The 288358-nt window shown below is 44.1% G+C and overlaps 6 protein-coding genes and 2 long non-coding RNA genes across 19 annotated transcripts; 3 read left to right on the forward strand and 5 right to left on the reverse strand.

The window, feature by feature from the left end:
- Nucleotides 1-31899: 31899 nt before the first annotated feature.
- On the reverse strand, nucleotides 31900-54491 carry LOC144308095 (PWWP domain-containing DNA repair factor 3B-like). 2 transcript variants are annotated; one of them, XM_077888271.1, is made up of 3 exons: nucleotides 54361-54491; nucleotides 36405-36540; nucleotides 31900-35622 (listed from the first exon to the last, which is right to left on the reverse strand). In XM_077888271.1, exon 3 carries the CDS (start codon nucleotides 35402-35404, stop codon nucleotides 33389-33391), a length of 2016 nt encoding a protein of 671 aa, XP_077744397.1. In that variant the 5' UTR covers nucleotides 35405-35622; nucleotides 36405-36540; nucleotides 54361-54491; the 3' UTR covers nucleotides 31900-33388. The 2 variants fall into 2 exon arrangements, with proteins under 2 accessions (XP_077744397.1, XP_077744395.1); XM_077888269.1 differs by lacking the exon at nucleotides 54361-54491 and adding an exon at nucleotides 42057-42163.
- Nucleotides 54140-67674, forward strand: LOC144308097 (synaptonemal complex protein 3-like). Of its 3 annotated transcripts, none has more exons than XM_077888278.1 (9): nucleotides 54142-54629; nucleotides 55838-56023; nucleotides 56578-56647; nucleotides 57219-57253; nucleotides 59265-59382; nucleotides 60518-60617; nucleotides 62384-62482; nucleotides 66448-66552; nucleotides 66652-67674. In XM_077888278.1, the coding sequence occupies exons 1-9, from the start codon at nucleotides 54176-54178 to the stop codon at nucleotides 66721-66723; spliced, it is 1239 nt and encodes a 412-aa protein (XP_077744404.1). In that variant the 5' UTR covers nucleotides 54142-54175; the 3' UTR covers nucleotides 66724-67674. The 3 variants fall into 3 exon arrangements, with proteins under 3 accessions (XP_077744405.1, XP_077744404.1, XP_077744403.1); XM_077888277.1 differs by having other exon boundaries at nucleotides 54145-54632; XM_077888279.1 differs by lacking the exon at nucleotides 62384-62482 and having other exon boundaries at nucleotides 54140-54632.
- LOC144308101 (uncharacterized) lies at nucleotides 62284-82106 on the reverse strand. The gene is made up of 3 exons (XR_013374742.1): nucleotides 81269-82106; nucleotides 80493-80552; nucleotides 62284-63472 (listed from the first exon to the last, which is right to left on the reverse strand). It is a non-coding gene; the product is annotated as an uncharacterized LOC144308101 (long non-coding RNA).
- A 4651-nt stretch (nucleotides 82107-86757) lies between these two features.
- LOC144308099 (synaptonemal complex protein 3-like) lies at nucleotides 86758-190465 on the reverse strand. Of its 5 annotated transcripts, XM_077888286.1 has the most exons (11): nucleotides 190268-190465; nucleotides 188527-188663; nucleotides 183045-183183; nucleotides 97957-98142; nucleotides 97152-97221; nucleotides 96961-96995; nucleotides 94950-95064; nucleotides 93815-93914; nucleotides 92195-92293; nucleotides 87361-87465; nucleotides 86758-87233 (listed from the first exon to the last, which is right to left on the reverse strand). In XM_077888286.1, the coding sequence occupies exons 4-11, from the start codon at nucleotides 98081-98083 to the stop codon at nucleotides 87225-87227; spliced, it is 660 nt and encodes a 219-aa protein (XP_077744412.1). In that variant the 5' UTR covers nucleotides 98084-98142; nucleotides 183045-183183; nucleotides 188527-188663; nucleotides 190268-190465; the 3' UTR covers nucleotides 86758-87224. The 5 variants fall into 5 exon arrangements, with proteins under 5 accessions (XP_077744412.1, XP_077744410.1, XP_077744409.1 ...); XM_077888284.1 differs by lacking the exons at nucleotides 183045-183183; nucleotides 188527-188663; XM_077888283.1 differs by lacking the exons at nucleotides 183045-183183; nucleotides 188527-188663; nucleotides 190268-190465 and adding an exon at nucleotides 99346-99818 and having other exon boundaries at nucleotides 86758-87230.
- On the forward strand, nucleotides 99484-118903 carry LOC144308096 (PWWP domain-containing DNA repair factor 3B-like). Of its 5 annotated transcripts, none has more exons than XM_077888273.1 (4): nucleotides 99484-99617; nucleotides 112431-112543; nucleotides 114259-114439; nucleotides 115179-118903. In XM_077888273.1, the coding sequence occupies exon 4, from the start codon at nucleotides 115383-115385 to the stop codon at nucleotides 117363-117365; it is 1983 nt and encodes a 660-aa protein (XP_077744399.1). In that variant the 5' UTR covers nucleotides 99484-99617; nucleotides 112431-112543; nucleotides 114259-114439; nucleotides 115179-115382; the 3' UTR covers nucleotides 117366-118903. The 5 variants fall into 5 exon arrangements, with proteins under 5 accessions (XP_077744399.1, XP_077744400.1, XP_077744398.1 ...); XM_077888274.1 differs by lacking the exon at nucleotides 99484-99617 and adding an exon at nucleotides 99719-100027; XM_077888272.1 differs by lacking the exon at nucleotides 99484-99617 and adding an exon at nucleotides 108829-108964.
- LOC144308100 (uncharacterized) lies at nucleotides 132782-171718 on the reverse strand. Its single transcript, XR_013374741.1, has 2 exons — nucleotides 171412-171718; nucleotides 132782-134437 (listed from the first exon to the last, which is right to left on the reverse strand). It is a non-coding gene; the product is annotated as an uncharacterized LOC144308100 (long non-coding RNA).
- Nucleotides 190466-222891: 32426 nt separating the features above from the next.
- On the forward strand, nucleotides 222892-226382 carry PNMA6A (PNMA family member 6A). Its single transcript, XM_077887344.1, has 2 exons — nucleotides 222892-223157; nucleotides 223424-226382. Exon 2 carries the CDS (start codon nucleotides 223568-223570, stop codon nucleotides 224975-224977), a length of 1410 nt encoding a protein of 469 aa, XP_077743470.1. The 5' UTR covers nucleotides 222892-223157; nucleotides 223424-223567; the 3' UTR covers nucleotides 224978-226382.
- A 22012-nt stretch (nucleotides 226383-248394) lies between these two features.
- On the reverse strand, nucleotides 248395-249543 carry LOC144308336 (paraneoplastic antigen Ma6E-like). The gene has a single exon (XM_077888691.1). It carries the CDS (start codon nucleotides 249541-249543, stop codon nucleotides 248395-248397), a length of 1149 nt encoding a protein of 382 aa, XP_077744817.1.
- Nucleotides 249544-288358: the final 38815 nt, after the last annotated feature.

The raw sequence follows: 288358 nt of genomic DNA on the forward strand, positions 1-288358 counted from the left end.
AAAGAGAAAATGTTTTGCCTTCTACATGTCTATATATGTGTGTGTGTGTGTGTGTGTGTGTGTGTGTGTGTGTGTGTGTGTGTATATATATATATATATATATATATATATATATGTTTTACTTAGCACAGAGCACTGATTAAGGGATGGGGCTTTGTTAATAGTCTGGTAGTTGAAGATGGGAGAGGAGTCCATGCAGCCACACACTAGTGGGGCAGGGGCGGGGGTGGGAGTTGAGAGTGGGTGTGTGAGCCCACGCTGCTAATGGAGCCAGTCCTTACAGGTTCCCAGTACACACACTGCAGCCTCAGCAGGCCACATCAGGTCAGGCTACTCAGGCTAAGCATTCTGGGTACATTAGAAGAAAAGACTCTTCTTTCAGTAATTGCCAAGGACTATATTTGCTTAGTAGACTTCTAGCGGGTTAGTGATGTCACTGTCCATAAAACACCAATAGTGGAGCTATTTCTTGAAGCTCCTGGACTTTCCTCCCATGGTTTCAGGATGCTGGCTGTGGTGGTGCAGGCCCAGCTGGCACTTCCTCCACAGGACACGGCTGGATATTGAGAGGCTTGCCTCCCAAATGGACTGTGGACCAGAAATATTGGCACAAGGTGGTTCTAACTGGCTGTCAGCAGCCTCAGCGTTTCTTAAATCCCTGTGGTTGAAATTGCTTGTCCTTACTTGTAACATGGAGTGTCAGTATGCTGAAATTAAAATGCTTAGGTAGCTTGTCTTTTTAAAGCATTTTTAATAGTGGTAAAATACACATAACACAAAATTTACCATCTTAATATCTTAAATATACAGTTCAGTAGTTTAAATATATTCACATTGTTGTGTAACCAATTTACAAAACTTTTTCAAAACTGCGAAACTTGCCAAACTTGTAAAACTGAAACTGTTCTCATTAAACAACAACTCCCTATCCTCCTTCCCCAGTCCCTCACAACAACAATCCTCCTTGCTGTCGTTATGAATTTGATGACTCTAAGGACCTCACAGAAGTAGAATTGTATACTATTTGTCCTTTTCTATTTGGGTTATTTTACTTTGCATAGTGCCCTTGAGTTTCATCCATGTTGTAGCATGTGTCAGAATTTTCTTTTAAAAATAAGTGGGAAAGATCAGAAAGGGAGACAGAACATGAAAGACTCCTAACTCTGGGAAATGAACTAGGGGAGGTGGGCGGGAGTGGGGGTGACTGGGTGGCGGGCACTTGACGGGATGAGCACTGGGTGTTATTCTGTACGTTGACAAATTGAACACCAATAAAAAATAAATTTATTAAAAAAAGAATTTCCTTTTAAGTTTAAATCGTATTTCATTGTATGGATGGAACACATTTTGTTTGTCCATTCATCAGTGGACACTTGGGTTGCTTCCATGTATTAGTTATTGTGAATGATGCTACTATGAGCATGGGTACACAAATACAACTGATCCTTGAACAACACAGGTTTGAACTACATGGTCCACTTATAGTAAATACAGTACTGTAAATGTATTTTCTCTTCCTTATAATTTTCTCAATACTATTCTCTTTTATCTAGCTTAGTTTATGGTAAGAATACAGTATATAATACACATAACATACAAAATATGAGTTAATAAACTGTTTATGGGGCAGCTTAGGTGGCTCAGCTGTTTAGCGCCGCCTTCAGCCCAGGGTGTGATCCTGGAGACCAGGGATCGAGTCCCATGTCGGGCTCCCTGCATGGAGCCTGCTTCTCCCTCTACCTGTGTCCCTGCTTCTCCCTCTACCTGTGTCTCTGCCTCTCTCTCTCTCTCTCTCTCTGTGTCTCTCATAAATAAATAATAAAATTTTATTTATTTATTCATGAGACACACACACACACAGAGGCAGAGACACAAGCAGAGGGAGAAGCAGGTTCCATGCAGGGAGCCCGATGTGGGACTCCATCCCAGGTCTCCAGAATCTGGCCCTGGGCTGAAGGCGGCGCTAAACCACTGAGCCACCCAGGCTGCCCAAACAAAATCTTAAAAAAAACCTGTTTATGTTATTGGTAAGGTTTCTGGTCCACAATAGGCTACTAGTAGTAAAGTTCTGGAGGAGTGAAGAGTTATATATGGATTTTTGACAGTGCCAGGAGTCGGTGCCCTTGACTCCCACATTGTTCTAGGTTCAACTTTATCTCCTTGAGACCCTGCTTTCAATTCTTTTGAATGGATACCCAGAAGTAGAATTGCTAGATTGTATGGTCAATGCATGTTTAATATTTTGAGGAATGACTGTATTGCGTGCTAGCTTTTCTTAATAAAAAAAACAAAAACAAAAAGTCTCCTAAACTTTAAAATAAAAAAATAAAATTCTTTTAATAAATATAATTGATTATATTTGCCCCATTTGAGGAAGTACCTGTCTGTGCCCATGTTCCTTTGTCCAGGTTAAGACCCATAGAATCCATCGAGTTCTCAAAGGTGCTTGTGACTCTGCCTTCCCCAGGACACTTCCCACTTCCTGTGTGGCCTCTCTCTCACCCCAGGCTAGAAGGCCCTGGGCTCTGCCTCCGTCTGTCTGCCCTGTGGTCTGTTCTTGTGCCGTCATAGCTGCTCATCTCAGGGCTCAACATCCAGGTAAACTTTCTACATCTCAGCCCATCAGTGACTTTGGGTGTCTAGTCGCTACCATTCAGAAATAACAGACTTAATGATCTTCTCTGCCAGTCAATCCTTGAGTCCCTACACAATTCTCTGGCTTGGGGATGGGGGAGATTTGGTGAGGATCTCTCTTTTCCTTGACATTATCCAAGTCCGGGCAAAGGAAGTGGTTGGGAATCAAACCTGATTTACACTGTGGGAGGCAATAATTATACCATCATACTACCAATGTGGGATGATTATAATTAGCGGGTATTTAGGGACTGTTGTGGATTGAATTCTGTATCTGTCCAAAAGATATGTTGGAGTTCTAGTACCCAGTACCTCAGAATGTGATCTCAGGGCACCTGGGTGGCTCAGTTGGTTAAGTGTCCAACTCTTGGTTTCGGCTCAGGTCATGATTTCATGAGTCGTGACATTTACCTTTGCACTGGGCTCTGAGCCCAGCAAGGAGTCGCTTGAAGATTCTTTCCCTCTGTCTTTCCCCCGTCTCAAATAAATAAACAAATCTTAAAAGAAAAGAACGTGGTCTCATTTGGAAATAGGGCAAGTGCAGATGTAATTAGTTAAGACGAGGTCATTAGAGTGGGTCCTAATCCAATGTGACTAGTGTCCTTATAAAAAGAGGACATTTGTGTTTTTTTGTTCATTTTTTAATTGGAGTTTGATTTGTCAACATATAGTGTAACACCCAGTGCTCATCCCTCCAGTGCCCCCCTCAGTGCCCGTCACCCAGTCACCTCATCCCCCCGCCCACCTCCCCTTCCACTACCCCTCGTTCGTTTCCCAGAGTTAGGAGTCTCTCATGTTCTGAAAGAGGACATTTGGACACAGCCATGGACATGCAAAGAGGGAAGACAATGTGAAGACAATGGGAGAAAATGGTCATCTCTGCACTAAGGAGGGACAACTGGAACAGATCCGTCCTTCACTACCCCTTGCGAGAACAAACCCTGTGACAACTTGATCTCCTACTTCTGGCCTCCAGAACTGTGAAACAAGACATTTCTGTTTGAGTCACCCATTTTCTGGTAATTTGTTGCAACAGCCCTGATAAACTAATACAGAGGCCTTCTGAGCAAGATGTGGATGTACTGTCAGAGTTTCGAGAAATCTAGGCAATAATTTCTGCCCCAAGGAGTAATCAACCTGTTGAGGATGTAAAATGAACACAAAGGAAATTAAACCTCATTATCAAATTCAAATAATGATATAATAGGAGACCTCACAAGATAATAATAATAATAATAATAACAACAACAACAACAACAACAAATCTAGGGAAAACAGAAGAATATTTCTCACTGATGTCTGTTACTTTATTTTAATGCAATCTTCTCTTAATTAGAATATTCTTAGAACTTGATTGAACATGGGTAATGTGTAAGGCACTGTATCACATGCCAAGGAGAAACTAGGAAGACCAATTCAGTTCCCCCCCCTTGGGCTGTTGATAATCTAACACATCTAGAGATAACTAGAAGACAAATATACACTTTTCTAGACAGACCCTGTATTCATTTCCTATTGCTTCTGTAACAAATGATCACACATGTAGTGTGTTCAAACAACACAAATGTCTTATAATTCTGGAGGCCAGAAGTCTGAAATAGGTCTCCCTGAGCTAATGTCAAGGTGTGGGCAGCGCTGCTTTCTTTCTGGAGGCCCAAGGGGAGAATCTGTTCCTTATCTTCTTAAGCATTTAAAGGCCACCTGCCTTCCTTGGCTTATGGCCTCCTCACTCCAACCTCTGCTTTTGCGTCACAACTCCTTCTCTAACTCTTGAGTTTTCTGCCTCCTTCTTCTCCATTTAAGGACCCATGCAATTACATTGGGTATACCTGGATACTCCAGAAAAAAATCTCCTTATCAAAAGAGCCTTAACTAAATCAATCTACAAGGTTCTTTTTCCTATGTAAGGTCACATATTCACATATTTATCTCATACCTGCTAGGATGGTTGCTATCAAAAACAAAGAAAAACTGGGGCACCTGGGTGGCTCAGTCAGTTAAGCTGCCTTTGGCTCAGGTCATGATTCCAGAGTCTCAGGATTGAACCCAACATTGGGCTCCCTGTTCAGCAGGGAGTCTGCTCCTCCCTCTGCCTATCTCCCTGCTTGTGCTCTCTCTTTCTCTCCAATAAATATAGATAAATAAAATATTAAAAAATAAAAACAAAACCAAAAATATAGATTGTAAGTGTTGGTGAGGATGTGGAGAAACAGTCCTTCTCCACTGTTAAAACAATGGAAAATGGCGCAGCCACTGTGGAAAACAAGACAGAGTCTCCTCAAAAAATTAAAAAGAGAACTATCATGTGGTCCAGAAACTCAACTTTTGGATATTTGTCCAAAAGAACTGAAATTAGGATCTGGAAGATATCTCTGCACTTTCATGTTCATTGCAGCATTATTCACAGTAGCCAAATGGTAGGGACAGCCTGAATGTTCATTGACAGATGACTGGTTAAAGAACATGTGGTCCATCCATATAATGGAATATCATTTAGCCTTAGAAAAAATAAGTTTTGTACTATGTGACAGCAAGGATGAACCTGGAAGACATTCTGCTCAGTGAAATGAGCCAGCCACAGAAGGACATTTACTGCATGGTTCTACGTATATGAGGTATCTAAAATAGTCAAATTCATTGAAGCAAAGAGGGGAATGCTGGTTACCAGGGGCTGAAAAACTGAAAAAATGAGAGAATTATTAATCAACAGACATAAAGTTTCATCTAAGAAAGATGAGTAAGCTCTAGAGATTTGCTGCACAACATTGTATTCATAGTCAACAATAATCTTTTGTACACTTAAACATTTGTTAATAGGGTAGATTTCATGTTCAGTGTTCTTACCACAATAACTTATTAAGAAATAGGAAAAAAGGTGCAGTTAGTGAAACATGGACCATTTTTACTTAAAAATACTTCATTATAAAAAAAACAGGAATAATTTTTATACATGAGTAATAGCTCAAAATTATAAATTGCAATAACAATATTTTGGTGTTATAATTTTATACTATAAATAAATAATAATACCAAATAATTAATACTAAATACTAAAAAATTAATTACTGATAAAAGAATATGTTCAGTATAACAAGAATAGCTCTTTCAGACACCTAACTCTGGGAAACGAACAAGGGGTAATGGAAGGGGAGGTGGGCGGGGGTTGGGGTGACTGGGTGATGGGCACTGAGGGGGGCACTTGGCGGGATGAGCGCTGGATGTTATGCTATATGTTGGCAAATTGAGCTCCAATAAAAAAACAAAAACAAAAACAAAAACCAAGAATAGCTCTTTCATCATCCTAACTACAGAAAAGGGTTTTTGAAAAATTTTTATTTATTTGACATAGGGAGCTAGAGGGAGGGAAGGAGAAGAGAGAGAGAGAGAGAGAGAGAGAGAGAGAGAGAGAGAGAGAGAGAAGGAGCACACAAGCAGGGAGGAGGGGCAGAGGAGAGGGAGAAACAGGCTCTCCACTGAGGAGGGAGCCCCATGCAGGGCTCAATTCCAGGACCCTGAGATCATGACCTCAGCCAAAGGCAGATGCTTCACTGACTGAGCCACCCAGATGCCCCCCAGAAAAGAGTTTTTAAAATTGTGCATCCGTCCTTTCCACTATTCCCACTCGTTTGTACACCAATTGTACTATGTGGAGCTGGTTTGACATATAACCAATATACACTCCCCTCTCTTCCCATGTCCTTGATTTATGCATTCTCCTATATGTAAATACTTATTTAATGCTTACTACCAGCCTTTATTGGTGTGTCTTCATTTATTTTGGTTGTCTGAAGTTCATTCTGTAATAGATTTGCAAGAAAGGAGTCATGGCAACACACCATTCTCCAAGTTATCACGTTGGTGAGAATTTGCTGTGTTTATACTTAAAAGTGAACGTGGTTGGATATAAAATTCTTGGCTCAGATTCTTTTCCCTTGATGACTATCTTAAATTCTCTTCTGGTGGAAAGCATCACTGTCAAAAGTTTTGAAGAGAATCTCATTTTCTTTCCATTATACTCTTACTCTTTTTGGCCTAGATATCAAAAAACTTTCTTTCTTTAATCCAATAATTTTACTAGAATATGTTTCAGTTCTGCTTGTTTTGGGGTGTTTTTTGTGTGTACCTGGTGTAATCTGTCAATTTGTGATTTTGAATCTACGTTTTTGCCAGGAAAGTTTTTCTTGAATTATACATTTCGGTATTTCTTCTCCTTTGCTTTGGTTTTTAATCTTTGGGGACTCCTATTATATGTATATTAGATCTTTTTTTTCTTGTTTCCTGAATTTGTCACTTTATTTCAAATACTCTTCATCTTTTTGTTCTTTGTTCCTCTTTTAAAATTTCCCTTATTTTTCTATTTCTCTTAAGGAATTATCATTTATTTTATTCATATTTTGGTTCCTTTTACTTTAGTTCTTTTTACTTTAGTCTTAATTTCTGAAATTCAAAACAATTCTTAAAATCTTTTATTTCTAATTCTTTCCTGAGTCTATCATCTTATTTATGAGTTTTCCTGTTCTGATTTATGTCGTTCTTTCATGTCTTGAATCATTTTCTTAATGCCTTTAGCTTGCTTTACAATAGATTGTAATTTCATCTGTTTGGTGAACATTTCTTTCCAGGATGCTTTAAATGTCTAGAGGGATGCTCTGTACTCTCTGCTTTATTCCAATAACCTCTTGAGATTTGCCTTTTATTGTCTGTTACTCATTTTCTTTTTTTAAATAATAAATTTATTTTTTATTGGTGTTCAATTTGTCAACATACAGAATACCACCCAGTGCTCATCCCGTCAAGTGCCCCCCTCAGTGCCCGTCACCCAGTCACCCCCACCCTCCTCCCCTTCCACCACCCCTAATTCTAGTTCGTTTCCCAGAGTTAGGAGTCTTCATGTTCTGTCTCCCTTTCTGATATTTCCTACCCATTTCTTCTCCCTTCCCTTCTATTCCCTTTCACTATTATTTATATTCCCCAAATGAATGAGACCATATAATGTTTGTCCTTCTCCGATTGACTTATTTCACTCAGCATAATACCCTCCAGTTCCATCCACGTTGAAGCAAATGGTGGGTCTGTTACTCATTTTCATCCCAAATTAGTTTTCTTGCAATTGTAGAGGAAGGTAAAGAAAAAATTATATATATACTTTTTTTTTTCTAATTTCACATATAAAGAGCACCCTCTTCTGTTGATTTTGAGAACTGTTAAAATATGTCCACTTAACGTTCTCCCTCACTTTTATTTGGGCCTCTTGTCTTTGCCCCTCTCATTCCTATCTGTTTGATTTGTATTCTGCTCCCCGTAGTTTTTCCTCAGTGGAAGGAAGTTTTGAGAGTTAATTGGGCCCAGTCTGTCCTAATCCCTTTAGACCTTCATGGTGATGGTAAAACCCTCCCTTGCCTCTCCTCTGGGAGACAGTGGAGCCCTGGAGCACACACCATTAGCCAAGTCTTTTCTGTGTGCCCAACTGCTTGCAAAACGGGTGGCCTGACTGAACAGAACAGCTACCTGGGAATGTGAGTGAACAGGCCAGCAACAGAGTCCAGTGATGCCCCCTCATGCCTTCTAGGACTTCCAAGTGTCCATCTCTAGGAGAAGGATATACTGGCCCTGGGCCCCCTCTGGGTAACCAGTGAAAGAAGCAGACCCCCCAGGATGGGTCTGTGTCCCCTTCCTCTGAGCAGGTGTATCCCACAGAGGTGGAAGGCAGTTGCATCACTAGATCTGCTGGGGCCCTGAGTCACCATGGAAACCACCTGCAGAGTGGGCAGGATGATGCTTGCCTCCCAGTCACTACCCTCTGTCCTTGGCTCCTTCTTTCTCTCCATGCCCTCTGGCTTTGGCAGCCCCATCGGCCTCCATCCTCTGGTGGGGGGGCTGCCTAGAGATGTATAGCAGCAGGGGCTTTGCCACAATCAGAGCCCAGAGCCTCAGGTGCCAGGAGGCTTTGCCCTTATGGGGGGTGGGGAAGCTGGCTTGCCTTTTCCTTGCCTGCTCCCTGTCTTGCCCCTCTCAGGTCCTCTCAAAGGCCTCATGGGCTGCTCTACCTGTTGGCCAGGCTACCTCTATCTAGAACACCCTGTGCTTCCTCCAGTCCAGGAGATTCGAGAGAGGCATGGACACCCACTCCTGCTGCCCCCTTCAGGGGGCCTTACCCACATGGCCAGGCTGCTTCCCCGTGCATTCACTGAGGCCTTCCCTCCCAGCACAGCTCCCCTCTGGGTAGATTCAGGAACCTACCTCAGAACTGGAGCCCCCCCACCCCCGGCAGTCTTCTTGTCAGTCAGACCCAGGGCTGTAGGAACATGAGTAAATAAATACACATGCACCAGTAAATAAATACATAGCCCACCAGCACCAGGGCCAGGGCCTGCTGGGGAACATGGAGCAGATAGGCCGGCCTGCCCTTCCTCCAGCAACATCTTGACCCCAGGGTGGTTCCTCATCTGCAGTGCCTCATGGCAATTCTGGATATCGCCCTGTACCACTGCGACCATGCCCACAGAACTGCCCAGAACACTGGCACTTTGGTTCTCAGGAAGGTATAAGGAGGTATGACATGAAGGACACAAGGAGGGGGGCTGAACTAACCGAGGGTCCCTCTCACTTATCAGGACTTGCTCGCCACAATCTCCTACCCCTGCCTCTTGCGAAAGTGTATCCTTAGGCTTTCTTCGGGCAGGTCTAGAATAGTCCTTTCTCCTGGTCATGGTCCTCATTCTTGATGTGACCTTTCTTTTTTTTTTTTTTAACTTTTATTTATTTATGATAGTCCTACAGAGAGAGAGAGAGAGAGAGAGAGAGAGAGAGAGAGAGGCAGAAACATAGGCAGAGGGAGAAGCAGGCTCCATGCACCGGGAGCCCGACGTGGGATTCGATCCCGGGTCTCCAGGATTGCGCCCTGGGCCAAAGGCAGGCGCTAAACCACTGCGCCACCCAGGGATCCCATTGATGTGACCTTTCTGGTGTTTTAGCTAGATGTCTAGGTTTGATGAAGAGTCCAGGTAGACCTTCTGCCATAGCTGTGCTTCAGGTATTCCTGTTCTGCTCTCAATCCCTCAGCAGGCATAGCTTCTCTGCCTGGCGTCCACAGCCCTCTTGCATGTGCAGCCCTGCCTTGGGCCAGGGACTCATGAGGAACCCCTATACAGACTTTAGGCCCCCCTGGTTTTGCATAGCTCCCTCTTCATATGCCCTGCCTTGCAGATTCCAGTCCCTTCTCAGGGAGAGGATTGCAGCAATGGCCATGCTTATGGTGGGTTCTCTTCTTTCAATGGCGCAGTCTGGGCTGCTGATTCTCCAGTGGAGAAAACAGTCACTGTAAAGCAGATCTCCTTGATCCTGCTTTAGAGTGATATATGATGAAAGGGTGGTCACTCTGTCAGAATTAAAAGCTTAAGTCCAGCTATCCTTTCTTGAGCCATACCCAATCATCATGTTAGCACTGCTTATGAGGTCAGTCATCATGTTAGCACTGCTTCCCATTAATGGCTGAGTGCTGCTGGGGCACTAAAGCCAGACACATTTTGGGAGACACATGACTTCTCTGAGGGCTGACTTTGGCTTGAAGACTTTCCAAAATGAGTATTAAAATTTTCCTTTTAAGAAGAGGAAAACGAGTTATTTTTGACAGTATCTTATCATATTCTAGGGTGAGATAGATTTGAACCATAAGAAGTTGAATCACATAGTTCTTGGTCATCATGGCCTCCCAGAGGGCATCTTCCAGGACTGTGGTGTAGAAAACCAGCAGGGGTAAGTTGGATAGAGCACAGGAGCACCTGACAAAGGAGGACTGCCCCACCACCTCGCCTGGGAGACAAGTTAAGAGCATGTGATTGTAATGTCCCAGAAACCTGAGGAAGAGAGTTTGAAAAAAGCAGGAGTGATCAACTACTTTGAATGTTGCTGAAGAGTTTGAGAGCTGAGGACTGAGAAATGATATTGGATTTAACAAGAGAAAACTCATTGGTGATTTTGGCAAGAGCAATTACAGTGGTGGGTGTGGATGGGAGATTAATACAGTGGTGAAACAAAGATTGGGAGAGGAGGAGGTGGAGAGCCAGTGTGGCAACAGACCTTTCAGGAGTGGTTCTGTACAAAGGGATGGAGAAATGGGATGGAAGTTGGAGTGGAATGTGGAATCAAGAGAGGCTCTTGTTTTTTCAAGGTGGGCAATATTACCATGTGCTGATATGATCAGCTAAGATGAGGAGGAAGAGTGGTCGGTTTGAAGAGAGGAAATGCTATGAAATAGGCAAGTAGGAGAATGAACTGACCAGAAAAATGCAGTGGATAGCTGTGTGGTATTAAGGAGTGACTTTGGATTAGTGGTGACCCATTTAAAGGGAAACCAGTTGGGATTACTGTGTTGGACCAGGTGAGTGTGATGTGAGGAGAATGGAAGGAGTGATCATTATGCTGGTCTGTGAAATTTAAGCTGGGCAAGTGGGAATGTGAAGACATGCAGGGTTGGGGCTATTGAGTAGGTGGGAGGCACAGTGGTGGTGCTGAGCAATTATTGGTGAATCAGGTGAGTGTGGAAGTGAGATAGCAGGGATAGTTGGGGAGTGTGATTCTTAGTAGCAGTTGGTTGTAGTAGGAGGCAAGGGGTATGACCATAGCAGTGTGGCTGAGGTAGCACAGCTGAGATGATCTTAGGAGTTAAAGACAAGGAATAGAGAGACCAAAGTATTGGACAAACCATTTATGAGAATTTTGGAGTCCTGAGGAGCCAATACAGAAGTAGTGGTGGGGAAGACAAGGGATGCGAGATGAGAGGGACATGAACAGACGACTGCAATAGGGAGAATCATGTGGCCTCTAGTCAGATGGTAGGTGGTAAAAAGGGGTAAGGCTTGAGAGCAAGGAGGGCAACAACTGCACCTGCAGGGTGTAAATACTATGAGGGAGGAATCAACATCTGTCTGAGAGGGCTGCAGTGGGGGTGGGGGAATGCCATCAGAGCATAGAGGCAAGTTTCAGTTAGCATAAAAAGGTAAAGGACATGATGAAGGATGAGAATGGAAGGTGTTGCTCCTGGAAGACTCTCAAAACTCCCCAGCACATACATGTGCAAGGGGCAGTGGGAGTTTAAGCCACATTAGGGGCTGGATACATAGAGCCTTTTTTTTTTTTTTAAAGTTTTTTTTTTATTTATTTATTCATGATAGTCACAGAGAGAGAGAGAGAGAGGCAGAGACACAGGCAGAGGGAGAAGCAGGCTCCATGCACCGGGGGCCCGATGTGGGATTCGATCCCGGGTCTCCAGGATCGCGCCCTGGGCCAAAGGCAGGCGCCAAACCGCTGCGCCACCCAGGGATCCCAGGATACATAGAGCCTTATGCAAATGAGTGTCTCAGTGATGAAGAACAGCCTGCGGGGGTGGGGGTCAGGGAAGCTGGGCTTTTATGGTGACTGGACATGTAAAACATGAGCTATAGCCTTGACATTCTCTTGGAAAAAGTAGACAATCATCTGAAATTACCAGTTCCTTCTCTGGATGGTGTTAAAGGCAGGGAGAGGGAGCTCTCTATGATTTGTATACTTTTATTTTCATTTTTATTTTTAAAAACATTTTATTATCTATTCATGAGAGACACTGGGATCACAACTTGAGCCAAAGGCAGATGCTCAACCACTGAGCCACCCAGGTGCCCTGATTTATATACCTTTAAAAAAGAAAGAACAGTGATATGTTTGCAGACTATGATGTCATTCTAATGCCCAGGTCCCCTTAGGAAAATAATAGGACTAGGGTTGTTGGAATACCTATAAGAGGCTTTAATGCTTTGGGGAGCTGAATGTCATGCCCTCGGGACTTGGGAGTTTGTCCTTGTACAGGGTCTTTCTACCTGAGTTCAGCACATGTAACAGAGTCAGCATGTCAGAGCTACTAGAACTGCAGTCCAGGTAGTCCCAGCTTCTTTTTTATTTTATTTTATTTTATTTTTTAATTTAATTTATTTTATTTTATTTTATTTTATTTTTTAGTCCCAGCTTCTATTCTGCATCCTTTCCGTGGCCTGTGGGTCTGATTGCTTACAGAGGCCAGGATATGGAATGCATATTTGGCCCAGAGAAAACTTATACTCTTGTGAACTTTTGAGAATCAGCACAGCACCTGAAAGTAGATGCTCAGGAAAAGCCTGTTGAGTGAATGCATGAGCCCCGTTTACTGGGACCGCTATGATATGACACTATTGATCCTCTTTCCCTCTTCCAAGATATTATGCTCACTTGCTTCTCGACTGTATTAGTCCACAACTTCTCACTCTCCTTTGCTGATGACTTCCAACCTCTACTCCTGCCTAGACTTATCCTCTGGCCTCCAGATACGTGTGATGACTGACCTTCCAGTTATTTCCATCTGGTGCATCCACAGTGTTTTACTGTACTTGGGCTGCTATAACAAAATACCATAAACCAGCTGGCTTATCAGCAACCTCCGAAAGTCTCCACTTCCAAATACCATCACATTGGGCATTAAATTTCAACATATGAATTTTGAGGGGGACACAAATATTCAATCCATAACACACAGGTGCCTCTAATCCAGAATCTTCTCCTTCATAAAAGAAAAGGAGAGAGATAGGCATTTTCCTCATCTCATCCTTCCTGTTTGAGGACCTTGTTCAGAAGGATGTGATTTCAGGATGGCAATAGTTATTAGATTATTAGAAGTCTAAGGATGAAAGGCAAGTCCCTGAACACGATGTATGGATGGATAGATGGATGGATGGATGGATGGATGGAAAAAAATTTCATGCTAGCAACTCTTAAAATAGCTTCTTCAGTTTCGCATTGTTTTAGTCCATTCTTCATAAAGCTTCATATAAATTTCAAATATGACCATGTTATGTTGCTGCTTGAAATCCTGCAGTAGCTCCTTTGGAAACACTGGCTTCCCAGATATAGGGTAAAGGGAAAGGACAAGAACGTTGATGTAGTTACATTACTTTTAGACAAAACAAATTTTACTGCAAGTAGCATTTCTAGAGACAAGGAAGGTCACCCTATAATGGTAAGAGGTTCACTTCATTAGAAGCTTAGACAATTTAAAACTTGAATCATGTGATAACATAGCTTCAAAATATATAAAACAGAACTTGACAGAAATACAAGGGAAAATTGACAGAACTACTATCATATTGGGAAAATTTAACACATTTCTCTCAGAAGTTAAGATATCAACTGGACTGAAGAAAGATATATAGTAAGATACACAGAAGATAAATAACACAATGGACAGACTTAATCTCATGAACATATAGAAACTTGCACCCCACATTTGGAGAGTACATATTCTTTCAAGTACACACAGACCTTTTAAAAATTACTGATCACATAGTAAGCCATAAAATAAACCTCAACAAATTTCAAATAATTTAAATTATACCACATTTTCCAAATATGGTGAAATTAAGGTAAAAATCAATGCCAAAAATAAAATTAAATGGAGAAAATTTTAATATGAGCTTTTGTTTATGATATTAAAAGGCCAAAGCTGTCCTTGAATTTCTTTATGGGCTTTTTTAATTAGAGAAGTTTTTCTCTCTAAGAGCAATGAACGCAAAACAAAGTGTCTCTTGTAAAATGGTTCCTGTTATTTTGCCAAAGAAAACTCAAGAGAAGAGAACCTTCGAGTAAGTGAGTTGCTTAAAGAATGCTGTTTATAATTCTAGTCCAGCCTCATCTCACTTTTATTAAGCTAAAATATTTAGCAGGTCTAGAGTCTTTAGCAGAACTGAATTTAGTTCATTGAAACAAAGAAGCAAACCTAGCTCTGTCTCTGATGTTGGTAATTATGAAATTTCTTAACAAGCAAACCTGCACTTACTGTTTTTCTAAGAACTAACAAAGTAATTCACTGTTTAGAGTAAAATCAAGTTATGACCAATTTGTAAAATAAGTCCAAATGAACAAAATAAGTAGATATAAAAATGAAACCATAACAACTAGTAAAAAAAATAGGTGGGTATTTCTCTGAAGTGGAGGTGGATATGGCTTTTATTTTATTTTATTTTATTTTATTTTATTTTATTTTATTTTATTTTATTCTTAAAGATTTTTATTTAATTATTCATGAGAGACACACAGAGAGGCAGAGACACAGGCAGAGGGAGACACAATCCCTGGACTCGGAATCCAGGATCACGGAGAGGGCTTTTTATTTTTTTTATTTTTATTTTTTTTAAATATTATTTATTTATTCATGAGAGACACAGAGCATGAGAGAGAGAGAGAGACAGAGACACAGGCAGAGGGAGAAGCAGGCTCCCCATAGGGACTCGATCCTAGGTCTCCAGGATCACAACCCAGGTTGAAGGCGGCGCTAAACCGCTGAGCCACCCAGACTGCCCCGATAGGGCTTTTTAAAGCATAAATGTGGGACGCCTGAGTAGCTCAGCGGTTGAGCATCTGCCTTTGGCTCAGGGCGTGATCCCACGGTCCTGGGATCAAGTCCCACATCGGGCTTCCTACATGGAGCCTGCTTCTCCCTCTGCCTCTGTCTCTGCTTCTCTCTGTGTTTCTCATGAATAAATACATAAAATCTTAAAAAAATAAAGCATAAATGCAAATGAAGAAATTATAAAGGCAAACTGATAGATTTGAGGCTATAAAAATGTACAACCTACCATAAACAAAAATCCAGTAACAAATTGGGGAAATAATTTTCAAAATATAAGACTAATGCTTAATATCCTTAATATATAGTGAACTCATACAGAAAAAGATGACCATATTATTAAAAATGGGCAAAGTACAGTAAGACATGCAGAAGATGAGCAGCATCATGGACAGGCTTGATCTAATGGACATATAGAAACTTGCACCCTATGTTTGAATGTGATTTCACCAAAGAGGAAAGATGAATGATAAAGAAAATATAATGTTGAGGGATCCCTGGGTGGCGCAGCGGTTTGGCGCCTGCCTTTGGTCCAGGGCGCGATCCTGGAGACCCGGGATCGAATCCCAAATCAGGCTCCCGGTGCATGGAGCCTGCTTCTCCGTCTGCCTGTGTCTCTGCCTCTCTCTCTCTTTGTGACTATCATAAAAAATAAAATTAAAAAAAAAGAAAATATAATGTCGAATCTCAAAAACAATCAAACCAAATAAAATTAAGACACAGAGATAGCATTTCTCTTGCCAAATTAGTAAAATACATGTATTTAGGATAATAATACCGTCTACTGTTGAGAGGGCAAAGGGAAATAGTGTCATATACTGCTGTGGTAAAACCTTTCTGAAGGGCAGTTTTGTTCAACATATCACGGGCTTTAAAAGTCCTCATTCCCTTTGGCTCCACAATTATACTTCTCAGACTTTATCCTAAGGAAACAGTTAGACATGTACAAAATATGAAAACAGAAGAATTTCAACATGGTATTGCTTGTAATATTGGGAAATTGCAATCAAACCAAAGAGCAAACAGCAGAGAATAATGACGTGTGTAGGTAAGCACACATTTTATGTTGATAAAAATAATATTTTTGAATGATTTGAGAAAATAGTTGATACCACCTCAAAGTATCTCTCGTATGGATCTTCCTTTTTTCCCATCTCAACTTTTGAAATCCTCTCCTCTACCCTGAATCTGCTCCTCCCCAGCTCTATCTTACAAAAGGCAGTACACTGTCTCCTCATCCTGTGCCCAGTCTCTAAGTGTTGTATCTCTTTTTCTTCTCTCTATATGCTTCCCTATGATGTCATTCTGTCTTGTAGTTTAAATACCACCCTTATGCTGATGAGTCACTCATCCTATCAGCAACCCTGACTATTCCCCCAAGTTCCAGACTAATATATATAGTCTCATGAATAAATTTTATATATAAAATATATATAAAAATATATATATTTATTTATTTAAAAGAGAGTGAAAGAGAGAAAGAGCAAAAGAGCACAAGCGGGAGGCAGGGCAGCAGGGGGTGAAGGGGAGGCAGTCTCCCTGCTGAGCAGGGGCCCCCCACGTGCAGCTCTATTCCAGGACCCCGGGATCATGACCTGAGCCAAAGGCAGACACTTAACTGACTGAGCCAACCAGGTGCCCCCAGACTGATATACATAAATCAACATCTCCACTTCGATTTCTGACTGTTGTTTCCACATTTGAGAGAGAGGCTTAATTGCATACTAGGATCAGTTCTTGCTTCTCTTAAGAGTAGCATTCTTGCAGGTTAGCTGTGTACATGTCAGCATAGGAAGAAACTACATGTCCAAGTCTCTTTTGCAGCTTGATGTATACATGGGACTATGTTCTGGCTAATGGGATGGGTGTGGTAGTGAAGAGTACCACTTCTAGGTCACACTCCTGACAAAGGAGTCTAGTTATCTTTTTATTTCTTCCCTCCTATTTCTATGGCTTTACTCTGCTATTTTGTCTCTAACATGAGGTGCCCTTTTTGTTTTGAGAGGAAGCTTAGATCATTGATCTGCAACATTTCATATTTTCTGATATATGTACTGAAACCATAAGTTTTGCTGTATGTGCAGCTTTAGCTGATACTAGCTACTATAGATTTCATGTGTAACATTTTCATGATTGTTCAATTCCACTTCCTACTGTGATTTCTTCTTTGATTCATGGGTATAAAGAACTATATTTTAAATTTTTAACATTTAGGCATTTTCTAAAACCCTCTTCATCTCTAGCTTAATTGCACTGTGGTCAGAGAATATATTCTGTGTGATTCAATTCCTCAGCAATTTGTTTAAATGTCCTTTATGTTCTTGCATATGGCTAATATTTGTAAATGCTCATGTGCATTTTAAAGGAATGCATATTCTGTAGTTGCTGGGTGAAGAATACAATTAGGTTAAGCATATTCATTGTGTTGTTCACATCTATGTCCTTACTGATGTCTTTATGTATTTGTTTTCTGGCTACTGAAGGAGATGTATTGAAATTTCAATAGTGGCTTTGACTTTTTTTTTTAGTTTGCTAATTTTTGCTCTTTCTCTCTTTACATATGTATGTATATAGACATATATGCATCTATAATATCAAAATCTAGAACTTTATACGTTCATCCGTAAATATTTTAGAATTTGCTTTTAAAAGATGAAGGCTAGGGGATCCCTGGGTGGCTCAGCGGTTTAGCGCCTGCCTTCGGCCCAGGGTGTGATCCTGGAGTCCCGGGATTGAGTCCTGCATTGGGCTCCTTGCTTGGAGCCTGCTTCTTCCTCTGCCCGTGTCTCTGCCTCTCTCCCTGTGTCTCTCATGAATAAATAAATAAAATATTTTTAAAAAATAAAATCTTTTTTTTAAAAAAGACGAAGGCTCCTAAAAACCAACCTCAATAACATTACTGCACCTTAAAAATAATTTCTTAAAAAATTTTATTACAGAAGTGCAGTTGACGTATATTGTATTAGTTTCAGGCACACAACAGAGTGACTTGACAATTCTATACATTACACAATGCTCACCACAATGAGTGTAGTTATCATTCATCACTGTACAAGCTTATTACTGTATTACTGACTATATTCCCTATGTCATACTTTTCATTTCCCTGACTTATTTATTTTATACTGGAAGCTTGTACCTCTTAGTCCCCTTCAGCTATTATGCCTCTCTCCCACCCCTTCCCCTCTGGCAGCCACTGGGTTGTTCTTTACATTGATCAGTCTGATTCTGTTGTGTTTGTTCATTTGCTTTGCTTTTTTGGATCCCACATATAAGTGAAGTAATATTGTATTTGCCTTTCTCTGTCTGACTTATTTCACTTAGCATCATATCCTCTAGGTTCATCAGGGTTGTCACAAATGGCAAGATCTCCTTTCTTTTTAAGGGCTGAGTAATATAATGGAATACTATATATATATATGTATATATATATATACATATATATATATATATATCAATGGACACTTAGGTTGCTCCCATATCTTGGCTGCTGTAAATAACGTTGTGATGAACATAGGGGTGTATCTGTCTTTTTGAATTAGTGTTCTCATTTTCTTTGGTTCAATACCCTGTAGTGGATTTACTGGAATTACTGGATCGTATGGTATTTCTACTTCTTTTATTGTCTTCTTCCAAGTTTTTATTTAAATTCCAGTTAGCTAACATACAGAGTATTATTATTTTCAGGTGTGGGATTTAGTGATTCATCACGTACACACCACACCCAGGGCTCGTCACAAGTGCCCTCCTTAATACCCATCAGCCATTTAACCCATCCCCACACCAACCTCCCCTCTCCAGCAACCCTCAGTTTGTTCTCTATAGTTAAGAGTCTGTTTTATGGTTTGCCTCTCTCTTTTTCTCCCACTATGTTCATCTGTTTTGTTTCTTAAATTTCACATATGAGTGAAATCATATGGTATTTGTCTTTCTCTGTGTGACTTACTTTACTTAGCATAATAGTCTCTAGCTCCACCCATGTCATTACAAATGGCAAGATTTCATTTTTTTATGGCTGAGTAATATTCCATAATTATTCCATTATATATATGATATATTCATATATATATATATATATTTTCACAACTTCCTTTTCCATTCACCCATCAGTGGACATTTGTGCTCTTTCTATAATTTGGCTATTGTTGACAATGCTGCTATAAATATGGGATGAAGCCCAAAGCCAGCAGAAGAAAGGAAATAATAAAGATAGATCAGAGCAGAAATAAATGGTATAGAAACAAACAAACAAACAAACAAACAAACCCCACAGTAGAAAAGGTCAATGAAACCAGAAGCTGGTTCTTTGAAAAAATCAATAAAATTAATGTGGTATATGTATACAATGGAATATTACTCAGCCATTAGAAACGGCAAATACCCACCATTTGCTTCGATGTGGATGGACCTGGAGGGTATTATGCTGAGTGAAATAAGCCAATCGGAGAAGGACAAACATTATATGGTCTCATTCATTTGGGGAATATAAAAAATAGTGAAAGGGAATAAAGGGGAAAGGAGAAAAAATGAGTGGGAAATATCAGAAAGGGAGACAGAACATGAGAGACTCCTAACTCTGGGAAACGAACAAAGGGTGGTGGAAAAGGAGGTGGGCAGGGGGTGGGGGTGACTAGGTGATGGGCACTGAGGGGGGTACTTGATGGGATAAGCACTGGGTGTTATGCTATATGTTGGTAAATTGAACTCCAATAAAAAATTAATAAACCCCAAGCCAGACTTATCAAAAAGAAAAGAGAAAGGATCCAAATAAATAAAATCATGAATGTGAGAGAAGAGATCACAACCAACACCACAGAAATACAATTATAAAAGAATATTATAAAAGATTATATGCACTGAATGGGGCACTTGACGAGATGAGCACTGAGTGTTATGCTATATGTTGGCAAGCTGAACTCCAATAAAAAATAATTAAAAAATAAAAATAAATAAAGAAGACATACAGATGTCCTATTATTGTTTATGTTAATGTTGACTATTTGTTTAAAGTAGCATCTACCAGGATGCTCCACTGGAAAACTATTATTATTATTTTCCTTTGTAATACACATTTAGTGTGTTCGAGATTATATAAATATGAGAGATGGTTTCATAAAAAAAATTATATGCCAACAAATTGGGCAATCTGGGAGAAATGGATAAATTCCTAGAAACATAAAGCCAGCATTACCTTGACTTCAAAACCAGACAAAGACTTCACTTAAAAGGAGAATTACAGGCCAATATCCCTGATGAACATGGATGCAGAAATTCTCAACAAGGTACTAGCCAATTGGATCCAAAAGTACATTAAAAGAATTGTTTGCTATAAAAATTAGTGAAAGGGAATAAAGGGGAAAGGAGAGAAAATGAGTGGGAAATATCAGTGAGGGTGACAAAACATGAGAGACACCTAACTCTGGGAAATGAACAAGGGGTAGTGGAAAGGGAGGTGGGCGGGGGTTGGGGTGACTGGGTGATGGGCACTGAGGGGGTCACTTGGCGCGATGAGCACTGGGTGTTATGCTATATGTTGGCAAATTGAACTCCAATAAAAATATTCAAAAATAAAATAAAATAAAAATTGTTGTTTGCTGCAATCAAATGTGTTTATTCCTGGGTTGCAACAGTGGATCAACATTCACAAATCAATCCACACGATACACCACATTTATAAAAGAAAGGATAGGAACTATGTGATCATCTCAATACATGCAGGAAAAACATTTGGCAAAGTACAGCATCCCATTCTTTTAAAAAAGATTTTATTTATTTATTTTAGAGGGAGAGACAGAGAGAGAGGAGGGGGAGAAAAAGGGACAAGCAGACTCCACGTTGAACATGAGCCCAACATGGGGCTCGATCTCATGATTCTGAGATCCTAACCTGAGCTGAAATCAAGAGCTGGGATACTTAACTGACTGAGCCACTCAGGTGCGCTACAGCATCCGTTCTTGATAAAAACCCCCAGAAAAGTGGGCATAGAGGGAACATGCCTCAACATTGTAAAGGCCATATATGAAAGGCCAGTATCATCCTCAATGGGCAAAAACTGAGAGCTTCTCCTTTCCGATCAGGAACAAGGCAGGGATGTCCACTCTCACTACTGTTATTTACATTAGTACTGGTATTTCTAATTCTGATTTTTTTTTTTTTAGGAATCTCCATCGTGTTTTCTTTTTTTAAAAAAGAGTATTTATTTATTTATTTATTTGGGACACACACACACACAGAGAGAGAGAGAGAGAGAGAAGAAGAGACACAGGCAGAGGGAGAAGCAGGCCCCATGCAGGGAGCCCGATGTGGGACTCGATCCCAACCCCAGGATCATGCCCTGAGTCAAAGGCAGACATCCAACCACAGAGCCACCCATGTGTCCCTCTATAGTTTTTGCCTGTTAAACTGACACTATTTGCAGATGACATGGTACTATATATAGAAAACACTAAAGACTCCACCAAAAATCTATGAGGAGTAAGAAATGAATTCAGTCAAGTTGCAGGATACAAGATTGATACATAGACGTCTGTTGCATTTCTATACGCTAACAAAGAAGAAGGAGGAAGAGACATCAAGAAAAACAGACCTATTTACAGATGCAGCAAAAATCATGATATGTAGGAACAAATTTAACCAGGGAGGTGAAAGACGTAATACTCTGAAAACTATGTAAGACATTGATGGAAGGAACTAAAGATGACACAAATGGGAAGATACATGATGCTCATGGATTGGAAGAATTAATACTGTTAAAATGTCCACATGACCCCAAATGATGTACAGATTCCATGCAATCCCTATCAAATCAACAATGGTATTTTGCACTGAACTAGAACAAATAATCCTGAAACTTGTAAACAATTAAAAAAGATCAGGGACTCCTGAGTGGCTCAGTGGTTGAGTGACTGCTTTGGGCTCAGGGTGTGATGCTGGGGTCCTGAGATGGAGCCCTGTGTCCGGTTCCCCACAGGAAGCCTGCCTCTCCCTCTCCCTATATCTCTGCCTCTCTCTGTGTGTCTCTCATGAATAAATAGATTTGAAAAATCAATTAAAAAAAAGAATAAAGAAAGACCCTGAGTAGTCACAGCAATCTTGAGAAAGAAGGACACAGCCAAAGGCATCACAATCCCGGGTTTCAAGCTGTACAACAAGCTATAGTAATCAAAACTGTGGTCCTGGCACAGAACTAGACACATAGGTTGCCGGAACAGAACAAAGAGCCTAGAAATAGGCCCACGCTTACTTATATGGCAAATCAATCTATGACAAAGGAGGCAAGGATATACAATAGAGAAAAGACCATCTCTTCAACAAAGGTGCTGAGAAAACTGGACAGAAACATGTGGAATGAAACTGGACCACCTTCTTACACCATACACAAAAATAAACTCAGAGCAGATTATAGACTAAATGTGAGGCCTGAAACTATAAAACACCTAAGAGAACACATGGGCGGAAATCTCTTGGACGTCGGCCTTAGGAATATATTTATGTCTCTCCAGGCAAGGGAAACTAAGGCAAAAGTAAACTATTGGGACTAAAAATAATTTCTTAATATTGTTAAATATCCAGTTAGTGATAACGTTTCTTCAATTGTGTTAAAAACCCTTCAAAACCATTAAGCAACAGGAAGCAACAACAAAAAAAATTTTTTAAGTTTGATTATTTGAATCAGAAACCAAATAAGTTCTCAGCTATGATTTGTTCAAATACACTTTCTGGTTGTTTGTCCCTTTCGGCGCCCTCTGGAGTCCCAATTAAATGTAGATCTTTCATTCTGAGGCTGTCATTTATTTCCCTTAACCTATCCTCATGATCTTTTAATTGTTTGTCTCTTTTTTCCTCAGCTTCCTTCCTCGCCATCAACTTGTCTTCTATGTCACTCACTCGTCCTTCCACCTCGTTAACCCTCGTCATTAGGACCTCCAGTTTGGATTGCATCCCATTTAATTGATTTTTAATTTCGGCCTGATGAGATCTAAATTCTGCAGTCATGAAGTCTCTTGAGTCTTTTATGCTTTTTTCCAGAGTCCCCAGTAGCTTTATAATTGTGCTTCTGAATTGGCTTTCTGACATCGGATTGTAATCCAAATTCTGTAACTGCGGGAGAAAGTATGGTTTCTGATTCTTTTGTGGTGAGTTCTTCCTTCCAGTCATTTTGCTCAGTGCAGAGTGGCTAAAAACAAGGTGTCCTGGATAAAGGAAGGAAAAAGAGAAAAAAAGGGGGAAACAAACAAAAAACAAAAGACAAGGAGGGGTATCTTCTGATTCTATATACTGTAAATCCCTTGACTTCCCCTGGAGCTTTCCAGCGCTGTGTGGTCAATAACTTGCTTTTCCCGTGACCTTCTAGCCGGTCTTCTGGGGGAGGGGCCTGTTGTGCTGATTTTCAGGTGTGAGCACTTGGGGGAGCTGCTCAGCCCCCTGCCAGGTGCAGGGCTCAGTGGGAGGTGTTTATTCTGTGAGGCCCCTGCTCAGTCCCAGGTACAAGGTGACACCAGGAGGAACAACGACAGTGGCGGCGGTCAGCTCTCCAGCCCTAGAGTCAGTTCCCTCAGTAACTACCACAGTCTCCCAGTCTGCAGGGGCCTGGATGCTCCAGGGGCGGGGGATGCCGATATGCACAGCTCGGGTCGCCCGGCAGCAGGAGTGTCCTTGCTGTCCTGTGTCCTCCCGGCCTCTGCCTGTCCCGGGGGGGAGTGCCGGATCCTGGGCTGTGTCCTGCAGAGCCCTGGGCTCTGGGGCCTGTACAGCTGGAATCCCACTCCCCGGCCGCGCAGCCCCCTCTGCGCGGAGCCTCTGCCCGAGCCCCTCCGAGTTGCTCCCGCCCCGCAGCCCCCTCCGCGGAGCCGCCCCCGAGCCCCCCCGAGCTGCTCCCGCCCCGCAGCCCCCTCCGCGGAGCCGCCCCCGAGCCCCTCCGAGTTGCTCCTGCCCCGCAGCCCCCTCCGCGGAGCCGCCCCCGAGCCCCCCGAGCTCCTCCCGCCCCGCAGCCCCCTCCGCGGAGCAGCCCCCGAGCCCCCCGAGCTGCTCCCCCCCCGCAGCCCCCTCCGCGGAGCCGTCCCCGAGCCCCCCGCCAGCTGCTCTCGCCCCGCAGCCCCCTCCGCGGAGCCGCCGCCCGAGCCCCCAGAGCTGCTCCCGCCCCGCAGCCCCCTCCGCGGAGCCGCCGCCCAAGCCCCTCCGAGCTGCTCCGGGTCCTGCCGTGCACGCTGCAGCCCTTAGGGAGCTCGGCGCACTCTTGCCGGGGCACAGGTGTCTGTTAGTGTCCCAGGGAGCCTGAGGGCATCCCCGCCCTCCTGGGTCCTGCTCCAACTCCCTGCGAGCGACTTTCCGCCCGGGGAAGGTCGGTGCAGCTCCTGCTTCTCCGGGACGGGGCTCTCCTGTCCTGGGGACACTCGCCCCGGCCTCAGCCCGGCTCCTCGCGGGGCCCCTCCCCCTTAGAGGCCTTTTGTTTCTTTATTTCTTTTTCCCCGTCTTCCTACCTTGATAGAAGCGCGAACTCTTCTCACTGTAGCATTCCAGCTGGTCTCTCTTTAAATCTCAGGCCGAATTCGTAGGTTTTCAGGATGATTTGAAAGTTATCTAGGTAAGTTGGTGGGGACAGGACACTTGGGGACCCTACTCCTCCGCCATCTTGCCTTGCCCCTTATCAAAATACTTTCTTAATATAGTTAAATATCCAGTTAGTGATAAGGTTTCTACAATTGTGTAAAAAACCCTTCAAAACCATTAAGCAACAGGAAGCAACAGTAAAAAAAAAAAAAAGATTTTTTAAAAACAGTTTGATTATTTGAATTAGAAACCAAATAAGTACCATACACTGAGATGGGGACAGATGTCTCTTTTTTTTTTTTTTTTTTTTTTTTTGACAGATGTCTCTTAAGGTCACTTTTAATCTATAGGATCTTCCCCCACATTTTTCCTGTTTCTCTTTCTTTTCTTATTGTGCTAAAGTTGACATAACATTTGCCACCTTAATCATTCGGGAGTGTTTAGTACACCCACAAAGTTGTGCAACCATCACCACTAATTAGCTTCAGAACATGTCCATCACTCCAGAAGGAAACCTTTACCCATTAAGTAGTCACTCAACGGGCATCCAGGGTGGCTCAGCGGTTTAGCGCCGCCTTCGGCCCAGGGTCTAATCCTGGAGACCTGGGATCGAGTCCCATGTCAGGCTCCCTGCATGGAGCCTGCTTCTTCCTGTATCTCTGCCTCTGTGTGTGTGTGTGTGGCAAAAATAAATAAAATTTTAAAAAAAGTAGTCACTCTTCAATCCCTCAATTCCCAGGATCTGGCAAACACTAATGTGTTTTGTGTTTCTGGCGAGTTGCCTATTCTGGATATTTCACATAAATGGAATCAAATAACATGTGGTCTTTTGTATCTGGCATCTTTGGCTCCACATAGCGTCTTTAAAGTTTATCCATGTTGTAGCATATATCACAACTTTGTTCCTTCTAATTGACGAAGTAATATTCCATTGTATGGGTATACCAAATTTGCTCATCCATTCATTATTTGCTGGAAAGTTGCGCTGTTTCCATCTTTCAGCTATTGTGAATAGTGCTTCCATAAAAATTCTTCTACATCCTTTGTTTAAATGCTTCTTTTCAGTTATTTTGGGTGTATATTTAGGAATGCAATTGATGAGTCCTATGGTAGTTGTGTCTTTAATAGATTGAGGAATCACCGAATTGTTTTACATGGTGGCTGTCTGTTCTATAGCTCCACCAGTGATGCATGAGGGTTCCAATTTCTCCACATTTTTGCCAACACTTCTTATGTTCCTTCATATTTTTTAGAAGTTAGCATACAATGTTATATTAGTTTCAGGTGTACCATATAATCATTCTGCAATTCTATACATTACTCTTTGCAGTCAATGGGTGTACTCTTAATCTCCTTTATCTGTTTCACCTGTCTCCCTTCCCTGCCCCCCCTCTGGCAACGAGTTTGCTCTCTGTATTTGCACTGTTGGGGATTTACCCCAAAGATTCAGATGCAATGAAACGCTGGGACACCTGCACCCCGATGTTTATAGCAGCAATGTCCACAATAGCCAAACTGTGGAAGGAGCCTCGGTGTCCATCGAAAGATGAATGGATAAAGAGGATGTGGTTTATGTATACAATGGAATATTACTCAGCCATTAGAAACGACAAATACCCACCATTTGCTTCAACGTGGATGGAACTGGAGGGTATTATGCTGAGTGAAGTAAGTCAATCGCAGAAGGACAAACAGTGTATGTTCTCATTCATTTGGGGAATATAAATAATAGTGAAAGGGAGTATAAGGGAAGGGAGAAGAAATGTGTGGGAAATATCAGGAAGGCAGACAGAACATAAAGACTCCTGACTCTGGGAAACGAACTAGGGGTGGTGGAAGGGGAGGAGGGCGGGGGGTGGGGGTGAATGGGTGACGGGCACTGAGGGGGGGACTTGACGGGATGAGCACTGGGTGTTATTCTGTATGTTGGTAAATTGAACACCAATAAAAATTAATTTATTAAAAAAAAGAGTCTGCTTTTTCTCTCTCTTCTTTTTAACTTTGTTAATCTGCTTTGTTTTTAAAATTCCATATATAAGTGAAATCATATGGTATCTGTCTTCATCTCACTTACCTCACTTAGCATTATACCCTCTAGATCCATCCATATTGTTGCAGTGAGACCTTCAATAAAGGTGGAGGAAACAGGGACGCCTGGGTGGCTCAGTGGTTGAGCATCTCCCTTAGGCTCAGGGCGTGATCCCAGGGTCCTGGGATGGAGTCTCACATCGGGCTCCCCGAAGGGAGCCTGCTTCTCCCTCTGCCTATGTCTGTCTCTCTGTCTCTCTCTCTCATAAATTAATAAGATCTTTTCTAAAAAGATGGACAGAATACAAAAAAGAACCTGTCCGAGATGAAGAATTCAATACCTGGGATGCAGAGGAACGGACTGGCAATCTGGAAGACAGGGTAATGGAAAGCAACCAAGCTGAACAGCAGAAAGAAAAATGAAGAATAAAAACTGAGAGTGGGTGGAAGGAAGTCAGTGACATCATCAAGCAGAACCACATTTGTATTATAGGGGTCCCAGAAGGAGAAGGGAAGAGTGCAGAAAATTTATTTCAAGATATTATTGTCCTTTTAAAAAAGTTACAGCATTCTTAGAGGGTGTGAAGTGATGTCTCATTGCAGTTTTGATTTTCGTTTCCTTAAGGACTAATGGTGTTGAGCATCTGTTCATGTGCTTGTTGGCTGTCTGTGGATCTTTTCTTCTTTGGAGAAATGTCTATGTTCAAGCCTTTTGTCCATTTTAAAGTGTGGTCGTCCTTTTGTTGTCAGGTCTGGAGAGTTCTTTTTGTATTCTAGATATTAGACCCTTGTCAGATACATGATTTGAAAATATTTCCTCCCATGCTACACGTTGTCTTTTCACTCTTGTGCAAGTGTCCCTTCATGCTAAAATTTTAATGAAGTCCAATGTATGTATTTTGTTTTCTTTCATTGCTTGTGCGTTTGGTGCTATATCTAAGAAACTATTGCCAAACCCAAGGTCATGAAGATTTACCCCCGTGTTTTCTTTCAAGAGTTTTATAGTTTTAGTGTTTATAGCTAAGTCTTTGGTCCATTTTGAGTTGATTTTTGTGTGTGTTCTAACAGAAGGGCCTAGCTTCCTTCTTTTTGCATGTGCATCCCCAGTTGTCCCAGCACCACTTCTTGAAAAGACTGTTCTATTCCCACCGGATGGTCTTGGCACCCTTGTTGAAGATCAAGGGCCATGTGTGTATGGGTTCATTTGCGGGCCCTCAATTCTAGTCTGCTGGTCTATATGTCTAGCCTTGTGACAATACCACACTGTCTTAATTCCTGCAGCTTTGTAGTAAGTTGATATCGGGAAATGTGAGTCTTCCAACTTTGCTTTTTGTTCTCAAGTTTGTTCTGGTGTTGGGGGTCCTTTGCACTTCTACATGAATTTGAGGATCACTTTTTCTGCTTCTACAAGTAGGGCATTTGAATTTTGATAGGAATCATGCCGAGACGGTAGATAAATTGGGAGAGTGTTGCCACTTTAACAATAGGACATCTTCCGATCCATCAACACAATGTGTCTTTTCATTTATTTAGGCCTTCTTTGCCTTGTTTCAACAATGTTCTGTAGACTTCACTGTAGGACCCTTGCATCTCCACAGCTAAATTTACTTCTAAGTACTTTATTCATCTTGATGCTTTTGTAAATGGAATTATTTTCTTAGTTTCATTTTTTTTTTAAATTAGGCAGCACACCCAATGTGGGGCTTGACCTCAGGACCTGAATCAGGAGTCAGTTGCTTTACCAACTGAGCCACGCAGCACCCCTCTTAGTTTCCTTTTCAGGATGTTCACTGCTAGTATACTGATGGACACACAACTGGATTTTGTGTGCTGAATTTAAGTATTGGCTCTAATAGCTTTTGTATTGGATTTCTTAGGATTTTTTGATATCTAAGATTCTGTCATCTGCAAATAGTTTTCTTTGTTTTCCACATTTGGTGCCTTTTATTTCTTTTCTTGACTGATTGCTCTGCCTAGAATGTTCAGTACAATGTTGAATAGAAGTGGCAGGAGTGAACATTTTGACTTGTCCATGGTCTTCGGGGATGCTTTCATTCTTTTACCATGGAATAGGATAGTAGCTGTGCGTTCTTCATAAATGCAGATTTTCAAGTTGAGGAAGTTCCCTTATAATCCTAGTTTTCTGAATGCTTTTCATCCTGAGGGAGTACTGGATTTTGTCACATGCATTTTCTGCATCATTTTGTGGTAGTCATATGGTTTGTTCCTTTCATTTTATTAATGTGGCATATCATAGTGATGTTCATACATTGAACCACCTTTACAATCATGGGATAAATCCCACTTTGCCAAGATGTATAATCCTTTTAATTAAAATTATTTTAATCAATAAAACTGCTAGTTTTGGTTTCCTAGTAAACATTAAAAATTTTTGCATTTATAGTCATAAGGTGTATTGGTCTGCACTGTTCTCGTGGTGTCTTAGTCTCACTTTGTTATCAGGGTAATGTTGGCCTCATAGAATGAGTTAGGAACTTGTCCCCCCCTTCTATTTTTTGGGAAGGCTTTGGGAAGGATTTATAATTATTAATTATTAATTGTAATTTATAATTCTTCTTTCTTTAGCCAACATATAGTAGTACATCATTAGTTTCAGAGGTAGAGTTCAATAATTCATCAGTTACATATAACATCCGGTGTTCATCATATTGTGCCCTGCTTAATTCCATCACCCAATTACGGCACCCCCCACCACTCCTCCAGCGACTCTGAGTTTGTTTCCTAGAGTTAAGAGTCTCTCATGCTTTGTCTCCCTCTGTGTGTGTGTATAATGTGTGTGTGTATGTATAATTTGTGTATGTATATATACCACATGGTCCTTATCCATTCATCTATCAATGGGCATCTTGGCTCTTTCCATAGTTTGGCTATTGTGGACACTGCTTCTATAGACATTGGGGTGCATGTGCCCCTTCAGATCGTTCCATTTGTACATTTGGGGTAAATACGTAGTGTAATTGCTGGCTCATAGGGTGGCCCTGTTTCTAGCTTCTTGAGGAACCTCCATACTGATTTCCAGAGCAGCTGCACCAGCTTGCATTCCCACCAACAGAGTATAATTCTTTAGGCATTTGGTAGAATTCACCAGCGAAGCCAACAGGTCCTGAGCTTTTCTTTGTTCTAGGTTCTTGTTTTTTTATTTATTTTATTTATTTATTCGTAGAGATGCAGAGAGAGAGAGAGAGAGGCAGAGACACAGGCAGAGGGAGAAGCAGGCTCCACGCAGAGAGCCTGACGCGGGACTCGATCCAGGGTCTCCAGATCAAGTCCTGGGCTGCAGGTGGCGCTAAACCACTGCGCCACCGGGGCTGCCCTGTTCTAGGTTCTTGTTGATGGATTTACTCTCTTTACTTTTTTCATGGGTCTATGGAGAATTTCTATTTTCTCATGAGTCCGTTTTGTTTCATTGTGTGTTTCTAGGAAATTGACCTTTTCACCGAACTTGCCTAAATTTTGGTGTACAATTGTTCACGGAATTCCCTTGCAATCTTTTTTTTTTTAATCTCTGCAAGGCTGATAGTAATGTGGGGACATTTCTTATTTTAGTACCTGACTATTCTCTCTTTTCCTAGTATACTATTGCTTTTATTTTCTTATATTTTAAGGACATATCAGCTTCATAAGCTTCCATGTGTGTCTTTCCATATAATGACACTTGTGCTAACGTGAAGGTCCTACCACCTACCAAGTACATTATTGCCAGCTGTATACGGAGAGTCTGGAGAGAAAAAAAAACAAACCTTGGGTGATCCACAGAAACTTTGGAATTCCTGTGAGGTGAAATGAGGCAGAACTCCATTATTATCTAGACTACATAAGTCCCTTTATAAGTAAAGAACTCATATTCAATATTCTTTTTTTCTTTTAAATCCAGGTATGGTCCTTACCACAGTCTCTTTTACCTTACCTTCGTAAATAAGCACATGTTTTTGGGAAAGGCTTGGCTGGTATTTTCTGACCTCCACTTTCCTCAAAGGGCCCTAGGCCGGTGGGCTGACTTAGAACTGGACACTTGGTGGGGGACCAGAGTTTTCCACCAGAGCTGCTAGCATCAACTTTCTGCTTTCCAGTCCTCATTATTTTCTCCTTAGAAAAATCAAGTAATACCCCAGCCAGCTGTCCCTATATCTAGACCACAGTACACTACTATGTACTCTCTATACTATCTCTCTTGCCACAGATTCTGGTCAGTCAGATGAGACTGGCTCCCCCCGGGCCTTGCAGTCCAGTATGGTAACTGTGCCTACCTTGCCCTGCATAGGTTTGTGCCACCATCGTTTAGGGCAATCTTAGCCCCTTAACAACTGCTCAGGCTGGAAGGTATCTCAGAGTCTACACAGCCAGTCCCCCAAATACGGCTGCACACCCCAAATGTGATCCTGGTTCACATGGGATCCTTGTGGAGGAGACGAGATGCATGTCCTAGGCATGTCTGCCCTCTTCACTGGATGCCTCAAGCCTACATGATACCCCAGGAGGGAGGGGGTCCTCCCCCTTCACCCCAAACCAAAGGATACACCGCAAAAAAGGCATGGAGGAAATCTGGGGATCTGGTTTCACATATAGGCCACCAATCCATGATGCCGATAAAGATTTCTCACTAAGGAGGCAAAGTAGTGCCTCACAGTCATCTTAGAAATGGAAGGGTCTTAAACTACATCTTACTTGTTCTACTGACTCATAGGGCCAGGAATGGATGATGGGTGGATGGATGGATGGATAGGTGCGTGGATGGATGATGGATGGATGGATGGATGAAGTAGTGAAGAAAATATTTGAATGTAGAGCTAGATATGGCCATATGAGAAGGCTGAAGTTGAGTGGTCTATTTGGCTCGGGAGACACGATGTTCATAGAAGAACTAGAGTGTGTCGTTTCAGTGTAAAAGGCCCACAGAGAGCATGAGATGGTGTGTTTCCAAGTACTTTTCAGGACCATGAGGATGTCATGTGGATTAGCCCAAGCAGAACGCCTCAGGAGTCGTTGGCATCTCTCAGGCAGAACTTCCAAAGAAGTTCTTTTGGGCCTGAAGCTTACACAATTTGGAAGGCCCTCTTCTAAACTTGTGCAAAATGAGCATGAAAGTGAATATTGATTTAGGATTGGAAGAAAATTCATAATGAAATTTAAAAACTGATGACTAAATCACTGAAATTCCAAAATAGTATGTACACACACACAGGTGTGTGTGTGAGTGTACATATATTTAAACACACCAACTGTGTAGTTGTACAATCTAAAGTATGATGAAGCACTAGTTCAAAGTGAAAGGTACTACAGTTTTATTGGGAATCAAAACAGCTAACTTGCAAATTTTACACACACATTCACATAAATCACATGGCCGTGTGAGCACATAACATAGGCCTGTGAGTGACAGCTGACTCCCTCTAAGAATAGAAATACATTCAGGTTCATGTCAGACCTTTAGTGCTCATTTTCACATCACATTTTAAAAGCAAACTAGCTTTTCTAACGTTTTTTTCCTCAAAAAATCTTGTTTCAAGTTAGGATAACAATTCATGGACTTCAGAGTTTATCTTTTGGTTACACAAGTTTCATTGTACTCTGACAACAGCCACATTTAGGCAAATGGAAGCTGTTCTGTAGTTCATTTCCAGGTTCCCAGATCCCGGTCCATCTATTGCTCACACAGCCTGGAATGACTTACCAGCCTGCATATATAACTGTCGGAACCTGTCAGGGTTAGCCAGTGAATAAATCAAAAGAGAACGCTGGCTTGGTTTGAGATAGATGACTGCGTCTTAGGGGACACAGTTCCAGAACAAAGTGCATGCTTTCCTACAATGTGTGCCACTTAGATGGGCTCCCAGCAGTGAACCTGGACTCCAGCTAGGTCTAAAATCGCTAAACTGTGTGTCCGATTACTCTAGTTGTCTTCCACAGGGGAATAAGCCACTACATGCAAAGCATCCCATCAGTCAGGAAGACAACTAGGAGCCTGTTTGTTTTAGGAAACCACTTAGCCACTGAGCAAGAACTGCTTCCCTAAGTGGAATCTCAGGCAAGTGTAGAGGTCACAGTCTCGCACAGGCCGACAAAATGTTCACCGCACGTTGAGATGTCGTTCACTCCCATGTGGACTACATGCAGATGACCAGTCATTAACTTTGAGTTTCAGACGGCTTTTCCAGGAACCATGAGAAGGTAGTGACAGTATATCGCAAACATCTGTGCCTTTGGCTTCACCCCTCAGGGCTTTTCTTCCACACAGATAAGCATGGCAGATCAAATTCAAGGAATTATCCTATGAACAAATGCAGTCATTTACACCGAGGTGTCAGAGAGAGAGTGAGAAATCCATGTGATGTTTCTGCGAAAATCCATCTTATATTTTAAAAGCGATTGTTGCTTCATGTCTGACACCAGGGCTCTTTCACGTCATAAGAGATCGTGCGTCCCGTATTTAAAATATGAAGTGCTCTCCAAAGCAATCTTATGAAAACATCTAGACAATGACACATCCAAGCAAGTAGAGGGAAGTACCACTGTGTGCAGTATTTTTTTTTTAATCAAATTAGTTTGCGAAGCATTTGGGAACCAGTAACGATGGTGGCCGTGCTATGCACAAGTGCCACAGATGGATCCAAAATGAACCCAGCATGTTCCCGAGGTCTCAAATTTCTAGAACATATATGTATATGGCATAGAGAATTGAAGGGTCCCGCATTTCATGCAGACAGGGCCTTGAGAGGTCTCCCTGCTGCAGTGTGGGCACAGGAGGGCTTACTTATTAGCCTTCAGCCCGGGTGCCGATCTCTTTCGCATTTTCTTTAGGATATTTTTATCAAACAGCTGTTTTTCCCGGTAATGCACGGGTGGGCCCTGTAGGTACTTTTCTTCTGCCTCCTTGTAACCTAATCCGTCAAGTGCAGCAATTGAACAAATGATTGCTTCTGGCAGAAGAACTTCCACAACAAAACTGACTTTGTCATCCCTTGCCAGAGTCAGCCTCTTCTTGTCTATTTGTTTGTAGATTTCTTGTAAATGTCCCACCACGACATCCAACTGGTCTTCATCCTCCAGGTATGTTTCAATGCAGAGCGTGTACCTCTTGGAATTCAGAAAGGATGTCAGCCACCTGGACTGTTTCCTGCCTTTGACAATGTCCAGAAGGTGGTGATCGGCCCCCTTCTTTTTCACGATGAAGTCCACGAGCCTCTGGTTGGCTCGGTCCCGAGCAGCCCTCATCCGGTCAGGGAGAATCTTCTTGCGGGGCCTCTTCCCGCCCACGGAGGTCTCCTCCTCAGAATCCTCCAGGTCGGCATAATTGACCTTTGGGAAGTCAGCCTCCAGATCCCCGTCCTGGATGGCTTTCCTAACTGGGTAACTGACGTCAGCAGCATAATAGTCCAGGAAGGAGCCTGCAAAAGACCCACAAGTGAGCCCTTCTCTGTAGTGAGAAATCAGGGAGAAACACCAGTTCACACTTTGCTCGTACATTTTCCTGGCTCTCTTCATCAGTGTTTCTTTCTCTTTGCAGTCCAGGGGCTTTAATCTTCGAAGAGGAACTCGAATGCCACTCATTTCAGCGTGCATGTTTGCCTCAATCAAAAGCACCCTTGCAGTCTGCTCTGCTTGGCTGACGCTCTTTACCACTGCTGGCCAAAAGGGGTGATTTTGAAATTTAAACCAGACCATCATTCCTCCTTCAATGGGACAAGGCTCCTGTGGAGAAAGCGTGCTGGTCAGTTGTCCCATTTCCTGGCTGACATCCTTCTTAATAGCAGTGGTGGGGTTCACAGCCTTTGAGCTGGCCGAAGGTCGAGATTCCTGCAGCCCTTTCTCAAACTCTGGTACCTGCAGCTTCCTTCTCCTGTTTGCCAGACGGAGTGAACAACGCGGCCTCAGGTTAGGGGCGCTGGAGGAGGCTGCCGCACCTTCCATGCCTGGCTCCCAGGGACCCTCTCCGTGGTCCTCAACATTCCTGGAGGAGGCAGAGCGCTCAGAGGAGGCAGCCGGGGTCTTTGCGTGGGTGTCAGGTGCCTCTTCTTTCAGAGCCTCCTCGGGCACAGTGAGGTTGAAACCTGGTGGCGGAGATGGAAGGATGCCTCCATCTTCAGCCCCGGTACCCGCCTCCTTGGCTATGCGATGCAAAGACCTAACTCTTGAGGTGTCCCTCTTTTCCTTGCCCTCTTTCTCACCACCATCTTCTGAAAGCGACGGTAAGTTCGGGCGCCTGCTGGAGCTTGGTGAGGACTTTGCTCGCCTTTTCCTTGGAAGGGGAGTGAGGGTTGTGTGTGCCTGTGATTGGCCGCCTTCTGTGGTGTCCGGTCTCTGAGAATGCACCAGCCGCGATTTGAGGTTTCTGCGTTTCCTGAGACGCCTCAGTAAGATCCCTTTGGCCTTCCGGTAGTCTTTAAGAGATGGCTTTCTTGGTCCCCTTCGGGACGGTGTAGTGGTCTCTGGATCATCCGATGCTCCTGCTGGGCGCACATCTGCTCTCTCCTTCAGAATCTCCAATGCCACTGAAAGAGCGTTTCTGTAAGGCACTTCCTGTCCCGCTGGGACACTGGCCTTCGACTGGGCTGTTAGCAAGGAGGTAATGGATTCAATCTGAGACTCGTTTAGGATCTTTACGTCTGTGCTTTTCACTTTAATTTTTTCATCTACCGAGAGTATTTCAACTTCTAGAGAAAGTGCTCCTTTCCTCTTATTTCTTGGTGAGACCCCGGATCTGGACAAAACCCTTGCTGGCCACAAGTGGCCCTTCCAGTTGCATAGGACATACTCAGCATCCATTGTGATTTGGGTGTCCTCTCAAGAGGTGACTAATAGAGGTTGAGGGTTCTGGCCGTCAGACACACAGGCACGGCACATCTTCCCTAAAACAATGTCCTTCAGCACGCCTTTTGGCCTCGGGCCACAATGGGTTTACTGCTTGTGTGGACCCTCCTTCTTCACCTGAGTCTCCCAGGGTCCCGGGGACTTGTGATCGGAATGGACTGTATAGGAGAACACTGGAAGGTGGGAAAGGAAGAGAAGAAAACCATTAGGGGAAAAAATTCCTTTTGTGAACGTAGAAGAACATTGATCAATGAGAACTGGAAGGAGATAAAACAAAGAACTATTAACAGTGTGTGTGTCAGACAGGGGGTAAATACAAGGCACGTATCGGGGAACATACAGAAGATACCTGAGGATTTTTTTAACCTTCCATACCCAGTTTCTTGCCCTGCTTGTTGCCACTCCGTATTAAAGAGCATCTGTGTGGGGAGGCGGGTGTCATTTTCCAGATCTCATTTGTGTTATTGGCCGTCTTGTGCCTTTTGTGCTCCCTGGGGCTCATCCTGGGGGGATGCTTCACTCGGTCCTTATTTTCTGGGGGGCGCTGATGCCACCCTGTGCACCCAAGGAAGCCAGGGACGATCTCCAGCCTACAGACCCTGAATGCCAGCCAGCCCAATCTTGGGTTCAAGAGCATGAGCTTAGATTCCAGAGGTTCACGAAGATCATCCTGGTGGTTACTGGTGCCATCCTTCATAAGGATTGCTACAGGCATGGGCCATTGGCTTGACCTGCCCTTTTGCATTGCACTACGGTGGCTCAAAAGGCTGTTGCCCACCCCCCTCCCCGCCCCCAGAGCTAAATTTTCGGAAAGAGATGGCTGTAGAGCGAGGAGCGGATTAAGCCACACTCCAAATGTCAACATGAAATGACCGCAAGTGAAATGTTTAGTAAAATAGGAACGTCTTACAAAACACCACATAGATCGAGGGAGGCGTGAGTCTATTTGCGGTACCTGTTGGTTCACACGTTCCAACTGCTTGTCCGGCAGACCCTTTCCTCTGCTCTGTGCCTCTGAGGTGCACAGTCCTTCCAGGGATCAAATGGCCTCAAATGTAGATACCCAGGACGTACGTACCTCTAATGTTGATCTAGAAAATCAGAAAGGCAGATGGGAAATTAAGCCAACGAAATGGGGATGGAGTCATCATTTTCCCTTCCCCAGCTCTGGAATACAGGCTATTCTGAAGCAGAAATGTTAGTTACATCTCATTTGGAATGTAGACCTGTCTCTCTGCTTCCTTCTTTTGCATTTCAAAAATATTTCCATGTTAACCTGTTTAGTTTAGGCTGGTCCTCCTATTTCAGACCATGGCCACTACGGCTTTCATAATAGCCTTTTTGTCCATCTTAAATGCAAAGATTTAATAGTAGCATTGTGTGTATGTGTGTGTGTGTCTCATGTGTGTTAGTGTGTAACGGTAATGGTGTCTATTATGTAAATGTGTGTTGGTGTTTCTAAAGTAAGTTTGTGGAATACAGAAACCATGCAGAGGGGTATACATGGGAGGAAATACATTATAGGTGCTTACTGTCAACATGATAGTATGAGGCTTCGTCGCACGTTCCCTATGCACCATGTACTTATGCATGCACATATTGCCTAGGACTGTATTTCTTCACTCAGGAGCAGTATGGAATCACTGTTTCGTGGGAATCTGATTTTTTGCATCGGTTTTGTGAATCTCTTTTGGCAATGCGGTTTCCATGACATTTAAAAACTTCATTTAAATACATTTCAAACATTTAGATGAGTGTGATGCAGAAAATGCAGTTGTTCACTCAATCTCCCTCCCCACCCCTCAAGAAATACCTATTAATGGGTTTTACTTTCCGCATATACTGTTCAATTATGTATCATAGTTCGCTTACAGATTTTAGCTCATCCTTTAACGGTTTCAAATGGTACGCTTTGTTTTACAAGAGATTATTTCCCTAATAAACCCGTGTATGCAGGACTTTGTTTACACATACTCCTAGCTACAATATGAAACGTGTGATGACTAACGACACAGACTTTGGGCCCAGCCTGCACAAACCTTTTCTTGCCAGAATGTGTGATCATGCAGGTATTGTGTCCTCTGCTTTACAGAACCCAGTGTACTGGCTCTTAGAACACGGGTGTCGGGTGTCGGATGAGGACACAGAACAAAGAGGAGAAGGAAAAACAGGTGACTCAGCCAACTGCAGTCTCCCTGCAGCAGGATCTGCCAGTCTCTCACACAGAACAGGAGTGCCTGAATCACCTCAGCTCCAACCAGACCGCCAAGACACACCCACACTCACAGATACATACACAGACTCAGAGTGATGAGGTTAGAGACCCAAGATGCCTGATATTGATGCATGGAATCAATGCTTTCTGCTCTACACATGCATGCAAATATTGCTGCTTCCAGGGCAGGGGTTCTTTCCAGCTCGTCTCAGTTCCTTATCTTGGAATTACACACAGAGAATCTAAAATGCTGTTTAAGATTATAAAGTAGGAAAAACCTTAAGGATCAGTAAGCTGATCACCCAGAAGGAATGCGAACTGCAAATATATGAGTCTCACACTTTTAAATTCTGTTTAAACCTATTTTCTATAAGTTATTAGAAAGGGCTTGGAAAACCATAGCACCTATTTGAATATTCTCTCCCATTCACGTTTGTGTACATCTGTTCAACTACGAAGCACTTTAATGGAGTAACTTGCAGCGGACAACCAAAATATCAATTGCAATCATTTTGTCCGGTTACCAAAACAATGCATCCTTGAGAGACGCAGTCAGAAGGAAAGGGTTTTTATTGAAAATATAAAATCCTCCATGGCCTATTCACCATATGCTTTGGCCCACTGTCCAAACAGCTTCCATTTAAGGGTTGGCACATAATGTTGCAGATGATTTCCTTATTTTTTCATCCTAACAGGAGCACAGCTCTCTTCTCTCCCTCTAAGGGTGCATCCAGGTGGGTGTGTAGACAGACAGATGGCAGTTGGACAGAAAGAGGGACAGATAGAGGGAATTATATGTAAATGTTGATCCTCTTCTGCACACCAGGAACAAGTATTAAAAATAGAACCCTGAATGACACTGAAGTAACTATTACAGTGACCCCCAATCCTCGGAGGGTTTGGATCTGAACATGTATCCACAATTCCAGTTTACAGTCATACCAAACATGCCTGCCCAGTAAAAATGAATAGAATAAAACAGAAGGGGAATCGTAGAAGTTACAACTCCACGATTTGTAACTTCAGGGTCAATTCCAGACCATCAAGAAATAGAACCCTCAGATGAACCAGCTTCAATTTTTAAGTCCTGCTGTTAACTCTAGTCCATTTGCTCCTTGGCTAAGGAATGAGAGAACGTGGTGGCAACGAATATTTATTTCTCCAATCAATGGCCGTGACTTTTGGAAAAATGATTTTGGAAGCTTTGTTCCTTAACTCCTTTCCCCGTTGAGGGCTGTGATCACTTCCAAACAAAAACAAAAACAACCCTCTGAACGTGTTGTCTCAAAACAAGGGCACTGTCCTTGATAGGACTCCCGCACCCCTCCACTCCCCAGAGGCAGAAATTCTCTCATCTTTACCCCAACACCCTCTCATCCCTTCCCTAAAACCAGGTCTTATTTATTGGACCTTTTTTTATGTTTTTCTCATTCTGAGAGGGAGGAGGAAGGCAGGGTCATAGGGAGAGGGAGAGATGGAATCTTAAGCAGGCTCCATGCCCAGTGCAGAGCCCGACACAGGGATAGATCTCATGACCCTGATATCATAATGTGAGCTGGAATCAAGAGTGGTGTCCCCAACCGATTGAGCCACCCAGGCACACCTTGGAGCTACTTTTAAGCTGTAGGCTTTGGGACCTTAAACTGTCCCTAAAGCATGTATTTCCATGAATGGACAAGTTAGCAGGTCCCCCTTTTGGCTATAAAGGCACATTTTATGCAATAAGTTAGAGAGAAAACACGTTCTTTCCTACTATTGCACCTTTGCAGTGCCAGATGAATCCAGAATGAACTTTCCACTTGTCAAAGTTTTTAACCAAATTCCATTTGTAGAACAACTGGGTGGGAATTGGCATCTTCAGAACTTTCCCTTATGTTTTTCACTAGTTTTGTAAACTCATAGAGGTCACACCTATTTGGAAATGTGGACCATTTTTGTACAAACATTTTATTTTTTTAATTTTTTTAAAATTTTTTAAATTTATTTATGATAGAGAGAGAGAGAGAGAGAGAGAGAGAGGCAGAGACACAGGCAGAGGGAGAAGCAGGCTCCATGCACCGGGAGCCCGATGTGGGATTCGATCCCAGGTCTCCAGGATCGCGCCCTGGGCCAAAGGCAGGCGCCAAACCGCTGCGCCACCCAGGGATCCCTGTACAAACATTTTAATGGCAAGCGTTGCAGACTGAAAAATCGGGACCCACACTCAGTTTCATCAAAGAACTGAAAAAATTAGGCTTGCTTCTCACCTACAAATGATCAGCTACAACACTCAAAGCACATACACCTTCCAATTGCCAAGCTCTGCCTCCAAATTTTCCCTTAGCAAAGAAGGAACTACAGCAACTACTCTTGCAGGCACACACCATCAAGAGCTCTCTACTCTTGAGGAGGAAAAGCATAAGTGCTCGTGCAAGGACTACACAAACGTCAAGGATTCCCTCTGTTCCTTATTTTAAGACTAGAGTGACTTCTGTCCCATTCCTTTAGCAAACTCAGGTGGTTTCTCACATCAAGCAGGCCAATTTTCTTCCAGAGATTCTCTGTTACCCCTCCAGTCACTGTTACCTGCCACAGGGAGACCTCCACTTCCCTCTCTAACAGTGATGAAATCATGCACAGCCTTAGGACTGAAAAAGTCAAGGGCATCCTGGTCTTTCCTGCAGGCGAGACTTCCATAATTACTGATAGCCAGGCGAGTGGACAAAGTGTGTATTTTAGAACCTATTAATTTCCCTGTGTCGTGCACAAGGAGAAAAAGGTGCCCTAATTCACAAGACAACTCACTGCATCGTAGCTTGTCATAACGGCATTGGATGTCTGCCAGGTGCTTGCTACCCTTGGGAAAAGACAAACAAACTGATAATCTAAGCCAACAAGGGCATGTTATGCATCCAACACAAGGACTGATGCAGACCTTCATGTGCTGACAGAGAAAAAAATTCAGACCCCCCCCAAAAAAAAAACTACCTAGAGACCAATGAAGCACAAATAATACGCTTTATGTAAGGCACACATTCACATGAGAACAACGGTGTATACTTCATCTCAAGACACAAAAGATATGTCAATGGAAGAGAAGATTCCAGAATGATAAACAGAAATGTCATGGCACTGTTGCATTGGCAAGAGAGGAAGGAAAAGGACAGAAGTGGATGGCGAGGGTAGACATCATTTCTCAAATGTTTTAAAACATTACACGGAGGACACATTTACGTGTACACAGGCACCGAAACCTTACTTTGCAAAGATTCTAAGGTGATATGAAATGAAATCCTGGATGTAAGTGAACAAAAAGCAGGCAAGCAAAACAGTACCAACCATTGCATAGAAAGCGATGCAAATACATTGCAAATGTCTTTGAGGTACATTTTCTATGGATCAAAGGAAATGTTCATTATTAAAATGTATATATTTAACCACAGAAGATATATTGTACTGCGGTCCAAGAAGAGAGAAGGGCTGCTGAATGTGTGAAGGAACAATAGGCAACAATGTTCCAAAATAAAGAAAAATATCAGATGGTGTACTGATATGCCAACCTGCAAGCATAATATATTCCCTCCCTCTCCCTACTCTCCCTCTCCCTCCCTTCCTCCCCCCCACCCCCGCCTCTCTGACTTTCACACAAACACAAACACACACACACAGGTCTAGGCTCATTATAGTTAAAACTTCTAGAACCCAGTGGGAAAAGAACAGCTTTAAAAGCAAAGAGGGAAAACCAGCATGACTATTAGACAACACCCTCTTACTATTTTTATGAAAGAGAGCTTGAGTTATTTGGAGATCAAAAAGAAAAAAACAAGAGTGCCATGACAGGAAGAGTGGGCACTTGTAGTTCCGGAGAACCCAAGGGACAATACGGTGGTTCTGAGAAGCCGTGACCTCTGAGGAGGTTACGTCAGAGCGTGGGCTCTGACTTTGTCTCTTAGAGATGTTTCTTAGTTCATGTGTGTGTTGGCTACTCATATTGAGCACAATATCATCCCCTAGGCTACACAGAGTCACATTAGATCTTCCAATCCTACCCATTTGCCTCATTTGCTGACTTCTTTTGCTCTCTCGACACACATAATAACTTGACTATAAGTCAGTGTAAGTGAGTCAACTTACATCTTTAAGGGTTCATGGGACAATCATCAAGCAGAAGTACATGATGAGGAATATTTGGGGATCTCTGCTTTCAAGAAGTCAGGTAACAATGCCCTCGGGCAATGGTGCCACCTTAGGACAGCAGAAAGAGGCCCTGGTGTGACAGAGGTATTCAGTCACCTAAGCCCCCCTGCCCCAAGAGAAGCTGCCATCCCCCCTGATAAAACAGGAGGGATTAGAGCTCTTAATGACCAACTAAAACCCACACACTGGCAACACACAAACACACAGACGACTCACATTGATAGCAGACACCGACTAGTCCGATGTTTCTACAGTTACTCCATCTCTCCAGTCTGTAAATATCCTTGTTAAATGTTTCTTCTGTCTCCAGGAAAGAATGGCTTACCCCAGTTGTCATGGAAACCAGAATGTCATCAAAAACGGTCTTCCTGATGTTCGCTTTCTATGGAAACCAGGAAGTACTAATACCTCCTCAGATGCAGAGCGCTGATCGTGGTCTCAGTCAATTACACCCTGACCAATCCAGTGAATGAATGAATGAGTGAGTGAATGAATGAATGAAACATTGAAGACAATATCTGATGGTCTCAGAAAAGGCACTGAGGGCAGGGGAGTTTTTGCAAAATGGGTTATGGAAGAAATAAAGTGGAAAGATAACAGCTTCTGTCTTCCCTTCACACACACACACACACACACACACACACACACACACACACAGGATCCAGGTTCCGTTAAGGACTTCCTTTCAACCTGCCAAGACTCATGAGGCTAGGTGTATTTCTGTGGGTGGGATTCAAGGACTCTCAGTCAATTAAAAATGACCCAAGAGGAGAAGATGTGTCAGGATAAAGGACCTGGATGTCAGAGGTCCCGTTTGCCTTAACTAGAAACTCGGGCAAACAAGACCAAATGACCCTCAGTGCACCCTTGGATAACGCGTACTGACAAGGTTTTCAGGACACCAGTGGTTCCTGAGAAGAGAGACGAGTCCCTTAAAAAAAAAAGGCCCTGGGGGAAAAAAAGGCCCTGGGGATCCCTGGGTGGCTCAGTGGTTTGGCCCAGGGTGAGATCCTGGGGTCCCGGGATCGAGTCCCACGTTGGGCTCCTGTCATGGAGCTTGCTTCTCCCTCTGCCTGTGTCTCTGCCTCTCTCTCTCTCTCTCTGTCTATTGTGAATAAATAAATTTAAAAAAATCTTTTTTTTTTAAAAAGGCCCTGATGGAGGACAATAGGGAGATAGAGATGAGCCTCTCACATTTGGGATGTGCGCTCAGCTTGTACTGCCGCAACCACACTGCCAATGAAGGCTAAGCCCAGAGGTAGGGCTCCTCTCATAAGGGCACACAGCGCACACTTCCTCTCTCATTGTCATCTACATTAGGGGACTGAGCTGCCCTGTGACGCAGCTGTTTCCTGTTAATGAGCTCCAGGCAATTCTTCTGTGGCCAGTCCTGGGAAGTGTGATGTGCTGGGAACAGGTTTTCGGGAGGGGAGAGTGCAGTTCCTATTTCCAGGGTTTTCCTATTTCCATGTTGTAAGTACTCCCATTATGTCCGACTTCCAACCACTGACACGATGTCACCGAGTGCTGATTTGGCAAGTGATGCCCCAAATCAGCCCTCACAAGGTGACGGTTCCAGACAGACCCAGTACAGCCCTGGACCCCAGATTCCAGAGCCAGACAAAGCCCTCTCGTTCTACGTGCAATCCACGAGAGCAGGGCAAGCTGGACTCTTACATAGAACTGTGTGCCACCTGAATGAAGGCTTTCGAAAGGTTCTTGGTGAAGAGGAGAGGAAGAGGCACATCAAGAGCCTCCATGTATGTAGCCTATGTAGTTTTGGGGGAGGGAAAATAGTGGGAAGCACCCATGGCCAATCTTTTCAAATCAGAGATGCTTTCTGAAAAACCAATGCAGGCCTGAGTCTCAGCTCTGCCTCTCCTCAGTTCTGTGACTTGCACATTGTGCCCTAACATCTCTGTTCCCTGGTCTCCATTTTTGTCAAATCAGCTCCTAGTGCCTCTGCTCTTAAAGGGTTAGTTAAAACTTCAGGAAAGAACAGTAGACATCAGCAGTGCCGGGTGATCAGCAGTGCCGGGGTGGGGGGTGGGGTGTTGGTGGTCCCTGAGAACCTTCTGGACGGTCAGTGAGATCTTCCTCTCCCTACTCAGTATCAGTGAATCTGATTGCCCGGTTGCCTTTCCATTGAAACAACGGATTGTAAGAGGTGAAGTGAAGAGGCAGATATGAAAATCCTAACTCTGGGAAACGAACTAGGGGTGGTGGAAGGGGAGGTGGGCAGGGGGTGGGGGTGACTGGGTGACAGGCACTGAGGGGGGCAGTTGACGGGATGAGCACTGGGTGTTATTCTATACGTTGGCAAATTGAACACCAATAAAAAATAAATTTATAAATAATAAAGAAAATCCAGGTCTTTCCTATTCCGGTAGGTATTAAATAGATTGGCAGAGATGAAAAGCAATACCATACTTTTAATACTTTTGTTTATATTCAAAGAGTAGTAATTTTATTTCATGGAGCATATTTACATGTAAGCAATAATAATCTTAATATTATTTTTAAAAGAATACATAAAAGTGGGACTGCCCAGGTTTTTTCTCCCCCAAATACTTCAACATTTGATTACCATGGTTTAAGAAGCATTATCTTTATTTCTAAATTTTATGTAAACTCAATTAATTGACATATAATGTATCATTGGTTTCAGAAATAGACATTGGTGACATATGACACCCAGTGCTCATTACATCATGTGCGCTCCTTAATGCCCATCCCCGAGGTACCCCGTTCCTCTAGCCCCTTCCCTTCAGCAACCCTCGGTTTGTTTCCTATGATTAAGAGTCTCTTATGGTTTGTCTCCCTCTCTGATTTCTTCTTGTTTTATTAAAAATTGTTTTTATTGAATTAAAATTCACATAACAGGGATGCCTGGGTGGCTAAGCGGTTGAGCGTCTGCCTTCGGCTCAGGGCATGATCCTGGTCCCAGAATCGAGTCCCACATCAGCCTACTTGCAGGGAGCCTCCTTCTCCCTCTGCTTATGTCTCTGCCTCTCTTTCTCCCTCTGTGTCTCTCATGAATAAGTAAATAAAATCGTTTTTAAAAAAGAAGTTCAAATAGCATGTTAAAGTGTACCACTCAGTGGCATTAAGTAAATCCGCAGGGTTGTGAAACAGTCACCTCTACCTTCTTAACAAAACGTTTTTATGAGTTGTAAAGGAAATCTTTTTTTTTGTGTGTGTGTGTGTAAAGGAAATCTTATACCCAGTCACTCCTCACTCCCACCTGCCCCCAAACCCTGGCAACCTCAAATCTACTTTCTGTTTTTATGGGCTGGCTTATGTTGAATATTCGTATGAATGGACTCACACAATACATAACCTTTTGTGTCTGGCTTATTATGTGCAGAATAATGATCTTATTATTTTTATTATTTTTTAAGGATTCTATTTATTCGAGAGAGGCAGAGATATAGGCAGAGGGAGAAGCAGGCACCCCACGGGGAGCCCAATGCGGGACTCGAACCCCGGACCCCAGGATCACGCCCTGAGTTGAAGGTTGATGACGCTCAACCAGTGATCCACCCATGCCTCCCTAGAATAATGATTCTAAAGTTCATCTACATTGCAACATTCCTTTTACTGTCTGCATATTTGGTTGTACGGATAGTCTACCTTACGCTTGAACCACCAAGCTGTTTTCAACAGTATCTATACCGTTTAAAATTCCCACCAGCAGTGTATAAGGCTTCCAGCTTCCCCACATTCTCAATAGCAGTTTGTTTATTTTCCACTCTTTCCCCTTAATGTTAGAAATTCTAGGGGCGTTAACAGCTATAGTTAGGCTTTTATTTGCAATTCCTAATGACTAAAAATGTTGAGCATATTATCATGTGACTTTTGGCCATTTGTTTATCTTCCTTGGGGAAATATGTATTCAGATCCCTTTCCCATCTTTATTTGTTTTCTCATTTGGTTGGAGTTGTAAGGGTTCTTTCTATACTCTGGTTGCTATATTCTCCCTAGACATATGATTTGCAGGGGGAACCCTGGGTGGCTCAGCGGTTTGGTGCCTGCCAGGCGTGATCCTGGGGTCCTGGGATCGAGTCCCACGTCAGGATCCCTGCACGGAGCCTGCTTCACCCTCGGCCTGTGTCTCTGCCTCCCTCTCTCTCCGTGACTCTCATGAATAAATACATAAAATATTTTTAAAAAAAATCATATGGGCAGCCCGAGTGGCTGAGCAGTTTAGCGCCAACTTCAGCCCAGGGCGTGATCCTGGAGACCTGGGATCGAGTCCCACATCAGGCTCCCTGTATGAGGCCTGCTTCTCCCTCTGCCTGTGTCTCTGCATCTCTCTCTCTCTCTCTCCTCTCTGTGTATTCTCATGAATAAATAAATAAAATCTTTTTTAAAAAGACATATGATTTGACAATGTTTTCTCCCGTCTTGTAGGATACCTTTCTCTCTCTCTTGATAGTGTCTTTTATGTTTTGTTCTTTTTAAAAGATTTTACTAAATTATTTGAGAGAGAGAGTGAGAGACAGAGCAAAAGAGAGAGAGAGAGAGGGAGAGAGAAAGAGAGAGAGAGAGAGAGAGAGAACAGAAGCAGGAGGAGCAGCAGAGGAAGCAAGCTCTCCGCTGGGCAGGGAGCCCGATGCGGCGCTCAATCCCAGGACTCTGACACCACAACCTGAGCCGAAGGCAGATGCTAACCGATTGAGCCACCCAGGTGCCCAAAGATGGTGTCTTTTAATGCAAAAACTTGTTTTCATATTGGTGAACGTCAATTTACCCATTTTTTTTCTTTTGTTGCTTTTGGTCTAATGTTTAAGAAGTCCGAGGTCATGGAGGTTTACTCCTACGTTTTATTCTAAGAGTTTTATAATTTTAGCTCTCACATTTAGGTGTTTTATGTATGCTGTGACTAGAGTGTCCAAGTTTGTTCATTTGTATGTGGATATACCGCTGTCCCAGAGCCACTTGTTGAAGAGACTATCCTTACCCCCTGGATGGTCATCATCAGTCATCTCTCACCCAACACATTGGTGTACTTACCGTAGCCAATGAAATGCTGAGCATTATGAGGAAGGGGGTCAGAAGTACAACATAAATCATTGGCTTAGCCTTGACCGTTAACTCGAAGTAGACACTATGGAAGTAGGATTGGACTGAATAAAATATTGAAGATTTGCTTCCAAATCTTAGATGAAAGAAGTAACATGTGTGATTAAAAACAGAAGGAAAAAAAAAGCCTAGAGCTGGTAGCAAATCAAGGCAGGCACCAAAAGGTGAAAGGTCCAAAGAAAATAATATGGGGGGGGGGAGAGAGAGAGAGTGAGAGAGAGGAATGGAGAAGGATGGAAGCCAATAGTATCCCTCACTTTCAAATTGTATAGTATATCTGAGTAGTGGAATGAAGTATGAATTTCATTTACTCTGTAAATTTTATACTTTGTGAAAATTATCATGAATCTTTATTGCTTTTATTATTTTTTAAAAATAAATTTATTTATTTATATTTTTTAAAAATAATAAATTTATTTTTTATTGGTGTTCAATTTACCAACATACAGAATAACACCCAGTGCTCATCCTGTCAAGTGCCCCCCTCAGTGCCCATCACCCATTCACCCCCACCCCCCGCCCTCCTCCCCTTCCACCACCCCTAGTTCGTTTCCCAGAGTTAGGAGTGTTCATGTTCTGTCTCCATTTCTGATGTTTCCCACACATTTCTTCTCCCTTCCCTTATATTCCCTTTCACTATTATTTATATTCTCCAAATGAATGAGAACATATAATGTTTGTCCTTCTCCGATTGACTTACTTCACTCAGCATAATACCCTCCAGTTCCATCCACGTTGAGACAAATGGTAGGTATTTGTCATTTCTAATGGCTGAGTAATATTCCATTGTATACATAAAGCACATCTTCTTTATCCATTCATCTTTTGATGGACACCGAGGCTCCTTCCACAGTTTGGCTATTGTGGACATTGCTGCTAGAAACATCTGGGTGCAGGTGTCCCGGTGTTTCATTGCATCTGCATCTTTGGGGTAAATCCAGCAGTGCAATTGCTGGGTCGTAGGGCAGGTCTATTTTTATCTTTATTGCTTTTATTATTAGAAGAATGACTTGACAGGAGAACTTAAGGTAACAAAGAGCGCTCTGTATTAAGGTATTTTTGGAAAGTAGAACGTTCTTTATGAGCTAACCTCTGGAAGGATAAATTCAAAATTCCTGAAGTCCTCTTGGCACCGCTGTAAGAAATCAAAACGTGAAATCTTCTATAGACTTCTATAGACAGGAGTCATCCACGACCTGTGTTTTTGTATAGTCAGAGGACCTCTGACATATATCAATTTGATTTCTCCTTACAATTGTACTTATTTATTTCTGGGAGACACACACACACACACAGAGAGAGAGAGAGAGAGAGAGAGAGAGAGGCAGAGACATAGGCAGAGTGAGAAACCAGCTCCATGCAGGGAGCCCTATGTGGGACTCAATCCCGGGTCTCCAGGATCACACCCCAGGCTGCAGGCGGCACCAAACCGCTGTGCCACCGGGGCTGCCCTGCTTACAAGGTTAAAACAGACAAGTTCTAGGTCGGTGTTAGAAAAGTCAAGAGCTGTTATAACTCAAAAGGAGTCATACCTCATCTTGGTTTATTCATGGAGCAGATGTTCCACTAAAGTCCCTTGTTCCAATTTCTTTCCTGATTTTCAGATTTTTAATATTTTCCTCACATCCTTGGTGGGCATTTGCAAAACAAAGACAGTGGTTTTATGAAGCCGCCAGATGGAGATATTGAGCTGCCACTGTTTGTGACAGTCAGGTCCTTCTTGACTAATACAGTGGTTCCAAGTTTGAGAGCAACCTGGAGAATTTACTGAAAATGCAGATTCCTGGTGCACGCCCACATGGTTGATTGGGCAGGCCTAGGACAGATCCAAGGAATCTGGACTAAACACTCTCCTTTCAGGGATTCTGATATATCGGTGATCCCATGCACCACCCTTTGAGAAGCTCTGATGTAAATGGCCATTGAAATCATGCACATAGGTGGAAACATTTAGGGAACGTGTATCGATTGAGAAAAGAATCAAGTAAAACCAAGTCCTGAGGAACATCATCATGCGAAGGCTCATTTGAAGAGAAGGAGCTAGCAATGGTAAGGAGAAGTCGCCAGAATGAAAGGAGATAACGGGAGACTATGCAGTTATGGAGGCCAAAGGAAAACAGAGAGAGTGGGAGGGAAAAAAAGGAGATAAGAAGGGTCAACCAGACTGCATGCATTTTTGATCGAATTTATTCACACTTCCGTCATCATCTTCTCTGACTTCTTTGGAAGAAATACTGCCTTAAACAGTAAGAATGTGGGATCCCTGGGTGGCTCAGCGGTTTAGCGCCTGCCTTCGGCCCACGGTGTGATCCTGGAGTCCCGAAATCGAGTCCCACATCGGGCTCCCTGCATGGGAGCTGCCTATGCAGCTGCATCCGTGCCAGCTGCGTCTTTCCAGTTCCAGAAGCTTTCCTAGCAATGCCACCAGTATCATCTGGGACACGTATCATGGCCAGCCCATGGGCTGGACTGAGCCACGTGCTCATCTTCTGCCTCTGCCTGTGTCTCTGCCTGTCTCTCTCTCTCTCTCTCTCTCTCTCTCTGTCTCTCACGGAAAAATAAATTTAAAAAAAGAGTAAAAATGCCCTTGTGATGTCTGACACACCCTAAGTTATTCATGTACTTGAAATATATATTTCCCGTCCCAAGTCCACATTTGTTAATGAAATGTTACAGTTAATCCTGATGATGAAAATCAGTTAGTTTTTACGCTTTGAAATACGTAGCAGGCACCGGCTTGCATTCAATGTTTGATATTCAGGAAATTGTGTGCCAGTGGCTCACAAAGTGGCCACAATAATGGCAATACAATAAACACGAAACGCCGATCACCATTACGATAGAATGAATCAGAAACAGTAATGCTGCTATACTGTTACTAATATTTGACTGGTTCCCGGATATTACTGAGGGCCCGTACGAGTTTTTATGCATTATTTCACTTAGCGGCATCCAAAATATCACGAGACAAATACTGTCGGTATGCCTTTAAGATAGTACGAAAGTGATCAAGGCTTCGAGAGAGAAGTCAAGAAGTCAGCTCGGTGTCTCACAGTCCCCGAGCGGGACAGCCCCGTTTAATGGCATGCTGGACTGTCAGTTGGTGCTTTGAGCATTTTTGTGAGTTTCCCTTTAAGAAAACCCAACGTAGTCAAGTTTTGCATTACTTTCAGAAAGGCACAGGTTGCAGGGACCTCCCGGTCGCCACCTAAATCCTTGCTCTCCTCTTCTTCCTGGGCCCCATCTAGGCATCATTCGCCGGCTTGCCTTGCTGTTACGTGTGACCGTGTGCCTGAGATCCAGGCAATGGGACGGCAAGCGGAAATGAGGCGTGCCACTGCCAGGCCTAACTTGTAAACACCTGGTACCTGGTGCACCTCTGTGCTCTTTGCCCCTTCTAGCAAACTGCCAAGGGGGCCACCTCCGGGGCTCCCGTGGGAGCCCCACGTTGGGTGTGGCAGACTTTCTGACAGCCGGGGTCCCTGTGGAAGTGCATGGATAGTGCCTGCCAGGAGGACCCAGTCACTTTCCCAGTAATGTGCCAAGAGTAATAGATAAACTAGTTGAGATAAACCAGTTGAGTCCCTGTACACGTTTGGGTTTAGGTGTTAGGGTAATAGTCTACCACCCCTGACACAAGCTGGGCAAAAATAAATTTCAGGTATGCGCTGCTCTGTCACCGTGAATTGCGTCTTCCTGCTTGTTGAATCAAGTAGCTCATACAGGGGCTGTGTTTATTCCAGGTAACACACGGTAGGAATACATAATCCAGGGCTGGTACTACACCTCGGGAAGCCAGGATCTCCTCTCTTCTCGCCCCTCTCTCCTTAAATGTGGCTTTTGTCTCCAGGGCCACGGGCACTGCGTCTGTATCACTGGCAGGAGCAAGTGGGAAAGATCAAAGGGGAATGCCGGCTGCGTCTTTCCAGTTCCAGGGGCTTTCCTAGGAATGCCACCGGCGTCATCTGGGACACGAATCACGGCCAGCCCAGGGGCTGGACTGGGCCACGCGCTCACCTGTCTGTGCAATGGGGTCAGGGTTCTGTTAGTAAGGACGAAAGGGTGAGGGAAGGGGTGCTCGGGGAGGTCCAGGACCTGCCACAGCACTTACACGTATCTATACTGATCATCCAAATCCCCAGTGGGAGCTTCTGACAAATCGCGATTCCTGTCCCGGTGCCAGCCATAGGGAACCAGAATGTCCCTGACAATTTGGAACCCGAAAGCCGTGGTTGAGCTACTGGCCCTTGCTCTACCGAGGACAGACCCTTGTTCCCGTCATCTGGTCTGGTCTGCGTGGACTCTTCAATGGGTTTGTCATTTCATAACGCTTAGGTGCACTCCAAAATGCCAGAGGCAGCACCTTTCTCGATTGACATGTTTTGAAATTTACATGGAAAACAAGAACTTTGTAAAGGACTTCCACCTCCTCAGTCACAGCCTTCAAACCATTTTCTGCAGTACTGGGACAGGCAGGCACTACTGGAGACCACGGCTTGTAGCTGAAGACGTGCTGTAGCCCCAGAGCAGCAACGGGACGCAAAACAGTGAAGAGGCGAGGGCCAGGGGTGGGCAAAGGGGTGGTGGAAGGGGAGGAGGGCGGGGGGTGGGGGTGAATGGTGACGGGCACTGAGGGGGGCACTTGACGGGATGAGCACTGGGTGCTATTCTGTATGTTGGCAAACTGAACACCAATAAAAAATAAATTCATGATTAAAAAACAAAAACAAAAACAAAAAACAAACACGCCAAAGGTCTGGCCCTTCCTCCACTGTGCGGCTCTGCAAACTTGGGAAAGCATCTGTAGTCTCTGACCATGGTCCTCTTAACTTATAAAGGGGCCTTGCACCAATTCACCTTCCAGAGGGTTATTAAGGTCATCCAATGAGTCACGGGTGTGTATCCCTTCAGGCCAGGGCAGCATAGCTCGCTGAAGTGTTGTCTGTATTCATGGGCAAACAGTGACCAATACGAATTGTGAGTTCCAAATCTGCTTGGTAGAATGATAGAGGCTTCCCGCATGGTCAAAGTGAGGCACGGGAATACGGTCCCGTTAGCACACAGAGGACTGGATTACAGTGCAGGGAGAGGAGCGAGGCGGCACAAGTCACAGCGACAGGCAGAGGAAGGAGTGTCAACCAAGGGTCTCGGCAGAGAAGTTGGTTGAGCTCGTTCGAGGGCCCAGTGGCAGGCAACAGCCACGGTGTGCTTCGGGGGGTGGCAAGCAGCTCAGGATGGGGAGGATAAAGGGGGGAGTCAAAGGAGACGAGGTGCTAAGGGTCCTCGTATGTAGGGTCGACCCTCGTGTGGAGGCTGTCAGGAATCACGGAAGGATCTGAGTCATCAGAGTGTAAGCTTAATACCGGAGGACTCGGAGTTGGGCCTGACCTAGAATCTTTGTTTTTACTCTTTAGAGATTTGTGTTTATTTATTTCTTCCTGAGAGACGCAGAGAGAAAGCGAGGCAGAGACAGAGGCGGAGTTGGAGAAGCAGGCTCCAGGCAGGGAGCCCTACGTGGGACTCCATCCGGGGTCTCCAGGATGACGCCCGGGGCCGAGGTGGCGCTAAACCGCTGAGCCGCCCGGGCGGCCCCGACTTAGGAATCTTCATTGTGCCACAGGCTGTGGCTTTTGGCACAGGATAAACGAAAGGAGCGGTGGGACGGGACAGAGAACCAGAATCGGGGACATAGCGAACCTTGATGTGTGACCGGGCACAGCTGATAGTGGCGAAAGCGTGCACCCTTCAGAAAAATGGGGACGGTACGGTGACTTTTTTTTTTTTTTTCTCTTTTCCATGGGGGGACAGAAGCAATTAGATCACGACCGGACAGCAAGCACAAAAACCAATTTCACGTGAGCAGAGACTAAAAGATACAAAAGAAGCCCTTAAGTCAATTTTGAAGAAACATTTATGACCTCGGAGTACAGGCAGCTTCATCCTAAAAGGCCCGGGAGGCCAGGAAGCACCTGGGTAAATCGGAAACGTCACAGTTTATAGACGCCTTGCGCATCAAAGGACATTATCAACAGGCCACGCAGGCAACCCGAGGAATGGCTGAAGATCATTGCAAATGACCGACCCGGTAAGAGAATAAAATCCTGAACCGTTAAAGAGGTCCTACAACTCACCCGCGGTGCAAAGAAAAAAAAAACAAAAAAACAGAAAGAAAGAAAACCAACGCGCACCCCAAAAAGACAGAAACCTTGTTAAAAATTGGCAAAGGACCTGAATGGGCATATGTCTAGAGAAAGGACACCCGTGGCCCCGTCCCCGTAGGCACTTGAAAAGGTGGTCTGCGTGAGTAATCGCCAGTGGAATGAAAAGTCAGAACCGCAAGCAGCAAGCACTTCACACCCTGTAGGATGCCTGTTTTCAAACAGAGAAACACGAGGCAACAACCAAACGAAAGCCAAAACCAAACAACTGGGAATTACAGGAGCTGGCATGATGTGGAGAAAGGGGAACCACTGTGCACTGCTGGTAGGGCTGTGAACAGGTCATCAAGTCCTCTGAAGCCTTGGGCGCATTTATTTTTATGTGTTTCTCTTGGGCTCATTTAAACACCACAGAGCGTAATCGCACGTTCGGCAGACGTGAGATTCTTCGTAGCATCGCTGCCGTCCAGGGCGCTGCAGTGGAAATAAGGGCACGTGGACGGAGGAGCAATGGGGCGAAGGCACTGAGGAGCGGTCCCCCGGGGGCGGGGGCGGGGGCGTGTGCTCCCAGGGGGAGGGGGAAGGGGGCCGCTTCCACCGAGCGGTTCCCGGTTCCCGGGGGGCGGGGGCGTGTGCTCCCAGGGGGAGGGGGAAGGGGGCCGCTTCCAGGCCTATTCCCGGGGCTCCACGGGATAGCACAGACCCTGTTAGGACACAATGCTGGGTGGAAAGGGACGTGGCGCAACCGCCAACGTCAGGCAGGACGCTGACAGGAGTTCAGTCCTCCTACCCGGGCAACCCAGCGGGAGGCCAGCACAGTGAAGGACACGCGCAGGGGTCTGTGAAACAGCACCAAAGGCAACCTACCAACCGCCAACCCAAGAGCGGAGCCGAGACAACGGAGGGGGTCGTTTGCTCAGGACCCTCGGGGAGACGGCTATTCCTCCGGGAAGCGGAAGCGCTGGGTGGAAAGGGCCCCGCCAGGAGCCCGACGAGGACCTGCGAAAAGCCTTCCGCCTCAGGTCAGCAAGGTGGAGGCCTGAGCGGCCACCTGCTCCACAACCCAGTACCCTTTAGTGATTTCCCAGGAAGATGAAAGCAACGTCCTCGGGCTGCAGAGCCGGAAACGCGCAGCCTGGGCCCCGGGGCTCAACCCTCGGCCCTCAGCCCTCAGCCCTCGGCCCTCAGCACTCGACCGACCCTCGGCCCGCGGCCCTCGACGCTCCACCCTGGGTCCTGACCCAAGACCCTCGGCCCTCGCCACGTGAGCCCCGTACCTCGACCTCCCTCGACCCTCGAATCTCGACCCTCGAACCTCGACCCTCGACCCTCGACCCTCGATCCTCAGGGCCGGCAGGCACCGGCGCCCGGAGGGCAGGGGGCCTGAGGGGCGTGTCTCTGGCGAGGTCCCGCCTCCCGCATGCGCACTGGGCCAGCCCCTCAGCTCAGCGACGCTCCCGCGCAGGCGAGGCTGACTGGCTCCTCCCAGTCAGTCGCGAGGCCCTCAGAGGAGCCTGGTCGTCGCCGCGGAGGACCTGCTGTGGAGGTCGTTGTGTGCGCGGAGGCCTGAGAGGGGCGGGGGATGGGGATGCGGATGGCGATGGCGATGGCGATGGCGATGGCTGGGGCGGAGGGAGGGACAAGACAGAGGCGATGGGGGTGGGGGTGGGGCGGAGGGACGGAGGGAGGAGGGCGTCGAGAGACGCGGTGGGTCGGGGTGGGGGTGCGAGTGGCGGTGGGGGTGGGGTGGGGTGGGGTGGGGCGGAGGGACGGAGGGACGCAGGGAGGACCGACAGAGACAGGGGGTGGGGCGGGGCGGGGCGGGGGTGGGCCATAGGGACGGAGGCTCGCAGGACCGAGGGGCAAGACAGAGGGGTTGGGGCTAGCGCTGGGGCATAGGCACTGCGGGACAGAGGAAGGGTCAAGACAAACGGGGGCCGGGCCGGGGGCCGGGCATAGCGACCCCCTGGGAGGCCCAGCCAGGCAGGCAGGCGGACCCGGTGGCACTGGGTGGCCGTGGCGGGGGGGGGGGGGGTATCCTGGAACGTCCGGGACCAGGGCGTGGGGCGGCCACGGGGGCGGCGGGGCTGACCTCTGAGGTGACGTCCCCACGGGGTCCTCCGGGGCTCCGACGGGATACGACCAGGCCCCTGAGCGCAGAGCTGGCAGGGCGGGGAGCGGGAGCGAGGGCCCTCATGGCCCGGGAGGGTGACACCTGGTGAGGAGGGGCCCTCTGCGCCTGGCCCTCCGGCCACACCACCGCCCGGGCCCGACATCTTGGCCCCCGGGGGCGGGGCCACGGCTCGTCCTGGGGGTCCAGGTGGCCCGTCGAGGAGCCCCCTCCACCTGACTGTCTGCCGACGGGTGCAGAACGGCTTATTCCCCGCGCATCCCCAGGGGACGCGGGGGGGTTTCGTCCCGGCCACGGTCGGGTCTCCAGGCCAGCACAGCCCTGCGGGGAGGGACCTCGGGGGCCGGGCCGGCCTCTGTCCCAACGTAGGCGCAAGAGTGCGGCGGAAGGGCGCGGCACGCAGATGGCCCGGGGCAGCTGACGTGCCCCGGGTCGCCGTCCCCGGGGCGGGGGGGGCGGGGGACGGTGGGGGGCAGGGCTGCGCCGGCCGCATCCTCCTTGCTCCCTCCTGGCCCGGCCAGACACACGAGGACACGCGCAGCCCGCTCTGTGCAGAGGCCCCCTGCCTGCCGACGCTCGCTGACCGTGTCCCCATTTCTCGGTCGCGTGCTCGGGCTCACAAGGTGCGGGACAACTCGGAGGACACACAGACACCTCGGAGGGAGGACAGACACCTCTGCGGATGCCTCCGGCTGGCAGGAAGCGCCTGGGGAGGAAAGCCCCTGCGGAGCCTCAGAGAATGGCAGCCTGTGATTCGGGCGGAGGAGGCAGCAGAGAGCTGAGTGGGCCAGAGGCTGCTGCTGCGGAAGGTACCGTCTGCCCCACACCTTTGCGGACACAGCGCTCGCTCGGAGATGACCGCACGCGGGCCAGGTCTCTGCCTCCGAGTCCTCCGCGTGGTCAACAGTACAGTCCTCCAGCGTGCGCGCCCCCGCACGTGTGTGCGCGCGCCAGCGCAGTTTCACCTGCCGCAGGCTGCCCGCTGGATCCTCCTGTCCCAAACCAGGGTTCCAGAGGCGGAGATCGCACGCAGCTCTTCTGCCGCGCCGCCACCCCACCCCGACCCCACCCCGCGCCCTGCAGGCCCTCTTTCCCAAATACCTCCCACGTGCCGGGTGCTGTTCTCTGCCGTTTAAGCGCGCCAAAGGCCCGGAACACCTTCGCCGCCGCGTGGTCCTGGGCCCCGATCTCCTTTCCTCTGCCCTTGCACAGACAGACACGCAGCCTTTCCTAGCTCTGCCTTGAAAGGCTGTTGGTTTGCCAGAGGCCCCGCAGCCCGCGCGGTGACGATATTGCCCCCTCGAAAACTGATCGAAAGGCCACCCTTCCCTCAAGAATGCTTTCCACTTTTATTTCAACACAGGAAACCATCTGGTCACTGAGCACGACGGGGAAGGAAGTCCTCCTGCAGGAACCTTTCTGGAAGATGTGTGGTAAAGTCTTTAAAGGAATTTTGGGGGATCCCTGGGTGGCGCAGCGGTTTAGCGCCTGCCTTTGGCCCAGGACACGATCCTGGAGACCCGGGAACGAGTCCCACATCGGGCTCCTGGTGCATGGAGCCTGCTTCTCCCTCTGCCTGTGTCTCTGCCTCTCTCTCTCTCTCAATGTGTGACTATCATAAATAAATAAAAAATTAAAAAAAATAAAATAAAGTAATTTTGGGACAGCCCGGGTGGCTCAGCGTTTTCAGGCTGCCTTCAGCCCAGGCCGTGATCCCGGAGACCCGGGATCGAGTCCCATGCCAGGCTCCCTGCATGGAACCTGCTTCTCCCTCTGCCTGTGTCTCTGTGCCCTCCTCCCTCCTTCTCTCTCTGTCTCTCTCGTGAATGAATAAATAAAATCTTTAAAAACAGCAATTTTGACCTGACCGACCCATAAGGTACTAACACAAATAAAGGTAACAGGTATTGCATGTAAACACCTGGCCTGAAAGCTATTTCATCCAAAACAAGTGCGCTGGTTTCAGATCCCCTGAATTAAACACCTCGTGCCATTTCTTTACAGGAATGAATTACAGGACATGATGGAAAGATTTGAAGGTATGATTCAGGAGCCGTTTCGGTGAAAGTGCATTGTTTTGAACCATGTAACCCATGTTAACAAGAAATGTTCATCAATGGACGGCGACACTGTCATCTAATGCCTTGCTCCCAGACGCAGGGTGTTCCTTAAGTCCTTAGGGTGATTGGGCTTCACACATGTCCTTAGTTTCCCTTTTGATAGTGCACGTGCCGAGAACGGGGCTGTCAGTGGCGAGGTAAGAGTGATGCTTTTGTTTTGTACGTGGGTACATTTGATGGCCTGTGGGGGATATCGGAAGAACGTGCGTGAAATAATCTCTCTCCTACTTCGTGTCCCGGGGTAAATGATACATCAGGTTTTAACAAACCATTTTTAATTTTCTCATTGCACTTTCTTTCCTCGACTTTTCTATTTCCATTCTTTGGTGCAGACGTTTGAATTGAAGCCTGCCAACTCAGGCTTTGTCATGATGTTTATGCTAATAAACCATGCAGTGGAAACCTAAAGACCACTGTGCTAGCATGCTGGCAAAGTCTGATCAGCACCAATAAACCTAAAAGTTTTTGGTTGTTCTGTCAGATGTCCCTTATCCATTAACGGGATTACAGGATAAGACTCATAGCAAGGAGTGCGAGTCAATATTTGAGTCCTCTATGGGGATCAGTCGTACAAGCAGGTGTGTATTTGAAAGCTTTGCTCTATTGGGTGGCTGTCAGGGTTCTCGGCCTGTGAGCTGCCTCGTGAACTGGTGAGTACACTGGCAAACTGGGAGTATAAAATAGGTGTAAAACGGTGCGTCTTTCCATGATCCCCAGAACATAGCTACTGATGGCAGGTCCGTCACATACAATCAAAAGCAGTTTCTCAACTGTGAAAAATTTTACATATTGCGAGGCTGCTTTTCAAAAATGGTGTAAGAAAAGCCCCATTGTTTTTACTCAAAAACATCTTTAGGACGTGTTTTTGAATATGTTCTTTTATTTCCTTAATCTCTCCACAGTCTTTTGTCTTTAACTCACGTATACTGAAAATCCTCGTTGACTACATTAAAACACACATGCATGCACGCACAGCCTTTTCGTCTCCTTTCATTTATTTATGTGCCTCCCTGTCGGACGCTTTTAAAATAGAATGGTAAGGTGTGTTTTATACATCTACTTCTAACAATAATCCATCTCAATGAGTCCTTTCGTTTGGAGGATATTTCATAAAGTGATTAGAGACTAGCCCCTACCACTGTTTTTTCACAAGAAAATCAAAGACAGTCATCGAGACCCCCTTTTTGTTTTATACATTTTGGGAGATAGTCACTTTTCTTTATTAAGCCTTCTTTCAGTGTAAGTTTGAAAAGGGGGGGGCTGTGTGCAGGGAACAAAGAAAAATCAGGATTCAGAAACTAGTAACTGAAAGGTTTCACACAAAAAAAGAAGCGAATCATCTTGCTTTCTGATGTGAGGCCTCTTATCAAAATGCTAATTGTCTTTCCAATGCTCTGGAACCAAAACTGCCTATGTTGTTTTTGAATAAGCTGCCAAAAAATAATTTTCAGTGTTAAATGTTAACAAATATATATGCTGAGTAATATTCCATTGTATACGTAAACCACATCTTCTTTATCCATTCATCTTTCGATGGGCACCATTAGAAACGACAAATACCCACCATTTGCTTCGACGTGGATAGAACTGGAGGGTATTATGCTGAGTGAAATAAGTCAATCGGAGAAGGACAAACATTATATGGTCTCATTCATTTGGGGAATATAAAAAATAGTGAAAGGGAATACAGGGGAAAGGAGAAAAAATGAGTGGGAAATGTCACAAAGGGAGACAGAACATGAGAGACTCGTAACTCTGGGAAACGAACTGGGGGGGTGGAAGGGGAGGTGGGCTGGGGGTGGGGGTGACTGGGTGACGGGCACTGAGGGGGGGCACTTGATGGGATGAGCACTGGGTGTTATTCTATATGTTGGCAAATTGAACACCATAAAAAGAAATTTATATATGCTTATATTTATGCTTCTCATAGGTGAGATTAAAGAGCTCTTTGATGAAAATAGAAAAAGAGTCATGATGGAAACCAAAGCTTCTGTTGAAAGCATTAACCAGAAAATTGAGCATGTCTGGAAAACTCAGGAAGAGCAAAGGTATCAGTGTTGGAGCCAGGCACTGTGTGTCATTTCTTAGTATTTGTGTGATCACAGATTAATTCAAAACAATACTGCTTTCCTCCATCTGTTGGAGTCTCTACTGAAGAAATATGTTTGGCTCCATTTCTGTTTGTTTGTTTGTTTGGGTTTTGTTGTTGTTGTTGTTGTTGTTCCGTTCTTTATCTAAGCAAATAGTTCATTTAGCTCCATGTTGCAAAGCCTTAATTGGAGAGAGGTGTATTATCTAGAGGTCCATAAAGATAACCCCCTTTTTCTCCTTTCAAATTATAATTGAGCTTTCTTGGCATAAGAAGCACTTGTATTCTTTCTTGGAGCATGGAGCTGAGTAAGAGGCCAATGTCTTGCGATAGTTAACTGTATTCAAGTATGTAGAAAAGGTTCATCTTATATTTGTTTTTGTTTTTTTTTTAATTTTTATTTATTTATGATAGTCACACACAGAGAGAGAGAGAGAGAGGCAGAGACACAGGCAGAGGGAGGAGCAGGCTCCATGCACCGGGAGCCCGACGTGGGATTCGATCCCGGGTCTCCAGGATTGCGCCCTGGGCCAGAGGCAGGCGCCAAACCGCTGCGCCACCCAGGGATCCCCTCATCTTATATTTGAATGATTTTTTTTACATTGATCCCTCTTGGTTTTGCTATTCTTTCATACAAAACCTTTATTGTGCCACAGTGGGGGAAAAGTGAAAGGTTACCGTGTGGGGAAGTGGTATCGGTGGATAGGATACCCTCATTGAATCTGTTCGTCACTTCGCAACCTATAGGTTGTTCAGCAAATGAATGGAAATGAAACGATAGTAACAAAACTCCATGCAGATCAAATGCATTTTCTGGGAAATTTATAGTGCCATAAATCTTCCTTAGCTTTCAAGAGCCAAGGCATACAAGACAAGCATCCCTCTTAGACAGTCAGGAGTGAGAGTAAATACACGGTTAGCAATGAGGGTAAGCCATCCCCTGTAGTGGGCTGTTTTCCATCAGAAAATTCCAGCTGTGATCATTCCCTTCTCGCTTTATAGTATAATTTATGTCCAGTCATTTGGTTTTGAATGGGTTGACATTTTTCTTAGCCATATAAAGTCATGACGCTCTTCTCTATTATGTTTTACAGGCAGGAGCTTCATCATGAATACTCTCAGGAGTTTCTAACTTTGTTTCAAGAGTTGGCTATCGATATACAGAAAACCAAGGAAGAAGAAGAAAAACTCGCTGTTGGTATCAGGCCCAGCTTTATAGTGAATGTATTGTAACCAAGTGCCAAGCAGGAATGCTGAGCCCGGCCACACCTGAGACCCGTAGATTTGAGCCAGAGCCCTGTTTCCATTCATTGCTGGCTATGTGGTTGGGCCCTGATGATGGAGAAACGCAGGGGCGTACAGGCACACATCCTACTCACAGAAGCCCTTGGTCTTTACCTCCTCTCTCGGTTAGGATTCCTGCAGTTCCAAGTGACAGGCACTTGCCAGAGTACCATAGAAGGATGTCCTGGTCTGTCTGAAGAAGCCAAAGGGAGTTTTGCACCAGGTGTAGCTGGATGAGGCTGGGGAAAGGTTGCTGAGGCAGTACCATCCGGGCTCTGCCTCCGTCCTCTAGGAGGCCCGCTCCACGGGGTCAGCATGATAGCCTCTTAAATCCCAGATCCAGCCCCAGGTGAACTGAGATAAGCTTTCCCCATAGGTCTGGCAGGAACGTCCCCTGGACTGCTCCCAATCATCTAGTTTCAATCGATTGCTCATTCCTAAACGAATCACTAGCTCAGGGCATGGTTCACCCTAAATGGACTGGCCCGTGTCACATTTAGGAATAAGGATGGTGGTGGTGATGTTGCTCTTTGAGGGCAGAGGAGAAGGCCTGGAACTGTTTCCTGAGGGTGGGCCAGTGAACGGACAAGGGAGAGATGGCTGCCGGGCCACATTCCGGTCCAACATGGGTGGGTGTCATAACAATCACAAATTTACACGAGAGTAGTCGTACTCATGGTTGTGGGTGCGTCTGAGCAGCTGCAGAGTTGGACTTTTCAGGGTTGAGCTGAGGTTAGCCGTGCACCTCGACAGAGTGAGAAGGGGCCAAGGCATATAAGCAAAGGTGTAGGTTTAACCATTGACCATGGATTTAGCTGGAAAGCGGGAAAAATCAGGCCAGGGGGTGGAGACAGGGGATGGTGAAAAGCATTCCCTTCAATGGATGTGGGATCCTGGTAGGGTACTGACCTGTCTGTAGCATGAAAGGGAGTGAGCCACACACGCAGGGAGGTAGAGAGGTTGAACATAGGGAAAATGGACAAGCAGTGTAGTACAGTGGTCAAGAGCCTGGACAGTGGAACGATAAGGTTTGGGACCCAGTTCTGATTTTCTAGTTTCTAGCTTTGAACCCAGGGACAAATTGTCTTTCTCTGAGCCTCAGGTTCCTCATCTACGAAAGAGAGTATAAGAAGAGTTCTTATAGCTGGGGCAGGGTTTTTGATTGTTTGTTTGGATTTAAATGAGCACCTCTACAAGAAGCTTAATCGAAATGGTTCAGAACAGTATCTGTACACAGTTCCTCTCTACGTCTTTGATATTATTAACATCATGCAGGTGTTTCAGTTATTGGGCTGACAAGACCTAAGGTGTGACCCCGAAAGTGAGTGGCTAAGTAGGGATGTAACAAGATCACTAGCAAGGGAATAGGGAGATCACGGAAGGATTATCGCAAGGATCCTGCGTGTGGGTTTTGAAATCAACATAAGATACATGTTTTGAATATTGTTAAGAAAGGAAATTTCCTCCTCAGTGACTGGCAGATAAGACGACTAAGGTGCTTTTGTATATTCCTGGTAAACACAAAGGACGTAAGCTAGGTGATAAGAGAGAAGATATTAAAAATACTCATTGAGAAACTATTCAAGTTTCATCTAGATTTGTCGCTGTTAAATTTTACAATGGCTAAATTTTACAAGTGGTCATCGCAGCTTTTTTTCCCCCTTTTGCGTCTGTAGAATATATTCCGACTGCAACAGGAATTATTACAACACTCCAAAACTGTTGAGAGCCAGAGAATGCGAGCATTTAAAGAGCTGCATGAGCAATTGTTAAAGGTCTGTCGAATTTGGTAACACAATATAGTGTCATAAAATGGACTATGGATATGGCAGTAGAAAACTGTTGTTTTTCTTTCTTAATGCAGGTTAAAAACATTTTGGTCATGCCTTTAATTACTTAGGCAATCAAAATTAATCACGCATTTTCCACTTTGAACTCACTGTTCTGATTTTAACGTAAATGCTAAATGTACTTTTACTTTTCAGATTCGTTCATGGCTTTGTGGGTGTTTTTCAAAACCGGGAATGGTAAATTGGGAATTTTACCAAGAAATTGGCAGGAGACTGATCCTTTACTAACAGTTTAATCAGGGCTGTTTGTTCCTGAGTCAGTTTTCCTTAGGAGAGCAGTGATGAATGTATCATTTGAACGTAGGAAGTCTAAATCATTTCTCAGCGTCATTTACTTTTCTTTGTACTGCCAAAGTTTCTTAAACAGCAAGTAGCCAATTCTATTTTCAATTGCATTTTATTTTACTTTTGTTTGGAAGTAGGCTCTTAATTTATTCATGAGAGACAGAAATAGAGAGAGGCAGAGACACAGGCAGAGGGAGAAGCAGGCTTCATGCAGGGAGCCCGATGTGGGACTCGACCCCGGGTCCCCAGGATCACACCCTGGGCTACAGGCAGCGCCAAACCGTTGAGCCATCCAGGCTGCCCTTCAGTTGCACTTTATAAGTATCTTGTGGCACATTTGCTTTTAGAATGATTAGAGTGACTAAGAGTGGCCTTATATGCCAACTTAACAGTTTCAAGAGACAGCACAGATGTATAGGAGAATGAAGAAAGCCAGAGTGAGAGTATAAGCTTGTGAACTGAGATTACCTCCAGTCACATTTTCACATTAGCAAATTATCCTCAGTGACACAGACCTCTGTGGCTCCAGCTTGGTGGTTGTGGTGGTGGTGCTATTTCTTGGAATCACTTGGCTATTCATGGACTTTTGTGGATCCACGTGATCTGTAAGATTGCTTTGTAGAAACATTTCTGTAGAAAGAATAGCATTGGGGTTTTGTCGGGGATAACATGGAGTCTGTAGATTGATTTGGGCGGGATGGGCATTGGAGCAATACCAAGACTTCCCATCCTTGAGCATGGGATAATTTTTCCATGTATGTATGCCGTCTTTCATTTCTTTCATCAGTGCTTTCTAGTTTTTTTTTTTAAGATTTATTTATTTACTTATGATAGACAGATTGAGAAAGAGAGAGAGAGAGTCAGGCAGAGACACAGGAGGAGAGAGAAGCAGGCTCCATGCCAGGAGCCCGACGTGAGACTCGATCCCGGGACTCCAGGATCGCACCCTGGGCCAAAGTCAGGCGCCAAACCGCTGAGCCAGCCAGGGATCCCCAGTGCTTTGTAGTTTTCAGCTTCGTCCGAGTCCTTCACCTTCTCGGTTATGGTGCTTTCCTAAGTATACGTTACTCTTTTTGGACGCTGTTGTAAATGGGATGTTTCCCTAATTTCACTTTTGGGTAATTCATCGTTAGCATGTAAAAATATAACTGACGTTTGTGTATTGATTTTATGACTTGCGACTTTGCTGTTTTCATTAATTATTGTCAGTTTTAAAAGATTCTTATTTATTTCAGAGAGGGAACGAGAGGAGGGGAGAGAGAGAACGAGGTGTGGGGGAGGTGCAGAGGGAGAAGGAGAAGCAGACTCCCCACTGAGCAGGGAGCCCATTGTGCGGCTCCATCCCAGGTCCCACGATCATGGCTTGAGCCGACAGCAGATGCTTAACAGATGTAGCCACACAGGCACCCCCATTTGTTACTTCTAACAGGGTTTCCTCCCTGTTTTGCGTTGCTTTCTTTTGCGTGTTGGAATCTTTGGGGTTCTGCACATATAAGAACACACTATGGGGACGCCAGGGAGGCTCATTGGTTGAGCTGCTGCTTTCGGCTCAGGCCATGATCCTGGTGTCCTGGGATAGAGTCCCACAGCAGGCTCCCCGCAGGGAGCCTGCTTCTCCCTCTGCCCATGTCTCTGCCCGCCTCTCTCTCTCTCTCAGTCTCTCTCTCTCATGAATAAAGAATAAAATAAAATACAAAAAAAAAGATCTTAGTGTCTGTGAGCAGAGATAATTTTGCTTCTCCCTTTCTGGTTTGGATGTCTTCTATTTCCTTTTATTGCTGAATTGTTCTGGCTAGATCTTCTGGTGCTATGTTGAGTAGGAGTAGTGAGACTGGGCAACCTTGTCTCCTTCCTCTTGATCTTAGAGGAAGCGCTTCCTGTGTTTCCCGTTGAATATGCTAGCTGTGGACTTGTCATCTGTGTCCTTTGTGATATTGAGATACTTTGCTTCTGTCCCTAGTTTCTGGAGAGTTTCTATCGTGAAAGTGTGTCGGATTTTGTGGCATACTTTCTCTGCAACTTTTGAGGTGATCATGCGGTTTGTTCTTAAAGAATCTCGTTCAGATTTAGTGGTAAAATGTCAGTCTTCTAAACTCACTGGAATGTTTAAAGACTAGTCCTATGACTTCAAAATAAGTATCCTTTAAGGGATTTTAGCGTTACACATACACAAAATAGTTATATTCCATTTGTTTCCCAGGAGAGAGCATGTTGCTCTAATGCTCTGCCAAGTCCATTTATCGATGGTATGGAGGTTTCATCAAGTAACAGGAATTAATGCTTCTAAATGTTCTTGCCCAGTGTTACCACTTAGGGTTGCAAATCTAGTGTTTTCCTCGCCTCCTGCATTTCCTTGTCCTTCCCCTCCAGTTACTCGTAGGCTGTGCGGTACTGACGTCGGCCGTGGTACTTTAAATGCTTCCTTCAGATTCCCACTGCGGTTGCCCTAGTTGAGGACCTCATCGTCCTTTGCTTCCCCTATGTACTCTCATCTGATCTCTGCGTCCTTCACAGGGCTGTGACATTATCTTCCCATGGCACAGTTCTTCCCTCCTGGAAGCCTGTCCGTGGTTTCCCCTGGTAAACTGCTAGATATTCAAAGATTCACCATAGCATGATGCCCTTTTTAGCTTTATTTGCTACCTCCCACCTGTCCTGATTAATGCCTTGTCTTAACTCTTACTTCTACACCTTGCTCATGTCCTTCGCCTGGAATGTTTTTAACTTCTCTCTCTTTGCCTATTGAAATCTTCTCTTGCCAGCTAAGTCGGCATTAATCCCCTTCTGCTGCTGCATAGACCCAACAGGTTGTGCTTCTATAAGGATCATAAAATTTTTGTATCGTTTCTGTTTGCTCCTGGCCCTGGAGTGTGGAAGGGATAGCGTGTTCACTCTGAATTTCCTCCACAGTACTCAATTCCATACTTTTTACATTAAAAAAAGGTATGCACTATTTCGCCACTTGTGGAATGAATGGCAACATTTAAAATGTAGGTTGTGTTTTTCATAACTTGAAGAGGTGACATCGTGGACCATTTTACTCCCTCCAGGGAAATCATGCTCCCTTGACTACTACTGATAATAAATACGCTCTTACCTGATGTTAGAAAGCTGATTACTGGATTTCCAAATTATAGCATTGGTTGGCATGGACTCCCAGGCTTCTCCTATTTTGGGGTCCATTTTGACCTTGACCCTAAGTGCCTGACATTGACCCCTTGCTTTGAGCAAAGTGTGGTAGAGCTGTGTCTCCTAAAATAATAATGTTTTGGGGCCCCCCCCGGGTGGCTCAGTTGGTTAAACGTCCAACTCTTGATCTCACTCAGGTCTTGATCTCAGCGTTGTGAGTTGGAGACCCGTGTCGGGCTCCACGCTGGGCGTGAGGCTTACTTAAAATAACAATAGCATTTAACTCAAATCTGATATTTAAATTATTCTTAGTGAAGGTTCTTGTCTACATGTGTGATTTAGATTTTTTTTAATTCGAATAAATATTGGCCATCACTGCCATATTAAAAGAGTAGTGCTTTTGAAGTTTAGTTTTGCATGTTTTGAACGTAAGAAGAAAATGGAGGTTTGGAACTGGACTGTGTTTTCTGTTTCAGGACATGAGAGACTTGGACATCAATCAGGACAATTTTCTTACTGGTGAGCAGAGCACGCTTGGGGAAGAAATGTCCATGTGGCAAAAACAACTTGTGATGGAACACGTAAGTAAACATTGAAACATTGAGATAGTCTGTTTGCAGTTATATGTATAATCCTTTGATAAATACTAAAGGCGTATGTTTTCTCGTTTCATTTAATAGCAACGTCACCAGGCGGCACTCCTTCGAGAGTGTCTTCGTTCTCTGCTGGAATGTGTCTTTGATGACATTTGAAGAAAGGACTTGAACCAAGTAACATGAAGATTGTGGCTTAACGATTCTAGTTTAAATGATCACATCTTGTTATTCGTTGGCTTAAGTGCAAGGCCCTCTTCACTGTGTAAACCCAAGTGAGAGTGAAACAGTTATGTGAGTAGCAGCAATTCCAAAGTTATAGGCAGGAAACGTTTAGACCTTTGGTAGGTCTGAACCTACCAAACCTTTGGTGACTTTTTTTCTCCCTAACGCTGTCAATTACATTTTAGCAATAGAGGTGATTCACGTTTAAGTTTGCTTCAATGAATCTCTATCAGTCCCAAAAGATAGAAAGTACAATTATAAACGGTTACCGTGTTCCTCCGGAAGGCGGGGGAGGAAAGAATGTATACACCCTTTTGTATATACTCATTAAGGTACAGAGCCAATTGTAATGAAAGGAAGATTTGAAATACCATCTACTCCAGGAAATCACAAAATTTATGAAAAGCAACTTAAGTTTGTGCCTCAGAATAAATGAAACTGCGAAGAGTCATTAAGACACCTGAATAAGATGTGTAAATATCACTTGTGAGACACGGCGTCGTCAATACGCCGTTTCGACCAAAACAATTAACACGTCATTTGATTGATCTCGGCCCACTGTTAAATGACTCCTGCCCTGGGCAATCGTTGACAGTATTGCCTTTGCCTGTACAAGAACAAAGCTACCCAAGGTAGAAACATTTTGAACCTGTCTTGAGAGATTCATTACCTAGAAAATTTTGTTTTGCAAGTTTAATATTCAGCAAGTATGTGGAAAGTTGATTGTATGCTCATCTAAAAGCGTCAACAATTAAATGCTGACACCTTGTCTTTTCTGGTGCCCTTCTTACATGCATGACCGTATGAAATCTCCAACTGCAAGCACTCACTGTCATAAGAATGAAGTTGTCTGAGAATTAGTTTGGAATAAACCGGTTACACATATTCTCTAAGTGACTGAAGTTCCTTTCGTGACTCACTCAGAACAATAACACGAAAAATACTCCCTTTTGGAGGAGAGGACTGTCTTTCCCCCGTTTTTCTGCATGTTTAAAATGTTAATTATGGCCACTAGAGCCACTCTTCTATTTGTTTTATGGTTTTCCTCATTTTTTTATAACAAATTTATTTTTTATTGCTGTTCAATTTGCCAACATACAGAATAACACCCAGTGCTCATCCTGTCAAGTGCCCCCCTCAGTGCCCGTCACCCATTCACCCCCACCCCCCGCCCTCCTCCCCTTCCACCACCCCTAGTTCGTTTCCCAGAGTTAGGAGTCCTTATGTTCTGTCTCCCTTTCTGATATTTCCTACCCATTCCTTCTCCCTTCCCTTCTATTCCCTTTCACTATTATTTATATTCCCCAAATGTATGAGAACACATAATGTTTGTCCTTCTCCGACTGACTCATTTCACTCAGCATAATACTCTCCAGGTTCCATCCATGCTGAAACAAATGGTGGGTATTTGTCATTTCTAATGGCTGAGTAATATTCCATTGTATACATAAACCACATCTTCGTTATCCTAGTTTCTTTTTTTTTTTTTTTTAATTTTTATTTATTTATGATAGGCACACAGTGAGAGAGAGAGAGAGGCAGAGACACAGGCAGAGGGAGAAGCAGGCTCCATGCACCGGGAGCCTGACGTGGGATTCGATCCTCGGTCTCCAGGATCGCGCCCTGGGCCAAAGGCAGGCGCTAAACCGCTGCGCCACCCAGGGATCCCCGTTATCCTAGTTTCTAAAGTAAGTGCAAACATATTCTATTTTTCTTTTCTTTAACACTTTCTTCACTCACGAGACACACACAGATACAGAGAGAGAGAGACAGAGAGGGGGAGGGCAGAGACACAGGCAGATGGAGAAGTAGGCTTGATGCAAGGAGCCCCATGTGGGACTCGATCCCGGGACTCCAGGATCATGCCCTGGGCTGAAGGCAGACACGCAACCAACTGAGCCACCCAGGCGTCCCCATGTTCTATTTTTCTAACTTCTAACTTACTCCCCTTAGTTAGGGAGAAGGGAGTCCTCCACCACAAGCGAATATCTGATATAAAGTGACAGTGTACTCCTTAAATACTTCATTTCACTGAGAGGGATTTTCCCCTTGAGCCAAAACATTAAGTCTTAAGTATTTCCTCATGCTGTTTTCTCCAAGTTTTTATTTCAATTCCAGTTAGTTAACATACAGTATAATCATCATTAGTTTCAGATGTAGAATTTAGTGATTCAGTGCTTCCATACCCGCCCCCCGGTGCTCATCACTGACAAGTGCCTTCCTTATTGCCCATCACCTATCTCACACCCATTTCCCCACCACGACCACCACCACCACCACCACCACCACTTCTCCTTGAGCCACCATCAGCTTGTTCTCTATAGTTAAGTCTGTTTCTTGGTCGGCCTCTCTATTCCACCCCAGTCCATGTTCATTTGTTGTGTTTCTTAACTTCCACATGTGAGCGAAATCATATGGTACTTGTCTTTTTCTGAATGCCTTGTTTTGCTTAGCTCAATACTCTCTGGCTCCACCCACGTTGCTGCAAATGGCCAAGATTTCATTATTTGTCATGGTTCAGCAATACTCTGTGTGTGTGTGTGTGTCTGTGTGTGTGAGTGTACATACTGGGACTGCATCAATATAAAAAGCTTCTGCACAGCAAAGAAACAATCAACAAACCTAAAGAGCAACCTATGGAATGGGAGAAGATATTTGCAAACGACATATCGGATAAAGGGTTTGTATGCAAAACACATAAAGAACTTATCAAACTCAAAAACCAAAAACCAAAGAATACAATTAAAATGGGCAGTGGTTATGAATACGTATTTTTCCAAAGAAGACATAGAGATGGCCAAGTGACACACGAAAAGATGCTGAACATCACTCATCATTGGGGAACTACAAATCAAAACTACAATGAGGTGCGGGGGCCTTGGAGGCTCGGTCGGTCAATCGTCTGCCTTCGGCTCAGGTCATGATCCCAGGGTCCTAAGATTAAGCCCCTTGTCTGGCTCCAGCTCAGCAAGGAGCCAGCATCTCCCACTCCACTCCAGCTCCTGCCCTGTGACGCTATCTCTGTCACTGTCTCGGTCTCTGTCTCAAACAAATAAAAGTCTTGAAAAAACCCACAGCCCTACAATAAGGTATCACCTCACACCGGTCAGAATGGCCAAAATTAACAAGACAGGAAGCAACAGGTGATGGCGAGGATGTGGAGAAAGGGGAAGCCTCTTATACCATTGGTGGGAGTGCCACTTGGGGCAGCCCCTCTGGAAAATAGTGTGGAGGTTCCTCAGAAAGTCACACATAGTACTACCCTGAGACCCAGCAATTGCACCACTGGGTTTTTACCCAAAGGTTACAAAAATAGTAATTTGAAGGGATATGTGCCCCCCGATGTTTATAGCAGCATTCTCAACAATAGCCAAGTTATGGAAAGAGCCCAAGGATCCATCAGCTGATGAATGGGAAAAGAAGTTGTGGTATATTTCACACATTTAAGAAGATCCTTATTTGAGAAATGTTGCCACCAGGCCCAGAGGCAAAATAAACGCTCCAGTGTGTTGTCTGTGTATTTTAATGCATATCTGCGTACTTTCCCTTCTGTGGAATATAGACTTACTGACTTCAGTTCAATATGTTTCCCTGTTGCTTAAGATAACTGTAGCACATGCTCATGACTCCACTATTTTCTTATTGTTTCATTAGATAGCATATGGTCTGCAGAGCCGCTGGATTCAATCAATCATCGAGTCAGATGGGAGGACTGCTGTCTCACCGAATGGCTCTTACTCATAGTGTTACCTGACAGCTGTTCATAAGCAATAAAAACTACTCGGGGGGGGGGATATTGGCTGCTTGTGTTTACTATCCACAGAGAGATATATTATCTACAAAATTATTAAACTGCGGGTCAAAACAGTAAACGGTGTCTCCAAAATACCATTCGCTTTTCGTCCTGTGAGCTACCGATAAGGAAGTGAAACAAACGATTCATTCATTGCTTCAGATTAATACAACTTGGTCAGAATCACGGCATATTTTACTATTTAATTTTACATGTTTTCCCATTCATTCTCAGCACTGAGTATTATCGATAACTTGAATTTGAGGTCAAGACGAGTCACTTAAGGAGAAGAGGCAGGCAGGAAGAAGGGTAGGGGTCCTCGTTGCATCTGGTCCCCCAAATTCAGCTAGATAACTTTCAAACCCTCCTGAACACCCGTGAATTCAACCTGAGATGTAAGGGAAGGACAGTTGGAATGCTATAAATAGAAAAATGACCACTTCTTGCAAGGCGTTCTGCACTGGACAAAACGACCAGGAGGATGAATTCACCACAAAAGGAAGAGCCGGGGGATCCCTGGGTGGCGCAGCGGTTTGGCGCCTGCCTTTGACCCAGGGCGCGATCCTGGAGACCCGGGATCGAGTCCCACGTCGGGCTCCCGGTGCATGGAGCCTGCTTCTCCCTCTGCCTGTGTCTCTGCCTCTCTCTCTCTCTCTCTCTCTCTGTGACTATCATAAATAAAAAAAATAATAATAAATAAATAAAAAAAAGGAAGAGCTGGAGGTGATACTCTGTGCCACAGATCTAATGGATATGGATTTAAGTAAGATGTGGAGATAGACATCAGGATCAGAATTATCAAATTTCTGGTGAGTCTGGGCAAACGCATAAAAGACTCTAGAGAATCTCTTCCTGCAGAAATGAGATCTAGCTCTTTCTTCTGTGGTTATGCTGAGTGAAGTAAGTCAATTGGAGAAGGATAATCATCATATGGTTTCACTCCTCCAGGGAGTATAAGAAATAGTGAAATGGATTGGAAGCAAAAGGAAGGAAAGTGACTGGGAAAAATTACAGATTGAGAGACAAAGCGTGAGAGACTCCTGACTCTGGAAAATGAACAAAGGGTTGCAGAAGGGGGGGTGGGTGATGTGTTGGGGTAACTGGGTGACAGGCACTGAGGAGGGCCTTTGATAGGATGAGTACTGGGTGTTTTGCTGTACGGTGGCAAATCGAACTTTAATAAAAACCAATGGAAAAACAACTCAAAAAAGAAAGAAAAAGAAATGAGACCTAATCAGGGCAAAATTAAAAATACTCTAAGATGCGGTCTAACCTGGGTGCTCTAACAGCTCGCGTAAGAGTCAGAAGAGGGTGAGAAACAGAGAAGACTAGAAACCTAATCTCACATTTGGTAGGGGAACACTGACTCTCAAACTTTTCAAAAAGCATAAAAGCCTCTGGAGAATCTCTTCCTGCACAAATGAGATCAAATGAGGCCAAAATTAAAAATAGCCTAACTGAGATGCGGTCTAACGTGGGTGCTGTAACCGCTAGGGTAAATGAGGCAGATGAGAGAGTGAGTGACACAGAAGACTACTAACTTAACCTTGCATTTGGAAAGGGAACACTGACTCTCAAACTTTTCAAATGCATGAGTGGGTAGCCCGTTAAAGTTTCAGTATCTAAATTGTATGGTATCACAGTCGGAATGCTAGTAAGAGTAATAGAGGGCTTACCTTAGAAAGTTGGAAGGTAGCCTCCCCGCATATCCCGCATAGCGGTCACTCATATCAGAATCTCACCGTTTCTGTGGAACAGCCACAAAGCTAACCATGTATCTCTGTGGTGGCCCCACAGAGGAAACTCGGCCCTTGTTTGAGTAGTTTCCAGCCTTGCATCCCAGGACTGACGGCTTTATGTTCACCATGAATCATCAGTTCAAGTAATTTCTGACCACCAGTAGCGGCACCAGTTGTGCGGCACTGCCAAAGACACACTCCAATATTAGGGTGTAAAGATGAGGACATCCTCCAAAAACCCTAATTGCTACCTTCTAGCTCATTATTGCCAGGAGGATCTGTAGTCCTGTGTGAGTCCAGGGGACAGGACACTGGCGCCCTCAGGGATAGAGCAGAAGGTCAGCATCATACAGTGACACTGCATCTCTACCACTGCAGACGGTATGCAACTCTGCCGTAGGCTGGAGCACGCAGCCTGAAGGAGTAACCAGATCGGAGCTGCGCTTTCCAGAGACTTCCACAGAGCCTCACGGTGTGACTCAGAGGTCATCTGGGGCCACAGAGCTTTGGGCCAACCTTACATACACGCAGTGCGCTCTACCAGTGACCAGCTAGCAGGGAACAATGGGCTGGATCCTACCTGCATTTCACTATGTCGAAGGTCATGAACATGAAGGTTATCGAGTTAATCTGTTTCTGTGCAGAGACTTAAAGAATGCTCATCCTTATGCGTAGGCACATCGTAAGTGTTGAATCGAGGTGACTTGCTAGCCGTCGACACCCTCATTCTTCTTAACACCCTGGGCATGTAGTAGTCACTCAGCCAGTGTGATGGACTGAGGTGGTTGTGACAGAGTACGTTGTTCTCTCTGTGAGATTTCTTCCCTATGCACAGCTCGATTTGACGACAGTGGCCTCTTAAGAAGCAACTTTTTCCAAGTACTGAGGTCAGCAATCAAGCAGAAAATAAAACGCTGCATGAGGTTCAAAGATGAGGACCTTCGCGTCACAGTAGTTTATTAAAAATGCAGACTGTCAACTTTTCTTTCCTAACATTGACTTGCAAGTTTTAAATGGAGAATATTATGCTGGGTTCGTTTGTTCTAATGTTGAATGTATGCGATAAGTGTTCTCCTTTAAGATAGAGTTCAACAATTGTATTTCGTTTTGTCTTGGGGAAATGAGGTCGTGTGCTTTTCTATGCTAATGCATTCAACACATGGGGGGACTTGCGCACAGCATATAGCATAATCGAATTATCAGGTGGATACAAAAGGTTAAAGGGATGGAATCAGCACACATACAGTGCGGGCACCTTTCCAGAGAAAATCAGCAACGCGGTAGTGTTTTTCTGAATCTTTCACAGGTGCTTAAGTATAATGTTAAATGCCCATATTTACCATATAGCCCTCCACCCCCATTGTTTCTCCTCAAAATGGAAATATCACACAGATGATTATTGAAGCTACCCACATTTCAGTTCCATCTGGTCTAGAGACATAGAGCAAACACTCGGTGAGGCTTTATTTTTATTTTTTTTTTATATATATTTTTTTATTGGTGTTCAATTTACTAACATACAGAATAACCCCCAGTGCCCGTCACCCATTCACTCCCACCCCCCGCCCTCCTCCCCTTCTACCACCCCTAGTTCGTTTCCCAGAGTTAGCAGTCTTTACGTTCTGTCTCCCTTTCTGATATTTCCCACACATTTCTTCTCCCTTCCCTTATTTTCCCTTTCACTATTATTTATATTCCCCAAATGAATGAGAACATATAATGTTTGTCCTTCTCCGACTGACTTACTTCACTCAGCATAATACCCTCCAGTTCCATCCACGTTGAAGCAAATGGTGGGTATTTGTCATTTCTAATAGCTGAGTAATATTCCATTGTATACATAAACCACATCTTCTTTATCCATTCATCTTTCGTTGGACACCGAGGCTCGGTGAGGCTTTATAGACAAATTCCTGAGCATGGAGGAGAGCTACTCCTGTATCAATCTACAAAGATGTGGAAATATCTATTGGCTTTACAATTCTTTTAACTTTAGTTCCATGATGAAACGATAATGGGACTGTAGTATTAAGTGAAGGATGCTAGAGAGCAACGGAAGCTCACAGCTCTTGTGGGGTAAACATCAGCATGTAGTAAGGTGGGGGGAAGGCGGAACCCTTCAAAGGCATGGATCAAACTGCTAATAGCAGTGATTCCTGAGGTGACTGAAGGTGCTTGCTTTCTACTTCATGTACTTCTGTAGAGTTTAAATACTTTTCGTTACCAGTCGTACATGACACTTGTAATCAGGAAAAAACGATACAAATCAACACCATCTGACTGAGGGCAATGCTTAAACACTCTCAAGTCAGTGCCACTTAAAAATAGAGAAATTTCAAGATAAAATTTTTAAAAATAGAGAAATCTCCAGTATCCTGCGCTGTTAAGTCACTAATCCGGTTTTGGTTGCCCACAGACAAATCTTCACTAACAGATAAACGTGCTTAAGTGTCTTTGGGAACAGCATTAACCAACCATTGTCGGTTCCTAACCTCTAGCCTCTGAAGCGATCACCCCCGTCCCTTTCCTTTCCCCATAATCCACAACCCACTTGAAAAGTAGTTTACATGCAGAGAAAGGGCAACATCTTACACCGCTGGTGGGAGTGCAACCTGGTGCAGCCACTCTGGAAAAGTGTATGGAGGGTCTTCAGAAAGTTAAGAGTGGAGCTCCCCTACGACCCGGCAGTTGCACTACCAGGTCTTTATCCAAGGGATGGAAACACAGTGATTCGAAGGGGTACATGCACCACAGTGCCTGTAGCAGCAATGTCCGCAACAGCCAATATACGGCAAGAGACCAGATGTCCATCGATGGATGAAGGGATAAAAGAAAGAGGCAGGGTATATGGGGTATATATCTATGACGGAATAGCACTCAGCCACCAAAAATGTAAACTCTTGCCATTTGCAACGACATGGATGGAACTAGAGGGTCTTATGCTAAGTGAAATAAGTCACTCAGAGAAAGACAAATACCATATGATTTCACTCATGTGTGGAGTTTAAGAAACAAAACAGATGAACACAGGGGAAGGGAAGGAAAGATAGGATGAAAATTGAGAGGGAGGCAGAACATAAGAGACACTGAACTCTAAGAAACAAACTGAGGGGTGTTGTAGGGAAAGTGTGTGTGTGTGTGTGTGTGTGTGTGTGTGTGGTGCGGGGAGGGATGATTGGGTGATGTGCATTCAGGAGGGCGCTTGATGTGATGAGCGCTGGGTGTTATATATGCAAATGAGAAATCACTAAATTCTACCCATGAAACAAACAACAGTAACAAGTAGTCTACATTTGCAACGTACTCCTACCTTCGAATTTGCTTTCTAACACATTGATGTCTGGAGTTTGTCCAAATCATTCTACTAAACCTGTTTAAGGTAAGCATTGACTTTCTGCTTTGGGGGTTGGTGGGGGTGGATAGAGAGAGGCAGAGGAAGAGGCAGAGGGAGGGGAGGAGAGAGATGCAGAGAGGAGGGTCGAGAATCCTAAGCAGACTCTGTGCTGAGCAGGGAGCCAGAGCCAGGTGGGGCTCCATGTCCTGACCGTAAGGTCATGACCTGAGGCAAAATCAAGAGTCAGATTCTTAACTGAGTGAGACACCCAAGAGCCCCAAGCATGGACTTTCAATTGTTTTCCACTAATTATCTTGCATAACTTCTATGCAATAGTTGACATGTTCATCACTCCCTCTTGTTGAAAGGCTTTGCTGTACTTTCATGTAGTCTATGCTCTTCCTTGCCCGACATTGTTCTCCAACTCCTTTCTAGACTGCTTCTTCCTCCCCATCTTTGACTTTTCAGAATTCCATCACTCCTCATTTTACATTCAGTGAACACTTTCATGTATCCTGAAGACTACCATCTTATTTGCTAAAAACTGGTCCTGTACAACGAGGAGTCTGGAGGTCTTGGTCAACAAACGTCTGTGTAAGGGGCTGCCACCATGTGTGTTGCACAGTGGATTTCAAACCGTGTGCGAATTCCCGTGCTCTTGAAGGAAAGGAAAATGAACACTGAGTCTAAACAGTCACACGGAGGCGTGCCTGGGTGGCTCAGTCAGTTAAGCCTCAGACTCTTGCTTTCAGTTCAGGTCATCATCAAGTGGTGGTGAGGTCGGGCCCCACGTGGGGCTCTGCACTGGATGAAGAGCCTGCTGAATATTCTCTCTGTCTCTCTCTCTCCCTCCGCCCCTCCCCCGCCAATCAATAAATAAATAAACAAATAGTCACTGTAAAGAACGATATAAGCCACATAATAATGTTGATATTCGATGTGGCCTTAGAATGACTGGCTGGGATTTTATTTATTTTATTTTATTTTTTATTTTTACTTCTTTATGGAGTTCAATTTGCCAACATATAGTATAACACCCAGTGCTCATCCCGCCAAGTGCCCCCCTCAGTGCCCATCACCCAGTCACCCCAACCTCCCGCCTACCTCCCTTTCCACTACCCCTTGTTCGTTTCCCAGAGTTAGGTGTCTCTCATGTTTTGTCACCGTCACTGATATTTTCACTCATTTTCTCCCTTTTCCCCTTTATTCTCTTTCACTATTTTTTATTTCCCCCAAATGAATGAGACCATATAAGGTTTTTCTTTCTCCAATTGACTTATTTCACTCAGCATAATGCCCTCCAGTTCCATCCACATCGAAGCAAATGGTGGGTATTTGTTGTTTCCAATGGCTGAGTAGTATTCTATTGTATACATAGACCACATCTTCTTTATCCATTCAACTTTTTTTTTAAATTTTTATTTATTTATGATAGTCACAGAGAGAGAGAGAGAGGCAGAGACACAAGCAGAGGGAGAAGCAGGCTCCATGCACTGGGAGCCCAATGTGGGATTCGATCCCGGGTCTCCAGGATCGCGCCCTGGGCCAAAGGCAGGCGCCAAACCGCTGCACCACCCAGGGATCCCTATCCATTCAACTTTTGATGGGCACCGAGGCTCCTTCCACAATTTGGGTATTGTGGACATTGCTGCTATAAACATTGGGATGCAGGTGTCCTGGGTTTCACTGCATCTGTATCTTGGGGGTAAATCCCCAGCAGTGCAATTGCTGGGTCGTAGGGCAGGTCTATTTTTAACTCTTTGAGGAACCTCCACACGGTTTTCCAGAGTGGCTGCACCAGTCCACATTCCCACCAACAGTGCAAGAGGGTTCCCCTTTCTCCATATCCTCTCCAACATGTGTTGTTTCCCGTCTTTTTGATTTTCCCCAGTGTCACTGATGTGAGGTCGTATCTCACCGTGGTTTTCTTTTGTATTTCCCTGATGGGCTGTGATGCGGAGCATTTTCTCATGTGCTTGTTGGCCATGTCTATGTCTTCCTCTGTGAAATTTCAGCCATGTCTTTTGCCCATTTCATGATTGGTTTGTTTGCCTCTTTGCTGTTGAGTTTAACAAGTTCTTTATAGATCTGGCATACTAGCCCTTTATCTGATACGTTATTTGCAAACATCTTCTCCCATTCTGTAGGTTGTCTTTTAGTCTTTTTGACTGTTTCTTTTGCTGTGCAGGAGGGTTTTGGTTGGGATTTTAAAGGTGAGTTGTGAAGAGAAAGCCGCGTTTTCTCTTCTGAATTACACCAGACCCTTGCTACTTGGAATCAAACATATATGTAAGACACGACTTATCTCAAGACTAGCCTTCAGGGATCCCTGGGTGGCGCAGCGGTTTAGTGCCTGCCTTTGGCCCAGGGCACGATCCTGGAGACCCGAGATCGAATCCCACATCGGGCTCCCGGTGCATGGAGCCTGCTTCTCCCTCTGCCTGTGTCTCTGCCTCGCTCTCTCTCTGTGTGTGACTATCATAAATTAAAAAAAAAAAATAAAATCTTTAAAAAAATACTAGCACATTAGTCTAGTGGGCAGATGTCTACTCTTTTCACTAACTGCATCCAGAAAAATGCCAGCCGATTAGCCGAAAAAAATCTCTAGTTAAGCAGGTGAAGAATATGGTTAAAGACAGTTATTGGGTAACGTTTTGCAGTTTATGTGATCTAAGTTGAGGTAACAGATTCAAATGTGTACTGATACCTACCTATTTTAAAAGATGAAACACACAGGGATTCAAATATTCACAAGTCAAAGAGAATGTTTTCCTGTTTTAGTATAGAATTGCATTTCTCTATTCATAGGTAAAGTAGCACAGCATTTAAATAGTCACTACCTTTCCTCCTGGTAAATTTTAAATTTTCATCAAAATGTTACTAAAGGCAAAAAATAAAAAATAAAAATAAAGGCAGTCTCCCGCGTGTCCTGAATGTCCTGGCATGTTTCTGATGGGTAGAGAACAAACCAATGTATGGAATGTTATGTTTTAGCTAACACATAGGGAGAGTAGGTCTTTCTTTCTCTCTGTCTAGAGCTAGGTACCTATGATGAACAAAAATATATTAGAAAAGGTTACAGGGCAGCCAGGGTGGGTCAGCAGTTTAGTGCCGACTTCAGCCCAGGGCCTGATCCTGGAGATGTGAGATTGAGTCCAATGTCAGGCTCCCTGCATGGGGCCTGCTTCTCTCTCTCTCTCTCTCTCTCTCTCTCTCTCTCTCTATCCCTCTCATAGATTATAAAATATAAAAAAAGAGAAAGAAATGGTTACAAAGGAAGGACCTGGGTGGAGATTACAGAAATGGAACCTACTTCTCTTAAAGTATCCTGCTTTTCAGTTTAGTTTTATTTTTTTTATTTTTTGCCTTTTTTATTTTTTTAAATAATAAATTTATTTTTTATTGGTGTTCAATTTGCCAATATACAGAATAACACCCAGTGCTCATCCCGTCAAGTTTTGTTTTAGAATCCATAAATGTTTTATGACATTATAAAATGATCGAACTTAAAAGACTATGTCTAAACATAGATAAAAAAAAAAAACGAACCACATGGCATAGTCGTGTCAGTTGTATATATCAAATTGGTGCTTTAACCATAGAGAATAGAGAACTCTTTCAAATGATTTAAAAGTATAGCAATGTTAGGGGCGCCTGGGTGGCTCACTCGGTTTAGTGTCTGACGTTGGCTCAGGTCATGATCTCAGGGTCCTGGGATTGGGAGCCACGTAAGGCTATCCACTCAGCAGGGAGTCTGATTCTCCCTCTCCCTCTGTCCCTCACGCTGCTTGAGTTCTGTCTCTCTCAAATGCATAATTAGAGACTGAAACACACACACACACACACACACACACACACACACACACACACACTGCAATTTTGCAGTGTATCCCAGCGATGGGACATACCTTAGAATAAAAAAGAACAAAGCATCTTGAGCTACATGAAGAAACATAAAGCTTCATTAAAAAATCAGATTGCTGGTAGTAATATTTCTTTGTTACTGTAAAATACCATACATTCAGAGATGCACACACACAAACACATACACACACCAAAAGGGGCTTAGTAATTATATGAACATCATTAGAATTCAAGAATTCCTTTTAAAACAAAAGACACAAATATAAGAGCAAATTAATCCTGAATATCTTTGGAAGGCCATAGTTAACCCCATGCCGGGGCAGGGCGGGGTGTGTGTGTGTGTGTGTGTGTGTGTGTGTGTGTGTGTGTGTGGCGGTTGTTGTTGTTGGTAGTGGTTATGCTCTGGCTTTAAAGGAGGGATTTTGCCAACCCAGCCATACAGAACTGGTCAAGGTGCAAGTTGAGTTACAAAATGGCTGGGGAGTTCATCCCATTTTCTAGATGTTGAAGTCATCATACACCCATGGGGTCCTGTCATCACCCCCATAGAATAAAAAAGCATAAAGATAATCTTGTACGTGAGCCATTGTGTAGAAATAGAAAAGCTAATTTCTCTGAAGTTTACCTCAAGTAGTCTAGCTTAGGCAAGCAGCATTTACTTAAAGAGGATCAGAGCTATAACTTCACATCCACCAAGATGTGTGATTGAGACATAGTTTCTCTGTAAAATTACCCTCGTTTTTTAATCAAAGAGAGCCACATCAGGACTGGCCTGTCTGCAAAACAAGTCCAGTTTTAACAAACTGGGCCTAATGACTTCCATAAGCTCAGCAAGAATAATGATTGATCATACGGGCCTTTTAGAATCTGCTTTGCCAGAACTTTTTATAAGGAATCTCTAGGTTGAACTTTTAGCAGCCCCTCCAGGCCAGAAGCCAAACCAAGCACTTGCAATGAGACATGGCGGCAATACCTGTAGGTGTGGACGGGTTCCTCTTCACGGGGTCGCCAAAGTATCCTGAGTTTCCTGCACCTGCCAGGAAGCGACAGTCTTTACTCACCTCACCTGGTGAGGGGAGGCTACTGGGAGCTCCGTAAGCAAGGTATCAGGCCAAAATCTCCATTGGCTTTGTGCCTCCACGTTTCATAAAGTCAGCCTTAGTTCCTTAAAGCCGTTTGGTCATCTCCGAGTCTGTGCATGTCTCTCAAATAGGACATGCCAGCGAAGCCCTGGTAAAATGACCAATATATATCCAATAATGTCCTGTGATAGGAACAGACTCTTACGAACTTCCGCAAATGACTATGAGGGCCATGGAAGGAAGAACACTCATGGAGAGACAGACCTTTTGAATTTCAGAGGGATCAAGTAGAGAGAAAAGGGAATGATCTGATTTGTTTATAAATTATGCCTTTTATCATATTTCTCTGCAAGTCAATGTTTTAGCACTTTATCCTGTTTGGAAAAGGTCTAGATGTCCAATGAACTTAATTTCAATTACCATCCACACAAAACTTAAAGGTTTAGGTTACCAAAACCTTTGAGAGCTATCTTAACAATTACCTGTGAAAACTTTGAGACGGACAAGGTAAAGCATCATTTTAAGTCACCTTGTTGCTAACAAATCGCAGCTCAGGTACCTCGGGCTTATTTGACCTTTAGCAAACCTTGACAGGCTACAAGTTTCACATTAAATGCTGATAACTTTAACGATATATCTATATTAATTAAACCAACGCTGGGGGTACCTGGGTGGTTCAGGGGTTGAGCGTCCGTCCGCCTTTCGTTCAGGGCATGATCCCAGTGTCCTGGGTTGGAGTCCTGCGTCGGCCGCGTCGGGCTCCCGGCAGGGAGCCTCCTTCTCCCTCTGCCTATGTCTGCGTCTCTCTCTGTGTGTTTCTCATGAGTAAATAAGTAAAATCTTAAAAAAAAACCCGAAAAATTAAATTAATTTAAATACAGATTATGTGCTACCCGGGTCCACTTTTAAAAACTAGTGTGTTCCCCATTTGTCAATGTCTACCTATGACACTGCTGGGGAAATCTGAAGTGAGCAGTGTCCGTAGCCAGTAACCAAGCTGGTGCAGAAACAGGAGCAGGGGCAGGGGGAGACAGAAGAGGCAAAGAGCAGCCAGGAGGCAGAGCAAGAGGGTTCCCACATCTAAAGCTCATCCACTTGAACAGATGAGCAAATGCCGTGTTCTTCCACCAACAGTGTAGAATTAGGCCATCCAGATCAGGCCGGGGAAGACACGGAACTTCCCTGAAACAAAGAGAGTTTTGGCAGCTGCTCGGGAACATTCCTTCAAGTCTCCATCTGGAGCTAGACTAACCTTGGTTGGCTCCAATGATACCCATTAACCTGGGAAATGAATGAGGGAGAAGCCCCCACATCTCTTAGGAGGAGGAACAGTGAGAGAGTCAGTCGCAAACCGCTTTGCTGCAGAAGGCCTGTATTTCTTCCAGAGGCCTGGGTTTATTTGGTTTATCCCTCCTAACATATTGGATAATAGGGACTTTACCAGCCAACATGTTCAGGCCAACACATTCTGCAAGAGCCCCTTGGGTCGGGGGTCCTGACGGAGAGCCCCGTTCTCTGCAGAAGAGATCCAATGATAGATCCCGTGGAGGCCAAACAGTGTTACAGAAGATCAGGCCTTCCTTACATTTTGCAAGTCAAATTGTTTCCAGCTGGGTAAAAGGCACCCCAAGGGAGAGTCCTTGGGAACTGAAGAAGAGACTGTGCCTTGCCACGAAGGTCACGCTTTATTTCACCTTGCTTTGAAGAACCCACAGTTTTTCACCCGTGGAAAACTCTAGACAGGTTTCCAGGGAAAAATGTCCAATTTTGCAGTACCCAATCCAGATTAATTTTTGTGGAGGATGGTTAGTTTCCCATCTCGTGATCCCATGGTAATCAGTTACCCCGTACCTTTTACAGAGAGGTTGACTATGCAGGCATCCCTACATATCAGCTCTCTCCTGTCAACCAAGGCGTCCCCTGTGTGCCTACCCATGGTGACAGAGTGGCCTAACAACTTGGGTTGAGGAGGGATCAGGCTGGTAGGAGCAGCCACTTTTAACTGTCCGTCACCTAATCCTCCTTGGCTCCTCTGGATTCCTCTTTCCCCCACCCCCCCACCCCGATAGAAAAGAAAAACAAAAGTGTCCTAATCGTACAGATTAGCAAGGCTAATGGTTTAAACTGTGATATTCTTGGGATCCCTGGGTGGCGCAGCGGTTTGGCGCCTGCCTTTGGCCCAGGGCGTGATCCTGGAGACCCGGGATCGAATCCCACATTGGGCTCCTGGTGCATGGAGCCTGCTCCTCCCTCTGCCTGTCTCTGCCTCTCTCTCCTTCTCTCTCTGTGACTATCATAAATAAATAAAAATTAAAAAAAAAAGATTTTTAAACTGTGATATTCTTTTGATAAGGATAAGGAAGCAAGCAAAACATGTAGGGTCTCTCAGGGGGGGAGGCATGTGCTGCTTACGGATGAGGCTTCCCCAGGGCGTGAGCCCCAGGGCCGGTCTCCATCCTTTTACGTGTCTCGGAGACCCGAAGGCCATCATGGTGGCCAAAGGGCAGGTTCAGAGCGCTGGATTGCCAGTCCTTATGTCCACTCTCCGGATGCACCTTAAACTAGCAGGGAAACCTATAAATGACCTTATTCTTCAGAGCTCTCTTGCTGGAGCCCTCATTGTTTGGTCACGTGAGTTTGCTTGCATTCCTAGCCGCACGGTGCCTGATGTGTCAGGCCCATTACAAACCAATTTCAATTATGTTTCCTCGCCTTACCCCTGCTACATCTGTTCACACACCTGAGTGTCGTATGTGAGCATGGCCCCACTATAGGCAAAGTCGCTGAGGCAGGGGAAAAGCCAATTAAGAAAACCAGAGAAGGAGGACCGTCAGTGGAACTTGTTAGGATCAGGCCACCATTCCCTTCTTTTGAGGAAGCGGGATTGACCAAACCTTTCTCCAGAAGCCTGTCACCTGGCTCTTGAGACCAGGAGCCACGCTATTCACCTGTAGCTGGCTGACAGGTGCCCTGGTTTGCTGTTTGTTACAAGAAGAGGTTATCCAAGGGAGAGATGTCTCCCAGGAAAGAAAGGAAAGAGTCTGCATTTACTCACCCTTTGGTGAGCACGATCCCGGGTTTCAGCACCAAAATGCTCGTGAGAACTTGGCTCTGGTCTCACGGAATCCAAGAATGAATCTTGTGGACAAAGGAGAGTGACTAAAGCCATAGAAGCTTATGAGGAGAGGACATGTAGAAGGCTCTCAGCAGTGAGAGGGGCCCCGACAGGGTTGCCACTGAAGGTGTTTTTGGCTGGCCATTCACAGAGAACCTGACTAGGGAGTTTCTGGCCTTGAGATTTCTTGTGTCGTCATGAGTGGATGACATATGGCTATTTTGGGGTCTGGTGAGTCTCTGTGCTTACTATGTAGTGGTCAGAGGATGATACTCCCTACCTTTCAGGGCTCGGGGCCAGATCCACTTCCTTACCTGTTTTTTTTTTTTTTCCATCTCGGTGTCCTCGGGAGTTATGGGAGCCTGGTTCTGGGGCCTTCCTCTTACCTTTCCCTGCCTAGCCCGATCTATCCCTAACCGAATTATATACTTTGTAAGGAATGAGTAAGACTAATTTAAACACCTCATCCCATGGCTCTGTCTTTACAATATATGTTTTTCAAAAGACCCCCACATATAAAGGATCACCTGATGGGATATGGAGATTATGCATGTGAAGCCCTTAGCACAATGCCTGAGACTGGATGGTGTTCAGTAGGCAGCAGCTGCAATTTTGTAGAATTTAGATCAGTGCCAACCTTGGGCTAAGGCCTTCCTCAGATAACCATGCATAGTTCTGAGATTCTCCTGTCATGTACCATTTCCAGACATTTTGGGGAGGTGCCATAATTTCTTCTATGCAGCAACGATGTGGGGCTAAAAACCATCAGTAGACATGTGAAGGTAAAGCTGGAAACGACCCAATGGCAGAAAGTCCCTAAAGATCCAAGCAGAGAGGAGGGGCACCTGGGTGGCTCAGTCAGTCAAGTGACTGACTCTTTACTTTGGCTCTGGTAGTGAGCTCAAGCCCCGCATCGGGCTCTGCAATCAGCGAGGAGTCTGCCTGAGATTCTCTCCCTCTCCGTCTGCCCCACTCCTGCTTGTGTGCGCTCTCTCTCCCTCTATCTGATAAATAAATGAATCTTTGGTGTCCCTGGGTGGCGCAATCAAGCGACTGATTCTGGGTTGTGGCTCAGGTTGTGATCACAGGATGGTGAGGTGGAACGCTGCATCAGTCTCTGCACTCAGTGCGGAGTCTGCTTGAGATTCTCTTTCCATTTCCCTCTGTCCCTCCCATTCGTTCACTCGTTCTCTGTCTCACTCAAATAAATAAATAAATAAGTAAGTAAGTAAGTAAGTAAATAAATAAATAAATAAATAAATAAATAAATCTCTCAATCAATCAATCTTAAAAAGGTAAAAGATTCTGGCAGAGAGGGAGCTACATAGGCAAGAAGATAGAGACTAGCTTTCTACTTTAGTGCAGTATGTCCTGGTGTCTCTCCTAAGAAAGAGGTGTATATGTACCCTCTAATGTTTACGGACTGGCATTTACAAGGTGTTTCCACCTTGTAATACCAATTGTCCCATTGGAGAGTCTACTGATTGCCTCTTGTTGGTAATTGCTGTGGGTGGGCAGCATCCCTTCTGAGACACAGGAAGATTTTCCCAGGAAAACACCCATGGACCTCTTATCACATTATTATTTTTTTATCACATTATTTTATCACATAGTCAACTACTACTTACCTAAGCAATACATGCATACCAATTTATTCTATACCACTTATGTCCCTTCCTTTTGTCATCCCGCGGGCTGCTGATCACTAAGTACACTATGTACTGAGTATTGCCTCTGCCCGCTCACATAAAACCAGATGTCTTAGTATGAATACGAGAACTTTCATGGGGACCTTTGGAGTACTTTATTTTTGCCTCTATAGCTACTGGAAAACTTCCCAAATGAGGACCTTCTTAGACATTTGGAACAGAACTTCAGACGCATATACCAACACATGCTTTGGCTTAAAAGGAAATTTCTTTACGAACATGTGAAATTGGGCAATTAATTTCTCCCTGTAATGTCAAAGATTGGATAGCGGTGGAGGACTCATTTGTTCCTATATACATTATTGCAGTTAGAAAAAGATATTCTGTATGGGCTTATGTTTGAAAACTTGCAAACAAAAACCTGAAAACAAACAGAAGGTTGGTATACAGGGGTCAGAATTGATATTAAAAACAAAACAAGAAAAAACAAAAACCACCCACGACACCATACAGAAAAACGGGAGAAAATCTTTCCTCTCCTCCTAATGGGGTTGTTTTGTTTTGAATGATTCATGGGAGGAATTTCAGTATCTCAGAAAAATATATTTTAAGGGCTTATTCCAAATATATTCTGAAACAATGTCATGTTTATTAAATAACATGCCCAAATGAAGATGGTGTTATGTTACCAAATGTTAAAACAAATGCCCACTACAAAAGGAAGAATCAATTATTCAAGTTCCTAGCTCTCAAGTATAAAATCAGTGTTCCATACTCAATGAATATTAAACTTGAAAAAAAAAGCACTGTAGGTGATTTATCTTTAAAGACAGATGTGAGGGGATCCGTGGGTGGCTCAGCGGTTTAGCGCCTGCCTTCCGCCCAGGACATGGTCTGGGCACCCGGGATCGAGTACCACATCGGGCTCCGTGCATGGAGCCAGCTTCTCCCTCTGCCTGTGTCTCTGCACCTCTCTCTCTGTCTCTCTCTCTCTCTCTCTGCCTCAAAAATAAATAAAGAAACAAACAAAATGTTTAATTAAAAGGGAGATGTGAAATGCTTAAGCCCTAAGTAATTAAGTACATGTGCGTGTTTGTGAAATATACTCAATAAATCCTAAGGGCAGGTGTCATTTAATAGTGAACCAACACCAATTAAATGACATTTTGGTGTGCTTGTGGAAATGACACATTCACAAACCCATGTCTCAGCACTGATATTTATATATGTAGTTCTTTTCTCCCAGCGATTGTAGGCAGTTTAATGGATTTTAAAACACAATCTTATGTTTGCTTGCAATCCTTTTTATAAGGCAGTAGAGTACGTTTTCTTCTGAAAACATATTGGTATTGGAATTGGCTCAGTAAACTAATAAGTAAATATAAGCGGGTGCACGGATAAGACAGATTTTATATTCTTTAATTTTTTTTCCCTTTAGGCAAAACAATGGAGCCTTCTTTCTGTACTTGTGGTTTGAGCCTTTTGGGGATAATACAGATCCACTGAGGGAAAGCCTAAAATTAAATCATCCTTACTGCTAACAGCTAATTGACAGTGTTAAGTACAAAAAGTCTTCATTACTAACAAAGGGTTGAAAGCTGAATACGTATATAATTGTGGAACTGCCGCTCCTCACACAGCTTTTTAGGGTCGGGGTTTTAACAGGAAAAGATTCTTGCACTTAGCAAGCAAGCTATGATAAACAAGACGTACCAATTTCAACTACAATCTTTAAACTACTACAGTGTGGTTCAGTGCAGCTAATGTCATACTTAATAAAACGTAGCTTCCCGTTCTTTCGTTCTTCAAAGTCATCAGAACAACAGGGAATGAAGAGACTTCCGAACCATTGCCAGCTCTTACTGCTGCTGTTTCAAGGAAGGAAATACGGGACATTCGCCTGTTATTCGGGTAGCTGGCATACATTTTGGCAAAACAAATACCCCAATGCTCACATGCCTCCTTAGGTCTTAATATTAAATGTATACTACTTACAGCTTCCCTCATAATTTTGTTTTGAAACTTGGCGATTTCTTCTCTGACTTCACTTTGTTCATCAGTAAGAAGATGTTCATGGTCCTTGTCCAAGGCCTGCGAACTCTAAAACAAGAAGCCTAGTTCAGGTATAAAGCACCGCTTTTCATCTCATGCTGCAAACATGTACAATCAAATTTCAGGGGGCACCTGGGTGGCTTAGTGGGTTAAGAGTCTGCCTTCAACTCAGGTCATGATTTCAGGGTCCTGGGATCGAGCCCCGCGTCAGGCTCTCTGCTCAGCTGGGAGTCTCCTTCTCCCTCCCCCTCTCCTTCTCCCCCTGCGTGTGCCCTCTCTCAAAAGAATACATAAGATATTTTTAAAAAATTAAGTTAGATTTCAAAGGTAACAACCCTTAATATGCAAGGGATGCTCATTAATTTTTCCAAACAAACACTGTACCTGATACATGGAGATCGGAATATCCACTTAAGAAATTTTTAAAATGTTGTGTTTGAGTCAAATATTATTATTATAGAGGCATGACAGTAATACACTTGGCTCCAAACAATGCATTAATAGACAGTTAAGGTCAAGGTGGAGGAAAAACAGATAAAGACTGACCGCCCCACAGAATGAAAATCCATAATTTTAAAACACTCTATAAACACCACGGAACCCTGCAATTATAATGACTGATAATCAGTATAACATATTCCATTGGAGGGAATGAAATGATCTGTAACACGGCCTCTTAAGTCATGAAAAGCAAACATGGTCTAATCTTTACTGTTCACCTAACGAGTCGCGATCTCGTGCATCCTACAGAAAAGGTGCCGTTAGGTGCCGTGAATTTGAAAAGGGATGCATGATCTCTTCCTCCCTTATTCTAGGGAGATAAAAACAGGTAAATTAGAAGCCACACAAATCCTTTGTAATGATTAAGGAAACACCACTTGCCATGACTGTGTGCTGGAAGGTAAGACTGACTCTGCGTTAGTTGGTGAAAGAATAGGACTTCAGTAGGTAAAGGGATGAAGGAACTGAAAGTATTCCAGAAACAAGGAAGTAAAGGTGAGTTAGTTCAGAGAGAGCTGGAGGGGTGGAAGGAAAGGAGGAATGTCCACTTAAAACCACAAAGGGGGGCAGCCCCGGTGGTGCAGCAAAACCTGCAGCCCAGGGCATGATCCTGGAGAGCCTGGATCGAGTCCCGCATCAGGCTCTCTGCGTGGAGCCTGCTTCTCCCTCTGCCTGTGTCTCTGCCTCTCTCTCTCTCTCTGTGTGTGTGTGTCTCTATGAATAAATAAATAAAATCTTTTTTTAAAAAGGGGAGTTCTGTTACTGGGCAGGGGCAGATGCTGAATACCTGAGGGTTTAACATGGGAACCTAATGACAGGTTTTCAGGAGGGAAGATCATATTGCAGAACCTTAAGAATGGACTGGGGAAGAGAGCACTCAGGTAAGCATTTAATTGGAGGAGCAAGGAATGGTGAGATCCCGAACTAGGGCAGTAGCAGTGGGAATTCAAAGAAAGATACAGTTGCAGAAAGGTTGGAAAGAAAGTCACAGATGCAGAGGTAAAGGGCCGACGCGGGCACAAACACACACACACACACACACACACACACACTCTCGTGTGCCCGCGCGCACACACACACACAGCGCCCATAGACACAACAAGAAAAAAAAGAAGGGGAATGTGCAGGATTCCATCACTTCCTAAAGAAGTATATCTCTGCCTGAAGAAGAGGTATGTGTCACTGAGGACAATCTGCTGATGTGCAAATATCACACCAGATCATTCTCAATTCACAAACGGTTAGTTTTCCTCTGGCCTTTCATTATGATATACATTCTCTTAGACCTTTCCTTATGATATTTTTAAACTTTTTAAAAATTTTGTTTATTTATTCATGAGAGACAGAGAGAGAGAGAGAGATAGAGAGAGAGAGGCACAGACACAGGCAAAGGGAGAAGCAGGCTCCATGCAGGGAGCCCAACGCGGGACTTGATCCTGGGACTCCAAGAACACGCCCCGCGCCAAAGGCAGGCTCTAAACCGCTGAGCCACCCAGGGATCCCTTAAGTCTGTGTATAAAGTCACTATTCCTCTAGTATTCCAAAAGCAAATGTGCCACAAAATACTCATGTAACACATTTGAATATAAAAATCAGGATCCTTTATAGATCTTGGAAACTAGCCCTTTATCTGATATGTCATTTGCAAATATATTCTCCCATTCTGTAGGTTGTCTTTGAGTTTTGTTGACTGTATCCTTTGCTGTGCAAAAGCTTCTTATCTTGATGAAGTCCCAATAGTTCATTTTTGCTTTTGTTTCTTTCGCCTTCGTGGATGTATCTTGCAAGAAGTTACTATGGCCGAGTTCAAAAAGGGTGTTGCCTGTGTTCTTCTCTAGGATTTTGATGGAATCTTGTCTCACATTTAGATCTTTCATCCATTTTGAGTTTATCTTTGTGTATGGTGCAAGAGAGTGGTCTAGTTTCGTTCTTCTGCATGTGGATGTCCAATTTTCCCAGCACCATTTATTGAAGAGACTGTCTTTCTTCCAATGGATAGTCTTTCCTCCTTTATCGAATATTAGTTGCCCATAAAGTTGAGGGTCCACTTCTGGATTCTCTATTCTGTTCCACTGATCTATGTGTCTGTTTTTGTGCCAGTACCACACTGTCTTGATGACCACAGCTTTGTAGTACAACCTGAAATCTGGCATTGTGATGCCCCCAGATATGGTTTTCTTTTTTAAAATTCCCCTGGCTATTCGGGGTCTTTTCTGATTCCACACAAATCTTAAAATAATTTGTTCCAACTCTCTGAAGAAAGTCCATGGTATTTTGATAGGGATTGCATTAAACGTGTATATTGCCCTGGGTAACATTGACATTTTCACAATATTAATTCTGCCAATCCATGAGCATGGAATATTTTTCCATCTCTTTGTGTCTTCCTCAATTTCTTTCAGAAGTGTTCTATAGTTTTGAGGGTATAGATCCTTTACATCTTTGGTGAGGTTTATTCCTAGGTATCTTATGCTTTTGGGTGCAATTGTAAATGGGATTGACTCCTTAATTTCTCTTATTAAACTCAACACCAAAGAAACAAACAATCCAATCATGAAATGGGCAAAAGACATGAAGAGAAATCTCACAGAGGAAGACATAGACATGGCCAACATGCATATGAGAAAATGCTCTGCATCACTTGCCATCAGGGAAATACAAATGAAAACTACAATGAGATACCACCTCACACCAGTGAGAATGGGGAAAATTAACAAGGCAGGAAACAACAAATGTTGGAGAGGATGCGGAGAAAAGGGAACCCTCTTACACTGTTGGTGGGAATGTGAACTGGTGCAGCCACTCTGGAAAACTGTGTGGAGGTTCCTCAAACAGTTAAAAATAGACCTGCCCTACGACCCAGCAATTGCACTGTTGGGGATTTACCCCAAAGATACAAATGCAATGAAACGCCGGGACACCTGCACCCCGATGTTTCTAGCAGCAATGGCCACGATAGCCAAACTGTGGAAGGAGCCTCGGTGTCCAACAAAAGATGAATGGATAAAGAAGATGTGGTTTATGTATACAATGGAATATTACTCAGCTATTAGAAATGACAAATACCCACCATTTGCTTCAACGTGGATGGAACTGGAGGGTATTATGCTGAGTGAAGTAAGTCAGTCGGAGAAGGACAAACATTATATGTTCTCATTCATTTGGGGAATATAAATAATAGTGAAAGGGAAAATAAGGGAAGGGAGAAGAAATGTGTGGGAAATATCAGAAAGGGAGACAGAACGTAAAGACTGCTAACTCTGGGAAACGAACTAGGGGTGGTAGAAGGGGAGGAGGGCGGGGGGTGGGAGTGAATGGGTGACGGGCACTGGGTGTTATTCTGTATGTTAGTAAATTGAACACCAATAAAAAAAAATAAACATCCTTTCACAGTTTAAAAAAAAATCAGGATCCATCAATTACAACTGCTTACTCGTATTTAACAGAAACCATCAATACAAGGAAAAGACACGTAGAAGTGATTCATAGAATTCCTAGTTTTCACTATATGTTTATTGCTGATCTCAAAACTGATGATCGAACCAAAAAATCATGCTCGAAGTGTTAATAGAGTACCAGTATTCTTCACGATACGTGTATTTCTAGGTAAAATTCCCACGTTGCCATTCCCTGTTTTAAACGACTCCCATCTGGTACACTTAGGATATTTTTTTTTAGTATTTCTGTATTTTTTTCCTTTTTACAGTCAAGATCTTTAAATCTTCAACATTGTGGGAAAAAAGTTCAAGATCTCAATTTCACACATAATCAAATTTACAAAAATAAGAGTTAAATGTGTGTTGTAATAGTGTGAAATGAAAGTAAAAAAAAAATAAACAACTCCCATAAAAGTATTAATTAATACTAAAAATAAAAAAATGCATTTCCCAATTAGGCTGAATCCAAAACAGTGAGGTCATACTGGACATTGGTTGACAATTTTGATGTACAACCTAAATGGTTTTCCACCCACAGATTCAGAAAGAAACTATCTTCTACTTTTATATACTTATTACGTAGTTTTTCAAGATTTGCTCATTTATTTGAGACACACACAGCGCACGTGCAAGTGGGCAGAAGGGCAGAGGGAGAGAATCTTCAAGCAGACTCCGTGCTGAGAAGGGAGGCCCAGCGGGGCTCCATCCCACAACCCATGGGATCAGGACCCACGACCTGAGCCAAAACCAGGAGTTGGTCGTTCAAGCGACTGAGCCACCCAGGCACCTCTATGTCTTGTGTTTTCTAAGAGCGTATTGTGCTGCCAAATACAACAGACCTTTAAGAATTCTTTGTATACGTTTCTTAATTTTTCCAGCCTCTGGTTCTGAACAATTCTAGCTTGTTGCAGAATCTTTTGTTGCTCCTGAAACATATGCTAGGAACATAAAAGAAAAAGGTGACAAAATGTGGGTCACGTTTATTATTCAGAGAACATAATTACCCATCAGGTTAAAAAGGAAGATTCCTTAAATCGATACCTGTCAGCATTTCCTGTTTTAACAACTTTTGCGACCAAGTTTAGATCATTGTGTTCACCACGCATATACAGAAACAATACACGATGACCCTACCTAGTACCATTAAGTAGGAAATTGTCTTCCTCACCGATATTGAAGACATGTATTAATTCTGGACTTCAAAGTCCAAAAACGGCCCTTCTAATAATCTGTTTACCACAAGTAGGCAAAGACTCTATACAATAATCCTTCCTAACAGTAGTCACAGAGGAGCGATTCTTTCTTAACAACGTTCAAAACATGTGTTAATTCTTGGTCATTTCAGGACACGTACAGACGATCCTAGCCTCTCTGTTCCTTGACCTGCTCTCCAACAATAATTCTGTCCTCTTCCCTACTTTAGTCACTTACGTAGTCAGACCCGGGATTCCCAATAACTGCAACATCTACATAAGATTACTTAGAGCAAAGACTTGCATATCAGCTCCGTGTCAGGTACTGTTTGGAACCATTTCAAATAGACTTACTACATACGATCTCATTCAACCCTCAAAACAACTCTACGAGGCAGATGCTCTTACCATGTCTCCTCCTTTCATAGGTGAGGAACCTGAGTGAGATACAATTTGTCCCTGAAGCCACAGCTTGTACTGGTCAACCAGGATTGGATTAAAAAAACAAAAAAAAAACCAAAAAAGTTTCTGGGGCCCAGGCTCCTGACCACTGTGCTATGCTGTTTCTCCACCCCACTCCGCCCCCCACAACATTCTAGCTTTACCTCCCTGTTTGTTGTTCTCTCCCTTTCTTACTACGGTTCAGTACTCTTTCAGAATTGATATCTCAATGATCCAAGGAGTCTTCCTTGTCCCCAGTCCCCATTCTCCTAGTCTCTCTGTTCTTCCTTCTTGGCTTAAATTCCATGGTCAATTATCATACCTCTGCACTTGCGCGTGTACCTTGCCCCCTTTCCACTCTGTCAATCTGTGTGGCCGAACCCCAACCCTGGAAGATCCAGCTCTCTGGCCGCTCTGCCACAACTGTGCAGCGTGGTCTCACTTTAAATTCATGATCACTATGGCAGTAACCAAATCAAACCCATAATGCTGCTTGGCAATGATATTCCCCTAGTGCATTCGCTGGCCCGCTCTCAGGAAACAATTCCTGGACTTCCTCTCTGCCGCCCAAAGGCAGCGCCTCCTCCACCACTCTAACTCTTAACTGGTGACCTTCCTGCATCACTAAATAGAAGCCATCCAAATAGAATGTTCGGCCTCCCACCACTACCCATCTTGGCTATCTTCTACCCACCCTTACCCATCTGGGCTCACGGACTCTACATTCTCTCCTATGTTTTTGCATGTCCTCTTGCTACTTGAGACTTTGATACAGTAAAGAAATCAATAAAATAGATCAATTTTAAAGCCAAGGCTGATACCAACAGCTAGTTCTGCTTCCTGTTCCTGGGCTTTCCTCATGTCGGTATCCCACTTCTGAAAGAGAGTCAGAAACTGCTGAGAGTATTTGAAATGAAGATTCTGCCTGTAAAACATGATAACGAGCACCGTCACACTCCACAAAGAGATGAGAAAATTAACCATATTTTGCAGGAATACTGTAACAGCACAGTATAGTCTCACGGGAAACAGAAAGGGCACACAAATGACTATTACCAACAGTATTGTTCCTAAGCGACCAATATAGAAGCCTTCTCACGTGCCTTGCCTCTTAAATACTAGCGAGGATATACCATAAAATCAATTTTCCAGAAAGACTCATTTTATCTAAAAGCAGCTTACTTTTCATTTCTTCTTCCTGAAGAACCTCTACGTTCGGATGCAGTAAGTAGATGCAATGAGGATGTTTTATCGAAGATTCCCGAACAGGAATATTTCACTTAAACAGTTCCCCTCTTTGGCACAATGATTTTTAAGAAAGAACAGTGAACGCAACTTAGCTACAATGTGCAAATTCTTTATGATATAAAGTTAACCTTTTCTACAGTGAAGGAATACAGTTAACTTTCACTGGGATAACACTGTCAGATGTTTACCCAAGGTTCGGCTAGTGTAGGTCCAGAATGACTATGAATTAAAAGAAAACTATATAGGAAGAAAACTCCTACAGGAAGAGAACTCAATTGTTCTTTGAAAGGGAGGGGAGAGGTCTTCTTTACTGGCTTCTAGGAATTACACCTCAATGCTGATAAGGAGTGAGGTTAAGAGAATTTATCCACGAAGAAAAGAATCAAGCAAAATCTCTTTTTTAATGGAAAATTCAATATAATAGCATTCGCCTTCCATGATTTGCACCAAGGAATACTAAGATATGATACATGGGTCCTCGTGGCATAAAAACAACAACCTCACCTTAGTTTTTTTTTTTTTTTAAAGATTTTATTTATTTATTCATGATAGTCACACACAGAGAGAGAGAGAGAGAGGCAGAGACATAGGCAGAGGGAGAAGCAGGCTCCATGCAGGGAGCCCGATGTGGGATTCGATCCCGGGTCTCCAGGATCGCGCCCTGGGCCAAAGGCAGGCGCCAAACCGCTGCGCCACCCAGGGATCCCCTCACCTTAGTTTTTGTATTTTCCAACCTTGCTCCATTTTCTCGTTAGTGCTTTTCAGAGAAGCTTTTGCATTTGCTTCAAACATTTTTCTTTTTGCCAGAAGAGCCTGTTTAATGCCACCTGTGTAGAACATAGATATTCGTTGAAATTTCATGCCGAAAATTATTTGGTTTTCATATATACGATTCAATATAAGTAAATGTTGCCTCAGCAATAAGCAAAGATGCTTCAAATCTATACTGCAGCATCGTAAATGTCCAAACAGTATGTCGCATACCTGGAACTAATATCATGTTGTGTGCCCATGACGCTCCCCCCCCCCAAAAAAAAAAAGTAAAAAAAAACCTATAACACAGGCGTGGTTTGAAAAAGCCCAGATTTGCTCGCTATTTTCGGTAAAGTCTTTGCAGTACTAGTATCCTGATTCTCATTACTCTAACTGCGGGTTCAGAGATAAGGAAAGGGGGATAATAATCAAACGACATTCCATTCTCAAATGCGTATAAAGAATCCCAAAGATAGACTTTAATGTCCTTGTGATAAGACAGGTAAAAAGCAAACTATTCTGAATTTATAAAATATCCTGCAACTCAGGGGACATGTTTAGATGGATTACCATTAGGATGCATTATATAAAACATCACAAGAGCATTTTCTTAAAAACGACCCCAAAAGGAGAAAAATCATCATATCGCACATTAAAGAATCATTTTTCAAGCGATCTAGTGAGTGATGCTTTTAACGGTGCTTTACTAAAAGAGAGCAAGGCTGTGACTGTAAAAACTCTAACTGGAATAAATGAGTTCAGAAACACTTTTAAAATATTTTCACGGGGTAGCCCTGGTGGCTCAGTGGTTTAGTGCCGCCTTCAGTCCAGGGCCTGATCCTGGAGACCCGGGATCGAGTCCCATGTCGGGCTCCCTGCATGGAACCTGCTTCTCCCTCTGCCTGTGTCTCTGCCTCTCTCTCTCTCTCTCTCTCTCTCTCTCTCTCCCACCCCTCTCTCTGTGTCTATCATGAATAAATAAATAAAATCTTTAAAAAAATAATAAATAAATAAAATATTTTCACGGAGCTTTTTCCATAGCACTTTTATCCATAAGTGCTGCATTTCACCGAATCTTAATACTTCAAATAAAGCTTTGCAAATCGCATGATTTGACTTTTTGGATCTACAGTCGATAGTTACTTTTCAGCAGTCATGAAGGATCTGCAGTCTGATAAAACTATTTTACACACCCGGAATCCCTCTACGGTAAGAAGTTTATTAGACAGCTCACAAAGCCAGCCCTTTGTCGCCACCAAATAGAGCAAAGCTGTCAAAACATACTTGCTTGTAAGGGCGATCCTTATCGAAGAGCCACAGATTGACTTGGGACTCTTTGCTAAGTGTCCCGTCCTGTAGTGCAGATGGTGTGACTGACCTCTGACCAAACAACAAAAAGCTTAGGAGTCTGGATATGACATTTCTCAGCAGCTACGGGAGTTCTCTAGTTTGCAGCTATACGGTTTATTAATGAGAAATGACGACAAAGAGGGTGCTTTTTTGTTTGTTCTTTTGGTTGGTTTTGTTTGATTGATTGATTTTGGCAGGATTCAGTTTGTGCTGCTACTCCAAAGAACAGAGCACTGGAAAGTAATGAAAAGTAACTAAATTAAGAAAAATTAAATTTGACATAAAAACCTGATATGCCACCTAATCTGTGCACACCAAAGGAGGTACGAAGTTTGCTCCGTCCACTCGCTCGCAGAGTACGTTGACGTACCCGTGCATAAAATAGCGGCGTCACTCTTACCTCATCTTGGTGAGTACCATTTTTACCCTTCCAGATCAACAATGGAAAAGGTCAGCATAGAAAGTGGCAAAGTTGAATCACACTAAATACTTGTGTAATATCCTACATATGAGAACAAGGCATGAAAATCAGTCTTGCAGGCCACTCATTAAGATTTCCACCTGTAAAAGCTGTAGGATCTAAAACTTTCCTCTTCCCTGCAGATATCACTTATGCATACCTCCAAGTCCTTGCAGCATCTCCTGTATTTCGTTTCTGTGAAGAAGTTACAGCAAACATTACCGAGGAGACGTAAACCCAGGTCGTATTTGTTTTGGAAGAAATGTCTCATTCTAGGATTTTACAGAGAACAACGGGCAGGCAAGCCGAGTTGACTTGATGTGGCAAGGGAAAATACTGTAAACACGTTACCCCACGTCTTCCTCACGCGGTCCGGGAGAAGACCTCTTTCGCCCATGTTTATCGGCTACTGGATTGTTTCCTGCGTTGAAATAAAAGTGGAGAACATTTTTTTTAATAACACATTTATTTTTTATTGGTGTTCAATTTGCCAACATACAGAACAACACCCAGTGCTCATCCCGTCAAGTGCCCCCCTCAGTGCCCGCCGCGCAGTCACCCCCAACCCCCGCCCTCCTCCCCTTCCAACACCCCTAGTTCGTTTCCCATAGCTAGGAGTCAGAAAGCATTCTTGAGGGAAGGGTGGCCTTTCGATAAGTTTTCGAGGGGGCAATATCGTCACCGCGCGGGCTGCGGGGCCTCTGGCAAACCAACAGCCTTTCAAGGCAGAGCTAGGAAAGGCTGCGTGTCTGTCTGTGCAAGGGCAGAGGAAAGGAGATCGGGGCCCAGGACCACGCGGCGGCGAAGGTGTTCCGGGCCTTTGGCGCGCTTAAACGGCAGAGAACAGCACCCGGCACGTGGGAGGTATTTGGGAAAGAGGGCCTGCAGGGCGCGGGGTGGGGTCGGGGTGGGGTGGCGGCGCGGCAGAAGAGCTGCGTGCGATCTCCGCCTCTGGAACCCTGGTTTGGGACAGGAGGATCCAGCGGGCAGCCTGCGGCAGGTGAAACTGCGCTGGCGCGCGCACACACGTGCGGGGGCGCGCACGCTGGAGGACTGTACTGTTGACCACGCGGAGGACTCGGAGGCAGAGACCTGGCCCGCGTGCGGTCATCTCCGAGCGAGCGCTGTGTCCGCAAAGGTGTGGGGCAGACGGTACCTTCCGCAGCAGCAGCCTCTGGCCCACTCAGCTCTCTGCTGCCTCCTCCGCCCGAATCACAGGCTGCCATTCTCTGAGGCTCCGCAGGGGCTTTCCTCCCCAGGCGCTTCCTGCCAGCCGGAGGCATCCGCAGAGGTGTCTGTCCTCCCTCCGAGGTGTCTGTGTGTCCTCCGAGTTGTCCCGCACCTTGTGAGCCCGAGCACGCGACCGAGAAATGGGGACACGGTCAGCGAGCGTCGGCAGGCAGGGGGCCTCTGCACAGAGCGGGCTGCGCGTGTCCTCGTGTGTCTGGCCGGGCCAGGAGGGAGCAAGGAGGATGCGGCCGGCGCAGCCCTGCCCCCCACCGTCCCCCGCCCCCCCCGCCCCGGGGACGGCGACCCGGGGCACGTCAGCTGCCCCGGGCCATCTGCGTGCCGCGCCCTTCCGCCGCACTCTTGCGCCTACGTTGGGACAGAGGCCGGCCCGGCCCCCGAGGTCCCTCCCCGCAGGGCTGTGCTGGCCTGGAGACCCGACCGTGGCCGGGACGAAACCCCCCCGCGTCCCCTGGGGATGCGCGGGGAATAAGCCGTTCTGCACCCGTCGGCAGACAGTCAGGTGGAGGGGGCTCCTCGACGGGCCACCTGGACCCCCAGGACGAGCCGTGGCCCCGCCCCCGGGGGCCAAGATGTCGGGCCCGGGCGGTGGTGTGGCCGGAGGGCCAGGCGCAGAGGGCCCCTCCTCACCAGGTGTCACCCTCCCGGGCCATGAGGGCCCTCGCTCCCGCTCCCCGCCCTGCCAGCTCTGCGCTCAGGGGCCTGGTCGTATCCCGTCGGAGCCCCGGAGGACCCCGTGGGGACGTCACCTCAGAGGTCAGCCCCGCCGCCCCCGTGGCCGCCCCACGCCCTGGTCCCGGACGTTCCAGGATACCCCCCCCCCCCGCCACGGCCACCCAGTGCCACCGGGTCCGCCTGCCTGCCTGGCTGGGCCTCCCAGGGGGTCGCTATGCCCGGCCCCCGGCCCGGCCCCCGTTTGTCTTGACCCTTCCTCTGTCCCGCAGTGCCTATGCCCCAGCGCTAGCCCCAACCCCTCTGTCTTGCCCCTCGGTCCTGCGAGCCTCCGTCCCTATGGCCCACCCCCGCCCCGCCCCGCCCCACCCCCTGTCTCTGTCGGTCCTCCCTGCGTCCCTCCGTCCCTCCGCCCCACCCCACCCCACCCCACCCCCACCGCCACTCGCACCCCCACCCCGACCCACCGCGTCTCTCGACGCCCTCCTCCCTCCGTCCCTCCGCCCCACCCCCACCCCCATCGCCTCTGTCTTGTCCCTCCCTCCGCCCCAGCCATCGCCATCGCCATCGCCATCGCCATCCGCATCCCCATCCCCCGCCCCTCTCAGGCCTCCGCGCACACAACGACCTCCACAGCAGGTCCTCCGCGGCGACGACCAGGCTCCTCTGAGGGCCTCGCGACTGACTGGGAGGAGCCAGTCAGCCTCGCCTGCGCGGGAGCGTCGCTGAGCTGAGGGGCTGGCCCAGTGCGCATGCGGGAGGCGGGACCTCGCCAGAGACACGCCCCTCAGGCCCCCTGCCCTCCGGGCGCCGGTGCCTGCCGGCCCTGAGGATCGAGGGTCGAGGGTCGAGGGTCGAGGTTCGAGGGTCGAGATTCGAGGGTCGAGGGAGGTCGAGGTACGGGGCTCACGTGGCGAGGGCCGAGGGTCTTGGGTCAGGACCCAGGGTGGAGCGTCGAGGGCCGCGGGCCGAGGGTCGGTCGAGTGCTGAGGGCCGAGGGCTGAGGGCTGAGGGCCGAGGGTTGAGCCCCGGGGCCCAGGCTGCGCGTTTCCGGCTCTGCAGCCCGAGGACGTTGCTTTCATCTTCCTGGGAAATCACTAAAGGGTACTGGGTTGTGGAGCAGGTGGCCGCTCAGGCCTCCACCTTGCTGACCTGAGGCGGAAGGCTTTTCGCAGGTCCTCGTCGGGCTCCTGGCGGGGCCCTTTCCACCCAGCGCTTCCGCTTCCCGGAGGAATAGCCGTCTCCCCGAGGGTCCTGAGCAAACGACCCCCTCCGTTGTCTCGGCTCCGCTCTTGGGTTGGCGGTTGGTAGGTTGCCTTTGGTGCTGTTTCACAGACCCCTGCGCGTGTCCTTCACTGTGCTGGCCTCCCGCTGGGTTGCCCGGGTAGGAGGACTGAACTCCTGTCAGCGTCCTGCCTGACGTTGGCGGTTGCGCCACGTCCCTTTCCACCCAGCATTGTGTCCTAACAGGGTCTGTGCTATCCCGTGGAGCCCCGGGAATAGGCCTGGAAGCGGCCCCCTTCCCCCTCCCCCTGGGAGCACACGCCCCCGCCCCCCGGGAACCGGGAACCGCTCGGTGGAAGCGGCCCCCTTCCCCCTCCCCCTGGGAGCACACGCCCCCGCCCCCGCCCCCGGGGGACCGCTCCTCAGTGCCTTCGCCCCATTGCTCCTCCGTCCACGTGCCCTTATTTCCACTGCAGCGCCCTGGACGGCAGCGATGCTACGAAGAATCTCACGTCTGCCGAACGTGCGATTACGCTCTGTGGTGTTTAAATGAGCCCAAGAGAAACACATAAAAATAAATGCGCCCAAGGCTTCAGAGGACTTGATGACCTGTTCACAGCCCTACCAGCAGTGCACAGTGGTTCCCCTTTCTCCACATCATGCCAGCTCCTGTAATTCCCAGTTGTTTGGTTTTGGCTTTCGTTTGGTTGTTGCCTCGTGTTTCTCTGTTTGAAAACAGGCATCCTACAGGGTGTGAAGTGCTTGCTGCTTGCGGTTCTGACTTTTCATTCCACTGGCGATTACTCACGCAGACCACCTTTTCAAGTGCCTACGGGGACGGGGCCACGGGTGTCCTTTCTCTAGACATATGCCCATTCAGGTCCTTTGCCAATTTTTAATAAGGTTTCTGTCTTTTTGGGATGCGCGTTGGTTTTCTTTCTTTCTGTTTTTGTTTTGTTTTGTTTTGTTTTTTCTTTGCACCGCGGGTGAGTTGTAGGACCTCTTTAACGGTTCAGGATTTTATTCTCTTACCGGGTCGGTCATTTGCAATGATCTTCAGCCATTCCTCGGGTTGCCTGCGTGGCCTGTTGATAATGTCCTTTGATGCGCAAGGCGTCTATAAACTGTGACGTTTCCGATTTACCCAGGTGCTTCCTGGCCTCCCGGGCCTTTTAGGATGAAGCTGCCTGTACTCCGAGGTCATAAATGTTTCTTCAAAATTGACGTAAGGGCTTCTTTTGTATCTTTTAGTCTCTGCTCACGTGAAATTGGTTTTTGTGCTTGCTGTCCGGTCGTGATCTAATTGCTTCTGTCCCCCCATGGAAAAGAGAAAAAAAAAAAAAAAGTCACCGTACCGTCCCCATTTTTCTGAAGGGTGCACGCTTTCGCCACTATCAGCTGTGCCCGGTCACACATCAAGGTTCGCTATGTCCCCGATTCTGGTTCTCTGTCCCGTCCCACCGCTCCTTTCGTTTATCCTGTGCCAAAAGCCACAGCCTGTGGCACAATGAAGATTCCTAAGTCGGGGCCGCCCGGGCGGCTCAGCGGTTTAGCGCCACCTCGGCCCCGGGCGTCATCCTGGAGACCCCGGATGGAGTCCCACGTAGGGCTCCCTGCCTGGAGCCTGCTTCTCCAACTCCGCCTCTGTCTCTGCCTCGCTTTCTCTCTGCGTCTCTCAGGAAGAAATAAATAAACACAAATCTCTAAAGAGTAAAAACAAAGATTCTAGGTCAGGCCCAACTCCGAGTCCTCCGGTATTAAGCTTACACTCTGATGACTCAGATCCTTCCGTGATTCCTGACAGCCTCCACACGAGGGTCGACCCTACATACGAGGACCCTTAGCACCTCGTCTCCTTTGACTCCCCCCTTTATCCTCCCCATCCTGAGCTGCTTGCCACCCCCCGAAGCACACCGTGGCTGTTGCCTGCCACTGGGCCCTCGAACGAGCTCAACCAACTTCTCTGCCGAGACCCTTGGTTGACACTCCTTCCTCTGCCTGTCGCTGTGACTTGTGCCGCCTCGCTCCTCTCCCTGCACTGTAATCCAGTCCTCTGTGTGCTAACGGGACCGTATTCCCGTGCCTCACTTTGACCATGCGGGAAGCCTCTATCATTCTACCAAGCAGATTTGGAACTCACAATTCGTATTGGTCACTGTTTGCCCATGAATACAGACAACACTTCAGCGAGCTATGCTGCCCTGGCCTGAAGGGATACACACCCGTGACTCATTGGATGACCTTAATAACCCTCTGGAAGGTGAATTGGTGCAAGGCCCCTTTATAAGTTAAGAGGACCATGGTCAGAGACTACAGATGCTTACCCAAGTTTGCAGAGCCGCACAGTGGAGGAAGGGCCAGACCTTTGGCGTGTTTGTTTTTTGTTTTTGTTTTTGTTTTTTAATCATGAATTTATTTTTTATTGGTGTTCAGTTTGCCAACATACAGAATAGCACCCAGTGCTCATCCCGTCAAGTGCCCCCCTCAGTGCCCGTCACCATTCACCCCCACCCCCCGCCCTCCTCCCCTTCCACCACCCCTTTGCCCACCCCTGGCCCTCGCCTCTTCACTGTTTTGCGTCCCGTTGCTGCTCTGGGGCTACAGCACGTCTTCAGCTACAAGCCGTGGTCTCCAGTAGTGCCTGCCTGTCCCAGTACTGCAGAAAATGGTTTGAAGGCTGTGACTGAGGAGGTGGAAGTCCTTTACAAAGTTCTTGTTTTCCATGTAAATTTCAAAACATGTCAATCGAGAAAGGTGCTGCCTCTGGCATTTTGGAGTGCACCTAAGCGTTATGAAATGACAAACCCATTGAAGAGTCCACGCAGACCAGACCAGATGACGGGAACAAGGGTCTGTCCTCGGTAGAGCAAGGGCCAGTAGCTCAACCACGGCTTTCGGGTTCCAAATTGTCAGGGACATTCTGGTTCCCTATGGCTGGCACCGGGACAGGAATCGCGATTTGTCAGAAGCTCCCACTGGGGATTTGGATGATCAGTATAGATACGTGTAAGTGCTGTGGCAGGTCCTGGACCTCCCCGAGCACCCCTTCCCTCACCCTTTCGTCCTTACTAACAGAACCCTGACCCCATTGCACAGACAGGTGAGCGCGTGGCCCAGTCCAGCCCCTGGGCTGGCCGTGATTCGTGTCCCAGATGACGCCGGTGGCATTCCTAGGAAAGCCCCTGGAACTGGAAAGACGCAGCCGGCATTCCCCTTTGATCTTTCCCACTTGCTCCTGCCAGTGATACAGACGCAGTGCCCGTGGCCCTGGAGACAAAAGCCACATTTAAGGAGAGAGGGGCGAGAAGAGAGGAGATCCTGGCTTCCCGAGGTGTAGTACCAGCCCTGGATTATGTATTCCTACCGTGTGTTACCTGGAATAAACACAGCCCCTGTATGAGCTACTTGATTCAACAAGCAGGAAGACGCAATTCACGGTGACAGAGCAGCGCATACCTGAAATTTATTTTTGCCCAGCTTGTGTCAGGGGTGGTAGACTATTACCCTAACACCTAAACCCAAACGTGTACAGGGACTCAACTGGTTTATCTCAACTAGTTTATCTATTACTCTTGGCACATTACTGGGAAAGTGACTGGGTCCTCCTGGCAGGCACTATCCATGCACTTCCACAGGGACCCCGGCTGTCAGAAAGTCTGCCACACCCAACGTGGGGCTCCCACGGGAGCCCCGGAGGTGGCCCCCTTGGCAGTTTGCTAGAAGGGGCAAAGAGCACAGAGGTGCACCAGGTACCAGGTGTTTACAAGTTAGGCCTGGCAGTGGCACGCCTCATTTCCGCTTGCCGTCCCATTGCCTGGATCTCAGGCACACGGTCACACGTAACAGCAAGGCAAGCCGGCGAATGATGCCTAGATGGGGCCCAGGAAGAAGAGGAGAGCAAGGATTTAGGTGGCGACCGGGAGGTCCCTGCAACCTGTGCCTTTCTGAAAGTAATGCAAAACTTGACTACGTTGGGTTTTCTTAAAGGGAAACTCACAAAAATGCTCAAAGCACCAACTGACAGTCCAGCATGCCATTAAACGGGGCTGTCCCGCTCGGTGACTGTGAGACACCGAGCTGACTTCTTGACTTCTCTCTCGAAGCCTTGATCACTTTCGTACTATCTTAAAGGCATACCGACAGTATTTGTCTCGTGATATTTTGGATGCCGCTAAGTGAAATAATGCATAAAAACTCGTACGGGCCCTCAGTAATATCCGGGAACCAGTCAAATATTAGTAACAGTATAGCAGCATTACTGTTTCTGATTCATTCTATCGTAATGGTGATCGGCGTTTCGTGTTTATTGTATTGCCATTATTGTGGCCACTTTGTGAGCCACTGGCACACAATTTCCTGAATATCAAACATTGAATGCAAGCCGGTGCCTGCTACGTATTTCAAAGCGTAAAAACTAACTGATTTTCATCATCAGGATTAACTGTAACATTTCATTAACAAATGTGGACTTGGGACGGGAAATATATATTTCAAGTACATGAATAACTTAGGGTGTGTCAGACATCACAAGGGCATTTTTACTCTTTTTTTTAATTTATTTTTCCGTGAGAGACAGAGAGAGAGAGAGAGAGAGAGAGAGACAGGCAGAGACACAGGCAGAGGCAGAAGATGAGCACGTGGCTCAGTCCAGCCCATGGGCTGGCCATGATACGTGTCCCAGATGATACTGGTGGCATTGCTAGGAAAGCTTCTGGAACTGGAAAGACGCAGCTGGCACGGATGCAGCTGCATAGGCAGCTCCCATGCAGGGAGCCCGATGTGGGACTCGATTTCGGGACTCCAGGATCACACCGTGGGCCGAAGGCAGGCGCTAAACCGCTGAGCCACCCAGGGATCCCACATTCTTACTGTTTAAGGCAGTATTTCTTCCAAAGAAGTCAGAGAAGATGATGACGGAAGTGTGAATAAATTCGATCAAAAATGCATGCAGTCTGGTTGACCCTTCTTATCTCCTTTTTTTCCCTCCCACTCTCTCTGTTTTCCTTTGGCCTCCATAACTGCATAGTCTCCCGTTATCTCCTTTCATTCTGGCGACTTCTCCTTACCATTGCTAGCTCCTTCTCTTCAAATGAGCCTTCGCATGATGATGTTCCTCAGGACTTGGTTTTACTTGATTCTTTTCTCAATCGATACACGTTCCCTAAATGTTTCCACCTATGTGCATGATTTCAATGGCCATTTACATCAGAGCTTCTCAAAGGGTGGTGCATGGGATCACCGATATATCAGAATCCCTGAAAGGAGAGTGTTTAGTCCAGATTCCTTGGATCTGTCCTAGGCCTGCCCAATCAACCATGTGGGCGTGCACCAGGAATCTGCATTTTCAGTAAATTCTCCAGGTTGCTCTCAAACTTGGAACCACTGTATTAGTCAAGAAGGACCTGACTGTCACAAACAGTGGCAGCTCAATATCTCCATCTGGCGGCTTCATAAAACCACTGTCTTTGTTTTGCAAATGCCCACCAAGGATGTGAGGAAAATATTAAAAATCTGAAAATCAGGAAAGAAATTGGAACAAGGGACTTTAGTGGACCATCTGCTCCATGACTAACCAAGATGAGTTATGACACCTTTTGAGTCATAACAGCTTTTGACTTTTCTAACACCGACCGTGAACTTGTCTGTTTTACACTTGTAAGGAGAAATCAAATTGATACATCTCAGAGGTCCTCCGACTATAGAAAAACACAGGTATTGGATGACTCCTGTCTATAGATCATTTCAGCACGTTGTGATTTCTTACGGCAGTGCCAAGAGGTTTTCAGGAATTTTGAAGTTATCCTTCCAGAGGTTAGCTCATAAAGAACGGTCTACTTTCCAAAAATAACTTAATACAGAGCGCTCTTTGTTAACTTAAGTTCTCCTGTCAAGTCTCTCTTCTAATTATAAAAGCAATAAAGACTCACGATAGGATAATTTTCACAAAATAGAAAATTTACAGAGGAAATGAAATTCATGCTTCATTCCACTACTCAGATGTACTATACGATTTGAAAGTGAGGGATACTATCTGCTTCCATCCTTCTCCCCCCCCCTCTCTCTCTGCCCCCTATATTATTTTCTTTGGACCTTTCACCTTTTGGTGCCTGCCTTGATTTGCTACCAGCTCTAGGCTTTTATTTTTTCCGTCTGTTTTTAATCACACATGTTACTTCTTTCATCTAAGATTTGGAAGCAAATCTTCAATATTTTATTCAGTCCGATCCTTCTTCCATAGTGTCTACTTCGAGTTAACGGTCCAGGCTAAGCCAATGATTTATGTTGTACTTCTGATCCCCTTCCTCATAATGCTCAGCATTTCATTGGTTCCCGTAACTACACCAATATGTTGGGTGAGGGATGACTGATGATGACCATCCAGGGGGTAAGGATAGTCTCTTCAACAAGTGGCTCTGGGACAGCGGTATATCCACATACAAATGAACAAACTTGGACACTCTAGTCACAGGATACACAAAACGCCTAAACGTGAGAGCTAAAATTATAAAACTCTTAGAATAAAGGATAGCAGTAAACCTCCATGACCTCGGATTTCTTAAACATTAGACCAAAAGCAACAAAAGAAAAAAAAATGGGTAAATTGACGTTCACCAAAATGAAAACAAGCTTTTGCATTAAAAGACACCATCTTTGGGCACCTGGGTGGCTCAATCGGTTACCATCTGCCTTTGGCTCGGGTTGTGGTCCTGGGATTGAGCGCCGCATCGGGCTCCCTGCTCAGCGGAGAGCCTGCTTCTTCTGCTGCTCCTCCTGCTTCTGTTATCTCTCTCTCTCTCTTTCTCTTTTTCTCTCCCTCTCTCTCTCTGTCTCTCTCTCTCTCTGTCTCTCACTCTCTCTCTCAAGTAAATTTGTAAAATCTTTTTTTAAAAGAACAAAAAATAAATGACTATCGAGAGAGAGAGAAAGATATCATAAAGATGGGAGAAAACATTGTCAAATCATATGTCTTTTTAAAAAAGATTTTATTTATTTATTCATGAGAATACGCAGAGAGGAGAGAGAGAGAGGCAGAGACACAGGCAGAGGGAGAAGCAGGTTCCATGCAGGGAGCCTGATGTGGGACTCGATCCCGGGTCTCCAGGATCATGCCCTGGGCTGAAGTTGGCGCTAAACCGCTCAGCCACCCGGGCTGCCCATATGATTTTTTAAAAAGTATTTTATGTATTTATTCATGAGAGTCACGGAGAGAAAGAGGAAGGCAGAGACACAGGCAGAGGGTGAAGCAGGCTCCATACAGGGATCTTGACGTGGGACTCGATCCCAGGACCCCAGGATCACGCCCTGGGCCAAAGGCAGGCACCAAACCGCTGAGCCACCCAGGGTTCCCCTTGCAAATCATATGTCTAGGGAGAGTCTAGCAACCAGAGTATAGAAAGAACCCTTACAACTCCAACCAAATGAAAAAACAAATAAAGATGGGAAAGAGATCTGAGTACGTATTTCCCGAAGGAAGATAAACAAATGGCCAAAAGTCACATGATAATATGCTCAATATTATTAGTCAGTCGGAATTGCAAACCAAAGCCTAACAATAGCTGTTAACGCCCCCTAGAATGTCTAACATTAAGGGGAAACAGTTGGTCTTTCAGAAAGCATCTCTGATTTGAAAAGATTGGCCATGGGTGCTTCCCACTATTTTCCCACCCCTAAAACTACATAGGCTACATACATGGAGGCTCTTGGTATGCCTCTTCCTCTCCTCTTCACCAAGAACCTTTCGAAAGCCTTCATTCAGGTGGCACACAGTTCTGTGTAAGAGTCCAGCTTGCCCTGCTCTCGTGGATTGCACGTAGAACGAGAGGGCTTTGTCTGGCTCTGGAATCTGGGGTCCATGGCTGTGCTGGGTCTGTCTGGAACCGTCACCTTGTGAGGGCTGATTTGGGGCATCACTTGCCAAATCAGCATTCGGTGACATCGTGTCAGTGGTTTGAATTCGGCCATAATGGTAGTACTTACAACATGGAAATAGGGAAACCCTGGAGCTCGGAACTGCAATCTCCCCTCCCGAAAGCCTGTTCCCAGCACATCACACTGCCCAGGACTGGCCACAGAAGAATTGCCTGGAGCTCATTAACAGGAAACAAGAGCTACATCACAGGGCAGCTCTGTCCCCTGATGTAGATGACAATGAGAGAGGAAGTGTGCGCTGTGTGCCCTTCTGAGAGGAGCCCTACCTCTGGGCTTAGCCTTCATTGGCAGTGTGGTTGCGGCAGTACAAGCTGAGCGCACATCCCAAATGTGAGAGGCTCATCTCTATCTCCCTATTGTCCTCCATCGGGGACATTTTTGGGGACTCGCCTCTCTTCTCAGGAACCACTGGTGTCCCGAAAACCTTGTCAGTACACAGTCGTCCGAGGGTACACTGAGGGTCATTTGGTCTTGTTGCAACCCGAGTTTCTAGTTAAGGCAAATGGACCTCTGACACCCAGGGCCTTTGTCCTGACACGTCTTCTGCTCTTGGGTCATTTTTAATTGACTGAGAGTCCTTGAATCCCACCCACACAAACACACACGGCCTCATGTGTCTTGGCACGTTGAAAGGAGGTCCTTAACGGAACCTGGATCCTAAGCGTGTGTGTGTGTGTGTGTGCGTGAAGGGAAGACAGAAGCTGTTATCTTTCCACTTTATTTCTTCCATAACCCATTTTGCAAAAACTCCCCTGCCCTCAGTGCCTTTTCTGAGACCATCAGATATTGTCTTCAATGTTTCATTCATTCATTCACTCACAAACTCATTCATTCATTCACTGGATTGGTCAGGGTGTAATTGACTGAGACCACGATCGACGCTCTGCATCTGAGGAGGTATTAGTACTTCCTGGTTTCCATAGAAAGCGAACATCAGGAAGACCTTTTCTGATGACATTCTGGTTTCCATGACAACTGGGGTAAGCCATTCTTTCCTGGAGACAGAAGAAACATTTAACAAGGATATTTACAGACTGGAGAGATGGAGTACCTGTAGAAACGTCGGACTAGTCAGTGTCTGCTATCAATGTGTGAGTCGTGTGTGTGTTTGTGTGTTGCCAGTGTGTGGGTTTTAGTTGGACTTTAAGAGCTCTAATCCCTCCTGTTTTATCAGAGGGGATGGCAGCTTCCCTTGGGGCTGGGGAGCTTAGGTGACTGAATACCTCTGTCACACCAGGGCCCCTTTCTGCTGTCCTAAGGTGACACCATTGCCCGAGGGCATTGTTACCTGACTTCTTGAAAGCAGAGATCCCCAAATATTCCTCATCATGTACCTCTGCTTGATGATTGTCCCATGAACCCTTAAAGATGTAAGTTGACTCGCTTGCACTGACTTATAGTCAAGTTATTATGTGTGTGAAATGAGAGGGAGAAAGAAGTCCGCAAATGAGGCAAATGGGTAGGATTGGAAGATCTAATGTGACTCTGTGTAGCCTAGGGGATGATATTGTGCTCACTCTGAGTAGCCGACACACACATGATCTAAGAAACATCTCTAACAGACAAGGTCGGAGCCCACGCTCTGAGGTCTCCTCTTCAGACGTCACGGCTTCTCAGAACCACCGTATCCTCCGTTGCGCTCTCTGGAACTACAAGTGCCCACTCTTCCTGTCATGACACTCTTGCGTCATTGCTCAATTGTGCTTTTTTTTTTCTTTTTTGATCTCCAAATGACTCAAGTTCTCTTTCATAAAAATAGGAAGAGAGTGTTGCCTAAAAGTCATGCTGGTTTTCCCTCTTTGCTTTTAAAGCTGTTCTTTTCCCACTGGGTTCTAGAAGTTTAACCATGATGAGCCTAGACCTGTGTGTGTGTGTGTGTGTGTGTGTGTGAATGTTAGAGAGAGAGGAAGAGAGAGGGAGAGCAGGGAGAGGGACGGAATATATTATGCTTGCAGGTTGGCATATCAATACACCATCTGATATTTTGGAACATTGTTGCCTATTGTTCCTTCACACATTCAGCAGCCCTTCTCTCTTCTTGGACCGCAGTACAATATATCTTCTGTGGTTAAATATATACATTTTAATAATGAACATTTCCTTTGATCCATAGAAAATGTACCTCAAAGACATTTGCAATGTATGTGCATCGCTTTCTATGCAATGGTTGGTACTGTTTTGCTTGCCTGCTTTTTGTTCACTTACATCCAGGATTTCATTTCATATCACCTTAGAATCTTTGCAAAGTAAGGTTTCGGTGCCTATGTACACGTAAATGTGTCCTCCGTGTAATGTTTTAAAACATTTGAGAAATGATGTCTACCCTCACCACCCACTTCTGTCCTTTTCCTTCCTCTCTTGCCAATGCAACAGTGCCATGACGTTTCTGTTTATCATTCTGGACTCTTCTCTTGCATTGACATGTCTTTGTATCCAAAGATGAAGTAGACACCGTTGCTCTCATGTGAATGTGTGCCTTACGGAAAGCGTATTACTTGCGCTTCACTGGTCTCTAGATATATTTTTTTTGGGGGGGGGGTGAATGAATTTTTGTCCTCTGTCAGCACATGAAGGTCTGCATCAGTCCTTGTGTTGGATGCATAACATGCCCTTGTTGGCTTAGATTATCGGTTTGTTAGTCTATTCCCATGGGTAGCAAGCACCTGGCAGACATCCAATGCCGTTATGACAAGCTACGATGCAGTGAGTTGTCTTGTGAATTAGGGCACCTTTTTCTCCTTGTGCACGACACAGGGAAATTAATAGGTTCTGAAATACACACTTTGTCCACTCGCCGGGCTATCAGTAATTATGGAAGTCTCGCCTGCAGGAAAGACCAGGATGCCCTTGACTTTTTCAGTCCTAAGGCTGTGCATGATTTCATCACTGTTAGAGAGGGAAGTGGAGGTCTCCCTGTGGCAGGTAACAGTGACTGGAGGGGTAACAGAGAATCTCTGGAAGAAAATTGGCCTGCTTGATGGGAGAAACCACCTGAGTTTGCTAAAGGAATGGGACGGAAGTCACTCTAGTCTTAAAATAAGGCCCTGAGGGGAACCTTGATGTTTGTGTCGTCCTTTGCACAAGCACTCATGGTTCTGCTCCTCTGGGCAGCTCTAGAGCTCTTGATGGTGTGTGCCTGCAAGCGTAGTTGCTGCGGTTCCTTCTTTCTTAAGGGAAAATGGGGGGCAGAGTTTGGCAATTTGAATGTGTAGGTGCTTTGAGTGTTGTAGCTGATCATTGGTAGGTGAGAAGCAAGCCTAGTTTTTTCAGTTCTTTGGTAGAACTGAGGGCGGTTCACGATTTTTCAGTCTGCGCTACTTGCCATTGAAATGTTTATACAAAAATGGTCCACATTTCCAAATAGGTGTGACCTCCATGAGTTTATGAAACTAGTGAGCAACATAAGGGAAAGGTTTGAAGATGCAATTCCCACTCAGTTGCTCTACAAATGGAATGAGGTTAAAAACTTTGACAGGTGGAAAGTTCATGCTGGATTCATGGGGCACTGGAAAGGTGTAACAGTAGGCAAGAACGTGTTTTCTCTCTAAGTGAAATTGCGTGAAATGTGCCTTTATAGCCAAAAGGGGGAACTGCTAACTCGTCCATTCATGGAAATACATGTTTTGGGGACAGTTTAAGGTCACAAAGCCTACAGCTTAAAAGAAGCTCCAAGGTGTGCCTGGGTGGCTCAGTCGGTTGGGGTCAACACTCTTGATTTCAGCTCAGGTTATGATATCAGGGTCATGAGATCGAACCCCGTGTGGGGCTCTGCATTGGGCATGGAGCCTACTTAAGATTCCATCTCCCTCTACCTATGGCCCCGCCTTCCTCCTCCATCTCAGAATGAAAACCACACACACAAAAAGTCCAATAAATAAGCACTGGTTTTAGGGAAGGGATGAGAGGGTGTTGGGGTAAAGATGAGAGAAGTTCTGCCTCTGGGGAGTGGAGGGGTGCAGGAGTCCTATCAAGGACAGTGCCCTTGTTTTGAGACAACACGTTCAGAGGGTTGTTTTCGTTTTTGTTTGGAAGTGATCACAGCCCTCAACGGGGAAAGGCGTTAAGGAACAAAGCTTCCAAAATCATTCTTCCAAAAGTCACGGCGATTGATTGGAGAAATAAATATTCGTTGCCACCACGTTCTCTCATTCCTTAGCCAAGGAGCAAATGGACTAGAGTTAACAGCAGGACTTAAAAATTGAAGCTGGTTCATCTGAGGGTTCTATTTCTTGATGGTCTGGAATTGACCCTGAAGTTACAAATCGTGGAGTTGTTACTTCTACGATTCCCCTTCTGTTTTATTCTATTCATTTTTCCTGGGCAGGCATGTTTGGTATGACTGTAAACTAGAATTGTGGATACATGTTCAGATCCAAGCCCTCCGAGAATTGGGGGTCACTTTAATAGTTACTTCAGTGTCATTCAGGGTTCTATTTTTAATACTTGTTCCTGGTGTGCAGAAGAGGATCAACATTTACATGTAATTCCCTCTATCTGTCCCTCTTTCTCTCCAACTGCCACGTGTCTGTCTACACACCCACCTGGATGCACCCTTAGAGGGAAAGAAGAGAGCTGTGCTCCTGTCAGGATGAAAAAATAAGGAAATCATCTGCAACATTATGTGCCAACCCTTCAATGGAAGCTGTTTGGACAGTGGGCCAAAGCATATGGTGAGTAGGCCATGGAGGATTTTATATTTTCATTAAAAACCCTTTCCTTCTGAATGCGTCTCTCAAGGGTGCATCGTTTTGGTAACCGGACAAAATGATTGCAATCGATATTTTGGTTGTCCGCTGCAAGTTACTCCATTAAAGTGCTTCGTAGTTGAACAGATGTACACAAACGTGAATGGGAGAGAATATTCAAATAGGTGCTATGGTTTTTAAAGCCCTTTCTATAGAAAATAGGTTTAAACAGAATTTAAAAGTGCGAGACTCATATATTTGCAGTTCGCATTCCTTCTGGGTGATCAGCTTACTGATCCTTAATGGTTTTCCTACTTTATAGTGTTAAACAGCATTTTAGATTCTCCGTGTGTAATTCCAAGATAAGGAACTGAGACGAGCTGCCCTGGAAGCAACAACATTTGCATGCATGCGTAGAGCAGAAAACATGGATTCCATGCATCAATATCAGGCATCTTGCGTCTCTAACCTCATCACTCTGAGTCTGTGTATGTATCTGTGAGTGTGTGTGTGTGTCTGTCTTGGGGGTCTGGTTGGAGCTCAGGTGACTCAGGCACTCCTGTTCTGTGTGAGAGACTGGCAGGTCATGCTGCAGGGAGACTGCAGTTGGTTGAGTTACCTGTTTTTCCTTCTCCTCTCTGTTCTGTGTCCTCACCCGACACCCGTGATCTAAGAGCCAGTACACTGAGTTCTGTAAAGCAGAGGACACAATACCTGCATGATCATACATTCTGGCAAGAAAAGGTTTGTGCAGGCTGGGCCCAAAGTCTGTGTCATTAGTCATCATACGTTTCATATTGTAGCTAGGAGTATGTGTGAACAAAGTCCTGCATACATGTGTTTTCTTAGGGAAATGATCTGTTGTAAATCAAAGCGTACCATTTGAAACCGATACTGGATGAACTAAAATCTGTAAGCGAACTGTGATACGTAATTGAACAGTATATGTGGAAAAGTAGAACCCATTAACAGGTATTTCCTGACGGGTCGGAAGGGGGATTGAGAGAACAACTGCATTTTCTGCATGACACACATCTAAAAGTTTGAAATGTATTTAAATGAAGTTTTTAAATGTCAGGGAAACCGCATTGCAAAAAGTGATTCACAAAACTGATGCAAAAAATCAGATTCCCACGAAACAGTGATCCCATACTGCTCTTGAGTGAAGAAATACAGTGCTAGGCATATGTGCACGCGTGTGTAGATGGCGCATTGGGAACGTGCGCTGAACGCTCACACCATCATGTTGACAGTAAGCATCTATCATGTATTGCCCCCGTGTATACCCCTCTGCATGGTTTTTCTCTTCACAATTTTACTTTAGAAACACCAACACACACTTACATAATAGACACCGTTTTGTTGCGCGCGCGCACACACACACACACACACACACACACACACAAAACGCTGCTACTACTAAATCCTTGCATTTAAGACGGACAAAAAGGCTATTATGAAAGCTGTAGTAGTGGCCATGGTTCTGAAATAGGAGGACCAGCCTAAACTAAACAGGTTAACATGGAAATATTTTTGAAATTCAAACGAAGGAAGCAGAGAGACAGGTCTACATTCCAAATGAGATGTAACTAACATTTCTGCTTCAGAATAGCCTGTATTCCAGAGCTGGGGAAGGGAAAATGATGACTCCATCCCCATTTCGTTGACTTAATTTCCCATCTGCCTTTCTGATTTTCTAGATTAACATTAGAGGTACGTACGTCCTGGGTATCTACATTTGAGGCCATTTGATCCCTGGAAGGACTGTGCACCTCAGAGGCACAGAGCAGAGGAAAGGGTCTGCCGGACAAGCAGTTGGAACGTGTGAACCAACAGGTGCCGCGAAAAGACTCACGCCTCCCTCGATCTACGTGCTGTTTTGTAAGACGTTCCTATTTTACTAAACATTTCACTTGCAGTCATTTCATGTTGACATTTGGAGTGTGGCTTATTCCGCTCCTCGCTCTACAGCCATCTCTTTCCGAAAATTTAGCTCTGGGGGCGGGGAGGGGGGTGGGCAACAGCCTTTTGAGCCACCGTAGTGCAATGCAAAAGGGCAGGTCAAGCCAATGGCCCATGCCTGTAGCAATCCTTATGAAGGATGGCACCAGTAACCACCAGGATGATCTTCGTGAACCTCTGGATTCTAAGCTCATGCTCTTGAACCCAAGATTGGGCTGGCTGGCATTCAGGGTCTGTAGGCTGGAGATCGTCCCTGGCTTCCTTGGGTGCACAGGGTGGCATCAGCGCCCCCCAGAAAATAAGGACCGAGTGAAGCATCCCCCCAGGATGAGCCCCAGGGAGCACAAAAGGCACAAGACGGCCAATAACACAAATGAGATCTGGAAAACGACACCCGCCTCCCCACACAGATGCTCTTTAATACGGAGTGGCAACAAGCAGGGCAAGAAACTGGGTATGGAAGGTTAAAAAACTCCTCAGGTATCTTCTGTATGTTCCCCGATACTTGCCTTGTATTTACCCCCCCTATCTGACACACAAACTCTTTATAGTTCTTTGTTTTATCTCCTTTCAATTCTCAGTGACCGATGTTCTTCTACGTTCACAAAAGTAATTTTTTCTCCTAATGGTTTTCTTCTCTTCCTTTTCCACATTCCAGTGTTCTCCTATACAGTCCGTTCCGTGACTCTGGGAGACTCAGGTGAAGAAGGAGGGTCCACACAAGCAGTAAACCCTTTGTGGCCCGAGGCCAAAAGGCGTGCTGAAGGACATTGTTTTAGGGAAGATGTGCCGTGCCTGTGTGTCTGACGGCCAGAACCCTCAACCTCTATTAGTCACCTCTTGAGAGGACACCCAAATCACAATGGATGCTGAGTATGTCCTGTGCAACTGGAAAGGCCACTTGTGGCCAGCAAGGGTTTTGTCCAGATCCGGGGTCTCACCAAGAAATAAGAGGAAAGGAGCACTTTCTCTAGAAGTTGAAATACTCTCGGTAGATGAAAAAATTAAAGTGAAAAGCACAGACGTAAAGATCCTAAACGAGTCTCAGATTGAATCCATTACCTCCTTGCTAACAGCCCAGTCGAAGGCCAGTGTCCCAGCGGGACAGGAAGTGCCTTACAGAAACGCTCTTTCAGTGGCATTGGAGATTCTGAAGGAGAGAGCAGATGTGCGCCCAGCAGGAGCATCGGATGATCCAGAGACCACTACACCGTCCCGAAGGGGACCAAGAAAGCCATCTCTTAAAGACTACCGGAAGGCCAAAGGGATCTTACTGAGGCGTCTCAGGAAACGCACAAACCTCAAATCGCGGCTGGTGCATTCTCGGAGACAGGATGCCCCAGATGGCGGCCAATCACAGGCACACACAACCCTCACTCCCCTTCCAAGGAAAAGGCAAGCAAAGTCCTCACCAAGCTCCAGCAGGCGCCCGAACTTACCGTCGCTTTCAGAAGATGGTGGTGAGAAAGAGGGCAAGGAAAAGAGGGACACCTCAAGAGTTAGGTCTTTGCATCGCATAGCCAAGGAGGCGGGTACCGGGGCTGAAGATGGAGGCATCCTTCCATCTCCGCCACCAGGTTTCAACCTCACTGTGCCCGAAGAGGCTCTGAAAGAAGAGGCACCTGACACCCACGCAAAGACCCCGGATGCCTCCTCTGAGCGCTCTGCCTCCTCCGGGAATGTTGAGGACCACGGAGAGGGTCCCTGGGAGCCAGGCATGGAAGGTGCGGCAGCCTCCTCCAGCGCCCCTAACCTGAGGCCGCGTTGTTCACTCCGTCTGGCAAACAGGAGAAGGAAGCTGCAGGTACCAGAGTTTGAGAAAGGGCTGCAGGAATCTCGACCTTCGGCCAGCTCAAAGGCTGTGAACCCCACCACTGCTATTAAGAAGGATGTCAGCCAGGAAATGGGACAACTGACCAGCACGCTTTCTCCACAGGAGCCTTGTCCCATTGAAGGAGGAATGATGGTCTGGTTTAAATTTCAAAATCACCCCTTTTGGCCAGCGGTGGTAAAGAGCGTCAGCCAAGCAGAGCAGACTGCAAGGGTGCTTTTGATTGAGGCAAACATGCACGCTGAAATGAGTGGCATTCGAGTTCCTCTTCGAAGATTAAAGCCCCTGGACTGCAAAGAGAAAGAAACACTGATGAAGAGAGCCAGGAAAATGTACGAGCAAAGTGTGAACTGGTGTTTCTCCCTGATTTCTCACTACAGAGAAGGGCTCACTTGTGGGTCTTTTGCAGGCTCCTTCCTGGACTATTATGCTGCTGACGTCAGTTACCCAGTTAGGAAAGCCATCCAGGACGGGGATCTGGAGGCTGACTTCCCAAAGGTCAATTATGCCGACCTGGAGGATTCTGAGGAGGAGACCTCCGTGGGCGGGAAGAGGCCCCGCAAGAAGATTCTCCCTGACCGGATGAGGGCTGCTCGGGACCGAGCCAACCAGAGGCTCGTGGACTTCATCGTGAAAACGAAGGGGGCCGATCACCACCTTCTGGACATTGTCAAAGGCAGGAAACAGTCCAGGTGGCTGACATCGTTTCTGAATTCCAACAGGTACACGCTCTGCGTTGAAACATACCTGGAGGATGAAGACCAGTTGGATGTCGTGGTGGGACATTTACAAGAAATCTACAAACAAATAGACAAGAAGAGGCTGACTCTGGCAAGGGACGACAAAGTGAGTTTTGTTCTGGAAGTTCTTCTGCCAGAAGCAATCATTTGTTCAATTGCTGCACTTGACGGATTAGGTTATAAGGAGGCAGAAGAAAAGTACCTACGGGGCCCACCCGTGCATTACCGAGAAAAAGAGCTGTTTGATAAAAATATCTTAAAGAAAATGCGATAGAGATCGGCACCAAGGGGCAAAGCTAATAAGTAAGCCCTCCTGTGCCCACACTGCAGCAGGGAGACCTCTCATTGCCTGTCTGTATGCAATGCGGGATCCTTCCATTCTCTATGCCATGTACATACGTTCTAGGAGTTTGAGACCCCGGGAACATGCTGGGTTCATTTTGGATCCATCTGTGGCACTTGTGCGTAGCACGGCCACCATCGTTTCTAGTTCCCAAACGCCTCGCAAACTAATTTGATAAAAAAAAATACTGCAGACAGTCGTACTTCTCTCTACTTACTTGGTTGTGTCATTGTCTACATGTTTTTTAAGCTTGCTTTGGAGAGCACTTCATATTTTAAATACGGGACGCACGATCTCTTATGACGTGAAAGAGCCCTGGTGTCAGACATGAAGCAACAATCGCTTTTAAAGTGTAAGATGGATTTTCGCAGAAACATCACATGGATTTCTCACTCTCTCTGTGACCTCGGTGTAAATGACTGCATTCGTTCTTAGGAAAATTCCTTGAATTTGATCCTCCATGCTTATCTGTGTGGACGAAAAGCCCTGAGGGGTGATGCCAACGGCACAGATGTTTGCCATATACTGTCACTACCTTCTCATGGTTCCTGGAAAAGCTGTCTGGAACCCATAGTTAATGACTGGTCATCTGCGTGTAGTCCACATGGGAGTGAACGACATCTCAATGTGCGGTGAACATTTTGTCGGCCTGTGCGAGACTGTGACCTCTACACTTGCCTGAGATTCCACTTAGGGAAGCAGTTCTTGCTCAGTGGCTAAGTGGTTTCCTAAAACAAACAGGCTCCTAGCTGTCTTCCTGACTGATGGGATGCTTTGCATGTAGTGGCTTATTCCCCTGTGGAAGACAACTTAGAGTAATCGGACACACAGTTTAGCGATTTTAGACCTAGCTGGAGTCCAGGTTCACTGCTGGGAGCCCATCTAAGTGGCACACATTGTAGGAAAGCATGCACTTTGTTCTGGAACTGTGTCCCCTAAGATGCAGTCATCTATCTCAAACCAAGCCAGCGTTCTCTTTTGATTTATTCACTGGCTAGCCCTGACAGGTTCCGGCAGTAATATATGCAGGCTGGTAAGTCGTTCCAAGCTGTGTGAGCAATAGATGGACCGGGATCTGGGAACCAGAAATGAGCTACAGAAAAGCCTCCATTTGGCTAACTGTGGCTGTTTTCAGGGTACAATGAAACGTGCATAACTAAAAGATAAACCCTGAATCCTATGAATTGTTATCTTAACTTGAAAGTGGGGATAGTAACTTTAGGAAAGTAAGGTTTTTTGAGGAAAAAAATGTTAGAAAAGCTAGTTTGCTTTTAAAATGTGATGTGGAAATGAGCACTATTGGTCTGACATGAACCCGAGTGCATTTCTATTCTTAGAGGGACTCAGCTGTCACTCACGGGCCTATGTTATATGTTCACACGGCCATGTGATTTGTGTGAATATGTGTGTAAAATTTGCAAGAGTTAGCTGTTTTGATTCCCAATAAAATGTTGTATCTTTCACTTTGAGCTAGTGCTTCTTCATACTTTAGATTGTACAACTACACAGTTGTGTCTAAATCCATGCACACACACACCTGTGTGTGTGTACATACTATATTGGAATTTCAGTGATTTAGTCATCATTTTTAAAAGTTCATTATGAATTTTCTTCACATCCTAAATCAATATTCGCTTTCATGTTCATTTTGCATAAGTTTAGAAGAGGGCCTTCCAAATTGTGTAAGCTTCAGGCCCAAAGGCAACTTCTTTGGATGCTGCCTGAGAGATGCCAATGACTCCTGAGGCGTTCTGCTTGGGCTAATCCACATGACATCCTCATGGTCCTGGAATGTACTTGGAAACACACCATCTCATGCTGTCTGTGGACCTTTCACACTGGAACAATACACTCTAGTTCTTCTATGAACATCGTGTCTCCCGAGCCAAATAGACCACTCAACTTCAGCCTTCTCATATGGCCATATCTGGCTCTACATTCTAATATTTTCTTCACTACCTCATCCATCCATCCATCATGCATCCACCCACCCACCCATCCAGCCATCCACCCATCATCCACTCCTGGCACTGTGAGTCAGTAGATTAATTAAGATACAGTTGAAGACTCTCTCATTTGTAAGGTGACTGTGAGGCACTACTTTGCCTTCTTAGTAAGAAATCGTTATCAGTATCATGGTTTGATGGCCTATATGTGAAACCAGAACCCCAGATTTCCCCATGCCTGTGAAATTGCGGGTGTCCTTTGGTTTGGCGTGAAGGGTGAGGACTCTCTCCCTCTTGGAGTGTCATGTATGCCTGAGGCATCCACTGAAGAGGGCGGACATGCCTAGGACATGCATCTCTTCTCCTCCACAAAGATCCCATGTGAACCAGGATCACATTCGGGATGTGTAGCTGAATTGGGGGGCTGGCTGTGTGGACTCTGAGATACCTTCCAGCCTGAGCAGTTGTTAGGGGGTTCTAAGATCGCCCTAATCTGTTTCTGTAGCATGGGTGCGTGTGTGTGTGTGTGTGTGTGTGTGTGTGTGTGTGTCTGATGGGCTAGTCCAACCTGTCACCCACCCTAACCTCGTGGATTAAGGAGGCCTCCTCTCCTACGGTCACAAGGCAGAGGGTGGAACATCGGGTCCTGACTCTGTTGGTTGGCAGAGCTGCATGGAGACGGCATGCACAGAATTGACAGGTCTCCATATTTAAGTGTGCATCTGACAAAGACATAGTGGAACCTCGAGACACACTAAGGTGATGAGCATGGAAATACTGAATACCCAGAACCCCCTGAAACCTCACCTGGGCATTAGCAACCCCCTGACCCTTGCTACTGGAGAGTAGCTTCCTTGTTCTCGGAGACGCTGCAAAGACTTCATCTAAGGTACCTGGTGGGACAGATGTTGCTTCACTTATTCGACATTAATCTCGGCTAACCTCCATTACCATTGGAATAATAACAAGGGTAGGTGAGACTAGGTTAGAAAGCACCAAAAAAAAAAAAAAAGGGGGGGGGGAGGAGCAAGATGGCGGAAGAGTATGGTCCCCAAATCACCTGTCTCCACCAAACTACCTAGAAAACCTTCAAATTATCCTGAAAATCTATGAATTTGGCCTGAGATTTAAAGAGAGACCAGCTGGAATGCTACAGTGAGAAGAGTTCCCACATCTATCAAGGTAGGAAGACGGGGAAAAAGAAATAAAGGAACAAAGGCCTCCAAGGGGGAGGGGCCCGCGAGGAGCCGGGCTGAGGCCGGGGCGAGTGTCCCCAGGACAGGAGAGCCCCGTCCCGGAGGAGCAGGAGCTGCACCGACCTTCCCGGGGGAAAGGGGCTCGTGGGGAGTTGGAGCAGGACCCAGGAGGGCGAGGATGCCCTCGGGCTCCCGGGGACAGTAACAGCAACTGCGCGCCCAGGAGAGTGCGCTGAGCTCCCTAAGGGCTGCAGCGCGCACGGCGGGACCCGGCGGGACCCGGAGCAGCTGAAGGGGCTCGGGGGCGGCTCCGCGGAGGGGGCTGCGGGGCCCCGGGAGCAGCTCGGAGGGGCTCGGGCAGAAGAAGAGGCTCCGTGCGGAGGGGGCTGTGCGGCTCCAGGAGCAGCTCAGAGGGGCTCGGGCGGCGGCTCCGCGGAGGGGGTTGCGCGGCCCGGGAGCGCGAATCCACCAGCGCAGGCTCCGGAGCACAGGGCGCCGGGACACAGCCCAGGATCCCGCCTCCCCCGGGACAGGCAGAGGCCGGGAGGGCCCAGGACAGCGAGGACGCTCCTGCCCCAGCTGAGCAGAGCAGCGGCCCCGCCCCGGAGCCTCCAGGCCCTGCAGACGGAGTTCCTGCCGGAGCTGAATCCAGGTTTCCAGAGCTGCCCCGCCACTGGGGCTGTTCCTCCTGCGGCCTCACGGGGTAAACAACCCCCACTGAGCCCTGCACCAGGCGGGGGCACAGCAGCTCCCCCAACTGCTAACACCTGAAAATCAGCACAACAGGCCCCTCCCCCAGAACACCAGCTAGACGGACAACTTCCAGGAGAAGCCAAGGGACTTAAAGAACACAGAATCAGAAGATACTCCCCGGTGGTTCTTTTTTTGTTTGTTTGTTTTTGTTTTTGATTTTGTTTTGTTTTGCTTTTTGATTTGTTTCCTTCCCCCACCCCCTTTTTTTCTCCTTTCTTTTTCTTTCTCTTTTTCTTCTTTTTTTTTTCTTTTTTTTCGTTTTTTTTCTTTTTCTTCCCTTTTTTTTTCTCTTTCTCTTTTCTTTCCTTCTTTCTCTCCTCTCTTTTTCTCTTTTTCCCAATACAACTTGCTTTTGGCCACTCTGCACTGAGCAAAATGACTAGAAGGAAAACCTCACCTCAAAAGAAAGAATCAGAAACAGTCCTCTCTCCCACAGAGTTACAAAATCTGGATTACAATTCAATGTCAGAAAGCCAATTCAGAAGCACTATTATACAGCTACTGGTGGCTCTAGAAAAAAGTATAAAGGACTCAAGAGACTTCATGACTGCAGAATTTAGAGCTAATCAGGCAGAAATTAAAAACCAATTGAATGAGATGCAATCCAAACTAGAAGTCCTAACGACGAGGGTTAACGAGGTGGAAGAACGAGTGAGTGACCTAGAAGACAAGTTGACAGCAAAGAGGGAAACTGAGGAAAAAAGAGACAAACAATTAAAAGACCATGAAGATAGATTAAGGGAAATAAACGACAGCCTGAGGAAGAAAAACCTACGTTTAATTGGGGTTCCCGAGGGCGCCGAAAGGGACAGAGGGCCAGAATATGTATTTGAACAAATTCTAGCTGAAAACTTTCCTAATCTGGGAAGGGAAACAGGCATTCAGATCCAGGAAATAGAGAGATCCCCCCCTAAAATCAATAAAAACCGTTCAACACCTCGACATTTAATTGTGAAGCTTGCAAATTCCAAAGATAAGGAGAAGATCCTTAAAGCAGCAAGAGACAAGAAATCCCTGACTTTTATGGGGAGGAGTATTAGGGTAACAGCAGACCTCTCCACAGAGACCTGGCAGGCCAGAAAGGGCTGGCAGGATATATTCAGGGTCCTAAATGAAAAGAACATGCAACCAAGAATACTTTATCCAGCAAGGCTCTCATTCAAAATGGAAGGAGAGATAAAGAGCTTCCAAGACAGGCAGCAACTAAAAGAATATGTGACCTGCAAACCAGGTCTGCAAGAAATTTTAAGGGGGCCTCTTAAAATTCCCCTTTAAGAAGAAGTTCAGTGGAACAGTCCACAAAAACAAAGACTGAATAGATATCATGATGACACTAAACTCATATCTCTCAATAGTAACTCTGAATGTGAACGGGCTTAATGACCCCATCAAAAGGCGCAGGGTTTCAGACTGGATAAAAAAGCAGGACCCATCTATTTGCTGTCTACAAGAGACTCATTTTAGACAGAAGGACACCTACAGCCTGAAAATAAAAGGTTGGAGAACCATTTACCATTCGAATGGTCCTCAAAAGAAAGCAGGGGTAGCCATCCTTATATCAGATAAACTAAAATTTACCCCAAAGACTGTAGTGAGAGATGAAGAGGGACACTATATCATACTTAAAGGATCTATTCAACAAGAGGACTTAACAATCCTCAATATATATGCTCCAAATGTGGGAGCTGCCAAATATATAAATCAATTATTAACCAAAGTGAAGAAATACTTAGATAATAATACACTTATACTTGGTGACTTCCATCTAGCGCTTTCTATACTCGATAGGTCTTTTAAGCAAAACATCTCCAAAGAAACGAGAGCTTTAAATGATACACTGGACCAGATGGATTTCACAGATATCTACAGAACTTTACATCCAAACTCAACTGAATACACATTCTTCTCAAGCGCACATGGAACTTTCTCCAGAATAGACCACATATTGGGTCACAAATCGGGTCTGAACCGATACCAAAAGATTGGGATTGTCCCCTGCATATTCTCGGACCATAATGCCTTGAAATTAGAACTAAATCACAACAAGAAGTTTGGAAGGACCTCAAATACATGGAGGTTAAGGACCATCCTGCTAAAAGATAAAAGGGTCAACCAGGAAATTAAGGAAGAATTAAAAAGATTCATGGAAACTAATGAGAATGAAGATAAACCGTTCAAAATCTTTGGGATGCAGCAAAAGCAGTCCTAAGGGGGAAATACATCGCAATACAAGCATCCATTCAAAAACTGGAAAGAACTCAAATACAAAAGCTAACCTTACACATAAAGGAGCTAGAGAAAAAACAGCAAATAGATCCTACACCCAAGAGAAGAAGGGAGCTAATAAAGATTCGAGCAGAACTCAACGAAATCGAGACCAGAAGAACTGTGGAACAGATCAACAGAACCAGGAGTTGGTTCTTTGAAAGAATTAATAAGATAGATAAACCATTAGCCAGCCTTATTAAAAAGAAGAGAGAGAAGACTCAAATTAATAAAATCATGAATGAGAAAGGAGAGATCACTACCAACACCAAGGAAATACAAACGATTTTAAAAACCTATTATGAACAGCTATACGCCAATAAATTAGGCAATCTAGAAGAAATGGACGCATTCCTGGAAAGCCACAAACTACCAAAACTGGAACAGGAAGAAATAGAAAACCTGAACAGGCCAATAACCAGGGAGCAAATTGAAGCAGTCATCAAAAACCTCCCAAGACACAAGAGTCCAGGGCCAGATGGCTTCCCAGGAGAATTTTATCAAACGTTTAAAGAAGAAATCATACCTATTCTCCTAAAGCTGTTTGGAAAGATAGAAAGAGATGGAGTACTTCCAAATTCGTTCTATGAAGCCAGCATCACCTTAATTCCAAAGCCAGACAAAGACCCCGCCAAAAAGGAGAATTACAGACCAATATCCCTGATGAACATGGATGCAAAAATTCTCAACAAGATACTGGCCAATAGGATCCAACAGTACATTAAGAAAATTATTCACCATGACCAAGTAGGATTAATCCCTGGGACACAAGGCTGGTTCAACACCCGTAAAACAATCAATGTGATTCATCATATCAGCAAGAGAAAAACCAAGAACCATATGATCCTCTCATTGGATGCAGAGAAAGCATTTGACAAAATACAGCATCCATTCCTGATCAAAACTCTTCAGAGTGTAGGGATAGAGGGAACATTCCTCGACATCTTAAAAGCCATCTATGAAAAGCCCACAGCAAATATCATTCTCAATGGGGAAGCACTGGGAGCCTTTCCCCTAAGATCAGGAACAAGACAGGGATGTCCACTCTCACCACTGCTATTCAACATAGTACTGGAAGTCCTAGCCTCAGCAATCAGACAACAAAAAGACATTAAAGGCATTCAAATTGGCAAAGAAGAAGTCAAACTCTCCCTCTTCGCCGATGACATGATACTCTACATAGAAAACCCAAAAGTCTCCACCCCAAGATTGCTAGAACTCATACAGCAATTCGGTAGCGTGGCAGGATACAAAATCAATGCCCAGAAGTCAGTGGCATTTCTATACACTAACAATGAGACTGAAGAAAGAGAAATTAAGGAGTCAATCCCATTTACAATTGCACCCAAAAGCATAAGATACCTAGGAATAAACCTCACCAAAGATGTAAAGGATCTATACCCTCAAAACTATAGAACACTTCTGAAAGAAATTGAGGAAGACACAAAGAGATGGAAAAATATTCCATGCTCATGGATTGGCAGAATTAATATTGTGAAAATGTCAATGTTACCCAGGGCAATATACACGTTTAATGCAATCCCTATCAAAATACCATGGACTTTCTTCAGAGAGTTAGAACAAATTATTTTAAGATTTGTGTGGAATCAGAAAAGACCCCGAATAGCCAGGGGAATTTTAAAAAAGAAAACCATATCTGGGGGCATCACAATGCCAGATTTCAGGTTGTACTACAAAGCTGTGGTCATCAAGACAGTGTGGTACTGGCACAAAAACAGACACATAGATCAGTGGAACAGAATAGAGAATCCAGAAGTGGACCCTGAACTTTATGGGCAACTAATATTCGATAAAGGAGGAAAGACTATCCATTGGAAGAAAGACAGTCTCTTCAATAAATGGTGCTGGGAAAATTGGACATCCACATGCAGAAGAATGAAACTAGACCACTCTCTTTCACCATACACAAAGATAAACTCAAAATGGATGAAAGATCTAAATGTGAGACAAGATTCCATCAAAATCCTAGAGAAGAACACAGGCAACACCCTTTTTGAACTCGGCCATAGTAACTTCTTGCAAGATACATCCACGAAGGCAAAAGAAACAAAAGCAAAAATGAACTATTGGGACTTCATCAAGATAAGAAGCTTTTGCACAGCAAAGGATACAGTCAACAAAACTCAAAGACAACCTACAGAATGGGAGAAGATATTTGCTAATGACGTATCAGATAAAGGGCTAGTTTCCAAGATCTATAAAGAACTTATTAAACTCAACACCAAAGAAACAAACAATCCAATCATGAAATGGGCAAAAGACATGAACAGAAATCTCACAGAAGAAGACATAGACATGTCCAACATGCACATGAGAAAATGCTCTGCATCACTTGCCATCAGGGAAATACAAATCAAAACCACAATGAGATACCACCTCACACCAGTGAGAATGGGAAAAATTAACAAGGCAGGAAACAACAAATGTTGGAGAGGATGTGGAGAAAAGGGAACCCTCTTACACTGTTGGTGGGAATGTGAACTGGTGCAGCCACTCTGGAAAACTGTGTGGAGGTTCCTCAAACAGTTAAAAATATACCTGCCCTACGACCCAGCAATTGCACTGTTGGGGATTTACCCCAAAGATACAAATGCAATGAAACGCTGGGACACCTGCACCCCGATGTTTCTAGCAGCAATGGCCACGATAGCCAAACTGTGGAAGGAGCCTCGGTGTCCAACGAAAGATGAATGGATAAAGAAGATGTGGTTTATGTATACAATGGAATATTACTCAGCTATTAGAAATGACAAATACCCACCATTTGCTTCAACGTGGATGGAACTGGAGGGTATTATGCTGAGTGAAGTAAGTCAGTCGGAGAAGGACAAACATTATATGTTCTCATTCATTTGGGGAATATAAATAATAGTGAAAGGGAAAATAAGGGAAGGGAGAAGAAATGTGTGGGAAATATCAGAAAGGGAGACAGAACATAAAGACTGCTAACTCTGGGAAACGAACTAGGGGTGGTAGAAGGGGAGGAGGGCGGGGGGTGGGAGTGAATGGGTGACGGGCACTGGGTGTTATTCTGTATGTTAGTAAATTGAACACCAATAAAAAAAAAAAAAAGAAAGAAAGAAAAAAAAGAAGTTCGCTTTGGATGGGAAATGCCTTGTATTCAGAAGAAAACTGTAGGACCTGGCTCTTAGGTACTTGCATGAAGTGAGACAATGTATGTGCAATGGATTTTGAGAACGCTGGACCCCCAAGAGAGAGAACAGAATATAAGTCCGTATGGGGAGAACTTATTAACATGGGGACACAGAGCTGTGACTCGGGGTTTGATGTCCTGAAAGGGGCCAACTCAGCAGCCTCCTGTACACGTGATATAAGCGTGGACAAGTGTTTGCAGCAAATGACACGGAAATACTAGAACTTCCTAGGCAGAGAAAATGGAGGAATAGGTGAGAAGGTCCAAGGGAGTAGGTTTTTAGATATGATATATAATGTAAGATCAGATGTCCTACCTCCAGCCTCTGTTTCGTCGGAGGGCTGCTCAGAAATCCCTGCTCAAAAAAAGGAATGTGCTGGTGAAGTAGTGGCACCGGCATCGTTGAGAAGCCCAGTGCCGACTCTCCTCTGCAAACCATTGTTGGAAGCAAGAGATGCTAGCATGGGACTGGCAATCAATGGAGACAACAGGATTCTCAAGAGGCAGAGTCCCAGTGGTGGCACAAGCCTATGCAGGGCAAGGTAGGCACCGTTACCATACTGGACTGCAAGGCCCTGGTGGGCCAGTCTCTTGTGACTGACCAGAATCTGCGGCAAGAGAGATAGTATACAGAGTACATAGTAGTGTTCTGTGGTCTAGATATAGGGGCAGCTGGCTGGGGTATTACTTGATTTCTCTAAGGAGAACATAATGAGAACTGGCAGGCAGAAAGCTGATGTTAGCAGCTTTAGTGGAAAACTCTGGTCCCCCACCAAGTGTCCAGTTCTAAGTCAGCCCATGGGCCCAGGGCCCTGTGAGGAAAGTGGAGGTCAGAAAACACCGGTCAAGCTTTTCCCAAAATCCTGTGTCTATTTACGAAGGTAAGGTTAATGAGCACTGTGGTAAGGACCATACCTGCATTAAAAAAAGGAATATTGAATATGAGTTCTCTACTTATAAAGGGACTTATGAAGTCTAGTCTGCCTCATTTCACCTGACAGGAAACCCAAAGTTTCTGTCGATCACCCAAGGTTTGTTTTTTTTCTCTCCAGACATTCCATGTACAGCTGGCATTAATGGACTTGGTAGGTGGTAGGACCATCACATTAGCACAAGTGGCATTATATGGAAAGACACACATGGAAGCCTATGAAGCTGATAGGTCCTTAGAATATAAGGAAATAAAAGCAATAGTATACTAGGAAAGGAGAGAAGAGTCAGATTACTAAATTCAGAAATGTTCCCACTAAGATCAGAGTGGGGACATTACTATCAGCCTTGCAGAGATTTATAAAAAAAAAAAAGATTGCAAGGAAATTCCATGAACAATTGTACACCAAAATTTAGGCAAGTTTGGTGAAAAGGTCAATTTCCTAGAAACACACAATGTAACAAAACAGACTCATGAGAAAATAGAAATTCTCCATTGACCCGTGAAAAAAGTAAAGAGAGCGAATCCATCCAGAAGAACTTAGAACAAAGAAAAGCTCAGGACCTGTTGGCTTCGCTGGTGAATTCTACCAAATGCCTGAAGAATTATACCTACTGTTGGTGGGAATGCAAGCTGGTGCAGCCGCTCTGGAAATCAGTGTGGAGGTTCCTCAAGAAGTTAGGAATAGAGCCACCCTATGACCCAGCAATTGCACTAGTAGGTATTTACCCCAAATGTACAAACGGAATGATCTGAAGGGGCACATTCACCCCATTGTCTATAGCAGCCATGGTCACAATAGCCAAACTATGGAAAGAGCCAAGATGCCCATTGATAGATGAATGGATAAGGACCTATGTTCTCTCTCTCTCTCTCTGTCTCTCTCTCTCTCTGTCTCTCTCTCTCTCTCTCTCTCACACACACACATTATACACACACAGAGAAGGAGACAAAGCATGAGAGACTCTTAACTCTAGGAAACAAATTCAGAGTCACTGGAGGGGAGGTGGGGGTGGGGTCATTAGGTGATGGACATGAAGGGGGGCACGTGATATGATGAACACTGGGTGCTATAGGTAACTGATGAATTATTGAACTCTAACTCTGATACTAATGATGTACTACTATATGTTGGCTAATTGAATGTAAATTTTTTTTAAAAAGAAGAATTATAAATCCTTCTCAAAGTCTTCCCAAAAAATAGAAGGGGGAGGGGCAAGTTCTGAAATCATTCTATGAGGCCAACTTTACCCTGATAGCAAAGTGAGACTAAGACACCACAAGAAAAGTGCAGACCAATACACCTTACGACTACAAATGCAAAAACATAAAAAGTACACTGGCAAACCAAACCCAGCAGTTTCCTTGATTAAAAGAATTTTAACTAAAAGGAATATACATCATGGCAAAGTGGGATTTATCCCACGATTGTAAAGGTGGCTTAACGTATGAAAATCAACATGATATGCCACATTAATAAAATGAAAGGAACAAACCACACGATTACCACAAAATGATGCAGAAAATGCATGTGACAAAATCCAGTACTCTCTCAGGATGAAAAGCATTCAGAAAACTAGGATTAGAAGGGAACTTCCTCAACTTGAAATTGGGCATTTATGAAGAACGCACAGCTACTATCCTATTCCATGGTAAAAGAATTGAAGCATCCCCCTAAGACCACGGACAAGTCAAAATGTTCACTCCTGCCACTTCTATTCAACATTGTACTGAACATTCTAGGCGGAGCAATCGGTCAAGGTAAAGAAACAAGACGCACCAAATATGGAAAAGAAAGAAAACTATTTGCAGATGCCAGAATGTTATATATTAAAAAATCCTGTGCTCGTCACCAAGTCACCCCCAGTCCCTGCCCACCTCCCTTTCTATCACCGCTAGCACTGAGTGTTATTCTATATGTTGGCAAACTGAACACCAATAAAAAAATAAATATGTAAAAAATCCTAAGAAATCCACTACAAAAGCTATTAGAGCTAATATTTGAACTCACCACACAAAATCCAGTTGTGTATCCATCAGTATACTAGCAGCAAACATCCTTAAAAGGAAACTAAGAGGGGTGCTGCGTGATTCAGTTGGTAAAGCATCTGACTCTTGATCTCAGGGCCTGAGGTCAAGCCCACATTGGGTGTGGAGCCTACTTTAAACAAAAAAGGAAACTAAGAAAATAATTCCATTTACAAAAGCATTGAGACGAATAAAGTACTTAGAAATAAATTCAGCTGAGGAGATGCAAGGGTTCTACACTGAACACTACAAAACATTGCTGAAAGAAGGCAAAGAAGGCCTAAATAAATGAAAAGACACATTGTGTTCATGGATCAGAAGGTGTCCTATTGTTAAAGTTTCAACACTCTCCCAATTTATCTACCGTCTCAGCGTGATTCCTATCAAAATTCCAATGCTCTACTTGTAGAAGCAGAAAAAGTGATCCTCAAATTCATGTAGAAGTGCAAAGGACTCCCAACACCAGGACAAACTTGAGAATAAAAGGCAAAGTTGGAAGACTCACATTTCCCGATTTCAAAACTTACTACAAAGCTGCAGGAACTAAGACAGTATGGTATTGTCACAAGGCTAGACATTTAGACCAGCAGAGTAGAATTGAGGGCACGCAAATGAACCCATACACACATGGCCCTTGATCTTCAACAAGGGTGCCAAGACCATCCGGTGGGAAAAGGACAGTCTTTTCAAGAAGTGGTGCTGGGAAGTTTTGCATGTGGGGATGCACATGCAAAAAGAAGGAAGCTAGGCCCTTCTGTCAGAACGGACACAAAAATCAACTCAAAACGGACCAAAGACTTAGCTATAAACACTAAAACTATAAAATCTTGAAAGAAAACACGGGGGTAAATCTTCATGACCTTGGGTTTGGCAATAGTTTCTTAGATATAGCACCAAACGCACAAGCAATGAAAGAAAACAAAATACATACATTGGACTTCATTAAAATTTTAGCATGAAGGGACACTTGCACAAGAGTGAAAAGACAACGTGTAGCATGGGAGGAAATATTTTCAAATCATGTATCTGACAAGGGTCTAATATCTAGAATACAAAAAGAACTCTCCAGACCCGACAACAAAAGGATGACCACACTTTAAAATGGACAAAAGACTTGAACATAGACATTTTTCCAAAGAGGAGAAGATCCACAAACAGCCAACAAGCACAGATGAACAGATGCTCAACACCATTAGTCCTTAAGGAAACGAAAATCAAAACTGCAATGAGACATCACTTCACACCCTCTAAGAATGCTGTAACTTTTTTAAAAGGACAATAATTTCTTGAAATAAATTTTCTGCACTCTTCCCTTCTCCTTCTGGGATCCCTATAATACAAATGTGGTTCTGCTTGATGATGTCACTGACTTCCTTCCACCCACTCTCAGTTTTTATTCTTCATTTTTCTTTCTGCTGTTCAGCTTGGTTGCTTTCCATTACCCTGTCTTCCAGATTGCCAGTCCGTTCCTCTGCATCCCAGGTATTGAATTCTTCATCTCGGACAGGTTCTTTTTTGTATTCCATCCATCTTTTTAGAAAAGATCTTATTAATTTATGAGAGAGACAGAGACAGAGAGACAGACATAGGCAGAGGGAGAAGCAGGCTCCCTTCGGGGAGCCCGATGCGGGACTCCATCCCAGGCCCCTGGGATCACGCCCTGAGCCTAAGGGAGATGCTCAACTACTGAGCCACCCAGGCGTGCCTCTTTCCTCCTCCTTTATGGAAGGTCTCACTGCAACAACGTGGATGGATCTAGAGGGTATAATGCTAAGTGAGGTAAGTCAGATAAAGACAGATACCATATGATTTCACTTATGTGTGGAATTTTAAAAACAAAGCAGATTAACAAAATGAGAAAAAAAAAAGAGAGAGAAAGCAGACTCTTAAATACAGAGAGCAAAGTGGTCGTTGCCAGAGGGGAGGCAGGGAAGGGAGACAGGTGAAACAGATAAAGGGGATTAAGAGTACACTCATCGATTGCAAAGAGTAATGTATAGAATTACAGAAGGATTATATGGTACACCTGAAACTAATATAACACTTTATGCTAACTTTTAAAAAATATGAAGGGAAATAAGAAGTGTTGGCAAAAATGTGGAGAAATTGGAACCCTCATGCATCGCTGGTGGAGCTATAAAACGGACAGCCACCATGTAAAACAATTTGGTGATTCCCCAATCCATTAAAGATACAACTACCATAGGACTCATCAATTGCATTCCTAAATATACACCCAAAATAACTGAAAAGAAGCATTTAAACGAAGGATGTACAAGAATTTTTGTAGAAGCACTACTCACAACAGCCAAAAGATGGAAAAAGTGCAAATTTCCGCCAAATGATGAATGGATAAGAAATTTGGTATACCCATACAATGGAATATTACTTCGTCAATTAGAAGGAAGGAAGTTCTGATATATGCTACAACATGGATAAAGTTTAAAGACGCTATGTGGAGCCAACGATGCCAGAGGCAAAAGACCACATGTTATTTGATTCCATTTATATGAAATATCCAGAATAGGCAACTCGCCAGAGACACAAAACACATGCGTGTTTGCCAGATCCTGGGAATTGAGGGAATGGAGAGTGACTGCTTTTTTTTTTAGGTTTTATTTATTCATGAGAGACAGGGAGAGAGAGAGACAGAGACACAGGCATGACGGAGAAGCAGGCTCCATGCCAGGAGTGTGATATGGGACTCGATCCCGGGTCTCCAGGATCAGACCCTGGACTGAAGGTGGCGTTTAACCACTGAGCCACCCGGGCTGCCCAGAGAGTGACTGCTTAATGGGTAAGGGTTTCCTTCTGGAGTGATGAACATGTTCTGAAGCTAATTAGTTGTGATGGTTGCACATCTTTGTGGGTGTACTAAACACTCCTGAATGATTAAGGTGGCAAATGTTATGTCAACTTTAGCACAATAAGAAAAGAAGGAGAAACAGGAAAAATGGGAACAAAGATCCTATAGATTAAAAGGGGCCTTAAGAGACATCTGTCCCCATCTCAGTGTATGGTACTTATTTGGTTTCTGATTCAAATAATCAAACTGTTTTTCAAAAATCTTTATTTTTTTTTTTTTACTGTTGCTTCCTGTTGCTTAATGGCTCTGAAGGGTTTTTAACACAATTGAAGAAGAAACGTTATGACTAACTGGATATTTAACAATATTAAGAAAATAGTTTGATAGGGGGCAGGCAAGATGGCAGAGGAGTAGGGTCCCCAAGTCACCTGTCCGCACTAATTTACCTAACCTTCAAATCATCCTGAAAACCTACGAATTCGGCCTGAGATTTAAAGAGAGAACAGCTGGAATGCTACAGTGAGAAGAGTTCGCGCATCTATCAAGGTACGAAGGCGGAACAAAATAAAGAAATAAAAGAGCATCCAAGGGGGAGGGGCCCTGAGGAGCTGGGCTAAGGCCAGGTGGCAAGAACCTCCAGTACAGGAAAGCCTAGACCCAGAGAAGCAGGAACTTTACCAATCTTCCCCGACGGAAAGGCGCTCACAGGGAGCTCCGGCAGGATCCCAGGAGGGGCAGTGGAGGCCCCAGGATCCCGGGGTCACTAACAGAGGAAGCACGCCCCTGGGGAGAGCGCGCCACACTCCGCGGCCGAGCTCCCTAAAGGGCTGGAGCGCACGCCCGGCGGGGCCCCGGGAGCAGCTCAGGCGGTGGCTCCATCGGCGGCTCCACACGGAGGGGGCTGCGCGGCCCCGGGATCTGCTCAGGTGGCAACTCTGCAGAGGGGGCTGCGCGACCCGGGAGCGTGATTCCAGCGACGCAGGCCCCGGAGCCCAGGGCGCTGCGGAACACAGCCCAAGATCCGTCGCTCCCCCCCCCCCCGGGACAGGCAGAGGCCGGGAGGACACAGGGCAGCAAGGACACTCCTGCCGCCAGGCGGCCCCGAGCTGTGCAGGTCCGCGACCCCCGCCCCCGGAGCATCCAGGCCCCTGCAGACTGGGAGACTGCGGTAGTTACTGCGGGAGCTGACTTTAGGGCTGGGGAGCTGGCCGCTGCCACTGTGGTTGTTTCTTCTGGTGTCACCTTGTGCCTGGGACTGAGCGGGGCCGCCAGGAAGCAAGGGCCTCACAGGGTCAACAGATCCCACTGAGCCGTGCACCTGGCAGGGGGCGGGGCAGCTCCCCCAGGCGCACACACCTGAGAATCAGCACAGCAGGCCCCTCCCCCAGAAGACCAGCTGCAAGGACAGGGGAAGAGCAATTTCTTGCCCAAGGAGCGCTGGAAAGCTCCAGGGGAATTTGAGAGACTTAACAGTATATAGAATCAGAGTATACCCCTCCTTGTTCTTTGTTTTTGTTTGTTTGTGTTCCCCTTTTTCCTTCCTTTTTCCCGTACAACTTGTTTTTAGCCGCTCTGCACTGAACAAAATGACTAGAAGGAAGAACTCACCACAAAAGAAATAATCAGAAATAGTCGTCCCTCCCACAGAGTTACAGACTTTGGATTACAATTCGATGTCAGAAAGCCAATTCGGAAGCACAATTATAAAGCTACTGGTGGCTCTGGAAAGAAACATCAAGGAATCAAGAGACTTCATGACTGCAGAATTGAGATCTAATCAGGCCGAAATTAAAAATCAATTCAATGAGGTGCAATCCAAACTGGAGGTCCTAACGACGAGGGTTAACCATGGTAGAAGAACGAGTGAGTGACGTAGAAGACAAGTTGATGGCGAGGAAGGAAGCTGAGGAAAAAAGAGACAAACAATTAAAAGATCATGAGGATAGATTAAAGGAAATAAATGACAGCCTCAGAAGGCAAAATCTACGTTTAATTGGGGCCCCAGAGGGCGCCGAAAGGGACAGAGGACCAGAAAGTGTATTTGAACAAATCATAGCTAAGAACTTATTTAGTTTCTGATTCAAATAATCAAACTTAACATTTTTTTTTTTACTGTTGCTTCTGTTGCTTAATGGTTTTTTTTTTTTTTTTTTTAAAGATTTTATTTATTTATTCATGATAGTCACACAGAGAGAGACAGAGAGGCAGAGACACAGGCAGAGGGAGAAGCAGGCTCCATGCAGGGAGCCCGACGTGGGATTCGATCCCGGGTCTCCAGGATTGCGCCCCGGGCCAAAGGCAGGCGCCAAACCGCTGCGCCACCCAGGGATCCCCTGCTTAATGGTTTTGAAGGGTTTTTAACACAATTGAAGAAACTTTATCACTAATTGGATATTTAACAATATTAAGAAATTACTTTTAGTCCCAATAGTTTATTTTTGCCTTAGTTTCCCTTGCCTGGGGAGACATAAATATGTTCCTAAGGCCGACGTCCAAGAGATTTAGGCCCATGTGTTCTCTTAGGTGTTTTATAGTTTCAGGCCTCACATTTAGTCTATAATCTGCTTTGGGTTTATTTTTGTGTATGGTGTAAGAAGGTGGTCCAGTTTCATTCTACATGTTTCTGTCCAGTTTTCTCAGCACCTTTGTTGAAGAGATGGTCTTTTCTCTATTGTATATCCTTGCCTCCTTTGTCATAGATTGATTTGCCATATAAGTAAGCGTGGGCTTATTTCTAGGCTCTTTGTTCTGTTCCAGCAGCCCATGTGTCTAGTTCTGTGCCGGGACCACAGTTTTGATTACTATAGCTTGTTGTACAGCTTGAAACCCGGGATTGTGATACCTCTGGCTGTGTCCCTCTTTCTCAAGATTGCTGTGACTACTCAGGGTCTTTCTTTATTATTTTTTTAAATTGATTTTTAAAATCCATTTATTCATGAGAGACACACAGAGAGAGGCAGAGACATAGGCAGAGGGAGAGGCAGGCTTCCTGTGGGGAACCGGACACGGGGCTCCATCTCAGGACCCAAGGATCATGCCCTGAGCCCAAGGCAGTCACTCAACCACTGAGCCACTCAGGAATCCCTGATCCTGATTGTACACAAATTTTGATTGTATTTTTTTTTATTGTATACAAATTTTAGGATTCTAGTTCTAGTTCAGTGGGAAATACCATTGTTGATTTGATAGGGATTGCATGGAATCTGTACATCATTTTAGGTCATGTGGACATTTTAACAATATTAATTAATTAATTCTCACAATCCATGAGCATTATATGTCTTCCCATTTGTGTCATCTTCAGTTCCTTCCATCAATGTCTTACATAGTTTTCAGAGTATTACGTCTTTCACCTCCCTGGTTAAATTTGTTCCTACATATCATGATTTTTGCTGCATCTGTAAATAGGTCTGTTTTTCTTGATGTCTCTTCCTCTTTCTTCTTTGTTAGCGTATAGAAATGCAACAGACGTCTATGTATCAATCTTATATCCTGCAACTTGACTGAATTCATTTCTTACTCCTCATAGATTTTTGGTGGAGTCTTTAGTGTTTTCTTCTAATATATATATATATATATATGTTCAATTTGCCAACATGTGGCATAAGACCCAGTGCTCATCCCGTCAAGTGCCCCCCTCAGTGCCCGTCACCCAGTCACCCCAGCCCTCTGACCACATCCCTTTCCAGCACCCCTTGTTCGTTTCCGAGTTAGGTGTCTCTCATGCTCTGTCTCCCTCACTGATATTTCCCACTCATTTTTTCTCCTTTCCCCTTTATTCCCTTTCACTATTTTTTATACCAAGCAATTCTTTTAATGTACTGTTGGATTAATTGGCTAGTGCCTTGTTGAGAATTAGCAATTCTTTTAATGTACTGTTGGATTAATTGGCTAGTGCCTTGTTGAGAATTTCTGCATCCATGTTCATCAGCGATATTGACCTGTAATTCTCCTTTTAAGTGAGGTCTTTGTCTGGTTTTGAAGTCAAGGTAATGCTGGCTACATAGAATGAGTTTGAAACTTTTCCTTCCATTTCCATTTTTTGGAGTACTTTGAGAAGAATAGGTACTAACTCTTCTTTAAATGTTTGGTAGAGGGATCCCTGGGTGGCTCAGCAGTTTAGCACCTGACTTTGGCCTAGGGCATGATCCTGGGGTCCCAGGATCGAGTCCCGCATCGGGCTCCCTGCATGGAGCCTGCTTCTCCCTCTGCCTGTGTCTCTGCCTCTCTCTGTGCGTCTCTCATGAATAGATAAATAAAATAAAATAGTTGTTTGGTAGAATTCCCCTGGAAAGCCATCTGGCCCTGGACTTTTGTTTGTTGGGGGATTTTTGATTACTGATTCATTTTCTTTGGTGGTTGTTGGTCTATTCAAGTTTTCTGTTCCCTTCTGTTTCAGTTTTATACTTTATGTTTCTAGGAATTTATACATTTCTTCCAGACTGCCCAATTTGTTGGCATATAATCTTTTATTTTATAAAACCATCTCTCATATTTATATAATCTCGAACACACTAAATGTGTATCACAAAGGAAAATAATAATAATAGTTTTTCAGTGGAGCATCCTGGTAGATGCTACTTTAAACAAATGGTCCACATTAACATAAACAAACGTAAACAGTAATAGTACATCTGTATGTCTTCTTTCTTTCTTTTTATTTTTTAATTATTTTTTATTGGAGTTCAGCTTGCCAACATATACCATAACACTCAGTGCTCATCCCGTCAAGTGCCCCACTCAGTGCATATAATCTTTTATAATATTCTCTTATAATTGTATTTCTGTGGTGTTGGTTGTGATCTCTCCTCTCACATTCATGATTTTATTTATTTGGATCCTTTCTCTTTTCTTTTTGGTAAGTCTGGCTTGGGTTTATTAATTTTTTTATTGGAGTTCAATTTACCAACATATAGCATAACACCCAGTGCTTATCCCATCAAATACCCCCCTCAGTGCCCATCACCCAGTCACCCCCACCCCCCACCCATCTCCCTTTCCAGCACCCCTTGTTCGTTTCCCAGAGTTAGGAGTCTCTCATGTTCTGTCTCCCTTTCTGCTATTTCCCACTCATCTTTTCTCCTTTCCCCTTTATTCCCTTTCACTATGTTTTATATTCCCCACATGAATAAGACCATATAATGATTGTCCTCCGATTGACTTATTTCACTCAGCATAATACCCTCCAGGTCCATCCACGTCAAAGCAAACGGTGGGTATTTGTTGTTTCTAATGGCTGAGGAATATTCAATTGTATACATATAACACATTAATTTTGTTAATTTTTTCAAAGAACTAGCTCCTGGTTTCATTGATCTTTTCTACTGTGGGGTTTTTTGTTTGTTTGTTTCTATACCATTTATTTCTGCTCTGATCTATCATTATTATTTCCTTTCTTCTGCTGGCTTTGGGCTTCATCCTACATACATAGCAGCATTGTCAACAATAGCCAAATTATAGAAAGAGCACAAATGTCTACTGACAGATGGGTGAATAGAAAAGGAAGTTGTGAAAAAATATATATATTATATATATTATATATATAATGGAATAATGATGGAATGTTACTCAGCCATAAAAATAATGAAATCTTTCGATGGACACCGAGGCACCTTCCACAGTTTGGCTATTGTGGACATTGCTGCTATAAACATCGGGGTGCAGGTGTCCCGGCACTGGGTGTTATTCTGTATGTTGGCAAATTGAACACCAATAAAAAATAAATTTATTATTTAAAAAAAGAATGAAATCCTGCTATTTGTAATAACATGGATGGGGCTAGAGTGTATTATGCTAAGTAAAGTAAGTCACACAGAGAAAGACAAATACCATATGATTTCACTCATATGTGGAATTAAAGAAATAAAACGGATGAATATAGTGAGAGAAAAAGAGAGAGGCAAACCATAAAACAGACTCTTCACTATAGATAACACACTGAGGGTTGCTGGAGAAGGGAGGTTGGTGTGGGGATGGGTTAAATGGCTGATGGGTATTTAGGAGGGCACTTGTGACGAGCACTGGGTGTGGTGTGTACATGATGAGTCACTAAATCCCACACCTGAAAATAATAACATACTCTGTATGTTAACTAACTGGAATTTAAATTAAAACGTGGAAGAAGAAAATAAAAGAAGTAGAAATACCATACAATCCAGTAATTCCAGTAAATCCACTACGGGGTATTGAACCAAAGAAAATGAGAACACTATTTCAAAAAGACAGATACACCTATGTTCATCACAACATTATTTACAACAGCCAAGATATGGGAGCCACCTAAGTGTCCATTGATAGACGAGTGGATAAAGAAATGTCATAAATATATATTATATTCCATTATATTACTCAGCTCCTAAAAAGAAAGGAGATCTTGGCATTTGTGACAACCGGATGAACCTAGAGGATATGATGCTAAGTGAAATAAGTCAGACAGAGAAAGGCAAATACAATATTATTTCACTTATATGTGGGATCCAAAAAACAAAGCAAATGAACAAACAAAACAGAATCAGACTGGTCAATGTAAAGAACAACCTGGTGGTTGCCAGAGGGGAAGGGGTGGGAGAGGGGCATAATAGTTGAAGGGGACTAAGAGGTACAAACTTCCGGTATAAAATTAATAAGTCGGGGAGATGAAAAGTATGACATAGAAAATATAGTCAGTAATATAGTAATAACCTTGTACAGTGATAAATGATAACTACACTCATCATGGTGAGCACTGTGTAATGTATAGAATGGCCAAGTCACTCTTTTGTGTGTCTAATATATTTTATATCAAATAAACTTCAACAAGATACAAAGCGCAAGATAGGCCAATGGATTTAGTGTAACAATATATGAAAATTTCAACGCACTGGAAGGGATGAGCACTGGGTGATATGCTATATGTTGGCAAATTGAACTCCAATTAAAAAATAAACAAAGTTTCAGATTCCACCTTGCAGCTAATGTTAAAGAAATGTGTGGGAAATATCAGAAAGGGAGACAGAACGTAAAGACTCCTAACTCTGGGAAACGAACTAGGGGTGGTAGAAGGGGAGGAGGGCGGGGGGTGGGGGTGAATGGGTGACGGGCCTGGGGGTTATTCTGTATGTTAGTAAATTGAACACCGATAAAAAATAAATTAAAAATAATAATAAAAAAGTAAAAAGAGGGGACCTCAGCCCCCCCAAAAAGAAATTACCCTTTGTTGAATTTTATATAGTTCCAAATTAAAAAGTCCACAATTATCTCAAAACGCTCAACCACTTCTCCTAGAATTAATGGACATCTCTAGAGAAAAGTGACCACAATACCAAGTTTTTTTTTACCCAGATATAACTTCTCTTTGAAAATTTGGCCTGAAAATGTTTACTGTCTTTTATTTATTTATTTTTTTGTAGAACTTTATTTTTTCTATTGTAAAACTTTTTTTTTGTTTCTCATCCTGAAATTTATTATTTATTTTTTATTTTTTTTATTGGAGTTCAATTTGCCAACATATAGCATAACACCCACTGCTCATCCCATCAAGTGCCCCCCTCAGTGCCCATCACCCAGTCACCCCCATCCCCTGCCCACCTCCCTTTCTACCACCCCTTGTTCGTTTCCCAGAGTTAGGAGTCTCTCATGTTCTGTCTCCCTTTCCGATATTTCCCACTCATTTTTTATCCTCTCCCCTTTATTCCCTTTCACTATTTTTTATATTCCCCAAATGAATGAGACCATATAATGATTGTCCTTCTCCGATTGACTTATTTCACTCAGCATAATACCCTCCAGTTCCATCCACGTCGAAGCAAATGGTGGGTATTTGTCGTTTCCAATAGCTGAGTAATACTCCATTGTATATATAGACCACATCTTATTTATCCATTCATCTTTTGATGGACACCGAGGCTCCTTCCACAGTTTGGCTATTGTGGACACTGCTGCTATAAACATCGGGGTGCAGGTGTCCCAGCGTTTGGCTGCATCTGTTTACTGTCTTTTAAATTGTCTTTAAATTCAATTTTAAAAAATGTAAGGCTATTAAAATACCTCTCCCTTTTCCAATGATATGTCTGTATAAGGCCCAATTTTCCTCATGTATATCGACCAAAATAACACATCTCAAACGTTTAAATGCAGAAACAGTTAATAGAGTTCAGTTGTCCTCTATGAAGCCTCTTTAATATAAGAGATTTGCAAAAATGTAAAATAATACCACTCTTTCTCTAAACTTTTTGGTTTTGAATTTTTCAGAAATTTTTTATCCTTACATAGTTATTTTGATTAAATTAATAAGTAAATACTTCAAAAGTGTCTTCATCTCAAGTCTGAATACACTAAATATTGATGGACATAATACATAACCCCAAAGGTACCTCTTCAATAATCCTTAAGAGTCTAAAAAGGTCATGAGATCAAAGTGTTTGAGGTCCACTGAACTATATATATATATGGGGTCACTTTGCTGGTTTCCTTGGGAGAAAATCTTTATGGATAGGAGACAAGTAAAACTGCAACAAGAGAAATAAATGGTGTAGTTACATGTCCAGAATTTGGGAATCTGGAGGCTTCATTTCTATTCTGGGCCTGACAATTTGACCATGAATAGATCACTTGGCCACTGTGTAACTCTATTTCTTTCTTCATGACTTGACACTCATTGTAACTGCTCACAGCTCAGCCTATTCAGAGGACAGAAGCAGAGGCACACTGGCAGTACTATGGAGCATTTCTCTGACTTGGCCTTCTCAATATTTTCAGGACTTTCAGGTCTCATCAAATCTGTCACCACTGTTTCTAACAGCACTCGATTTATTTCTTGGAGCAAGCTTACAGAGAACACTACAGAGCAGAGTCTAGGTCTGCTTCCTTTAGTTGCCCTGTACACATATTCTGATCAGTGCATGAACAGAATCATTGGGCTATTAAGTTTCCATTTTCCAGGCTCTACTACCTCTTCCACTCTAGAGGTCCCAGGAGACTTCCAGGAATTTCTTGTCAGCCTAGTATGATGGAAGGAACTCTATCTTGGGCAGCATGCATCCTAGTTCTAGTCTTAGCTCTGCTAATGGCCAGCCCAATAACTACTGGAAAGTTGCTCAAACTTGATACTGGAAAGGGATATGTAAAAGCATCTAAGCCAGTGACCTATGCCCAGACCCTGTGAAAAAAACTCTTTACAACAGGTCAAACCCACTTGAAGAGAAGGAGGTTAAGGATTTGGATTTCACTGCCAATCCCCTCAAGCCTCCAGGTGTGGCTCCCTGACTTTCTGCTCTCAACTGTCTGGGACCAAAAGGTAATCCCTTAACCAGGCTTTGGAGTTGGGCTTTTACGGTATCAGGAAGGGTACAGAATTCTGACAACTAAAATCTAGCAGGAGGCCAAGGGGAAGCATAAATTCAGAATGAAAAGTAGAACCATAGCCAACAAAGGTGTCAGGTTGACATTGGGATACAGACAACATTTACTGCTTTGGACACCAAGTAAAAGAGGAAACTGACTTATGCGTGTGATTCATAAAAGAACTTATTCAAAAGGTAATTTTCAAAAATATACATGTGGAATTTGAATTCTATGTATTCAACTTGATAAGAATAAGTCTGAGGATGCCTGGATGGCTCTGCCTTTGGCTCAGGTCATGATGGTGGGTCTGGGATCAAGCCCTGCATTGGGCTCCCTGCAGGGGGCCTTCTTCTCCCTCTGCCTGTGTCTCTGACTCTCTGTGTGTGTCTCTCATGAATAAATAAAATCTTTTTTAAAAGAATGAATTTGGAATACAAGAGAAAGTTGCTAGACCTATTTCACTATTACTTAGATAGGAAAAAAACAACAACAATAACAAACTGTATTATAATCCGCAACCTCTAATTTGCTACCCTAATATTGACAAATTTGAAACTTTACCATGTACCAAGTTTCCATGTACCAAACATATATATAAATGTTACGTAACTTCAAAACATTTGAAAAGCCATAGACTAGATGGCCCCAAATAACCTTCCAAATCCATGGCTTCCCCAACCCCCTCATTTCAGAGTCCTCAGTGTTCTTTACTGAACTTTTCCACATTGCACAATTCTACCCATTGTTAATATCACTTCATCTGTCCCAGCCTAAACATTTTGAAATGTCAAGTGGCAGTCACTGTAGGACTTTTTTTTTTCTTCCACTGTAGGATTTTTATAGGGAACAAAAGTACACACACATAATGGGTCAGACCATCATGCCCTGAAAAATCTCAACTGTATTTTCTTTATTTTTTTTATTTAGATTCAATTAGCCAACATACAGTACATAATTATTCAGATATAGAGCTCAATAATTCATCAGTTGCATATCATACCCACTGCTCATCACTCCTTACTGTATTTTATTTAAAGTTTCAAATAATACTTTTAACTCAATATTTAAATTTAAGCCCATATTTGAATTTAAACCCCAACAAGTGTTACTCATCAATTCATGCTAACTTACAGGGAGAGAGAGAGAGAGAGAGAGAGATTTGCAATAGTGTCCTATCCACACGCCATGCAACACAATCCTAGGCAAAGAGGAGGACCCCAACATTTCTTACGATGACATCTCAGGGTGAGAAGGAATGTTAGAAGTTAGTCTGAAGTAATCCTCACATCCAGTGGTCCCACTGAGCATATCCATTCATTCACAGACTCTGTCTCCAGTATTAACATTCTAGTGCTTTAAAAAGGCCAAGGATTCAATAAAGGAATTATGATATTCATAGGGCTTTTTTGTGTTATGAATTTTCTGATGATGCATAGGGATGCCCACTGGGTGAAGGCTTTTTTACATTCCTTGCATTTATAGTTTCTCTCCAGTGTGCACTCTTAGATATTTTATAAGGTGTGAGCTCTAGCTGAAGGCTTTCTCACATTCTTTACATTTGTGGGGTTTCCCTCTAGTGTGAATTCCCTGGTGTCCAATAAGGCATGTATTTCTAACTAAAAGCTTTTCTACATTTTGTGCATTTATAGGGCTTCTCCCCTGTGCATGTTCTTTGATGCTGAATAAGCTCTGAGGGGCCACTAAAGGCTTTTCCACATTCATCACATCTATAGGGTTTCTCTCCAGTGTGAGAAAAAGAGGTGTCTAGAAAAGAACAAGGTATCAGTGAAGGCTTTCCCACATTCACTGCATTTATAGAGTCTCTTTCCAGTGTGTATCCTGTGATGCTGCGTTAGGTATGTGCTGTGGCTGAGGGCCTTCCCACACTCATTGCACTTGTAGGGCTTCTCCCCTCTGTGGAAGCGTGTGTGGCGAATCAGGAGTGTGCTTTTGTCGAAGGCCTTCCCACATTCACTGCATTGATAGGGATTTTTTCCTATGTGGATTCTCTGGTGGTCAATGATGAGCTCTGGCTGAAAGCTTTGTCACATTCACTACATTTAAAGGGTTTGTCTCCTACATGATATCTTTGATGCTTTGTAAGAGATGAGCTCTGGATGAAGGCTTTTCCATATTCCTTACAAATATATAGTTTTTCTCCAGTGTGAATGCCCTGATGCCCAATGAAGGTGGGATGGTCACAGAAGGACTTTCCCCATTCACTACATTGCCACAGCTTCTTTGCTGCACAGAAGCCTGCTGAATAACCAGGTTGAAATTTGGTGTCAGTCTCCCTACATGTGTACAAGATGTAGGGAGATATTTTTCTCCTGTAGGAACTCCCTATTGTCAAACAAGAACTGACTATAGACTGAAGCGTCCCTCGAAAGCACTGCATTTATAGGTAGTGATCTCCCTGAAATTGTTCTTTGTCAGTATGACTCCTTGTCCTGAATGTCTCTGTAAGTGATCCTCCCATCCCCAAATTTCATGTACCAGAGTCCCAGGTACTGTTTCCTGTTAGTCTTTCTATGGTTGTTCCCTAGAATGAATCTTCTTCAAAAATGTCCCGCTGGGAAGTTGATCCCTTAGTCTCAGGTCTGGTTTCTCAATCTGAAAGCAATACAAAAGTGGCAGTTGGGCCAGGGACATGCAATGAAAAACAGTACCTGTAAGGCATACATGCTGCCAACAATTTTCAGAGTCATCTCTGTAGTTTATTTTTTTACATTTTTTAAATTTAAATTCAATATGCCAACAGATAGTATAACACCCCGTGCTCATCCCATCAAGTGCCCTCTTCATTGCCTGTCACCCAGTTACCCCATCCCACCACCTACCTTCCCTTCCACAACCCTTTGTTTGTTTCCCAGAGTTAGCAGTCTCTCATGGTTTGTTCCCCTCTCTAATTTTTCCCACTCAGTTCCCCTCCTTTCTCTTATAATCTCTTTCACTTTTTCTTATATTTCACGTATGAGTGAAATCATATGATGATTATCCTTCTCCAATTGACTTATTTCACTCAGCATAATGCCCTCCAGTTCCATCCATGTCAAAGCAACGTCTCTGTAATTTCAAATGGGGATCAGAATAGAGAGGTGGACAAGCACGCAGATAAACAGATAATACAAGTGGCACATAAGAAAATCAGAGAGGGGGACAAAACATGAGCGACTTCTAACTCTAGGAAAAGAACAAGGGGTAGTTGAAGGGGGGGTGGGTGGGGGGATGGGGTGACTGGGTGACGGGCACTGAGGGGGGCACTGGATGGGATGAGCACTGGGTGTTGTACTGTATGTTGGCAAATCGAACTCCAATAAAAATATATACAAAAAAAAAAGAAGAAATGAATTCCAAGGAGAGTACTATGGTCTGAATGTTTGTATCCCCACAAAATTCATATGTTGAAACTTAATCCCCAAAGTGATGGTACGAGGAGGTGTGGCTTTTAGGAAGTAATTAGGTCATGAAGATAAAGCTCCTATGAATGGGATTAGTGGCCTTTATTAAAGACAGACCAAGAACTCCCTTATCCCTTCTGCCGTGTGACATGGAGAAAAGATGAACCAAAAAGATGGCCCTCATCAGAACCCGAGTCCACTGGTGCCTTGATCTTGGACTTTCAACCTCTAGAACAATGAGAAATAAATGTCTGTTGTTTATAATTCACCAAGTCTGTGGTATTTTTTTTTTGTAGCAGCCCAAAGTGACTAAAACAGACAGCTGCACTAGGCTATAGGGTCACTTGGAAAGAAAGCCACGAGAAAGTCTGTAAGAAGAATTGGAGATAATGAGTAACAGCAGAAGATGATCCCAGAACTTGGCCTGGGAGGACAGGGAGATATGACTGTGCAGGGCTGAGTCTTTTTCTGTATTCTTCTCTATTTTCTTCAGTCATCTAACTAATAGCCTCTTGGTGATTCCCTTCTCTCCAGTCTCTCCTGATTTATCACAATCAATCTTGCATATTGTCAGGCAGAAAACTAAGAACTTAGGGATAAAGGTAGTATTTTCCTCTCTTATTCTAGTGCATACTAGAAACAGAGCATATAGGAGCATACAGGAAACAGATGCTGTGAATTTGCTGGTTAAAATTTTGGAACATGCTTTATAATACTACAATAGACATCTCTTGGCAAAGGACAAAGAGCTTATCTGTAAATGACTTTTAGAACATGTTAATTTTATAGGAGATTCATCAAACTGATAAGGAGTTCTAAACACAGAGAGCAAATTGATGGTTGCCAGAGGGAAAAGGGGTGAGGAGTTGCATAAAATGGGTGAAAGGAAGTGGGAGACACAGGCTTTCAGTAATGGAATGAATAAGTCACAAGAATGAAAGGCATAGCATAGGGAGTATAATCAATGATATTGTAATAGTGATGTGTGAAGACAGATGGGCTATGTTTCTGGTGAACAAAGCATAATGTATGAACTTGTCAGATCACTAGGTTATACGCCTGAAGCTAATGTAACAATGTGTGTAAAATGTACTCAAATAATAAAATTGAATTAGGAAAAGATTAGAGAAGAAAAAAAAACTGCTGGTAAAACTAAATACCAAAGTGGCCAAGATGCATGACTTGGAAAAATACTGTCTAGTTATTTTCAAGTGACAAGGTAAGACTAGTAGTGCAAGATCTATCTTAAGTCTTCAGCTGTCTATATATAATACACAAAATAGCGGGCACAAAGTTCACATGAACAATTTCAGTATAATTAAACTGAAATTGAAAATAACAAACTGAGGCGGGGAAAGATGGCGGAAGAATAGGGTCCCCAAGTCACCTGTCCCCACCAACTTACCTAGATAACTTTCAAATCATCCTGAATACCTACAAATTCAACCTGATATTTAAAGAGACAACAGCTAGAATACTAGAGTGAGAAGAGTTTGCGCTTTTATCAATGTAGGAAGACCGGAAAAAATAAGAAATAAAAAAGCATCCAAGGGGGAGGGGTCCCCACAAGGAACCGGGCTAAGGCCCGGCAGCAAGTACCACCAGGACAGGAAAGCCCCTTCCCAGAGAAGCAGAAGCTTTTTTTTTAATGTTAAGCAAAACGTATATTAATACTAATAAATATTAACATCACATACATTTTTCCTTGTAAAATGTGTAGAACAGAAGATGAAATCCATCCACATGACAGCACACACCATCATACTAGGTTATAGGAAATATTACATATATACGTATATTTTTTTCTTTTAAGATTTAATTTTTCAGTAATCTCTACACCCAGGTGGGGCTCAAACCTACAAGCCAAAGATCCAGAATCCGACCCTCTAGTGACTGAGTCAGCCAGGGCCCCAATAGATGGATGTTTTCTTTTTTAAAATTTATTATTTTATTGGTGTTCAATTTGAAAACATATAGAATAACACCCAGTGCTCATCCCATCAAGTGCCCCCCTCAGTGCAGGTCACCCAGTCACCCCCATTCCACACCCAACTCCCTTTCTACCACCACTTGTTCGTTTCCCAGAGTTAGGAGTCTCTCTTGTTTTGTCTCCTTTTCTTTTTTTTTTTTTTTTGTCTCCTTTTCTGATATTTCCCACTCGTTTTTTCTCCTTTCCCCTTTATTCCATTCCACTATTTTTTAGATTCCCCAAATGAATGAAACCATATAATGTTTGTCCTGCTCCGATTGACTTATTTCACTCAGCATAATACCCTCCAGTTCCATCCACGTCGAAGCAAATGGTGGGTATTTGTCATTTCTAATGGCTGAGGAATATTCCATCGTATACATAGACCACATCTTCTTTATCCATTCATCTTTCGTTGGACACCGAGGCTCCTTCCACAGTTTGGCTATCGTGGCCATTGCTGCTATAAACATCGGGGTGCAGGTGTCCTGGTGTTTCATTGCATTTGTATCTTTGGGGTAAATCCCCAACAGTGCAATTGCTGGGTCGTAGGGCAGGTCTATTTTTAACTCTTTGAGGAACCTCCACACGGTTTTCCAGAGTGGCTGCACCAGTTCACATTCCCACCAACAGTGCAAGAGGGTTCCCTTTTCTCCGCATCCTCTCCAACATTTGTGGTTTCCTGCCTTGTTAATTTTCCCCATTCTCACTGGTGTGAGGTGGTATCTCATTGTGGTTTTGATTTGTATTTCCCTGATGGCCAGTGATGCGGAGCATTTTCTCATGTGCTTGTTGGCCATGTCTATGTCTTCCTCTGTGAGATTTCTGTTCATGTCTTTTGCCCATTTCATGATTGGATTGTTTGTTTCTTTGCTGTTGAGTTTAATAAGTTCTTTATAGATCTTGGATACTAGCCCTTTATCTGATACATCATTTGCAAATATCTTCTCCCATTCTGTAGGTTGTCTTTTAGTTTTGTTGAGTTTCTGTTGCTGTGCAGAAGCTCATGTTCTTCTCATTTAGGACCCTTTCTGGCCTGCCAGGTCTCTGTGGAGAGGTCTGTTGTTAATCTAATATTTCTCCCCATAAAAGTTATAGATTTCTTGTCTCTTGCTGCTTTAAGGATCTTCTCTTTATCTTTGGAATTTGCAAGCTTCACTATTAAATGTCGAGGTGTTGAAAGGCTTTATTGATTTTAGAGGAGGATCTATTTCCTGGATCTGAATGCCTGTTTCCCTTCCCAGATTAGGAAAGTTTTCAGCTATGATTTGTTCGAATACACTTTCTGGTCATCTGTCCCTTTTGGCGCCCTTGGGAACCCCAATTAAACATAGATTTTTCTTCCTGAGGCTGTCATTTATTTCCCTTAATCTATCCTCATCTTTTGTTTTTCACATTTTTCCTCAGTTTCCCTCTTTGCCATCAACTTGTCATCTATGTCACTCAATCGTTCTTCTACCTCGTTGACCCTCGTCGTTAGGACCTCTAGTTTGGATTGCATCTCATTTAATTGATTTTTAATTTCAGCCTGATTAGATCTAAATTCTGCAGTCATGAAGTCTCTTGAGTCCTTTATGCTTTTTTCTAGAGCTACCGGTAGCTTTAAAATTGTGCTTCTGAATTGGCTGACATGGAATTGTAATCCCAATTTTGTAACTGTTAGAGAGAGGACTGTTTCTGATTATTTCTTTTGAGGTTTTTCCTTCTAGTCTTTTGCTCAGTGCTGAGTTGCCAAAACAAGTTATATTGGGAAAAGGAGAAAAAGAGAGAAAAGAAAGAAGAAAAGAATAAGAAAAAAAAAGGAAGAAGAAAAAGAGAGGAAAAGAAAGAAAAAAACAAAAGGAGCGGGGAGCAAACAAAACAAAAAACAAGGGGGAGTATCCTCTGATTCTATATACTGTAAATCCCTCGACTTCCCCTTTTTCAGTGCTGCTTGGTCAATAAATTGCTTTTCCCCTGTCCGTCTAGCTGGTCTTCTGGGGGAGGGACCTGTTGTGCTGATTATCAGTTGTGAGCACCTGAGGGAGCTGCTCAGCCCCCTGCCTGGTGAACGGCTCAGTGGGAGTTGTTCCCTCCTGTTTATCCTGTGAGGCCACTGTGAGGCTCAGTGGGGGTTGTTTATACTGTGAGGCCCCAGGAGGAAAAACAGTGGCTACAGCCAGCTCCCAAGCCCTGGAGTCAGCTCCCGCAGTAACTACGGAGCTCTCAGTCTACAGGGGCCTGGATGCTCCAGGGGCGGGGGGCACTGATCTGCACAGTTCGGGACCGCCTGGCAGTAGCAGCATCCTTGCTGCCCTGTGCCCTCCTGGCCTCTGCTTGTCCCGGGGGGCGGGTGCGGAGTGCTGGATCCTGGGCTGTGTCCCCTGATTCCCTGAGCTCCGGGGCCTGCGCCGCTGCAATCGTGCTCCCAGGTCCGTGCAGCTCCCTCCCCGGGAGCCTCTGCCTGAGCCCCTCTGGGCTGCTCCCGGGGCGCGCAGCCCCCTCCGTGCAGAGCCTCTGCCCGAGCCCTCCGAGCTGCTCCCAGGGTGCGCACCCCCCTCGGCGCAGAGCCTCCGCTCGAGCCCCTCTGAGCTGCTCCTGGGTTCAGCCCTGCGGCACTGCAGCCCTTTAGGGAGCTCCGCCACCGCGGGGTGTGGAGCACTCCCCCAGGCGCAGGCGCTCTGTTAGTGACCCCGGGAGGCTGAGGGCATCCCCGCCCCCCACCATCCTGCTCCAACACCCAGCAAGCACCTTTCCGACTGGGAAGATTGGTGAAGCTCCTGCTTCTCCAGGGACGGGGCTTTCCTGTCCTGGGGACACTCGCCGCCGGGCCTTAGCCCAGCTCCTCGGGGACCCCTCCCCTTGGATGCCTTTTGTTTCTTTATTTCTTTTTTTCTCCCATCTTCCTACCTTGATAGAAGCACGAACTCTTCCCACTGTAGCATTTCAGCTGATCGCTCTTTAAATCTCAGGCCGAATTCCTAGGTTTTCAGGATGATTTGAAAGTGATTGAGGTAATTTGGTGGAGACAGGTGACTTGGTGACCCAACCCTTTTGGCATCTTGTCCCACCTCCCGAGAAGCAGAAACTTCACCAATCTTCCCAGACGGAAATGTGCTCACAGGGAACTCGGGCAGGATCCCAGGAGGGGCGAGGATGCGGGCCAAGCTCTTAAGCGCCCAGCAGGGCTCCGGAGCAGCCCAAGAGGCGGCTCCGCGGGAGGGCCTGCGCAGCCCCAGGAGCACGAGTCCAGCGAAGCTGGTCGCTGAGCCCAGGGCGCCGGGGGACACAGCCCAGGATCCGGCGCTTCCACTGGGACAGATGGAGTCCGAGAGGGCAGCAAGGACGCTCCTGCTGCGGGGCGCCCAGAGCTGTACAGGTTCATGCCCTACACCCCCAGAGCATCGAGGCCCCTACAGACTGGGAGACTGCGGTAGTTACTGCTGGAGCTGACTCCATGGCTGGAGAGCTGGCCTCCGCCAGTGTTGTTGTTCCTCTTGGTGTCACCTTGTACCTGGGACTGAGCAGGGCACCAGGGAACAGGGGCCTCACAGGGCCAACAGGGGCCTCACAGGGCCAACAGCTCCCACTGAGCCCGACACCTGTCGGGGAGCTGGGCAGCTCCACCAGGTACTCACATCTGAGAATCAGCACAGCAGGGCCCTCACCCAGAAGACCAGCTGGAAGGACAGGGGAAAAGCAAGTTCTTGACCAAGCAGTGCTGAAAAGTTCCAGGGAAAGTCTGGGGAAATACATATATAGAATCAGAGGATACACCTCCTTGCTTTTTGTTTTCTATTTGTCCCCACCCCTTATTTCTCTCTTTTTCTCCTTTTTCCAGTAAAACTTCTTTTTAGCCACTCTGCACTGAGCAAAATGACTAGAAGGAAGAACTCACCACAAAAGAAAGAATCAGAAACAGGCCTCTCTCCCACAGAGTTACAGAATTTGGATTACAATTCGATGTCAGAAAGCCAATTCAGAAGCACAATTATAAAGATACTGGCGGCTTTGGAAAAAAGCATAAAGGATTCAAGAGACTTCATGACTGCAGGATTTAGATCTAATCAGGCAGAAATTAAAAATCAATTAAATGAAATGCAATCCAAACTGAAGGTCCTAATGATGGGGGTTAATAAGGTAGAAGAACGAGTGAGTGAAATAGAAGACAAGTGGATGGAAAGGAAGGAAGCGGAGGAAAAAAGAGACAAACAAAAGATCATGAGGATAGGTTAAGGGAAATAGACAGCCTCAGAAAGAAAAATCTACATTTAACTGGGGTTCCGGAGTGAGCGAAAGGGACAGATGACCAGAAAGTGTATTTGAAATCATAGCTGAGAACTTCCCTACCTTGGGAAGGGAAACAGGCATTCAGATCCAGGACATAGAGAGATCTGCCCCTAAAATCAATAAAAACAGTTCAACATCTCAACATTTAATACTGAAACTTGCAAATTCCAAAGATAGAGAAGATCCCTAAAGCAGCAAGACACAAGAAATCCCTAACCCTTATGGGGAGGAGTATTAGGGTAACAGCAGACCTCTCCACAGAGACCTGGCAGGCCAGAAAGGGCTGGCAGGATATATTCAGGGTCCTAAATGAGAAGAACATGCAACCAAGAATACTTTATCCAGCAAGGCTCTCATTCATAGTAGAAGGAGAGATGAAGAGCTTCCAAGATAGGCAGAAATGGAAAGAATATGTGACCACCAAACCAGCTCTGCAAGACATACTAAGGGGGACTCTGTAATAGAGGATGTCCAAGGGAACAATCCACAAAAACAGGGACTGAATAGGTACCATGATGACACTAAATTCGTATCTTTCAATAGTAACTCTCAACGTGAATGGGTTTAATGACCCCATCAAAAGGCGCAGGGTTTCAGACTGGATACAAAAGCAGGACCCATCTATTTGCTGTCTACAAGAGACTCATTTTAGACACAAGGACACCTACAGCCTGAAAATAAGAGGTTTGAGAACCATTTACCGTTCAAGTGGTTCTCAAAAGAAAGTAGGGGTAGCCATCCTTATATCAGATAAATTAAAGTTTATCCCAAAGACTGTACTAAGAGATGAAGAGGGACACTATTTCATACTTAAAGGATCTATCCCGCAAGAGGACCTAACAATCATGAACACTTATGCCCCGAATGTGGGAGCTGCCAAGTATATCAATCAATGAATAACCAAAGTTGAGACATACTTAGATAACAATACACTTACCTGGAGATTGAATATGGTGAATTCTACAACTGATAGATCTTGTAAACACAACATCAGCAAAGAAACAAGAGCATTAAATGACACAATGGACCAGATGGATTTTACATCCAAACGCAACTGAATACACATTCCTCTCAAGTGCACATGGAGCTTTCTCCAGAATAGACCACATAACTGGGTCACAAGTCAGGTCTTAACCAATACCAAAGGACTGGGAATGTCCCCTGCATGTTTTCAGACCATAATGCTTTGAAAATTGAACTAAATCACAAGAACAAGTTTGGAAGGATTTCAAACACGTGGAGGTTAAAGGACCATCCTGCAAAAAGATGAAAGGGTCAACCAGGAAATTAGAGAAGAATTAAAAAGATTCATGGACACTAATGAGAATGAAGACACAACCGTTCAATATCTTTGGGATGCATTAAAAGCAGTCCGGAGGGGGAACTACATCGCAATACAAGCATCCATCCAAAAACTGGAAAGAACTCAAATACAAAAGCCAACCCTGCACCTAACAGAGCTGGAGAAGGAACAGCAAATGAAACCCTCACCCAGCAGAGGAGGACAGTTAATAAAGATTCAAGCAGAGCTCAATGAAATAGAGACCAGAAGAACTGTTGAACAGATCAACAAAACCAGGAGTTGGTTCTTTGAAAGAATTAATAAATAGATAAACCTTTAGCCAACCTTATTAAAAAGAAGAGAGAAAAGACTCAAATTAATAAAATCATGAATGAAAAAGGAGAGATCACCACCAACACCAAGGAAATACAAACGATTTTAAAAACTTATTATGAGCAGCTCTATGCCAAAAAATTAGGCAATCTGGAAGAAATGGATGCATTTCTGGAAAACCACAAACTACCAAAACGGGAACAGGAAGAAATAGAAAACCTGAACAGGCCAATAACCAGGGAGGAAATTGAAGCAGTCATTAAAACCTCCCAAGACACAAAGGTCCAGGGCCAGATGGCTTCCCAGGGGAATTCTATGAAACGTTTAAAGAAGAAACCATACCTATTCTACTTAAGCTGTTTGGAAAGATAGAAAGAGATGGAGTACTTCCAAACTCGTTTTATGAAGCCAGCATCAGCTTAATTCCAAAACCAGACAGAGACCCCACCAAAAAGGAGAATTACAGACCAATATCCCTGATGAACACAGATGCAAAAATTCTCAAGAAGATACTAGCCAATAGGATCCAATAGTACATTAAGAAGATTATTCACCATGACCAAGTGGGATGTATCCCTGGGATGCAAGGCTGGCTCAAACTCATTAACCAATCAATGTGATTCGTCATATTAGCAAGAGAAAAAAACAAGAACCATAGGATCCTCTCAATAGATGCAGAGAAAGCCTTTGACAAAATACTGCATCCTTTCCTGATCAAAACTCTTCAGAGTGGGATGAGGGGCAAGATGGTGGAAGAGTAGGGTCCCCAAGTCACCTGTCCCCACCAAATTACTAGATAACCTTCCAATCATCCTGAAAATCTATGAATTCGGCCTGAGATTTAAAGAGAGCCCAGCTGGAATGCTACAGTGAGAAGAGTTCACGCTTCTATCAAGGTAGGAAGAGGGGGAAAAAGAAATAAAGAAACAAAAGGCCTCCAAGGGGGGGCAGCGAGTAGCCGGGCTGAGGCCGGGGCGAGTGTCCCCAGGACAGGAGAGCCCCGTCCCAGAGGAGCAGGAGCTGCACCAACCTTCCCGGGCGGAAAGGGGCCCGCAGGGAGTTAGAGCAGGACCCCAGGAGGGCGGGGATGCTCTCGGGCTCCCTGGGACACTAACAGACACCTGCGCCCCGGGAGAGTGCGCCGAGCTCCCTAAGGGCTGCAGCGCGCACGGCGGGGCGCGGAGCAGCTCGGAGGGGCTCGGGCGGCGGCTCCGCGGAGGGGGCTGCGGGGTGGGAGCAGCTCGGAGGGGCTTGGGCGGCGGCTCCGCGGAGGGGGCTGAGGGGCGGGAGCAGCTGGGGGGGGCTCAGGCGGCGGCTCCGCGGAGGGGGCTGCGCGGCCGGGAGCAGCTCGGAGGGGCTCGGGCAGAGGAAGAGGCTCCGTGCACAGGGGGCTGCGCGGTTCCAGGAGCAGCTCGGAGGGGCTCGGGCAGCGGCTCCGCGGAGGGGGCTGCGGGGCCTGGAGAAGCTCGGAGGCGGCTCCCGCATAGGAAGAGACTCCGTGCGGAGGGGGCTGCGCGGCTCCGGGAGTAGCTCGGCTGGGCTCCGGCGGCGGCTCTGCGGAGGGGGCTGTGCAGCCCCGGGAGCAGCTCGGAGGGGCTCCGGCAGAGGAAGAGGCTCCACGCGGAGTGGGCTGCGTGGCTCCGGGAGCAGCTCAGAGGGGCTCGGGGGCCGGCTCAGCAGAGGGGGCTGCACGGCCGGGAGCGCGAATCCAACAGCGCAGGCCCGGGAGCACAGGGCGCCGGGACACAGCCCAGGATCCGACATCCCCCCGAGACAGGCAGAGGCCAGGAGGGACCAGGACCGCAAGGACGCTCCTGCCCCGAGCTGAGCAGATCAGCGGCCCCGCCCCCGAAGGCTCCAGGCGCTGCAGACGGAGAGCTCCAGAGTTACTGCAGGAGCTGAATCCAGGGCTCGAGAGCTGGCCGCCGCCACTGGGGTTGCTCCTCCTGGGGCCTCACGGGGAAAACAACCCCCACTAAGCCCTGCACCAAGCAGGGGGCAGAGCAGCTCCCCCAAGTGCTAACACCTGAAAATCAGCACAACAGGCCCCTCCCCCAGAAGACCAGCTAGACAGACAAATTCCAGGGGAAGTCAAGGGACTTAAAGTATACAGAATCAGAAGATACTCCCCCGTGGTTTGTTTTTTGTTTTTTGTTTTTTATTTTTGATTTCTCTTTGCTTTCCCCACCCTTTTTTCCCCTTTCTTTCTTTATCTTTCTCTTTTTCTTCTCTTTTTTCCTTTTTTCTTCCTTTTTTCATTTTTCGTTTTCTCTTTTCTTTCCTTCTTTCTCTCCTCTCTTTTTCTCCTTTTCCCAATACAACTTGGTTTTGGCCACGTTGCGCTGAGCAAAATGACTAGAAAGACAACCTCACCTCAAAAGAAAGAATCAGAAACGGTCCTCTCTCCCACCGATACAAAATTTGGATTACAATTCAATGTCAGAAAGCCAATTCAGAAGCACTATTATAAAGTAACTGGTGGCTATAGAAAAAAGCATAAAGGACTCAAGAGACTTCATGACTGCAGAATTTAGATCTAATCAGGCAGAAATTAAAAATCAATTGAAGGAGATGCAATCCAAACTACAAGTCCTAACGATGAGGGTTAACGAGGTGGAAGAACGAGTGAGTGACATAGAAGAGAAGTTGATGGCAAAGAGGGAAACTGAGGAAAAAAGAGACAAACAATTAAAAAACCATGAGGATAGATTAAGGGAAATAAACGACAGCCTGAAGAAGAAAAACCTACGTTTAATTAGGGTTCCTGAGGGCACCGAAAGGGCCAGAGGGCCAGAATATGTATTTCAACAAATCATAGCTGAAAACTTTCCTAATCTGGGAAGGGAAACAGGCATTCAGATCCAGGAAATAGAGAGATTCCCCCCCCCCTAAAATCAATAAAAACCGTTCAACACCTCGACATTTAATAGTGAAGCTTGCAAATTCCAAAGATAAAGAGAAGATCCTTAAAGCAGCAAGAGACAAGAAATCCCTGACTTTTATGGGGAGGAGTATTAGGGTAACAGCAGACCTCTCCAGAGAGACCTGGCAGGCCAGAAAGGGCTGGCAGGATATATTCAGGGTCCTAAATGAGAAAAAACGTGCAACCAAGAATACTTTATCCAGCAAGGCTCTCATTCAGAATGGAAGGAGAGATAAAGAGCTTCCAAGACAGGCAGGAACTGAAAGAATATGTGACCTCCAAACCAGCTCTGCAAGAAATTTTAAGGGAGACTCTTAAAATTCCCCTTTAAGAAGAAGTCCAGTGGAACAATCCACGTAAACAAGGACTGAATAGATATCATGATGACACTAAACTCATATCTTTCAATAGTAACTCTCAACACGAACGTGCTTAATGACCGCATCAAAAGGCTCAGGGTTTCAGATTGGATAAAAAAGCAGGACCCATCTATTTTCTGTCTACAAGAGACTCATCTTGGACAGAGTGACACCAACAGCCTGAAAATAAAAGGTTGGAGAACCATTTACCATTCAAATGGTCCTCCAAAGAAAGCAGGGGTAGCCATCCTTAGATCAGATAAACTAAAATTTACCCCGAAGACTGTAGTGAGAGATGAAGAGGGACACTATATCATACTTAAAGGATGTATCCAACAAGAGGACTTAACAATCCTCCATATATATGCCCCGAATGTGGGAGCTGCCAAATATATCAATTAATAACCAAAGTTAAGACATAATTAGATAATAATACACTTATACTTGGTGACTTCCATCTAGCGCTTTCTACACTCGATAGGTCTTCTAAACACAACATCTCCAAAGAAACGAGAGCTTTAAATGATACACTGCACCAGATGGATTTCACAGATATCTACAGAACTTTACATCCAAATGCAACTGAATACACATTCTTCTCAAGTGCACACGGAACTTTCTCCAGAATAGACCACATACTGGGTCACAAATCGGGTCTGAACCGATACCAAAAGATTGGGATCGTCCCCTGCATATTCTCAGACCATAATGCCTTGAAATTAGAACTAAATCACAACGAGAAGTTTGGAAGGACTTCAAAAACGTGGAGGTTAAAGACCGTGCTGCTAAAAGATGAAAGGGTCAACCAGGAATTTAAGGAAAAATTAAAAAGATTCATGGAAACTAATGAGAATGAAGATACAGCCATTCAAAATTTTTGGGATGCAGAAAAAGCAGTCCAAAGGGGGAAATACATCGCCATACAAGCATCCATTCAAAGACTGGAAAGAACTCAAATACAAAAGCTAACCTTACACATAAAGGAGCTAGAAAAAAAGCAGCAAATAGATCCTACACCCAGCAGAAGAGACTTGATTAAGATTCGAGCAGAACTCAACAAAATCGAGACCAGAAGAACTGTGGAACAGATCAACAAAACCAGGAGTTGGTTCTTTGAAAGAATTAATAAGATAGATAAACCATTAGCCAGCCTTATTAAAAAGAAGAAAGAGAAGACTCAAATTAATAAAATCATGAATGAGAAAGGAGAGATCACTACCAACACCAAGGAAATACAAACGATTTTAAAAACATGAACAGCTATACGCCAATAAATTAGGCAATCTAGAAGAAATGGACGCATTCCTGGAAAGCCACAAACTACCAAAACGGGAACAGGAAGAAATAGAAAACCTGAACAGCACAATAACCAGGGAGCAAATTGAAGCAGTCATCAAAAACCTCCCAAGACACAAGAGTCCAGGGCCAGATGGCTTCCCAGGGGAATTCTATGAAACGTTTAAAGAAGAAACCATACCTATTCTCCTAAAGCTGTTTGGAAAGATAGAAAGAGATGGAGTATTTCCAAATTCGTTCTATGAGGCCAGCATCACCTTAATTCCAAAACCAGACAAAGACCCCACCAAAGAGGAGAATTACAGACCAATATCCCTGATGAACATGGATGCAAAAATTCTCAACAAGATACTGGCCAATAGGATCCAACAGTACATTAAGAAGATTATTCACCATGACCAAGTAGGATTTATCCCCGGGACACAAGGCTGGTTCAACACCCGTAAAACAATCAATGTGATTCGTCATATCAGCAAGAGAAAAACCAAGAACCATAGGATCCTCTCATTAGATGCAGAGAAAGCATTTGACAAAATACAGCATCCATTCCTGATCAAAACTCTTCAGAGTGTAGGGATAGAGGGAACATTCCTCGACATCTTAAAAGCCATCTACGAGAGCCTACAGCAAATATCGTTCTCAATGGAGAAGCACTGGGAGCCTTTCCCCTAAGATCAAGGAACAAGACAGGGATGTCCACTCTCACCACTGCTATTCAACATAGAACTGGAAGTCCTAGCCTCAGCAATCAGACAACAAAAAGACATTAAAGGCATTCAAATTGGCAAAGAAGAAGTCAAACTCTTCCTCTTCGCCGATGACATGATACTCTACATAGAAAACCCAAAAGCCTCCACCCCAGGATTGCTAGAACTCATACGGCAATTTGGCAGCGTCGCAGGATACAAAATCAATGCCCAGAAATCAACGGCATTTCTATACACTAACAATGAGACTGAAGAAAGAGAAATTAAGGAGTCAATCCCATTTACAATTGCACCCAAAAGCATAAGATACCTAGGAATAAACGTAACCAAAGAGGTAAAGGATCTATACCCTAAAAACTATAGAACACTTCTGAAAGAAATTGAGGAAGACACAAAGAGATGGAAAAATATTCCATGCTCATGGATTGGCAGAATTAATATGGTGAAAATATCAACGGTACCCAGGGCAATTTACACGTTTAATGCAATCCCTATCAAAATGCCATGGTCTTTCTTCAGAAAGTTAGAACAAATTATTTTAAGATTTGTGTGGAATCAGAAAAGACCCCGAATAGCCAGGGGAATATTCAAAAAGAAAACCATATCTGGGGGCATCCCAATGCCAGGTTTCAGGTTGTACTACAAAGCTGTGGTCATCAAGACAGTGTGGTACTGGCACAAAAGCAGACACACAGATCAATGGAACAGAATAGAGAACCCAGAAGTGGACCCTGAACTTTATGGTCAACTAATATTCGATAAAGGAGGAAAGACTATCCAGTGGAAGAAAGACAGTCTCTTCAATAAATGGTGCTGGGATAATTGGACATCCACATGCAGAAGAATGAAACTAGACCACTCTCTTGCACCATACACAAAGATAAACTCAAAATGGATGAAAGATCTAAATGTGAGACAAGAGTCCATCAAAATCCTAGAAGAGAACACAGGCAACACCCTTTTTGAACTCGGCCACAGTAACTTCTTGCAAGATACATCCACGAAGGCAAAAGAAACAAAAGCAAAAATGAACTATTGGGACTTCATCAAGATAAGAAGCTTTTGCACAGCAAAGGATACAGTCAACAAAACTGAAAGACAACCTACAGAATGGGAGAAGATATTTGCTAATGACGTATCAGATAAAGGGCTAGTTTCCAAGATCTATAAAGAACTTATTAAACTCAACACCAAAGAAACAAACAATCCAATCATGAAGTGGGCAAAAAAACATGAACGGAAATCTCACAGAGGAAGACCTAGACATGGCCAACGTTCACATGAGAAAATGCTCTGCATCACTTGCCATCAGGGAAATACAAATCAAAACCACAATGAGGTACCACCTCACCCCACTGAGAATGGGGAACATTAACAAGGCAGGAAACCACAAATGTTGGAGAGGATGCAGAGAAAAGGGAACCCTCTTGCACTGTTGGTGGGAATGTGAACTGGTGCAGCCACTCTGGAAAACTGTGTGGAGGTTCCTCAAAGAGTTAAAAATAGACCTGCCCTACAACACAGCAATTGCACTGTTGGGGATTTACCCAAATTCAGATGCAATGAAACGCTGGGACACCTGCACCCCGATGTTTATAGCAGCAATGGCCACGATAGCCAAACTGTGGAAGGAGCCTCGGTGTCCTTTGAACGATGAATGGATAAAGAAGATGTGGTTTATGTATACAATGGAACATTACCCAGCTATTAGAAACAACAAATACCCACTATTTGCTTCAACGTGGATGGGACTGGAAGGTATTATGCTGAGTGAAGTAAGTCAATCGCAGAAGGACAAACATTGCATGTTCTCATTCATTTGGGGAATATAAATAATAGTGAAAGTATTATAAGGGAAGGGAGAAGAAATGTGTGGGAAATATCTGAAAGGAGACAGAACATAAAGACTCCTAACTCTGGGAAACGAACTAGGGGTGATGGAAGGGGAGGAGGGCGGGGGGGGGTGAATGGGTGACGGGCACTGAGGGGGGCACTTGACGGGATGAGCACTGGTTGTTATTCTGGATGTTGGCAAATTGAACACCAATAAAAAATAAATTTATTATAAAAAAGAAAAAGAAACACTGGGACACCTGTACCCCGATGTTTATAGCAGCAATGTCCACAATAGCCAAACTATGAAAGGAGCCTCGGTGTTCATCAATACCTGGAAGGTATTATGCTGAGTGTAATAAGTCTATCAGAAAAGGACAAACATTATGTGGTCTCTTTCATTTGGGGAATATCAAAATTAGTATAAGGGAATAAAGGGGAAAGGAGAAAAAATGAGTGGGAAATACCAGAAAGGGAGACAGAACACGAGAGACTCCTAACTCTGGGAAATGAACAAGGGGTTGTGGAAAGGGAGGTGCGGGGTGGGTTGCGGTGACTGGGTGATGGGAATTGAGGGGGGCACATGGCGAGATGAGCACTGGGTGTTATGCTACGTGTTGGCAAATTGAACTCCAATAAAAAAATATTTAAAAGAAGAAAAATGTAAACTGAAATTGTTTATGTGAACGGAGTTTAACATTAACTGAGATATACTCACTAATTGATTATAGCAACAGAAGTGAAACTGGAGGAATATGAAAGTGATGAAAATATCAGAAGAAAGTACCCAACTTAACTTTGAATTAGTAAAAGTGGGTAAAAAGAACAGAGTTTGTGACTTTATACAGTCAAACCATCTGACCTCCCTCTGCCCTGTTCACCAGCTCCAATAAACCCTCCCTGATCCTACTTCTACTCTTTCCAATTTAAAGTGATCCTTGCCTCTTCTTTGGTGGGGAGGGTGTGTTAAATATATTTTTAAGTTATTATTTTCATTCCTGTTAGTTAACATATAGTGTAGTATTTAAATTCTAGTATACAATATAGTGATTCAACACCTCCATACCACACTCAGTGCTCATCAAAAGTGCCTTTCTTAACCCCCATCACCTATTTTACCCATCTCCCCACCTACCTCCCATCTGGTGACCATCCGTGTTTTCTCTATAGTTAAGAATCTGTTTCTTGGTTTGCCTCTCTTTTCCCCACACAATGTTCATTTGTTTTGTTTCTTAAATTCCACATGAGTGAAATCATATGGTAATTGTCTTTCTCTGACTGACTTATTTTGCTTAACATTATACTCTCTAGTTTCATTCATGTCATTACAAATGGCAAGATTTCATTCTTTTTTATGCCTGAGTAATATTCCATTGTGTATATATGCCACATCTTCTTTATCCATTCATCAGTCAATGGCTGTTTCCATAATTCAGCTATTGTATATATACAATGCTGCTATAAACACTAGGGTGCATGTATCCTTTCAAAATAGCATTTTTGTATTATTTGTGTAAATACCTAGTAGTGCAATTGCTGGATTGTAGGAGAGTTCTACTTACAAAGGCTCAAATCCTTCTGTAAAAACTCTCAAACTCTCAAATCCCCAAACCTGTGCCTCCTATATCATCCCCATCTCAGTTACGTCAACTCCTATATACTTCTAGTTGTCAATACTTCTAGTTGTTCAGGCCAAAAACCTTAAAGTCATCTTTGACTATTTATCTCACACCATACTATCTGACTTACCAACAAATCCTGTCAGCTCTATCTTCAGAGTATCTCTGGAATCTGGCCACCTCTCACCTCCTCCATGGCCACCCCTCTAGTCCAAGTCACCATTACCTCTCTCCTAGATTATTGTTAGAGCATCCAAACCGGTCACTCTGCTTCTGTTTTACTTCCCAACATACCCTCCTCACAACAGCCCAAAAGATTTTTCTTAAAATATTATGGCAGATCATGTCACTTGTCTGCTGCTCAGTCCAGCAGCTTCCTCTCTGGCTCTGGGTCAAAGTCCAGGCCTTTACAATGCTGTAGGAGACTCACTACATCATGGACTCTGGGAAGCTCTTGAACTTATCTCCTCCCACTCTCACCTGCACTCCCTCTTCTTCAGTCCCACTAGCCTCACTACTTTTGCTATAACATATCAGATGCCCTTCTTTCTGCAGGGCCTTTGTCTGGAACCTTCTATAATATATTTGCATGTGTTTTTCCCCAAAACGATGTCTTGATCCAGTTTTGAGGCCTTGGTTACAGGCCAGTCAGTTCCCTTTCTTGAGCAGCTGATTAAGTCTGTACTGCAACTACTTTTAATATCGTGCTGTCATACTCCAGGCTACCTGTCCTAATAATCCTGGGGCCAGATACCAGACAATTAGGGATAGCCTTTATGTCCTGGAACCCAGGAAATTGTGTACTTTATCAAATCCACAGAGATCCCACAAAATCTAGCTAACCTACCCAATTGCCATGTATGACTGCCGCCTAAAGCTCCAGCTTGCTGTTACCCTGTCTCTGACTACCCTCCTTCACCACTGTGTGGTTTCTGCCTGACAGTGTTCTATTATTTGGAGATATAAGTAACAGAGTTCTGCCTTTCATCTATCTGAGTGTCCCACCATCAAAAGAATCTTTAAATCTTATAAAACACTCTCTTCCCTGGGAAAAGTTCGTGGCTTGCTCTCTTAACACTCTCAGGTGATTGACCAACCATTTCATACCAAGGCTTTCCCTGACTGCCTATGAAAATCTGTAGCTCCTAGGCCTGGCACTCCATATTCCCTCTCTGCCTTACCTTTCTTCACCACTTGCCAGGTATCATATACTTACTGTGTCAATTGTTTGCTCCCACTCATTTTTAAAATTTAAATTCAAGTAGCCAACATATAGTACATCATTAGTTTCAGATGTAGTGTTCAATAATTCATCAGTTGCATATAACATCTAGTGCTCATCACATCACATGTCCTCCTTAATGCCCATTCAAATAGCACCTCTATGAGGGCAGAAGTTTTTGACCCATAGCAGGTGTTAAATAAATAGTTGTTGAATAAATGAGTGGATGCATGAGTAAACAAAATGCTAAGAGTAAACTACAGAAGTAGCAGAGATACTTAAGTCTTAAATGAGCTATGACTGCAAACACACACACACACACAAACACACACACACACACACACACACACACACACACACACAGTCATTAATTTCCCAACAAAACAAGCCTCCAAGGGCTTTTTAAGCCATGCATGAAACAAGTCATTTAAAGCCCCTCTAGTAAAAGGTCCCTGTAGTTCACATAGTTGCTCACCAGATATCCTATTTGCTCCTTTACCTTTCCCAGTCCCTCCCTCCCCTGCTTGACCCCATGCAGTTAGGAAGAGCTATATGATCAGTGCTGGCCTGGGGGACAGAAATGCTTTGTTCTTTTTTTTTTTTAATTTATTTATTTATGATAGTCACAGAGAGAGAGAGAGGCAGAGACACAGGCAGAGGGAGAAGCAGGCTCCATGCACCGGGAGCCCGACGTGGGATTCGATCCCAGGTCTCCAGGATCGCGCCCTGGGCCAAAGGCAGGCGCCAAACCGCTGCGCCAGCCAGGGATCCCCAAATGCTTTGTTCTTTGAGTATGAGGAGGTCATGAGTTCCAGAGGATGAAGCTACAAAGTACATGGAGCCCCTCCATTAACCAGAGCCTCTGTTGACCTGTGATGAACATCAAGCATGGGCTTTAGAAGGTAAGGTTTTGTGATGAAAAACCACTGGGATTGGAGGCTGTCAGTTTTGTTGCATAACCTGTCCTATCCCGAACAATCTGCATAGTCTGTTGTTAGGCATATGGTCTAATGGAGCTGCTGATTTCTATGTACATTATATGAATATCTATGGGTGGCATCATTTGTGTGGTTAATAGAAATTATGTTTTGGTTCAAAATGGCTCCTTTTTTCACTTGGGAGGCATGCAATGGTGCTTAAGAGTCCAGTCTCTGGCACCAGACTGCCTGGGATTCTGTTCTTGCTTTTCCATTTATAGTTTCACTCTCTGGCCTCCTTATTCTACTTGAATAATGGTAATGATAATGAAATCTAGGTTGATAAGAATTAAGAGTTAAAACACGTACCTTATATATTTGGACAAGAATGTGATGCAAATCTCCTTCTGAACCTGATACTTATTGTTACTTGCAGATCATTCTCCTCCTCTCTTCCATAGAAACACCAAACTTTGACCATCCTCTCATCAGACTCTACTAGCTTCTACCCTTCCCTGCTGCAGGAGATTGACTAACTCCAGGTCAGTATCCTTGCAGACTATAGCTCCTGGATGAATGTTTGATCTCCTCTTCAAGCCATGAAGGGGGATGGCTCTTTCCTTCTATCTTCTGTTTATCTTTCCTCTTACTTTCCTACCCCTGAAGTGTGATGGTTCCCAGAGTTTCCTTCTCTATCCTGTGTTCACTTCACACTACGGTCTCCCTGAATAATCTCATCTTGGGTTCGATTACGACATTTAACAATATCTTCCAAATCTCTCCCTCTAGCTTCTACCTCTCTCCCAAGCTTCAATACAATTTCTAAGACTACTGAAAATTCCATGAACATCTTGCTTTCAGCGTGTCCAAAATCAAACATTATTTCCCTTACTATTTTTTTTTAAGATTGTATTTATTTATTCATGAGAGATACAGAGAGAGAGGCAGAGACATAGGCTGAAGGAGAAGCAGGCTCCCTGTGGGGAACCCGATGCCAGACTCAATCCTAGGACCCCAGGATCACAACCTGAGCTGAAGGCAGATACCCAACCACTGAGCCACTTGGGTGTCTCTTCCCTTACTATTCTTGAAATACCTTCGGAAAAAGTAAGCCCTTCAACTCCATCTCTTCTTTGCATGCTTTGCAACTGTGCATCTTCATTACTGGGACTGCTTTAATTTAACTTTAATCCAACAAATATGTAATAAGCATCCACTAAAGTGTCAAACTCCATCCAATTCAGTCCCAAATCTATACTGGCTGCCTCTTGTATACCTGGCCCAGGAGAACAAAAATGAGAAATAAATAGCCCTGCTCCATCTAGTGTGCGTGCGTGTGTGTTTGTGTGTGAGAGAGAGAGGGAGAGAGACAGAGAGAAAGGGAGAGAGAAAGCATATATACACAAGTTACTATAGTACAGTGCTGAGTTAAATGCTCTGACAAAATTGAGGGGGTGAATCTACTGGGGGAGAGAGATCAGTGGATCAGAAAAAGCTTCACAGATGAAATAACATCTGGATTGGGTCTAGAAGGATAGATAAGTAGGTGTGTGTGTGTGTGTGTATGTGTGTGTGTGTGTGTGATTATAAATATGTGTGAGGGGCAGCCCTGGTGGCTCAGCGGTTTAGCGCCGCCTTCAGCCCAGGGCATGATCCTGGAGTCCCAGGATCGAGTCCCACATTGGGCTCCCTGCATGGAGCCTGCTTCTCCCTCTGCCTGGGTCTCTGCCTCTCTCTGTGTGTCTCTCATGAATAAATAAATAAAATCTTTAAAAAATAAATATGTGTGAGAATGTGCATGTGAAAAAATGAGTAGGAGTTATGTGAAAGTAGTATTTATGAATATGTGTGAGAGAATATGTGTGTATGAGTACGCATGTATATGTGCTTGAGTGCATGTATGTGAAGGCACAAGTGTGTGTGTGAATGTATGCAGTATGTATATGTGCAAGCATATATATGCAAATAAGAATGTGTGTGAGAGAGAGAATGTGTATGAGTCGTATGAATGTGTGTGAGTGCATATATATGAGGGCATCTGTGCATGAGACTGAGTATGTGTGTGAGGGATGGGCATATGTGCATGTAAGTATGAGTGTGTGAGAATGTGTGAGTGTATATAAGAGAATGTATATGAGCGGTGTGAGTGTATGTGTGAGTGTACACAGGTGAGGACATATGTGTGTGAGAGTAGGTGAGTCTATTTGAGTGTGTGTGCAGCCATCATGTATGTGAGTATGTGTTTAAAAATATATGTGAACCCGATGTTTCTAGCAGCAATGTCCACAATAGCCCAACTGTGGAAAGAGCCTCGGTGTCCATCGAAAGATGAATGGATAAAGAAGATGTGGTTTATGTATGCAATGGAATACTACTCAGCCATTAGCAACGACAAATGCCCACCATTTCCTTCGACGTGGATGGAACTAGAGGGTATTATGCTGAGTGAAATAAGTCAATCGGAGAAGGACAAACATTATATGGTCTCATTCATTTGGGGAATATAAAAAATAGTGAAAGGGAATAAAGGGGAAAGGAGAAAAATGAGTGGGAAATATCACAAAGGGAGACAGAACATGAAAGACCCCTAACTCTGGGAAACGAACTAGGGGTGGTGGAAGGGGAGGTGGGCGGGGGGTGGGGGTGACTGGGTGGCGGGCACTGAAGTGGGCACTTGATGGGGTGAGCACTGGGTGTTATTCTGTATGTTGACAAATTGAACACCAATAAAAAATAAATTTATTAAAAAAGAAAAAAATGTATGTGAAAATGTGTGACAGAATGTGTGTGTGAATGTATGTAGAATATAAGTGAGAGTGTGTGTGTGTGTGTGTGTGTGTGTGTGCGTGTGTGTGTGTGTGTGCATTGGAGGGCTTGGAGCAGGGCAGAAGAGGAATTTCAAACAGATAGGAGCCTGAGTGAGAACAGAGCCAGAAATAGGGGTAATTACTAATGGTCATCTTTGATTTGTTTTCTCTTTACTTGGCAACACCAACATAGCACCAGTCTCACCTCAGACCTCTCCTCTATAGCCTCACTACCACGGGTCAGGTCCTGCTCATTTTTCACTGTTAGAAAATGGCCTAGTTAACTGGCTTCTGTGATTCTACTCTCTTCTCTAGACATCGAGCCACTAAAACTTTTGATTCTCAATCTCTGGGGAACTTTCTCTAAAGTACAATAAAGATGTAACAGCACTGTTAAATTGCTGAATAAAAGTTTCTGAATTCTTACTTTCTGTTTCTATATTCATCTCAGCATGGACTGGTACCAAAGAGCATATGGCCTGATACAAGTCTGTGGAACTCTTTTTGAGTAGGGCTCTTCTAGACAACAAGACAGAACTTAGCAAAGCCTGGTTGCTTTGAGGTATAATAAAGAAGAAAAATAAAAGAGACTGGGTAACTAGCAAAATAGCCTGAGTACTGCATTTAGCTAGAAAAGTAGCATGAGTATAGCATTTTGACTGCTTACCAGCCAACATGGAATGGAGAGTGCCAAACTAATAGAAAGGACAGAACAAACTGGAGGGTATGGGTATTTGATGATGTAGAGTACTCTTTTTGTTTGAAGATTTGTTCTGTCTGTTGTTCTGTTGAGACTTGTATTATTTATTTAAAGTTAAATATAAACACGTTTAAGGGAAGCTAGTGAAGAATATATTGGAACCCTGTAATGTCTTTGCAGTGGTTCTGTGAATTTAAAATTTATTTTAAAATAAAAAGTTTTTTAAAGAACATTCAGGGATCCCTGGGTGGCACAGCGGTTTGGCGCCTGCCTTTGGCCCGGGGCACGATCCTGGAGACCCGGGATCGAATCCCACGTCGGGCTCCCGGTGCATGGAGCCTGCTTCTCCCTCTGCCTGTGTCTCTGCCTCTCTGTCTCTCTCTGTGTGACTATCATGAATAAATAAATAAAATCTTTAAAAAAAAAAAAAAAAAAAAAAAAAAAAAAAAGAACATTCAGAAGCTATTTTAGCTAATAAAAATAAATAAATTCATTCAATTACTAGAATAGTGTGTTTCTGAGATTAATAATTTTTCATTCTCAATGTTGACTAAACCTCAAATTATTTTCTTTTGACTTAGCCCTCACACCTTGTGAAAAGCGGGTTACCAATCTCACAGTACTACTGGCTAAATGAAAGTCACACATTCAGTCATTTGGTGGTCAACCCACATCACAGTTTGCCTGGTTTACTCTGGTTGTCCTGGAGTCCCATCCAGTTTAGCCTTCTAGCATTCTCTAAACTACCCTGGTTTGGACAATAAATTATATAGCTACTCTTGGTAGAACTATCACAGAGAAGGTGGCCAATAAATGTCTGGAAAAAAATATAAGATTTCCCCATGACACTTATCAGTGGGTATATATACCTAGTTAGGCTGGGGGAAAAAAGCCCCTTACCAAAGTATTGTCATCCACAGTTCCCACACTACCTTGGGTGACAGATCTGGGAAGAAAGCCACTATCTCCCAATCACTTTTCTTGTGCATCCTGAGAAATTCCCAACTCATTGCAAGTACATCAGAGTCTGCCACCCACTATCTTTCTCAGTTGCAATAATCTTTCAACACCTGCCTCTGTCACTCCCTACTCCCATTCCTGTGTTTCTCCCTACTTCTATGTCTGTTGTTACTTTTGGCAAATTCATTGTCCATGTGGGTTCCCATTCCTCACCTGGCCTTTCAGTATTCTGACCACCACTACCTTTCCCTAAAGCCCATCTTAGCCACTCACTGCCAAGGTCACACCCTTGCCATCACCTTGTTGCTACCAATAACTGCAGTGCTTCCAAATCCTTGGTTTCAAGCATTCCATTCTCTGATCATCACCTCCTGTTTTTTAGCTTCCCACTGGTGTCAACAGTCCACCAATCCATCAATCTAACCCCCTTTCCCTATCCATTACCCAGTACACATGCATGTGTACACACACACACAGACACACATATACATGCCACATTCACCTGCTCCACCACCACACACACTCCATGCCCACACTTCCCTGTTTATCCAGTTAGATGTTATGCTCCAAGCCCGTAAATGCTCCTTTGCCAGCACTCTTAGTTTCTTTGCACCCTTTCCCTCCAGTGTCTTTGCTTATCTAAAGCCCCATGGCTTCCTGAACCCTGGGACAAGCCTACGTCCTAGCTGTACCTAAACAGTTGAATTTTGTTGGGGCATATATCTCTACAGTTCTGAATAGCTTTAATTTTAATGGCCCATTTCCTGGTTATACTCCTAGTCCCTCTCTCTAAATTACTCTTTAACAGTATCTCCTCTCATCAAAATTCCAAACTCCCGCCTAATGACTTTGCCCCATACTTCACTGAGAAGACAGGTGCAATCTGCCAAGATTCATGTCATCTTCCCACCATCATACCTACCCATTGCCTGTGTCTGTGTCTCTATTTTTAGCCTTGACCTGGTGATAATAAATGAACTGTCTCTACCTCTAAGGCCAACTTCCATTCTTTCCCACCTCCTAGAAGCATTCTCATGCCCTTCTCCCCTTCTTTTCTCTGCATCATTACTTCTTTTTTTTTTAATCAAATCTATCCCATCAGCACACACACATGCTCTTTATCTCACATCCTTAGAAGACTCTCTTTTGTCTTCACATTTCCCTCTAATGACAGCCCTGGTTTTCTGTGCTCCTTCTCAGCAAAACTCTTCAATAAAGTCATCTGCACAACTTTTCTCTTCCTCCTTCACCCACTCCATGAGGACTATTTTTACTCTTGGGAGTGGTGGAGGGGATGTAGGTGCACTAGGGAAAGAGGAAGCACATGGGCCACACGAGGATAGCCTCAGGCTGACAGAGTTCCAGGCCTTCAGTGTGAGCAGGATACGGTGTCATTTCCTCATTATACAGATGGGGAAACTGAGGTCTAGGGAAGAAGTGGACTTGCTCTATGTCCCACAGTGATGGGACTGTATAGCTAAAGCTGAAACATATTCATTTTCCTAGTTCTCATATATACCAGGCTGCCTTCAATTATTATAGTGACTTTCGTGTTTTTCATGGTTTTTGTCCTATAGTAACAGTACAAAATATTATATGTAAAAGAATTTAAACAGTCCAGATTTATGTGGAATAAAATATAAAGAACACACCATGGACTTCTTACAGTTCCATATACTATATCCCTTTCCCCAGGGGTACCCACTGTCAATGATAATAATGACAAAAAGGGTCATATTCCACTGAATTGCTGCTGGAGAGTTTGTTGCACTTTCTCAGACTCCTTCGTCCTGGAGGTGAACTTGACTTGGGCCTGTTGCACTTTCTCAGACTCCTTTGTCCTGGAGGAGAACTTGACTTGGGCCAGCTCCTCTCAGGCTGAGAGCTCACTCTGCCAAACCCACCACTTGGCTCCCTTTTATTGCTCATAGAACAGTCTTTGGGTTATTTTTTCCCTGAAGGACCTCACTATGTCCCAGCAAGACTCCTCAATTTAGAAATGGCCCTTCCTCCAGGTCCTATGATCTTGATAGCTCTCTTCCCCCCCCCCCCATCCCCACCTCTCTGTTCCTAAATGATAACCATATCCCTGTGATAGTCCAAACTAGTGCCTGAGACTAATTTCTCACTTCTCCTCTCCCTCATTCACCCACACTTACTCTATCATCAAGTCTATCTATTCATCTTTCAGCTGTCTTCCAATTATACCAACATCTTTTTATGATTTTATTTATTTATTCATGAGAGACACAGAAAGAAGGCAGAGACATAGGCAGAGGGAGAAAGAAGTAGGCTCCCTGCAGGGAGCCCGATGTGGGACTTGATCCCGGAACCCCGGGATCATGCCCTGAGCTGAAGGCAGACGCTCAACCACTGAGCCACCCAGGTGTCCCCTAATTCTACCAACTTTTATCTCCACAGCCACATCCTAAGTGAAAGATGCCACTATCTTTCTTTTTTAGATTTTATTTATTTATTCATGAGACACACACACACACACACACACACACACACACACAGGCAGAGACACAGGCAGAGGGAGAAGCAGGCTCCATGCAGGGTGCCCGACGTGGGACTCGATCCAGGGTCTCCAGGATCACGTCCTGGACCAAAGGCGGCACTAAACTCTGAGCCAGCCGGGCTGCCCAGATGCCACTATCTTTAGCCCAAACTACTGGCTACATTCACCTCCTATTTAGTCCTCCTGCAACCTCTCTTTCCCCCTCCATCTTTCTTTCCCAAGGTAACTAGAGAGAGCCTTTAAAAATAAATCCAAACCTGTCACATCCTTCTCTGAAAATATGCCAGGCAGGGGCTTCCTACCACCTTTGGATATAAATCTTGACTTCTTTCCATGGCATTCTGCCTCACTGCCCCAAGTGCCCATCTGACCTCCCCTCATGGTGATGTCCCTACTTACTGCTCCATCCATTCAGATCTCCCAGTTCTGGGGACATACCAGGCTTTTGTGTGTGTGCTATTTCTTCCTCTGGGAGCATTCTTCCTCTTCAGATGCCCAACACCTCTCCATCCCTCAGGTCTTCATCCAACACCACTGTTTCAGCATATGTGGTATGAACATTTGTTTGATCACAAGTCTCCGTTCCCTTCCTGTCCTTGCTATAGTTCACTGTAGGTGGAATATACTTCCATGCCCCATTGCCTTTGGGCTTTGATCCATGACTTACATTAGCCAATAAAATGTGAATAGAGACATGAGGTACACCATGTGCAGCCAGAGGCTTTAATGTGATTGCATGGTTTGGCTTGCCCTCCTCCACCCTTGCCCTAGACCATCGGGAGACCCTGCCTTACTCAGGTGGCCAGTGCTCCCTCCATCTGGGTCCCAGAATGAGAAGACACATGAAGCAGACCTGAAGCTATGTCCACACAATGATGCACACCACAACTGATCTAAAAAGGCCAGTGCATGAGAAATAAATGTTATAAACCACTGAGGTCTGGCAACTGAAGTATTGCAGCAAATGCTGATGAATACCTTGGGGTAGAGGCACTTACTCAAAACTAGAGATTGAAGTGAAAGTCTAGATAGATGGACAGTGAGACGCCCAGCTCCAATTCTCACCCAGCTCCCAGACCACTAGCAATAAGGTGAATATCTCTCAGGCAGAATATGAAAAAGAATTTCTCCATTGAGAAGAAAGGAGGAAAAAAACTAGGTCAAGAGAAAAGACCTGTAGACAGTAGCCTTAAGATAATCCACTATAAGAAAGCCAGTTAACCTCCTTGTGACTCCACAATCATGGCCTCCAGTGAGTAGAGCTCCCTGACCCTTATACACAGAGGCTCCAATCAGTTCCAATCCATTTTTAAGGGCCTCACTCTTTTGTTTTAACAAAAAATGTACAAAATGTTCATTTTGAAGCGGAGGGAAAAGTGAATGTTCATCAAAAGAGGCTCTTTTTCCTTTGCAGAGGGCTATAGTACACAGCTTGGGGCCTAACCACTCGTGCCTCACTGGAGTGTTTCTGCATTGCTCCATGGCCAATGCCTCTCTCCATGCATGCCACTGACATATTTACCCTGGACAACTCACTATGCTCCCAGCCACTGTCTCCTTGTCTGGGTTTCTTCTGCACCCATTTCCAAAAAGGCAGTCAGGGGGTTATTCTAAAACACCTGTCTAATCATGTCACTGCTTGGCTCAGAACCCTCCAGTGGCTACCAGACTCCTATCCATGGCCTATGAAGCCCCGTGCCTAGCCTTCCAAGTACAGCTCCCACTCATATCCCTTTCACTGATTCTATTCCAGGTAAGGGGCATAGGCCTTTTTATATCTTGAAAAGCCTGTCTCAGAGATTGCACCCTTGTTGTTCCCTTCACTTGCCTGGGCTTTTTCCCCAGTCCTCCCCAAATTGGGGCTCCTTTTCATCCTTCTCTCATCTTGTTAAAGTGGCTTTTTATTTTTCTTAAGATTTTATTTATTCATGAGAGTCACACACAGAGAGAGGCAGAGACACAGGCAGAGAGAGAAGCGGGTTCCATGCAGGGAGCCCAATGCGGGACTCGATCCTGGGTCTCCAGGATCATGTCCTGGACCAAAGGCGGCGCTAAACCGCTGAGCCACCCAGGCTGCCCTTAAAGTGGCTTTTTAAAACTCGTCTATAGTAATTCTTCCTCAATGCTTAAGTTTCATCTTTTTGTCTTCACACTGACCATGATTTGCAATGACATAAATTTTTTTCCTTGAGTTACTGTCCATTCCCCCATTGACTGTAAGGACCACTGGAGCAGGATTCACTATGACACTCACTGCAGAATTCCCTGTATCTGGTGCAAGGCTTGGTCCAGAAAGGGCCTTCCAGAAATGGCTCTGAATGAAAGGGGATGGTGGCATCAGTATTAGGGTACAAAGTACTTGATGTACATACTGTGTGTCTATGTGTGTGGTTGGGGTGAGCAGGGGCAGGCTTATGGACAAATAAAATCTGAGTGTTTCTCTGCCCCACTGTCAACTCTTCTGCCTTCCCTCTGTAGCATTTCTATCCCCTTGCCCCACCTCTGAGTCTCTGGGCTGAGGACTACAGCAAAGGCAGAGAAACTGGATAAAAAGGAGAGGACTGTGTCCTGTGTATTGAGCAAGGTTCCTGGAGAAAGCGGGAGACCAAAGGGGCTACAGAGAAAGAAGAATACCATCTCACACCAGTGAGAATGGTGAAAATTAACAAGACAGGAAACCACAAATGTTGGAGAGGATGTGGAGAAAAGGGAATCCTCTTGCACTGTTGGTGGCAATGTGAACTGGTGCAGCCACTCTGGAAAACTGTGTGGAGGTTCCTCAAAGAGTTAAAAATAGACCTGCCCTACAACCCAGCAATTGCTCTGCTGGGGATTTACCCCAAAGATACAGATGCAGTGAAATGCCGGGACACCTGCACCCCGATGTTTCTAGCAGCAGTGTCCACAATAGCCCAACTGTGGAAGGAGCCTCGGTGTCCATAGAAAGATGAATGGATAAAGAAGCTGTGGTCCATGTATACAATAGAATATTCCTCAGCCATTAGAAACGACAAATAACCACCATTTGCTTTGATGTGGAGGGACCTGGAGGGTAGTATGCGGAGTGAAATAAGTCAATCGCAGAAGGACAAACATTATATGGTCTCATTCATTTGGGTAATATAAAAATTAGTGAAAGGGAATAAAGGGAAAGGAGAGAAAATGAGTGAAAACATCAGTGAGGGTGACAAAACATGAGAGACACCTAACTCAGGAAATGAACAAGGGGTAGTGGAAGGGGAGGTGGGCAGGGGGTTGGGGTGACTGGGTGATGGGCACTGAGGGGGACACTTGGTGGGATGAACACTGGGTGTTATGCTATATGTTGGCAAATTGAACTCCAATAAAAAATTTTTTTAGGAGAAAGAAGAGAAGAAGGAGAAAACTGGATCCACAGGGGGAAGGAAAAGGGACCGTTCCACAAGTGGCAGGGGCTCCCTGAAGGAGGTCCCCACCTCTACTTCCCGATGGCCCCAACACCCCTAAGCCCCCAAAACAGAAGAGGGACATTTGAGCCCTCTTCAGGGGTGATGGCCACAGGAAAGGGGAGCCTTGGCTTCGGTCAAGGCTGGACTGGATAGACTCAGTGAGACAGCACCCTCTGAACTAGGGTGTCACGAATGCCACTCCCACCTGTCCGTACTTAAACAACAGGGAAAAGGAAGACCCCCTTCCCCTCACATCTATGTCAGCAGCTGGTGTGCACCAAGTTGGGCCTGGGGGCAGCCACTAAGAGCCCAAGGTCTCTCAGGAAATCCTGGAGAGACGGGGACACGGCCAGCTCAAGCTGTGCCACTGGGGCCCCCGGAGAGGGAGGAGCTGTCCCAGATCCCCCAGGGATGGGGTTGAGGGGACAGGACAGGGATGTGTCCTGAGGGTTGTGCCCGACAAGCTTGAGGGCCTCCGACAACAGGTGATGTGCTTGGCTCTGGGTAAAGGAAGCGCTGCCCTGGGAACACCAAGTACAATGCACGGCATGGGAGCTCCCCGTTTCAAACTGTGTGGTTGCTGTGGGCCGACGGGGGGGGGAGGGGGTGAGAGGCCGAGCAAGGGACAGGGTCCTTGGCACAGATGCTGGCAGTGGCCTGGCCCTGCTCACCCCGAGGCCCTGTGCCCTATCTGGAACCTTCCCTGGGCCTCTCCTAGGAGCCAGTTTCTGCCCGGGGAAGGACCCCGAAGGCCCAGGGACAAGCTGGGTGAAGGTGTCCCCTTGGCCAAGCTGATGCCTATTCGCCCCATGGGAGGCTCCCCGTCTCCCTATGCAGCCTCACCTGGCCCCCTGCCCGCGTGTCCAGGTCCCCTCCAATTGTGAAGCTATGCCAGGCCCTTGCAGACTTGCTCCTTAGTCTCTACCAGGGAGCCTGACTCCCACAATGGGGTGGGAGTGGAGACGGGGGGCATGAGTCCTGTCCGACATACACTTCACACCCGAACCACCAATCTGGCTTCCCTCTGGATGCCCCAACTTGCCCTAGGCATCCACAGAGCTCTGGTACTGGTCCTCACACCTTGTGGTCTGAGGGCAGCCACAGCACAAGACAGAGGGCCTGGGAAGGACGTAGGGGTTCCCCAAGGTCAGGTACAATGGGGTTAGAGCTCACATCTGCAGGCCCCATGTCTGGCGTCAGGTGTGATTTCCGGAACAGGAACTTAGTAAGGTACACTGAAAGGCCCATTCCAGTTCTGCCTTAGCCCCTCTTGCTCTCTTCCTTTCCATTTCCGGCAGGATCTGGCCACCTTTGCTTGGCACCAAGGTTGGACCAGGGTGCCACGTGTGCAACAAGTTTGAGCTGGCTGAGAGTGAGCAAGTGGTGTGCACAGAGAAATGGTGGACAAGGAGATATCCAGCAGGGCCCTGAGTACAGGGAAAGGACGACAGTCCAAAAAATGCCAGAAAGACACCCAACACCAGCCCCAGCAGAAGGCTGGCAACAGGGCCATGCCTAGGAGCAGGTGGGATCTGAAGACCAGGGCCCACCCCAGTGGAGCTCCTCTGCCAGTGCATCTAGAAATGTGCACTTGACTGGAGGCCGCAGAAGAGAAACCGAGAACTCACTGCTGTCATGTCTTCTGCACAAGCACTTGCCATGAACATGTGGCACATGTACATCCAGTCTTTTTCTCTTAGAGGCTTTTAAAAGACATCGATGTTCTTGGGTTTTTGTCCTGATTGCAGAAACAACACGTTTACTACTCAGGGAGCACCTGCCACTGCTACCCACATATGGTAGGTCCTTCATTCAGGTATTTCCCAGGACTGTCACCATTACCAATCTGCTGTGTGGCCCTCAGCTCTGCTTCTATGACTGTCATTGCTACCCACATGCCTCGAGGGTCTTTCCACCATTTCCATGGCCTGGGCTATGCAGCCTGTTAGCCTGGCCCTATAGTCCCAGTGCATCCACTGCGGAGCTGTGGGACTTTGAGCAAGTCTCCAAATCTTTCTGCGCCCAGTGTTCTCATTTGGATAAAAGGGGTCATAACAGTGCCCACCTCCATCCAAGACTTCTCTAAGGACTCCAGCACAGTCCTAGTTGTTCAGCCAAGTGTCTGGCATGTAATATGAATTCATGTTACTTTCAGCTATTTTTTCACGGTTAAGGTTATGCTATCTATGTGTACAATTTCATATTTTGGTTTTTTCTTTAGCATAATATTAGCCATATACTCCTGTTCTTCAAGTCTTTATTTTTACATGATTGATTGGTATATTCTATCATATACTATCATATCTAACACAATTTTATGCTTTTGTAATGTTTCAGCTAAGCATCTTTTTGCATGACTGTTTATTTGCATTTTAGGTGATCTCTTAGAAATACCACTGGAGGGTTAGAGAATAAAAACATCTTTCAGAGTGTTGATATCTTCTCTAGTAGGCCTTCTGGCAAAAAATATCTATCTGTTTTCCTAATGCCAGCAAATGAAAGTGCCCATTGTTTTCCCACAAACTATCATTTTTGATTGCTCTTTCACAAATGGCAAAACTTATCCCCTATTTGTATTTCTTTGATGACTAATTATAGTAGGATTTTACTTAATGGCTACATGTATTTCTTCCCTGGTAAATTGCCCGTACCTATCAATTACCCATTTAGCTGCTAGAAATTAGTATTTTCATTTTCTAATTTTAAGACTGATTCATATAGTAACCTTTTGTCAATTATATTTGTTGCAGATGTTTTGCTCCACCTTTCATTTACAATTTACTTGTTATGATGCTTGATGTAAAGATTTTTTAAAAATCTTTTATATTGTTGAATTTATTAAGATTTTCCTTCTAATTTCTTTCACTGTTTTTTTTTTAATTTTTATTTATTCATGATAGTCACACACACACACAGAGAGAGAGAGAGAGAGAGAGAGAGACAGAGAGAGACAGAGACATAGGCAGAGGGAGAAGCAGGCTCCATGCACCGGGAGCCCGACATGGGACTCGATCCCGGGTCTCCAGGATCGCGCCCTGGGCCAAAGGCAGGCGCCAAACCGCTGCGCCACCCAGGGATCCCTCTTTCACTGTTTTTAAGCTCAGAATATTCTTTCCTATCCAGAGACGATGTAAATATTCACTGGTGTTTTGTCCTAATATTTTTCTTAATATTTAGCCTTCAATCCTTTTGATATATACATTAGAGTATGGCATGTCTTAAGGCTCTGCACTAATTTTTCCTCCAAATACCTAAATGTCCTAATACCATCTTTTAATCATCCTTCCATAGCAATGATTGCAGTTTCCCTTGTGTATATTGTACATATGTGTATACCACATGTAGTCTCTCTTTGATCCACTTATTTGTTAATTTTGATGACACAGTGACTTGGTTACTCTATAATCTAGAGGTCTGTCTTGTAGCACTAGTAGAAATATCAAATTATGACATCAAATGAAGCATAGCCAAAAGCATATGAAAAACAATTTGTAAGTATCAAGTTTGTTGTGAAGATAATCTAAGTTGACACTGTGTTAGTGCCTAAGTTTTAATTTGTTTTAATGAACTGAGTTCAGTTTTGTACCACACATTGGCAAGGAAACTCAATCTCAGCAAGGAGGCAGGAAATCCCTCTTCCTAACTTACAACCCTGAGGGCCACCACTCTCAGAATTTACTGTTTCCCCCATCGATGACAACATTCAATTACTACAAGGCAATCACTAAAAAGGTCTATGTGTCTTCTAAAGTAAACCAAGTGAATAGCAGCTGTGTGCAAGGCACAGTTGGTAAAGGGAAAGGAACCAAGGAACATTTAGAAGAGTCCCAGAAGTAGGCAAAGTTATAGAAAATGTGGCACAATGTGACAAAGCAAGTGTTTTTAAGAAAATCAGCACTATCCAACATGGCAGAGAGGCACAAGAGAACAATGGTGAGAGCCAGCCAGTATAGATCTCATCTCCTTAAGGGGTAGAGGTCACACACTGAGTACACAAGAGGAATTTCACAAATTACACAGACATACTTCATATTAGAAAAGGTAATAGGAGTGAGCATGAAGTTCTGATTTTATTTATTTGTTTTTTTAAAGATTCTTTTTTTTAAATTTTTATTTATTTATGATAGTCACAGAGAGAGAGAGAGAGAGAGAGAGAGAGAGGCAGAGACACACGCAGAGGGAGAAGCAGGCTCCATGCACCGGGAGCCCGATGTGGGATTCGATCCCGGGTCTCCAGGATCGCGCCCTGGGCCAAAGGCAGGCGCCAAACCGCTGTGCCACCCAGGGATCCCCGAAGTTCTGATTTTAATGGAAGGCAGACATTAGAAACGACAAATGCCCACCATTTGCCTCGACATGGATGGAACTGGAGGGTATTATGCTGAGTGAAATAAGTCAATTGGAGAAGGACAAACATTATATGGTCTCATTCATTTGGGGAGTATAAAAAATAGTGAAAGGGAATAAAAGGGAAAGGAGAGAAAATGAGTGAAAATATCAGTGAGGGTGACAAAACATGAGAGACACCTAACTCTGGGAAATGAACAAGGGATAATGGAAGGGGAGGTGGGTGGGGGGTTGGGGTGACTGGGTGACGGGCACTGAGGGGGGCCCTTGGCGGGATGAGCACTGGGTGTTATGGTTTATGTTGGCAAATTGAACTCCAATAAACAATAATAAAGAAAAAATAATGGAAGACAGAGCAGGCATGACTTCAGGAGCAAAGGATGAAGTTTCTGAAGTTACTTGCCCCCATAATTATTACATTATATATGTAATAATTGTACCCTGGAGCCCATCCTAATACCTCCTTGTACTCTTGCCTCCATAATTATTATTACACTCTGGAGCCCATCCTAATACCAAGAGTACAAGGAGGTATTAGGATGGGCTCCAGAGTGCAAGTAGAAGGGCACACTTCAAAGAGGAAACTAGGAGTGAACAAGTCTAGATGTTCAGGTTAAGGGTCTATGGTTCCCCATATCCCCTGTCATTAAAGGGGAACCTGGAGGAACAGGGGAATATAGCAAGAAGTGCCCAATAAACACCTGAAAAAAGTTCCAAAATAAAACTATTTTGCCCTCTTCAAGCTGGCAGGGATTTTTAAAAACTCTAATACATGCTGGCAGGGTGTGGTGACATACACATTCTCACATACCACTACAAGAATATAAACTGGAAAGCGTTTTGATAAGCAATTCAAAGCACAAATCAAGTATCTTGAAAATTCCTGTTCTAGTTATTCTAGAGGAGAAAAAAAAAAAACAGAGCTGTAGAGATACATCTAAATGCAAGGATGCTCAAAACAGTGTGAGTAATCACTGTAAAAAGGGAAAAATTAAAGTTTCCCATGACAGAGGAATGAATAAATAAATTATATCTAGATGATGAAATACTCAGCCTTTGAAGATCATGATTTTAAAGAATTTTTAATGACTTGTAAAAGTGGGTATGATATAAAATCAAACAAATATTTAAAGGCCAAATAAATAAATAATCAATAATAAATAAACAAAAATCAGTATACTAGCGGCACTTGGGTGGGTCAGGCAGTTAAGCATCTGCCTTCAACTTAGGTCATGATCCCAGGGACCTGGAATGGAGCACCCACCCACCCCCATCAGCGGGGAGTCTGCTTCTTCCTCTCCCCACTCCCTTGTTGGTGTTCTCTCTCTCTCTCTCTCTTTCAAATAAATAAATACAATCTTTTTTAAAAATCAGTATACAAGTACATGACCATAATCTGTTTATAATTATGATGCATAACTTTAAGTACATACATACTTACATGTGTACATTTAAAAAATGGTAGGAAATACACCAAAACATCAATAGTGCTTTTCTCTAACAAGTGATTTTGTTTGCTTCTTTATATTTTTCTGCCTGTTAAATCTTTTTATGCAACCAGCACATCACACTTTTATGATTAAAGCAAGATTAAGAAACTCTGCCAATAGAAGACATCATTTACAAACTAGAAGGGGAGAAATCCCAGTTTCTTCCAGCCCTGAAGCTTAGAACTGCATGAAAGAATCGAGCTCCTATGCAAAATTGCCCACTGGCTTGAACACAGAACCAGAAGTGAGTTTTGTTCTGGCATGAGTGGGGTTGAACTTGGCCTTGAACAATGGGGAGGGGAAAGAGATGTAGAAAGCAGGATCATATATCAGCCCTGGAGGGTTCATTCACACACAAGAAGAGGCATATGTCCTATCAAGTGAGCACAGGTCACTGCCACATCTGAATTCAACTGAGATGGTGGGGGAGGAGGAGATACCTCTGGCTGCTTACAGAAGTTGGCTAGCTAGAACATGGAGCACTTGTGTCTAACACCTTTGTGAACTGGAAAGGGAAGGCACATTGGCTTAGATGCACCCATAAATGTCTCAAGCCAACTGTACAGGTCTTAACTCCTGGCTCAACCACATATTTTCTGTGTGAATTTGGACCAATTAGGCTTTCAGGGCCGCCATTTCCTCATCAGTGAAATGAATATGAGGGCAACTACTACCTAAGGCTTTCTGGACCATGAACTACGTTATAGAAAAGTATATAGAACTGCATGCCTGGCACACTGGAAATGCTCTACAAGTGTTTGTTATTATTTGTTGCCATTACCCACATACTGATTTGAGATGGCCTGAAATACAAATAGTGAATACTAAGGGGCTCAGTTCTAACATGGAGGAAGTCATTGATCTGTCAGGGAGGCCCAGAAGAAGTAAAAACAAGAAAGTAGAGACTTGGGTGAAAATTAGGAAGTTAAAGAGAACCCCCACATCCCAGCATCATCAATCTTCATCACAGGCCTGGGGAACTGTTTAGAAAATGTTGTCAATTAATTTTTTAAGATCAATTCAAGTAGATTTTGCATTTGGTTAGCAATGATCCAGGATTGTTTTGAGTTTAAAGGAAAGAACATATTTTAGATGACTTGAACTCCACCACTTGCTCCATTAATACCACTGCAAGGAATTTATCCACAGGACCTAGACTGACAAGTCTGAAAATATGTGGTATAAGTTTGTTTAATTTTGGTGTTGCACAGAATAATGTAAACTTGGAAACAACTTTGTTATCAATTGTGGATTGGGGTAGATAGATTATGACATGCTGGTAAAGTGGAATGCTATGCAGCCATTAAATGGGATGAATCTCCATCTACATCTATATATGCACTGGCACAGAAAGCTGTGCACAGCACATTATTGAAGGCACAATACCGTTCTGTAGTTGTACAGAAAGAAAGGGATCAGAAGAATATATAAAGATTGATAGTGATTGTCTCTGGGAGGTAGGGTTTGAAGACATTTATGTTTTCTTCTTTATGTCTCTATTTTTTTAGTTTCTAGAATGAGCATGTATTATCTTTGTCATAGGCAAATCTGGTTGTGTAAAAAAAATTTTTTTGTGAAATGAATGAATGTCTTTTAAAAATCCACAACAAATAGTTCCTTTTGTCACCCTCCTCCCACCCCTTTCTTTGGGGCCAAGTTGCCATTATTAAGCATGCTGTTCTTCTGACTGGAATGTAACTATCCAGTGAGGGAGAACGCAATTGGGAATATCTCCCAGATAATTATGAATGCTAAATGTGAGTAGGTGAGCAGACAAAAAAAAAAAAAAAAAAAAAAAAACACCATACAACATTTAGAATTCTTAAAATGTTCATTTTTCTTCTCAGAACTAAAATTGCAAACTCTATTTCAATTCAGGGGCTCCAAATGCTTAGTTTTCACTTTCTATGAATGGATTGGGTATGAGTACCTCCCATGGGGTATAAAAATAAACATAAAACTTCTCACACTACCAGAAATTGAAAAGGGCCATTGTACTCTTTTGCTGACCATAAGCGTATCAACTTATCTGGCTTTCACTCAATCACCTGCACAGAAGCCTCATGGCACTACTCTTTTCAGCATCCATAGTTCCTCTGCTGGCTGTAACTTGGAAATTATGTAGTTTGGAAATTGGAATCTCTGATTTTTGAAAAATAAAGAGGATGGCTATTTGTTGTGGGGACACAATGGCATCCCAGAGATCCATTCCAATCACTTGGCCTTCAGGAGGAAAAGGTACTCTAGGATACCCCACAGAGTGGTACAAGAATATCTTCACAGGGCCCAATCTGACTTCTAAGAGGGACAGGAGGAAAAAAAAAAAAAAAGAAGGACTGGAGGAAAGAAAGGAGGATGTGTGTGGGAGCAGGAGTGGGAAACTCCGCTACAATGAACAACTGGCTTTGCCTTCCCAGAAAGAATGGAAATCTGGTCATCTCCAGAGGAGTCTGACATCGAGGATCAGAGGACAGAGAGACCAAAACCTGAAGCAGCATAAGGAAGTTTATCAATAACTCCATTTGCCACTGGGCTTGCAGAAGGAAAGAGAAACAGAAACTATCAGTTTCTGGCTCCCAAGAAAACACAAATCTGAGCCCTGGCTCTCCAGTCCTAGCTCATAGGATCCACAGAAGGAATGCTGTACTTACACAGGGAGACCAGGGTCCTATACTTCACCAGTGTCCCTTCCTTACCTACATCCCTATCAGAAGGGTCCAGCTCACTCCTACCCTCCTGGCAGAAGTCTGAGGGCACATCTGTGAATATCACAGACTCCAAAAAGATCCAAACCATTCCTACTTACCCTGAACTTCCTTTAGGAAGGCTGAAGTTGGTAGTGCCAGAGGAAGAGAAGAAGATGGACAGGAAGGTCTCTCTGCTCCAAGTCTGATGCCTACCGAGGACCTAGTATGTGTCTAGCCAAGTACTTTACTCCGTAGAAACTACAAAAAAGAGTAAACACATATCTCTCAAGGAGACAGTCATTTAATCAGGAAGAAAAGAGCTTAAGCAGATTCTAGTAAGTCCCTACATGCTGGGCATGGTGGAGATGGGAAATTCAGCAGCAAGGAACTGGCTCAATTTGCCCCTCGCGGTATATGATGAGGACTCCCAATTCCAATCCCTTCCAGCCCCAGATCTCTGCCTCCTCAATAGATATCTGTCAGGTGAATAATTAAAACAATCTGAGAACAAAAGCCCTGAGTGCAAAGTCAAATGATGAGTTTTATTGTAGAGAACACATGGCCTGCTGGAGCAACAGAGAAGGAAGTGAAGTGGGGGTGGGGATGATGGATGACTGAGAGTGACTTTAGGAAGGAGGTGGTCTTTAAGGGAGGGTGACACTTGGATGGGACACTTCACCCCTTTGGCCCATGGCATCAGAAGTCCTTACAACAGCAGTTCTGCCACTGCTTTGCAGGGAGGGGTCCCCACTGCCAAGCCTTCTGCTGGATTACTGCAACTGTCCTGTAACTGGATTTCTTGCCACTTCAACTCATGTTCTACCATTCCATTGTCTACACTGGAGTGGCCATTCAAAGTGCAAACCTAGGTATGGCACGCTTCTTTTTAAAAATCCTCTGTAAGCATTCTTTCTCAGATGAAGAAACTACATTCCTTCCGATGACATTCTAGGCCTTTGGCAACCTGGGCCTGATGTACCTGTCTGGTCTCATCTCCTCCTACTCCAGCCCACATAGATTCCATACTCCAGGGAAACAGTCCTCCTCACTGTTCTTGGAATGCATATGTTAATTCTCTTCTAGGTTTCCAATGCTTTTGTACTTGCTTTCAAATACATTCAAGCTCAAAGGTAATTACTATCTGATCTTAAAAACACCCTCGGGGATCCCTGGGTGGCTCAGCGGTTTAGCGCCTGCCTTTGGCCCAGGGCGCGATCCTGGAGTCCCGGGATCAAGTCCCGCGTCGGGCTCCCGGCATGGAGCCTGCTTCTCCCTCTGCCTGTGTCTCTGCCTCTCTCTCTCTCTCTCTCTCTCTCTCTCTCTCTCCTCTCTCTGTCTATCATGAATAAATAAATAAGTAAATCTTAAAAAAAAAAAACACCCTCAACTGTCTCCTTGGGGATTTAAAACATCTAGAACCTCATAATTACATGCATAAGTGAAAAAGATGACCTGATGACAAAAACAGACACACAAATGGACAAAGATTAGAAAGAAGTGCACAAATGTGAGATAAGGCTTGTTGAGTAATAGAGTTATAAACAGTTTCTTCTACAAGAAGAAATATGTTAGTGTCACTACAACATATTTTTTACTGATTAAAAAAACAGCAAGCAATAGTGTACCAAATGACAGGAGGCATTAAGGTAAAGAATCTGCTTTGGGGGTAATTATTCAACCAAAAGAGCACAGTGGGCTAGACACCATTATGGAAGAGACAATTTTTCAGTTAACAGTAGGAGGGAATGTCCTGAACCGTGTCATAACAGCTAGAAAGAGCAAGAGGCTTGTGCTCAAGACACAACCAAGACTGCTGCCTGTAAGGGGTGGCGGGCGGTGTCAGGGACCACAATGACTCTAGGAGTACAGGCAAAAGGACGGAAGTCAGACAACTCCTAGATGAGAGATAATGTGATCATACTTGGTGCCTGGAATGGCCACTGATATCTGGAAATGGTACATGGCTGTTACCTGAGAACACACTGGTTTTGCTGCAGTTACCAGGGTTGTATTCTTGGGGGTAGGGGAGTAGTGAATTCCCAAGAAGCTTTATGTTCCTTTGGGAATAGCAGAAATATCTGAGAATGAGAGGAAACAGGAAGGAAAATAATATTTGTTGAGTATCTACACATGCTAAGCACCATGGTCAGAAGTTACATATGGTAGGCCAAGAAACCTTCACAACAACCCGGTGAGGTATAGACCTCTTATACCCTTTCACAACAGAAGTACATTCAGAGTGGTTCTAGAACTTGCCTAGCCCCTAGCATGTAAGTGACAGAGCTAACAAGTGCCCGTGTATATTTCTGAGCAACCGGAAAGGGATCATAGACAAATGAAAGTAGAGATCATGTTGAGATCATGGGTGCTTTCCTGATGACTTCTATTTTTCTTAATGTTGTTATAATAATGTTAAAGCAATTTCTTCTGACTGGAAGTTATTTTTAAGATTTTATTTATTTGTTCATGAGAGACACAGAGAGAGGCAGAGACACAGGCAGAGAGAGAAGCAGGCTCCATGAAGGGACCTCGATTCGGGACTCGATCCCAGGATTCCAGGATCATGCCCTAGGCCGAAGGCAGACAGACGCTCAGCTGCTGAGGCACCCAGGCGTCCCTTGACTGGAAGTTAAAAAGGAATTAGTTTGATGGATTCCTAGATACCCTACCCCATATCTATTTAACGTGATCTGAAGACCAGTTTAACAAATTTAAGAATTAGGATTAAAGTCTCAAAAGGCAACTGTTATAATTTTTCAAGTAATTTTTAAAAAGATAAAATAATAGGGACATCTGGGTGGCTCAGCAGTCGAGTGACTGCCTTCGACTCAGGGCATGATCCCAGATCCAGGGATTGAGTCCCATGTCAGACTCCCTGTGAGGAGCCTGCTTCTCCCTCTGTCTGTGTCTCTGCTTCTCTCTGTGTGTCTCTCATAAATACATAAATAAGCAAATAAATAAATCTTTAAAAACAGGTAAAATGATAAAAGCAAGCTTTATAAAAGACAATACAAACTAGGGATGGTAGAAAGGGAGGTGGGTGGTGGGTGGGGGTGACTGGGTGACGGGCACTGAAGGGGGTACTTGATGGGATGAGCACTGGGTGTTATTCTATATGTTGGCAAATTGAACACCAATAAAAAATAAATTTATAAAAAGAAAAAAATAAAAATAAATGTATAAAAATAAATAATAAAAAAGACAATACAGAAAGATCCTGAAATGCCAAAAAAAAAAAAAAAACAATCATTAAACTCTATAATCAATTTTTTATAAATAAGAGAATGAAAATATACGACAGTTCCCTAAGAAGCAACCAGAGGCCAGGGATCTTGGCTCAGATAACTGAAGCACTGCAGTGACTGACGCCCTGTGCCAACAGGGCAGGAGAGAATCTGCATGTTGGTGTTCCCAGAGTGAAGAGATTTTTCAAAGTGAAGTGTGTAGAGGAGCTGGCTTTGCCAGAGGCTGCATCTTTGAGTCCCACGTCACATTCTAAATGCAAAACCCACAATTTTATATGATGGGGACAATAAAGACTAAAAAGGTTTATGCTCCAACTAGTCCATAAAATGCAATTAATGCCTGTTTATTCTCATATCTGTGACAAAACGGATTCCTTTAAGCTGCTTCTCAAATTCTATGTCTCAGGTGTATAAGTCATGTTTAACAAATGGGCCTAAATTACAGAAAGCCATAGTCCTGTTTATTTATTTATTTTTTTTCCTTTTTTTTTTTTTTTTATTGGTGTTCAATTTACTAACATACAGAATAACACCCAGTGCCCGTCACCCATAATAGTCTTGTTTAGATCTTAAAGTGTCTGAAAGCCTTGTGGCAATTCCTATGCCCAACACAAGAAATGGAGATAAACAAAACTTGAAATCTGTTTATTTTTTGCTCCAAAAGACACTTCTCTGGTCTTGAAAAGAGTTGCGCTGATACTAGATTTGTAGATGTGTATTTATATGCAATGTGAAATGTTTAAAAATTTGCTACTTTGAGGGGCACCTGGGTAACACAAACACAGTTGGTTGATTGTCCAACTCTTGGTTTCAGCTCAGGTCAGGTGATCTCAGGGTCCTAGGATGGAGTCACGCATCTGGCTCCATGTTCAGCAGAAAGTCTGCTTGAGATTCTCTCTCTTCCTCTGCCCTGCTCCCCTTACATAAATAAATAAAATCTTTAAAAAATTTGACACTTTGAAAATTGACCTAAAGGTCAATCTAAAATCACAGTAACTAAAGGTCTTCTTTATTGTGGGTAATACAGTAAAAGACTAAACTCTCTTCTGCTTGTTTTCTTCAATCCAGTGAAACAACTATCTGGCACCAAAAAACTAAGCATTTCCTCTAGGTCTCTGCACAGGCCTGACCAGGCTGTGCCTTTTTTTTTTTTTTTTTTGGCTGTGCCTTTTTAGTGGATCACAGGAAATCCTGCAGGAATCCATCAGTGACTACTTAACTGTCCTGGAAAAAGTGGAGGCTTTTCAAAGAGTTAAAAATAGATCTGCCCTAGGACCCAGCAATTGCACTGCTGGGGATTTATCCCAAAGATACAAATGCAATGAAACACCGGGACCCCATGTTTATAGCAGCAATGTCCACAATAGCCCAACTGTGGAAGGAGCCTCGGTGTCCATCGAAAGGTGAATGGATAAAGAAGATGTGGTTTATGTATACAATGGAATATTCCTCAGCCATTAAAACGACAAATACCCACCATTTGGTTCGACATGGATGGATCTGGAGGGTATTATGCTGAGTGAAATAAGTCAATCGGAGAAGGACAAACATTATATGGTCTCATTCATTTGGGGAATATAAAAAATAGTGAAAGGGAATAAAGGGGAAAGGAGAAAAATTGAGTGGGAAATATCAGGGAGGGAGACAGAACATGAGAGACTCCTAACTCTGGGAAATGAACTAGGGGTGGGGAAGGGGAGGTGGGCGGGGGTTGGGGGTGACTGGGTGACCGGCACTGAGGGGGGCACTTGATGGGATGAGCACTGGGTGTTATTCTATATGTTGGCAAATTGAACACCAATAAAAAATAAATTTATAAAAAAAAAAGTGGAGGCTTTTTTTTTTTCTTTTACACATTGGTAAGGTAATGTAAATTAGATATTTGAAACCCTTCTTGGGGAAGAAATGTGTGGGAAATATCAGAAAGGGAGACAGAACGTAAAGACTGCTAACTCTGGGAAACGAACTAGGGGTGGTGGAAGGGGAGGAGGGCGGGGGGTGGGAGTGAATGGGTGACGGGCACTGGGGGTTATTCTGTATGTTAGTAAATTGAACACCAATAAAAAATAAATTAAAAAAAAATGAAACCCTTCTTTTTTTCAGTATATTTGTTTTTTTAATAATAAATTTATTTTTTATTGGTGTTCAATTTGGCAACATACAGCTTAATGCCACTGAGCTGTACACTTAAAAATGGCTAGAATGGTAATTTTTGAGATATATAATTTTTAAAAAAGAGTATAAACACCATCTGGGTCTATTCTTATGTATAAACATCAATTTATACTCTGACATACCTTCTATTCTAGCCTGTCCTCTCACTAGTTCTTGAAAAAAAAAACTGTTCGGAGGGTACCTGGGTGGCTCAGTGGTTGAGCATCTGCCTTTGGCTCGGGTTGTGATCCCAGGGTCCTGGGATCGAGTCCCACATCAGCTTCTCCCACAGGGAACCTGCTTCTCCTTCTGCCTATGTCTCTGCCTCTCTCTGTGTGTCTGTCATGAATAAATAAATACAATCTTTAAAGAAAAAAAAAAAAAAAGAAGAAAGAAAAAACTGTTCATTTCTTCTCCTGAGCATTTGTCATAGTATTCTCTAGCTTGGAAACTATCATTTCTACATCTCCAAAGGCAGCTTAAATTTCTCCTTCTTTTGTTTCCCATACTACTTCTTATTTAAACTTGCGATATGAGTGGTTAATCATGCAGTTTCTTAATATTTCATCATTGCATATTCAGATCTTGTCCTGTTTTCTCTCCCCCAACAGGCCCTAATTTCCTTCACACCCAGGACTGGGTCTCACATGTGGCATAACAGAGAACTCTGAGGCACAGAGTAGATGTCAAAGGTGTAGTGAATGATCAAATGGTGGGTGGAGAGGAGAGAACTGCAGAAGGGTGTCCTATGGACTCCATCTTCTTTCAAGATGGGCAATCTGTGAGGAGTTTGAAGCTCAACCTCTTGGCGGCCACTGGCTTAGCAGAGACACTGGCAGGGCAGAAAGGATGATACACTCTCTACCTAAGAATTGAGGAAGCCTTTCAGAGAGGAAAAAGAAATGCAAGCTCACATCTAAATATCCTGTCAGGAACCTAATCTTTCCCTATTTTTCTGGGTTATGCTTCTGGGTAAGAACAGGGTCCTAGGAAGGTACTGCTGGAGGAGGAGGAAGAAACTGTGAGAAACTCTGGCCCTGTCCTGAAGAAATCTAAGGTAAAAATTGATTGGGTACTACTACTCCCCCGTGAAACAGTGTTATCACCTACCCCCTACCTGCCTTACAGGCACTGAAGTTCAAAACTAGGTAAGAGACATGGCAGTGCTTTGCTCAGTGGCGCCAGAATGAAATAAAAGGAATGACCTAACGCCTAAGTGGCAGAAAGAAACCTTGGCAAGGCAGGGTTTACACCAGGCAGCAGGTGACATCTGAGCTACTCCTGTATACCCTGCCCCATTGAAGGGGCAGCCCAGAGAACACTCTGGGCTGCGCTGTCCAGTGGGGGCAGCCATGCAGTCAAATGCGTCTGTGTGCTGAGTATGACTTGAGATGTGCTGTACGGGTCAAATACACATTGGATTTTGAAGAGTTGGTGAAGGAAAAAAGAATGTAAGATATCTCGTCGCTAACTTCTTATATTGATCACATGCTGAAATAATACTTTTGGATATGGTGGGTTAAGTAAAACACGTTATTAAAGTTAATTTCACCAGTTTCTTTTAACTTCTAATACAGCACACAGGCAGCTCACATTGTGTTTCTATTGGACAGCGCTGCCCCCTAGGGGATGGTGGTGGCCTGACATCTCCAAGGCTACGGATGCCTTCTCTGCACCAAACATCCAGTCCTGCAGTCCTCCCACACCTCCCCACCCCAAGCATCGGTTTTCTCTTCCCTCATTCTGGGGAAGAGCTGGCCCCCCTCCTTCATCCGTAGACTGAGGGGCTCGCCTCTCTGCCCGCACTATCTGAGTTGGTTCCTTCACATCACTTTTCCTTCCCATCTGGAGTGTGGACTCCCACACTGAGCGCTTTAGGTTCCCAGCACTGTGGTAGAGGGGCGCCCCCGGGGGCAGTGCAGGCAGCCCGTGCACCAGCTTACCTCCGGCGCTCAGCATCGCCAATCTCCTCCAGCAAGCTCTCATCTAACTGTCACGCGCGGCCACGCACGGCCGTCACCACGGCAACTCAGTCTCACAGGCCACCTGAGTCACTCGACAACTGTGAGGCCGCAGGCTCAGAAAGGTCGCCAAGCCGGCAACAGGCACACAGGGCGCTTGCGCTCTACAGCCACCGCCGCCCCTCCCCCCCCCCCCCCCCCCCAGCTCCTCCAGGGCCCGCCATCGCGTCTTCGGAGTCCAAGCCTATCTGTTGCACGCTCCTCAGAGAGGGCTATTAGCTACCCCTGGCCCCCGAGGGCGCAAGGAGGTACTCCAGCCTTCCCTAAGGATCCTGGGAGTTGTAGTCCGCAGCCCAGACACAGGCGGGGTCTACCGGGCACCGTCCTTCCACAAGTGGCTAGAGAGGAGGTCGCTACCTTGGCAGCTGCGTCAGCCCCAAGGAACTCAAGGACCAGGACCTCCGTCCTGAGCTAGCACCCACCAGCTCCCTAGGCCCAGCTGCCTGCTAGAACACCTGCAGCCATGGGCGTCCAGACAGAGAAGGCGCCAGTGTAATTACAGGACAAGCACTTGGTGTACCAGCAGACTACAGGGGACAGAGTGAGGTCGTGAAGATTAACTTCCGCCACAGCTATGGGTTGACTGCCTTGCATGAGTCAGATACTATCCCAGGCTCAGGAGTGCAGAGAACCCAGACAGGTATGGGCCCTGCCCTCGAGGAGTTAATCAGTTACTGAGCAGTTGAGTCCTCGTGCAAGGATATAGGAAGTTACTAAAAACAGTAGCTAATCCCTAGCCCACAGCAACACTAGAGATGGGATCCCATAGGAGACTTTCAACCAGAGAAATGCCTGAGACACCCAGGCCTCGACTCCACAGATACCGTCGGCTCTGGGTCTATAGACCACCTGCATGTATCAAAGCACTGCTGTAAGGAACAATAAAATTTAGCCAGGCAAAGGTGAAGGGCAAATACCAGTTACATGAATAATCTCCCAAACACTATGCAATGCAATGAAAAATTATGTTCATTCTACCTTCAAACTATCAAATTCATTTACTTTTCTCCACTTGCCTAAATACCACCATAGTCCGTCCACCTGAGGGGTCTACAAAAAAAGGGGTCTGTGTGCTTCTTGGGATGTGCACACTTTCCAAGGGTTAGGTGGGAAAGGCTATGTTCAATTTTCACATTCGGGTGCTTAAAACTTGACACTTTGTTGGTGCATGTCCATCTCCACAATCACTTTCTTTCTTTTTTTTTTTTTATTTTTAAAAGATTTATTTATTTATTTACTTATTTATGATAGACATAGAGAGAGAGAGACAGAAACACAGGAGGAGGGAGAAGCAGGCTCCATGCCAGGAGCCCGAAGTGGGACTCGATCCCAGGTCTCCAGGATCGCACCCTGGGCCAAAGGCAGGCGCCAAACCGCTGAGCCACCCAGGGATCCCCCTCCACAATCACTTTCATGAAAGTTACAAAGGAAAGCATATTCATTATTCATCTTGAAATATTCATGCCGATAACTGAAGTGTACTTTCCCAGGATTTAAAAATCTCAGTGGCCCCGATGTTTATAGCAGCAATGGCCACGATAGCCAAACTGTGGAAGGAGCCTCGGTATCCAACGAAAGATGAATGGATAAAGAAGACGTGGTTTATGTATACAATGGAATATTACTCAGCTATTAGAAATGACAAATACCCACCATTTGCTTCAACGTGGATGGAACTGGAGGGTATTATGCTGAGTGAAGTAAGTCAGTCGGAGAAGGACAAACATTATATGTTCTCATTCATTTGGGGAATATAAATAATAGTGAAAGGGAATAGAAGGGAAGGGAGAAGAAATGTGTGGGAAATATCAGAAAGGGAGACAGAACGTAAAGACTGCTAACTCTGGGAAACGAACTAGGGGTGGTAGAAGGGGAGGAGGGCGGGGGGTGGGAGTGAATGGGTGACGGGCACTGAGGGTTATTCTGTATGTTAGTAAATTGAACACCAATAAAAAATAAATTAAAAAAAAATAAAAATAAAAATCTCAGTGGGCGGGCAAAATACAGGAACACCACCAATTATTAGTTTGGAAAAACCCTCCATCAGTGAGATAATCAAATCATCAATTCTTTAGGACTTGAAATATCCTATCGTACACACACTAATTTCTGCTGGGAATGATGCATGGTTCCAAAACATCAGTAGCTTAGGCTGCGTTGAGACATTATGATTTCATATATTACTGTACAATGGGCCATACGCATGATTTGACACCTAATGCGCCACAATATTATTATATAATTTATATTTTCTGAAAAACAGACTCCTACATTTTCCCCATAATAATGGTCTTTGCCAATTATTCTTGATGCTTGAGCCTGCAAGAGAAAATCACATAAAATAACTTAATCAGGTTAGAATAATAAACATTTTCAGATTATCTGGACTATTTTATTATTTTATTTTATATCTGGAGTATTTTCTGATGATACCATGTATCGGAGATGCATGGATGATGATGAATGATACCAACAATATTTTCTGATGATACCATGTATCGGAGATGCACTGAATGATACCAACAAATTAAAAGTTTGCAAGATTCTTTGAGATAAATTAGCTTCTTAAAATAGTTAAAACTATTTAGTACAAATTAAATCAATAAGTATTCCAATTATCATTACCTTAGTTCATCTTACAAAATATTTTATGTCTTCCACCTCTTTTAAATAAACAAAAGGCCAGCTACAAGACAATTTTTAGCAGTATATCCATTTCTCTGTCTTATTTATTTATTTATATATTTATTTATTTATAGAAGAGCATGAGCAGGGGAGGGGCAGAGGGAGAGGGAGAGAAAGAATCTCAAGTAGACTAACAGTGAGCATGGAGCCCCACTGGGGCTCGATCTCACAACCCTGAGATCACCACCTGAGCAGAAATCAACAGTTAGGTGCTTAACTGACTGAGCCACACAGATGCCGCCATTTATCGTTCTTCATGACATGACAAAGAGTTGACCATAATACCTAATAAAATTAATGAACTTATTTCTGAGGTTTACATGATTGTGATTTATTTATTCCTGAAAGATCGCTGGAGTGAAAAACATGGATGCATGTCATGCTTTCCCCGTTATAATGCCTTATTTGATAACATAAAATTTTAGGTACATATCACATAGGTTTATAATACACTCAATGATGATAAATAGCCTTTTTAACAAGTTTTGCAATTGATTAGAAGATGGATAAAATATCATATAAATGATCTATATCATTTAAAGCTCAATATCGAAGACTTCAGTAATATGCTTATTCAAAGAAGTATCCTATCATGTATTTCTTAGTAGTTTAAAAAATATTCTTCCAGGGGCATCTGGGTGGCTCAGTCAGTTAAACATCTGCTTTCAGCTCACGTCATGATCCCCAGGTCCTGTGATGGAGACCCACATTAGGCTCCCTACTTAGCGGGGAGTCTGCTTCTCCCTCTACCTCTACTTCTGCCTCTGCCTCTGCCCCTCCCTGCCTGCTTATGCTCTCTCTCATGCTCTCTCTTGTGATCTCTCTCTCTCAAATATACAAATAAAATCTTTAAAAAATATTATTCCAACTGCATATTAGCACAATTATTTAATTTGGAAAGAGAAAGAGTCATACTGATCTGACAGAAATTAAGGCCAATGTGCTTCATTGGTGTGACAATGATAAAGGCCTTTTCCAGTAAAGTTCCAGGGCATATATTTCCCATACACTGAATGAGCTAGATCTGCAACTTTAAAGTTTTAGCAACAATATGTAGAAAACATGCATAAGATATTTTTATCCTTTTTATCATTTTTATAAGGAACTAATTATTGGCAAAATAATTTTCATCAAGAACTAATTATTGGCAAAGCATATATTTAAATCAATTCTCAGTATACCTGGACTTTTCCAAGCAAATCAAATGAAAGAGTAGTTCTAACTGAAAGAAAAAGAGATAGAATTTATAGCTACGTCTTTGCAAAGGCTTTTTTCAGCATATTTTATTTTTTTAATATTTATTTATTTTTATTGGAGTTCAATTTGCCAACATATAGCATAACACCCAGTGCTCATCCCATCAAGTGCCCCCCCTCAGTGCCCGTCACCCAGTCACACACACACCCCCCCCCCCGCCCACCTCCATTTCTACCACCCCTTGCAAAGGCTTTTTGATATGTTTCTCAGAAATTGTGAAACAAAGGACTCTAATGAGTGGAGGATCCATCCTTTTTCAGGCCAGGTAGTTTCCAAAAGGACTTAATAGAGTTGTCAGCTGATTGATAGATCCTTAAAAACAATTTTTAATGAGAGATTGTTGTGTGATTGTGGGTTAACCTCATGGAAGGAATTCAAAGAATGAGATGACATACTACATTAAATCTGCTTTTGCTCCCACCCGCTTCTTCTTTTTTTCCTTTGACTTTTTGAGGTTTTTAAATTGGAGAATAATTGACATATAATATCATATCAGTAAGACAGTGATTGGACATTCATATAATTACAAAATGGTCACCATGGTAAGTCTCATTACCATCTGTCACCGTACAAAGTCCTTACAATATTTTTTAAGTCATTACAATATTATTGACTATATTCTCTATGCTGTACATTACATCCCTGTGTCTTATTTATTTCATAACAGGAAGTTTTTACTTCTTTTTTTTCTTTTTTAGGAAGTTTTTACTTCTTAATCCTCTTCACCTATCTCATCCATATCTCTCCCCGTCTGGCAACCATCCTTTTGTTCTCTGTATCTGTGAGTCTGTTTCCATTTTGTTTCGTTTATTTGTTTGTTTGTTTGTTTGTTTGTTTTTTAGATTCCACATGTAAGTAAAGTCCCATGGTATTTGTCTTTCTCTGTCTGGTTTATTTCACTTAGCATGATACCCTCTAGGTCCATCCATGTTGTTACAAAGGGCAAGATGTCCTTTTTCTGTGTGGCTGAATAATATTTCATTGTATATACACCACATATTCTTTCTTTCTTTATTTTTTTATGGGTGTTCAATTGGCCAACATATAGCATAACACCCAGTGCTCATCCCATCAAGTGTCCCCCTCAGTCCCCATCACCCAGTCACCCCCCACACCCCACCCACCTCCCTTTCTACCACCCCTTGTTCCTTTCCCAGAGTTAGGAGTCTCTCATGTTCTGTCTCCCTTTCCGATATCTCCCACTCATTTTTTCTCCTTTCCCCTTTATTCCCTTTCACTATTTTTTATATTCCCCAAATGAATGAGACCATATAATGTTTGTCCTTCTCCGATTGACTTATTTCACTTAGCATAATACCCGCCAGTTCCATCCACGTCGAAGCAAATGGTGGGTATTTGTCGTTTCTAATGGCTGAGGAATATTCCATTGTATACGTATACCACATCTTCTTTATCCATTTATCTTTTGATGGACACCGAGGCTCCTTCCACAGTTTACACCACATATTCTTTACCCATTTATCTATCGATGGACATTTAGGTTGCTTCCATATCTCAGCTATTGTAAATAATGCTGTGATGAACACAGGGGTGCATATTCTTTTTTAAATTTGCTTTTTTAGGGCAGCGCAGGTAGCTCGGCAGTTTAGCACCGCCTTCAGCCCAGGGTGTGATCCTGGAGACCTGGAATCAAGTCCCACGCTGGGCTCCCTGTATGGATCCTGCTTCTTCCTCTACCTGTGTCTCTGCCTCTCTCTCTCTCTGTGTCTCTCATGAGTAAATAAATAACATCTTTAAAAATAAATAAATTTGCTTTTTTATTTTCTACTTTTTGATAAATACCTAGAAAGGGAATTATTGGATCATATATATTTCTATTTTTAGTTATTTGGGGAACCTCCAAAATGTTTTCCATAGTGGCTGCACCAATTTACATTCCTACCAACAGTGCACAATGGTATTAAAAATAGAACTACCATATAATCCAATAATCCACTACTGGATATTTAACTGAGGACAAAGAAAGCACTAACTTGAAAAGATATGTGCTCCCCTGTGTTTATTGCAACATTATTTACAGTAGCCAACATATGGAAGCAACCTAAGTGTCCATTAAAAGAAGAATTGATAAGGAAGATGTGGGGTACATACACACACACGCAATGGAATATTGCACAGCCATTATAAAAGAATGAGAGGGGCAGCCCAGGTGGCTCAGTGGTTTAGCGCCACCTTCAGCCCAGGGCCTGATCCTGGAGACCCCGGATTGAGTCCCGCGTCAGGCTCCCTGCATGGAGCCTGCTTCTCCCTCTGCCTCTGCCTCTGCCTCCCTCTCTCTCTCTCTCTCTCTCTCTCTCTCTCATGAATAAGTAAATAAATAAAATCCTGAACATTAAAAAAAAATAAAAAAGAATGAGATCCAGCCATTTGTGACAACATGGATGGACCTGGAAGATATTTTGCTAAGTGAAATTAGTCAGACTGAGAAAGACAAATACCATATGATTTCACTCATGTGTGGAATCTAAAACACAAAAAAAATTAATAAACAAGCAATCATCAGAATCAGACCTGCAAATACAGAGAACAAAATGATGGTTGCTGGGGGTTGATGGGGGGTTCGGTAAAATGAGTGAAAGGATGCGGGAGATAGACTTCCAGTTGTGGAATGAATATGCCACAAGAATAAAAGGTACAGCATAGGGAATATGGTCAATGATATTGTAATAGCACTGTTCAGTGACAGATAGTAGCTACACCTGTGGTGAGTATAGTGTAAGGGATAGAGAAGTTGAATCTCTATGTTGTACACCTGAAACTAATATAACTTTGCATATCAACTATACTCTAATAAAAAATTAAAACAAAAAGTTTTCCCCCAAACTCCAAAAAATCCCCACCCAAAACAAAACAAAAAACCCAAACCAAAAAAAAAAAAAAAAAAAAAACAATGCACAAGAGTGCCCTTTTCACCACTCCTCGGTAATACAGGTTAGTTTTTGTCTTTTTGACAGTAGTCATCCTGACAAGTGTGAGATGTTATCTCACTGTAATTTTGATTTACTCACTGATGATGAGTGATGTCAAGCATCTTTTCATGGGCCTGTTGGCCATCCACATGTCTTCTTTGGAAAAATGTCTACTTAGGTCCTCTGCCCATTTTTCATCAGCTTAGGGTTTTGGGGGGACTGGTAGGGGATATTGAGTTTATGGCTTCTTTATATATTTGATTTTCACTCCTTCTCATATATCAATTGTAAATACATTCTCTCCCCTTCAGCCGATTGTCTTTTTGTTGTGTTAGTGGTTTCCTTTGCTGTGCAAAGCCGTTTTAGTCTGATTAGTCCCAGTTTGTTTATTTTTGTTGCCCTTTCCTGAGGAGACAGATCCAAAAAAAATCCATCACTAGGAGCAATGTCAGACCAACAGAGCTTACTGCCTGTACTCCCAGGATTTTTATGGTTTCAGGTCTTACATTTAAGCCTTTAATCCATTTTGAGTTTATTTTTGTATATGGTGTAAGAAAATGGTCCAGTTTTATTTTTTGCATGTAGTTGTCCAGTTTTCCAAACACCATTTATTGAAGGGACTGTGTTTTCCCCCATTGTATATTCTTGACTCCTATGCCGTAGGCTTTTTGAGCCATACAAATATGAGTTCATTCCTGGGCTCTCTATTCTGTTTTTACTGAACTATGTTTCTGTTTTTGTGCCAGGACCAAACTGTTTTGATTACTATAACTCTGTGGTATAACCTGAAATCTTGGGGCATAATACCTCTAGCTGTTTTCTTCTTCCTCAAGATTGCCTTGGATATTTGGGATATTTTGTAATTCCATACAAATCCTAAGGGTCCCTGTTTTAGCCCTGTGGAAGACAGCCATTGGTATTTTTGATAGAGATTCCTTTGGATCTGTAGATTGCTTTGGATGATATGGATATTTCAATAATATTAATTCTTCCAGTCCATGAGCATGGCATATGTTTCCATTTGTTTGAGTTGTCTTCAATTTCTTTCAGCAGTGTCTTATAGTTTCCAGAGGTCAGGACTTTCACCTCCCTGGGTAAGTTTATTCCTAGGTATTTTATTCTTTTTGGCACAATTGTAAATAGGATTGTTTTCTTAATTTCTCCTTCTGGTAGTTTGTTATTAGTGTATAGAAGTGCAACAGATTTCTGTATGTTGATTTTGTATCCTGCAACTGTACTGAATTCATTCATTGTTCTAAAAGTTTTGGGGTGGAGGCTTTAGGGTTTTCTGTATACAAGTAGTATCATGTCATCTGCAAATAGTGACAGTTTTACTTTTTCCTCTCCAATTTGTTTTTTTAAAGATTTTATTACTTTATTCCTGAGAGACAAGAGAGAGAGAGGCACAGAGACAGGCAGAGGGAGAAATGGGCTCCATGCAGGAAGCCCCACGCGGGACTCGATCCTGGGTCTCCAGGATCACACCGTGGGCTGCAGGAAGCACCAAACCGCTGAGCCACCCGGGCTGCCCCTTTCCTGTCCAATTTGAATGCCTTTTATTTCTTTTTGTTTTCCAACTGCTGTGGCTAGTCTCATCTGATTCTTTGGATTTAAAAAAAGGTAAATGATCCTGCCTCATATTCTCACTCCTCATACTTATCCATGAAAATATTAATTCATTGAAAAAAAATCCCATCCATCTCTCCTACCGATTCATTTCCATCCAAATTTTACTTTTTACTTATTTCTGAAAAAAAATTTACTAAGTTATTCTGAGCAGCTGGGTAATATGATCAATAATTGTGCTGGTGGAAAATTCAAAAATGAAGAGTCTTAGCACAGTGAACAAATATTGCAATGGAGAAAATAGCATTTCAATTTATTTATATATTTTTGTTGCAGAGAACCACTATAGGGTTCGGTAAAAGATGTTGAGGATGAAAGAGAGATTTCATTCAGATAAAATTATGTGAGGGAGGGGGAGTAGAGATAAAATGAAGATGTCGATTTTCCAACTTAGGACAGCTGTTTCTTGTATTTTTAAGTAGATGATGATGGGTGTCAAATTGCCAGGATATTTAGATTTCACTGGGTAGCATCAATATAGTAATGTTAAACTTTTGTTTTAAAATGTCCACACTGGGGCAAGCAGCCCTGATGGCCAGGCGGTTTAGCACCGCCTTCAGCCCAGGCTGTGATCCTGGGGACCTGGGATCGAGTCCCACGTCTGGCTCCCTGCGTGGAGTTTGCTTCTCCTTTTGCCTGTGTCTCTGCCTCTCTCTCTCTCTCTCTCTCTTTCTCTCTCTCGAATAAATAAATAAAATCTTTTTTTAAAAAAAAGAATGACCTCATTTTAAAATAAATAAATACATAAATACATAAATAAATAAATAAATAAATAAATAAATAAATAAATAAAGTCCACACTGCTTGAAGGGGGCAAGATGGCAGAAGAGTAGGATCCCCAAGTCATCTGTCCCCACCAAATTACCTAGATAACTTTCAAATCATCCTGAAAACCTACGAATTTGGCCTGAGATTTAAAGAGAGAACAGCTAGAATGCTACAGTGAGAAGAGCTCACACTTCTATCAAGGTAGGAAAACGGGAAAAAATAATAAAGAAATAAAACAGCATCCAAGGGGAAGGGGCCCCACGAGGAGCCGGGTGAGAGCCCCCAGGACAGGAAAGCCCCATCCCGGAGAAGCAGGAGCTTCAGCAATCTTCCCGAAGGGAAAGGCGCTTGCAGGGAGCTCCGGCAGGACCCCAGGAGGGGCAGTGGAGCCCCCAGGTTCCCGGGGTCACTAACAGAGGAAGTGCGCCGCTGAGGAGAGCACACCACACACCGCCGGCCAGGCTCCCTAAAGGGCGGAGCGCCCCGATGGGACCCGGGACCCGGGAGCAGCTCGAAGGTGGCCGAGGCAGCGGCTCCGCGGGGAGGGGGCTGCGGGCCTGGGAGCGTGATTCCAGCTGCACAGGTCCCGGAGCCCAGGGCACCAGGGGACACAGCTCAGGATCCGGCACTCCCCGCCCCCGGAAGAGCAGAGGCCAGGAGGGCACAGGGCAGCAAGGACACTCCTACCGCCGGGAGGCCCCGAGTTGTGCAGGTCCACGCCCCCGGCGCCCGAGGCATCCAGGCCCCTGCAGACTGGGAGCTGCAGTAGATACTGCTATAGCTGACTCCATGGCTGGAGAGCTGGCCGCAGCCACTGTTGTTGTTCCTCCTGGGGCCTGACAGGATAAACAACCCCCACTGAGCTTCACAGCGCCCAAACCGGATAAACAGGATAAACAACTTGCACTGAGCCAGGCACCAGGCACGAGGCCGAGCAGCTCCCCCAGGTGCTCACACCTGAGAATCAGCACAGCAGACCCTCCCCCAGAAGAGCAGCTAGAAGGACAGGGGAAAAGCAAGTTATTGAACAAGCAGCACTGGAAAGATTCAGGGGAAGACAAGGGATTTACAGTATATAGAATCAGACAATACTCACACTTGTTTTTTTTTTCTCTTTGCTTCCCCCACCTTTTTTTTTCTTTTCTCTTTTTTCTTCTTTTTTTTCTTTTCTTTTTTCTCGTCTCTCGTTTTCTCCTTTTCCCAGTACAACTTGTTTTTGCACTGAGCAAAATGACTAGAAGGAAAAACTCACCTCAAAAGAAAGAATCAGAAATAGTCCTCTCTCCCAGAGAGTTACAAAATTTGGGTTACAATTCAATGTCAGAAAGCCAATTCAGAAGCACAATGATAAAGCCACTGGTTGCTCTAGAAAAAAGCATAAAGGATTCAAGAGACTTCATGACTGCAGAATTTAGATCTAATCAGGCAGAAATTAAAAATCAATTAAATGAGATGCAATCCAAACTAGAGGTCTTAACGACCAGAGTTAACGAGGTAGAAAAACAAGTGAGTGACATAGAAGACAAGTTGATGCCAAGGAGGGAAACTGAGGAAAAAAGAGAAAAACAATTAAAAGATCATGAGGATAGGTTAAGGGAAAAATATGACAACCTCAGAAAGAAAAATCTACGTTTAATTGGGGTTCCCGAGGGTGCCAAAAGGGACAGAGGTCCAGATTTTGTATTTGAACAAATCATAGCTGAGAACTTCCCTAATTTGTGGAGGGAAACAGGCATTCAGATCCAGGAAATAGAGATATCCCCCCCCCCAAATCAATAAAAACCGCTCAAAACCTCGACATTTCATAGTGAAACTTGCAAATTCCAAAGACAAAGAGATCCTTAAAGCAGCAAGAGACAAGAAATCTCTAACGTTTATGGGGAGAAATATGAGATTAACAGCAGACCTCTCCATAGAGAACTGGCAGGCCAGAAAGGGCTGGCAGGATATATTCAGGGTCCTAAATGAAGAAGAACATGCAGCCAAGAATATTTTATCCAGCAAGACTCTGATTCATAATAAAAGGAGAGATGAAGAGCTTCCAAGATAGGCAGAAACAGAAAGAATATGTAACCACCAAATCAGCTCTGCAAAACCTAAAAAGGGGGACTCTGTAACAGAGGAAGTCCAAGGGAACAATCCACAAAAACAGGGACTGAATAGATACCATGATGACACTAAACTCATATCTTTCAATAGTAACTCGAACGTGAATGGGCTTAATGACCTCATCAAAAGAGGCAGGGTTTCAGACTGGATAAAAAAACAAGACCCATCTATTTGCAGTCTACAAGAGACTCGTTTTAGACATAAAGACACCTACAGCCTGAAAATAAAAGGTTGGAGAACCATGTACCATTCAAATGGTCCTCAAAAGAAAGCAGGGGTAGCCATCCTTAGATCAGATAAACTAAAATTTACCCCGAAGACTGTAGTGAGGGATGAAGAGGGACACTATCTCATACTTAAAGGATCTGTCCAACAAGAGGACTTAACAATCCTCAATATATATGCCTCGAATGTGGGAGCTGCCAAATATTTAAACCAATTAATAACCAAAGTGAAGAAATACTTAGATAATAATACACTTATACTTGATGACTTCAATCTAGCTCTTTCTACCCTCGATAGGTCTTCTAAGCACAACATCTCCAAAGAAACGAGAGCTTTAAATGATACACTGGACCAGATGGATTTCACAGATATCTACAGAACTTTACGTCCAAACTCAACTGAATATACATTCTTCTCAAGTGCACATGGAACTTTCTCCAGAATAGACCACATACTGGGTCACAAATCGGGTCTGAACCGATACCAAAAGATTGGGATCGTCCCCTGCATATTCTCAGACCATAATGCCTTGAAATTAGAACTAAATCACAACAAGAAGTTTGGAAGGACCTCAAACACGTGGAGGTTAAGGACCATCCTGCTAAAAGAGGAAAGGGTGAACCAGGAAATTAAGGAAGAATTAAAAAGATTCATGGAAACTAATGAGAATGAAGATACAACCATTCAAAATCTTTGGGATGCAGCAAAAGCAGTCCAAAGGGGGAAATACATCGCAATACAAGCATCCATTCAAAGACTGGAAACAACTCAAATACAAAAGCTAACCTTACACATAAAGGAGCTAGAGAAAAAGCAGCAGATGGACCCTACGCCCAGCAGAAGAAGAGAATTAATTAAGATTCGAGCAGAACTCAACGAAATCGAGACCAGAAGAACTGTGGAACAGATCAACAGAACCAGGAGTTGGTTCTTTGAAAGAATTAATAAGATAGGTAAACCATTAGCCAGCCTTATTAAAAAGAAGAGAGAGAAGACTCAAATTAATAAAATCATGAATGAGAAAGGATAGATCACTACCAACACCAAGGAAATACAAACGATTTTAAAAACATATTATGAACAGCTATACGCCAATAAATTAGGCAATCTAGAAGAAATGGACGCATTCCTGGAAAGCCACAAACTACCAAAACGGGAACAGGAAGAAATAGAAAACCTGAACAGGCCAATAACCAGGGAGCAAATTGAAGCCGTCATCAAAAACCTCCCAAGACACAAGAGTCCAGGGCCAGATGGCTTCCCAGGGGAATTTTATCAAACGTTTAAAGAAGAAACCATACCTATTCTCCTAAACTGTTTGGAAAGATAGAAAGAGATGGAGTACTTCCAAATTCGTTCTATGAGGCCAGCATCACCTTAATTCCAAAATCAGACAAAGACCCCACCAAAGAGGAGAATTACAGACCAATATCCCTGATGAACATGGATGCAAAAATTCTCAACAAGATACTGGCCAATAGGATCCAACAGTACATTAAGAAAATTATTCACCATGACCAAGTAGGATTTATCCCCGGGACACAACGCTGGTTCAACACCCGTAAAACAATCAATGTGATTCGTCATATCAGCAAGAGAAAAACCAAGAACCATAGGATCCTCTCATTAGATGCAGAGAAAGCATTTGACAAAATACAGCATCCATTCCTGATCAAAACTCTTCAGGGTGTAGGGATAGAGGGAACCTTCCTCAACATCTTAAAAGCCATCTACGAAAAGCCCACAGCAAATATCATTCTCAATGGGGAAGCACTGGGAGCCTTTCCCCTAAGATCAGGAACAAGAAAGGGATGTCCACTCTCACCACTGCTATTCAACATAGTACTGGAAGTCCTAGCCTCAGCAATCAGACAACAAAAAAGACGTTAAAGGCATTCAAATTGGCAAAGAAGAAGTCAAACTCTCCCTCTTCGCCGATGACATGATACTCCACATAGAAAACCCAAAAGCCTCCACCCCAAGATTGCTAGAGCTCATACAGCAATTCCGTAGCGTGGCAGGATACAAAATCAATGCCCAGAAATCAGTGGCATTTCTATACACTAACAATGAGACTGAAGAAAGAGAAATTAAGGAGTCAATCCCATTTACAATTGCACCCAAAAGCATAAGATACCTAGGAATAAACCTAACCAAAGATGTAAAGGATCTATACCCTCAAAACTACAGAACACTTCTGAAAGAAATTGAGGAAGACACAAAGAGATGGAAAAATATTCCATGCCCATGGATTGGCAGAATTAATATGGTGAAAATGTCAACGTTACCCAGGGCAATTTACAGGTTTAATGCAATCCCTATCAAAATACCATGGACTTTCTTCAGAGTTAGAACAAATTATTTTAAGATTTGTGTGGAATCAGAAAAGATCCCGAATAGCCAGGGGAATTTTAAAAAAGAAAACCATAGCTGGGGGCATCACAGTGCCAGATTTCAGGTTGTACTATAAAGCTGTGGTCATCAAGACAGTGTGGTACTGGCACAAAAGCAGACACATAGATCAATGGAACAGAATAGAGAACCCAGACGTGGACCCTGAACGTTATGGTCAACTAATATTCGATAAAGGAGGAAAGACTATCCACTGGAAGAAAGACAGTCTCTTCAATAAATGGTGCTGGGAAAATTGGACATCCACATGCAGAAGAATGAAACTAGACCACTCTCTTTCACCGTTCGCAAAGATAAACTCAAAATGGATGAAAGATCTAAATGTGAGACAAGATTCCATCAAAATCCTAGAGGAGAACACAGGCAACACCCTTTTTGAACTCGGCCACAGTAACTTCTTGCAAGATACATCCACGAAGGCAAAAGAAACAAAGGCAAAATTGAACTATTGGGACTTCATCAAGATAAGAAGCTTTTGCACAGCAAAGGATACAGTCAACAAAACTAAAAGACAACCTACAGAATGGGAGAAGATATTTGCAAATGACGTATCAGATAAAGGGCTAGTTTCCAATATCTATAAAGAACTTAGTAAACTCAACAGCAAAGAAACAAACAATCCAATCATGAAATGGGCAAAAGACATGAAGAGAAATCTCACAGAGGAAGACATAGACATGGCCAATATGCACATGAGAAAATGCTCCGCATCACTGGCCATCAGGGAAATACAAATCAAAACCACAATGAGATAGCACCTCACACCAGTGAGAATGGTGAAAATTAACAAGGCAGGAATCCACAAATGTTGGAGAGGATGCGGAGAAAAGGGAACCCTCTTGCACTGCTGGTGGGAATGTGAACTGGCGCAGCCACTCTGGAAAACTGTGTGGAGGTTCCTCAAAGAGTTAAAAATAGACCTGCCCTACGACCCAGCAATTGCACTGCTGGGGATTTACCCCAAAGATACAGATGCAGTGAAATGCCGGGACACCTGCACCCCGATGTTTATGGCAGCCATGTCCGCAATAGCCAAACTGTGGAAGGAGCCTCGGTGTCCATCGAAAGATGAATGGATAAAGAAGCTGTGGTCTATGTATACAATGGAATATTCCTCAGCCATTAGAAACAACAAATACCACCATTTGCTTCAACGTGGATGGAACGGGAAGGTATTATGCTGAGTGAAGTAAGTCAATCGGAGAAGGACAAACATTGTATGTTCTCATTCATTTGGGGAATATAAATAACAGTGAAAGGGGATAAAGGAGAAAGGAGAAAAAATGAGTGGGAAATATCAGAAAGGGAGACAGAACATGGAAGACTCCTGACTCTGGGAAACGAACTAGGGGTGGTGGAAGATGGGGAGGGCGGGGAGTGGGGGTGACTGGGTGGCAGGTACTGAGGGGGGCACTAGACGGGATGAGCACTGGGTGTTATTTTATATGTTGGCAAATTGAACACCAATAAAAATAAATTTATAAAACAAAACAAAACAAAACAAAAATACAGATGCAGTGAAACGCCAAAACACCTGCACCAAGATCTTTATAGCAGCAATGTCCACAATAGGCAAAATGTGGAAGGAGCCTCGGTGCCCATCGAAAGATGAATGGATAAAAAAGATGTGGTCTATGGATACAATGGAATATTCCTCAGCCATTAGAAACGACAAATACCCACCATTTGCTTCAACGTGGATGGAACTGGAGGGTATTATGCTGAGTGAAATAAGTCAGTCGGAGAAGGACAAACATTATATGGCCTCATTCATTTGATAAATTTTGATTAATTCATTTGGGGAAAATAAAAAATAGTGAAAAAGAATAAAGGGGAAAGGAGAGAAAATGGGTGGGAAATATCAGAATGGGACACAGAACATGAAAGACTCTTTAACTCTGGGAAACGAACAAGGGGTGGTGGAAAGGGAGGTGGCCAGGGTGTGGGGGTGGCTGGGTGACAGGCACTGAGGGGGGCACTTGATGGGATGAGCACTGGGTGTTATGCTCTATGTTGGCAAATTGAACACCAATAAAAAAATAATAGAATAAAATGTCCACAATTATGATGTAGTATAAATGACATATTTACAATTTAGACGTAGATTGAAATATTTTATTTTTTAATAACAAATTTATTTTTATTAAAACCACAGTGAGATACCACCTCATATCAGTGAGAATGCGAAAATTACAAGACAGGGAATAGAAATATTGGCGAGGATGTGAAGAAATAATAACTGGTGTTATTTCATCAATATTTGATAAAATTCACTAGTGAGACAAACTGAGATAATCCTAATTCTGTGACCAAAAAAAAGGTGGTATCTCACTGTGATTTTGATTTGTACTTTCCTGATGGCAAGTGTTGCGAAGCATTTTTCATATGCTTGTTGGCCATGTGTAGGTCTTCTTCGGAGAAATGTCTGTCCGTGTCTTCTGCCCATTTCATGACTGGATTGTTTGTTTCTTTGGTGTTGATTTTGATAAGTTCTATATAGATCTTGGATACTAGTCCTTTATCTGATAAGACATTTGCAAACACCTTCTCCCATTCTGTAGGTTGTCTTTTTTGTTGTTGTTGACTGTTCCTTTGCTATACAGAAGCTTTTTATCTTGAGGAGGTCCCAAGAGCTCATTATTGCTTTCGTTTTCCTTCCCTTCATAGATGTGTCTTGCAAGAAGTTGCTGTGGCCAAGTTCAAAAAGGGTGTTGTCTGTGTTCTCCTCTAGGATTTTGCTGGATTCTTGTCTCACACTTAGATCTTCCAAGCATTTTGAGTTCATCTTTGTGTATGGTGTAAGAGAATGGTCCGGTTTTATTCTTCTGCATGTGGCTGTCCAATTTTCCCAGCACCGTTTACTGAAGAGACTGTCTTTCTGCCCCTGGAGATTCTTTCCTGCTTCGTCAAAGATGAGTTGACCATAGAGTTGAGGGCCCATTTCTGGGTTCTCTACTCTGTTCTATTGATCTATGTGTCTGTTTTTGTGCCAGTACCAGACTGTCTTGATGATCACAGCTTTGTAATACAGCCTGAAGTCAGGCATTGTGATGCCCCCAGGTTTGTTTTTGTTTTTCAACATTCCTCCGGCTATTTGGGGTCTTTTCTGGTTCCATACAAATTTTAGGATTATTAGTCCCAGCTCTGTGAAAAATGTGGATGGTATGTTGATAGGGATTGCACTGAACGTGTAGATTGATCTGGATAGCATAGACATTTTCACAATATATATTCTCCCAATCCATGGGCATGGTATGTCTTTCCATCTCTTTACGTTTTCCTTGATTTCTTTCAGAAGTCTTCTGTAGTTTTTAGGGTATATATATCCTTTACCTCTTTGCTTAGGTTTATTCCTAGGTATCTTATGGTTTTGCGTGTAATTGTAAATGGGATTGACTCCTTATTCCTCTCCCAATTTCTCTTTCTTCAGTATCGTTGTTAGTGTATAGAAATGCAACTGATTTCTGTGCATTGATTTTGTATCCTGCCACATTGCTGAATTGCTGTATGAGTTCTAGCGATCTTGGGTGGAGTCTTTTGGGTTTTCTATGTCCAGTATCATGTCATCTGCGAAGAGGGAGAGTTTGACTTCTTCTTTGTCAATTTGAAAGCCGTTTATTTCCTGTTGTCTGATTGCTGAGGCTAGGACTTCCAGCACTATGTTGAGTAACAATGGTGAGAGTGGACGCCCCTGTCATGATCCTGACCTTAGGGGAAAGGCTCTCCGTTTTTCCCCATTGAGAATGATATTCGATGTGGGCTTTTCATAAATGGCTTTTATGATATTGAGCTATGTTCCCTCTATCCCTACACATTGAAAATGTTTAATCAGGAATGGGTGCTGTATTTTGTCAAATGCTTTCTCTGCATCTATCGAGAGGATCATATGGCTGTTGTCTTTTCTCTGATTGATGTGATCTATCACGTGGATTGTTTTATGAATGTTGACCCACCCTTGCATCCTGGGGATAAATCCTCTCAATGTACAGTTGGATCCTATTGGCTACTATCTTGGTGAGAATTTTGGCATCCATGTTCATCGGGGATATTGGTCTGTAAATTCTCCTTTTTGGTGGGGTCTTTGTCTGGTGTTGGGATCAAGGTAATGCTGGCCTCATAGAACGAGTTTGGAAGTAGTCCCTCCATTTCTTCCCTTGAAACAGCTTTAGTAGAAGAGGGATTATTTCTTCTGTAATCCTTTGGTAGAATTCCCCTGGGAAGCCATCTGGCTCTGGACTTTTGTGTCCAGGGAGGCTTTTCATGACTTCAGTTTCCTCAATTTCAATTTCCTCACTGGTTATTGGCCTGCTCGAGTTTTCTATTTCTTCCTGTTTCAGTGCTGGTAATTTGTAGGTTTCCAGAAATACATCCATTTCTTCCAGATTGCCTAGTTTGTTGGCATATAGTTGTTCATAATACGTTTTTAAAATCGTGTGTATTTCCTTGGTATTGGTTGTGATCTCTCCTCTTTCGTTCGTGATTTTACTCATTTGAGTCTTTTCTCTTTTCTTTTTAATAAGGCTGGGTAGGGGTTTACCGGTCTTATTAATTCTTTCAAAGAACCAGCTCCTGGTTTCGTTGATCTGTTCTACAGTTCCTCTGGTCTCTATTTCATTGAGTTCCACTCGAATCTTTATTATCCCTCTTCTTCTGCTTGGTGTAGGCTTTATTTGCTGTTCTTTCTCCAGTTCCTTTAGATGCAAGGTTAGCTTGTGTATTTGAGATTTTTCCAATTATTTGAGGGAGGCTTGTATTGAGATGTATTTGCCCCTTCGGACCACTTTTGCTGTATCCCAAGGATTTTGAAAAGTTGTGCTTTCATTTTCATGAGTTTGCATGAATCTTTGGAACTCTTCTCTAATTTCCTGGTTGACCCATTCATCTTTTAGTAAGATGCTCTTTAACCACCAGGTATTTGAGTTCCTTCCAAATTTCTCTTGTGATTGAGTTCTAGTTTCAAAGCATTGTGGTCTGAAAATATGCGGGGGATAATCCCAATCTTTTGGTATCAGTTGAGACCTGATTTGTGACCCAGTATGGGGCCTATTCTGAAGAAAGTTCCGTGAGCACATGAGAAGAATACGTATTCAGTTGCATTAGGATGGAATGAGAAAATGCTCTGCATCACTTGCCATCAGGGAAATACAAATCAAAATCACAACGAGATCCCACCTCATACCAGTGAGAATGGGGCAAATTAACAAGGCAGGAAACCACAAATGTTGGAGAGGATGCGGAGAAAAGGGAACCCTCGTACACTGTTGGTGGGAATGTGAACTGGTGCAGCCACTCTGGAAAACTGTGTGCAGGTTCCTCAAAGAGTTAAAAGTAGACCTGCCCTACGACCCAGCAATTGCACTGCTGGGGATTTACCCCAAAGATACAGATGCAATGAAACGCCGGGACACCTGCACCCCGATGTTTATAGCAGCAATGTCCACAATAGCCCAACTGTGGAAGGAGCCTCGGTGCCCATCGAAAGATGAATGGATAAAGAAGATGTGGTTTATGTATACAATGGAATATTACTCAGCCATTAGAAACGACAAATACCCACGATTTGCTTCGACGTGGATGGAACTGGAGAGTATTATGCTGAGTGAAATGAGTCAATCGGAGAAGGACAAACATTGTATGTTCTCATTCATTTGGGGAATATAAATAATAGTGAAAGGGACTAGAAGGGAAGGGAGAAGAAATGGGTAGGAAATATTAGAATGGGAGACAGAACATGGAAGACTCCTAACTCTGGGAAACGAACTAGGGGTGGTGGAAGGGGAGGAGGGAGGGGGGTGGGGGTGAATGGGTGACGGGTAATGAGGGGGGGCACTTGACGGGATGAGCACTGGGTGTTATTCTGTATGTTGGCAAATTGAACACCAATAAAAAATAAATTTATTATTAAAAAAATAGAATTGTAAGAAATAAATTTTTGTTGTTTATAAGCAAAAAAAGAAAAAAAAAGGATGGAATGTTTGGTATATATCTGTGAAATCCATTTGGTCCAGTGTGTCATTCAAGGCTCTTATTTATTTGGCAATGTTTCGCCTACAAGATCTGTCCTTTTCTGAGAGTGCAGTGTTGAAATCTCCTACTATTAATGTATTATTATCTATGTGTCTCATTACTTTGGTTATCAATTGGTTGATATAATTGGCTGCTCCCACATTAGAGGCATAAATATTGATAGCTAGGTCTTCTTGTTGGATAGACCCTTTAAGTATGATATAGTGTCCCTCTTCATCTCTTAGTACAGTCTTTGGTTTAAACGCTAATTTATCTGATATGAGGATTGCTACCCCCAGCTTTCTTTTGAGGACTATTTGCATGGTAAATGGTTCTCCATCCCCTCATTTTCAGTCCAAAGGTGTCCTTAGGTATGAAACAAGTCTTTTGTAGACAGCATGTGGATAGGCCTTGCTTTTTTATCCAGTCTGATACCCTGTGTCTTTTGACTGGATCATTTAGCCTGTTCACGTTCAGAGTGACTATTGAAAGACATGAATTCGGTGCCATAGTATTACTTGTACAGTCCTTGTTTCTGCAGATTGTTTCTTTGGGCTTCCTCTTCGCTTACGGAGTCCCCTTTAATATTGCTTGCAGAGCTGGTTTGGTGGTCACATATTCTTTCAGTTTCTGTCTATCCTGGAAGCTCTTTATCTCTCCTTCTCTTCTGAATGACAACCTTGCTGGATAAAGGATTGTTGGATGCATGTTTTTCTTGCTAGGTACCCTGAAGATATCATGCCAGCCTTTTCTGGCCTGCCAGGTCTCTGTGGATGGGTCTGCTCTTCATCTGATATTTCTCCCCATGTAAGTTAGGGATCTCTTGTCTCCAGCTGCCGTAGGATTTTCTCTTTATCTCTGACATTTGCAAGATTCGCTATTATATGTTGGGATGTTGATCGGTTTTTGTTGATTTTGTGTGTGTGGGGGGGTCCTCTCTATCTCTTGGGTATGAATACCCGTTTCCTTCCCCAGGTTAGGGAAGTTCTCAGCTATGATTCATTCAAACATACTTTCTGGTCCTCTGTCTCTCTCCGTCTCTCTGTCTCTGTATCTCTGTCTCTCTGACTCTGTCTCTCTCTCTGTCTGTCTCTCTCCACATCATCTGAAATCCCAATAAGACTGATGCTATTCTTTCTCGAACTATCACTTAATACTCGGAGACTTTCCCCATGAGCTCTTGGTTGTTTTTCTCTCTTTTCCTCAGCTTCCTTCCTTTCCATCAACTTGCCTTCTATGTCACTCACTCTCTCCTCTGCCTCATTTACCCTAGCTGTTAGAGTATCCACTTTAGACTGCATCTCAGTTAAAGCATTTTTAATTTTGGCCTGATTAGGTCTCGCTTCTGTGGTAAGACATTCTCTAGAGTCTTTTTTTATTATATATTTTTAATAATACACTTATTTTTTATTGGTGTTCAATTTGCCAACATACAGAATAACACCCAGTGCTCATCCCGTCAAGTGCCCCCCTCAGTGTCCGTCACCCATTCACCCTACCCCCCGCCCTCCTCCCCTTAACTACCCCTAGTTCGTTTCCCAGAGTTAGGAGTCTTCATGTTCTGTCTCCCTTTCTGACATTTACCACCCATTTCTTCTCCCTTCTCTTCTATTCCCTTTCACTATTATTTATATTCCCCAAATGAATGAGACCATATAATGTTTGTCCTTCTCCGATTGACTTATTTCACTCAGCATAGTACCCTCCAGTTCCATCCACGTTGAAGCAAACGGTGGGTATTTGTCATTTCTAATGGCTGAGTAATATTTGTGTGGAATCAGAAAAGACCCCGAATAGCCAGGGGAATTTTAAAAAAGAAAACCATAGCTGGGGGCATCACAATGCCAGATTTCAGGTTGTACTACAAAGCTGTGGTCATCAAGACAGTGTGGTACTGGCACAAAAACAGACACAGAGATCAATGGAACACAATAGAGAATCCAGAAGTGGACCCTCAACTTTATGGTCAACTAATATTCGATAAAGGAGGAAAGACTATCCACTGGAAGAAAGACAGTCTCTTCAATAAATGGTGCTGGGAAAATTGGACATCCACATGCAGAAGAATGAAACTAGACCACTCTCTTTCACCATACACAAAGATAAACTCAAAATGGATGAAACATCTAAATGTGAGACAAGATTCCATCAAAATCCTAGAGGAGAACACAGGCAACACCCTTTTTGAACTCGGCCACAGTAACTTCTTGCAAGATACATCCACGAAGGCAAAAGAAACAAAAGCAAAAATGAACTATTGGGACTTCATCAAGATAAGAAGCTTTTGCACAGCAAAGGATACAGTCAACAAAACTAAAAGACAACCTACAGAATGGGAGAAGATATTTAAAATGACGTATCAGATAAAGGGCTAGTTTCTAATATCTATAAAGAACTTAGTAAACTCAACAGCAAAGAAACAAACAATCCAATCATGAAATGGGCAAAAGACATGAAGAGAAATCTCACAGAGGAAGACATAGACATGGCCAACATGCATATGAGAAAATGCTCTGCATCACTTGCCATCAGGGAAATACAAATCAAAACCACAACGAGATACCACCTCACACCAGTGAGAATGGGACAAATTAAGAAGGCAGGAAGCAACAAATGTTGGAGAGGATGCGGAGAAAAGGGAACCCTCTTGCACTGCTGGTGGGAATGTGAACTGGTGCAGCCACTCTGGAAAACTGTGTGCCGGTTCCTCAAAGAGTTAAAAATAGACCTGCCCTATGACCCAGCAATTGCACTGTTGGGGATTTACCCCAAAGATACAAATGCAATGAAACGCCGGGACACCTGCACCCCATGTTTATAGCAGCAATGACCACGATAGCCAAACTGTGGAAGGAGCCTCGGTGTCCAACGAAAGATGAATGGATAAAGAAGATGTGGTTTATATATACAATGGAATATTACTCAGCCATTAGAAATGACAAATACCCACCATTTGCTTCAACGTGGATGGAACTGGAGGGTATTATGCTGAGTGAAGTAAGTCAGTCGGAGAAGGACAAACATTATATGTTCTCATTCATTTGGGGAATATAAATAATAGTGAAAGGGAATAGAAGGGAAGGGAGAAGAAATGTGTGGGAAATATCAGAAAGGGAGACAGAACGTAAAGACTGCTAACTCTGGGAAACGAGCTAGGGGTGGTAGAAGGGGAGGAGGGCGGGGGGTGGGAGTGAATGGGTGACGGCACTGGGGGTTATTCTGTATGTTAGTAAATTGAACACCAATAAAAAATAAATTTAAAAAATAATAAAATAAAATAGTCCAAGAAAAAAAAAAAAAGAAACTAGACCACTCTCTTGCACCAGACACAAAGATAAACTCAAAATGGATGAAAGATCTAAATGTGAGACAAGATTCCATCAAAATCCTAGAGGAGAACACAGGCAACACCCTTTTTGAACTCTAGAGTCTTTTATGCTTTTTTTTTTTCTCAACAGCCACCAGTGATTTTTTAGTTCTGTTTCTGAATTCTGTCTCCGATATTTTACTTAAACCCGTATCCATTAGATCTGTGGCACAGAGTATCACCACCGGTTCTTTCCTTTGTGGTGAATTCTTCCTCCTGGTTGTTTTGTCCAGTGCAGAACACCTTGCGAGAAGTGGTCACTTTTCTACTTGTAGCGTTCCAGCTGTCCTTCCTTTACATCTCAGGTGGAATTCATAGGTGTTCAGGGTGGTTTGAAAGTTATATAGCTAAATTTGGGGGACCAGATGAAATGAGGACCTCTACTCTTCCGCCATCTTGCCTCCTTCCCGGGGCTAAAATTCTTTACTCTGGTTTATACAGCCTGAGAGTTCTGATACATGTCTGCCAATCATGATCTCACATCAGCCTTTCACCCTTGGTTGACCTGTCATATTTCAGCCCCTCTTAGGTAATACTGTTCCCACCACTGGACATTTGAACATTGCTGTGACCATGGCCTGCACTGCTCTCGCCTTCTTCCTTCCCCTAGGTATCCCCTACATGTCCTTCAGGTCTCAGCACCCCTGCCATTTTCATAGGGAAGACTTCCTTGACTTTCCAGACTGATTCATATCCCCCTTGAGAGTTCTCATTAGCGCCGTGTACCTTTCCTTCATAGCACTAGTCATATGTGCCATTTTATATGTATCGGCAAGTATGATACTTGGAGGAGATCCACAAAGCCTCAGGAGTGATTTAAAACAAACGAACAAACAAAATTACAGTCCCTCCACATGCATTCCCAACCCACCCACAGGTCAAAATCTCAGTTCCTTTTGAATGAGAGAACAGCCCCTTGGCCTCCCTGCACTACAGTTTATGGGGGCACTGCCTATGCTGAGTTCTCCACACTTGATGAGTCTTGACACTAAAAGTTTTCTCTTGACACCAAAACTTTCTTTTTCAGGCACCTGGCTCCAATAGCCATGAGTCATAGTTTTCAAGAGGATGGCCTTTGCCAGGCTCCACAGAAGTATGTGTGTGTGGTGGTGGTGGTGGGGGGGGGATAGGAGAAGAAGAATAAAGAGGCCAAGAGCTACACCCTTTATTGTCTTTGGACTCTTCTCATTGTACTCACTGCCCAGATCCCTGAACTCTAGAGCCATGCTTGGCTTGGAAGAAACACTCAGGGAATGTTGCTTGATCCTTTGCATCTCTGTGCCATCCATCCGTGGAAGGAGATGCACTCAAAGAGCTTTTGCTGCCACCTGAATGGATGCTAGGGCACTGGGGTAGGGGTGGGGTGGATCCCCTTGATGGATATGACAGAGTTTATCCTTCCACGTTTGCTTGGGGGGATGATTTCCTTAGGGTCTGTGGTCACCCCTTAGACTATGCCCTGAGTTAGGGCAGGTGTACTTCTGCTCTGACGTACAGGCGTAGGTTCAGCATGTACTATAATGAGTGGAACGCAGAGGGTACAGCATAACTCCTTATTGGATGAATACATGAAGGTCTTCGTTTTGTCTGGGGGAGGCCCTGGGAGCACCCCCCACCCAGGGTCACAGGGATGGATTTTCCTTCCCTGTGGGGAGAAGGGAGGGAGGGAAACAATAAAACATATCTTTCCTTCCCAAGCGGGAGGGACAGGAAGTGCCCCATACACGTGGCCCCCGGAGGCTAAAGGAGCACTTGCATTTGGAGAAGGCTGGAGGTTATTTAGGAGAGGGGCAGCCCAGGAAGGGGTGGGGGGAGCATAGACAAGTAGGCAAAGGCTTCAGAGCTCACCGAACGCCCACTGGGCTGGGGTGGACTGGGCTGGGCCTGGCTGGGCCCCTGAGGGGCCTAGGTCCAACATTATATAGGGCAGGACACAGCCTTATTCCGGGCATGGTGGTGGCACGTCAGGAGAGACAGACTTGCCCCCCTTTCAGGGGCTTTGTTCCTAGGAAACTGCAATGGCCATCGCCAGGGTCTGAGGAGGCTGGGCTGGAAGATGGGGATCAAGCCTGAGAACACTGGGCCAGCCCTCCCTGCCTTGCAGGAGCTCAACTCCACAGCCTGGAAATTGTCATCCCCAGAACCTTCATGACTAAAGGCTCCTGAGTTTCTATTACCCCCTCCCTCACTGTGGCTCTGACCCTGACCTCCCACCATGTACGTTACAGGAGACGGGGCCTGGGTAGAGGCACTGTACCCATCATGGCAGGGAATACCGTATCACCTCAGGAGAATACAAGAACGTGGAATCTTCAAAACACTACAACGTACAGCCTCACAGGGGATTCTCGCGGCCTCCCGTTGGGACAGGAAGATGACTCTGATTGGCAGATGAGGAAATAGGGGTTCTCCAAGGAACTATGACTCTCCGAGGCAAACATAAGGGAACCCAGATGCCTTAGCTCCGGCCACCATAAGGAAATACCACAGACTGGGCAGCTAAACAACAGACCTTGATTTTCTTAGAGTTCTGGAGGCTAGAAGTCTGAGATCAGGGTGCCAGCACGGTGGGTTTTGCAGAGAGCTCTCTTCTGAACCTGGGGGTGGCTTCCATCTCTTTGTGTGCTCACAAAATGTCTTCTCTGTGCGTTTGGGGTAGGAGGGAGGGGAGAAAGAGAGACGGTAAGAGAGAGAGAGACAGAGACAGAGAAACAGAGAGAGGGAGAGGGAGAGAGAGAGAGAGAGAGAGAGAGAGAGAGTTCTGGCATCTCTTCTTAGGAGGACACTACTCCTATCGGATCAGGGCCTTAAGATCTCATTTAACATTAACTGCCTCCTCATAGGCCTTATCTCCAAATACCGTCACTGGGGTTTAGGGCTTTGGCGTACAAACGTACATACACATACAGTCATACAAACATTGGGAGGCAAAATTCAGTCCATAGCACCAGGTGCTCCGTAACGGAGCCCTAAAGAACATGGTTCGTTTTACGGCTGCTTCTGTTCACTGCATACACAGTTCAATGCTTTTTGAAAACTGCATCTACCCGGTGACTGACCCAGCCCCCCTGTCAAGCTACAGAGCATTTGTGTCTTCCCAGAAAGTACCTCTGACCTCCTTGCCAGTCACTCCTACCTCCCTTTTGCATTCCTGCTCTTGCACTCTGTATCAATGGAATCATACAGGGTCACACTCTGGTGCCTAACTTTTCTCACATGGCACATCGTCCGTGAGACACACCCATGTGGTTGTGAGGGTCAGAGGTCCACAGAGAGGAGATTCACTGCAAGCTCCTTGTCCATTCTCCTGCTGATGGGCATCTGGGTTGGCTCCAGTATGGGGCTATTGTTGTGAAAGCTGATGGGAAAGATGATGAAAGGCTCACATCCTTGAGTGAGTCTCTTTGTGTTCCATTCCCCTGGGCGAGGAAGTAGGAGTGCCAGGGCTGGGTCACAAGGTAGGTAGATGAGTTGTTTGAAATGATTGCACACAGACGTCTAAAGATGGCCTCACAATTCACACTCTCGTCACCAATTCTCTACGTGAGAACCATCCCCATCCTGACCCAAGGCAGAGGCAGGCTGGCCACCATTCGAGGCTGGCCACATCCCAAGTACCACCCACATTTGTAGTGAGCCTGTTGCCACCCAGCTCCCCCAGAGGGACTGTCGTGTGTTACAGAGAGTACTGCAGGCAACCAGGTGTGTGAAGGACCCGTGGAAGACATGCTGCCGCTTACCCAGCCCAGCGGCACCCTGAGTGGGGAAGCATGAGCACCACGTTGGGGTGATGCTCCAAAGGGCTGTGTGAGCCCAAAAGGAGCCGCCTGCACCTGTGAGGTTTCAGTGGGCAGGTAGACATGCAGAGGGAGCTGGCGGCAGCTGGGAAGAAGCTGAGGAGGTACTGTTTCCCAGGTAGGAGCAGTCAGCAAGTACCTGGGGAGGTACTGTTTCCCAGGTAGGAGCAGTCAGAAAGGCAGGTTTAGAAAGGGAGGAGTGGGCCCACTACCCAGGAGCTACCCAAGAGCCTGTGGAAGGTTTGGGGCAGTGCAGGGAGCCCCCAGATGCTGGGAGCAGCAGGAGCCGAGTGTGTGAGCAGAAGGGGTGGTGGAGGAAGCGGGCTGGCGAGCAGCCAGAGCAGTCTTTGGCTGGCAGGGACGTGGTCTGAAGCCACAGTTTAGGAAATGTGGGTGGGAACTGCCTGGTAAGGTGGTAGGAGGGAACTCCAGGCTCTCCCCAGACGAGACAGGAGGGGTCCGTTGGGCTGTGCACGGCTTGAGCCCTTGGCGATTGTGGTGTAAAGCAGAGAAGCCCTTCCCCTTCCCAGGTTGTGAGCAGACTACGCTCCCCCTCAACCTGTGAAGATTAAGGGACACATCTGAGGTCACCCAGATGGGGAGCAGTCAGGTGAAGAGAAACATTGAATCCCCACCCCCCCACACCCCCTGCTGCCACGCCTGGGTTCTATGTGCTCAGCTAAGCTTGGTCTTCATTGGTCTTGGTCTTCATTCCCAACAGCTACTACCAGAGGAGGTATGTTATGGGAGGGAGCATCCAGTCGCCTAGAGGCCCGGGCCTTCTGTGAACCCTGATTGAAGCATCTCTGCAACACCCCACAGTGAAGTGTTTCTGTGTTTATTTCTCCGCGTGGTTAGCACCTGCTGGGGGCTGGCTCTGTGCAGTGCCCAGGACTGGCAATCAGGGGGACCGAGCCAAAAGCCAGAAGACCCTGTGAGCTGGACCAAGCAGGCGGGACACTTCATTCCTTTAGGAATTGAACACCTAATTGAACACCTGATTCCTTTAGGTCCACCAGGGAGCCCAGCCACCCACAGGGCCTGGATGGTGGTGGTGGGGGTGGGAGGAAGAGGGCAGAGTGTGTTTCAACATGGTGTCACACAGGACTCTCAGATGTGAGCGTGGCCACAGAAACTCATCCCTGCCCCTGTCACCCCACTTGCCAACACCTCCTCTCACAAAAGGTGAGAGGAAAGACAAGTGCTGGCGTGATCCCCATGTCAGACAAGGGCCTGCCCATTCTCTGGGCCCACACAGAAGTGAGAAACCTGGGACCCAGCTTGAGCCCTCCCTGCGCCTTCTCCCTCCCTGAAGCCTGGAGCACCGCCCCCCCCCCTTTCTCTTAAATCCTCTGCCTGAGGAGGCCCAGGCCATCACCATCTGGTCTGGCCTACTGCAGAAGCCACCCTCTGCTCCAGGATTACTACCTCCCTGCTGCCCAGTTCACCCCACAGCGGGGCTGATCCTTGCCATCCCCTTACTTCAAACCCAACAGGGCTCTCCACAGCCCTTGGGGGGTAATGGTCCCAGATCCCTGGCAGACGGGGGCAGGCTGACAGATTTGGGTGCTTGCTCCAAAGAAGGCACCAAGGGCCTCCAGTGGGCCAGACTCTGCTCCGGGTGCTGGGCACCCTGGGGCGAGAAACATGGGCAAGGCCCCTTCTCCTGGGGGGCTTGCCACCTGGGGAGGGAGGCCCTGATGCCCCAAAGCTGAGGCCCAAATCTCTGCTATCTGTCACACGATGACCCATAAAAACAATGCCGCTGATGTGAATATGGATGGAGAGTATTCCAGATTCCACTTTTTGCTGTGGGTGGACGGGCAGAGGAGGCCTCAGGGAGGAGAGGACGTTTCTGCCAAGATTTGGATGAGGAAGAGGAGGAGGAGGAGGCGGAGGAGGCCACTACCAAGGGAAGGTCTTGGGGTGGGTTTTCCCACACAGAGGAGGAGGGAAGGCAAAGGCCACAGGTGAGAAAGGGCCGGGTGTGGTGCTCTGGGGCAAGCCGAGAAGGCCGATGAAGCAGGAGTTTGGTGAGAGGTGCTGGGGGCTGCTGGTACGGAAAGAAGAGCAGAGGAGGAGGCCAGCTCCCTGGGTGGGGGTGGAGGGGTGGGGGGAGGGCGTGTGTGGGGCAGGCAGGGAGGGGGAGTGGTGGTGGGGGGCAGCAGAGAGGGACTGTTGGCCAGGGAGGGGACTTTGGAGTTTCCTTAGTCTAGGGAGATGAGGAGCCACAGGGAGGACTTGACACTGGGGAGGAGCAGAATCTGGTGGTGTTGCAAAGAGTTCGCCCTGGCTGCCACGTGGGTGGGAGGAAGGTAGACAGAGAGGCCAACCTGGAGGCTGGGAGAGCAGGAGACAGGAGATGAGGCCAGGAACCATGGAGACGTGGAGAGGGTTAGCAGGCATCCACTAGAGTTGACAAAATCCCACAATGGGTCGGATTGAGAGCGGAGAACAAAGGAGAGGGGAGAAAAGAATCCTGGCGTCTTTGCTGGAGCAACCAGGTGGAAGGCGGAGCCCTTGGGGGATGCCCAGGGAAGCGGCCGGTGTGTCCAGGGGGATGAAGTGCTCCTGTCTGGACATTTGGACGTCTTCATTCTGAAGTTCCCCTGGACCATCCAAGTGGGCAGTTTGGTGAGCATGTGCGGAGCTCAGGGGAGGGGTCCCGCCCAGACACAAAACATTTGGAGCCGTCAGCAAGCAGAGGGTCTCTCGGATGAGAGGGCCTCAGGTGAGAATGGTGTTGGAGGCCCCAAGGGTCCTGGGGCTGAGGCTGGGAGCCCACCTCCACCACACTGAACTCAAGCAAAGGAGAAAGAGGAGGGAGTTCCAAGGTTGGGCAGGCAGAGAGGGAGGAGATTAGCCCAAAGGTGGGGGCTCACAGAAGCCGAGGAAGGAAAAGGTTTTGAGGAGGAAAGAGGGTCAGCTGCGCTGAGACAGTGGAGCAAAGTGAGGGCTGAGAGGTGACAAAGGAAATGTAGTTGAGGCGTCACAGCCCAGCCCTGGCAGAGGAGGGGAATGGGTACCCCAAGGGAGAGCCAGAGAGTCCTGGACCTGGAGTCAGCAGGTATGGAAGGAAGGAGAGGAGGAAGAGGCGAGGCTGAAAACCGAGGGAATGAATTGACAGTTGGCAACATGGGACCCACATACATCCCCGTGGGAGCGCCCTCTCTGGGGAATGATCCCAGATAGATCATGGCGGGAACCAAGAAAGAGGACAACGTGGGGCACCAGCCATGGTGGGGCTAACAGCAAGGTTTGGTGGGCAGAAATCGTCACGGTGGGCGTTAAGGGCAGCGGTTCACCTGTATCAGGAGAGGCAGTCTTGGTCCTCAGTGGGGAGAAAGGGAGGGAGTCCACACACGAGGCGGACTGGGAAAGCTGGTTTGTGGCAGAACCCCTGCACTTCTCCATTCACCCAGCACTTACCACCCAGGAGACAAGAAAGCTGGGGGAGTAAGGCCACACAGGCCAGCCAAGCTCCAACTATGAGACCAATTCCAGCGTGACCTGCTTCTGGGCCATGGGTGAGTGTAGAAAACATGAGAGTGCCTTCGACCTCAATGCCAGGAACTCTCTCGTAGAAACAGGCCAGTGAGGCTTCCCAGCACCGGGGAGGAAATGAGTAAAGGAGGTTCCCAGAAGAGGACCTGGGAATGGCTGACACACTTGTGCAGGGATGCCCAAGCTCACCGCCGACCAGGGCAGGGAAACACAAGGCACACAGTAGTGAGGTAGTGCTTCTCCCCGTGGGGGTGGGCAAGTGGCCGAGGCCGGAAGGGACCAAAGGCTGCTCAGGCTGTGGGGCACACAGGAGCATGCCCATGCTGCTGGTGGGAGTGAACACAGGTTCAGTCACTCAAGGGAGATAACAGATTAGCGACGCCCGGCCATGGCGGTGATGGGCACCCAAGTGCCCGATTCCCAGCAAAACCAACCCTTGGTGTATGTGCCAGAGCCCCGTCGTGCCAACAGCGGCTCAGCATCGCAGGGCGCTGGTGGCAGTAGTGTCTGTAATGCCTGAAGACTGGGAACAGTGTGAGTGCCCTCCCCTAGGGTCTCAGGCAAATAAGCCAGGGCTGAGATTCCACAAGGAGCGTGAGTGAGCTGGATGCTCAGGGAAACCGTGACCAGGAGAGCTTGAGAGTGCAAAGCAGGTCACAGAAGAGGATGTCTGGCCAGATGCCAGGCAAGGAAAGAGAACGGGGGGGGCAGACAGGGAACAGCCGTGGAAGGTGTGACCTGGAGGGAACCTGTCTGCCATCTGAGTGGCAGGGAGGCCGTCCACATGGCACCAGACTCCCGTGACAGGACAGGTGCAGGGTGGCCAGAGACCCAGAGGGACTGGAGCCCCGTTTCACGTGGTGGCAGCGCTGGCCTAGTGCCGTGACTAGCGTAGGGAGCAAAGGAAAGGGGAAGGATCTGTGGAAGAAGGCTGAGTCGGGGACAGACAGTTGGCGGTCTCTGGGGAGGCACGACAGCCATGCTGTCCTCAGAGGCCAAGGCAGCAAATGTCTCACAGCCCATTAGGCTGGTGAGGGCACAGGGGGCAGGGGCCACACCCAGTGCTCCACTCCCAGCCCATTGGCTCTCCTGGACGCACCTTCAGGTAGAGTCCCCAAACCTATCGCTCCGCTGAGGCCCAGAGAAGGGGTAAGGACTTGCCCAAGGGCGCATGGTAAGTAAGATACAGGCCCAAGGGGTTGACCCACAAGTAGCAGAAGCTCGTTCTTGGGATCGGGACTTGGAGTGAGCAAAACAGGGGAGTCTGAGGCACCCTCCTTGGGGCTGGCCACTGGCGCTGGGGTAGCGATGCGCCTTGGCCCTTCGTGCACCCACAGCGGCCTCGGCCCCTGCGCAAGCTTGGGGACTGCCGACCCTCCATTGGGGTGGAGTGTGTGAATGAGCCTGTGCGCATGTGGCATTTACCGCACGTGACCGCACCTGGACGAGGTGCTTCTCGCCTAGCTGGGACAGGACCAGTTCTGGAGGTGGGGGAGGAGGAAAACAAGCGAAGAAGCCCCCATAACGCACCCCCCACACGCACACACCCTGTTCCCCACCCATGCCAGAGCGCAACGCGGGCAGGCGCGTCTCAGGCCTGTCCAGCCGCTCTCCCGTGGGCACCCGGGGATGCGGACCCCTCGCCAGGCTGATGCCCTGAGGTCACGTCCCGCGAGGGGCCGGCGGCGGTGGACGGGCTTTGGGTCTAGGACGGGACGCCGAGTCGCGGACCCCCAGGGTCCCCACCTGTGCCAGCGGCCCCTCGGGGGCGGGGGAAGGAGCGGGTGACGTCACGCGCGGTCCCGGGGTGCCCGCGGCGGTGGCCACAGCCCGGCCGCGTGACCCGCGCGCGCCAATGGCCGGGCGATCTCCGGGGCGACGCGGAGGGTCCGCGCTCTGCCGCCACTGCGCCCCCGCCCCGAGTCCGCACTGCAGAGAGTGGTGGCGAGCAGGCGCCGGCGCGCCGGCCCACGTGCCGCGCAGAGAGAGGGACGGGCAGAGGAAGGAAAAGAGGGAGTGAGAGAGCGCCCCGGGCAAGAGGCGCGCACGACCCGGCCGCCGCTCCGCGCAGCCCCTGCGCGCCTCCCGCGGGGACCTCCACCAGGGAGGACCCCCACCCGAGGAAGGTACCAGACCCGGGGAGGGTGCGGGCTTGGCCCCCGGGAAACCCCGCCGCCCTCCGCCCGCCCCAGCGGGACTGCGGCAGCCCGCGGGGGCAGGGGGACGGGCTGGGGAGGGGGCCGTGGCCCCTGCGGGCCGGTGGAAGGCGGGGCGGGGCGGGGCGGGGCTCGAGCCTGGGCTGCAGAGGCGCCGCCCGGGGGAGGAGGGTCACCTCGGGGTGGGAGGTGGGGTGTCGGCATTAACCTCGCTCTCGCCCGGTTCGTATTCACAGGCTGTGGAGACCTGGGCAGTTCTCTCTGAGTCCTAGGCTCCCGCCCCAATTCATTCTCCCCCACCCGCCCAGTACCATCCTGGTCTGCTACGGAACCGTTTCCTGCCCCTAGTATTAGCCCCGCGCAGGCGGAAATTGCGCGCGATGGCGGTGACGATGCTGCAGGACTGGTGCAGGTGGATGGGCGTCAGCGCTCGAAGGGGTCTGCTCATTCTGGGCATCCCAGAGGACTGCGATGAAGCCGAACTCCAAGAGTCCCTGGAGGCCGCCCTCTGGCCCATGGGCCACTTTACTGTGCTCGGCAAAGTGTTCCGGGAGGAGGATAATGCCACCGCGGCCCTAGTCGAGCTTGACCGGGAAGTCAACTATGCGTTGGTCCCCAGGGAAATCCCGGGCACTGGGGGTCCCTGGAACGTGGTTTTTGTGCCCCGTTGCTCAGGCGACGAGTTCCTCAGTCGCGTGTTCCACTTCCTGGAGCAACAGGGGCAGACGGTGGAGAGTGTGGCTGGGGCCCTGGGGCTGGGACTGCGCAGGGTGTGCTGGCTCCGATCGGTCAGTCAGGCAGTCCAGCCCTGGGTGGAGACCATGCGGTACCAGCGCCTGGGCGTGTTTTCCGGGAGGGATCAGCCCGCTCTGGGGGAGGAGTCCTTTGAGGCTTGGCTACACCACACTGCCGACATGCTACATGTGTGGCAGGGGGTCTCGGAAAGGGAGAAGAGGAGGCGGCTGATGGAAGGCCTTCGAGGGACGGCCCTGCAGCTCGTGCACGGACTCCTGGCCGAGAACCCTGCCAGGACCGCGCAGGACTGCCTGGCGGCCCTGATCCAGGTGTTTGGAGACAATGAGTCCCAGGCCACACTCCGGGTGAAGTGCTTAACTGCTCAGCAGCACTCAGGAGAGCGGCTCTCTGCTTTCGTGTTGAGGCTGGAAGTCCTGCTGCAGAAAGCCATTGAGAAGGGGGCCCTGGCCAGAGCCTCAGCTGACCACGTGCGCCTGAGGCAGGTGCTCACCAGGGCCAACCTCACCGAGCCACTGGATGAAGCTCTGAGGAAGCTGAGAATGGTTGGGAGGTCTCCAAGTTTCCTAGAGATGCTGGGGATTGTTCGGGAGTCTGAGGCATGGGAGGCCAGTCTAGCCAGGAGTGAGAGAGCCCAGGCGGAGGAAGGGGCTGGCGCCCAGACCAATGCCCAGGCTGATGCCAGAGCCGACGCTAAGGCAGAGGATGATAAAGTGGACGAGAAGGAGCAGGAGCAGCTGGAGCGGGAACGGGAGCGGGAGGAGGAGGACGACAGTGAGGACCGTGATGCTGTCCCTGCAGGCCTAGGTCAGGCACGACCCTCAGAGGCCCCTGGGGGCCCCACCCCTGCCCAGATGGGCGCTGCTTCCAGGGCGGGCCCAGGAGGTCCTGGCTATGAGCCAGAGGGCCTCACCCGGTCAGGAGACCGGGAGGCTGGGGAGCCCCTCGAGGAGGGGCTCAAGCCCATCCCAGACGAGTCAGGAAACGAGGATGGGGCTGGGGGGCTGGGCCTCCCCAAGTCCTCCTCAGGCAAATAGGCTCGGAAGGCCCAAGGGCCCCCCTCTCCTCTCAGGCAGCCGAGTTCTGGAGGCAGGGGGAGGCCATGCCAGGGCGCAGCCTCACCCCACATGAGGAGCAGGGCCGAGGGAAGGGCCCACCCGGCCCAAGCCAAGCCCCCCGGGCACTCCACCACCCCAAAGGGGACCTGAACACTACCATCAGCCCTTCCAAGTGACCAAGATGACCATGCTTGACACCAAATGGGGCGGGGAGACCTGCCCCCCACCCTCCCATGGCAGCACCACACCCAGCCCCAGTCCAATCAGGCACACCCAATCCCTGCCAACTCAGGCAGCCAGCCTGGGAAGCACCCCTCAGTGGCCAGCCCCAGCCTAGGTGAGGGGCACCTGAAGCCATCTGCCACCCACGCTGGACTGGAAGATGTTAGGGACCATCTCAAGGGTGCCAGCCTCTTGGGCCTCCCAAAACGGGGACCCTTGCCCACTGACCCCCGGGGCACGTTGCTCCATGTTCTGGGAAGCCCACCTGTGTCTCTGTAAGCTCCTTAGTGACCCACGCGTCAAGCTATCCCTCCTCCCCACACCCTCCCCCCCCAAACACACACCACACACACACACTAGCCATCATTCCCATGCAGAGCCTTGAGGTGTGCAGGAACCTGCCATGGGCGTCTTGGCCTCCCGGGGCACCCACCTGTCAGCACAGGTGCCATGAGCTTCAGTGTCCACCAAGGCTCTGCTCGCTCTCCTCCACTGTTGTGAGCTCAACCTCCGCTTTCTCGGTGTAGATTTAGGCCGAATGCTGCTTGTTCTTGTGGAGACGTGTGTGTGTGTGTGTGTGTGTGTGTGTGTGTTCTTATCTGAGCAGCTGCCCTCACCCCACCCCGGAGACCCTGAGCCCAGTTCCAGGAGACGGCGGGAAGGATGGAGGAGGGCACGGCCGGTGCTCACCCCGCGTGACCTCCGGAAGGAAGAACTGGCCCAAAGGACGGAGGTGGCCTGCGGCTGTCTCCACAGGAACTGTGCTCTGATGTGCCGCCTGTTGTCACTTGTGACTCAGTTTCCTTGGCTTGGCCAAGGGTCCCCTGTTGCCTTTTCAGCATCCTGGGACTGTCCCGTGCCGGCCATAGGGCAGGACCAGGCCCCAGCATGTCTGCCAGAGGGGGGGTGTCCTGGCGTGAGGGGACATGGCCAGTGTCCGTCGTCCTGGCCAGAGGTTGATCGTGGCCCTCGGGAAGGGAGACTATGGCAGGAGGGCCACGGTGGTGGGGGATGCAGAGGCGCCCCGTTTGGGACCCTGAGAGGAGGGAGGCTGTGACCTATGGGCTCTACTGACCGTCAGACGTTCCCCTCTCTGTTGTCATTCCCTGTCTTCAATGGTTGCAGTATATTTTCTCTTCAATAAATTTCATTGAATGTTTCAGCCATGTCTTGCCTCTGCTCTGGGCTCTGGAAGGAACAACTTTCTACTGGAGCTGCAGGAGGGGATGGGGTTGTGAGTGGCAGCATTAGTGTGGTACTGGAGTATTTCAGGGGTGTATCCAAGAGAAGTTGTGTAATCACTTGGGCGGATGGAAACTGGTGAGAGGAGCTTACTAGAAGTGTGGCTGGTTGGGGCCACTAGAAACCTCAGGCAGCCCCCAGGAATAAAGAGGTTAGACTGTATAGTGAGGAGGGGACAGCAGGTATCCTGAGGATCCAGGATTTGTGGAAACGCTGTATGCCTTAGGACATCCACTGGGTCTGAAAGTTCAAGTGCAAATCCCATAGACAAGCCAGTCTCCGAATTGCCTGGGTATGTTGTTGGATAGACCTATCATCAGGAGCTGCATGCTGGTGTGTGTGGTGAAGAGATCGCTCATCCATTTACAATCAGCCTACACCTGGAAGCCAACAAGAAGCCAGGCTCCATGTAGCCTCTGAAGGATTCTTTGGACTTGGGGGTGTGTGATGGCCAAAGATTGGGCAGGCTGGGTTCCACAGACCTCACGCCATGTGTAGTGGGAGGAAATCCTTGGGAGACAAACGCAGTCATTCAAGAAGACCTAGCTATCAATTTTTATGCCTCTAATGTGGGAGCAGCCAATTATATCAACCAATTGATAACCAAAGTAATGAGACACATAGATAATAATACGTTAATAGTAGGAGATTTCAACACTGCACTCTCAGAAAAGGACAGATCTTGTAGGCGGAACATTGCCAAATAAATAAGGGCCTTGAATGACACACTGGACCAAATGGATTTCACAGATATATACAGAACATTCCATCCTTTTTTTTTTTTTTGCTTATAAACAAAAATTTATTTCTTACAATTCTATTTTTTTCTATTTTTTCCCATTTAAATGGGAAATGGTAAATTGAACACCAATAAAAAATAAATTTATTATTAAAAAGTAAATAAAATAAAATAATAAAATAAATGGGAAATGGTTCTCCAAACTTTTATTTTCAGGCTGTAAGTGTCCTTACCTCTACAATGAGTCTCTTCTAGACAGCAAATAGATGGGTCTTGCTTTTTTATCCAATCTGAAACCCTGTGCCTTTTGATGGGATCTGGAAGCCCATTCACGTTCAGAGTTACTATTGAAAGATATGAATTTAGTGTCATCATACTACCTATTCAGTCCCTGTTTTTGTGGATTGTTTCCTTGGACTTCCTCTTTCTTTTACAGAGTCCCCCTTAATATTTCTTGCAGAGCTGGTTTGGTGGTCACATATTCTTCCAGTTTCTGCCTATCTTGGAAGCTCTTTTTCTCTCCTTCTATTCTGAATGAGAGTCTTGCTGGATAGAGTATTCTTGGCTGCATGTTCTTCTCATTTAGGACCCTGAATATATCCTGCCAGCCCTTTCTGGCCTGTCAGGTCTCTGTGGAGAGGTCTGCTGTTAACCTAATCCTTCTTCCCATAAAGGTTACGGATTTCTTGTCTCTTGCTGCTTTAAGGATCTTCTCTTTATCTTTGGAATTTGCAAGTTTCACTATGAAATGTCGGGGTGTCGAACGGTTTTTATTGATTTTAGCGGGGATCTATCTCCTGGATCTGAATGCCTGTTTCCCTCCCCAAGTCGGAAGTTCTCAGCTATAATTTGTTCAAAAACACTTTCTGGTCCTCTGTCCCTTTCGGTGCCCTCTGGAACCCCAATTAAACATATGTTTTTTTTTTTCCTTCTGAGGCTGTCATTTATTTCCCTTAACCTTTCCTTGTGATCTTTTCATTGTTTTTCTCTTTTTTCCTCAGTTTCCTTCCTTGCCATCAATTTGTCTTCTATGTCACTCACTCATTCTTCTACCCCATTAACCCTCGTTAGGACCTCCAGTTTGGATTGCATCTCATTTAACTGATTTTTAATTTCGGCCTGATTAGATCTAAATTTTGCAATCAGGAAGTCTCTTGAGTCCTTTATGCTTTTTTCCACAGCCACCAGTAGCTTTATAATTGTGCTTCCTAATTGGCTTTCTGACATCGAATTGTAATCCGAATTCTGTAACTCTGTGGGAGAGAGTAGTGTTTCTCACTCTTTCTTTTGTGCTGATTTCTTCCTTCTAGTCATTTTGCTCAGTCAGTGCAGAGTGGCTAAAAACAAGTTGTACTGAAAAAAGGAAGGAAAGAGAGAAGAAAAAAAGTGGGTAACAAATAAACAACCCCCCCCCAAAAAAAAAACCAAGGAGGGGTATCCTCTGATTCTATTCACTGTAACTCCCTCGACTTCCCCTGGAGCTTTCCAGTGCTGCTTGATTAAGAAGTTGCTCTTCCTCTGTCCTTCCAGCTGGTCTTCTGGGGTGGGGACTGCTGTGCTGATTCTTAGGTGTCTGCACCTGGGGGTGCTGCCCCACCCCCTGCTAGGTGCACAGCTCAGTAGGAGCTGTTTACTCCGTGAGGCCCCTGCACTCTGGCGACCCCGCTTAGTCCCAGGCACAAGGTGACACCAAGAGGAACAACAACACTGGCAGCGGCCAGCTCCCCAGCCCTGGAGTCAGCTCCAGCAGTAACTTCCGCAGTCTCCCATTCCACACTGGCCTGGATGGCCTGGATGCTCCGGGGTTGGGGGGCACTGATCTGCACAACTCTGCGCCGCCTAGCGGCAGGAGTGTCCTCGCTGTCTTGTGTCCTCCCAGCCTCTACCTGTCCCAAGAGGAGTGCCAGATCCTGGACTGTGTCCCCCAGCGCCGTGGGCTCTGGGGCCTGCGCCACTGGAATCATGCTCCCAGGACCTCGCAGCCTCCTTCGCACAGGGCCACCGCCTCAGCTGCTCCTGGGGCTGCGCAGCCCACTCTGCAGAGCCACTGCCTGAGCCGCCACCTGAGTTGCTCCTGGGGCCCTGCCGGGCATGCGCTCCAGCCCTTTAGGGAGCTCCGCTGAGGTATGTGACACACTCTCCCCAGGGGCGCACTTCCTCTGTTAGCGACCCCGGGAATCTGGGGGCTCCACGGCCCCTCCTGGGATCCTGCCTGAGCAACCTGTGAGAGCCTTTCCACTGGGGAAGATTGGTAAAGTTACTGCTTTTCTGGGACTGGGCTTTCTTGTCCTGGAGGCTCTCGCCACCCGGCCTTAACCCGGATCCTCGCAGGGGCCCCTCCCCCTTGGATGTTTTTTTTCCCATCTTCCTACCTTGATAGATGTCCGAACTCCTCTCACTGTAGCATTCCAGCTGTTCTCTCTTTAAATCTCAGGCCGAATTTTTAGGTTTTCAGGATGATTTGAAAGTTATCTAGGTAAGTTGGTGGGGACAGGTGACTTGGATCCTACTCTTCCGCAATCTTGCCCCACCTCCCTGAAAACTTCCTTAAACTGGAGAAGGCAATAGACATCCAACTCCAATTCAAACAAGATGAACCCAAGGGAGGTCCACATCACCGCACATAATATTTAAAATGCCAAAGGTTAAGGATAAAAAGAGAATCTAAAATCAGTAAGAGAAAAACAAAAAGTTACCTATAACGGAAAACCTATAAGGTATCAGAAGAAACTTTGCAGGCCAGAAGAGAATGCCCTGATAATTTCAAAGTGCTAAAAAGAAAAAGTCTACAATCAAGAATATTCTACCTAGCAAGTTTATCATTCAGATTTGAAAAAGAGATAAGAAGTTTCCCATACAAATGAAAAATAAAGGAGTTTATCACCACCTAGCCAGTCTTATGAGAAATGTTAAAGGGACTTAAGTGCAGAAAAAATGGCCATAATTAGGCATAAGAAAATCATGAAAAAAAGATGTAAAATATGAAAATATATATGTAAAGCATGGAGGAGGGAGTAAAAGATGGAAAAAGAGAAAGGAAAAATAAAAATAAAGGTTTTTTCTTTCTTAGAAAATGTATTTGAACTTGAATGACCATGAAGCTAATACAGACTGCTACATAGGATATTATATATGAACCTTATGGTAACCACAAACCCAAAACCTATGATAGATACACAATAAAATAAAGAGAAAGAAAGCCAAACATAGCACTATAGAAACTCATCAATCACAAAGAAAAAGAGCAAAAGACGAAGAAAGGAATAACTATATAAATAACCAGAAAACAAATAACAAAATGGTGATAAGTATATACCTGTCAGTAATTACTGTAAATGTAAATGGCCTAAACGCTCCAATCAGAAGACACAAAATGATTGAATGGATAAAAGAAAAAAACATGACCTATCCATATGCTGCCTACAAGAGGATCACCTTAGACCTACAGACATATACAGAATGAAAGCGAAAGGATGGAAAAACATTCACCATGTAAATGAAACTGAAAAAAAAAAAGCCAGGGTAGCAATACTTCTATCAAAGAAAATCAACTTTAAAACATACTATAACAAGACAAAGAAGGACGCTACCCAATGATAAAGGGATAAATCTAACAAGGGGATGGAACAATTGTAATTATCAACGCATCCAACACTGGAGGACCTAAATACATAAAGCAAATATTAACAGATATAAAGAGATAAATTGATGGTAATACAATAATAGTAGAAGACATTAACACTCAATTTTAATCAATACATAGGTCATCAAGGCGGAAAATCTATAAGGAAACAATATATTTGAATAACACACTGAAACAGATGGACATAACACATATGTAAAGAACATTTCATCCCAAAACAATAGAACACACTTTCTTTCAAGTGCACAGGGACTATGTTTCAGAATAGATCACATATTAGGTCACAAAACTGTCACCAACAAATTTAGGAAGATTGAAATCATACTATGCAACTTTTCTTATCACAACAATATGAAACCAGAAATAAATCACAAGACAAAACTGGAAAAAAATGCAAACACTTGGATACTAAACAACATGATGCTAAACAACCAATGAGTCAACAAAACAATCAAAAAGAAATTTAAAAAATACTGAGACACAAGTGAAAATGAAAGTACCAATGGTCCAAAGTCTTTTTTGTTTTATCAAAATCTACTGGACACAGTAAAAGCAGTTCTTTTTTTAAATTTATTTTTTATTGGTGTTCATTCGCCAACATATAAAATAACACCCAGTGCTCATCCCATCAAGTGCCCCCCTCAGTGCCTGCCACCCAGTCACCCCCACCCCCCACCCACCTCCCTTTCTACTACCCCTAGTTCGTTTCCCAGAGATAGAAGTCTCTCATGTTCTGTCTCCCTTTCTGATATTTCACACTAATTTTTTCTCCTTTCCCCTTTATTCCCATTCACTATTTTTTGTATTCCCCAAATGAATGAGACGATATAATATTTGTCCTACTCTGATTGACTTATTTCACTCAGCATAATACCCTCCAGTTCCATCCACGTCGAAGCAAATGGTGGGTATTTGTCGTTTCTAATGGCTGAGTAATATTCCATTGTATACATAAAACACATCTTCTTTATCCATTCATCTTTCGATGGACACCGAGGCTCCTTCCACAGTTGGGCTATTGTGGACATTGCTGCTATAAACATCGGGGTGCAGGTGTCCCGGCATTTCACTGCATCTGTATCTTTGGGGTAAATCCCCAGCAGTGCAATTGCTGGGTCGTAGGGTCAGACCTATTTTTAACTCTTTGAGGAACCTCCCCACAGTTTTCCAGAGTGGCTGCACCAGTTCACATTCCCACCAACAGTGCAAGAGGGTTCCCCTTTCTCCACATCCTCTCCAACATTTGCTGTTTCCTGCCTTGTTAATTTGCCCCATTCTCACTAGTGTGAGGTGGTATCTCCTTGTGGTTTTGATTTGTATTTCCCTGATGGCCAGTGATGCGGAGCATTTTCTCATGTGCTTGTTGGCCATGTCTATGTCTTCCTCTGTGAGATTTCTGTTCATGTCTTTTGCCCACTTCATGATTGGATTGTTTGTTTCTTTGGTGTTGAGTTTAATAAGTTCTTTATAGATCTTGGATACTAGCCCTTTATCTGATGGGTCATTTGCAAATATCTTCTCCCATTCTGTAGGTTGTCTTTTAGTTTTGTTGACTGTATCCTTTGCTGTGCAGAAGCTTCTTATTTTGAGGAAGTCCCAATAGTTCATTTTTGCTTTTGTTTCTCTTGCCTTCATGGATTAATCTTGCAAGAAGTTACTGTGGCCAAGTTCAAAAAGGGTGTTGCCTGTGTTCTCCTCTAGGATTTTGATGGAATCTTGTCTCACATTAAGATCTTTCATCCATTTTGAGTTTATCTTTGTGTATGGTGAAAGAGAGTGGTCTAGTTTCATTCTTCTGCATGTGGATGTCCAATTTTCCCAGAATCCTTTATTGAAGAGACTGTCTTTTTTCCAGTGGAGAGTCTTTCCTCCTTTGTTGAATATTAGTAGACCATAAAGTTGAGGGTCCACTTCTGGATTCTCTATTGTGTTCCATTGATCTCTGTGTCTGTTTTTGTGCCAGTACCACATTGTCTTGATGACCACAGACAGCTTTGTAGTACAACCTGAAATCTGGCATTGTGATTCCCCCAGCTATGATTTTCTTTTTTAAAATTCCCCTGGAAAAAAAATAAAAAATAAAAAAAATAAAATAAAATTCCCTTGGCTATTCGGGGTCTTTTGTGATTCCACACAAATCTTAAAATAATTTGTTCCAACTCTCTGAAGACAGTCCATGGTATTTTGATACGGATTGCATTAAATGTGTAAATTGCCCTGGTAACATTGACATTTTCTCAATATTAATTCATCCAATCCATGAACATGGAATATTTTTCCATCTCTTTGTGTCTTCCTCAATTTCTTTCAGAAGTGTTCTGTAGTTTTTAGGGTATAGATCCTTTACCTCTTTGGTTAGGGTTATTCCTAGGTATCTTATGAGTAAAAGCAGTTCTAAAAGAGAAGTATATAGCAATACAGGCCTAAGAAGAAGGAAAAGCTCAAATAAACAAGCTAGCCGTATATCTAAAGGAACTAGAAAAAGATAAACAATCCCAAAATGAGTACAAGAAAGTAAATAATCTGGATCAGAGCAAAACTAAATGACACAGAGACTAAGAACAATAGAAAAACTCAATGATTCTTTGTGGAAGGGGAGGTGGGTGAGGGGATGGGGCAGCTGTGTGACAGGCACTGAGGAGGGCACTTGATGGGATGAGCACTGGGTGTTATACTATATGTTGGCAAATTGAATTTAAATTAATAATAATATGTATACAATGGAATATTACTCAGCCATTAGAAACGACAAATACCCACCATTTGCTTCAACGTGGATAGAACTGGAGGGTATTATGCTGAGTGAAATAAGTCAATCAGAGAAGGACAAACATTATATGGTCTCATCCGTTTGGGGAATATAAATAATAGTGAAAGGGAATAAAGGGGAAAGGAAAAAAATGAGTGGGAAATATCAGAAAGGGAGACAGAACATGAGAGACTCCTAACTTTGGGAAACGAACTAGGGGTGGTGAAAGGGGAGGTGGGCAGGAGGTGGGGGTGACTGGGTGGCACGCACTCAGGGGGGCACTTGATGGGATGAGCACTGGGTGTTATTTTATATGTTGGCAAATTGAACACCAATACAAAATAAATTTATAAAAAATTAATTAATAATAATTATTATAATAAATTATCCATAAAAACTGAAAAGCTAAATAAAATTGACAAACTAGACTCATGAAGCAAAAAGGAGAAAGGGTCCAAATAAATACATTCAGAAAAAAGAGAGAAGTAACAACTGACACCACAGAAAGACAAAGTGTTATAAGAGAATACTATGAAAAATTATCTACCAAGAAATTGGACAACTTTGAAGAGATGGATAAATTCTAGAAACACACAATCTCCCAAAACTGAACCAGGAAAAAATAGAAAATCTAAATAGACTGATTACAAATAACATAATTTAATCAGTACTCAAAAAACCACCAAAAAAATAAAAGTCCAGGATGAGAGAGATTCACAGATGAATTTTACCAAACATTTAAAGAAGAGTTAATAGCTATTCTCCTCAAACTATTCCAAAAAATAGAAGAGGAAGGAATCATCCTAGGAGGCCAGCATTACCATGATACCAAAACCAAAGACACCACAAAAAAAGAGAACTACAGGCCAATATCTTGATGAACATAGATGCAAAAATCCTCAATAAAATATCAGCAAACCACATACAATACATTAAAAAGATCATTCACCACAATCAGATGGGATTTATTTCAGGGATGCAAGAGTGGTTCAAAATTTGAAAATCAGTCAATGTGATACACATAATAACAAAACCAAGGATAAAAATTACATGATCATCTCAATAGATGCTGAAAAAGCATTTGACAAAATATAGCATCTTTTCATGATAAAAACTCTAAACAAAGTGAAATCAGAAGGAATATATCTCAACATAATAAAGGCCACATATAAAATACCCACTGCTAACATCCTATTCAACAGTGTAAAACTGTGAGCTTCCCTATAAGATCAGAAATAAGACAAGGATGTCCACTCTCACCACTTTTATTCAACATAGTACTAGAAGTACTAGTCACAGCAATCAGACAAGAAAAAGATATGAGAGGCATCCACATTGGTAAAGAAAAAGCTAATCTATCACTATTTATAGACCACATGATACTATATAGAGAAAATCCTACAGAGTCCACCAAAATACTATTAGAACCGATAAATGAATTCACTAAAGTTGTAGTATACAAAATTAATACCCAGAAATTGGTAGCATTTCTATATGCTAATAACAAAGTAGCAGAAAGGGAAATTAAGAAAATGATCCCATTTACAACAGCACAGTAAAAAATAAAATACCTAGGAATAAGTCTAACTAAAGAGGTGAAAGACCTGTACTCCAAAAACTATAAAACAGTGATGAAAGAAATTGAAGATGATATAACAAATGGAAAGATATTCCATGCTTATGGATTAGAAGAATTAATATTGTTAAAATGTCTATGCTATCTAAAGCAATCTACAGATTCAATGCAATACCTGTCAAAAATATCAACAGCAGGGATGCCTGGGTTGCTCAGTGGTTAATCACCTGCCTTCAGCTCAGGACGTGATCCTAGAGTCCCGAGATTGAGTCCCACAACAGGCTCCCTGTATGGAGTCTGATTCTCTCTCTGCCTATGTCATTGCCTCTGTGTGTGTGTGTGTGTGTGTGTCTCCTGAATAAATAAACAAAATCTTTAAAATATATATATCAACAGCATTTTTCACAAAACCAAAACAAATAATACTAAAATTTGTATGGAACCACAGAAGACTCTGAATAACCAAAGCAATCCTGAGAAAGAACAAAGCCGGAGGTATCACAATACCTGATTTCAAGATGTACTACAAAGGTATAGTAATCAAAAGAGTATAATACAGGCATAAAAATAGAGACATAGATCACTGGAACAGGACAGAGAGCCCAGAAATAAACCCATACTTATATGGTCAATTAATCTATGACAAAATAAGCAAGAATATGCAATGGGGAAAAGAGTGTCTTCAATAAATGGTGCTGGGAAAACTGGACAGCTACACATAAAAGAATGAAATTGGGCTACTTTTTAACACCATATGCAAAAACAAACTCAAAATGGATTAAAGACCTAAATGTGAAACCTGCAACCATACAACTCCTAGAAGATTATAGATATGTCTCCTAAGGCAAGGGAAAGAAAAACAAAATTAAACTATTGGGACTTCATCAAAATAAAAAGCTTGCACAGCACAAGATAATGTACTAAGTGGGGTTAATATCCAAAATACATAAAAAATATAAGGAACTTATACAACTCAATATTCCCTTAAAATAATGCAATTAAAAAATGGCCAGAAGACCCAAGTAGAAATTTTCCAAGGAAGACATACATATGACCAACAGATGCATGACAAGGTGCTTAACATGAGTATTCATCAAGGAAATGCAAATCAAAACCATAATCACCTTACCACCATATCACCTTACACCTGTCAGAGACAAAAAATGACAAATGTTGGCAAAAAATGTGGTAAAAAGGGAACCCTCATGTATTGTTGGTGGAAATGTAAATTGGTGCAATCTCTGTGGAAAACAGTATAGAGGTTCCTTAAATAAAAATACTAAAAATAGAAATACCACAGGATTCAAAAATTCCACTATTGGGTATTTGCCCAAAGAAAACAAAAACACTAATTCAAAGAGATATATGCTCCCTTATGTTTACTGCAGAATTATTTACAATAGCCAAGATATAGAACTAACCTGTGTGTGTGTGTGTGTGTGTGTGTGTGTGTGTCCATTAAAAAGGATGAGATTGTGCCATTTGAGACAGGATGGATGGACTTAGGAAGTAGTCTGCTAAGCGAAAGTCAGTTTGAAAAAGACAAATACCAAATGATTCCATGCATAATTGGAATCTTTAAAAAAAACAAATGAATGGATAAAGAGAATGTGGTTTATGTATACAATGGAATATTACTCAGCCATTAGAAACGACAAATACCTACCATTTGCTTCGACGTGTATGGAACTGGAGGGTATTATACTGAGTGAAATAAGTCAATCGGAGAAGGACAAACATTATATGGTCTCATTCATTTGGGGAATATAAATAATAGTGAAAGGGAATAGAGGGGAAGGGAGAAGAAATGGGTAAGAAATATCAGAAAGGGAGACAGAACATGGAAGACTCCTAACTCTGGGAAACGAACTAGGGGTGGTGGAAGGGGAGGAGGGCAGGGGGTGGGGGTGACTGGGTGGGGAGCACTGAGGGGGGGACTTGACGGGATGAGCATTGGGTGTTATTCTGTATGTTGACAAATTGAACACCAATAAAAAATAAATTTATTATTAAAAAAATAAATAAGTTAAAAATAAAAAAGAAAAAGAAAAAACAAATGAATAAACCAACAAAAAGGAGAATCAGACCTATAAATACAGAGGACAACTGGTCACTAGAGGACAGGGGGTGGGAGAATGGGCAAATGGGTGAAAGGGAGTGGGAGATACAGGTTTCGTTATGGAATGAATATGTCATGGGACATCTCACACCTGTCAAAATGATGGCTGAGTAATATTTCATTATGTATATATAATGGCTAAAATCAACAACACAAGAAGCAGAGCGTACTGGCAAGGATATGGAGGAAAAGGAACCCTTGTGCACTGTTGTTGAGTGCAAACTAGTGCAGTCACTCTGGAAAACAGTATGAAGGGTCCTCAAGAAGTTAAAAATAGAGCTACCTTACAGTCCAGAAATCCCACTGCTGGGTATTTACCCAAAGAATACAAAAACACTAATTCAAAGGGATACATACACCCCTATGTGTATAGCAGCATTATTTACAATTGCCAAATTATAAATGCCAAATTATGGAAGCAGTCCCAGTGTCCATCAGTTAATGCGTGGATAAAGAAAGTGTGATATATATACATAATGAAATATTACTCAGCCATCAAAAATAATGAAAAATTGCCATTTGCAAGGACATGGGTAGAACTAGAGCAAATAACGCTAAGCAAAATAAGTAAGAGAAAGACAAATAGTCTATGATTTCGCTCATATGTGAAATTTAAGGAACAAAACAAATGAGCATAGGGGAAAAAGAGAGAGAGAGAGAGAGAGAGAGAGAGAAACCAAGACATAGCCTCTTAACTACAGAGAACAAACTGATGTTACCAGAGGGAAGGTGGTGGGGGGAATGGGTGAGATAGGTGATGGAGATTAAGGAGTACACTTGTGATGAGCACTGGGTGATTTTTGGAAGTTTCAATCACTCTGCTGTACACCTGAAACTAATATAACACTCTATACCTGGAATTTAAATAAAAACTTAAGAAAAATAAAAATCCCAAAACCAAAAAAAGTGTTATGGAAATAAAAGGCACAGTGTAAGGAATATATTCAATGATACTATAATAATGATGCAACAGGACAGATGGTAGCTACACTTGTGGTGAGCATAGCATAATGTATAAACTTGTCAGATCACTAGGTTGTACACCCGAAACTTACCTTACATGTGTGTCAACTATGCTCAAAAAATGCTTAAAATTATCATTACTAATTGGTTGCTTTCAAATTCATAAAATTGATAAAAAAGAGCACTAAACAAAGTACAAATAGAAGTAAATATTAGTCTCTATACCTTTCCCACTTCCCTTGAGCCTTACACATAGCCATGGGCTATCTAAGTCACCCTGACCTCCAGGCAGTCTCTGTGTCCATTTATATAGGATCCTGCCATGCACAACCATTTCATGTTCCCTGGAATTGTTGTGTATCACTGTGATGATAGACACCTTCCAGCTCCAAGACTCAGCTAAAGTGCCATTAATTAAGACTTTAATAATATGGTCCCTAGAGCAAGACTTTTCCCTGGAGAGCTTCCTAAAAGAGTGAGGACCCTGTAACTCTATTTACTGCTGTCTTCCTTTGTGTATCTCACAAAATACTCACAGAGGAGTAAAGATTGATCTGACACCTCAGCTTCCCCTTCACTCTCTTTTGCAATTCCTCAGTCACTGGGAGATCCCCCAAATAAAAATCTTAGATCTGTGGATCGAAGCATGTTGTTGGTTGCCTCTCCAAGACTCCTAAGTCTTCTATGACCATCTAATCTTTAACACTAGCTTATTATGTGTATATGGAAGTTGTGGCTGACACTTGAAAAGTTAGACTTGGTACTGTACGGGCCTTGTATATCTGCTTTAACAAATTACCACGAACTGGGTTGTGTAAAACAAATTTATTCTACCACAGTTCTGGTGGACAGAAGTCTAAAATTAGTATCACTGGGATGAGTCAACATTGGCAAGTCTAAGCTCTCTCTGGAGGCTCTAGAGGAGGATCCTTCCTTGTCTCTTTCAGCATATGTTGGCTGCCAGCATTCCTTGGCTTCTGTTTACAATACTCCAATCTTGAAGGTCAGTATTTTCTAATCTCTCTCTATTCCTTTTTTAAAAATATCGTATTTATTTACTCATGAGAGACACAGAAAGAGGCAGAGACACAGGGAGAGGGAGAAGCAGGATCCCTACAGGGAGCCTGGTGTGGGACTTGATCCCAGGACCCCAAGATCATGACCTGAGCAGAAGGCAGACGCTCAACTACTGAGCCACCCAGGCATCCCTAATTCATTTCCATTTAAAGTAATTATTGACAGGTAAGGACTTACTATTGCCATTTGTTAGTTGTTTTCTAATTATTTTGCAGAACTGGATCCTGGGACCCCAGGATCATTACCTGAGCCAAAGACAGACGCTCAACCACTGAGCCACCCAGGTGATCCTCTCTCTACTCCTTCACATCACTTTCTCCCTCCCCTCTCCGGTGTGTGTGTGTGTGTGTCTGTGTGTGTGTGTGTGTGTGTAAAAGAGAGAGAGAGAGAGAGATGCCTCTCTCTTATAAGGACAGCTGTGATTGGATTTAAGGCCCCCCTGGATAACCCACGATAATCTTTCCATCTCAAAATACTTAATACCTGCAAAATCCTTTTTTCAAAAAAAAGGTGATATTTACAAGTTCCAGGAATTAGAACCTGCTATCTTTTGAGGTCTTTATTCAGCCTGCTACAGGTTCCAAATTCATACACTTGCTCTGGTCCAACCCACTAGGCCCACCACTCTTCTCCTGATATTTTTCTTGGAAAGTTCCCACAGATAATTGTCTAATAAATCCACACAATCAAAGTCTTGTGTTTCTGGTTGAAAAAATTACTGTTGACTTTTATATACCTCTCTAATCTGGGAGCTTACAATATTTGACTCTAGCTTGGTAGGGAAATGATTTCTACAGATGTCAGTCAGAGAATCCTGCATAGGAGTGGGCTCAGGTTTTTCACATGCTTATTAGTGGAACACTTGCAAGTCAAACAAGCTTCTCTCTTATTCACATAGATCATGTCACATAACATCATCTCAATGTCATTCTTGATATAATTTATGCAGGAGTGAAAATGGAGAGGAAGAAAGCACATAAAGGAGACAAAGCCAAACCCTGCCATCTTCACCTCTGTATATATTCTGTCTACAGTTTTCATAGTTACATACCAAGCAATAGCAACTTTTGAGGAGAATACTGAAGTTCAGAAAAGGATCAAATAGATTCTTTTGCTTTTTATTCAATTGTACCATTCGATGTCTACAACACTGAATAAACGTTTTGTTTGTCCATGTTACAAAAAAGATAAATATATATGACTTACCATTCAAGAGGGAAAACAAGACACCAAACAGTACTTAATAGAATGATCCCACTTAAATAAAATAAAACCAAATTGTATTATGTATACGTTTATATGTATAAATGTTAAGGGGTTCTGGAAGGATTCTCACTGAGAGATTGATAGTGCACACCTTTTCTGGAGGGAAGGGAATGGGAGTGGGAGTGTGTATATCTTCAATATGCCTCTTGTTTTAATTCCTTACCATGAAAATATAGTCAGGGAACATGATGGTTGATTTTATGTGTCAACTTGACTAAGAAATACTGCCCAGTTTCTTGGTGAAACAGCTATACAAATGCTGCTGTGAAGATATTTTTATGTATGATTCACATTAAATTAGTGGACTTTGAATAAAGCAGATTATTCTCCATAATCTGAGTGGACCACATCCAAATGGTTGAAGGCTTTAAGAGAGAAGACTGAGGTTCCTCAAAGAAGAAGAAAATTTTCTCCAAACTGCTTTAAGACTTCAGCTGCAACATTTACATTTCCTGGGTCTCCACCTTCACCACTTCTAAATGTGTTATTTAGCAATTACCCTAAATTTTACAGATTTCTGCTTATCTGTCAGTATAAACAAGAGAAATAATGGAAATGAAACAATCATTTGTATTACTGTGATGTAGTGCCTGGTACATTGAGCATTATCACAACTCAGCAAATGCTACTTGTTATTAACAATGTTATTTATTTTATGCTAAGAAAGCAGTAGGAAACAATTGAAGGTTTTTGAGCAGGGAAATAACATAATCTGATCTGTTTTTAAAAAATAATTCTGGCTGCTATATGAGGAATGCATAATAAGGAGGCAAAGTGGATGCAAGATCAATTTAGGAAGCTATTGCATTAACATATGGAAGTTATGGTCATAATTTGGACTAGGATAATGGTAGAAGAAATGAGGATAAGTGGTAGGGTAACATATGACCAACAAATGCTCCTATAGAGAACAAGAAAATCACGTTAAAATATCACTCATATTTACACCACAAAAAAAGAAATAATTACGTGGCATGATTGAGGTTTAGCCGAGGCTAAGGTGGTAACATATTGCAATATATAAATATATCAAATAAATGCTTTTTAAAAGATTTATTTATTTATTTGAGAAAGAGAGGGGGGGGCTCAAGCAGGAGGGGCAGGATGAGGGAGAGAGAACCTGAAGCAGATTCCTCACTGACCAATGCATGTCTGATGACACCAAGATCACAACCCAAGCTGAGACCACGAGGTGGATGCTAAACTGACTGCACGACCTAGGTACCCTTCAAATCAACACTTTTTATACCTTACACTTACAAACTGTTATATGTCAATTACATTTCAATTAAAATGAGTCTTTAAAAATAACTGTAATGTAGGATAGTGGCATGAATGCGAACTAGAACTGAATATAAATGAATAGGGCCAAGGGAGCTCCATACCTGAAGCTTACCTGCATGGTGGATTCATGGGTGTGTAGTTTTCCATTAGTCTTTAAAGTGTTGATATATATATATATATATATATATATATATATATATATATATATATTTCTTTTGTATATGTGCTATATTTAACCATAAAAACATTGTTTATTTTTAATTGAAGTATAATTTTCATGTGATACTATATTAGTTCTAGGTGTACAACATTTTGATTCAACAATTCTATACATTACACAGTGATCACCATAAGTGTAGTTACCATCTGTCACCATACAATGTTATTACCATTTTATTGGCTATATTTGCAGTGCTGTACTTTTTTTAAAGATTTTACTTATTTGAGAGAGAGAGAGAGAAAAATAGCAAGACAGAGCACAAGCAAAGGAAGGGGAGAGGGAGAGGAAGAAGTAGACTCCCTCCAAAGCGGGGAGCCAGACACAGGGCTCGATCCCAGGAATCTAGGATCATGACCTGAACCGAAGGCAGACACTTAACTGACTGAGCCACCCAGGTTTCCAGTATGCTGTACTTTTCATCCCCATGATTTATTTGTTTTATAAGTGGAATTTCATACCTCTTCATCCCCTTCAAAGCAATCTTGGGAAAGAACAGCAAAGCTGGAGGTATCACCATTCTAAATTTCAAACTATACTATGAAGCCTTAGTAATCATAACAGCATGGTGCTGGTACAAAGATAGATGCATAGATCACTGGAACAGAAAAGAGAGCCCAGTAATAAACCCATGCTTATATGACAAATTAATCTATGACAAAGGAGGATGAATATACAATGGTGAAAAGACAGTCCCTTCAATAAATGGTGCTAGGAAAACTGGATGGCTATATGCAATAGAATATAATTGGATCATTTTCTAACACCATACACAAAAATTAACTCAAAATGGATTAAAGACCTAAATGTAAGACCTGAAACCACAAAAATCCTAAAATAAAACAAAGGGAGCAAATTCTAGGACATTGGCAACAGCAATAATTTTCTGGATCTGCCTCTTCAGGCAAGGGATAGAAAAGCAAAAATAAACAATTGGGACTACATCAAAATAATAGGCTTTTGCACAATGAAGGAAACCACCAACTGAAAAAAAAAAACCCTACTGAATGGGAGAAGATATCTGCAAATCATATATCAAATAGTTAACATCCAAAACTATATAAAGAATTCATACAACTCAATAGAAAACCAAACAATCTGATTTTAAAATGAGCAGAGGACCTGGTCATTTTCTCCAAAGACGACATACAAATAGCCAACAGACAAGTGAAAAAATATTCAACGTTATTAATCATTAGGGAGATGCATATCAAAATGTTACTTTAAGTAGTAAAAACAAAACAAAACATGACAAAAAAGATCAGTTTAAAGCTGTTGGAGAGCTACTGAAGTTATCAAAACTTAAGGGACCAACATTCAGGAGAGGAGAGCCATGGAAAGGTGAAGTGACAGTTTGCAAAACCAATAGAATTCTCAGCAGTCTCACTAGGCTAGAGAGACAAAATTGGAGACTTAAAAGGCCAAGATCTTAAGTATTTATCTAAATTCTAGTTAGCTAATATACAGTGCAATATTAGTTTCAAGTGTACAATATAGTGATTCAACACTTCCATACAACACCCAGTACTCATCACAAGTGCACTCCTTAATCCCCATCACCTATTTCACCCATCTCCCCACCCACCTCTCCTCTGGTGACCAGTAATTTGTTTTCCATAGTTAGGAGTCTGTTTCTTGGTCTCTCTCTCTCTCTCTCTCTCTCTCTCTCTCTCTCTCTCTCTCCCCCCTATGATCAATTGTTTTGCTTCTTCCATTTCACATACGATTGAAATCATATGGTGTTTATCTCTCTGACTTATTTCACTTAGCATAATACACTCTAGCTCCATCCACATCATTGGAAATGGCAATATTTCATTCTTTTTGATGGCTGAGTAATATTTCATCATATATATGTGACACATCTTCTTTATCCATTCATCTATTGATGGACACTTGGGCTGTTTCCATAATCTGGCTATTGTAGATAATGCTGCTGCTATAAACACAGGGATGTGTGTATTACTTTGAATTAGCATTTTTGTTTTCTTTGGTTAATACCTAGTAGTGCAATTGCTGGATCATAGGGTTAAAAAAAATCCAATACTGCGATGAGAAGGTAGAGGCAGGTGACTGAGTCTGTCACACTGCAGAATTTCCCCATCAAGATCTCTGCTGAATTCTAAGGTCGTGTGCAATAAGAAGCCAAGGAGCTAAGCAGAAACCCTTTCTAAGACAGAGTAGTTATTTACTGTGTCTCATGGCAAGAAAAATAAATAAAAGGCATTCATTATTGGAAAAGAAGTTAAACTGTCTTTATATGTAGACAACATTTCTATGTAGGAAATATCAGAATTGACCAAAAATAGCTATTCGAAATAATAAGTAAAGTTTAAAGTTTAAACACAAGGAGGGAGGAACTGGAAAGTAATATGAGGAAAGTCTGGAGGGATGGAGATGCTTCTTATCTTGATTGTGATGATGGTTTCATGGGTATATACATATCTCACCATTTGTCAAATTGTCTAATTGCTAAGTCTGTGCATCTGAAATATACCTCAATAAATTCAGTTAGATAAAAAGATCATGTGAAAAATAGGAGAGGTCTGACCCTTTGAAACCTAGAGGATACAATGTATGAAGGTCTTGAAGAGGTTAGAAAATGATCACAGTGGGTTGAGGATCTGTGTTCAGAGAGTGTGATGATTGAATTACTGATTCTCAAGGTGAGGTAGTTATAGGAGATGACAAAGCCTGGGGTGTGACAGTGGGAGAGAGTGGCTTAGGTCAAGGTCACTTTTGTGCTCATTGCATACTCTGTTCTTTCTGCCAGAGCATGACCTCCCTCACCTTTTGACAACTCCTACTGATTCTTCAGGTTTCACCATTTATGTTTCTTCACCAAAGGTGCCTCACCTGCCCTCATCTAACTTAGGTCCATCTCTAACACACTCTTGTATCCTTTGTAAGCAATTAACACAGTGATTACATATGCATTTGTATATTAAGCATTGATTGTACTTAAGCAATTCAAGGTATTATAACAGCAGGGACTACAAGCATCTGAAGCAAGGCATAGCTATTCAGTATTCATAGAATTTGTGGTAGAATATTACAGGGAATGTTGTCTATTTCCACAGGATTTTAGCCCAAATGTGAGGACAGGAGGCCCTACGTCCCTGCAGTCTCCAGTCTCAGTGTAAACACAACACGATGCTTGGTATGTGAATTAGCCTAAGATAGTCTCTGTGTATTGGCTTCTAGGTTTTTTTATTACTTCACTGCTGGCTGAAATTTGACAGCTCAAAAGCCCACTTTTAGCCCACTGGAATTAGATAAAAATTCTAATTTTTATCCATTTAGTCCAAACAAGCAGATTTGTAGTTGATTAGGGCCTGCCTGCTTTGCATATTCCAGGATACCTTACCTCACATCTGCTATCCATTGATAAGGTGGAGGCTTGTGATTTTAAGACCCCAAACCACAGTTGCCCTTCAGAATTCTCTGATTCCAAAGACTTTGTGTCATCACCAAGACACTTATGCCTCCTCTGTGATCCCCTCTGCTTTGGAAGTTACCATAACTTCTTCCCTTTCTGGGTGGTGGCCCTCTAGACCACCCATAAGCTTCTGGATGGTCTCATGCTATGAAGCGTGTACAACCTTGTCCAAGTGCAACCCAGTAAAGCTTGTGTGTGAATGCCTCTCGTGGTAACATGTTTTCCTTTTTCAATCCCCCAAATCCCTCAAATGAACCCCCTATAGTGCTGAATTTACTAAAAGATGGCAAATCCACTTCAGTACCATCCTATTAAGTCTAATTGTGAGAAGATCACATATTTCCAATGTAATTTTTAAAGGGAATTTTTAGAAAGAAAGAGTGTGTTGGTATTTCTCCTACTTTTTCCACGAAGGAAGAGAAGGAGGGGTTCTCTCTACCCCTTCCCAATCAAATGTGTCATTTTGGGTCCTCCAGAAAGCCAAAATGGTGTTAGAAGTGCAAAAGATTTACTGATAAAGATAAATGGGAGAGGGCACATGAGACAGCAGGAACAGCCTTAGAATCATAGTGAAGGTCTCACACCTGTGGAAGAAAAGGGAGATGTAAAAAGGACTGGAAGAAAGAACCTGAGACTCTGGTGATACTTAGAGAAAGTGCTTCTGGCCCAAGTGGGAGATCTGGTGCAAAGACATATTCATTCCTGAGGTGGACACAAGCCCTACCTTCACGAAAGAGTGGCCTCAACATGTACTTTTTTTTTTTAGAGAGAGAGAGAGAAAGCACCCACTCATGGGGTGGAAGGAGGGGCAGAGAGAGAGAAAGAGGGAGAGAATGTCAAGCAGGTTCCATGCCCAGGGGAAAGTCAGAGTGGGGATTAATCCCACAACCCAAGATCATGACCTGAGCCAAAATCAGTATCAGAGAGGGTGAGAGAACATGAGAGACACCTAACTCTGGGAAACAAACTAGGGGTAGTGGAAGAGGAGGAGGGCGGGGGGTTGGAATGACTGGGTAATGAGCACTGAGGGGGGCACTTGGCGGGATGAGCACTAGGTGATATGCTATATGTTGGCAAATTGAACTCCAATAATAATTTTTAAAAGGAGTCCAAGGCTTAACCCACTGAGCCCCCTGCGTTCCCCCAACATTTGCTTTTTATTTTTTCAAAGGTTTTATTTATCCATCTTATAGAGAGAGAGAGAGTGCAAGAAGGGGGGAGAGGGGAACAGAGGGGGAGGGAGAGAGAATCTCAAGCAAACTCCATGCTGAGCACAGAGCCCTACTGGGGGCTCTATTCTACCACCAGGAGATCCCAACCTGAGATTAAACCAAGAGCCCAACACTTAACGAAATGAGCCACCCAGGCATCCTGCAACATCTGCTTTTATGTTTCATTGTTTCAGTACCTAAGGCACTGACTGGAACTACGAGTTGGTGAAGTTTGGGGTACTAAGTATAGAGTCATTCAGACTGGAAAAACAAATGGAGATATGATGGGTACCCCCCCCCATATCCTTCAGAATTTAAGAGCAGGTCTAATCTCCACGATCCCTCTTGTGACATTGTTTGTAATTCACTTTCTTGCCTGTCTCTGTAGGGCGGGGAGGAGCAGTAGCATAGACTTTCACATGGCTTTTAACAATGTTATGGTTTCTCAAGACAAAAATAGCACCCCACCACCACCATTAAACTTGCTTTGGATATCGAGACTGATGACACAACAAGAGGCCGAAAAGGGGGTTCATTACTTACATAATTGAGGAGCCCCTTTCGGCTGCTAGCGGGCACTCAGCTCGCTCCCTCTCTCCCGCCTCCGCCGGGACTGCGGCGATGGTCCACACAGGGTGAGAGGGGCCTGCTGCAACCCCACGGTCGCTGGCACCACTACAGCTCACCAGGCCAGCGGGGTTCAGGGCACCCAGAGCCCCAGGCAGCCCCAGACGGACGGTCCGGCCCATTTATGATCCTCGCGCGCCATCTAGCGGCCAGAACCAGCACGGCAGCAGGAGAAGCTACACCGAGGCTGTTATAGTCCCGGGCGGCCATTTCGCTTGAGGAAGGTCGCATTTCCCGATAGGCACTGCGATCTGAGCTCCGCGGTGCAGGAAATGGCGGTAGGCGCAGGCGCAACACAAGCTTCAGCGAGCGAGCTCCCGCCGCGCAGGCGCGCAGAATATTCAGCGCGCTCGCCCTGCGGCGCAGGCGCACAGAAGACGGTGTCGCGCGCAAATCAGGAGCGCCTGCGCGAAAATCAAGGTGTTTTCGCTCTCCTCCCCAGACCCTTGGAAGACTGGTGGAATCTCACCCTTTTTTCTTTCCAGTCGAGAATCTAATGTTCATCCACAGTTTCTTGAAGCCTCTATCACAATAGTTGCAGAGACTGAATATATATGACAATAAACTGAGGAGCTATTAAATATATACCCAGGACTCCATCCTGCATATCCTTTGTCCTTCATTCAAGGTCTTACCCACTTATTTCCAAGACGTTCAGTTTATGCCCTACAGGCCCAGCGAGCCATTCTGCTCACACAACAGACTTCTGACTGGCAAAATGCAGCTTGCACAATCCTTCTGCGTGGTGACAAATCTTGCAAATGAGGCAACCCACATCACCTCTTGGACCTTGCCGTGACCATATGTGAAAGCCAACTCTGGGTAACAGGCAACTGTTGGCCCCACTCCGACGTCAGTAGACCATTCCCTCGATGAGCCACAGCCAAGACAAGACCTAGCTGAAACATTCAATGAAATTTATTGAAGAGAAAATGTACTGCAACCATTAAAGACAGGGAATGACAACAGAGAGAGGAACGTCTAACCGTCACTAGAACCCATAGGTCACGGCCCTCCTCCTCTCAGGGACCTCTGCGTCCCCCACCACCACAGTCCTCCTGCCATAGTCTCTGACATACACGGGCGGGGCGCCCTTCTTCCACTTGGAACTGCTCACCCGTAGCTGGGGCGGCCTCCCACGCCTCGGCCTCGCGGATGAGCCGCAGCATCCCCAGGAAGCCGGGTGGTCTCCTCTCCAGCCGCATCCTCTTCAGCTTGCTCTGGAGCATCTCGTTGGAGCGAGCCCGCATCAGCACCTGCCTGGCGCGAACCTGGTCCGCGATGGTGGGATGGATGGCCCCCTTCTCCACGGCCGACTGCAGCAGGCCTTCCAGGCGCATCACGTAGGCAAACAGAGTCTCCTGGGGCCGCTGGGCGCACGTCAGGAACTTCAGCCGTGCGGTCACGCAGGGATCCTTGTCTCCGAACACCTGGACCATTGCGGCCAGGCAATCCTGCGCAAGCATGTTGGGATTTTCTGCCAGGAGGCCGCACATGAACTCGAGCGCGAGGCCCCCCAAGCTTTCCATCAGCCACCGCCTCCTCTCCCCTTCTGGCACGTGGCGCCACACGAACAGCATGTCGTTGGCGTGCTCCAGCCAGACCTCAAAGGACTCTTGGTCTGGATCTTCCATCCCGGAGAAGGTTCTCAGTTCCCCGTAGGCCGCGTCTTCTGGCACAGGCTGCCAAGCCTGGCCCCACTGCTGGATCCAGGATCCTCCCTCATCTACGGCTCCTGCAGCTCCTTCCTCCCCTGCAGTGCCCGCCTCCCCTGCTGCTCCTGCCATACTCACAGATCCCAGCACACCAGCAATTCCTGTGTCACCTGCGGCTCCCTCCTCATCAGGCACTGCTCCTTCATCTTCTGTTCCTGCCACACCGGCAGCTCCTGTCACACCTACAGCTCCTGCCTCACCTGCTGCTCCTGCCACACCTACAGCTCCCTCTTCATCGAGTACTCCTCCATCTTCTCCTACCATACTCACAGCTCCTACCACATCTGCATCTCCTTCATCTAACACTATCCCTTCATTTTCAGTTCCTGCCTCACCTACAGCTCCTTCCACACCTGCAGCTTTTTCCTCACTTTCATGTCCTTTATCACCAGCAGCCCCCACCTCACATGTAGCTTCTTCCTTACCTTTACACCCTTCCTCACCTGCAGCTCCCATCTCACCTGCTGCTCTCGCCTCACTTGCAACTCCCACTTCACCTATGGCTTCTTCCTCACCTGCAACTCCTGCCTCACCTGCCCCTCCCCCCTCACCTGCAGCTCCTGCCTCACCTGCAGCTCCTGCCTCACCTATAGCTCCTTCCTGACCTTCACACCCTTCCTTACTTGCAGCTCCTGTGACATCTGCAGCCCTTTCTTTACCTACAGCTCCTGCCTCACCTGCCTGGCCAGACCTTGCTTGCCTCTGGTGCTGGGCAGGGAAATTGGGTCTATCCTGTGACTCTAAATCAGGAGCCTGGGGCAGAAAGACCACAGGCCAGGGTCCTCCCTTGCCTGCTGTTTGTCGGGGAATCAAACTTCGGTTTAAATACTGAGCAAACTCCACTCCACTAAGGCGACCCTGGATCTGAGCTCCTTTCTGAACACTTTGCCCAGCACTTGGTATCTGCCCAGGGGCCACAGGGCAGTCTTCGCGGCATTCTGGAATTCCTCTTCCTCACAGTCATCCGGGATGAGCAGGAAATGGTGCGTGCTCTCACTTGCACCACTCATGCAGCATTGCCAGTGCCATCATGAATACCTGGCGGGGGAGGGAGCCCGATTGGACAGGGATGCGCACACTGCCGCAGCCTCTGCAGTGGTGGCCTGTGGGTGCAAAGAGGATAGAGGGACATTGGTGCCAGACAGCCCACCCTACCACCCCCCACAGCGACCTGGATCTCCTCCCTGGCCAGTTAACACGCTCCATGCCCTGGCTTAGAACCCCCACCATGCACCCCTCACCTCTGCAGTGAGGAGACCTCCTTTTGCCTTGGCCAACACACCTGATCTGGCCTACGTCCATGATCTGGCCACTGCAGCCAGAACCCCACCCACCATCATCTGCAACCCTGCAGCCAGGAACCCTCCCTTCCTGATCCCCGCAGCCGGGAGCCATCCCATCCACTCTTACTTAGCACCTGATCCAGAGTGACCCTGGTCTGCCCAAACAACCTTGAAACCAGCCCCTCACCCTCCACATCCTGAGTCAGAGCCCCGCCCTCTCCCACCAGCACCTGCCCCTCTGCAGCTGGAGCCTCCCTCCGCAGCCAGGAGCCCTTCCCAGGTCCCATCCGAGTAAAGGCCTCGGTCTCCTGCTCACTGTCTCTGACTCTGCAGGCGCTGCCTGGTGTGAAAACACTGCCTGCGGGCTGCGGGGGGACTCTGGGGCCCACTTCAAAGCCCTGGAGTGAGAGAATCACAAGAACACACCTCAGCTCTGCAGTCCGGAGCTGCACAGTCCAAAGGGTCTCCCAAGTCCTCGGTGCTAAGGCCACATGGGCTTCCCGGTACTCCCAGAAGCCCCAAGTAGATGAAGGAGAAAGATCTCAGCATCTCTGTGTGGGGCAAACGTATGGATCAGGAGATCATGGGAGGAGGCATCAGTGTTGCCATGGCAATAAGACCTGCTTGGTATGACAAAGCTTCCAAAAGCAACAGGTATACCTATTGGCCGTCCAGCTACAAAATGGGAGTCCATGGGTGCCTCAGCCAGTTAAGCATCTGCCTTCAGGTCAGGTCATGGTCCCAGAGTCCTAGGATAGAGTCCCACATCAGGCTCCCTGCTCAGCAGGGAGTCTAGTCTGCTTCTGCCCCTTCCCCTGCTTGTGCATTCCATCTCCCTAATTCTCTTTCAAATAAATAAAATATTTTTTTTAAAAAGAGAGTCCATGGTTAGCTGGGTGCCAGTGTCCCTAGTGCGACTCTACATTCACAAGTCAACCCCATCATGCCGGAAATGTCAGTATGTGACACAGGATAGCTGTTCCTAACTCAAAGGCCTAATTACAACTGCTTATGTTGCAAAACCAGCCCTCATTTCTTGGGAAGGTGCTGCAGTGGAGATTGTGAGGTTTGGGATCAAGCAAAGTTGGATTCACCTAGCAGCTGGATGGCCTTGCACAAATTACTGAGCATTTCTGTCCATAATCTGTAAATTGGATTATAAACACTCTTCTTGCAGCATAGTCATGGAGCTTTACCTCCCACTGGACACATGGTAAACTTTCAGTAATGGCCACAAGGACACAGGAATAAGAAGGATGTGATGAGGCAAGCATTGGTGTGAGAGTTGGAGGCTGGTTGTCGCAGCTAGCTCAGTGGTTCCAAGTCTGAGCCCGGAGGAAAAAGGGTAATATTGGAACTGTTTTCCTGAGAAACACAAAAATTGATTAAGGTGACAGAGTGTGACTCTCTGCTTTTACAGACACCTCCCACTCTCCCACCCCGCCTCTACTAGAAACATTAATTTGATATATTACTTATCTATGTATTTTTTAAAGACCTATTGGGAGAATCCAGATTGGGACAACTAGATATGCATTTGGGGTTTCTACAGATTTCACTCTGTCTATACAGGCCCCATAGTCATGACCAGATCTTTATCCCAGCAATTATTTAAGTCCATGACTAGCCCAGTCCTCTCAGTTCCAAGCCAATTCTCACAGGGAGGATAATAGCCACTGGTATGTGTTTGTCTTTCTCCAGAATTTAGTTAGTTTAGACCTTATTACATCCAAAACTCTCAAGAATCCTTTAAAAATGTGTAACTTTCTTTTAATATCTGATTTTTTGTAGTTGTTACAGTGGGATTAATGATCTGTCATGATCTACATTCTAACCAGAAGCCAGAACAAGCTTATTCCAGACCGTGAAAAAGGTACTTACTGCTCTTGAGACATTTTATTTTTATTTTTTAAAATATTTTATTTATTTATTCTTGAGAGACACAGAGAGAGGCAGAGACACAGGCAGAGGGAGAAGCAGGCTCCATGCAGGGAGCCCGACGCAGGACTCAATCCTGGGTCTCCAGGATCACACCCTGGGCCGAAGGCAGATACTCAACCGCTGAGCCACCCAGGTGTCCCTTTTGAGACATTTTAAATAATATCTCTTCTAACACTAGAACTACTTAAGATAGTTGGGGTATCCAGCATGCATGACTTTTTGACACAGAGGGAAGGTGATCTTAATGGATATATAATATACCTGAGGTCCATTTCTGTTGAACTAAGAGTATTAGCAATAGGAGCTTCCTTTTGCTCCCTAGCTATGCTACTAACAGGTAGACATAAATATGCACCAGATTTATCAATGGAAAAAATATCCATTGACAATTTTTCTGAGATTCATATTAATTTATCACTTAGATGAATGTTAAAAGTCTTCCTTTTTCCATCCCACCCTTCTTATTCTCAGCCTTCTCAATTTTTTATGTAGAATGATAGAACAATGGCACATTGTAAAGCCAGACTTGGGAACCTGATGTTAGTTCACTATACAAGGTGAAATTGAGTGTTCAATTAACAAATGACTGCTTTCTCTTAAAGCAAAAAGGAATTTTGTATCCATATTTATTATCTTAATTGTTCATGGTATTTCTATCAGTCTCTCCTGGATATACTGCATGATTGACCAGCATTACTGCAAGGTACTTATATTCACAAAAAAAGATTTTGTGTTCTGTCCTAGGATCATTTGGGGGGATGTTCTGTGGTGCCATCACAGCTTACATGGAATGCTTTGAGATTGAATATGGGGAAAAATAACAAAAACAACAGAAAGGAATAGGAAACACAGTGGATAGCAATATAATAACAAGAATAAGTAGATGGTGGGAGCTCAGTATAGTGATATGTATACTCACAGATTACACATGCCAAATAGTACATATAAGCTTCCTAGAGCTAGGAATTCACAACACCAGCCTCCCAAGAGGAAATGCCTCATGACTGTCCTTTGGGGGTATAAGAAGGCAGCTCATTTTGGTGCTGATGTTGCCTCTGTTGAGACTACTGACAAAAGTGCAGCTCCCCCTGGCTGAGTAAGGCAGAGACATTCCTCCAGACCCCAGACTGCCCTAAGAACATCTGCCATTGTCCCCCACTGGCAGCTACCATTAGCACATAGAGTGTGCTGCCTAGAGAACAGAAGAATTAAAACCCTTTCTTTCCCTTTCTTGATAGTGTTCTTTAATGCACAGAATAAAGTTTGATTAAGTCCAGTTTATCTATTTTTTCCTTGGTTGCTTGTGCTTTTGGTGTCAGTTCTAAGGAACCATTGCCCAATCCAAGGTCACAAAGATTTGTCCGTGTTTTTTTCTGTTTTATAGTTTTAGGACTTACACTGAGGTGTTTGATACATTCTGAGTTAATTTTTGTATAACAGATGATATAGGAGTTCAAATTAATTATTTTACATGTGGATATCCAGTTGTCTCAGTACCATTTGTTGAAAATACTGTTATTTCTTCGTAGAAGGTCTTGGCACCCTTGTCAGAATCAATTGACCATAGATGAATAGCTTTATTTCTGTACTCTAAATTCTATTCATATGTCTACCCTTATGCTAATACTATACAATCTTGATGACTGTAGATTTCTATTAAGTTTAGAAGTCAGGAACTGTTGAGAACTCTTTGTTCTTATTTTTCTGTTTTTAAGGCTTTTATTTATTTATTCGTGAGAGACAAATAGAGAGAGGCAGAAACACAGGCAGGGAGCCCGATAAGGGACTCGATCCTGGGACCCTGGGATCAAACCCTGAGCCAAAGGCGGATGTTCAACCACTGAGCCACCCAGGTGCCCCTGTTCTTACTTTTCAAGATTATTTTAACTATTACAGGCCCCTGGAAGTTCCATATAAACTTTAAGATTGGCTTCCCCATTTCTGAAAAAAAGCCATTGGGATTTTTATAGGGAATGCATTCAGTCTTTGGATCAATTTGGAGAATACTGTCAATGATATTAAGTCTTTTATGAGCACAGGATGTATTTCCACTTATGCAGGTCTTTAACTTCTTTAAACAATGTTTTATAGATTTCAGAGTTCAGATCTTTCAGTTCTTTGATTAAATTTATTACTAAGTTTTTTATTCTTTTGGATACTATTGTAGATGGAAGTGTTTCCTTCAGTTCATTTTCATATTGTTTATTGCTAGTTTATAGAAATATAACTGATTTTTATACATTTATCTTGTAGCCTACAACTTTGCTGAACTCATGTATGAACTCCATTAGTTTCCTTATGTATTCCTTAAGGTTGTCTATATGCAAGATTATGCATTAACAAGTAGAAATGGTTTCATTTCTTCCTTTCCAATCTGGATACATCTTACTTCATTTTATGGCTAATTTCCATGGATAGGACCTGCAGAGCAATACTGAATGGAAGTGATAAGAACAAACATCCTTGCCTTGTTGCTGATATTGGAGAAAAAGCTTTTCACCATTTAAGTTGAAATATGCTGTGGGTTTTTCCTAGAAGTTCCATACTGTGTTGAGGAAGTTCTCTTTTACTTCTACATTGGTTGGTTGGTTGGTTTTTGTTGCTTTTATCAGGACATGGTATTGGACTTTTTCAAGTGATTTTTATGAATCTGTTATGAAGGGTTTCTCTCTTTTATTCTATTAATGTGGTACATTGCATTGAGCAATTTTTGTATGTTGAACCAATCTTGCATTCTTTTTAAAAATTATTTTATTTAAATTCAATTTGCCAACATATAGTATAACACCCAGTGCTCATCCTATCACCAACATTGCATTCTTGAGATAAATCTCAGTTGGTAATGTATTATTTTTTTTGTGTTCTACTGGATTCAGTTTGCTAGTATTTTGGGGGGATACTTTAATCTATATTGATGAAGAAAATCTGTAGCTTTTTTAAAATTTCTTTTCTTCTGATATCTTTGTCTGGTTTTGGTATCAGGGTATTAGCCTCCTAAAATGAATTAGGAAAGGTTATCTCCTATTTTTCTTGAAGAGTTTGAAAAGGTTGTCATTTTAATTATTTTTTAAGTGTCATTAGAATTCACCAATAAAGCAATCTGGTTCTGAGCTTTATTTTTGGGGAAATGTTTTGATTACTAACTCAATCTCTACTTGTTACTGTTGTGCCCAAGATTGCGAATCCGAGAAACCACCAAGGAGCCGACACCGATGCAAACACACGAAGGTCTATTTACAAGCTCGAGCTTGGGTCCAAGTATACCCGACACAGCAGAGCAGGGACTTGGACCCCAATACTAAGAGGCGTAGCAGCTTTATAGGGGCCAGTGGCCAATGGGATAGCAGAAAGTTGCACAGTCATGTCGGCACACACGCAGGTGGCCAATTGAATTACATCTTACCCTATAGTATCCATTTGAGCTGGCCTATTACTTTGGTCAGAATTGGCGCGCAGTTTTGGGGGGCACAAGGCAGGGTTACATTGTTATGAGCCTATTTCTGATTAGGGTTTGCCCAGCGGCTTGACTAGGGTGGGGCAGCGCCTTAAACAATAAGCGGGTCATGCGGGGGTGATACAGGAGGTGGCGGGTGCAGCACAAAATGGAGTTAGTCCTGCTCTGCTTGTCCAGGGGTAGGGGATTTTTGTTAAATTTCCTGGGTCCCACAGTTATAATTCTTTTTAAAAAGATTTTATTTATTCATTCATGAGAGAGAGAGGCAGAGACACAGGCAGAGGGAGAAGCAGGCTCCATGCAGGGAACCTGATGTGGAACTCGATCCTGGGACTCCCGGATCACGCCCTGAGCCGAAGGCAGACGCCCAACCACTGAGCCACCCAGGAGTCCCTGATCACTGGTTTATGGCATCACATAAGTTTCAATATGTTGTACTTTCATATTTATTTACTTTGCAGTATTTTGTAATTTCTCTGTGATTTCTTTGACTTGTTTGTTTTGTAGGAATGTGTTTAATTTCCACATATTTGTGAATTTTCCACTTGTCCTTCTGGTATCAATTTCTTTTTTTTTACGATTTTATTTATTTATTCATGAGAGACAGAGAGAGAGAGAGGCACAGGCAGAGGGAGAATCAGGCTCCACGCAGGGAGCCTGATGTGGGACTCGATCCTGGGTCCCCAGGATCAGGCCCTGGGCTGAAGGCAGCACTAAACCGCTGAGCCACCCGGGCTGCCCCTGGTATCAATTTCTAATTTAATTCCATGTGGTTTAAGAGTATGCATGGTATGATTACATCCTTTTTAAAAATATAATTAATAGGGACGCCTGGGTGACTCAGCAGTTGAGCACCTGCCTTCGGCTCAGGGCGTGATCCCGGAGTCCCAGGATCCAGTCCCCCATCCGGCTCCCTGTGGGGAGCCTGCTTCTCCCTCTGGTTGTGTCTCTGCCTCTCTCTCTCTCTCTTTCTGTGTTTCTCATGAATAAATAAATCTTTAAAAAATATAAATATAAATACAATTAACATACAGTGTTATATTACTTTCAAGTGTACAATATAATGATTCAACAATTCTATAAATTACTCAATGCTCATCATGATAAATATACTCTTAATCCCCATCACCTATCTCACCCATTCCCCCCTCCACCTTCCCTCTGGTAACCATCAGTTTGTTCTCTAGTTAAGAGTCTGCTTCTTGGTTTCTCTCTCTCTCTCTCTCTCTCCCTTTGTTTGTTTTGTTTCTCAAATTCCACATATGAATGAAATATTATGGTATTTGTCTTTCTCCGACTGACCTATTTCACTTAGCATTATACTCTAGATCCATCCATGCTATTGCAAATGGCAAGATTTCATTAATTTTTATGACTAATATTTCAGTGTATGTATGTGTGTGTGTGTGTATTTTATCTTCTTTATCCATTCATCTATGGATAAACACTTGGGTTGCTTCCATATCATGGCTATTTTTTTAAATTTATTTTTTATTGGTGTTCAATTTGCCATCATATAGAATAACACCCAGTGCTCATCCCGTCAAGTGCCCACCTCAGTGCCCGTCACCCAGTCATCCCCACCACCACCCCCCACCTCCCCTTCCACCATCCCTAGTTCGTTTCCCAGAGTTAGGAGTCTCTCATGTTCTGTCTCCCTTTCTGATATTTCCCACTAATTTTTCTCCTTTCCCCTTTATTCCCTTTCACTATTTTTTATATTTACCAAATGAATGAGACCATATAATGTTTGTCCTTCTCTGATTGACTTATTTCACTCAGCATAATACCCTCCAGTTCCATCCACCAAAGAGGTAAAGGACCTATACCCTAAAAACTACAGAACACTTCTGAAAGAAATTGAGGAAGACACAAAGAGATGGGAAAATATTCCATGCTCATGGATTGGAAGAATTAATATAGTGAAAATGTCAATGTTACCCAGGGCAATTTACACGTTTAATGCAATCCCTATCAAAATACCATGGACTTTCTTCAGAGAGTTGGAACAAATTATTTTTTTTTAATTTTTATTTATTTATGATAGTCACAGAGAGAGAGAGAGGGGCAGAGACACAGGCAGAGGGAGAAGCAGGCTCCATGCACCGGGAGCCTGATGTGGGATTCGATCCCGGGTCTCCAGGATCGCGCCCTGGGCCAAAGGCAGGCGCCAAACCGCTGCGCCACCCAGGGATCCCTGGAACAAATTATTTTAAGATTTGTGTGGAATCAGAAAAGACCCCGAATAGCCAGGGGAATATTCAAAAAGAAAACCATAGCTGGGGGTATCCCAATGCCAGATTTCAGGTTGTACTACAAAGCTGTGGTCATCAAGACAGTGTGGTACTGGCACAAAAACAGACACAGAGATCAATGGAACAGAATAGAGAATCCAGAAGTGGACCCTCAACTTCATGGTCTACTAGTATTTGACAAAGCAGGAAAGACTATTCACTGGAAAAAAAGACAGTCTTTTCAATAAATGGTGCTGGGAAAATTGGACATCCACATGCAGAAGAATGAAACTAGACCACTCTCTTACACCATACACAAAGATAAACTCAAAATGGCTGAAAGATCTAAATGTGACACATATCATGGCTATTGTAAATTGTAAATAATGCTACAGTAAACATAAGGGTGCAAATATCTTTTTGAATTAATGTTTTCATTTTCTTTGGATAAATACCCAATAGTGGAATTACTGGATGGTTTGGTATTTCTATTTTCAATTTTCTCAGGAACTTACATACTATTTTCCACAATGGCTGCACCAGCTTGCATTTCACCAAAAGTGCATGAACGTTCCTATTTCTTCACATCCTCACCAACACTTGTTATACTTTGTACTTGTGATTTTAGCCTTTCTGACAGGTGTGAAGTGATCTCATTGTTTTGATTTGTACTTCCCTGAGGATTAGTAATGTTGAGCACCTTTTCATGTGTTTGTTTCCCATCTATTTCCCATAATGTCTATTTATGTCCTCTGTCAATTTTTAATCAGATTATTTGATTTTTGTGGTGTTGAGTTGTATAAGTTCTTTACATATTTTGGATATTAACCCCTTATCAGATATATTACTTGCAAATATCTTCTGCCATTCATTAGGTTGTCTTTTTTGGGTTTTTTAAGACTTTATTTATTTATTTACAAGAGACACAGAGAGAGGCAGAGACAGGCAGAGGAAGAAGCAGGCTCCCTGCGGGGAGCCTGATGCAAAACTTGATCCCAGGACCCCAGAATCACGACCTGAGCTGAAAGCAGATGCTCAACTACTGAGCCACCCAGGTGTCCTGGATTGTCTTTTTGTTTTGTTGATGGTTTCCTTCACTGTGCAAAAGCTTTTCATTTTGGTGTAGTCCCAATAATTTATTTTAGATAGATTGATAGTATCATGTCATCTTCTTTTGTTTGCCTTGTCTTAGGAGACCTATCTACAAAAATGTCGCTAGGGCTGTTGGCAAAGAAATTACCACCTATGTTTTCTTATAGGATTTTTATGGTTTCAAGTCTCATGTTTAGGTCTTTAATCCACTTTCAGTTTCTTTTTGTGTATGGTGTAAGAAAGTGGTCTAGTTTCATTCTTTTGCATGTAACTATCCAGTTTTCCCAACACCATTTGTTGAAGAGATTATCTTTTTCCCATTGCATATTTTTGCCTTGTTATAGGTTAATTGACCATAAAAGTGTGGTTTATTTCTGGACACTGTTCTGTTCCATTGATCTATGTGTCTGTTTTTGTGCCAGTACCATACTGCTTCTTTAAAAAATTTATTTATGATAGTCACAGAGAGAGAGAGAGGCAGAGACACAGGCAGAGGGAGAAGCAGGCTCCATGCACTGGGAGCCCGACGTGGGATTCGATCCCGGGTCTCCAGGATTGCGCCCTGGGCCAAAGGCAGGCCCCAAACCGCTGCACCACCCAGGGATCCCCATACTGCTTTGATTACTATGGTTTTGTAGTATATCTTGAATGCTGGGGCTGTAATACTTCCAGTTTTGTTCTTCTTTTTATTTTTTATTATTTTTAAGAGATTTTATTTATTCATTGAGAGAGAGAGAACAAGAGTGCCAGGGAGGAGAGGCAGAAAGAATCTCAAGCAGACTCTGTGCTGAGCATGGAGCTGGATGCAGGGCTTGATCTCACAACCCTGAGATCCTGACCTGAGCCAAAACTAAGAGTTGGTCCCTTAACTGACTGAGCCACCCACGTGCCCCCTGGTTCTTTTTTAAGATTGCTTTGGCTATTCAGGGTCTTTTGTGGTTCCATATAAATTTTAGTATTATTTGTTCTAGTTCTGTGGAAAATACTTTTGGCATTTTGATAGGGATGGCATTGCATGGGTAGGTTGCTTTGGGTTGTATAGATATTTAACGATATTCGTTCTTACAATCCATGAGCATGGAATGTCTTTCCATTTCTTTATGCCATCTTCAATTTCTTTGATCAGTGTTTTATAGTTTTTAGAGTACAGGTCTTTCATCTCTTTGTTTAGGTTTATTCCTAGGTATCTTATTATTTTGGGTGTAATTGTAACTGGTATTATCTCCTTAATTTCTCTTTTTGCTACTTCATTATTAGTGTCTAGAGATGAAATAGATTTCTGTATATTAATTTTGTATCCTGTGACTTTACTTAATTCATTTTCACTTCTAGTAGTTTTTTGGTGGTATCTTTTTTATGCATGTAGTTTCATGCCATATGGAAATAGAAGAAGTTGTACTTCTTCCTTACCAATTTTGATTCCTTTTATTTCTTTTTCTTGTCTAGTTGCTGTATCTGGAACTTCCAGTACTATATTCAATAAAAGTGGAAAGAATGGACATCCTGTTCCTGATCGTAGAGGAAAAACTCTCAGTTTTTCACCCTCAGTTGACTATAAATCTTTCATGTATTGCCTTTATCATGTTGAGGTATGTTCCCTCTAAACCTACTTTGTTGAGACCTTTTTTTAAATCATGAATGGACGTTGTATTTCATGAAATGCTTTTTCTGCATCTATTGAAATGTTCATATGATTTGTATCCTTTCTCTTGCTAATATATCAAGTTGATTGCTTTGCAAATATTGAAACACGCTTGCATATTGGAATAAATCTCACTTGATTGTGATAAATGAGTTTTTTAGTGTATTGTTGGATTTGGTTCACTAATATTTTTTTAAAGATTTTATTTATTCATTCATGAGAGACAGGGAGAGGGAGGGAGGGAGGGAGAGAGAGAGAGAGAGAGAGGGAGAGGCAGAGACACAGGCAGAGGGAGAAGCAGGCTCCATGCAGGGAGCCCAACGTGGGACTCCATCTGAAGACTCCAGAATCACACCCCAAGCAGAAGGCAGACATCCAACCACTAAGCCACCCAGGCGTCCCTATTGCTTGGAATAATTTGAGGAGAATAAATATTAAGTCTTCTTGAAATGTTTAGTAGAATTCACCCATGAATCCATCTTGTTCTGGACTTCTGTATGTTGGGAGTTTTTTATTATTATTACTGATTCCATTTAACTGCCAGTAATCAGTCTGTTCAAGTTTTCTATTTCTTCTTGATTCAGTTTTTTTTTTAATTTTTATTTATTTATGATAGTCACAGAGAGAGAGAGAGAGGCAGAGACACAGGCAGAGGGAGAAGCAGGCTCCATGCACCGGGAGCCCGACGTGGGATTCGATCCCGGGTCTCCAGGATCGCGCCCTGGGCCAAAGGCAGGCGCCAAACCGCTGTGCCACCCAGGGATCCCTTGATTCAGTTTTAAAAGGTTATATGTTTCTAGAAGTTTTTTTTCTTGTCCTATTTATTGATATATAATTTTTCATAATATTCTCTTATAATCCTTTATATTTCTGTGGTATTGGTAGTTACTTCACCTTCTTCATTTCTGATTTTATTTATTCTAATCTTCCCTATTTTCCAAAAAAAAAAAAAAACAGGATTTATTTAGCTAAAGGTTTATCAATTTTGTTGATCTTTTCAAATAACCAGCTCCTGGTTGATCATTGATCTGTTCTATTTTTTTTTTAGCCTCTATTTCATTTATATCTGCTCTGATCTTTATGATTTCCTTCCTTCTACTAGCTTTGAGCTTTGTTTATTCTTCTTCTTCTAGCTTCTTTAAGTGTAAAGTAGTGAGATTTTTCTTGCTTCTGGACATGGGCCTGATTGTTGTAATCTTCCCTCTTAGCACAGCTTTTGCTGTATCCCAAAGATTTTGGACTGTAATGTTTTCATTTTCATTTTTCAACATATATTTTTTCATGTCCTGTTTGATTTCTTGGTTGAGCCATCTATTGTTTAGTAGAATGTTATTTAGCTTCCATTTATTTGTGTTATTTCCAGATTTTTTTCTTACGACTGATTTCTTGTTTCATACTGTGGTTGGAAAAGATGCATGAAATCATTTCAATCTTTCTGAATTTGTTGAGACTCATTTTGTGGCCTAACATGATCCATTCTGGAGGATATTTCATGTGCACTTTAAAAGGCTGTGTATTCCACTATTTTGGATGGAATGTTCTGAATGTATCTGTTAGATCCATCTGGTCCCATGTGTCATTCAATGCCACTCTTTCCTTGTTGATTTTCTGTCTGGATTATCTATCCTTTGATGTAAGTGGGCTATTAAAGTCCCCTATTATTATTGTATTACTATAACTTTCTTCCTTTATGTCTGTCAATAGTTGCTTATTATAGTCTTTATTTTAAACTCTATTTTGTCCAATAGAGATATTGCTACCCCAGCTTTTTTGCTTCCATCTACATAATAAATATTTTTTCATCCCCTCACTTTCAATCTGCAAGTGTCTTTATGTCTGAAGTGACATAAAGAATGTCTGAATGACTGTCTTTTCTAAACAGCATATAGATGGATCTTGCTTTTTTTATCCATTCAACCACCCTATATCTTTTGATTGGAGAATTTAGTCATTTACATTCAAAGTAATTATTAATAAGGATGTACATATTTCAATTTTGTTACTTGTTGTATGGTTGTTTTGTAGTTCTTCTCTGTTCCTTTCTTCACTTGGTATCTTCCCTTGTGGTTTGATGGCTTACTTTGTGATATGCTTGGATTTCTTTCTTTTTATTTTTTGCATATGTATTATAGAGTTTTGACTTGTGGCTACCATTAGGTTGATATAAAACAACCTATATCTATAGCAGCCTACATTACACTGATGGTCACTTAAGTTTGAACCCATTCTAAAAGCACTAAATTTTTACTTCCCCTTGCCACATTTTATGTATGCTATTTTTTATTTTTTTTTATTTTTTTTGTATGCTTTTTTTTAGTTTGTAAATCCCTCAACTGACTTTTATAGATATAATTGATTTTACTGCTTTTGTGCTTTAACCTTCATACTGGTTTTATTTTATTTTTTTAAAGATTTTTATTTATTTATTTATTTATTTATTTATTTATTTATTTATTCATGAGAGACACAGAGAGAGAGACACAGGCAGAGACATAGGCAGAGGGAGAAGCAGGCTTCCAGCAGGGATCCCAGCTTGGGGCTCAATCCCGGGACTCCAGGTTCATGCCCTGGGCCAAAGGCGGGCACTAAACCACTAAGCCACCCGGGCTGCCCTATACTGGTTTTAAAAAGTGATTACTCGGCCATTAGAAATGACAAATACCCACCACTTGCTTCAACGTTGATGTAACTGAGTCATAACTGAGTTATGCTGAGTGAAATGAGTCAATCGGAGAAGGACAAACATTATATGTTCTCATTCATTTGGGGAATATAAATAATAGTGAAAGGGAATAGAAGGGAAGGGAGAAGAAATGGGTAGGAAATATCAGAAAGGGAGACAGAACATAAAGACTCCTAACTCTGGGAAATGAACTAGGGGTGGTGGAAGGGGAGGAAGGCGGGGGGTGGGGGTGAATGGATGATGGGCACTGAGGGGGGCACTTGACGGGATGAGCACTGGGTGTTATTATTCTGTATGTTGGCAAATTGAACACCAATAAAAAATAAATTTATTATTAAAAAAATAAAAAATAAAAAGTGATTAATCTAGTAGTTTTAGTACTTGTTTGCATTTACCTGTGAAAATTTTCCTTTCCTAATTTTCTCACTCCTGATTATAGCCTTTTCTTTCCATTCAAATAATTCCCTTTACCAATACTTCTAAGGCTGGTTTAGTGGTGATGAACTCTTTTAACTCCTATTTGTATGAGAAACTCTTTATCATTCCTTCTATTCTGAATGACAGACTTGGTGGATAAAATACTCTTCATTGCAGGTTTTTCTCCTTTCAGCACTTTGAATATATCATGCCACTCTCATCTGGACTGCAAATTTTCTGCTGAAAAATCAACTGATAGCTTTATGGGGTTTCCTCTTGTATGTAACTATATTCCTTTCTCTTGATGCCTTTTAGATTCTCTATCACTACTTTTTACCATTTTAATTATGTGTCTTAGTGTGGGCACTCCTTGGGTTGATTTTGTTGGGGGCTGTCTGTGCTTCCTGGATCTGGATGTCCATTTCCTTCTCCAGCTTAGAGACGTTTTCAGCTATTTCTTCGAATAAGTTTTCTGCCCCCCTTTTGTCTCTCTTCTCCTTCTGGAGAAGACACATCCTTGTAATGTGGATGCAGTATTCTTGATGATGTCACTGATTTTCCTTACCTAGTCTCATTGTTTATTCTTTTTTCTTTTTCCTGTTCAGATTGGTTGCTTTCCATTCTCTGGCTTCCAACTTACTGATCTGTTCTTCTGCTTCTAATCTACTACTGTTCTGTTATGTATTTTTAATTTCATCTATTGAGCTTTCAACTCTGGTTCATTTTTTATATTTTCTCTCTCCTTGTTGAAGATCTCACTAGATCCTCCACTGTTGTCTCAGGTCCAGTATCTTTATGACCATTACTTTGAATTCTTTATCAGGCATATTGCTTATTTCCATTTCACCTAGCTCTTTTGCTGTGATTTTGTCCTGTTCTTTCATTTGGGACATATTCCACTGTCTCCTCATTTTGTATAAGTCTCTGTATTTGTTTCTATGTATTAGAAGAGTTAAGTATGTCTCCTGTTCTTAAAAGTAGTGCCCTTACTAGATGTTATACGCAACTGGTGAATTATTGAAAACTACCTCTGAAACTAATGATGTACTATATGTTGGCTAATTGAATTTAAGTTTTTAAAAAAGTAGTGCCCCTATTAAGAGGTCCTATAGTGCCGGATAGTGCAATGTCCCCCATTCACCAGAACCAGGCACTTCAGGAGTGTCTCCTATGCATGTTGTGTGTACCCTACTATTGTGGCTGAGGCACATTTGCCTTCAGTCCAGGTAGCTAGTGTCCTGCATTGATTTTGTGGGCAGGGTTTGGTCCCTGTGCTGTGAAGGGGCCTGTCTAGAGCTGCCTTGGGCTTGTAGTTGGGTCAGACCAGATACCTGTTTTCAGCCCATTTGCCAGGGTTGTAGTCACATCAAACTGTAGGGCACTCTCCCAGTGCTGTCACCTGAGAGGCTTTCATTGGTGAGTGGGGTTGGCAATCAGATCAGATACCTGCCCCCAGCTCACTGGTGGCTCTGCAGTCAAACCGACACGTGTGGTTATCTTCCCCTCTCTCCAGGGCAGGAATCACTTTGGAGTGAGTGGCACCAGTCCCTTCTAAGGCTGCTTGCAGGCAGTGACATGGCAGGAGCTTTGGAGGGAATCCTGCTAAGTGGGGTATATTGGATGAAGTGGGTTCTTAGGGGATCTCAGGGGCAAAGCCCCCAGTGTTAGCAAGATAGGCGGAGGGTGTTCAGGGTAGTTGTCTCAAGTGCCAGCTGTCTAAGCTAGTGAAGGAGGAAGAAATGGCATCCACCAGCTCTTTTGTTATTGGAGAAGCCTTTTGAAGATTCTTGCCCCTTCAGTGCATGCTCTGAGATTAGCAAATAAATCCCCTTCCCATATACCCTGGACACTTTTCAAATTGCTGTTTCTATGCAGCAGAGTGTTATGCTGTCTTTTTAAGGTCAGGAACTCTGGCTATCCCAGAGCCAAGCCTGCTGATTTTTAAAGTACCCAAAGTTAAGCCCCACTGATTTTCAAAAGCAAATGTTATGGGGATTTGTCTTCCTGGTTTAGGTCGACCCATACTTGGGGTGTCTGCTGTGGGATCTGTTCTCCCTTCTCCTGTACTTGTGGTGTCCCTCCTGTTTATGGTTAGTCTCTCTAGGAGTTTGGTTCTTGACCACACCTCCGCCCCTCCTACCCTATTTGATGTGTCTTCCTCTCTATAATTCACTATGGAGAATCTGTTCTGCCAGTCTTGTGGTTGTTCTCTGGGTTTCACTGATGTGGCTGTTATCAGGTGTATCCATGGGACAAGATGATCTTAGGATCCCTCTATTCTGCATCTTCCCAGGCCCCTTAACCAATTACATTACTTTAAATTTATTAACATATGTTTTATCACCAAATGGGCTATCCTAGGGAATTTTTTATGTCTACTTGAGAAGAATGTGTATTCTGCTTTTGTTGGCTTGTGTTTTATGAATGTCTATTAAATCTAGTTGATTTCTAACGTTGTTTAAGTCTTTTATTTCCTTGTCAATCTTCTATTATCCATTATTGCAAATGAGATATTGAAGTTTCCAATTATACTTTTGAAACTATTTCTTGCTTCAGTTCTGTCCATTTTTGCTTCATATGTTTTGGGGCTCTGTTTTTAAGTGCATATATATTTATAATTGTGACATTGTCTTGATGTATTTACCCTTTAAGCATTATAAAATATCCTTGTCAATAGTAACAATTTTTGTCTTTTTTTTTTTTTTTTTTTTTTTTTTTTATTGGTGTTCAATTTACTAACATACAGAATAACACCCAGTGCCCGTCACCCATTCACTCCCACCCCCCGCCCTCCTCCCCTTCTACCACCCCTAGTTCGTTTCCCAGAGTTAGCAGTCTTTATGTTCTGTCTCCCTTTCTGATATTTCCCACACATTTCTTCTTAAAGCTACTCCAGTTCTCATTTTGGTTAGTTTGCATGGTATATATTTCTTCATCATTTTGCTTTCAACCAGTTTTTGAATCTAAAGTGACTCTCTTGTATACTGCATATAGTTGGATCATGCTTTTTTTTTAAATCCATCCTGCTACTGGGTGTTATATTATATATTGGCAAATTGAACTCAATAAAAAATATACAAAAAAAATCTCAGGAGGACTAGACTGTCTGAGTTGATAGTAAGCCACCTTTCCCAACATTTAAAAATAAACTCGGTTCTCAGTGGCATATAAAAAAAATCCATCCTGTTGATTTCTGCATCTTAATTAAGACTTTAATCAATTTGTATTTAATGTAATTGTTGAAAGGTAGGGTTTATATCTGCATTTTGCAATTTGTTTTCTAAGTGTCTTATGACATTTTTGTTTTTTAATTCCACCATTACTACCTTCTTTATATTAAATAGATATTATCCGGGATCCCTGGGTGGCGCAGCGGTTTGGCGCCTGCCTTTGGCCCAGGGCGTGATCCTGGAGATCCGGGATCGAATCCCACATCGGGCTCCTGGTGCATGGAGCCTGCTTCTCCCTCTGCCTGTGTCTCTGCCTCTCTCTCTCTCTCTCTCTCTCTCTCTCTGTGACTATCATAAATAAATAAAAATTTAAAAAAAATTTAAATAGATATTATCCTATCATTTCAATTTCCCTCTTACTTCTTCCACTATATGTTTTTGTTATTTTCTTTGTGTTTGCCCTTAGGAATTGCCATTAACAACTTGATCTGTAATGACCTAGTTTGGATTCAAACCAACTTAATTTCAATCATATAGAAAAACTTCATTCCTATCAAGCTTCTTCTCCACCCCTGCCTGCCTTTATGTTGTTATTGCCACATATTACATTTTTATACATGTTCCCCCATCAACATGTGGATTTGAGTTATTCACTGTTACCTTTCATTCCAACCTAAAGAACTCTTTTTACTATTTCTTGTCAGGCAGGTTTATCTAGGAATGGCTTAACATCTCCTCAATTTTCAAAGCAGTGCTTTGCTAGATATAGAACTCTTGCTTGTCAGAGATTTTTCTTTCAGCACTTTGAATATATCATCTCACTATCTTCTTCTTTACATTTATTCTGATGAAAGAAAGAAAATAGCTGTTAATTTTATTGAGGATCCCTAATAAGGATGAGTCACTTCCCTCTTGCTGCATTCAAAATCCTCTCTTTGTCTTGGGATTTTGGCAGTTTGTTAGTATATCTCAGTGTGGATCTCTTTTGAGTTTATTCTGCTTCGGTTTATTCAATGTGTATATTATTATTATTCATCATATTTGGGAAGTTCTCAGCCATTGTTACTTTGAATATTCTTTCTGCCCCTCCCTTTCATCTCCTTTGGGGATTCCCACTATGCATATGTTAGTATGCTTGATGGCATTTGTTATGGAATGAATGTTTGTGTCTTCCCAAAATTCACACGTGATGGTTTTTGGAGGTGAGGTCTTTGTGAGGTAACTAGGTCATGAAGGTAAGCCTCATGAATGGAATTGGTGCCCTTATATGAAGAAACATGAGAAAGATGCTTTCTCTATACTCTCTCTTTCTCATCTCCTCCTCCTCCTCTTCCTCCTTCTTCTTCTTCTTCTCTCTTTCTTTTGCTCTCTCTCTCCCTTTCTCTTCCTCTCCCCCATGTGAGATCACAGACAGGAGATGGCCATTTGCAAGCCAGGAAGAGAATCCTCACCAGAACCTGACCATACTAGCACTCTGAACTCAGACTCCTAAGCTCCATAACTGTGAGAAATATTATTGTTTAAGCCACTAAGTCTATGGTATTCTGTTATAGTAGCCTGGACTGACCAAGAGAGCATCCCACAGGTCTCTAAAGCTCTGTTAATTTTTATTCTTGTTCATCCAAGTATTTGTTTTCTGCCTGATTAGATCTAAATTCTGCAGTCATGAAGTCTCTTGAATCCTTTATGCTCTTTTTCTAGAGCCACCAGTAGCTTGATAATAGTGCTTCTGAATTGGCTTTCTGACATTGAATTGTAATCCAAATTTTGTAACTCTGTGGGAGAGGGGACTGTTTCTTTCTTTTGAGATGAGTTTCTAGTCATTTTGCTCAGTGCAGAGTGGCCAAAAACAAGTTGTACTGGGAAAAAGAGAAAAAGAGGGAAGAGAAAGAAGAAGAAGAAGAGAAGAAGAAGAGAAGAAGAAGAAGAAGAAAAGAAAAAAGAAAAAAAGGGGAAGCAAACAGAAAACAAAAAACAAGGGGAAGTATCCTCTGATTCTATATACTACAAATCCCTCCTCTTCCCCTGGAACTTTCCAGCGCTGCTTGGTCAATAACTTGCTTTTCCCCTGTCCTTTTAGTGGGTCTTCTGGGGGAGGGGCCTGCTGTGCTAATTCTCAGGTGTACTTGGGGGGAGCTGCTCAGCCCCCTGCATGGTGCACAGCTCAGTGGGAGTTGTTTATCCTGTGAGGACACTGTGAGGCTCAGTGGGGGTTGTTTATCCTGTGAGGCCCCCCGCTCAGTCCCAGGTACAAGGTGACACCAGGAGGAACAACCACAGTGGCTGCGGCCAGCTCTCCAGTGCTAGAGTCAGCTCCCACAGTAACTACCGCAGCTCCCAGTCTGCAGGGGTCTGGATGCTCCAGGGGCAGAGGCTGTGGACCTGCTCAGCTCGGGGCCACCCGGCGGATGGAATGTCCTTGCTGTCCTGGGCCCTCCTGGCCTCTGCCTGTCCCGGGGGGAGTGCCGGATCCTGGGCCGTGTCCCCCGGCTCCTTGTGGGCCTGCGCTGCTGGAATCGCCCTCCCGGCCCCGCAGCCCCCTCCACGCAGAGCCGGTGCCCGAGCCCCTCTGAACTGCTCCCGGGTCCAGCCGGGCACACGCTGCAGCCCTTTAGGGAGCTCGGCGCACTCTCCCCGGGGCACAGGTGCTCTGTTAGTGTCCCAGGGAGCCTGAGGGCATCCCCGCCCCCCTGGGATCCTGCTCTAACTCCCTGCGAGCGCCTTTCCAACCGGAAAATTGGTGAAGCTCCTGCTTCTCCAGGACCGGGCTTTCCTGTCCTGGGGGCACTCGCCGCCCGAATTTGTAGGTTTTCAGGATGATTTGAAGGTTATCTAGGTAAATTAGTGCGGACAGGTGACTTGGGGACCCTACTCTTACGCCATCTTGCCCCCTCCTCAGAGTATTTGTTTTGACCTATGTTCACATTGCTGATCTTTCTTCTGTCTACTCAAATCTAGTTTTGAATCCCTCTAGTGAAAATTTTGCTTCAGTTGTACTTTCTAACTACAAAATTTCTATATGGCTTTTTAAAATAACCTTTATCTATTTATTATATTCTCCACCTAATGACACCTTGTTCTTATACTTCGCTTTAATTCTCTAGACATGGTTTCCTTTGGTTCTTTGAGCATATTTAAAATACCTGACTTAAGGTCCTTGGTTAATAATCCAATATCTGGGATTCGCCAGGGCTAGTTTCTATTGATTTCTCTTTCTTCTGGTGTGTAAACCATATTCTCTGGGGTTTTTTGGCAAGTCTCGTATTTTTTATTGAAAACTATAAATTTTGAATATTACACTGTAACAGCTTTGGAAATCAGATATCTTTCCCTCACCAGGGTTTGTTGTTACTGCTGCTCATTTTAGTTTAAGTTCTTTTTAGTGACTTTTCTGAACTAATTGTGTAAAATCTATGTTCTTTGTCATGTGTGCCACTGAAGTATCTGCTTGGTTAGCTTGGTAGCCAACTACTCATTAACAGAGATTTTCTTCAATGCTTGGAACCAGTAAGTCTCCCAGTCTTTGAAGAGAGATTCCGGGTGCATATTGAGGCATACATTCAACACTCAGCCAGGCAATTTACAACTCCAACTTAGCTTTCACTTCTACTGTACAGAGCCTTAAGGTCAGCCAGTGGTGAAAGCCTTCTAAAATCTTTCTTGAGAGTTCATACAGCCATACAAATGTACATGGCCTCCTGGATTCCCAGGACTATGTCAGAGATTTTCAAAGCCCCTACAGAAATCTGTGGTATAATAAAAAATTATATTTAGTCTTTGCTCCCAGTTCCTAGCACACACTCCTAAATCCTTGTAATTTCCTGAGTGACAGAAGTGATAAGAGCATGTTTTGTTCTAATATTTGATCCTTGACCTTGGTTCATGGCACAGAGCTCCTAAATAATTTGTAATTTTCTGAATAATAAGAGTGATAAGAATGCCTTTTGTTTTAATAATATAATTCTTGGTGGGCCTCTAGTTAGTTTCAAGATGATGCTGTTAGTCAGAAACTCCAAGCCTTGATTAGAGGCCTGAGCTTTCAACACCACCTCCCAACCTCCAGGGAGGGGAGAGGGACTGGATATTGAGTTAAGAGTTGATCATGATTATGTGATGAAAGTGCCATAAAAAAGCATAAATGATGGAGTTCAGAGAGATTGTAAGTTGGTGAAAACATCCATATTCTGGGAAGGAGGCATTCCATGGAACAAAGACTCCTGAACTCAGGACCCTCCCTGATCTTGCCCTGTGTGTCTCATTGGCTGGCTAGTTATTTGTATCCTTTATAATACAGTGGTAAATGTAAGTTAACCATTCCCCTGAGTTCTGTGAGCAGTTCTAGCAAATAATCAAACCCAAAAGTTAGATTGTAGGAACACCTGACTTTGTAGCCAAGTTGGGCTGAAATGTGAATTACCTGAGTGCCACTGCTTGCAAATGGTGTCTGATTTGTGGGCAGTCTTTGAGACTGAGCTTTTAAACATGTAGAGTCTAATGCTAACCCCAGATAGTGTCAGAATTGATTTGAATTGTAGGACACTTATTCAGTGTTGAAATTGGTTGATGTCAGGAGAAAAAAAAACCTCTAAACATCTAATTCCTCGACTTTTCCTTTTAAGCAATTTGGTTGATCTATTGTTTGCTCTGGTTGTTATCCATGGCTTTAGGCAGCTATATTAAAACACTCACAAGTAAATGTTTTCAGCAGACATCTCAATGGAAGAAATTTTAATACTAGTGACCTCTAAGTTAGGTAAAAAAAAAAAAAAAGACAATACTTTTGAGTAGGGTGTTCTAGGGAATCACAAGATAGGTTAAATAAGGATAGTTCTTTGGGGCTGAGACTTTAAGAGCTGTAGGGGTGCCTGGGTGGCTGAGTCAGTTAACCATATGACTCTTGGTTTTGGCTTGGGTCCTGATCTCAGGGTTGTGGGATTAAGCCCCATGTTGGGCTCTGCATTCAAGGAGTAGTCTCCTTGAGATTCTTTTCCTGCTCTGCTCCTCCCCCTGCTTGCACTCTTGCGCACTCTCTCCCTAAAATAAATAAATAAATAATATTTTTTTTTTTTTAAAAAGAGCTCTAACTCCATTCTTTTCCCTCTGATACCAACAATGTGGGCTGTTCTTTTTCAAAGCATCTAGAAAAATGGAGTGTGAAGAATGAGATTAAGGCAAATTAAAACACCACAAAGCTCACTCTTGTTATTCAGATTAAGCCATTTTTAAAAAACAAATGTACCCCAGGTTGGTACAAGTTTTTGGTTAATTTTCAGAGTTCTGAAAAAAGTTAATTCTGATCCTTTTTTTGCCAGTCTTCTCATTGCTTTCATGGGTGGGAATATTTTATAGGTCCTTACTTCACTACTTTAGCTAACACCTTCATACCATTTTCTCTCTTTCTCTTTCATGACACCCAGTATCATGGAAACTGGATACTTTTCTGTTGCAGCTTTCCAGATTCCATTCTCCAGCTCTCTAGATACTAAGTGCAATGACTCCTTGTTTTGTTTGTTTGTTTTCCCTGGTTCACCACTAATTGCCTCTATTCATGGACCTGGTGCATATTCATCATTTCAACAAAGGATTTTCTCTTACAGGGAGGAATGAATAAACAAGGCTAGAATGAACTGAGTGAGGGAGAAATTCAGTGAAAAGGTGGCATAATAAGATAGTAAATCAAAGAATATTTTACATTGAGGTCACCCTATTCTAAGGAAGGTTGTACATTGCCTCAGACTAAGATCAAAGTTTAGGAGCCTCAGGGAAAGAGAAATACCAAACTAAGTCTAATGAGTATTGTGTGCTCCTTGATCAGTGGGGACAAAACAATTTAGCGAATTATTTATGATGCAAAGAATGGGAATTTGGAGACCCTGTCTGACTTTGTCACAGATAAGCGGGGCTTTGGCCCCGCTAAGAGGGGTATCCCTAAGTTTTATGTAAGTCATATGGGGAAGGCAGGTTCTTTGAAGTAAGCCATTTCTCAGAACGCAAAGAGAGGCTTCTTTAAAAAAAAAAGATTTTATTTCTTATTCATGAAAAACAGAGAGAGAGAGGTAGAGACACAGGCAGAGGGAGAAGCAGGCTCCATGCAGGGATCCCGACATGGGACTGGATCCCAGGTCTCCAGGATCATGCTCTGGGCTGAAGGTGGTGCTAAACCACTGAGCCACCCAGGCTGCCCCAAAGAGAGGCTTCTTAAACTTTGCTGTTTCCCAGTTATCATAAGAATCAGGTAATATTCAAGATTTTCAGTACCCCCTCCTTTTGTTCAAGTTGCATGACATTTATCATCACTGAACACCTTAGAGGGTCACAGTGTCCTGAATTTGTAGAGGTCTAAGAAATAGTCTCCTGATGACTTTAGTTGGTGTTACTCTTATAAAATTATTTAAACCATCTGCTGAGAGGTGGGGGCAAAGGTCAGTGGTTTTAGAGTTTAAAAGAAAGATGTCTAAAATCAAAGAATGAAATATTAATGTAGAAGTTTGTATTAAAGGGGGCACCCCGATGGCTCAGCGGTTTAGTGCCGCCTTCAGCCCAGGGCGTGATCCTGGAGACCCGGGATCGAGTCCCATGTCAGGCTCCCTGCATGGAGCCTGCTTCTCCCTCTGCCTATGTCTCTGCCTCTCTCTGTGTGTCTCTCAAGAATAAATAAGATCTTTAAAAAAGAAGTTTGTATTAAAATTTAAGGACAGTGCATGAAAATCATTTGATTATGCAGCACTGGTTGTTGAGTTTTTTGATGTTCTCTGGGACATTGTCCACAGTCTTCTCAGTCTTATCTTTCCTAAGAAATATGCATAATCTGAACATTTTCTCCAATATCCCGGAAGGAGGAGGGCAGATTCCCAGGGCCAGACTTGAGGCCACTTGCCCAGGGTCCAGGGCTTCTCCTGTCTCCCGTCCTCCACAGAGGCAGGAAAGTGGCTGTCCCACTCAATCCTAGAAGGATTCAAACCCCACAACCTCCCAACACACTCACACGCTCACCTCACACACATCCACACTCTTGCACGCTCTGCTTGCTCGCACACTGACACAGTCTCACACACTGGGGTATTGTCACATTCACTCACACTCTTACACACTCTCACACATTCATTGACAGTCACATTCACACACAAACACTCACACCTGTTCAGGAAACACACATGCACAAAGACACTCTGAGTGAGGGAGAGACATCGCCCCTCCTCTTATTATGCCACCCCTCCTCCACCAGATCCTGGCAGGCCAGTGGAAAGCGGCCAGTTGCCATGGCCCCGCTAAGACACCCAGGACAGGAATGCTTCCTGTGGGGCCTTTCGTGATGATAACAGAGAACAGAGCCCACCTGGGGAGCTCACCCATTCCTGTAGCACACCCTGATGGGACACATCCAAGTGCTCCCACAACATGGGGCCAAGGCCACTGGGCCAAGGAGACTCAGGCATGGCCATGATCACCCCGTTCTCAACCACCTCCTGCAATCCTCCTTCCATCGCCCATGTGTCTCATTACCCAGCATCTCCAGGGGCCCCTCCATCCGCACAGCCCCACTGTCTGCAGCTCTCGCCCCCTGGCCTGGGTTTCCCTAGAAGCGTGGTTCCTGCAGGCTGGTTCTTCTTCAAAAAGTCATGCAGGATGAGCACCAGCCATGCCCTTGTCCATTCTTCCTGCCATCTCCTGGAACTAGGCTCAGGGTCTCCGGGGTGGGGTGGGGGCAGCTGCTCAGATAAGAACACATACACACGTCTCCACAAGAACAATCAGCAACCAGCCTAAATCTTCACCAAGAAAGCAGAAGTTGAGCTCACAACAGTGGAGGAGAGAGAGCAGAGCCTTGGTGGGCACTGAAGCTCATGGCACCTGTGCTGACAGGTGGGTGCCCCGTGAGTCCAGGACACCCACGGTGAGTTCCTGCACACCTCAAGGCTCTGCACGGGAATGATGGCTATTGTGTGTAGGGTGAGGGTGTGGATGTGGGTGAGCGGAGGGTGAGAGTGTGGGGAGGGGGATAGCTTAACACATGGGTCACCAAGGAGCCCACAGAGACACTAGTGGGCATCCCATGTGGCCCAGAGGACCAGTGGGCATCTTTAACTCAGAGCCCATGGGGTGGGCATTTGGGAGTGGCCAGACAATGGGATTGATGCCTGAGTTCCCAGTTGCACCTCCTTCAGTCTCTGCTGTGTTAGGGTCCTTGTCTGAGGGTAAGGTACCCCTTGTGCTGGGTGTGATGGTCTCTTGCTTGCATTGCTGGCACCTCTTTGAGCCAATTTGGCTTTGTGGTTGGAGTCCTTTCCAGCTAATGTAGAGGGAGAGTTCTTGGCATGGACCCAGTTGTCCTGCTCCTGTGCCTCACTCAATTCCCCTTCTGTTTGTGTGAAGTGCCTTCCCCCTTGTTAAAACCTTTCTGTTAGGGAGACAGAACATGAAGACTCCTAACTCTGGGAAACGAACTAGGGGTGGTGGAAGGGGAGGAGGGCGGGGGGTGGGGGTGAGTGGGTGGCGGGTGCTGAGGGGGGCACTTGACGGGATGAGCACTGGGTGTTATTCTGTATGTTGGCAAATTGAACACCAATAAAAAATAAATTTATTATTTAAAAAATAAATAAAATTAAAAAAATTAAAATCTAGAAAAAAAATAAATAATAAAACCTTTCTGCTAAACAAACAAACAAAACAAAACAAAAAACCTTTCTGCTCCCTGCTAGGGGAAGAGGTGCCTGGATCTCTTGAGCCTATGTTTCCTAGGGCTCATAGCTCCAGCCTCTTTGTTGTTTCCTGACTCATCTGCTGGAAGATGAGACTTCTGCTTTAGTAGAGGTTGGTTCTTGTTCCGAGGACATGGTGCCTGGCTGTGGCCTTCCTCCCCACTACTGTAGCAGCATGGCATTGACCTGTGCTTCAACGATAGGCCATAATCTTCTGTGGCCCCTTCACACTTGCCTTTTCATGGTGGTCTCCCAGTCCTCTTCATCTCAGATGAGATGGTGGCCTCTCAGTCCTCTTCATCTCAGATGAGCAGCATTAACTCCAGAAAAATGGGAGCACAGCCTCAGTGATCCAGGAGGTCTAGCTTACCCCATAGTGTAGTGGTCATATGGGCTTGAACTAGGATGTGTTTCAGGTGAATCATGTGGGTGCTATGCACTGACAAGGGGCTGGACTGCAAGCCTTTCTGTATTGGCGGGGGGGCTCTTATCATAGCAAAAAAGCAGAGATTTTCTCTCCAAATTTCTGAATGGTCTGAAGGGAGCTAAACTGTAAGGTTCTACAGTCCTCTCTATTCCCAACGATCTGCTTCAGGGCATCCAGGCACTGCTCCACAATCATAGAGTCATTGCTGCCCAAGCACTCATGTGATTGATAGTGCAGAGCCATGTATGCTTTGCAGCAGATGTCACCTCTTCTCTACCTGAGACACTTGCCACATCTACATCATCTCTGACCTGCTCCAGATTTCAAACTTTTCTTTGACGGCAGCCCCACGCAGCTACTGCAGCACTAGGGTGTCAGTTGGTCCCGCCCAGAACACTTGAGTTCTGCTCTGCAAGGATATATAATACCTGATTGGTGTGTCCATTTGATACAAAAAAAAAAAAAAAAACAGCAAATAGATCCTACACCCAGCAGAAGAAGAGAATTAATAAAGATTGGAACAGCACTCAATGAAATAGAGACCAGAAGAACTGTGGAACAGATTAACAAAACCAGCAGTTGGTTCCTTGAAAGAATTGATAAGATAGATAAACCGTTAGCCAGCCTTATTAAAAAGAAGAGAGAAAAGACTCAAATTAATAAAATCATGAATGAGAAAGGAGAGATCACCACCAACACCAAGGAAATACAAATGATTTTAAAAACTTATTATAAGCAGCTATATGCCAAAAAATTAGGCAATCTAGAAGAAATGGACACATTTCTAGAAAATCACAAACTACCAAAACTGAAACAGGAAGAAAGAAAACCAGAACAGGCCAATAACCAGGGAGGAAATGGAAGCAGTCATCAAAAACCTCCCAAGACACAAAAGTCCAGGGCCAGATGGCTTCCCAGGGGAATTCTATCAAACGTTTAAAGAAGAAACCTTACTTATTCTACTAAAGCTGTTCAGAAAGATAGAAAGAGATGGAAAACTTCCAAACTCGTTCTATGAGGCCAGCATCACCTTAATTCCAAAACCAAAGACCCCACCAAAAAAGAGACTTTTAGACCAATATCCCTGATGAACACGGATGCAAAAATTCTCAACAAGATACTAGCCATTTGGATCCAACAGTACATTTAGAAGATTATTCACCATGACCAAGTGGGATTTATTCCCGGAATACAAGGCTGGTTCAACACTCGTAAAGCAATCAATGTGATTGATCATATCAGCAAGAGAAAAAACAAGAACCATATGATCCTCTCAATAGATGCAGAGAAAGCATTTGACAAAATACAGCATCCATTCCTGATCAAAACTCTTCAGAATGTAGGGATAGAGGGAATATTCCTCAGCATCTTAAAAGCCATCTACGAAAACCCCACAGCAGATATCGTTCTCAATGGGGAAACACTGGGAGCCTTTCCCCAAAGATCAGGAACAAGACAGGGATGTCCACTCTCACCACTGCTATTCAACATAGTACTGGAAGTCCTAGCTTCAGCAATCAGACAACAAAAATAAATAAAAAGCATTCAAATTGGCAAAGAAGAAGTCAAACTCTCCCTCTTCACAGATGACATGATACTGTACACAGAAAACCCAAAAGCCTCCACCCCAAGATTGCTAGAACTCATACAGCAATTTGGCAGTGTGGCAGGATACAAAATCAATGCCCAGAAGTCAGTGGCATTTCTATACACTAACAATGAGACTGAAGAAAGAGAAATTAAGGAGTCAATCCCATTTACAATTGCACCCAAAAGCATAAGATACTTAGGAATAAACCTAACCAAAGAGGTAAAAGATCTATACCCTAAAAACTACAGAACACTTCTGAAAGAAATTGAGGAAGACACAAAGAGATGGAAAAATATTCCATGCTCATGGATTGAAGAACCAATATTGTGAAAATGTCAATGTTACCCAGGGCAATTTCCACATTTAACGCAATCCCTATAAAAATACCATGGACTTTCTTCAGAGAGTTGGAACAAATCATCTTAAGATTTGTGTGGAATCAAAAAAAAAAAAAAAAGATTTGTGTGGAATCAAAAAAGACCCTGAATAGCCAGGGTAATATTAAAAAAGAAAACCATAGCTGGGGGCATCCCAATGCCAGATTTCAGGTTGTACTACAAAGCTGTGGTCATCAAGACAGTGTGGTCCTGGCACAAAAACAGACACATAGATCAATGGAACAGAATAGAGAACCCAGAAGTGGACCCTCAACTTCATGGTCAACTAATATTCGACAAAGCAGGAAGACTATCTACTGGAAAAGACATTCTCTTCAAAAATGATGCTGGGAAAATTGGACATCCACATGCAGAAGAATGAAACTAGACCACTCTCTTACACCTTACACAAAGATAAACTCAAAATGGATGAAAGATCTAAATGTGAGACAAGATTCCTTCAAAATCTAGAGGAGAACACAGGCAACACCCTTTTCGTTTTTGTTTTGTGTTTTTTATAAATTTATTTTTTATTGGTGTTCAATTTGTCAACATGCAAAATAACATCCAGTGCTCATCCCATCAAGTACCCACCTCAGTGCCCGTCGCCCAGTCACCCCTAACCCCAGCCCACCTCCCCTTCCACCACCCCTAGTTCATTTCCCAGAGTTAGGAGTCTTTCATGTTCTGTCTCCCTCTCTGATATTTCCCACTCATTTCTTCTCCTTTCCCCTTTATTCCCTTTCACTATTTTTTATATTCCCTAAATGAATGAGACCATATGATGTTTGTCCTTCTCCAATTGCCTTATTTCACTCAGCATAATACCCTCCAGTTCCATCCACGTCGAAGCAAATGGTGGGTATTTGTCGTTTCTAATGGCTGAGCAATATTCCATTGTATACAGAGACCACATCTTCTTTATCCATTCATCTTTCGATGGACACCAAGGCTCCTTCCAGTTTGGCTATTGGCAACACCCTTTTTGAACTTGGCCACAGCAACTTCTTGCAAGATACATCCATTAAGGCAAGAGAAACAAAAGCAAAAATGAATTATTGGGACTTCATCAAGATAAGAAGCTTCCGCACAGCAAAAGAAACAGTCAACAAAACTCAAAGACAACCTACAGAATGGAAGAAGATATTTGCAAAGGACCAATCAGATAAAGGGCTAGTATCCAAGATCTATAAAGAGCTTATTAAACTCAACACCCAAGAAGCAAACAATCCAATGATGAAATGGGCAAGATACATGAACGGAAATTTCACAGAGGAAGACATAGACATGGTCAACAAGCACGTGAGAAAATGCTCTGCATCACTGGCCGTCAGGGAAATGCAAATCAAAACCACAATGAGATACCACCTTACACCAGTGAGAATGGGGAAAATTAACAAGACAGGAAACAACAAATGTTGGAGAGGATGTGGAGAAAGGGAACCCTCTTGCACTGTTGGTGGGAATGTGAACTGGTGCAGCCACTCTGGAAAACTGTGTGGAGGTTCCTCAAAGAGTTAAAAATAGACCTGCCCTACGACCCAGCAATTGCACTGCTGGGGATTTACCCCAAAGATTCAGATGCAATGAAACGCCGGGACACCTGCATCCCGATATTTCTAGCAGCAATGTCCACAATAGCCAAACTTTGGAAGGAGCCTCGGTGTCCATCGAAAGATGAATGGATAAAGAAGATGTGGTCTATGTATACGATGGAATATTCCTCAGCCATTAGAAATGACAAATACCCACCATTTGCTTCGACGTGGATGGAACTGGAGGGTATTATGCTGAGTGAAATAAGTCAATCAGAGTAGGACAAACATTATATGGTCTCATTCATTTGGGGAATATAAAAAATAGTGAAAGGGAATAAAGGGGAAAGGAGAGAAAATGAGTGGGAAATATCAGAGAGGGTGACAGAACATGAGAGACTCCTAACTCTGGGAAATGAACAAGGGGTGGTGGAAGAGGAGATGGGCGGGGGTTTGGGGGACTGTGTGAGAAGCACTGAGGTGGGCACTTGATGGGATGAGCACTAGGTGTTATGCTATATGTTGGCAAATTGAACTCCAATAAAAAGAAATTTTAAAAAAAGAAGATGTGGTTTATGTATACAATGGAATATTACTCAGCCATTAGAAACAACAAATACCCACCATTTGCTTCAACATGGATGGAACTGGAGGGTATTATGCTGAGTGAAATAAGTCAATCAGAGTAGGACAAACATTATATGGTCTCATTCATTTGGGGAATATAAAAATTAGTGAAGTGGAATAAAGGAAAGGAGAGAAAATGAGTGAAAATATCAGTGAGGGTGACAAAACATGAGAGACACCTAACTCTGGGAAATGAACAAGGGGTAGTGGAAGGGGAAGTGGGCGGGGGGTTTGGGGTGACTGGGTGATGGGCACTGAGGGGGGAACTTGGTGGGATGAGCACTGGGTATTATGCTATATGTTGGCAAACTGAACTCCAATAAAAAAAATTTTTTTTTAATCAAACTTTTCTTTGGCTGGGCTGGGAAAGTGCTACCTGAAAAACACTTTTAGTTTTCAGTACCACATGCTTTCTTTCAAGTGCTGCAAAACTGGTGGTTTGACTTGGGCCAAACCCTCTGGCTCCATGTCCTCAGTGGTTTCTATACCCCAGTGTTTTGCTGACATCTGCCATTCTCTGGCTGTTGTCTTTCAGGAAGCAGTGCAGTCTATTGATAAATTCGTCATCTGGGTTCCAGGGTTTTACTTCCTCTTCCCTGGCACCTCCATTTCCTGGTATTTGAGCATCATAGTGTAATTGAGAGTCAGCAAATTCAATGAAGACTGACTTAGCATTTTCCTCCTTCCTGAACCTCTGAGCAGGAGAGAACATGAGACTATTGCATTCTCACGTGCTATACAGGCCCAGGGCACCTGGCACCTCCTTTGCCAGGGCAAAGGCTAAATTAAGGAAATGTGGAGTTCCCCTTCCTCATAAAATGCCTGACAGATGATAAAGATGGCTGGAGCTCTCCACAATGCAATGGGTGTGGAAAGCGTGTGACAAGGTGCAGTGTTGCCATGGATACTGAGAACACATGGACCGTGGATTTCTATCACAAAGTGGTGTCATATGGTGAAGTTAAGACCATTGAGAAGCAACAGGTGATGTCACTGGCCTCTAACCAGTGAAGTGTCCTAGTAACTGGGTTGTGAGGGAGGGAGGAGAGACGGGGAATGGGCAGCAAGGATCTAGTGCTGAAAAAACAAGAGCTTATGGTTCAATTGTGTGAAGGCAGAAAAAGGACCTAGAAAGGGTCTAAAGTGTCACACTGCAAGAGATAGACAATTCTTACTCTAGGGGGTGACCTGCCCTGCAGAGAATGTAAATCTTGTCACGCAGCCCCTCCCCTCCTTTGCCAGAGCACAGAAGCCCCTGTGCTTCAACAACATAGGCTCACTTCAGTGTCTCATTTCTAAGGCCCCACTGGCAGTGCAGATTCTGGGATTCCACCAGCACTCAACATGTAATCTGCCCTTTAGTTCTATCCTCAAGAAGGCAGTTTCTGGCCTTGGGGTGAGTACTAATCCACTGGATCTGTCAAAAGTAAGGCAGAAATATCTTGCTAATGTTGTGCCTCACATGCCCCTGCTCAGGCTATACCAATTCTGAGTCTGCAGAGGTGTCCACAACTACTCTGGTGCATGGATACAAGAAACTGCTAAACAAGGATCCACTGCTAGATGAGAAGCAATCCTGCAGTAAGACTATTGCCACACACCACAAAACTGACCCCACTGCCAATTCTCACCCCTTTCCATGCCTCACCCCTGCCTTCAAGTCCCACCCCCACTGAAACTCAACTTCTGGCCCAAGGGCCCCTACCAAGCACCACCACTTTACAAGCCCTGCCCTATGTAAAGTCGTTTGCACCCACCCAGACCCCATCCCCACCTAAGTCCAAGTTCTGAAGCCAAAGCTGGTGGGGTACCAGACCTGATCTAATGGGATCCCACTTCCAGGGGAAACTTATAGCCACCAGTCCCTGGGATGCCAGGGAAGATGGCAAGGGTCATTGGTGGGTATCCTCTGGTTGCTCTCTGTGCCCCAGGTCCTATGCCATACCTGATGGAGATGTGTCCAAGACAGAGAACCTGAGCACCAACCACAGCCACCATGTGTCTCTCCTCACTTCTGCCATAGTGCAGACTGGGCTGGGAGATGGTGGTGGCAGGAAGACGTTCTTGGGTGACAAACCCCCTATGGAGCTGTGCATGGCCTGCTCCCAGCTGCTCTCTAAGAAGTATGGCACATACCTACCCCCTCAAAAGGGGGCTTTTCTTCCTGCCTCCTGTCCCTGTCCCTGTTATGCCTGGAATGACTGTTTGATTCAAACTGAGGGCAGCTTACATTAAAGAACTGGATCTAGTGTGGCTTTGGATTTGCTCAAAGGGGACCAGCAGGCCCATCATGTGCCATGCCAGGCCTAGCAGCCATTGCAGTTCCTGTTGCATGTATCTCTTCTCCCACTGGACAGAAGCCATGCTGTGACAGTCACCAGTTGCTCTTCCCATTTGAATATTCCAGCTATCATTGCTCCTGGGTACAAAAGTAAAGCCCCACTGGGTTGGCAAGAAAGGAAAGCTCTTAGCCCTGTTTATTTTTTATTGTGCTGTATTCTAGGGGATGATGGCAAAAATACAGCTGCTTCCTATATTTCACAAGGTTCATGCCCTCTTCACCAAGAGACAGAAAACTAACAAAAGATTGCATTTTGCCATTATTGCCTTGACTTCTTGACCAAGGATTACTCACCTGGTACCCAAACTCCTTCTGGCTCTTTTATGAAGTATGCTTTTTTCCTTATAGGGAAGACGGAATATTCGCCCTGAGACCCACAGGATCCTAAAACACGATTTGGGAAAAGAACATGGGTAGGGCACAGGCAGCATACTGGAAGGTGTGCACAAATCTTGATAAAAATGCTGGTCTGAGTCAGGAGGACTGGAGTGAACTGAGATTTTGCATTTTGCAGTAACTATCGCTTTCAGTACCAAGGTTCTGAAGCCTGTAATTACTTCAGGACCAGAACTTCTGGGGCTTTGCTGACAGAACAGATTTCCTTTGTTTTATTTGGTATTCAAAAGAATAGACTTTTCTATAATGTTTTAACAAAAAAAAATTTAAAGAAAACAAAATATTGATTCAAAGGTTAACAGGCAAGATATTTGTAGACATTGGGCATCCCGGGTGGCTCAGTGGTTTAGCGCCGCCTTCAGCCCAGGGCCTGATCCTGGAGACTGAGGATCGAGTCCCATGTCGGGCTCCCTGCATGGAACCTGCTTCTCCCTCTGCCTGTGTCTCTGCCTCTCTCTCTGTTTGTCTCTCATGAATAAATAAATAAATAAAATCTTTAAAAAAAAAAAATATATATATATATATATATATATATATATATATATATATATATATTTGCAGACATCACCTCATTCCCTGTAACTGCAGGTGTTTCCTATGTCTGAGAAGGGGAACACAGACCTCAACAAACCTTAACACACTATTGAGAATCTACTGAATCAATCTCCTTCCACTGCCAAGAAAAAGCTGCTACCTGGTATTGTCAGAGAGTCACAGACCCCAGTTGGGACATTTTACCTCAGGGTTCTCATAACACCAGTTCACTGTGACTATGCAGTTACCACTCAGCCGCCTGTTATTACTAGTATCACAAGGTATCTCAAACGCATACCATGGAAAGAGGTTTTCTGGCTCTGTGATCCTGGAAAACAGCAAAAATTAAGAAATACCCCTGAAAACTTACAACGTTGTATTACTTTTAGGTGTAAAACATAATGATTTGCTGTTTGTATATAGTGCAATATGATCACAATAAAGCAAGTTAACAGCCATTACTACACTTAGTTACACATTTTTTCCTTGTAAGAGCTTTTAAGATCTCCCAGCACCTTTCAAAAACACAATATGGTATTAACGATAGTCGCCATGCTGTGCATTACATCCCCAGGAGCTATTTATATGTATGTTTTTGTATATAGTATGTATATGTAATATTTCCTGCTCCTGATGGTACTGACAAACTAAATTATAAAATCTCTTTGAGGAACTTGGTTTAGAGATAATTGTTTTTATAATTGAATACTCTTAACATTCTCAGGAATTAATAAAACAGAACTTTGAAAAACTTTAACAACAGTTAACTATGTTTCATATGTAGTAGTCAGTCCTAAATATGGTTCCCAAGATCTTGGGATAGCCTATAACCCCAGACTTATGCTAAATTAAGTATGTAAAGTATGTATAATGTGTTTTTGTTAAGAAAAAAGAGTCATTTTACCCTACAGTAAAATGACTGGTTTCAGAATGAGAAAGATGGAAATGTAGGGTGACACCTGAATGGGTATGAAAAGTAGAATGTTCACAGTAAAGAAATTTTACTTCTAGTGGTCAAAGCTGGCTAAAGTTTCATAGGTTTATTTATGATATTTTTAAAATGAGCTCTAATATTAAATAGTACACTGATGCAAAACTAGTATTTTATTTTCTCTGTTAAAATTGAAATCTGTTCTTACATTATTGGTCTGCTTTTAATAAGAGTTGGTAAAAGTTTTTCTTTACTTTTTGAATAATCCGCCTAAAAAGCAAAGCTTCTGTCTTATCAGAATGATTTTCTTTGCCTCATGTAGATTTTAATATTCTTTTTTTTTAATTTTTTATTTATTTATGATAGTCACACAGAGAGAAAGAGAGAGAGGCAGAGACACAGGCAGAGGGAGAAGCAGGCTCCATGCACCAGGAGCCCGATGTGGGATTCGATCCCGGGTCTCCAGGATCGCGCCCTGGGCCAAAGGCAGGCGCCAAACCGCTGCGCCACCCAGGGATCCCAGATTTTAATATTCTTAATTACTTGAGAAGTCTTCTTAATAACCTTTACAGATTTATTTATTTAAGGGAGCAGCAGTGGGTGAGGGAGACATGCAAAGGAGGCAGAGAGAGTCTTATGCAGACTCCATGCTGAGCATGGAGCCTGACTCAGGGCTCTATCTCATGACGCTGAGCTCACCACCTGACCTGAAACAAACAGTGGGACACTTAACCGACTCTGCCATTCAGGTGCCCTGAGAAGTCTTCTTACTTTTATTTATTTATTTTTTAAGACTTTATTTATTCATGAGACACACACACACACAGAGAGAGAGAGAGAGAGAGAGAGAGGCAGAGACACAGGCAGAGGGAGAAGCAGGCTCCATGCAGGGAAGCCGATGGGGGACTCGATCCCGGGACTCCAGGATCGCGCCCTGGGCCGAAGGCAGGCGCTAAACCGTTGAGCCACCCAGGGATCCCAGTCTTCTCACTTTTGAATAAAAACTAAACAAAACAAAACTAAGGTTCTTTATAATGTATCACCTCCTATATTTACTTAAATATTTTGCCACTTTGGTTAGATAACCAGGTTATGTTTCTCAATTACCGTAACATGGTATTATTTAACCAAGTGTTCAAATTTCCTGGCAACTTTGAACTTTTGCCATCTTAAACTCAAATCCTAAGTGATATATATTCTTGATTTCAAGCTTTCTTTTAGTTTTCCCAGTGACCCTGGAAAATCAGAGGATCTTTCACCTTATAAAAACAGATATGTGAGAGACAATTAGATTTATTTGATATACTGAGTTGCATTAGAAGCTTTATCAAATCAGAAGAGATGTCTAATCTTCCCTAGGTTAAATTTGCATAGGTAAGATGTTATTAATATATATTTAAATGGGTCGGAAATATCAGAAAGGGAGACAGAACATAAAGACTCTTAACTCTGGGAAACGAACTAGGGGTGGTGGAAGGGGAGGAGGGCGGGGGGTGGGGGTGAATGGGTGACGGGCACTGAGGGGGGCACTTGACAGGATGAGCACTGGGTGTTATTCTGTATGTTGGCAAATTAAACACCAATAAAAAATAAATTAATTATTATTTTAAAAATAACCTTGTTCTGAGCAGGTAAAGAAAAACAAATATATATATATATATATATATATATATATATATATATATTTCAGAAATTGTATGAAATTCCTAGAGATTTGCAAAGCCCTTGCTATCTGTGATATATCCTGGTGCTGCTTTGTACAATATTAAACAATAGTATAGTGTTATCAGTCATCATTTTAGTAATCTTTTAAAATGTTGCATGCCACAGAAACAACCATATTTCCCTCTCAATTGCATTATTTCTGTAATGAACCCTCATCAGATCTTTAACCATTGCCATGTTAAGTTTTTTGTCATGCACAGTTTTTTGTTTTACACTGAGTTTTCCGTGAAAGCACTTGCTATTAGCTACAAGCCAGAATGCCTCATATGCAAGAAAAAGGGACTTTCTCAAACCCCCATGGAAAAGACTATGGCAGGTGCTCTTAGACATGGGTTTCTGATGGCATGGCTTAAATAACTTTGAGATCCTACCACTAAACTGAGCCATAATTTCCAGAACTCTAATGAAGAAACTGCTGGGTTTATGAAACTGCTAACCCAAGACTGAGCAGGAGAAGAACTGATTACATAGGACTGAATGAATTCATGACAGATGATTATTGCTGATATTGCAGATATTGCTGATTCTTCAATGTTCTATTTTCTAGCTATAAGGACCTTCTTTGTCATTTCTTTTAAGCTATCTACAACTCGTAACGATTCAAAACTATACTTTTAAAAACAGAAATGAAATACTTATCTTTACTTCCCTGCCCTATCCCTCCAGAATTTGAGAATTCTTTTTATGCATTTTGTGGCAATACAGTTTTTTGCCTGGATTCAACAAGAACCTGCCCTCCTTGTTAATAGGATGTAATTGAAAACACTGATTATATAACCAAGGCTTTGACTAAAATGTTGTATTTGAGAATGATGCTGATAGAAATAAGATATGACCTGATAATTTTGAGTAACTAAGGTTGAGTTTATGAAACCAATGCTTTAAAAACTCTCTTGGGAAAAATAGTCTGATGCCTGGCCTACAGAGTTCCCAGCCTTACAAATGAATAAGGAAGCTCACTTCCTGGCATGTCCAGGATCCTGAAGGTATTTGAAGGACGTCAAGAATTTGCCAAAATGTCTTCTGAACACTGGGCCCTACCCATGAATGCTGCCTGCAACCCCAGGAATTCCTGTGCAGAAAGTATTTAAAAACAGAGCATAGTGAGGAGGGCCTGGAATATGGGTCTTTCACAGAAGAGATGGTGTGGTAGAAAACATTCATAGGCAGAGTGTATGTTGCAGAGGCCATTCATGTAGAAGAAATTTAGGTGGAGATAGCATTAATAAGGAAGCCCATCAGGAAAGCAGTGCCAGTCTTTCTCAAGCAGGGGGGCTTGAGAACAGGGAATCAGTGGCTTACACAATCAATAGAAAGCTGAAGCAGCAAAGATCAGGGAGGCTGCCTTTGGAACATAAGGGAAAAACCCCAATGATTCCAGCTGCCTAAAGGACTGTCATGGGTGATCCTAGGACATTTTCCACGTGTACCCTATTTTTGACATCCCATAGTGTCCATTGGTGCTGCCAGAAAATAAGGGCTTCCAAATCTGGAATAAGTACTTCTCAGAGTACTCGAGTACCTGGAGAACTGAGCCCAGAAGCACTCTAATGATGGATTCTGTGATGCGTATTTCTCAGGATTCTCCCTTATATTGAGGAGAGTAAGTACAAAGAGGCAAGCATGCTGCCTAGTTGCTAAAGCCAATCCAGCATGGCCCACCTCTGACCACTCATCACCCATAATACTCTTCTATCTATATTTTTCTCACAAATGATCAGTAGCAACACTATGCTTCTGTTTAACATAATGTATGCATCCTTTGTATAGGTGACTATGCCCTTATCTTCTCCAAGAAGGGGTGTCAAAAATCCCATTAGACACACTCTCATTATCTGGGGGATGTATGTTCCTTTTCTGGTTCTGTCACAATTACATTTTGATATGCTGTAGTCCATAGACTAAGTTATAAGATTAAGCACCATCCACGCAATTTACATGATGATTAACAAATGAGAGAAGGGAAAATTGGGCTAGTAGATTCAAATTTAAAACAAAGCAAAACAAAATATGCATAGCTTCTATAACTTTTACTTCTGCAGCTAATCATGAGGTTATAGTCGGTATTTATAACTTCCTTCCTCAAGCAGTATTTCAAGTTCCCTATGACCTCATTCAGGTGGTTGTGATTATCTACCTGGTGGGAGGATAAAAACCTTTGTTCCTGACCAA

Source organism: Canis aureus, chromosome X (assembly GCF_053574225.1).
Source record: "Canis aureus isolate CA01 chromosome X, VMU_Caureus_v.1.0, whole genome shotgun sequence".
NCBI classification, from domain to species: Eukaryota; Metazoa; Chordata; class Mammalia; order Carnivora; family Canidae; genus Canis; species Canis aureus.

Bases quoted from the DNA above. Each gene is read 5' to 3' on its own strand.
- LOC144308095 (XM_077888271.1), bottom strand. From the start codon at position 35,404: ATGGATGCTGAGTATGTCCTATGCAACTGGAAGGGCCACTTGTGGCCA.
- LOC144308097 (XM_077888277.1), top strand. From the start codon at position 54,176: ATGAAAGCAACGTCCTCGGGCTGCAGAGCCGGAAACGCGCAGCCTGGG. The intron at 54,633-55,837 runs GTTGTGTGCGCG...CGGGCTCACAAG, and splicing joins GAGGACCTGCTGTGGAGGTC to GTGCGGGACAACTCGGAGGA. The intron at 60,618-62,383 runs GTTGGTATCAGG...TTGCGTCTGTAG, and splicing joins AAGAAGAAGAAAAACTCGCT to AATATATTCCGACTGCAACA.
- LOC144308099 (XM_077888281.1), bottom strand. From the start codon at position 99,802: ATGAAAGCAACGTCCTCGGGCTGCAGAGCCGGAAACGCGCAGCCTGGG. The intron at 98,143-99,345 runs GTTGTGTGCGCG...CGGGCTCACAAG, and splicing joins GAGGACCTGCTGTGGAGGTC to GTGCGGGACAACTCGGAGGA. The intron at 93,915-94,949 runs GTGAGGGGATCC...CATGTTTTACAG, and splicing joins TGGAAAATACAAAAACTAAG to GCAGAATCTTCATTTCAAAT.
- LOC144308096 (XM_077888273.1), top strand. From the start codon at position 115,383: ATGGATGCTGAGTATGTCCTGTGCAACTGGAAAGGCCACTTGTGGCCA.
- PNMA6A (XM_077887344.1), top strand. From the start codon at position 223,568: ATGGCGGTGACGATGCTGCAGGACTGGTGCAGGTGGATGGGCGTCAGC.
- LOC144308336 (XM_077888691.1), bottom strand. From the start codon at position 249,543: ATGGGAGCTGCAGGTGAGGAAGGGTGTAAAGGTAAGGAAGAAGCTACA.